This window comes from Colius striatus, chromosome 9, assembly GCF_028858725.1.
Source record: "Colius striatus isolate bColStr4 chromosome 9, bColStr4.1.hap1, whole genome shotgun sequence".
Taxonomy (NCBI): domain Eukaryota; kingdom Metazoa; phylum Chordata; class Aves; order Coliiformes; family Coliidae; genus Colius; species Colius striatus.
The window spans coordinates 6,106,497-6,365,605 of record NC_084767.1 but is presented as its reverse complement, the minus strand read 5'-3'; the positions used below and the strand labels follow the sequence as shown (position 1 = coordinate 6,365,605).

The 259,109-nt window shown below is 36.4% G+C and overlaps 2 protein-coding genes across 4 annotated transcripts; one reads left to right on the top strand and one right to left on the bottom strand.

Annotated features, from left to right (window-relative positions):
* Positions 1-33,281: 33,281 nt before the first annotated feature.
* GABRA6 (gamma-aminobutyric acid type A receptor subunit alpha6) lies at positions 33,282-56,360 on the bottom strand. Its single transcript, XM_062002288.1, has 11 exons — positions 56,323-56,360; positions 55,961-56,079; positions 55,549-55,616; positions 54,112-54,332; positions 53,930-54,012; positions 53,208-53,351; positions 52,612-52,764; positions 52,379-52,531; positions 47,883-48,142; positions 37,976-38,239; positions 33,282-33,332 (listed from the first exon to the last, which is right to left on the bottom strand). The coding sequence occupies exons 1-11, from the start codon at positions 56,358-56,360 to the stop codon at positions 33,282-33,284; spliced, it is 1,554 nt and encodes a 517-aa protein (XP_061858272.1).
* Positions 56,361-104,826: 48,466 nt separating this feature from the next.
* GABRB2 (gamma-aminobutyric acid type A receptor subunit beta2) lies at positions 104,827-246,594 on the top strand. 3 transcript variants are annotated; one of them, XM_062002346.1, is made up of 10 exons: positions 104,827-104,903; positions 105,033-105,124; positions 106,105-106,172; positions 153,288-153,508; positions 186,281-186,363; positions 227,170-227,307; positions 228,291-228,443; positions 229,662-229,906; positions 242,646-242,696; positions 246,247-246,594. In XM_062002346.1, the coding sequence occupies exons 1-10, from the start codon at positions 104,827-104,829 to the stop codon at positions 246,592-246,594; spliced, it is 1,476 nt and encodes a 491-aa protein (XP_061858330.1). The 3 variants fall into 3 exon arrangements, with proteins under 3 accessions (XP_061858330.1, XP_061858332.1, XP_061858331.1); XM_062002348.1 differs by lacking the exon at positions 242,646-242,696; XM_062002347.1 differs by lacking the exon at positions 242,646-242,696 and having other exon boundaries at positions 229,662-229,910; positions 246,245-246,594.
* Positions 246,595-259,109: the final 12,515 nt, after the last annotated feature.

Sequence of the window (259,109 nt, the reverse complement as noted above, 5' to 3'; positions counted from 1 at the left end):
CTTTTTTTAAAACTTATAATTGAATGTTCTTTTACATAAACTTTTCTTTATAGTGTAAGAGCATAACATTATTAAGTGGAAAAATATCCTCTAAAATAGTCAAACCCACACATTTGCTAATGTATTCACTTTGTAGGAAAGATTGATCAAGCTAGGGTTTGCTTTTGAGAGGTTTTAACAAAACTTGGCATTTAGTTTAAAATAATTCCCCATTATCTCTGAATTACCTTAATTAACCTTTTCTCAGAATTAGCAAAATGTCTTTAAATTATATGTTAACTACCCAACTCTTTATGTAATATTCCTCATGTTAAAAATTATGAGTGGGGATTCTGACATCAAAGTGATTTCTAGCTCTCTCTATCTCCTACAAGGACATGCAGGTTTCCTAGCAGGCCATTTACTCCAGGGATGGTGGCATAATAGGTAGAAATAAAGCACTTTAATAGTATGTTAATCATTATGAGGAACAGTCAAGGAAGAATTCTTTTCTCCCTGTGTTTTTATTTAATTTTCAGTACTGAAGAATATTCTGAAAATACATTAAAATGTGACTAGGTATTTTCAGAACAGATCTTTTCTGGAGACAGAATAATATTATCAAAATAAAAGAAACAATCTTGCAGATATTAGTGTCTAATCACATGAAGATTCTGAAATGCATATGTATTTTTCAGGATGAGATGCAAATCACATAATAAATAGATTGAAATTGGGCTGTCTATAATTAAAACAAAACAGAAGTCTTTAAGTGCTACCCAATTTTAGTCAATGGCCAGGTAGAAGTGTTCCATTTGGATATGAAATGCTTATTGCTTGATTCTGTGATTATAGAGTATGATAATTAAAGGCTGATGAATGATTTATTAGTTATCTTAAAATTTATACCACCACTTTCATTTTAGCTCCTACTCCTGTTTGCTTGCTGAGCTAACTATAGACCTGAAGATTTGGGGGCTTTGCCAGAGACTGTATTGCCTATATTTATAACACTTTAAAAAAGATATCAGTCAGTATTTTAAAAGGTAGTTTTCATTAAGCTTCTATTCTTTTCTCTGCTTGTCTCATTCCTATTCTGTGCTCAGCATAATCAAGTATAAGCACCTATGAGTAGTGAAGTAAGAGACACCTACAGTGACTCAGTCTCTTCCATTAGCTTCTTCTGTAACTCTGTCTGTGCTGGCTGGGACAGCTAAGCCTTGCTCTGCTCCTGAGTTTTTTGGTAGCTGTGTTGCAGATGTTTCTGTACAGTCAGCTTGCAGACATGCACTCTCTGGGGTTTGTGAAGCCCACTTACCCACCTCAAGAGCTGGGGCCAGAAGTTAGCATGAAACTGAAGCCTTTCCGAACCAATTATTGATACAGCCATATTCTTCTGTGGCTTTTGACCTGAAACATATAACTTATTTAAAGGATATGAATGTTACAGTGCACTCAGAAGAGCTGGTGCATAAGTATTTTACAAAGCATCCACCTGGGTATTCTCTTTGACTGTCTTCTGTTGTTTCTGTTTGTATAATAAATTTTATATACATTTTAATTGATTAGGTCCTCTGCAATGTGAAAGATAAATGGCGAATATAAAATTCATAGAAATTATGTAAAGGATTTTAACTATTTCAGACTGTAGTTAAGAGCTGACTGTATAATCCATACTGTATGACAAAGTGAGAAATGATCCCTTCTGCTGGGATGAGGTTTTAGTGGCTCAGATTCGGTTATGTCATTAAGTGAAATAATGGATTCTCTTATACCACTGTGTATAAAACAAATTACATTCAGAATAGTGCTGGTCAGTATCTCTTCTTTGAAGTAGATGTGGACTTGCAGGATCTGTGTACATGTGTATCTGTTTATATTTAGCAATACATATGCTTGTGTGTTGGTCTCATTTTATGTATCTTTGATCAATTAAAAAAGCCTTGATATGACTATCTGATCTATAACCATGAATACCAAATAGTAAAAATAATTATCATAAATTTATGTTATTTAATATTCATAGCTGCAGGTCAGAGCAGTTTATTTTTCTTTAACTGCAAGGGAAGCCTTGGCTGCAGCATCTGTGGGACTAACTGTAAAGAAAGTCTTGTCTCAGTGCAAGAAAGGGAACCACTATAATAATCTTTGATACATTAGTGAGGTGAGTTGTATTTTTGTACCTTTCCAGAAACTGTAGGGCACAGAGAAATCTGAAGGGGCTTGGCAAATTAATTTGGCAGCACTTTAAAATTGCTAATTTAGCAGGTAAAAACTAAACAGAGCCAGTAAGTTTCCTCCCACTGTTTCTTCCAAGTGAAATGCAAACATCCAACGGGAATGCTGAAACTTTATCCAATGTCATGTGCAAACATCAGATCACCAGTATCTCCTGTGCTAAATGTTGTTACAATGGCATGTATCTGCTTTCCAAGATTTACTTTTGCCTACACAATACGGAGTCCATTTGAAGTGGAGGGAGCTGGTTCTGCAGTAGTGTACTGCTGGTGCATCAGCAAAATGCAGACACAGGGCAGGCACCTGAGCCTGTAATAAGATCTTCCCTTCATAAAAAGATGGAGGGTCTGGATACAAACTCACAGGAGTTAATGGAGAAAGTCTAAAAATGTCCTGGCTCTGAGTACCTTCCACGGGGAAAGGAATAACAGGGAATCTATTTTGCTGAGAACTGCATTATTTTAAGCATATCTTAAGGAGAAGGCAAAGCCACTTTGCAGACAAACTTGCATGGAATGCCCTTGCTGGAAATGTTTATGCTTTTTCATAAAAGGATGCTGTGCATGCTAATATGCCAGTGCAGTGCTCAGCTGGTGGAGCTGGGTAAAGCGAAAGAGTAAAGACCTTGTAGGGAGGTTATCCTCCTTTGGGAACATCTCCTTTGAAAATACCTACCATTTTGGGCAGCCTGATATGTTCTGAAAGCAAAAGATTTTCTCTTCAAAAGTCTCTCTATAAGCCCTAGGGAAAAGTTATTTCTAGCAGGGATGATTAAGCAGTATCCAGAAAGGGGTGTACTCCATCAGAGACAGGGAAATCAATCCTGCCTTCAATTTGGTGGTGGTATTTTAACAAAGGGTTTGTAAGAGCCCCTGAGAGAGCCCTGTGGCACTGACAGTGTTCATGGGCAGTGACTGTAGGACCTGGGCTAGAGAGAGGATACTCATGTGGCTAAGCCTGCTCACACCAGTACAGGAAATTTCTGTTTCTCTCACTCTTAGAAAGGTATTTAAATTCACTTGGCAGTCTAAGCACATGAGTTCTTTTTGAAAGCGGTTTACTGCTGAAGGTTATGTTGTGCTTTTCATTGTCATCGAGTTTTAAGTGTTAAAGAATCCTCAATAGTAAAACTACAAGTAATTTCTAGTGACCATATTCCACTAGGCAACATAAATGAGATTCTACTTTTTAGATAGGGATAGTTCTTTTAATCTGTTCTGCAGGAGGGGAAAATACTGCAGGTCCTGTTTCCTTTAGTACTTATCAATTTTATCCTACCTTACCTTTTCTTTTCTAATATTATGTTATGATGGGAGTAAAACCTTTTATCTCCAATCTCACTTCTCAAATATTTCTGCTTGGAAAGAGAGAAAACAGAGAACAATCTGAATGGCATTATGGCAAATGTTTTGCTATGGATATTGTTTTAACGTGGAAGCCATTTTGACAAGCAAGAAGATACATTTGTACCGTGTTTAATGAATTTCACCTATTTCAGACCAATATTCATCCTGTACAGTAACAGCTTAATCTCCCTTGAAATATGTAAAATAAGGGAGACAACAAACAATCTCCACATTAACCTCTGGCAAGCAAGTGTTGATTATTAGAGTGCATTTGAGTTGTATTTGAGAGCTATGAATTTTTGGGAAGAGCGTTTCTGTTTGCTTTAAGAAGATGTTAGAGCAAGTAAGGAAGATGGGATCTTGAACTGGAAAATTAGTCACCTCTAAGAATAAAACTTCCTTTTGAAAATGAGAATGTTAATTATTAATCACCTCCAGACAGTGTCTCCTGGAGTTTCTATGAGTTTTTCTTTATTTGATTATCCACATTTTTTACTGATTAATCATTTTTTTTTATTCTTCTGAGTCACAAATAGAGACACCTGCTGATTAAAGTGGAATTTTTCAAGTGTAGGACAGCCTCTTTTGACCAAGCAGTTTAAAGAGCAGAGAAATGACAGAAATGGTTGCATTTAAAGATGTTGAAAACATAGTTGAGAGAATGTTTTTCCTCTGTACATGTTTTGCCTGTCATGTACATGTATACTCCAGACTGAAAATTTCCAGGCAATTACATTCTTTTTTTTGTTTTTTTTCCTGTTTTTATTTAAAGAAAATAAATAAAAGGAAGAACTTTTACACTCCATCCCAAGTTGTCTGAGGGTCTCTTAGCTTTTAGTTTGAATATTGTCCTTCCTAGCAAGCAATATTTCTCCTTCCAGCCAAAAATGATGGCACTGTGTTTTTCATAGCTACAATAGGCTGTGTGTGACCACACGAGATGTCTCCAGGTAACTAAAGCTGGTGCTGGAGGAATGCTGATGAAAATGGACTCACTCAGCTCCCACTTTCCTTTGTATTTAAAACTTCTGTGGTTTATGCTCTAAGTCTGACTGATGACTTACTCAGGAGGGGTGTCAAATACTGAAAATATCAAGGGTACTGATCTCTGGACTGGTGCCAGGAAACCAAATACAGCCCATATGGGAGGTCTTCTCATACAACAGCAATATGATTTAGTCCTGATATGAAAAGGAAGATTTATCATTCTATAATTCTGTGATTTCTTCAGGGCTGTTTCTAATACAGTTGCTAATGGCCACCAAGGAATTGTGCTTGTACAAAGGGAAAAGATATGAGACTTCTTTTGGAAGCAGTCCCCTTCCATTACCCTGTGCCTTGAGTTTGTGGAATTCTGCAGGAATGTTAGGGTTTTTGGTTTATTCTGTTATGATTTTCAGGGTTGTCTGGCTGACCTTGTCATTGCTAGGAAGGATCACTGAAGAGATTTGGTGAAATGCTTAGTTGCTACCCAGTTAATAACTATCAGGACGGTATCAGTTAGGGTTGCTTCGAATACATTGTGCAAAACAGAATAAGGTCTGACACTACACTATCCCAAACCTACCTTATGACTGAGGAAATCATAAGGAAAGAATTCTCAATAGAGACAGATTTCATAGAAAAAAATAACTTTTAACTGGGAAATACATTTACCTCCTTAACTAGACATAGGATTTTGGCTTTTATTTTGTGCTGAGGCTAAGGTCAGGTAAATTGATCTGACTTTTTGTACAAAACAGCTTGGTAAAGGGACATTGAACATACCACAACTCTCTCTGTTTAATAACAAGAAGTTAGCAGTCTCTACTAAACATACTAGAAAGATGAGTCCAGTTCAAATCAATCTTGCTATAATTCTGTTATACTGTCTGCTCTGTGTTTATTACAAGCAGTGGCACAGAGTGGCACAGCAAGAAGTTGTCTTTTTACTGCAGCAGACCTTCATTTGCTTTGAGTGTTAAATCATTTCAGAATAAACAGCAACTAAAATGACTGAAGTGAATGTAGCCTGCTAAAGAATTTTTGCACTAATGATTTCTACAAAGGCAATTCAGCCTTGTTAAGAAGTATGTAAACAGTAAGAAGCAATTCTAAAGCCCTCTGATGTCAGCTGAAGCCTTTCTATCTCAGAAACTCATATATGTTTGCTTTAGAAAAGCAGCTTCTCTACAGTGGAATGCTCACAGCAATTTCAAAAACACCAAAGCAATTAGTTTTCTTAGTCTGAGATTGCTGAATTTATGTGAAGAGAAAAAATACACGACCTACCTAAGCAATGGGTTGGGACAAGGACGGAAAGAGGGTTTTTCATAGCAAAAAATCAACGTTGGCTTTCAAATCTCTCATTCATAATAACCTACAGTCTAACAGCAAGGTCATAGAAAGAATACCCTATTTGCCATGTCATCACAATGATCTATATAGTCTTTTATCTAGCTCATCATAATAGTTCACTTTAATTGCTACAAGGAATGAAAAATTAATAAATATTTTTAAAATACATCCTATCATGCTAAACTTTTTATGTGATGACAGGGTTACCTTTCTCCATTCTTGCAAGGGGCCATCTTCTAACTTCACACATAGTTTTTTAGGATTTTCATGATTTTTGTATTGTGTTTCTAGGAATGATACTGAAGATAAAACTGGGTATCCATAGTGTACAATATGCAATATCAAAGACCTAAGGCCAGTACTTCAAATGTAATGGCCAAACTCATTCAATTTTTTCCAGCTTCCCTAGATGAACACAGTGTTGCTCAGGCAAGAAACAAGTCCTCTTCTGAAAGGAACAGGGAGCAATTTTTTTACTCTTCAATTAGGTAACACGATGTATTAACTCTTAAAGTGGAAGGGAACTATTTGGTTCTAGCACTTAGTACAGCAGGATATTACTCCCGTTCCTTTTTTGCTTAGTGGCCCATCTGATGGATCCATTAGTGAAAGGCTCTATTTGATGACTGACTCTGAAGCATGTCGCACCTAAAAGGCACAAAAGGGCTTCAGAGGATTCCTTCTTCCTGGGAGAAACAAATTATCAGAAAGATATTAATGACTAAATCTACAGTGGAAGAGACAATTCTTGAGTCAAAAGGAAACGCTCTGCACTGATAATAGGAGTAAGCAGAGGAAAGAATGAAAGAAGCCACCTGGTAATTCTCAGTGCTCAAATATAGTTATTAACATAGTAATTTTCAGTCTGTCTGATAAGGTCCTGTGCAGGCTGGGGTTTCAAATATGCCCAAGACTAAGGCTGCAGACTGGAAGGTTGGGATTTTTAACTCATCTAACTTCCTACCAATCAGCCTAAATCAGAGCTGGTTGGCTAAACTGCCGCTCAGACTCATTTTTAGGATGTGAATTTTGTCTGATGTTTCAGAAAACTGCCCCAGAGTGGGAGTAGCTGTACCTAGAACAAACCTGCTTGTGCCCAGTGTCTTTAAAAGGAGTCTGAACTCCCTGTTGAGATGGAGGTGCTTACAGCACATCTAATGGGAAATGAGATGGGCCTTGCACAAAAAGGCAGGTGTACCAAGTAAGCGTGTTCACCTCAAGTGTAGTGCTGGAGCTCTCCTGTCTTAAGAGCAAATGCTCTTGTGAATAAAGTCAGATGAAGATTTTTGTAATGCTCAGAGATGATGCAAATAGGAATAGAATGTCCTTTAAAAAAAAAAAAAAGTTGTTGCCCAAGGCAAGCTTTTATTAGCATTTTATCTCTTCTTGGTTCAGTTCAGTGAGTAAATTCGTTGCTAATGGTTCACAAAAAGTTACTGCAATGCATGTTACGCCCCCCTCAGCTCCCTGAGCTACTTATACAAAAGGCTTGAATGATGCTTGTTGTCATGTCTTTCAAAGTGCCCACCTTTCATAGCTGACACAGAAGAAGGTTAAGCTAATGCACAATACATTTGCTAAGCCATAGCAGCTTACAGTAGTTGAGGACAGGAGTATCTAAATTCTGAATTTTCCCATTGTATGGTACTTAACAAAGTGAAATCTAATTGTCTTCTTCACAACAACAAACATCTCTTTTTTTGCTGATACACTATTTATTAGCTGAAGACTCTAGAAGGTCCCAAATGTTCTGCTTTCCACTTCTTTAATGTATGATATTACATAATGTGTTTTCCTGTCATGCCCTTGGAAGAAGACTTCTTGTACATTGATTGTTTACACAAACAGAAATGCACAATTCTCTGACAACGAGAATCTGACTAATCAGTATAACATTTGCAAAAGTAATCACTGATTACAGAAGGGCATGTAGAGATTGAACTCAGACTCTGTGGTGGTTATACAATATCAAAACACCTAGAAGTCTAGAACTATAACTTATGGGGAAACTTTCCAAAGAGTCCAGCTTGTTTTCAGGTTTTTGAAAGTCTCTACAGACATGTGACTCTTCACCCCATAGTCAGCTGTCACAGAGTTAGCTTTTCCCCTAATGTTTCCTCACCTCAGTTTTTTTATGCATTCCTCTGGATGTGACTTGGACTTGCCATTGAGTCCAGCTGCAAGTTAAAGTTTTCTCCTAAGCTGATCTGTGCTGTAACAATAGGCAAAATATCACTTCAAACTTGCAGTTCTTACGTCTGCTCTTGTGTTGTACAAATTCAGGAGTTATCAATTGGTCACTGGTGATTATCCACCACCCCACCACCACCCTCCCAAATGTATATTAGGTAAAAGGATAAATTCACTTATGTCTGTCTTACAAACCTTCTCAGGGAACTGGAAGTTTGTCCTTTAATCATCCTTATCCAGGCTTAAGGGAGATTGTTCACATTTGTAGCTCTAGAAACATGCTTATTGGTGTGATGTGAAACTATAGTGGCCTATTTTCTCTCTCAAGACTGATTGGAAAAATCTCTCAATAGAGTAATTAATCTTTATGCACTTGCATTAACTTCATAGGATTTTTATAAGGGGAAAGAGAAGTGCTGCCTGAGTATTCCAGTATCTCAGACTTTCTGAGAAACTCAAACTCTGAAACCTTACTTAAACTAGACTGAAATATGATCAGAGTTCACCTGTATTTTATATCTGCTACTAAATGGCAGTGATAGCACTGGGCTAGTTCCCCAACTGCCACACTTGGCAGAGCAAGATGGGTTATATAAGATGCTTTTGCATAAATGCATAGTAGCAGATAATGGAAATTGAACACCTCCAAGAGGTGACCTGGGAAAGACGAGCAGTACAATGTTTTCCATTATTACAGATTTGCAGTGAGTTTTGGAAATTTGGGAGTTGTCATTTTTTTTTATTCCTAGTTCTACTGTGCAGTTCTAGCACAGTTGATTTAACCTAGACATGGTTTGATTCATCTGTCTGTATAATGAATGCAAAATTGACCCAGAGTTCACAAAGATATTGAGAGTTAATGCTACATGGGAGTTCTGCTTTTTCCCCATTTTTCTCTCAAGAGTCTGGCACTGCCACTAGACAGGAATAGTGTTTTTCCCTTTACAAAGGACTGAGCCCTCTGCAGTAATGAAAGAGTAGAGAAAAGAACAATTTCATCTCTGTTCAGTTGGTCTCTTGTGCAATACTGAGAATATTAGAAACTCTATTTTTCCAGTGTATTATTAAGAAAGTATTAAGATTTCACTGCTGAGGAGCACTAGGGAAGAGCAAACGAATCTGTTGATATAGCTATCAACTTTCAACACATTAAAAGGTTAAGAACTTGAGTTGTTTTACAGCAAAGATTTTTAAGAATCTGATATTCCAAATCTCTATCCAGCATCAATTGCAGCAGAAACTCTCTGAATAATTTGCATAGCAACTGTTGCTAAGAAAAAAACCTGCAGCCTAAACCAAAATTCTGATAAATTCAAATCCTATCAGCATTTCCAGCAGCTGGAGAAGACTAAATATACATAGTTCAAATGGCTGGCTTCCTCCAGCAATGGTATTTTTAGATATTTCAAAGAAAAATAATGATTCAGAATACACAAATATTCTTGCTATATATAAGCTTGGGGGGAAGGGGGAATGGCCATATTGAGGCAACAGGACATCTAGGTTTCAGATGAGTTATCTGAGCATGGACATAATTAGTGTCTGAAGTCAGATGCACCTGCTCAAGTAAAAGTGATGATCAGAGGAAGCTTCAGCCTCCCCTAGGCTTGAGCAGCCTTCAAAGTGGTAAAATGGGCCTTTTCACAAAGGCCTCCAAATTAAAACGTAGACTAGCCTAAACTTATGAGGCTTGCTTTGTTAAGCGATCCCAAGTCACAACAGAAGGCAGTGAAGAACCTTAGTTTGCTGCCCACGCACCACTCCTAGCTGAGTTTTGTTAACAAAGCCTTGAAGACGTGTATCTCACTAAAGATTTCCCCTGGTGGAATGTTTTTGGGGAAAGTGCACCTCCATAGCATCTGGAATAAAATGATGAAACGTTAAAGAGAAATTCAGGGACTGTTTCCTTTTGGAAAAGGGAAAAAATAATGAGCAAGGCATGCAATGCTTTGATGAAATCTCTTGTTGAGTCAAAGAAAAGGCTGGAGTGGTGTAATCTGACAACCACACACTGAGGAAGTCGAAACCTGAAATTATCATCTATTTCAGCAAAGACCCTCTTAAGTCTCTGTCTCTTTGGTGTGACAAACCTATCGTAGGCAAAGTCTAGGATTAGCCTGAAGGTTGAACTGAGTAAGTTGATGATGAGATTGTCCAGTAGAAAAAACAAAGTATCTATACAGTAAAAATAAGGATGGCCATATTTCACTCTCTTACACAACTCCTGTCAAGCAGACTCCTTAACCTGCTGCTAATGGAGACGCTTTCTTTTTGTCAATATCAGGCACAACTATGCTGTTTGCAGAAAGCAGGCAAAATAGAAAACAATGACTGATAGGTTGTTTTTCTAACAGAAAATAGTGATGTCTCCTAAATGGATGCAACAATATTTTTGCATAAAGCTAAATCTACATCTGTACATGTACGTGTGACTGAACTGCAGGTGCTTGGCCAGGACATAATAGACTCAACGTGGCTGAAAATTTTCAAATCAGTTTTGAAGCTCTTTGGAAGTTATGGTTTCAGTATTATATATTTTTAATTAAAAAAAAATAAATGATTTATAAAGTTCCTGGACTCTACATGGAGCATTACTAAAACAAGCATGCTAGCCATAGCTCCAAACACAGACTGCTCTGGAGCATATCTGCCCTTTTCGCTCATCTAGTTTGTCCCATTTTCATGTGAAGCAGGTGTAATGCTTTCAATATCACTGAAAGAAGCAGCAGGCATGACTCCATTTTCAGGTCACTGATAAAAGAGTATAATGTTGCACTCTGCTCAGGGTGTTTTTTCAAAATTGATTCAGTTAGAGTATATTTTTCTCTGAAAGTGTCTGGGTCAATAGTCTACATGACCTCAGAGGCCTTATGAAGTATCCAAATCTTGGAAATGTACTCAGTGTACTTTCTGTAGTTTATCTGCAAGTTTTTCTAGTTTCTCTTTAAATTGTCATTTGGCTAAATTTCTTTTAGTTGCTCCTTTTCAGATTGAACTGTCTTCTTCCATCAAAAATAACAAAAAAGGTCTCACTGACTATTAGCCTTCAGATGTTGCTGCAAATGTCATTGTGTTACTAGTCTGTTTTTCAGTACCATTTTAAATACTGAAGCAGCTGAATGACATCTGCTTGGATGAGTCAAAAGGACGACAGGACAGAATGCTACTACTTAGGTGGGCATGGGTGTCCTCAGATTATGGCAAAAATCAACATGCAAGTTCCTCCAGTGTGTTGTGCTGCAAGGAAGCAGGCCACACGAGAATGGAGACAAAGGCTGAAGTTCTCCTGAGATGATGGGGGAAGACCAGCACTTTTAGATATGCTGTGAATCACACCTCCTGTTCTGTTCAGATATAGCCAGGAGTCTCCAGCTTTTGCCTACTCCTGCTACACACCCTGCGGTCCTCAAAGGCAGTGTCTCTGTGCTGTGGTGTGTTTTGGATTTATCACACTTTTTACATACTCAGACCTGCTGGCACAAGCTGTCAGCCAGTATGGAAAACTTCTGCAAAAAATTCAGAACTCATCTCTGTGCCCATAAAGAATAGAAGCACTTATTTTTTCTCTTTTGAATGAAAGCTTAATGTCCTACATGTAACTCATCATTCTGTGGCATTGGCAATGTCTAATGAAAATGAAGTCACTTCAGAATATTCTTTTACCTTCTGCAGTAGATTAGAAGGTAATGGCCTCTCTAAGGTAAAGATGAGAGGAAATAGCCTAGGCTCTGTACGTACTCAGATAACAGTCATGGATCACAGTCAAGCAAACAGAGAGATTAGTGCATCTCTGCACTCCCCTGCAGGTCTATCACCTGCATATCTATGGACAGGATCTCCTTCCTGCCATCTCTTCATCAGACATGCACTGCTTTCTGAGAAGAGCTTCAGGTTTCTCCTCCAATTTCCATCCTCTGCTTTTCTGAATGAAGTGCCTATCCTCTTCCCTGAATATATTTAGTACCTGTTTTACAGATTACGTAATTTCATAGCCAGAGAATATCATGGGATATAAATCAGGTACATAACTCGGTTTGATGTCAGAGATTGTAGACTCCCTTAGTGTGTTGATTGTCTGAATGATGAATCCCACAGAAGTGGTAAGGGTTAAGCCTGCCCCTGGGACTGGGCTATGTGCACTTGGACTCTCAATTCCTCTCTAATTCAAAGGCTCTGAATGACCCAACTGATTTTTGTCTACGCTTGTCTGTGCTCTCACAGATATACTTCTGGGAATATTTGTATTGAGAGCAGCCTTGTAACTTATTGTTAGAGAACACAAGCAAAAAGAACGAGTAGAAAAATGAGAGCATTATGACCAGGTATTGGAAGATCCTGTATCTCCAATTTCTTGAAAAGATCAGGCTGTGATTTAGTAAGTACCATTTTCCAAGTTGCTCTTGGGTGCTTTTTGAAGGAAGAGAGAGGTCTGTATGAAAACAGGAGTCTTTAGCTGTGGATTGCTATTAGGTAATATTTCTCCCACCTCAACAATTTTTATGTCCCTTTTGCAGCAGACTTTGGAGTCCTTAACCTACGTGCAAAACTATAATTTTCTTCATTCACATCACGTGAATAAATGCTTTCCAGACAGCCAGTCTGAAGCTTCTCTTCAGAAACCTGCTGAAGCTTCTAAGCCAGACATTTAGGGAAAATGCGCTGCACCTTGAACCTCATGGTGAATTCTCAAATGCAGATACTAGCAGTTGCATATTTGTATGAAATGGCATGGTTTGTAGGGTTAAAGCATTTATGATACTTCCTCAAATTGTCTCTGGAGCTTAGTTTCCATTAGTGAAAAAAAATGTTGATGCATCAAAGTATCATTTACGCTAAACTGTAAATGTGAGTGTGCATCTACTTTGTTTGCTTTCCTGTTGGAGCAGCATCTTATGCAGGGTAGGGCATGTGCTGAAGTGATCCATGTGGGAACATTGTCAGCTGCTGCCTTTATTAGGAGCTGGGATCAGCTCAACCTTTCCTTGGCCACAAATTTCCCTTTCACTGCTCTTAACTGAAAACCTCTGGTCCTCATTGCCTTAAATCAGCAATGGGGAAGGAGAGTGCAGCATGGCTTCTGGTTCTGTCTCCTGCATGGTGAAGCAAGTAGTAACTAAGGGCTAGAGCTTTGCACTGAGTTTATTTTTCCCTTTTATTTGTGTTTGAGGGTAATAATCTATTAATGGTTACTTAAAGCTGTAAGTGCTGAAGATTTTGTGCTGTTGGATGAAAGGTGTATTGCTGCTGTATTTCATGGTATTGATTAATTAATGAATATATCAGAATTCATCTTTTTATAAAGCTGATATGGGTAATAATTTTATCCTGAACACTATAAATTCTCAGAGAAAATGGTAGCATGTATATTAGTCTAAAATGTAGTGCAATATTAACAGGGAAGACTTACAGTAGCTTACTGCTGTTCTCTTAATACCTGTTGACATTGTTCTCCTAGGTATTTATAGAGAAAAAACCAACCTTTTCTCCCATAATAATTTATTCTCTTTTATATTACACCCATCTGGAAAAAAAATGAGGAAGCTGTAATATAACTAATAACCTATTAAGATCTCAGCACTGCATTTCCTGGGTATTCAAAATGACAGTTTTCTAAAAGGAACATTTTAATATTCTGCAATGCAAACAAGGTCATAATGTCATGCAAATTAACTTCCAGATTGGAGAGGTCTCCCATTCACACATTTGTTATGCTCTATTTTCATGGATGCTGATGACATCAAAGCATTTAGTTAAACCCAGTGTTTTATTGCGCTAGCAATACAGTGAAATGATAGATGGGAAATATAGCCTCATAATCACATTGCTCACTAGCACATCAGCAAAGGATGTTTCTTAGTATGAATTTGACAGCTTGTGCTCGTTGAAATTAATGGTGAGACTTTTGTTGGCTTGGTAGTTTCAACAAAAAAGTTTTCAACAGATGTTGCGTTGAGGTGTCTTTCTGAAACTAAACAGTGCAGCATTGTTGTGACCTGATGTAGGTTGACCTGCTTCTGTAGGGGGTTTGGACTAGATAATCTATAGGTCCCTTCCAACCCTACCATTCTATGATTCTATGATTGTTGTAATATTGAGCAATAAAGCAGAAAGTGTCTTTAATAGTGAACTTTATTAGTTGAAGCTTCAGGGGAAAAAAATGAAGAGTAAATCATGAGTTTTGTTTGTTTGTTTTTCTCATGTTTTATATGACAGTGACTTTAGGAGAATAGTAGCTGTTGGTGAGGCTTCTTCAGAGGCGTTTGTGAAGAGTTTTGTGATTTCTCTGAATCACCTGTTTACCAGAAGTCACACGAATCACACTGCCACTGTGAAGAGTAAATTAAACTTCATAAATAGCCGAGGTACCAATGAGTTGTGTGAATCTGCGTAGGTCTCTTATAAATGAAGCAGATAATTGCTTACTGAACAAATACACAGTGATGATAATCCTGTGACAAAATTCTCTTTGGGAAGGTAATTTTAGGTTATTCTTCTCACTTGTTACCTGAGCCTTGTGGACTCACTGTGGAAGGAGGTACTTTAAAACATGAGTATGTTATTTGAACAGGTCTTGTAATTGTTTTTGCTTCTCTATTCCCTGATTTCTACCTTAGCTCTGTCTGCTTAAACACATTTGAATGCAGAAGAGGTACTGTTAATTGCTAAAAGAAATGTCATTAAAGCCCTTCTCAGTCAAAGAGCTTATGATAGGTTAGCACTGGTTGAAGTGTTTGAAGGATGCCTGCGAAAATGAACAAGTCTTACACTTTGGAATTATCCATCCAGAGTAATTATTTATGCTCTGTTTTCCCAAACAATGCAGTGACCATGTACATTTAAAGCAAACAAAGGAAGAATTGCCTTGGAAAATAATTGTTCTTGTGAGTAAACATCCCACAGTCTTCCAATACTGAGTGTAAAAAAAATTAAACCAGGCTTAGGTACTGCACAGGTATCGTGTAATTATTTCTTGAAATGATACTTCAAAATTAATCAAATGCTTTTAGTATCAGGATACAGTTCCTGAATCTGAGTGACCAAATGCAAATATTGAACAACTACATATGTATACGTTTCCTGCTCACTGTATTGAGTTTGAGAAATCAAATTCTTTTTACTTAGAGGTGTTGGCAGTGTTTGTATAGAACTGAGCATCGATTCTGCTAATTTCATTAGAGAAAGGATTTTTAAATGGTGGGTTTGTTCCTCTGTGTTCCAACTCTTAGCACTTGTTTTGAAATTCTGACTAGAACAATACCAGCTTTGGAGGGAGGGGAAAAAAAAGGCAATATGAAGTCCATACTGTACAGAACAGAATGATTGCCCAGTTTCACCATAAAGAACAAGAACTGTTGTTCCATGGAAAGAAATGAAACTTCTGAACAAATTGTCTGTTAGCTTCATCATATAGTATTATTAAGCTAACCCAATCAGTTTGTTTCTGATGGTATGTACAAATTCTCAGCTTTTCATTAACAAATAATCTTCACAGAAATTTTAATAGTCTAGTGTTAGACAAAAGCTTTATTCCTTGCTTACTAGATGCAGGATAGCAATAAAAGTTTGAAGTATAGTTAGACATTATAATGAATGTTTCTGACAGCAAAAAAAGGGGATCACTGATGACTCCACTTCTAACCTAGTGGCAGGATAAACATTTCTTTCAAGCTCCAATTATAAAGCCTTAAAAAATATGAAGGCTAGCAAAATGGCTTCCTACTTTGTGATAAAGTGAATCTATACTTTTAGTATGAAATTATGGTAAGATTTCTCTCTTTTTTCCCAATGTCTTTCCTTTGTTTTCTTGACACAGACTTTAAAAGGGATGGTTAGGACATAATACGTCCTTTCTGACTGAAACAAAAGCTGTGCTAGTTATGATAGTCTCACCTCTGGGTGGTTCAAAGCCTGGTGGAATAAAGCTTCTAAATTGTCTATTGATTAAGCTTTGGAGTAGATAAAGAAATGTTTTTGGATACAGATGAGACAGATTTGCAATATAGATGAAATAGTTTTGGTCATGGAAGAAACCATGGCTGTAGGTTCCTTCTGCTGGGAGTGGTGGAGTTGACGTGTGAGGCCCTGCCACACAGGGACAGCCATAGCCGATGGAAGGCACAGATCCTTACAGATGGCCTCAAGGGAGGGCAGCCTCCTTGGGTGAGCACCATTACACCTCTCTTGGCAACAGAGGGGCTGACTCCAAGGTAGCACTCTGAGAATGTCTTCAGTAGTGCCAAACTCTCACTTAATTTCCAGGAGAGTGGTCCAGCCCTTTACTTTACCTGGTCTGTGAATTCAATGCTTGATGCTACACTTTCAAGAGTACACCTGTTTGTTTTGGTAAACGAGATGAGAAGCTGCTGAGCAATGCATGCTCCACAGCTTCACTTCCAGCTTCAGCAGGTCACCAAAACTCCTACAGGTTTTTGCTAATTATTAGTTTCTAGATACTTGTCTCAAAAAGACTGAGTGATGGCTTAGGCTCCCCACAGCAGTCAGCCACAGACTCTGAGAGGAGAAGGTAAGTTTCTAAACCTTTTTTAGTGTGACAAATTGAGCATGTTGTACACTTTACAAGTATGAGGAGTCTTTGCCTCCCAGTTTCTCTACCAGCCTTAGTTTTAGCTTCTAAATCCTGTCTCCTTCTGATATCCTTGTTCCTTCCAAAACTTAATTCAGGATCTAAGCAAGGCAGGTGACTCATTTTATACTTACAAGGCAAGAAATTCTTGACATTGAACCTATAATGTGTGTGCTGTGAATAGATCCTCCCCATGTATGCAGTTGCATGGGAATTCTATTTAGTCAGCAGTCTTCAGGGAAGGTTTCTACAGTAGTGAGCACCAAGAAAACAATCAGCAGACCCCAAAACCTGCTGGCAGAGCATTATTTCAGAAAAGTAGAGCTGGGTGTGAGATAAGGTTAAAGGAAGGTGGAGAGATTGGGGGACTTGCACTGCAACCTGGTGCTGAGAGTGGAGTATTAACACGAGCCGGCATCGAAGGACACATTCAATGGAAAGTTCAGAGTATTCTGAATAATGTTTTGTCTTTGGGTCTTACTTTTAGTCCTTCTGGTTAATGCAACTCGTTTCCCCTTTCCTCAAGTCTCTTTCAGTTATCTGAATTGAATCCTAAGTGTTACATTCAGAGCCTCTTTGCCTTTACTTAGAATTCCTGAGAGGGAAGCATCTCTTGCCAAGCAATTTTCAACTCCTGCTAGAGTAGGCCGAGTTGTTTATCTGGTTTTTACTTTTCAAATGGTTAATGATAATGAACTGTAATTGAGAATTGCTTTGGGCTCATTAATATGCATGTTGTCATCTATTTATCTCCCTATTTCCTTTGAAATCACCTTCTCAAAGCTTTCGAATGATATTTGGTATTAATTTTTTTCTCCTTCCTGCCTTCCTGTTAATATTTGCAAGGTTTTTATTTTTGTCCTTATTTAGAAGTGTATTCTTCCCATGTTTTTCTGAGTAAGTTTCTGATTCTCTCAATTTTTTCCTGTTACTGTAGGTTTCTCAGTTTCTATTGACTCTATTCTAGCTTCTAAAATGGATTTCTAGTATATGAGTAAGATATTTTTTAAAAAGAGCTTTTTAACCTAAAACTTTTGATTGTACCTTGTTCAGGTTCTTGTTATCTATCCATCTACTCTTGCTGCCTTAAGACATTGCTGAAAGTAAATGTCTGACTTTTATCTTGACCAAAAACCTATTCTGGAATAATAAAGTATCTGCCTGATTGTTTTGGTTTTTGTTTTCCTTTTGAGCAAGAGCACTTTGTTGTTGCTGTGTACAAGTGAACTCCTGTAGACTTTCTGGGCCATTCATAGTATATCTCTGCTGCTCAGCCTCTTGAAAGTGTTGAGTTCACAGATAAATTAGATGAGCATGGACCTGTATTGCTCATCACCTCCCTGATTCTGGAAGTGCTATATTATCTTTGTAAAAATAATCAAGTACTGCAGGAATGTTGTTTGGTGCAGATAACACACTCCTTCCTCCACCATCCCACCCCTGGCTCCTTGTTTTACAAGGCAGCTGTGCATCCTGTGGATCATCCCTTGGACCTGCCTTGGGTTCATTTCTAAAGCTTCTTCCTCTTCTCTGCTTCCACGAATAGCAAATCTGCTTTCTGAAGCAATGCTCAAAGAAAGTGGGAAATGGGAGCTCAGCTCTGAAAGCCTCATTAGTGTGTTTCAATCTGAGTGATCCCACATGAAAGAGTAAGAGGACTGTATCATTAGTAAGAGAAACAGATTTTGTTCATGATCATTCACAGTTAAATGGAGAGCTGAAAATAATAACAGATGAAAACTAATATGAAATTGTGTTTATTCTAGTTCTATTCATTCTAATTTTAGTCAGCCTTGTGAGGACACTTTTCAAACATTGGTTTTGGAAGAGATATTCCCATCTTTAAGAAAGCCAACAAAATAAACATAAAGCAACAACCAAACAATCCTGAATATCTGTAACTATTTTTATATGTTACATTGCTTGTTGTTTCCTGAAAGAAAAGTTTAGTATTATGGTCCTAATGACAGCACTTCATTGTCAACTGTCCTCCAGCTCCAAACATCGACAGGGAGAGCCTGAAAATTCGGTTCCAAGAGTTTTTGACAAGCTCAGCTCCAAAGGCAGATTTGACTGTGGATACCCCCTGATTCAACATGTGTGTTTTCAGAAGTATTAAGTCCTTATTTAACAATTTCCACCTCACTTTATTTTTTTTAACATGCATCTTTCCACTTTTTGTACATATTCACATTGTTCAGGCTTCTGACCTACTGGCAGAAAGAGCTTTGTGCTTTCCTTTTGTATTTAATTTGCCCAAATTTCTGTCTCAAAGGTTTTGCTTTCCTTGAAAAGTATTACTTCGAACCATTTTTTAAAAATAATAATAGGATGTCATTTATTTAGGTAATTTATTACTATGTGACAGCTCATAATATAGCATTTTGTTTCAAATTAAGGCCTTTAGGAATGACCAACATTGAATTTTAGGATGCTAGTTAGACAGTGAGTCTGGATGCAGTATTACAATTGAGAAGGCTTGGTGAAGCTGCTCAGTCTTCGTTGTCACAGCTTTCCAATTTGTACTTCTTGTAGAGAAGTATTTCAAGGTCCAAAACTTCAATGAGGAGTTTGCAATGCCCTGTGTTTTGGTGGAGAATATCCATGCTGCAAGGACAAAAAGCAGCTGTTACATGTTCTACTTCAACTACCTGTTTGTGTACCTAGCCAGTTTCATTAGGCAGACATCAAGCTGTCAAGAGTTTAAAGGCAGAACTGTGCAGAGAACCTTATAACTTGTGTCCAGGTTTGTTTGTGGCCATTGAAGGCAGCAAACAGGAGTGTACATCCCAGGGCTACTCTGGCATAGCTCCAATAAATAAAGCTATCATTGGTTTATGAACTCTCTCTTATGTGAGGTGTCTCAAAGACAAATCATGTCAATTCTGGCTGCTGTGACTTGTAAAAGGAAAGATCTTTGTGTCATGGAATCTAACCTTTGGCTTTAAATATTTCCTCGTGTCATTTCTTCTCTGTTGTAGCACTAAGTTTCTTTGCATTGAATTACTAGACATCAGAACTCTTGTCATTGCAGCGAGTAGAGGTTGAGAATTGCTTTGACTATTGTTTCTGTTCTGCAATGCAGACCCCAGTCTGATCCATGTGTGCATTAGAGAAACAGAATTTCTAGTTGTGCCAATTTGCTCTGTTTTCCCAAATGGAAAATAGGCAGGAGAGTGCAATTGCATAATTAGAAAATACACATTTGTGTCTTCTCCTACTGCTCTGAAAGCAGCTTGCCACTGTGACTCTTGCAGGTGGAAGAACAGATGTTTAGCAGTTGACATCCATTCTGCCCCTTGGCCAGCTGGCAGGAGACTTCCATCGTTGCCTCCCACTCGAGTTCACAGATGTCCCTTCTGAGACATGTCTTTACACAGGGGGTGATCAAACCGTGCCAAACTTGGCACTGCCATTCAGTATAACGGGGAAGTTACAAGTTTGTGAGCTTGTGTTGATGTGTTGATAAAATATCAGGGGAGTAACATATAACGTGACAGACTCAAACAAGCAGTTATATGGATTGTGATTTATGGTGCAACTCCCATGGGGACTGTTTTTACTCACAAAACAGAGAACATAGTGCTTATGCCAACTCTCACATTGCTGCTGCTTAAGTGCTCCTCCTCAGTTTTAGCCTTGTGCAAAACAATATCCCATAGAGATCAGCTCCCCAGTGTTTAAACTGACTCAGTTTACATACCCTGTCCAGATTTGGAGGTGGAGAGGGAAGGAAGAGCAAAATGTCTATGAGAAATAAGACTTTGTAAATACTTCTGATTCAGGAAGGCTGAGGATCCTCCTCCATATATTTTTTATCAGAAAGAAACAATAGTCAAAAGTGGATCAGGTGGAAAATAGCTGTTCCGAGGCATTTATTGCATCATGCCACGTGAGCTGTAGATCAAGTGTTGCAAGCAATAATGGTTTCATTTTCCCAAGCATGAGCACTTGTAATGCTGCTTTTCCTAGATGCCCTGTATAATGCTCTGTTTTCTACAATTACCCAGTCTTCTGCTTTTACAGAAATTGCACTGAGTAGGGTTTGTAAACTGGTAATCAACATTCTGTGAAATACCTGTGAGCCAAGGAAATTTCCCGTGGAAAATATTCTATGTGCTTACCCTGTCTATGGGCATACAGGCTAGAAAATGCCAGGCAACATTTCTCTTCTGCAGTCCTTGCCTGCAAAGCAGTGTGAAATCAGGCTAATTTAATGAGAATTATCAAAAAATGTCATATCATTGATTGCAAAAAATCCTGGAAGTCTTTTAAGTATAGAACTTTGGAAGAAAAGAACTCCTTTTAGGAGTAGATGTTTTATGTACAATGTGGCATTATTCACTCCAGCTGAACAAGCAGACAGAGCAATTCAGGATAGATACTGCTCACCAAAGACACTCTCCTGACTGTAGCCTCTCTCTATCTGCCGGGAAAGCCTATACCCAGATTCCTTGGTCCTCGCTGTTCTGTCTCCCTTTTTCTTGTTGCACAGAGGCCACAATGGAGAAATCTTTCCTGTTTACAGCAAATATGTTGATTTCAAATAGTACAAAGGGATTAGTCTGAAACAACTGTGGGTCATTTTGAAAAACAGCTGGGGAAAATTTTGTTTTCTTTTAGTTACAGAAGAGAGAAGGATTCATGATAAAGCCAGCTATGTTCAATGTAGAAAAAGAAGTATTGCAGTGATCTCTTTCCTGTTTCTCTCTGTAAAAGGGGTTTTAGACAAGCAATTTTTTCAGTAGTTTCGGCAATATAATAGAGACATTCATTTTTGTGGTGTTAGGTTAATAGTCTGTTCCCTGTTGGCACTGAGACACTTCAGGGTGTGGTGTTAGTAAGCTGTTGATTGAGTTTTTTCAGGTTGCCCAAAGCATTGCAATTTTGGCCTCTTGTCTCCCACCTTAGGTGTGCTCCAATAGTGTACCACAGCAGTCAGCCACTTAAGGGCTGAAAGCAGGATGGCTTGTGTGACTTTGCTTGCTGGGACTTTAATCCTTCCCAGAGGGCTATTAAAGTAAACTAGCCACTAAATGTTTGGAGGAAATATGAGTCAAGCAAAGATTATACCATCTTATTAAGCAAATGAAGTGGTTCAATAATCACACTTTTCTCTTTGAGATGAAAGGAAATTTCTTCTACATTTTTTCTCTTCTTTTAATTTATGTATACTGAAGTAAAGTATCTGCCATCTGATAGAATAACAGTCAGGTGTCCAACTTAAAATCAGGCTCAGAGGAAGGCAGGCAGGCTTGGAAAGATTTATTCCAGTACAGAGGATAAAACAACACAGCCAGCAAATTATGTCACTTCTATGCAAATTCAAAGCCATAGCAGCCAGGTTATATACACAAAACTTTGGCTTTGATATTCCTATTTTCAACAGTATTGCTGTAAGGAGGTTCAGCTGTGATCAGTCGAGGCAGAAAGGTGCACAAGAGTGAGACTGAGCCTTTCCTTTGGCTGAGGAGCTGTTACATCTCCTGCAGCAGTAGCTAGTATTTCAGCATTTCAAGGTGGCAGTGTTCTGTAGTTTCTCATTCATCTTCTAAAATGTAATTTATGTTTATGTAGCTCAGAAAAGAAAGGATTCTAAAAGAAAAATATCACTTCAACAACCACTATTGGGTGGAGGAATCCCAAAGCAACTCATTCTCCTTTCTTTTATCCACTCCTGAGCTACGAAGTGCTGCAATGATATTTATCTAATAACTCCATTCTCCTTGAGGCATATTTTCTATTAATAGTAATTATCTATGACTTATAATTTGTCTTGAATTCTCCTTACTAGTGCAGCACTTGAACTGATTATGTACTCCCACCATTAGAATAAAAAATGATGTGACTGCATTCTTAATAACAGCTGCATATAAGTGTGTGCATAAAAATATCATATCTTCTGAAAGTGAGAGGTGCTTCTACCCACAGTGAGGTGGATGGATGTTCACCAATTGCAGAATAAGTGGGATGAAGAGGCTTCTGACATTCTCTTTAACAAGACAGAATGTCTCCTGACATTGACTTGCATGATTTGGAATACTCAAGTTATTCTTAGTTTATTTATATATTGTGGAAACTCCGAGAACAATGATGGTTTTGGTACTTAATTGGGGATTTTTGCTGTAGTAAGCATGTAACAAGGCAGACCCTGATTTGAAGAACTTACTATATATGTAGAAAAGCCAGAAATCATTATTATGTGGAGTCCTCAGATGTAAATTCCAGAGAGATCACAAATTACTCAAGGTCACATGTGAGACGTTTGACAGTGTTAGGAAACACATTTCAGTAGCTTAGTGCATATACTATAATGTCCTGTATCTTACTGGTTTCCCTTTGGTAATTGAAAATCTGGTCGATATTCTTATAACTGTACCTGGACTGTAGTTGAAAACTATACATTAACACTTCATTACTGGCAATGAGAAAATCCTCCTATTGAGTAAAGGAGTGCAATCATTTGCCTCTTTAAAATGGGAATTCAGATTTTGCTCAGTATGCATGTAGGTTGGAAAATTCCAGCTAAAAGAAGAGCAGGTGGACCTTATCCTTCTGCAAAAGGTATTATTTTGCAACTGTACAGCACTTAGAGTTCCTTGTATGGTTATTGATAGTCTATCACAGAGGGGGAAACTTAGGAATTCTCATTTTTGTTTTTTCTTGACTGATATGACCTTGGAAAGTTGCAGTGAGATCTCTAACAGCAGTCTGTAATTTTTAATGTCTTATGTCAGCTGAGGTTTACATACAACTTAAATGAAATTAATGACAGAATTTCCCAGTGCATCTGGTGCTGAATGTCATATTGAGCTGGTGATGCTGCCATCTTAGTTTTCTCCTCAGTTAAAATAAAACAAACCACCACCAAAGAAGACCCTACTGATCCTCACTCCCCCAACACATCTACATTCATCTCACAGGAATGATGCAAAATTAAGTAGTTTATCTTGAAAAGGTTTCTGAAAAATCTATTACTAAAGTTAATTATTTTTGTAAAAAAGGACAAACCAAAACAAAACAGAGTTTTAAAGTGATTGCTCGAATTTTAAGCATTTTTATGAGACACATATTTAGGCCTATTTTGTTTTATTTGTGGTATTTGGCTTTTTTTTTTTTTCCATTTTGTAAGTGTGGTGATGCCCATATCCTCACCCTATTCCACCTCCATCCCCATCCCCACCTCATAAGCCCATTATACTTAAGTAAGGCTTCAGGAATTAATGTGGAAAGAATTAGTTTTCTTCCAGTTTGTTAGTAGTGTGGAGACATTTTAGGTGTACCTAAACAGAAGCAGGAAAAATGTGTGTCAAATCAGTTCTGTAATTCAAAGGAATTGACTATAAATATGCTGATATTTAGAAAATATCCCATCACCACAAAGGCCATAGCAATTAAGCTTAGAAAGGAGAAGAAACATCTGATATTTCATTAAATCAGAAAGGTGTACTTGCTAGAACTAGTTTTGGTAGGTAATGAGCTGCAGGGTTAAGCTGTCACGGTACTAATAATGTAACTAGCATAGTAAGTTCAACCTGAAAAGTGCTGATAAACTGTAGATGCACTCTAGAATGACAATTACACCTAAAGCATCAAGCAGTTTGGTTAAGAAATGTGCAAAATGGATGCCGAGTAGATCAAAATAAGGTACGAAAGACACGTTTAAGGAAATGTTTCCTTGGACCTTCCTCAAAGTGACATTTGCAACCACTAAGTTACCCAAGGCTCTTTCTCAAATAAGCCACTTTGCTCTTAGCATTAGAAAATGACAATTCCATTTTGAAATTTCTCTAAATATTTCCAGAGAGAAAATAATGGGTCACAAAGAAACCAAGCAAAGTTAATGGCTGTTATTTAGACTCAATTTGTCTCGATCTAATTTGATGGCTGAGTAGGAGCACAACAAGACTGAAAATCAGAGGATATCTAGTGCTGAACTATTGACTGACTCGTCAATACCATATGATGCACTTCAAGACACTTTTATATCCTGTCTGATGTAACAGTCACAGTAGTAAAACTTGGCATATTTAAGATTTACAGATACATTTTTGACAATCTTGTAACTAATCTGGTTTTTTTTGGAGTCAAATATTATGCATTCAATTTTTTGCTCTTTGTTGATAAGTACCCTTTTTTTTTCTCTCTCAACTCTCTTCTCATCAACCTGTTTTCACTGTTTACTCCACACATTTTATATATACAATATTTAAATAAGAGTATTGGAGAGTTTAATTACAATTGTTGATCTAGCTGTAGCATGATGAGGCATTTTAGAGGCTTCTCAGCCTATTTGCCTGTGCAACTGTTCTAACTGGAAACATGTCCTTTAAATACTACATTTTCTACATAATTACTTTGGCATTAGGTTAATTAATCTGTGTATTTGTCTGGCCCATACAGTATGGAAAACAACTCTAGCATAATTTTATTACTTAAGTGCAGCAACTCTGTTATTGACCCGAAAGATTGTCTGGGTGCCAGCAAACAACTGGGATTGCAGTCAATATACCGTGCATTACGGTTGCTTAATTGTATACACTGAAACAACAGATAACACAAGTGAGTCTATAGGGTAAATAAAATTCTATAAATTGCAGGACCATCAAAAACATTTTAATCAAAACATTTAAAAATTAAAAATTAGAAATAAACTCTTGAAGAAACCTTTGTGGAAAAGCACCTTTGAGCCATTTGTGTTGTGTTGTAAGACAAAGTGACAATGTCCACTTGATCTGAAACACGTTCAAGGTTATGTCATAGTGAATTAAGATTGATTTACTATAAATGTCTCTATTTGGATCTGATCACTGACTTTCACAGACTTCTGTGGATAGATATGCATTGGATTGACATCTTTAGAAACTTGTGATTTATAAAAGGCCTCTTCCTATTTTATGAAAGCTTGAAATGTCTTCACCTGTTCTACTATTTAGAACTTCCTACTAGGTAGACTACAAGCAAGGACTAAAACAGTATGAAAACTGAGGTATGGTGCTAAAGGAGAAAAGTTCACTGTCAGTATTGCAGGTACCATGTGATATAGTTTCTAGTAGTGGATAATTCATGCTTTAACCGTTAAGGCAGTAATAGAGATTAAATAGGTTATTTTGTGCGAGTTGTTTTCCAAACTGTATGTGCCATAAAAAGTTAAGGATTCATTCTCCCCAAGGTAAATAGAATCATAGAATGGTAGGGGTTGGAAGGGGTCTTAAGAGATCATCCAGTCCAGCCCCCCTGCTAAAGCAGATTCCCCTTCCTCAGGTCACACAGGAACACATCCAGGCGGATTCTGAAAACGTCCTGAGAAGGAGCGTTCACACCCTCCCTGGGCAGCCTGTGCCAGGGCTCCATCACCATCACAGTCAAATATTTTTTTCTTTATGTTTAAATGGAACTTTTTGTGTTCCAGCTTCATCCCATTACCCCTTGTCCTGTCACTAGATAAAATAGAAAAAAGTGATGCTGTAAACTCCCTGACACCCACCATTTAGATATCTGTAAATATTAATGAGATCCCCCTGCATTCTCCTCTTATCTAAACAGCCCCAGTTCCCGCAGCCTTTCCTCACAAGGAAGATGTTCCAGTCCCCTGATCATCTTGGTGGCCCTGCGCTGGACTCTCTCCAGCAGTTCTCTGTCCCTCTTGAGCTGGGGAGCCCAGAATTGGACACAGGACTCCAGATGAGGCCTCACCAGGGCAGAGCAGAGGGAGAAAATAATGTAAAGCAGACTTGTGCTGACTTTAAGGCTGCCTGCTTACCAATTTTGTTGATGCTAACTTTCTTGTGACATTTTAGCAGCAAGGGTTCAGATTGCACTTAAGTCCAAATGTTATTATTTATCTTCTTCAAGGATGTGAAGGAACCAGAAGGCTCACTGTCTTTCAACATGATAAAAACCATGCTCTTTGGTCCATATTTTCCTCTGTAATCATGTCATCACCTTTACCATCTCTCCAGCCTTCATGTGGCCAATAAGGAATATGGCTCAGATGGTGAATGTGGGTCTTAATTTCTATGTTATTGTCACAGTGCTTCTTGGAGACAATTACAAATGACATTTATTTGAATAATCTTAATGGCCAAGCTGTCTCTTATAGAACTACGTAACAAACAAATCCAATTTTGCCTTTTCTTTTTACTATATAAATCAGAACAGTTTCCAATTACATTCTTTCAATTTTGTGTCTCCAGGAATCAGTTTTTTTCTTTGCAAGGTGTCATAGGAGATGTTTTGATACTTCTTTACCTTTAAACAGAACTTTATAGGGGAAAAAGTGGTCATTTGCACATCATTGACCTGAACTTTTTCCTGGTGATCTCAGAACACTCAGGAACTCACTTAAAAAAGTCTTGATCAGCTCCCATTGAAATGATACCTCGTGAGTGAATAAAATACTTGCCAATCTTAACACTAGGATGTTCAAGTCACGGGGATCTTAACTTCTAGTACAGCTGGAATGAGTTTTAGACTTCCTTAGCTTTGTTTGCTCCTTATTGGTCCTGAATGGACTGGGAGTCGATCTGCTGGAGAGCAGCTCTACAGAGAGAGACCTGGGAGTCCTGACTGATAATAAACTAACCATGAACCAGCAATGTGCCCTTGTGGCCAAGAAGGCCAATGGCATCCTGGGATGCATCAAGAAGAGTGTGGCCAGCAGGTCAAGGGAGGTTCTGCTCTCCCTCTGCTCTGCCCTGGTGAGGCCTCATCTGGAGTCCTGTGTCCAGTTCTGGGCTCCTCAGATCAAGAGTGACAGGGAAGTGCTGGAGAGAGTCCAGCACAGGGACACCAAGATGATCAGGGGAATGGAGCATCTTTCATATGAGGAAAGGCTGCGGGAACTGGGGCTGTTTAGTCTGGAGGAGACTGAGAGGACATCTTATTAACATTTATAAATATCTAAAGGGTGAGTGTCAGGAGGTTGGGACATCCCTTTTTTCTATAGTAGCTAGCAATAGGACAAGGGGTAATGGGATGAAGCTGGAACACAAAATGTTCCACTTAAATATAAGAAAAAACTATTTTACTGTGAGGTTGATGGAGCCCTGGCACAGGCTGCACACAGGGGTTTGTGTGGTTACTCAAAGTTGTAGACATTTCTCTTTAGCTGATCTTTTTAAAGCATCTCAATCTGTGGTACGTGGATTTATGTAATATTTTGTAATAGGTTGGTCTATATTAAATTTAAGTAATATAGAAGTTACAACTGAGCTATCACATAGACTGAAAACCTGGTATTAAAAACAACTTCTTATATATGGCATCAGTTAGTCTCAGTTATTTTCTGAAAAAAAAACCTTTAGTCACTATTAAAAGCATGAAGTCTGACTCTAGCTGATAGACACATATGTGACTTCTGTCAGCAAAGGCTCTGTTCACTTTATCAGAAAAGGACTTTTTTGAGAGGAGACAGATGTAGTACAATGTGTATACAGATGATACTGGAAGTATAAATGCCCAATGATTTGAAATCCAAGAGTAGATAGATGACAGGCTTGTTGTTTCTTAAATTGTGAATAATCTGAAAACAGGAATTCTATGCTTGCTGCACTCTGACTTGTTTTGAACTATTTTACAGAGATTTTACTTGCTGTTAAGGTGTTACTCTGAGCGATTCAGCAGTTTACTCCTTAAAGACAAACCTACTTGAATTGAATTGAAAGAAGGTTGAGAAAAATCCAAAGGTAACATGAAAGGTGCTGATTCTCCATGCTAGGTCTGCATTTTACAGATATGAAGATAAGGCCATTTTTTGCCCTCAGTCCATGTTTGCCATCAATGAGATCTCTTTCTTTCATGGAAGACATCATATGCCAATCAACATGCCACTCTGCTCACAAACTTTTGCTCACATTGAGAGATTTAATGTGATTTTGGGGTTTTTTTTGCTTTACTGTTATAATAATGTTTTCTTCTTCTCTGTTTTAAATTAAATTACTGAAAGAGGAATCCTGCTCTTGGCAGCATGTAGTACAAGAATCAATTCAATAGATCAGTAGGTAATTCAGAGGCTGCACTCCAGGTTTCCTGTGTGTTTATTCATAACACTGAAACTACTCTTCATTAATACTTATTAATATTTCTTCATCTATTCCTTCAGGGCTGTGGAACTGACTTGGTGTAACTCAGTAACACCTTGTAAACTTTAGTTATTCAGATAGTTGTTTAGTGTTGAGTTCCAGTCCAAGTAGATTCATTTAGTTCACAAAAAGTCTGTAGGGAAACAAGTGAGAAGGCTAAAGACTGTTCCAAAATGAAGTGTATTTTGGTAAAATTTTGAACTGATGAAGTTTAAAAAGAAAAGTTGGTTTTTACTTTTGAATAGATTTGAGTTGCAAGCAGACATCCTATATCAAGCAATTGATGTTGTTTTTTATGAGAAGACTAGATCAGAAAGGATAAAGAACTAGTCTATTTCTGATCATTTCTAGTCTGTCTCAACATCACAATCCAATCTTTCCCACACACTCATGTAGGGAATTAACAATTCTTTAATACAACTTCCTCATGAGATTGCAAATGCATTCACAAATAATAGTTGAGTCAAATCACTTGGCAGACATAAAGATGATGAAAGCAGACAATCAAGGGCATAATTTGAGCTTCAGTGTTTTCCTTCTACTATGATTTGTTTCACATGCAGATAGAACCTGTGATTTCTTTGCTAAGAACCCTCTTTTAGATCTCATAACTACTTCCCACATCTCTACTGGAAACACCGTGACTCCATCTAGTTCAAATCATCACACTGGCTTTACAGCCCTCAGAAAAGTCAGTTGGTATTTCCATTTTGGTTTTTTTAAACTCTCAAGATGTACAGAATTCTGTTTCCTACGTTGCACTTGTATGGATGCTTTTGGTTTCTTTGAACTCCTTTGTTTCTCTTCATCAAATCTTCTGTTTTAAGATTGTCTCTCAGAAAGCATAGCTAGGTCTCATTCATGCTTTGTCACTAACTTCTACTTCCAGTATAGTTTGCTGACGCTCTGTTGCTATCCCTTGCATCAAACTTCTCTCTGGAAATGAGCTGGATATCTTTATTCTTTGAATGCAAGCACCACTCTAGCTATGGCTGAGTGATGATTTTGTTGAAGTGGTGATGCAGAATAGAATAGTTTGCTCCCCACGTCTCTACTCATTCTTTCAGTGGATAAGCACTTCTTCCTTTATAGACTCTTTCATAAAGCCAGGTGATAGAGAGAGTTTATGTGGAGAGTTGAAAGTCTTTGATTGCTTACTGGTTAGAGGAAAATCCTGCAAGAATGACTTCTAGAAAAAAGGCAGATGAGGAATGCTCTTGTCATGAACTGGAAGAGAAACAAGAAGGTAATGAACTAAGCAATGACAAAGTCACCTCTGAATTTTATTTGCATATATATAAGAGAAAGGCCTTGAGCTAGAAACATGACAGGATGCATCAAAATATCAAAACACTTGACAGTATGCTATACCAAAAGTGTGAAGGATTTTCGTCACGTTTCCGGGGTTCATCCAATACTTGCTTTAGCTTCTGGCGAGGACTGTCCTTCGAATAAAGTAGTGAATGATCTCAGGCCTGACTTAGTATGCCATTACATACCTTCAATATCTTAAAACTGCTGGATTTTTATTTGCTTAGAAATTATGAAAAAATAAGGGGGACGATGGGCAGAGAGAAACCCCCAGATCAATAATGACACAGAGTAGTATGTAACTGAAGTTTCAACATCATGATGTAATTTCTTTGTGTTCTTTGTTGTTCGATTTATTGCAGTTCTGATCAAGAGGAACAAGCTAAAGATGATTACCAGCTACACTCTGTCCCTTTGAGGGGTTTGTGGGCTAAAAGTAGAGCATTCTTTCTACTGGGGATGCTAGAAAGTCAGGAGAGTGTTGAATAATGGACTACCCAAGTGCAACAGCTGAAGGTAACTGCCCTACACAGTCCTGATGTTTTGCACACACAAGTTCCCATCTTAAATCAACTTTAACTCCTGCTCTATTCGTATTGTAATACAGTCAAAAATATTGCAAGAAACTCTTATCCCCTAATTTCATTTAAATATGTATTAAATAGAGAAATAGATATTATTTATATTTTCTACAGAAATATGTATATATGCATACATAAATATGTACATGTATATAAAAAATTCCTCTTCTAGTTTTCTGCTCTCTTTACTACATTGCTTATTTGGTTAGTGTTTGACCATAACCAGGACTGTTAAGAACTGACATTAATAGTAAGGAGTTACATTTATTCTAAGATATAACTTGACATTATTAACATTATTATTTATTATACCTGTCTCTCTACAAAGCATCTAATATGAAAAATACATATTCCCTTTCTACCATTCAAAAACAATGTGGAGGACCAACTCTTCTCTATTTATTTCCACATGAAAAGCTCCCTTGATAAAAGATAAGCAGTCTTTGTGGTCACATTGAAATATGCTGTTGAATACCAAGAGGTGCCAGTACATTTTTAAGGTGCTGATATAACTTCCTAATCAGGAAGTTACCACTATTTTACACACTGAAATACTACACTCCAAGGAAATAGGGACTACTACTATTTAGTAACTCCCTGCATCTGCTTTAAAATTAATTTAGATTTCTTTTAAGCAAAGATTGGATTTAGCTTCTTTAGTGTCACTTTTTTGCCTGTAGCTTTTAAACATTTTCATTTCGTGCATAAACCAATTACAAAGTACTCTGAAAACTCTTTTAGATATGAATGTGCTCAAAATAGAAAATCAGTCAGTGAAGCACAGAGAAGTATAGTTATACTGAACGTTAACCTCTGGTTCCCTACATCACGATTTCCTTCTTGCAAAACAACAGGTATTTACAAATGATTAAATACTTGCCCAGGGCCCATATTTCAATTTTTTTAAAAAAAATAATCTATGAAGGCTGAAAATCGGAAAAAATGCCACAATTTTCGTTTGAAGACAAAATGAAGAAAGAATTCAGTGCACTTACAAATACATCCAAGTGTGCTAGCCTGCAGCAAGTCAGGAAAAGCAAGTTGCAGACATGGTATCTATGTGCAAACAATAGTTATTATTGACTTGAGTCTACTTAAATTTTCCCCATCTGAGCTCTTCAGAGTTGAAGAACAAGGGCTATAAAAAGTCATCTCACATGTTCAGCTACCACACTAGCAAAACTTATTTACTCCTCTTGAAATAGGAGGAAAACAGCTAGAACTAGGTCATCAGACAATTAAAATTGTCATGGTGCGGTTGACAACAAACTGGAGTCAATTAGTCAGCCCCTAAGTATTTTCTAACAGTGACTAAGGTGTTTGTTTAGACAAAGCAAAAGACCCTGAATTTCCTGAGTCAGTGCAGCATTTCAGGCTCCTTTTTAATGTACTAAAATTAATTTCAAGATAGGGGTCCTTAATTTTTATTTAGCTGCATGTTAAAATTGTTTAATGTGCTTTTGACTCCCACCAGTGTCCATTACACCAAACAACAAACTGTCCAACAAACTTGGCTTGGGTTTGATTAGGCATATCTTTCCTAATTATACTCTGAAGAAGGATTACGGAGATGAAGGGTGAATATACAATAAAATAACAGATGACTATGAAATACAGGAAAGAAATCCTGTGATTGTGTTGTGAGTGATAAATAAATTAAAATGTTATTACCTTTAAACCCTGAATACGCTGACAGTCCTTTGCCTCTGGAAAAAGAGTTCTAGGCAGTTCAGTAGAATCAGCGGACAAAGTGCAGCTTGTTCTCTAACTAGACTATCAGGACTTCCTTCCAGGAAGCTCCCTGGGGCTGAAGGCTTGCATTTAGCTTGATGAGTGGCTGCATCTTTCTCTCTATTCAGCTTTAGGCCCTGAAAACTCCCTGACACTGTAGATCCTGCTGAGAAATTGCTTTCAGCAATTGCTCTATTAGTCTGGTTCTGCTTCCATGGTCACTTTCCACAAAGAAAAGTTACATTATCATAACTTACCAGCTAAAGTACATAAACAACAGTTTCTACTTCTTTTTTTCCTTATATCTTGTTCTTTATAAATATTCTCAAATGAAAGGAGATGAAAATGACAATGAAAGGAATTCAGAGTTCATAATTCATTTTTTCTATTAAAAGGTTATGAAAACATGATGAGATTGCAGCTCCCTTTCATAGGAGTTCTTAATATTGTTTTGGGTCAATTTCAAGTGCTGCAAATCAATGCAGTTCCTAACTTTTCAGTGAAACCATGCCAAGTTATACCAGTTCAGAATCAGGCTTATTTTAGTAATCCTTATGGCATTTTAGAAAAATAAATCTGTTATTGATGTTTTATATCACTGTAAACATTCAACTTTTTAAAACAGAATTAGAACAAATGCACATTCATTTCTTCAGACAGTTGAACAAAGTAACTTAACAATAATTTTTATAGTAGAATCAACATAAGAAATCTTGAAGTATTGCTAGAACTCTGTGCAGTTTCTGTCTTTTTTGATTTATCCAGAGTTTGTTTTCAGGTGATGTCCAATATAAATATTCCCTGTTTGGAAATGGAGAGCACCTGTGGATAGACAAACCGTTTGATGTCCCTCCAACCCTACAGGACCTTCAGTGATTTCATTGAAACCTTGAGCTGTTCTTCAGTTGGACTGATGGTCATTGCGAAGATGCATTGCAGTAGGTTCAAAAAACTGCAAGAAAAGTTTAGAGAGAAATTTATGGGTTGTTAACAACTAAATTAACTAAAAGGCCACCTGATTTCTGTTTCAGCAGACTTAAAATACAACTGCATTACAAAGGAGAATCCTCTTAGAACTTGATGTTCATTACCTGGATCATCAAAGCTCAATTGTTAGTATGTATGGCAATGACTGTTTTTCCCTGAACTTTATTTTTCCTATGTTTAAACTGAAACATGATATAATAATACACACTGCAAACTTTATGAATATTAACATACTGAAGCTAAATACTTCTCCAGTTCTTGTTTCTTCCCTTGACATCATTAGCTTCTCATCTTCTCCTTCAACTTAAGTAACTTTTTCTGCCATCGTACTATGTTCTCTGCATCCAAATAATATCCAGGACAGCACATTTAGCATCTTCCCTGCTCCTAAACATAAAAGCTGCCCTCTTCTTGTTTTTCTTCAGTTTATCATCAAAATTTTAACATCGTACCCTTTTTTAGTTTGATTTACTCCATCATTCCGTGTTTCATTAAATTAAAAAGTGTAACATAATGTTACGCATAAAAATGAAGACAGGTTAGTTTAGAAAGATCTATGAGAAGATGCGAGAACAGCATATGCATTGTGAATGACATGGCAAAGGTAGACTAAGTACTTGTATTCTTCTCATTAAAAGAGAACTGTTTGCATTCTAAATCAGGAAAATGTGAAAATAAACTAAGCATACAATTCACCTACCAAGGTCAATGTCATAAATTAGCATTCAGCTCCAGGACTTAGCAAGATTTAAACCAAAAAACAAAGCCAAAAAATGCTGTATGACAAAATAAAAACCTGGAACAGCTTTTTCTCATTTGTCAGATAGGTTTGCTTTGCTTTTGAGAAATACTCTGTTTGTCTAATCTAGACAAACATTTATTGATTGATGCCGCATAGAGCTTTTTGTGGGTGGCAGGTATTACTGTAGTCTAGAGAACACACACCATAGAAACACGCTTGTTCTATTTTGCATGTATAAATCATGGGGATGTCACACTGTCAAACCTTCCATTGAAATTATTTGCCAACTGACCTTATGTAGTGAGGGAGTAAGTCCTCTTAATTTTAATGCTTTACTTTTTCAATATTATAAATGGCACGGTGATATTCCTACAGTTAAGCATCTCTCAGCATTACATAAAACCTTTTAAGAGAAAGGGGGGTTTATCATGCAAGTATCAGCATTTTCTCTGGTCTAAAAACTGGCATCTGTTATTTCAACAGGGGATTCTTTCATGTACATATTTTTGAGTACTTCCTTTTTTTTTTCTACTTTTGGCTACTTTTTTTCTACTACTGTCCTACGATACTATTGGTACAGTGCAAACTGGTTTACACTGAAATATGTATCTAGTTGTACAGTGGATGATTGCTACTGAACATGAATGTTTTCCCACTTGTTCCAATAGAGAATAGAGCCAGAGGATAACAATAACCCCATCCATGTATAAAGAGCATTCAGTTGAAGCACTTCATTTCAACTTGGAATGTTTGTTCACTTTTTTCATTCAGAAAATGCTGCTATGTTGTTTAATGATGTAGCAAAAGACTAATTTTGCAATGAAAGTTCACTACTAAACTTCCTTGCCTTGATGATTTGATTGAATACATATGGAAGTAGAAATAGAGTTCAGCCTAAGATACTCCTGCTATCTGCCCAATACTGTTTGCAGTAGAATAGAAAAGAATATTCAAAAGTTTAAAGGCACTTTCATTATACAAACTTCCAAATCCATACTCTTAGTTTACATGTGTAGTAAGAGAAAGGGTGAATAATCTGAAATCTTCCAAAAGGAAATTATTAAATGGACAAGGAAGAAAAAAGGTAGTCTGAGCATTTTGAAAAGTACTCAGGCCCCAAGATATTATTTGATACAATACACAAGAATGACCTCTTCATTTCTGTAACATATGGCCCATTACTTAAGCTATAAGAAAACTGCTTACTAGTGCACAGAAATACTACCAAACAGCTTAGGAGAGAGCTCCTCATTTCATGCAAGTCTGTGTTGTTGCATTAACAAAGCTGCTCGTTTTAGCTGATGCTCTGAATCCAGAACATGAAGTAAAAAACAATTCTTGCACTTCCTTCAAAGTCAAAGAAGGAGTCTGGCTAGAAAAATAATTATATGAATGAAAAATTACCTTTGATTCCAGTGCTAATAGCCTGCTTTTATAGATTCATGAAATGCATCTTGATTTCTTCTATATGCACTATCCAAAGACAGTAGGTAGCTGTTTGGTTTAGGAATCTCCACAATGACAGACTGTGGTGAATGATGTTCTGCACTCCAGTCTAAATTAAATCCTCGGAAAGCTGCACTACAAGAACTTGTGCACAGGAAATATGGTTACTTCAATGAACTCATTACACTATCTTCTTTTTTTAAAGAATAGCCAAATGAACTCAAAGAAGTAACTCAAAAAACCAAAAGCTAATATGCCTGAAATACTGCACAAAATGTACTTTCTAAATTAAATTGCATTTCTTACCAATAATACTGTGCTAATACTCAGTCTTCTGGGCTTGAGCTTTTGATTGAGTAGAATTTGCCTTGAAGCATGCCATGCTCTGCTAACCAAACTTTTTTATCTCCTGTGCTTGAATGAAAAGGCTTACCATGTTTTTAATAATATCTTTTAAGGGAAAGCCAATTGTGGTTTTCCTTGAAAGTAACAACTGGCAAAGTGATGCAATGCATTGAATTAGAAAGCTGGTAATGTATATCACAGTCATTATTAGTTACAACTGAGTGCACAAACAGGAAAATAAGATTTATGACGAAGGGCTTGATCAACATTCCTCACAATTCAAAACAACCCAGCTGTCAATACTGCTGTGTTTTTTTAATCTTGTTGCTAGATTTCTGTTATTTTGTAAGGCTAGTACAGAACATAATTTATGAGTTTGTGAGCTTGAGAAAGTGGCATTTAAACAATATTTATAGTCAGCACTACATCCTAGACTTCAGAAGTATTTCAAAAGCCCAGTTCTAATATAACTTCATATACAAGGTTCAGCCTAAGTATTTAATCACTACTAAGGGAAATGGCAACTATGTTCCAAGTATTTCTGGATCTAACATGTGAATTGTTGAATGAAATCACTGGAGTTACAGCAAGCTACATGAGCTGAGGAACTGACCTCTAAACAGAAGCTGTAATAATTATACATGAGCTTTTTTGATACTTCCCTTCTCTGATTGAGATAAGTAATTTGCACACATAGTCAATATTTTAATAGCAGGATCAGTAACTCTGGCACAAATGCTAAATTTAACGTTGGGCAGATTTTGAGTGGCCAGGAGTTAGCAGCTGTGACCTCTTGAGAGAGACATCTGCAGGAACATTTGTAAAAGATAGTGCCTCCTATCTTCCTGCCCTCCTGATTTCATGTAAGCTGCTTGGCAGCACACTCCATCTTTGAGAGACAGCATTTTTCGGATCATTCTAGTCACAGAAATCATCAAAATTAGAGGCTAGTAGCCTCTGCTTGAAGCTGAGGCAAGATGCCACGAATCAGTTGATCAGCACTATCTTCTTACTTTGAACTACAACATCTCTTGGCTGTCCATGAGATTTCCCTCAGCCTGCTTTACCTCTAATCTAGGAAATAAAGGTACAATCTGCTCATCACTCATACTAGATTGCAGCCTCTGTTTTTATTGATGTAGGACTTTGTGTATTCAGTACTATCTAAATACCATCATTATCTCTCTAGCTGTCCTAAATAAAGCTAAATGTACCAATCATATTGACTGCAATGTACACTGAGATTCAAACTCTATGGCAACGAGGCAAATGAATATATTTTTTACCAAGGAAATGGGACACCATTAGCTCTATTTAGGCAAAAGGGAAAAATTAGAGAATTAAAGCATTAAAGGCTTAAAGTTTAATGACTAATCACTGACTCATTATTCTAGACATGCTCAATTTGCAGGGCACACATCTCCTCTGGACCTCACGAATATCTGAAGACATGATTACTCTCTGTCCGATCCAAACAATCAAAGAATTTAGCAGCTTTATCTGCATAGAACAGTTCAGCTGTGTGAAGAAACAGAAAAAAAATAGCGTTCACATGTATGAAAACTGGGACTCTTGATTCACAAACCCTCTACTGCCTCTGTCAATTCCTCACACTGTGGATAAATATTTAGAAAGAATAACAAACTTTTTTTTGGTGGGTAGGGGGGAGACTGTCATCTTACTATCTTACTGAGCAAACCTTAGGAGATATCAAAGTTCTTATGTCCTTCACTCAATTGATTTAACAGATAATTCTACCATGCCTTACTGCAGATAGGAAGATTAAGCAATGGAAGATTTAAGATGAGTTTGCTTAGAATGTGTTCTGCTCAGTGCAATGTGGCATAGAGGTAAGTTTTTATGTTTCTCATCTTCAAATAGCCTTTCTGCATTGTACTCAGTACCACTATGACTGGAAGCCACAGATGGTTGTTTAGAGGAAACTATTATCAGTAACTTTCCTCAGAAAAGACCAACAAACTGGAATTACAAGAGTAAATGAACAATTAAAATACTATTGGTCACATAAGCATGTTACATATTATAAACGAAAACGGATAAATTCTACTACTCACTTCCATAGTGTCTTTTGAAAGATAAACAACCCAGTACACCAGGTTGAATCCTGCAAATGCCACTGGAAAGAGAATCCTAGAATACTGGTCTATTTTACTTGTGCCTCCAATAGGTGGTGGTGCTGGTGGTGGGCCTGGTGGAGGCACAGATACCGGATGACACTGGGATGCAGTATTTGATATTATACTGGGTTCAGGAGACTGATCCGCCTGAGATGCTAACGAATTTACTCGCTTCTTCAGGTTACAGTTGGAGTCAGAATGCTGTGGAGGAAAAAAGAAAAAGGATGGAAAAAATAAGGTGATTTTTGGGTACATAATCTTATGTTTTGTGATCATCAGACTTCTCTCCACCTTTTGACTCAATTTTCTGATTTTATTGCTGCTTCACTGCTATAGGGCAACCTAAGGAATAATCTAAATAATCAGAGATACGTTTGTAGCCTACAGCTTTGCTGTAAAAACACAAATAATTTGTGCTTTAGATATTTTTAACGTGGTAATAAATGCAAACTATAAGAGAGAAAGGAAAGTGAAAGAGCTAAGAGGAAAAGATAACTGTTTATCTAAATTGCAATATACTGCTATGACTGAAGTTGCTATAGATATGAATGAAGTTTAAACAAAGTAGCACATATGAGCACGTAGGGGCTCCAGGGCAGTCTTAATTGTGTTGAGCCCATTGGTGAGATTTGGTAAACTCTCACTGAATGGAGTCAAGCTATCACATTGTTATCAGTCCCCAAACTAGCTGCTGCTGAACTAGGAAACTACCGCACAAAATGAAATGGACTAACTTCACAGGTGCTGAAGACATAAACACTAAGTAGTCCTGTAGTTTTTTCTAGGAAGAAATTTCGTTTTCAGATATATCTCGTCATTCCCACAGCAGTTTCAGGCACACAACTGAAGACAAATACTCATCCTAACTGTAATGGGGCTATTGTTAATTTATGGTAAAACGTAACCAATAAGATGTCTTGTCTTTTTTCACTTTCACAAGAGTAGAAGTAATAGATTTGTTCCTTGCAGAAATGGCTTAAGAACGGGATTTACCACAGGCTTTAAGGCTGCTCTAATGGATAACAGTTACCTGCTTTCACAGTAATATCAAATGGGAGGAAATTTCCTAAAACCTTGCTTCTACTGCCACTACCCAGGACTGCCACTAGTAACGTGGATAGTGTCAAGTTGGGTTTCATTGTTTTGATATGAACTACTTAAGTCTTGTGTTATCAGGGAGCAATACAAATATCATAGATTCGGAAAACCAGTGCTAACACAACATTTTAATTAAGATGCCGACTAAAGCTTCATCAACAAAGGACTGCAAAACTTATTTCCAGTTTATTGATGCAAAATCTTGTGCACAAAATTGCACAACAAGCTGTTCTTAGGTTTGAATAAGTAGCATTTTTGGTTAACAGAACTAGTTGATGGAATGATTGAAGTTGATGAGGGAAGTCTTGGCCAACGTAAATAACTTACAATACAATAGCATACATATCTATTGTAAAATTGAATAATATCATCGGAATGAGTTTAAGATAGCAAAATTGTTAGACATGCAATTTCCAAAGTCATTCTTTGGAAGTGATTTAGTGACAGTCACTCACTTAAATGTAGTTCACTGTCAGCATTTGGGGCATTTATCTTGCAGGATTTCTATATATGGAAATAGATCAGATAAATGACTGGGTCGTTAAAAGGAAAAGAAGCATTTTCTGAAATACACTGCCTGTACTTGTACTTAGGCCACAATTTCTAGATAAAGGACTAGCCTAACACACCTAGTATCTCCTGTATGATTTAAAATAGTCATAACATCACAACAGGAATCGTCTTTTAACAGTCAGTGTTATTGCCAGAGCAACAGAACAAGTGACATTGCTACAATATGTCTAATTCTGCTCATGGAAGAATGGATTGGTATCTAACTGGAATTAGGAAGAAATGAATTCCTCACAGCTGATTCTAGTCTAAGTAAAAGGTGAAGAGAACAGTATCTCATCTACAAAAAGAAGTTTAAAAAAAGGAAGAAAAAACAAGTATTTTCTGTATATATCTCTCTACTTGTTGCCCTTTTTCTTCCCCCCTCAACTCATCAACACTTCCAACTTGCCACATCCCTCCTTCCACTTTGCCATCTACACATTAAATGATTGTATTATGTTTTGAATGGATATTAAATGGCATTCATATTCTGGGGCTGTGTCTATTTGCAACGCAGACGTTTGGGTTTATATTTTCCAGTAACACAGCAAGCAACAGACAGATTTAAATGGAGGATGATCTACAGATGTGTCACAGAAACAGAAAGAGGGTTATCCATGTCCACTTGCACTAATCACAATAATAATCCCACTCTATAAACAGACTGACGGATAGAGCCTGGGCTGCTGCTTTCATTCAAGTTGCTATTCCATTTTGGTTTTATGCCCTACTTTGAGCTGAATTGTAGAAGCCATAAGGTAGCTTGTTTTCCACTTTACTGCAAGATAGCTTGACCTTTTATGTCGAATGAGTGGTTCCTAAAAATATAAGTGCTAAAATGAACCTTAGCCTTTTTTTCTCTGCAACTTTCTAGTGTAAGGGGTGTCAAACTCTGCTCTGGACTATTCAAGCATGAACCAGGAGTTACTGTACGGAGCTGACAGAGTTAGTGATAGGCAGAACACATCTAGCATATGGGTCTGTGGATGATGTTCACTACTAAACATATTTAGAATGCAGCAATAGTAAAATCATTGGGATCATCCAAATAGACACTTAGAAAAGTGTAATCCTGGTCATTATTTTATTTATAATACTTGTTAAATCCCATAGAAGGAGGATTATCTCAATGTGATTTCTTCTAAAGTTGGAAACAGGAAGATCTGGAATCAGCGTGTACCCTCAGAACTTGAGCACATTAACTAGCTTGATTATGCTCCCACTCTGGGGCCAGTTTAGGTCCATTTCTACCCATAAAGTGATATTAGTAACTCCTCATTACCTAAAATAGACTATTCTAATACTCAGGAAGGATCAGTGCATTTTACTGTCTCGGTAAAGCCACAGGTTTTTGTCATACTCTTCACCTGCTGAGGATACAGTTAAGAGCTGGCACAAACCATTAGGAAAGGCCCTAAGTAGTTCTTTACACTGGCTTTAACAATCTCATGTACATCCTGCAAGTCAGGATCAAGAATAAGAATTTTCTTGAACAGTGCTACCCAGGATCTGGAATTCTAAGTCCAAAGTTATTGCAACTATACAATGAAGATGTTTCTCAGTGTGGTAGCTGACTGTAGATCAGACTTGCTGCCTCAAAACCACAACTCATCTTTTTCTTAGGAATTCACTGCTAAACCAAGAGGAGACAATGAGGGGAAACCATATAGCTTCTTATGACTCAGTACTTTGTCTACTATATTTAGATTTAACTTTTGCTTTTGACAAAAATTACCTACAATCACATCATGAGATTTTAGCAGAACATAGAGAGAAAACAGTAATGAAAACCTCATTTTGTATAGTTCTTCACATAGACAATTACTTAAATAGTAAGAACTGTTTTACAAGTAGCAAGAGCAAGAAGCCTGAAGCACACTGTGTCATAATGAAATAATGAATTTTGTTAAGTTACTGAATCCTGATTCAGAGAAGTACTCTTGCACTCATGTGGAATGTTAGCCTCATCAGGCAATTAAATTTGTCATTATGTATGACTACTCAGTGACACAGAACAGATTGCAAGATCACTTTTTAATGTGAGATACCATAAAACTGGACTAGATAAAGTCTGGTTTGTATACAGGCTAATAAGGTATAGTCTGTCTCCTATTAAGCCTTTGTAGCTGAGCTAGCTGATCCCCTAGAAAGCTCACAATGTAGTCTCATCTCATCTATAAAGGTGCTGCTCTCATAACTTACATAGATATCTTACTGAATATCTCAGGAGGCTCTCAGCAAATAGCTTGGCTTCCAGATTTAAGAAATAACAGCATACATAACCTTGGAGTAAACAGAATTTTTTGGCTGCTTTTTCTGATTTTTACATGGATTCTAACTGTGATTTAAGAATGTGCTTTGTTCTTTCCTTTCTTTTCCTCAAGAGATTTCTGTAATTCATGTGTAAAATTCTCTATTCTTCTCTGCACCTTTGTACTGCAAATACATTTTCTCAGTATCTGTTTAGTTTATGACCTAGCAGTAACATAAGTATCTTATGTGTGCACTGGCACACAGAAGATACTGGCTAACTTTTAACAAATTAACATCTGCATGCCCTTACTTATCTCTCTTGTCTCGCTTTCCAATGGCAGTACAGTAAAAAGAGGTTTGTGAGAATAAACACTAAAAGTTTAGGCAAAAAAACTTGTTTTTCTTCCTTTTCTTTATAATTTATTGGATTAAGGATATTTAACTTTGCTAGCATCATAAAACACACCCCTCTCAGAAACAAACATAAACTAGGACCAAAACTTAATGTCTATAAAAGGCAGAATGCTAAAATAAATATGAAACATTATTTTTCCCTGCCCATCTCATTACTAGATGTATTTAGAGTAACTTCAACCATTTATATTACACATATAAAATCCCATGCTAGTGACTTAGCTCCCAAAGAGGGAGTTAAGCACAGTTTAGCCTCTACATTCAACAATGTGAGCTGTAAAAACTGTTTAGCTACTAAACAATCCATATGCAGCATCTTGCAGCAGGAAAGTTCACCACATTATGTAAGATGTCCTTGTGGGTACTTTAGTCCTTACAGTCCTGTGCAGCTTAAGTATCCATCACATGCCACAGATTCATTATAATCTATAATTTAGAAATTTCTTTGTATATCTCATCTGTGGGATCTGATTCAAAATATGTGTATTGCAAACATCTGTAAACAGTGTTCTACATAATTAAAAGCTGAATATAGTTTAGAGTCATTAATAATGCTATCTTTAGGCATCTCTGTGGGAATTCTAAGTTTCCTTTCCTGCAGATTTTAAGGAGTAACATGCACATGCTTTCTTTGTGCTTTACTCTAGCAAAAGAGTTAAATCACTTTGGTTATATTATTGTTTTGGAGCATGGGAAAGCCGTGTTCAAATTCTTTCTTAACCTTCAGGGACTGAAATTCACCAATCTCAAAATACAGCCTAACCATCAGGAAAAGGTGACTAGGGAAAGAGGCTGTTATCTTATTCCTTCAAAGCTATCTCCCTTTGCCTAGAAAATCCAGAGAATCATTAGAGGCAGAAAGCATAACTTTGAAAAAGGTACCATGCCCATTGTATTAAAATTGCTGTCATGTAAAACAGGCAAGCACTAAGGAGAGCAGAGACTGGAACCCTAGTCATTCTCTTTTCAATGTCAATGTACTGTCATAGAGTCTCTTCCTGACATTTATATGTAGCATATCAGAAAAATCATATAATTAGCACAGAGCCTCTGAGTTTATATTAGGCAGATTTAAATGTTCAAAGTCACGTTCAGCTCTTAAACACATTGGTGTCAGTCCAGAACAATCCCTGTCTCTACATTTACTTTGCTGAATTTCTGCAGCACATAGAAGCTACTTACTTTGAGTGACTAAATGAGACAATTATGCAAACAGCACTAGAGAGGTCTGTTTGGGTTTATTTTCTATAATTGAACTTACTTAATTTTGTTCTCACTGCCCCCCTGCAAAAAAGGTACTGGGATTAGACTTCAATGTTGAATGAGAAAATGTCTTAATCCAATTTATCTTGACATTTTCTATTCTGGTGTATGATATCAGCTATTTCTAAACCTTCCTTACTGCTCTACATTGGCTTTGTTGATCAAATATTTAACTGAGGCAGAACCAAATAATCAGCATCTACTTTCTTTTTTGGGATTACAAACATTAATTTACTTGTAAATTGTTGGGGTTTTTTAATAGTCTATTTGATAATCTTCAGTTGTTGAGGAAGGAGGAGAAAAGTCTAGTTTGAGTCTAAGTGCTATGTTCTCAGTCCAGACTTTAATGCATCTAGCTGTTTCTAGGATGATCTCATAAAGGGTTGTTGATAATCCCCACAGAATTGCTCTCCTTTCAGTTCCACTAGGATACTCCTTAAACATACGCCATATATTCTGACGTAATTATAAAGAACTAAATCCTCTATAGCAGTGTGACATATGGCTGCTCTGCAGTTGGGCAGAGTTCTTAAAGAGAACAGGAATCCTTTTCTGCCTGAGCCATTCTGAAATAAAGGGACAAGGCTATTTGTAGGGAGAAGCAAGCTCTCTCAGCAGCATTTCATTGCTCTGTGCTGTTTTCTGTGAAAACAACGGGTCTTTTACAACATCCCTGTAATCAAGCTACCACCCTGTAACTATCTTTTGTCTTTTACATGTCATCTTTCTCATGGAAAGGATGTATTTTGATCTATGGTATGTCCTCCTTGACCATCTCACTGAATATCACTTCAAATGGTGCACTCCAGACAGTATCACCAATTCTCCTTCACCCTGCAACTTCCAGTATTGGGATATTCCTGGATAAAGGAAGCCATAATGATGAAACTATGATTGATATAGAAAATACACATTCAAAATGCATTAAAAAGCTAAATGCCATAATGTTTCCTATACATATGTATATATGTAACATTTGGTTTTGACATGCTAGAACAAGCCCGGTCACCATATGAACAAAACCAGGTTTCTATCAGGGTCCAGATGACTACTCAGCTTGTTGCCTTTGTATTTTGGAGTGGAACACCCATAGTTTTGTATTTCACACAGGGATTGCCTGCAGCTGACAGAGAGAGCAAGCCAAATTCTGCTCTCAGTTAACTGAGATAAATAGAGTGGCTCTCCTCAAACCAGAACAGGCATGCTGGGCTGTCATCAGTTAACTCAGCACACAGTCAGACCATTGTCTCTCTTACAGAAATGAGTGTAGCCCAGTGACTTGAGCAAAATTTCTCCCACTTTCAATAGAACAGAAGAGCAGAATTTGGTCTTCTGCCATCTTTTTCTTCCAAGTGTAGAGTTTTTGGCTACAATATAAAAACCTATGAGAAAAAAAAGTGTTGTTCATTTGATTTTAAATAAAATTAACTAGATTTAACTAGATTAAATAAAATTAATTAGATTTAAAATAAGATTAACTAGACTGAAGGGTCAAGGAGGCTTTTTGGTAGTATTTTGACGTATGGAGTAACAAAGGGGAAATCAGGATCTCAGAAACAGCTCCTAAATCTTAAGAAAGAAACTGAGTGTTATACTGTGTGCTTTATTTAAGCTTAACTACCCTAAGAACAGTAATGCAACTATAGAAGTACAAGCCTTGTAGAGGATGATAATTCTGAGGAAATGGTCATATTCTCAATCAATTAGCCTGTGCTAACTACACTGTTAGCATTCAAATTAGCAAGTTCAGAACTGTTTCAGCTGAAGTTAGATCACTGACTGCAGTACATCCATCTAAGTGACAACATACAAAAGTTCTTTCCCTCTTACCTTCACCACACAAGAAAAGGAAAAAAAACCCAAACAACAAACCAAACTTCCTAAAATCTGTTATGTCATAATTAGTCCTTTTACCCAGCATGTCTTTCTGGAATGGGATCTTTTAAGTCCAATAGTTAATTCTTCCAGAAGCCATTTTGACTACATCATCTTCCCTTCAGTTGTAAGTACCCTTCATTTTTATGATGTAATTGATTTTGCCTTTTCTATTACTGCAGAGGTGCATTTGCTCAGAGGACTGGTCCTGTGAGGAAAAAAAGTGGTGGACTTAACAGGGCCTGAAAATTACTGTCTTGGATAATAGAAGCTTTGAGCAAGATGGGGATTACAAAATTTTGTGGACACTGTGGGCTGTTTTAGAGACTGAGTTTACCTTGAAACCTTGATGCTACAAGGTTTACGACACTTCTAGATCTGTATGCTGTTAGCTAGTTGTAAATAATTGTCTTGAAATGGTTGCAGTGTTCTTCCCAGACATTTCTTTTATTTATTCCTGAATGCTTTTTTTTTCTTTTTTCCTTGTTTTTACTTGTAAAACAAGTAAATGTTTACAAAATGAGGAAAGTATGTCTTCAGTTTGGCTCTGCTTGTTTGTGGCTGAAGCCCTTGATAAGAAACATGGCCTTTTAATTTATTTTCCTTTCATTAATTTATTCAACAGCACTTTTGTTCTTTGGTCTGCAAAGATACAGAGACTCTGTAAATCTCATCCACAAGTACTGGAGGAGCCACAGTCAGCAGGAGTGTGTTCTAGTATATTTGGGCATATGCACAGGGTTATTTTTTGAAACAGTTGTCTTGTAGAGATTGAAGAGAGAGGTGGCAGTGGTTTTGTAGCATCTGCTCTGAATTCACCAGCAGTAGCCCATGCAGAGTAGGACAGAGTGTTTTCAAGTCCCACTCAGCAGAGACTTCAGTGAAAAAAACAAGTATTCTTTCTTTTTTCCCCCACAGTTAACACAAACTTGAATAAGGAAGTGTATGTAGGAAAGTTGAGAGCTTTTGTTCCTCTTATCTACCAGCTATCAATATTTTCCTCATACTACATAAGCCCAAGTGATCTCTAGCTTTTTTTTTTTTTTTGCAAACATTTGCTTCTGAGCTCCTTTTAAATATTTTGGACTTTCTTTTGTATTTTCTATAACCACGGTTTAAAAAGAAGCAGAAAAGCTGTGGCTCTGAGTTAAAATGGTAAAGATTTGTTTCTTTTTGCTACATATTAAGTGAAAATAAAATGCATTTCTTTATTTTGTCTTCATTTTTTTTAATATTAATAAAATTGTAGGCAAGATATAATGTGGCTTACAAGCACAATGCTTCCTAGTTAAGTGCAGGACATTTCTTTTTTAGCTCCAATGAGGACCAGTAACAAGATGCTGTGGAGATTTGTTTTTGCTATTATATGGAACTTATCAATTTTGAATTCAAGGGTTTGGTTGACCTGCTTCTGCAGAGGGATGGACTAGATGATCTCTAAAGTTCTCTTCCAACCCTACCATTCTGTGATTCTATGAGTGTACCTAAATATTCTAACTACTGTTTATAAGTAAATAGGGAAAAACTACTATATAGTGGGTAAGGTGTTGTGCAGAGCTGTTATGTTGCTACATTAGTCCTATAGCTATTATGTTGACTTCCTTATTCAACTACAGACTCAAAAGTTTTGAAGATGGTCATTCAAATTCTGCTGTTCCTCTCAAAATGGCAAATGTAGTGGTAGTAAAACTGATTCTGAAAACAGGAAGGCTACAGTGATAAATTTCTTAACATATGTTGTGAGATAGCATTCATTACTTAGCCTGAGATGTTAGGAATAATATTTACAAGCAACTCTGACATACTTTTTTTGGTACTGGAAAGCCTTCCTGTCTTTCACATGTTCTAAAATCTATCCTTAATCTTTACATTTATGGTTTTTTCCCCAAGCTTCCACCAACACAGATTTCTATGAAAGTAACAGATGCCAAGTTTATGTAAAAGCTAATTCCTCTTCTTCCAGATGACCCACTTATGGTATGCATTGGTGTACTACAGTGATCCCATAATTATCTGGCCAATGCACATGTTTACTCCATTATGCAGTGTCCTACAAATTCTGCAGACTTACTGAGGGATCCACAGCTGCCTGACCGCACTGCCTACAGCATTGCTCAAGAGAAGCATTATAAGTAACAGTCTGATGGATTTCCTTAAATATCTTACCAAATGAACATCTCTCTAGTAAATCGTATCTCAAATTTAAATAAACAGTATGAATATATGAAGACTTTTCATTTTCTGAAATAAGAACAGCGTCTTTGATAAATTGATATGATCTGGTTACATAATCTTTTTCAGGTTAAGATCATTTTAATATTGTTTTGTATTCATTACTTCAGCTGCCTCTTCCTATATGATGCTTATTATCAGAAAAGCAAGCAATTACCGAGACAATCTCGTCCTCTGCCGGTACAGTTGCTGCTGATAGTGCTGCTGCCAGTGCTGCTGCCCTGGCTGCCTTCCTCATTGCTCTCTGAGTCTGAAGATTGGTGAAGTAGTTGACAGCTGCAAACTCAATAAGTGCAGAGAAGACAAAGGCAAAGCACACAGCTATGAACCAATCCATGGCGGTAGCATAGGACACCTTGGGCAAAGAATGGCGTGCGCTGATGCTTAAAGTGGTCATTGTTAGAACTGTAGTGATTCCTTGAAAATAAGAGAAAGAAAATGGGGGCATTAGGATTTTGCTTAAACCATGCCACTCTTAAGTTCATATGTACTTAATAAAATCCAACAATTCCTTTTTGGTTTTAGCTGTCATCCTAGGTACCAGCTCACCAACAAGACTGCTAAGTAGTCTACACTCTTAAATAATGCAGGTATACTGGCTTCAGCACCTAAAAGGTCTGAAGAAACTTCCTTAATACATTGAGCAGACTGAAAGTTAAGATAGCTACATGGTGCAGCTTCTTAGTATTGTGATAAACATGAGTGTAACAAAATTCAGGCTCAAACTATGAAAGACACTTTACTTGAGTTGGCAAGTGGAATATTTGGCAGAAATCTACATTAACATACTGTCATTTCCCAACAGTGATTTTTTTTCTTTCTCCTCTTGTTGCACAAGACAGATCATGGCTTACAGAACCCTCACTGAATCAACTGAATTCTGCATTAAAATCAGGGTAGGCTATGATCAAAGTATTTAATCTAATAAGAGTTTGGTCCTCTGTGCTTTTGTCTCTAATCACTGGATACATTCAAGATCCACTAATAGGATCCTTATTTGCTTATCTATTTTCACACAATAAATCTGGTCACGTAGCTCACAGACCCCATAGTGTTCTTCACTTGAATCTATGAATATATTCTTTTTGTTTTGGACTGTACAGCATTAATAATGTAGGAAATATGTTTCCTTCCCACTGCTGCCTGATACAAGCAAAAAGTGCAAGAACAAATTCATTCATTAACATATGAGCCTCTGTAACTTGTGTTTACTTATGCTTGCTAAATGTGAAAACTGCAGGTATTTAAAGACAGAAAGGTGGAGAATACCCTCCTGTGCTCTTTTCCGCAGTTGGGAAAGGGTAGGTGGGAAAATAAAAGATGTTATAATGTCATGTTGTGATGGGGAATCAATATGCTCTGAATGATGCTCAGTGGAAAGGATGCAGTATCACTGCATACTGCAGCATCAAGACAGGGTGATTCGATTATTTTCAGAGGTTTTTTGCAACTCTTTCACATGATGCAGCTTGCCAGCTGTCTGAGGTTAACTCTGCCTCAATGTCATTACTTAACATTTTAATGAAATGCAAATAGGAGACTCATTTTATAATATGAATGCAAGTATGCTGAGATATGTTTCAATTTCAAAGGTCCAGAATGAACTTTTCAATATGTTGTGTGATTAGATTAGAATCTGTCCATGTGCTACTTAGTAATAAAAATGATATATTCTGTGTGTGACTAAAAACTTACTGCAGCAGGAATTTAAACTTAGGAATAGGACTCCTATTCTATTACAGATATAGATAAGGCTTCTCTCAATGTGGAGTGAATATTGATGAATGTTCTGCACTGTAGAAAACTATCAAACTGAATACCAAATTACAGTTGGTAAACTGTGAAACTGATGATTGTTTACCCTTGTCTTTCCACTTCTTGGTGAGTTTTGAATAATCTGTTACACAATACAAATACTGAAATATGTTATCTTTTTGTGTTAAAAATGAAACAACAAAAAACCCAAACACCTTTCCCTGAGATTTTATTATAAATAAAGCTTAATAACTAGATATTAATTTAAAATTCCCAGGCTGACCTGCTAGAAAGGGAGAAGCTGACTACTGTCTTTCAGCAAAGTAACAGATAAACTTTTTGACAGGGATAGAAAAAGATTAGATAAAGACATACATACATAAACATGTATATATACATAGCTCCACATAATGAATGAATCTGTCATTCCTTCCAATGACACAGCTTGAACAAACACAGGACTGCTTCTTCCAAGTAGTTCTGTCTCACATTTTTCACTTGCAGGTTTGTAAAGAGCTTATGATCATTAATTTATTTTTTTGCAAAATGTTGTTATTGTTAGATTACCAAAAGTTAACTGGCATCAATTTTGGACATAAATATTATTGCTAAATAGAATTTGTTCTGAGAAACTGCATTGGGCACATTGTTATTATTCTTCTACGATTAATTTCTCTCAAACTGAGTTTGGTAACTTAGAAAACTGAAAATTTCTAACCCAAGTATTTGCAATACGATACAGAAAAAAGACTTCTCCCTTTTAAACCTTCTTCACTTTTAATTTTTTCTTTCTAACTGAGGCCTGAATGTCTTTTTTTGTCACCAGGAAATTGCCTTCTTTTCCTAAGATAAAGGCATTCAGAATCCATGGGATTTTAAATTAGTAAGAACTATCAATTCAGACTGTGCCTGACAAAAATAAGAATGGAACAAGAATCAAAATATTATTTTAAAAGGTCAAGATGGCTAATTTTTCACAATACTGAGAAAAGTGTCTATTGAACTATTTTCATACAATATTTTCTGTTTCTAATTCTATATTTATTCAGTATTATATCAAAGTGTTGTTATTCCATGGTGTGGGGTCTCCATGTAATTATTATGGAATCAGTTAAAGACTTATTTCCAAATTACATGAAGCACATAGAACTGACTCTCATCATCCACTAGGTAGTAAATATATTTTACTCAGAATTTAGTGGAAGTAACTGTATAGTCCAGGGATGCAATATAAAACCACATTAGGTAGCATGACATTTGGTGTACAAAACTTCTATATGTATTTTTTGCTTCAACTGCAATAAACATCCTTGAAAATCTATTGCCTGATATTTTCATAGAATCGTAGAATCATAGAATGGTAGGGGTTCGAAGGGACCTTTAGAGATCATCTAGTCCAATCCACCTGCAGAAGCAGGGTCACCTAGACCAGGTAGCATAGGAACATGTCCAGGCCGGTCTTGAAGACCTCCAAGGAAGGAGACTCCACAGCCCCTCTGGGCAGCCTTTTTCACCCTCACGGTGAAAGAGCTTTTTCTTATGTTTAAGTGGAACGTTTTGTGTTCCAGCTTCATCCCATTACCCCTTGTCCTGTTACTATCTACTATAGAAAAAAGGGATGTCTCAACCTCCTGACACCCATCCTTTAGATATTTGTAAATGTTAATACGATCTCCCCTAAGCACTTAAATCCCCATTGATAGAAAATAATACTTGTAAATGCCTAATGATGCCAAATGGCACCTCAGCTCCCAGTGAAAATAGCACCTCAACGCCCAGCGAGGATTTCAAGAACAAAAGTGTTGATCTTCCTTGAGAGGCACCCTAAGAAGTTCTGTTCACTTAGGATTCTTAAAGGTTTGCCATGCAATTCCATACAAGTAGGAAATTCCAGTTGACTGAAATAAAATGATACAATTTCTGTAGCCCATTAACTACAATTATAGACTCGTTTTGAATTATGAAATTTGCATTATTCATTCTTAGGTAACATACAGCTGAGTTTTTGTAACTGAAAACAAGTCTCACAAAGGGAAGTTTTTATATAGAAATACGATGAGAAATAAAGAATACTAAGAGAAAATAAGGTTGCAAAATGCGTACATATGGGTAGTGCTTTCATCAAGTTTTTGCCAAGTTTTATTATTTTTGCTTAGTATATTTATGTTCATTTTTCTAGAAACAATAATTGGTGAAAGCTTACCCCTCAACAATGACTGCAGTTTCAGAACCCACCAGTATTGGAGGAGGGAGTGTCAAATTTAATAGCAGAGCACACACTAAAAATTAAGGAGACACAACTCACAGCGTTGGGAGCATTAATTCAAACCACTGCAAAGAAGAAAAGGCCTTGCTATGCAATATGGACACATCTTTAACATTACAGTTCCAACCTGTGCTAGGGAGAGAATCCATCTCACCTAACTTCATCCATCCAAAGTCCCTGCTAGTTGTTTAGATACCTTTTATAGACAGAGGACTTCAGAATGAGTGCTAAGCGAGGAACTTTATGTCAGATGAGAATACTTTCATCCCATGTGATTATTTTTTTAAGCTTTAACTCAAATTGGTTTCACAAGAGAATAAATCATTAGAAAAATTACTCTTTAAAAAGTGGAGAGGTTGACATTTACTCTGTATTTGTCCCTTCCTGCTTATGAAAAAACACTGAGGGGAAGAAAAACATCACAAACAAGTCCAGCTAAATAAACATTCTGAATAAAGAATTTTGACCCTTTTGGGCAAATTGAGTATTATTTGGTTGCATTTTAGTATTTACTTTAGTTGAGTTAAACCTACTAGATGTCTTCCAGTCCCCACTGGATTGCAGTAGCTGCTTGACACAATGGATTCAATACAATGAATGAAGTGAATGGTAAAAGAATAAAACATGAATACCAGCCACGGTTCTTGCTGGAACAGATTCTTTGTTGATCCAAAACACAACTTGAGACAGGACTACAGTCATGATGCATGGAATGTATGTCTGAATGAGATAGTAGCCTATTTTCCTTTGAAGATGGAAATAGAGCAGCTGAAGTGAATATTCGCCTAAAACAAACAAGCAATGAAAGCAATGAATGAATGGTACATGTGATGCTGAGCTGTTCAAAGACCTTAATGCGGCATACCAAAAACTGTTCTGGCTGGAACAGACTCCTTGTTAATCCAGAAAGACACCTGAGAAAGAATGACTGTCATAATGCAAGGAGTATATATCTGTATCATGAAGTAGCCCATCTTCCTTTGCAAGTGGAAGTACACTGTCATGATTACATATTCACCTGTTAAGAGACAAGTATGTCAGTATTATTTTGGCAACATACAAGTAAACGCTACTGGCTTAAACCCAACATACTGTCTTCTGAAGAAAGCATTTGCAGGCATAATAGTGCACAATAAAAATAAGCTGATTAAAAAAAAAAAAAGGTAAAGTGACCTTATGGAAACAGAGGAGAATAATGTTTATTTCATGTATTGTTTTCACTGGAGCAGGGAGACAGGGGGAATTCTTAAAAATGGCATGAAAAATTGTATGCTTAAAGGGACTGTACTGAAAAGGTATCTTTAAAGAGACAATGATTAGATTCTTTTAAAGAATGTTAGGTTTTAAAATAGCAAGAGATAATTAAAGGAATTCCATTCTAGGTGGAAAAAAAAACAACTTGTAATTTATTTTCAAGATGGTTTTTATAATGTCAGTAGTTCCCACGTGGCTACATCTTACCTGTGCTAGATTTAATTGTTTCACTAGATACAGTTTGTCCTATGAGGTCGTACTGGAGGAGACTGGAAGACTCCTGTGGTACTTCTACTGAATGCAAGGGTCCTTTCTTCCATGTATAAATGATTTCACTTTTTGGATAAGCATCTGAGTTACAAAGGGGAAAAATACTAATATTAATGATGTAATTTATAAGCAATTGGAAAAATAAGTAGCATTATCCCTTTTGTGGCTCAAATACCCATAGAAACATGCATTCTGCTCCAGCAAGCTCTTACTCTCATTAATGACAAAATACAAAAAAAAAATCAACAATAAGAGATTAGTTGAGGTGGGAGCTGACAGGCACTCGCTTTTGTTTCCTAATGTGCTATAAAGCACACACATCATTGATGACCACTGATCAACTAAATATTTGAAAACTAGAAGTAATACAGTAAATGTGTCACAGCTTTTATGACTTGTTGAAGGACCCACTTTGACTAATAGATGTGTATGAATAATGAACAATACAGTATGTTTTAACAGTCACTCTTCAGTGAATAAATCCATGTCCTTATGAACGGGCTCTCAGAGGAGAAAGTGAGATTCTCATATTAAAGATAGACTGAAAAATTTCAGCTATGTCATTAAATAGCATCCTAGGATCTCACTTCTTCTCACATACATGTAGACCTCACATACATGTATAACTATAAAAAATTGAAAGATACAGAAAAACTTACAGCTTCCAAACTTCAATGGACAAGCATGTCCATCCATAGGGAAGTTCACCAACCGCATAGGACAATCGGCATTAATGGTTAGTCTAGAATACATTATAGTAGATGACAATGAAAACGATGGTATGCAGGAACACTGCTGAAAGAATCAAACATCAACCAAAAGCAGAAGAACGGGCTCTCACCTCATTGTGTACAGAATAGTTCCATTCTGCATAATTCTGAAAAGTTTGTTAGGAGTTGTCATATTATGAGCAATTGATTTTTTTCCATTTCTAAAAAAAGTGTCTGGTGTCCAAATTTTACTGACCATTAAATTGTTCAATTTCAAAATTTCCGTTGGCCCACTAAACTTCAACCTCTCATCAGTCCATGTCTGTCGAAAGAAGACATCCATTGTGTATTCCTATAGAAAATAAGTAGGTGGTTTACTTATGTGTGAGGGCCAGCAGCCTCAAGTTGCTGTAGATACAGTAACTCCATGAAAGAACCTAACACCCGTGGCATTTAATTTACTGCTTAAATGCTTACTCCTATTACCATTAAGTAGTAACTAAAACAAAGCAGTCTATGAAAACATATCCTCTTTTCTTATTATTTAAAGAATAGTTACAAATTAATTAGTGAACAGATAATTTGATATGCATGAAGAAAAAAACCCCTCATTGTCCTCTAAAAGATAAAAACTGAATTCAAAGTCACTGAGGTCTAAGGAAATACAAATGTCTAATTTAGTATCCTTTCAATGTTTAACTGCCAGGAACAAAAAGATGTGCTCATTGCTTTTCCTGCAGCTTACTTTGGATATTCTAAATAATGGACTGATGCATCTCACATCACAGTAGAATTATGGTGTCAAGTTAATATTAACCTAAGCTATTTTTCGTAAGGTTTCTTAGTAATATTCTCACAAGCCTTCAGAAAGAAGTTCTCTACAGAAGTTACTTAGGAAATGGAGCTAAACCTTCACCAGAGACAAACTTTATAAGAAGGCAAGGTTATGCTTTCTCTTAGATTGACTGATGAAGATAGGGAAAAAATGTATGGTTGTAGTTTGGGGCCCACAGTTTCTTGCCTGCAAACTGGACTACAGTGTCAAGTGAGCAGGTACTGAAGAAAGTGCAAAAATAGAGATCAAAATCAATTTCCAGAATGAGAACAGCATTGCCATCCTCATTTTGGTAACTTAACATTTTTCAGGGGCTGCTTCTGTAATTGATGGAGTTCACCCAACTTCGCAGCTACCTGAATTTGGGGGCACCCAGCATGACAAGGGCCAGCTGTCTCAGAAATAACACCATTCTCCTGCAGCTGCTCAATAGGTTGTCTATCACCACGCAGTCCTCCTGCAAACGTGTGGGACAATGGATGCTTACAATCTTTGCAAGGAAGTTAAAGATGCCTCTGGAACCTGCCATCTCTGCACTGCCTCAGGCCTGGGCCACGGGCTGCCCTGGCTGACTCTGCTGGGGAAATAGCTATATGCAGCTCCAGCCAAACTGCTCTGCTGGGCCCTAGAGATTGTCAAGAAGATTAAGCCTCGTAATCTGCTTTAATGATGGTCAACTCAGATGCCACCGTAATGAATCCCGGAAAAAGGGAGCAGAGGCAGCGAGCCTTACCATCTCCACGTCGGACACCGGCCCAAAGCTGGTCACGTAGATGTCCGTTTTGACTTCTGTCACGGCGCCTGCGGGACACGGAGACGAGCCGGGAGCGGCAGGGGGTCGCGGCCGGGGCCGGCGGGGCGCGCTCCCCAGGGCACGGCCGCTCGGGACCAGCGCAGCTCCGGGGCCGCCCCGCCACAGCCAGCGGGCTGTGAGCTGGCGGGCCACGGGGAAACTTTTCTTCCTTTGCCGCCCGCCTTTTGGGTTTCACCGCCTCCCTCCCTCTTGCCGGCTCCGGGACAAGGACCCTCCTCCCCACGCCCCCTTGGGCGACTCCCTCCACCGGGTGCTGGAGAGCTCCTGCTGGCCCTCCCCCACCGAGCCGTGTGCTCTCCGGTTCCCCGAAGGGATGGGAGTTTTCTTTTACCTCCAAATCCTGGTCGGAGCCTGTTGTCGTAGCCGTCCAACAGCTTGTCGAGGATCCGAGTGATGTTTTCGGAGTAGAGGTCCGGCCCGTCCCCCTGGCCCCCCAGCGCCTCTTCCACGCTGCGAGGAGAGGCGAGCGCCGCCGTCAGCCCCGCGCCCCAGCCCCAGCGCCCGGCGCGTCCCCGTCCCCTCGCTCAGCACCTCAGCCCTCCGGCCAAAATCGCACCTGTGGAGGAGCCGGCTCCCGGGGGAGCACAGGGGAGGGAAGAGGGCCCGGGCCCCCCTGGCCTGCTCCACCGGGCTGCGGCGGGGGCTCCAGGGAGCCTTGGGGGGCTAGGGTCGGCGTAGTGGGAGCTCGCTCACCTCACAGCGATGCATAGCCAAGCGATGAGCAGAGCCATGCCTCAGGAATGTGCGAAGACGCTCCGGCGCCTTCAGACGCGTCAACTGGAGCAACCGTGGGTGCCCATCCTTCCTTTGCCTCTCGGCCAGGGGCTCCGCCGGGTGAGGATATGGGAGGGTCCAGCTGGCTCACCCCCTTCCAGTGGTCCTCAGCCGCCCTCTGCCCCAGGTGGGGAGGTGGAGGGTGTCTGTGGCCGTGCGTGTCCTTTGGACTCGCCACCGCCGTTCAGCCTCATCCGACTGTTCCAGTGGAGGAATTAGGGTTTGAAGGGACAGTGCGCGGTCGGAGAGCAGTGACAATAATCGAATAAGGCATTAGGGGAGATTAAAAGGAAGAAATCCACTGCTAGTTTTGGCATGGAATTAGCAGGGACCCGTTAGGAAATCTGGAAAAGCACTGGCATCTTGCTGATAGAGATTATGTTAGAAATGGCCTCAGCTTTTATTATGTTTATGGTTCACAGGGAGATTATTATGCAGCTTCTGCATCATTAGAACTTGGAAAAAAAATCCAAACAACAAAACCAACCCAGCCCCACACCCACAACCCCACAGTTTCAAATGTACTTTTTTCCCCCTTTTTTTCCCTTACATTTATCAGATTTCCTCATGGTCAGTCTTTGAGAACTGCACGGAGAGCTTGGATATCTAAACATATATGAATATTGAACAGTAAAACTTGGTTCTGGTTCAGTTTTTTGGATTTTTTTTTTAATACTAAGCTGTTTTGGAGGGTTACACATGGAGATTTCATTCAGACTTTAAATCCGGGCATTACTAGGACTTCTGTTAGAATTGGAGCTCCTTACTTCTAAACCATTAGGATTGTATATCATTACTAATTTTGTCCTGATAAGTACTAACTGGATCGTTACTGTTCCCTCCTGCAGTAAGCATGTTAATGTAGTCAGCCTTAAAGGAAAATAAGTTCAGGGTGCTCCATCTTTCTCTGTGACATTGTTACTTCTTATAAAGCCAATGAATGATGTAACACCTATGTCATTTAGCTACACTGTACACAGAGCAATTGGGTCATTTTTTTTTCCTCATGGTAACACAGAGTAACAGATAACTACACCAAAGCAAATTCATTGTTTTCATAAAATTTCATGTGCATAGAAACCCCATTTGCATTGTCAGCTTCTAAGCAAATATACTTAATTATCGAGCAATGAGAAGTAAGTATTTGCATGAAACTAGGAGAATTATGTATTTATTCAGCAGTAAGACCAGGTGAAGTCCACACTGGAATTCTGTGTTCAAGTTTTGTGTTTAAGAGAGACTGTGAAGCTACAAACCTGAGAGAATATAAGAATGCAATAAAAAATACAGGATATCCTCTGTCATAGAGTCCCTTTCCCTGTTGTCATCAGCAGTAGTGTCACCACATCATAATCCACATAGGATTATAATCATTGTTATAATTATTATAGTTATTAATATAAAGGTCCACACAGATGGGCTGGTTGCATACAGCCAGAGCACTGTCTCTGCCTTTGAACAGTCATGAACTAGTTCCTGAGAGGCTTTGGTACTCTGTGATATACCAAAGATGTGATCTCTCATGAGCTAGTATAGCTCAGTATTTTTGTTGATACTTAGAATTATTTGCATGAATTTATTCACAAACAATGGCACTGTCTATGAAAAATCAAATGCTTATATGAACTGCTAGGTAAAAAGGGGAAAAGTAGAAAGGGAGAATCAGCAAATCAGAACATTCTGGGGTTATATTCTGTGTGGTCCTCATTTTAAACCTAACAATTTGAAACTTTACCCCATTTTTCGAATATATTTGACCTTACTGACACATTTGAGGCTTTTGTGTGCATCACTCAGAACATTAAAACTGTTTTAGCATAAAAACACCACTAATACCATTTTTGCATAAATGCTTCCCTTAGTATTAAATATGCAAACACATTTTAAAGGGTTTTTTTTTGCTTTTTTTCTGGTTCTATTGACTCTCTTTATTCACTGCTAGGAGATCTATGTTCCATGGCTTACCTTATATATCTTCTTGGAGTAATGTCCTTTTCCTTTCTGAATGAAAGGAAAAAGAAGTCTTGACAAATATTAGCAAGGGTATTATAATTTAATTTAAAAAATTTGCAAAAAGGGTAAACTTTTTAAAACTGAGCACATGAATCATCCAATCAACATCCCCCAGCTTAATTGCACACATCCAATTTGTCTTCCTTGAAAAGGTTTATTTTGGCAGCTTATATACTACATTGGGCTACCAACCACTCCTTATTTCCTTTACTTTTCTCTGTTGTGATTTAGACAAAAACCACACTTTCTGTTAATCATGTAATTTATGACTGCCTTTTGTTCAATAGCACCCTGTTCCAAACAGACTCTTATTGTGTAAAAAGACAATCAGTCTGTCTCATTCACTAAGAGCAGACTAGGCCATGAGTCAGACAAATTGAATATTTGGGTTTTTTCCCCTGGTAACTGAGGGAGATTAATACATTTACCTTTTGGACCAGTTTGTACTTACAGAACAGCAACTGTTCTATTTAAGTGCAGGGTTTAAGAAACTGAGGCTTAGATACATGTCTATCCATGGAATCCTACTTCATAACTTATTTAGACTGAAAAACAGTTGTTTTATGGAGAAAACAAAGAAATTGAGATCTTCTAGGAGTCCACTGTGCGCTGATTATCCTTTTCATTTAAGGAACAGATAAACAAATCAGTATTTGCCTTAAAAATAAAAATATAAGTCATGATACTTGTCAAACAAGTCAGGTATTGAATCCCAGCCAACAGTTAGCGAGGTCTAGCAGCAGTATGCTTGATTATCCAAGCTTAGTATTGCTGCTGTAAAGAGTGTAGCACACACCTCGACTTGCCCTGATGAAAGGGGTAATCTATAGGAGTAACAAAGTAAATTAGCATGGGATTCTGTGCTACACAGCTATACCCTTTTTGGTCCCTGCACTAGCATTCATACTGCTACACAGCACTGGGCTTTTCTCTGCTTTTGTACTACTGTTGAAATTAATGAATGGAATCTGTAAATAAAAGAGTGCAAGTTGGAAGATGAATATGAGTCCAAGTGCAGTGAATCAATGAGAGTTTAGAGCAAATCCAGCTTAGTGTAATACGTGTATTGAAGCAACAAGAGGAAACTGTATATGTGCATCAGCTTGAATGCTCCCTGAACTCCTGTAGCTGTCTCTTATTATCTCATTTCTGAGTCTAGCCTAGAGTTCTTGCATGGCAGCATGAACCTCTGAAGGCAAGGCAGGTAACTTGGGCAAGTGGACTGCAGTCAGTGTTTGAATTAATCTAGGTGGTCCTGCTCTGGCAGGGGGGTTGGACTAGATGATCTCTCGAGGTCTCTTCCAACTCTTAAGATTCTGTGATTCTGTATAACTTCAGTCCAGGATTTTCCTGGAAGAAAATGACATTATAATATTCTTTGTAAGGAATTTGCAGAGAAAAGTCAGAGACAGGTAAAAAAACGTCTCAGAGCCATTGAGAATATTCCAGGCAAATATTCTAAAATACTGAAAGCAGCCTTTGCATAGTAAAGACAGTAGAAAACACTTTACTGTCTGTCCCATAGCCAGAAGCTCTTGGGAGCTGAAATAGGTTTTGAATAGATTTTTCAATCTAATTTATATTAAACTTTCAGTTATGGTTTTATTGTTGTGGATTTGGAATTTTTAAGAGTGAAACAGATATATTCCCTCTCAGCAGCCTGGAAATTCTTTGAACCAATAAGCTGTGTGCTCTTGTGTTTGTTTTCTAATTATCAAGAGAAACGCTCACACTATCAAACATACAAATTCCTTTATCAGAGAAGATCAAACTATCAGCAAATTTTAATGAAACTCTGGTTATCAGGCCAATATGAGAATAAATACAGCTAAGAAATGATTTGAAAATCTTAATTTTATAAGTGACCTGAGCAAGCTTTAAAAGGGAATAAAAGAAGTTTCTTGGGAGAGAGAGTTCTCATGAGGATAAAAAATACCTTATGAAAAATATCTTATAAAAGTCTTGTCAGCAACATATGTTTTGGGCATCTAAGCAAACAAACAATTTGGAAGTTTGTCAAGGAAGCGGGGTCAACCGGTCAACAGCTTGGAAGAAGTGAATGGCAAACTGAGAAGTGTGGTGTCGAGGTTACACTTTCCAGCTGCTAATTTTATCACCTTGTAGGATGTCATTAGCACTGTGATGAAAGATGATATTTCTGATTTGTTTGTGAATATTATTGCTGAAAATTAGATGAGTTTTGCAACCGCTGAAAACATCTTGAGAAATGTGTTTGTTTTCTTCTTGAAACTGAAGAATTTTGAAATTAAAATAGACATTCTGACTGAAGTTTCTGTGGCAACTAGCAAGTTAAAATATGGCAAATTTGGCACAAAGACTACAAGGCTGTAATTAAGTCTCTGGTATTTGCAGTTAATCAGATAAGTGCTAACTGTTCAGCTCCTGGCAGAGAGGTGTCCACACCATTTCTTTTTACTCAGCATCTACATCCTAGATAACAAGAAATAAGCTCTCATGACACGGATGTGATTACTAAATTAATTGAAAGTACTTTGGGAAACTCTCTTTTAAAAAGTGACCTTCCTTTATGAAACAAAAAAATGGATTTCAAGGTTTGGGGTTTTTTTGTTTGGTTTGTTTTTTTTTTTTTACTGTCTCTATTTCATAGTGAAGAAATTATTTTTGTAGATGACTTACATCAGAGATATAGGTAAAATAGTTTTATTCTTGTGTAATTCTATGTAAATGAGATGCATACCAAGTTGCTATTTCTCCATGGTCATCTTTCTGTCACTGGTCAGTGTTCAGTCTGTTTAGCCTTTCAGTGGAATTCCTTTGCCTTCAAAAATCTTCAGGGTGAATGCATTCACATTTTGCTTCCTATGCTGCTCACCTCACCCTGCCACTGACAATACCGAGTGTGGATGAGTCATCTGCTCACAGATTGCTTTATTAGTACCTTGCAAGGCGGGGAGCTGGCACAGAACAGCACAGCTCTCAGAACTGAGGGAGCACACTCTGGTAAAGGTGCCTTTGTCCCACTCATTCTTGCACTGTAGGAAGCTGGACCACAGTGAATTTTTTTTTTCTAATTGATTCATATGAATTTGACTTAATCATCTGCAAACACATAAGCAAACATACTAAATGCTTACATATTTGAGCCTGTACATATACATTGAACTTGAGTTTGCATTTCTGTCCAGGAAAATCAAACCTGCAGACAGAAAAAAAAAATGTAATGTTCCAAATCTCAGGTTGATTCTGACATTATTCAATGTGCAGTCTAATAGAAACTTTTCAGTAAGGGAAGGAAGCTTGCATTTTGGCAGAGCTACTGGGCAGCAAATTAAACAAACTCTTCTTTAAACGTTTTTGAAGGATGGAGGACAGACTGCTGTTCAGTTATTAGTACTTGTTCCACCTACTGTGCAGGTATATAAACGACACTTCAAGGTACAGATGGAACTGTCTGTGTAGTGTATAAATCAATACAACTATTATGTGGATTCTTGCTTTTCTTGGCAATTTCTATCGGCTGTAATAATGATTAAAGCCTTCTGGGAAATACGGAGCATCTGTGAATCATTCTATGGAAGCTCTCTCTAGATGCCTTGCACATGTGCCATCTACAAATAACCTAAACCAAACTGAAGCTCATAGGCTTCTCCCCTGCTATATAGAGGTGAAATACTGCAAAACAGACATCGTGGGAACCACACAGGAGTAAGCTGTGTAACTTTCCCTTGCCTCAGTGTTTGAAAGATTTTTTCTTTTGTTAGCATTTTTGCCATCTGCCATATCAGCTGCTTTTCAATATCGACTGACAAGAGGGCTCTTAGTTAACAGCAGCAACTGTTTCCTATTCTCAGTTGCAGAGGAAAAGGAATCAGGGAGTGATAGCAATACTGTTTAAGAGCCAGTGTCATCCTGTGCTTCTGTGTGTTTCAGTCACTTTTTTTTTTAAGTACCGTTGCCAACAATAGAGCTGATGGCTCAGTGATCTTTCTATAAGTGAATAAAGGATGGAGTGCTTTACTTTTTGAAACCTGATTCTCCAGATGCTCTCATTTATGTAGCCAGGTTCCCAGTCTATATTACTTCAATATTCAGTTTTTGAATGACAAACTAGTTTCAATAGAGGATGTTCTCTTGTAGCTCAGAGATAATACATGGACTTTGATTGACTAGGTTATGTTAACTGTACTTGGTGTTAATCATCCATTATTATTTCAATTTAGGTAAGGTTTACAGAGCCATTCACAACTAAAAAATGAAGCTTAGTCTTAAATTATCAGAATAACAGCATCCATTGTCTCAAGGATAGCACTCCAGAGGCAGGCTCTATGTATATTCTCTGCTTTTCTGAATTCTGCATAAAATTTGTCATCTTTGCATCAGCAAATGTCCCTATCCTAATCTAGAGGCAGCAAGCTCTCTGTGTGTGACTGTCAACCCATCACACATTGGCCCTATGATTGGGTACTTTTCCAGCCAGGTGTAAGGTGGAAGCTGCAAGTGAGAAGGACTTACTCCTTCTTTAGTAGCAGCACCTGGGAAAAGAGTCTCTGGAAATTGCAGGTTCTCTGCACCTGAATTGGTGTGAAGCTTACTGGATTCAACAATATTAGTTAATAGTAGTGCCTGTGATTATATAATAGTAATGATGGGAGTGATTCTTTCTTTACAGTGAACAGGACCCATTTGATAAGAGAGAGGTCAGTTCTAGTCTATTGTTCTTCACATATCAAGAATCGGTGAGCATGGGTTCTTAAGATTCAAGATTTTTGCTTTTTTAAGAGGTAAGTTCTGTTATATGTTGTTTAGAGCAAATATGAGGCCTAAATGCAGAGCAAAAAAAAAACCCCAGCAAATCTGTGCTGACCTGTTATTGGCTGTCTGCTAGTAGATAAATGGTTTTCTATTTAGTTGTGTAGATAGTAGACTATGAAGGATTTACAAACAGAACATACCCATATTCAATATCATTGTCTTAGATACAAAGGTAAAGCTGTCTGGATGGAAATATTCAAGACTACACAAGACACATGTTAGACAAGTGATTCAAGAGATTGTAATATGCTGCTTAATGCTTTGTCCTTGCACACATTTTCTTGGTAGTACATGTTTATAAATCAACCTGAAGGAACAAACCCACTATTCAGATGTGTATCTAATATAGTCTTTACCAACCACTGCCTAATGAAGTTCATTTTATTGTAGAGACTTGGGGTTTATTTTATTTCCACATGATTTTTGGATAAAGGTTACCTTCTTATTATCTTTCCTCTTGGACATGGATATTTCTATACTTGTTTTTTCTTCTAAGATGTCATTAAAACCTATCAACTCATTTTAAAACCAGAGGAAGGTGAAATATTGAATTTCTTATTGAATGTTCAGGGAGTTTTGTCTTTTACATAAGACTGAAACATAATAGAAGGAGGAGAGAGAGAGAGTGTGTGTGCTTGTTTGTCTGTTAGTCACTTAAACCACTGTGTTGCCTGGATGGCTTCTTATGTGTCTAGAGAATCTGTATTTTTCTCTGAGAAGCCAGTCACTGGTTTTTGGATTGCATGTTATCTAATAAACTAAGGTGGAAGTGTTAATTAATGCAATAGGTCTGAATAAGATGAATAAATGTTAGATCCATAATGTTTAAAATATATATTTTATTATACTACACATCAATATTTTCCTCTGTATAAATTGTGGAAAACTTTGATAATCAGTATTATTCCTTCTAGCTCCCACTTCTTGACTGTGATCAGAGATTGGATTTATGTCACTTCCAGGTAGAGAGTCACCTAACCACTTTAGTAAAATTAATTCATCTATATTTGTCTCTGATTTATATATTCTCTCAGAAACAATTATATAATTGAGATATAGACTTTAAATGCATGAGTTCCAAAGTCATACACTTTTATTTTTGTACGTTTAGGAATGCATTATTAGCTGCACAGTCCGTTAAACAGAGAGCAAGCACTTCGTGTAAGTTGTTTGGCAGCCACAAATTAAACCATCTTCTAAATATTGTATGCTGTACAGCACCATTTATGAGATGTGTGTTAAATAGATGAAGTTTTTAAATTGTCTCTTTTAATGTTACAAATATTTTTCACATAATTATAACTGTCAGTCTTCCCCCTCTTTCCCCATCCCCCCAGGGAAAAAAAAACCTGGGCCAGGGGGAAGAAGTAAAGCTTCTCAAGTTATTACGTGTGGACCGTGTGTTAATCCTTAAATACTTCTTCTTATTTTTCTTTGTTTCACAATACTGACATTTCTTTTACCTCCCATGCTGGAGATCATTTTGTATGCTTGTTTAAAACACCCCTTCTGACTTGTGACTCTTTCGCTCTTGTTGACTGCTTAATAGAGATAAGCTGGTTAAATATTCCTTAATTAGATTTGTTCTCTATGGTTGCTTGAAGTTAAGAAAGATTATATGGTTGCACTATAGGAATCAGGAAGAAATGTTTGATGCTCTGTATTAATAAAAAGAATATGAAAAATTTCTAATACCAAACTTTCCTGATGGATTAGGAAAAATAGAAATGACAGTTATCACAGATTTTGACCTGTGGAGCTGACAGCTTTTTCTCTCTTAACCTTTGTATTCATCTAACCTGTATGTTAATTGTAATGATATTGAAATGTGTTTGTTATTTTACATCAATCTTACACTGAAACATCATCAAAGTTACAGTGCTGTGAAAGATTAACCTTATGACTTGTAAAATATAGCTTGTGTTTTTACGACTCTCTCTGAGGTATTTTTATGCTGAAGTATTTCGCAAACATTTCAGACAAATGAATGTGGTAAATTATTAATTACTCATTCTGAAAAAAATCAATATACCTTTTGTGATGTTGCAGTTCAATAACTATATGTTCACATCCAAGGTGCTTCAGTCATTATTTTTTCTAACCAATGTTGTTAGGCCTCTTACAAAACATGCAACTTTTAGTTACTGTGCTGTACACTTCTGTAATGATTGTCCCTAAATGTATATACTGCTCTTTACTACTATTTTTACGGTGGATAAAATCACGTTTCTCAGATGAATATCTTGGAATCAGTAATGTGTCACTGGTTATAAAACATAGAAACATTAATTAGAATAAGTGCTATCTAGATATTTATAGCCTTTACTAGAAAGGGGATCTGGCAGGGGCTGAAATGGAAGACACAGAGAGGGAGAGAAAACAGAGACATTGATTACTTCAAATACTTGTCAGGTGTTCTTTGATGTGATATATGGTGAAAGAATGAAGTATAGTCTAGAATAATTTTATTATAATAGGTATAATACTCAGAAACTTTTCAAATCCCTAACACTTCTATGTTAATGAAAAATTGTTCCTTTCAGTCTTGAAATAGATACATAAATAAACACAGTGTCAAGAGCTGGATTGAAGTGGTTTTCCTTTTTTTTTGATAGCTCTTCATGTAGAGGTGATATTCCAGACAAATATTCCAGCCCTCTTCATATTACTTTGTGAACTCTCTCATCTTTGCTGGACAATGAAATGTTTTTCTGAGCACTGGTTCTTATGTATAGATGTACAAGGAAGTGATAGTTTTGATGAACAGCATGAAGAGATGGCAGGGAACTTTTCTATGTAGAAAAGCTCTAGATCTCACATAAAAAGTGACTGAGAGTTTAGTTGCTAGCTTGCTGTGAATCTCAAAGGAAGTCAGAGTTAGTAGTTGTATTAGTCACATACAGCAAGACATATGTAATGGGTATGTCTACTTACAATAACAGCAAAAAAGCCATGAACTTTTATCCACAGGATGCACAGCATTAAGTTCTATAAGAAGCAGTTGTTGCACGAGTATGGAGACTGTGTTTGTATTTTCCAACCAAGTAAGGCTGTAGCTTAGCAGATGTTTTTAGAATGTTTGCTATCAAACCTACAGTTCTGTGGCATGGTCCCTGTCTATTCCCAGTACATTCTGCTCATTCCACCTCAGTACTGATAACTTTATTTTCCATAGATTTGTTCAAACTTGATAATAGTGAAATAACCCATCAACACAAAATTAAATCTATCTGAAAGTGTATATTTGGTTCAAAAAGCTTCCATTTCCTTCCACTATTTTGGCAGCTTTGAGTTTCTTAGTTCTTGTATGTAGTAGGTAATAATATACATCCATATAAATTTATAATATTTATCAGCTCTGCCATGGTGTTATGTATATATATCTGTGGGACAAAAGTCGTTTAGGCAGTGGACAAAAAACATTGTTAAAGGACAACTGGAGGAAAAAAAATAACAGTTTAATGGTGGCTATTTTTATCCTCTTTATCCTATTTCCCAGTATAATTATTTCTGGATCAGTGTCCTCCTTTCTGCATGCAGGCTTCTCTGAATATTCTAATTATTTTTTCTTTTTGCTGTAAAGTATGCTTTTAATTTGTTTTTCCCAATTTTTATAGTTATCCTTTCTCTAATGGCTTTCAAAAAGGTTCATAGCATTTTTGAAAACCTTGCTTAATGCTGATATTATTTTGTAAGCTCATTGCTTCCATTTAGACTTGTCAGCTCTTTCTTTGACACTATGGGTATTTCTAATTGAATCTTAAACATTATTTCTTTATGTAAATGTTACAGTTGTAGATAATAAGATACAGATGCTGTTCCTCTCAGTTTAATCAGTGTGGCCTTAAGTTCCCAACATAAATTCAGCTTTCTAAATTCTGACTGCTTCAGTATATGGGAAAAAGCATACCTTGATATCAGTGAGGGAAACTGATGATCAGTGAACGAAAACTCTTGTGTACAATTTCAGAACTGAAACTACCATATTCTTTGCTCTATGGCATCCATAGGAGCAAGATGGGATAAAGAAGAGCTTTTGCCCAGTATATTTTCAACATCGAAAGCAATTCCAGTACCTATACAGTGTACTACTGTGCTTATTTTTTGCATAATTTTACCCAAAGTTTAGGTGAATAGAGTTAACTGCTGACAGACTTTATTTTTTTCCCCAGGTAGCCTTTACTCTCAAAAGTGTTTGAAAAATCCTACAGCAATAATTTCAGATTGCCTGACTGTTAAATGTGCCTGGTGAGTTCTGTCCACTTCTATATGCCAGCCAAATATAGTGTTTCTGCAGACTCACTTTGTGCCTTTGAAACCTCATCCACTTTTGGTTTAGCTTAGCTAAAATCTGGAATTATTAATAGTGTCCTTATGTGTGCTACTCTAATATTTGTGTGTGGGTGTGTGAACCTATAAGCACTTACGATTAAGCTCACATAGGTGCAAAGACACTGATACGTGAGAGAGAACTAGCTCCTATAAATCTTGCCTCATGAGAAAACTACAGCTGACAAGAAGATGGGATAGTCTCAGATCTTCAGCAGTTAAACTGTCTGCTAAATAAGGGAGCACAATATAAGCCTTTGGGCTTCTGTTCTTCCAGTAGCAGCTCCGGGGGAAGTGTCCACTTGCCATAGCTTATTATCTGGGTTCTCGTAATCCACAGGTCAGGAAAGACCTCTTGGAAGACTGCAGTAAAGTGGAAGCTTTGCAGAGAATGTCTGTGTTCTAGATTTTGTGGTCCATAAAATGAAATATCAAAATCTATTGGAAAAAAACCCTTTGCCTTGTCCTAGTCAAGGTTAATGATGATACTGCCTTCCTTGTCCTGCCTTACTGATTTAGATTATTTGGCTTGCAGAGGTATGTTGATAATCTTGGTTTCTACGGTGCCCAGTACAACTGGATATTGTGGGTCAACTCCTGTTATTGAAGGGGTAACATTTAACATGTTACTGAAGCTTTGAAAACTATTAATCACATACCTCATGGGAATCATCAGCTTACCTCAATAAACTATTTTCTTAAATCAATAGCAGGCTTAGCAGCTAATTCCAGTCAAAAATTCTTTTTCTGGGAGTATGTCAATTTCAGAAACTAAAGACTAACAAATAATTCTGGTTATCATTGTCTGACAAGTCATATTTTATCAAGAGACAAAAATATTAGTTTTTCTATCATTTCTTCCCAAGTAAAATGTCATCAGACCTTGACCTTCTTTGTTCTGAGTATTTCCTTTTATATCCTAAAAAATTCTAAAAATACAAAGTCCCTTTACTTTTTCCTTTTGCTAATATCATTAAATTGATACATTTCCTTATCTCAGATATACCAAAAGAAAAGGAGCAATAGAATTTCATAAAATGACAAAATAATTTAAAATGGAAGGGACCTCGGGAAGTCATCTTTTCTGGCCCTCTGTTCCAAGACTGGATCCAACACTAAAATTAAATCAATTTCCTTGCGGTCAGAACTACCTTAGATTTGAGTGTTTCCAAGCATGGGGTTTCACAGCCCTCCAGGATAGTCTGTACCACTGTTTGACCCATTTTGCTGTGAATCTTTATTACTATTTCTCTAACTGAAATTTCCATTCTTGTGGTTTGTATCTAATTTTTTTTCATGATTAACCTTAGTGCACTAATACTGTTTAGCTAGAACATAAGAGGTTCTAAAGAAACACAAGGAAAGTCTTCTTCACTGTGAGGATGAGGGAGCACTGGCAGGGGCTGCCCAGATGGGGTGTGGAGTCTCCTCTGCAGACATTCACAACCCACCTGGAGGAGTTCCTGTGTGACCTATTCTAGGTGGCCTTGCTCTGGCAGGGGGATTGGACTAGATGATCTTTTGAGGTCCCTTCCGATCCTTCTGTGATTCTGTGAATCTTGTCGATATATTACACGTAACCCATCCAGAAGTGGGAGGAAAGGTGTCCTACTGTCTTTGAAACTTAACCTTTCTCCCCAGCCCTCCCAATCTACCTCACCCATATTGCTGCTGATAGGCTGTGCAAGTTAGCTGAAAGGGCAGAATGAAATACAACCACATAATCAGCATGTGATTCTGAACAACAGGAAATAATAATGGTCTGTGTCACAGAATATGACAGAGAATGTAAATGGTAGATGAAAATGGATAAAAGAGAGCACTGGTCTAGCTGGCTTTTGCAATGGTTTTGACAAATGCAAATACTTAACAAAACAATGGTAGTTCAACAAAAGTTGAACAGAAGTTGACTGCTATACATCCGTTTCGTTTGTTTTCCTACCTCCATCTACTGGAGGGAGGCTACATTGCACAACTGCCTGCATTGACATGTGCTATTACCTACACTTCAGGGCTATTTTAGCGCTCAGGTATCTTTTCTATTATGCATGATTCTAAGTGACTACAATAACCAATTACAATAATATGCACGGCAATTGGATAGTTTTTCTGTAAAATATTGTTAGCAATCATGTCTTCAGCTTCCTCTGCCTTGTAGTTCATAGGTGCAAGGCTTTGGAGAGTAGCAATAGAAATGAAATATATTGATCGTGAATATTATGGCATCATTGATTTCTATTAATTTGGTTTTGGTTTGTGACACTAATTAGTTGTATTGGTAGTAATATGCACTTATTACATAATTTGAAGAAATACTTAACCTATTGCAATAGCTATTTGTGAAGTCCAGTTACGACTACAGTAGCCAATCTTGTGGAATTCCACTGATGAATACTCTAAAAGTAGAGGCATTATTGCTTTAAAATTGCTTTTATAAAATATGTATTTTCCATACCCTTATCAAAATTACTTTACCTTCTATGGCCATTATTTATTTCCATGGCTGTGGATATTTTCGTCATGCTCTCTTATTTCTTTATCTACAATGTGCTGAATTCCTTGTTTGGAAGTAAAGAAGAAAGTAGAGTTTGATGTGTTGACACTTCTATGACTATTCTGCATGAGGATTGCTAATCACATGTTCTAGAGGCAGTACAAATTTCTATCAAGGCAGCTACCAGTCTTGAAGTTTACTTTTTTGTGCTATACGACAAATGTGTAAGACAAGAGAACTGTTCAAGAAAGATATATCTTTATGCCCAGCCTTTACTCTGTGCCATATACTCCTACAATATTTTTCTGAGCAAAATCTATGTATACAGATGTTTGTTCAACAACATGTAAATTCAACCGGTTCAATTCTTCCTTGAATTTCCCAGCTTATTTTTACCTTTATCTGAACATGATCACTGAGTAACTTCTGTTCATTAGGAGGCCTGATCATGACTGAGTTTTCTTTTTTATGGGAAAAGCCTGACCATTTGACTACTTCTTTAAAGAAGATGATCAAGCTACTATTTATATGTTTTCTTCTATCTGAACTATGATCAAACTGAAGTGTTGATGCACGTTCATTTTGATACAAGGTCCATAACAATGATAAAATTGTTATGATATGAAGAAAATAACATTGGTCTCTAATTTTGTACTGCATTTTGCAGCTTATTTATATTCTGACAATCAAGTAAGATGGATGCTATACAGCCAACTGAAATGCAGATTGTCTTAATGTATATGTGTTTATTGGTGTACTTGGCAATAAAGCCGTGGTTTCAAGGCCAGAAAATTCTCTATGAATCAAAGTTGAGTTTAGAATTCTATTGTTTTTCAAGAACTTTTACCAAATACTACAACTTCCCTTATCTGGCCCTATGTATGGAAGTGCTGTGAAGTCTGTAGACTTTGCTCTCAAATACAGAGTATCTGTTCTTAAGGAAAGGATATTTATGCCTTTAAGTTTAAGGCAGGAGCCTTAAAAGAAGGCTTTCCTTTGGAAGGACAATGACTTAAGGTATGATGGATGATTTCTTTCTATATGGTGTTACATGTTCTCACTCATGCAAATACAGAAAACAATAAAAGATTAAAATGGCCATTTGGTATTGAAAAAAAACAATTACTCTTTGTATAATACAGAATAACTGGTACTCAACAGCTGAGAAATATGACAGCTTTTCTAGAACTGCTTTTTGTTCAGAAATTCATTATGGGGCAGTTCATACCTTCTCTAATGCAAAACATAAAATATGTTTTGAAGTACAGTTATTATCTCATATCACTTTATATGTTATTTACAAAATTTATGATACCCATCTTGAGATCTGACTCCTGTGCAAATCAGCAAGGTATTAAAAGTTAATGCCTGCATAGTACTCCTGTCCTCCAAGGAACTTCTTATAGATTGATTTCAATTTTTTTTCTTGGTTTTGCAGTGTAATTCATGCATGAAAGTCGTATTTGAAATTGTTGACAGCTTGAACTTTTGACTGGCTAGTCAACAGCAACATCTATGTACATAGCTAAGTTAGATACACTCAGGAAAGTAATTATATTTTTTTAGCGGAAACCTGTCTTTATGCAGAAGTCTCAAAACAGAATCCTAATAAAAATGTACATTCAGTGTGTACTACAGCTGTGAGCAATTTTCTTTCTTTCTGCAAAACTTGCCCCATCTAAGTCTGAAACTGTCTTTGCGTAATTCCTAGAATCCTGCAATGTCATTCAGCAAGCAGTATCTCAATTCTGTGATTACCTAGCTAGTAACATTTAAATAACCTAACAAAACCATATTTAGTAAGCATTTTTGGTCTTTCTCCTTCTACATCTTGTTGCCTTCTCTAATTTTCCTAGTGAGAAATGAGTGTCTCAAATTTTTCCAGGTTCATAGCACAAATAAATCATCCAATTTAATGAAACATTAAACATAGAGCTTAAATGTAGTTTGGTTAAAATCATTAGCAGATCTATGCTTGTGATATTATATGATATGGTAATGATTTAAAAGGACTCCACAGATTCCAAGTTTGGAATTACTTTGGTTTTTTTTCAGTACAGCTCTACCAAAAGATTTGGAGTGGGGAGCAGGAGGATTTGTCTTATCCTAATCTTCCCAGATACTCACATGATGATTAAGACATAAAATACCTACATTTCTTGGGTAATGACAGTGATGAGTAAGGAAGAAAAACAGATCTTTTGGAATAAATCTGATAGCACATAAAACTACAGTGCAGACTAAAAGAAGGTTGCAGACATACTAGAAGAAAAATGTATAACATTTTTGGTATATCTTTAATTAGTTTACACCTATGCAACATACATACTTCAACTCTCTATAAATATACTTATTTTTTTCACCACATGATATATTTATATTGAGTACAGGTGAACATACTTCAGGTATTCAAGTTAACTGTTTTGGGGTTTATCTTTTTTTTCAGCTTCAGTATCTCAAGCTTAGGTTCTTTTCTTTCTTTTTTCAAGTAATGAATTTGTCAGCTTTGTCAGAAAATATAGTTTAGATACAGGAATGTTATTCTTGAGGGGAAACTAGAAAGACTATAACTCTTAATACAGTGTTAATGGGGAAAAGGAGACTTGAAAAATGAGATTAACTTCTGTACTTAAAGAACATCTCTAATACCTGAGAATATCTAGAATTAAGGAGTCTTTGCAACATATGAAAAGCATCCAAAAAAATAATCTTTCTCATTTGTAAAATTGGACCAGTGTTACAAAAATTTCATAAGCTTTGAAATGTCCAAACTGAAAGCTAAAAGGCTCTAATTTTTTAGAGAATATCCCGTCACTTCCAGAAAAGTATTCTATCCTAACTCACTCTCAGTGATACTGGAAGATACTGGAACAAACTGCTTCAAGGGGATGACATACACAAGTACAGTACTACTGAATTTTTCTAACAATGAGTGAAAGGTAAATTTTTTGAGTCTGTTCACAGCTTTTCTGTGGTAATAAGCAAACTTATAAAGTATTATGAAATATTTATCAGGTGATACGACTTATTCAAGAGAAAGCAGAAAGGTAGGAAGAGGTTTTAAGAGAAGTTTTTCATGCTTTGGATTTTGTATTTTTAGAAAGGGTAATTGGCAAACCAAAATACAAATAAAAGACTATAATTCTGCTTAATAAATATGTAGGATTTGATATGTGATCTGATTCTCACTTTTTAGAGTTAATGCAGGAGGTGGTAAGGTAAATCCTTATTATTTACTGTTGCATGGGCAGTTTAGTCTGAAATTCTTTGAGGGAGGGGGGAAAAAAAGAGAGAGAGAGAGAAGAATAAATCCAGTTAGGTAGTGGAATATTTCCTTAAATTCTTTTAGAGGCCATCCATTTTCAGATTAACATTTTAGCCTCTAAGTTAGAGAAGTATTTTTGTAATGCATCGTAATGAAAGTAATTACTGGAAAAATATTAATTCTTTAGACTGACAGAAAAGTTCCTCCTTTTCTCAGTGTTCTAAATTCCTCAAGTGTAGTAGAGGAACTCCTTTGCAACTTCATTAGCGCACTGATATAAATAATTTTCCAGGAAATAGGTTTGTTAGAAAGTTCAATAGTTTATGGCCTGATTTGAAGCCTGCTGAAACGTTTCCCTTTTGAGAATGTGAATCAACCGTTTATATATTATATGGAAGTCCATTCCCAACATTTTTCTTCCCTTTTACTGCAAATAAGCTTAAAGGCTTCTGCTTTGTTCCCAGACAAAACAAAACAGCTTTGAGTTTAAGCTCATAAGTTAATGTATAATATTTACTTGAATTCCCACTTCACTAGACTGCAACTCATTTATTGCTGTGGTAAATATCCAGTTTTTGATAATTCACGGATATGCCCTCCCAATTGCATACATAATGCTACTTTCTAATGCTACTATGTTAAATGAACTAAAATTGATTAGAATAATTTAGATTTAAGATAAGCTGTCCTGAACACAGGAGTCTTTCACTCTCAAGTGGAGAACTCTGTTGTGTCTTCAGGTATCCTGAAGACTAATAGCAATATTCTGAATGCCTTCAGCTTTTAAAAAGAAACCAAACCCTTTAATATATGTTTCTAAATACTTGAGAGTATTTGGATGTGGAAAGTTTTTTTTACCCCAATTAAAATTGCTATGCATCTGTTAACACAGGATAAATTCCGTAAATCTTGACTCAAGGGAAAATTTCCCTTACGTTAATTGAATTGTAATTCTCGACTGTATCATCTTACAAAGGTTTTGTTCAAGATTTCACTTTGACTTTCCTGACCATTACAAAACCTCTAAATTTGTTGCTTAGAAAAATTGAGCTAATACCTCTCCTACTGGTCCATTTTCTTACTTAAGTAATCCAAAAAGCTAATCTACAGATGCTTTTGTGCAGTCATCCTGTCATTACATTTAGGATTTTGAATGCAAAAAAAAAAACCCAAACCCTGATATTGTAGCTTTCCAGAAATACAGAAATTCCAACTCTTGTATCAATCAACTGAATTGTTGATGCATTGTCATCCTTTCCTTCCCCAGTTTGTGATAACTTGAAAGTGTCCAGTTCCCAGTGTCACTCTTCTCTTTGGCACTAACAGAATAGAGCAAATGTGCAAGTTGCTAAATGCGACATGTTACTGACCAAGTGCATTAATGGGCTCAAGATGTGTATTATGCAGAGATCTACTAAATTATTGCTGCAATTATCTTCTCATAAGAGTGTTTGAGATAAATAAGACTATTTATCTACATCAGTAGAGTCATGGAATATGAATATGTAGAGACTTCTCCAGTACTCTGGTGCATAAAAGTTGGTTTAAGGTCCTTTATGTTAAACATTTTCATTACTCCCATTTTTACAGCAAACATATTTTTTTATGCTCATGGGAAGGTTTAACACCAGAGATTCACTTATGCCAGCAAAACTTAATCAGGTTTGGTTTTATAAGCTGTAATAAAATCACCACTTACTGACAGTATTTTTTTTGTTGGAATAACTTAATTTAGGCAGCACACAAAACCTGCAAACATTTACTTAGATCTATATAGTTGTCTCTTTATCAGATGATGACCAATAACTTATTTGGAAGCAGAAATTCTGTTTCTAACTGCCAGACATCTATGGTTGAGATGGATGAGTGGGAAAAGCTAGGCTTTTCAGATTAATGTGCAGGACTAAAACTAACTTGGAACAGTTAACATTTCAGAAGGTGATAGAAATTACTTCTTATCCTTTCTCTGAGTAAGAATAAGAAAAACTTTGGAAGAGAAAACCATTATGAGTAGAGTGATTGAAAGGTATGCATTTTAAAATCTACTTTTCTAGAACTATATCAACTTTTAAAAGATCTTTTTAGAAGTTATTAGAAAATCCATCTTCCTGAGCTCTGAACAGTTTTCTACTGCCTTTCACCATTACCAACTCCCTATAGCAAATTTGATTTCTTCTATCAAAACTTGATGGACAGGTGACTTTGAAAATTATTAAGCTTGTTAGACACTTAGGTGAAATTACCACAACTCATTGATATCTTGCAAGTAGTCCTTCTGGGTAATATATTTTATTATTTTTTTCCACCATTTCAGTATGAAGTGTGATCTCTGAGTGACCACATGGAGAGTGTTGCTTTTTAGCAGTATTTGTCCTAGCTTTAGATCTCAAGTTTCCAGTGGTTGGAGACAAAAGGTCCCCATGTAATTGGCCACAGCTGAGTCATGTAACACAAGGCAGAGGGTACTGTTAATGGAGGAAGGAAAGTTCCTTCTGTGGCATTAAATCTGACTAATGGGAGCACATGTCCTTACTTGTTTCCCATTTTGTAATATCATTTCCTGATCTGAAGGAAGCTTTGTGATGGGAATATATGAGTGATGGGTATGTAGCCCTTGCTGAGGGAGGGAGGAATTCAGAAGCCACTGCCCTTCCACATGTCCCATCAGCCAGTCAGAGCTCCCAGGGCAGAGTCTGAGAAAAAAAAAATGCCATAAATAGGTATTTTTCTCTCAAAAAACAAGTCCAATAATAACAAATAAGTTTCTCATTAGACTGTAAATAGAGTCTGAATTAGGAAATTCAGAAGTAAATTGCCCTCTCAGATATGTGTGTGTTAGGAAAGTTTCATCTCTTCCTCCACTCTTTTGCCCCTTATCCAACCCACTCTCTTGGACAACTTTTGGGACAACATGATTAGAAAGTGAAGAAATGAATGTAATTAAATAATGGTAAAAGATAGTTTGTTGTGAAAGCAGTGAAACTAAATGAAGGCTTTTTGTACAACGTAGGCTATGTATTTGAAATTCTGGGTTTGAATTTGAGAGACTTTCAGGTTCCAAGACACTCTGTACATTTTAGTTAGCTGAAATAAAGTTCTCAAATGACCCATTATTACTTAATATCTCAAGGCTGGTGTGATTGCTGACAAAAAGAGAAGATCTATAGCAACTATACATGTTGTCCAGCAATGCTGAAGACCGAAAGATGGGATTTCTAAGGGAAAGATCTATTTAGGTGCTTTGACGATAGTCAGATGTTTAACAGAATTATTTAAAGGCAATTTAGACAGCAGTATCTACTTCCCACTGAATTTCACTTAGTCACTTCTGTAAATCCCATATGTATCTTCTACATCTTTAGGCACTTTAAATATCTGGCCCAAAGACACTTAAATAGCTGAAATCTGTTCAAGCTATGGGTAGAATTCTGTTTTCCACCACTAGAAGAGGAATATATTTTTAAAGCTAGTCCTCAGCTTAATAAGAATTTCAATTTTGGACACTGTAGTTCAATGAGGTCCTTAAAATTGTTTGTGACATTTAGTATGACCTGATAAAAATATCTGTACACGCTAATTTCCACTAATGTAAGTAATTTTGTAAGAAATGTAACCTCAACTCCAGTACTTTCATCAGCTTTCCTTTCTCTCCTTTTTTTTTCTTCACAGAGTTTAAACTATTAAACACTTGTGGCTGAATAACAATTTTGATATTTTGTGAAATAAAATTGAGGATAGCTGTTTCCTTGTAGGAACAGAAGTTTGTTGATTTTCTAAGTAACAAACTGCTACATAATAGGAGGCATAAATTATAGTGCTTGGTGTTTCCTGTTTGTTTTGATTTTTAATTTCTTTTAAATACATATACAATACTAAGCTTAGGGATGAGCAAAACCTCCCCCGCCAACATTTCAATTCCAAAACAAGGATTCACATCCTTTACTGGGTTTATTTAACAGGTGACTCATATAAACAACACTATGGGAAACATATACAACTGACTGTTACGATGCCATGCCAGAACACAGAGGGAGCAAACGGACAGTGTTTTTTCTCTTCTCATATCAACTGATGCTACTTTTTGTTTTTCTTCATATTATTGGACTGAGTGCATGGAAGAGGGTTCCAAATCCACCCCATAGTATGTTAAATCTGTGCATTAATATGCATGGCTTTGAAATAAATATAAATCATCACTCTTAAAAAGGCAGGTGTGACTGCAGGATAAGATTAGTATGGTCTCAGGCCAATAGTATTGGTTCTTTTAAGCACCGAATCATAGAATGGTAGGGGTTGGAAGAGATCTTTAGAGATCATCTAGTCCAACCCCCCTGCTCAAGCAGGTTCACCTAGATCAGGTCGCATAGGAACATGTGCAGGCGGGTCTTGAAGACCTCCAAGGAAGGAGACTCCACAACCCCTATGGGCAGCCTGTGCCGGGGCTCCCTCACTGAAACAGGGAGATAGTTTTTTCCTTATATTTAAGTGGAACATTTTGTGTTCCAGCTTCATCCTGTTTCCCCTTGTCCTGTTGCTAGCTACTATAAAGAGGGATGTCCCAATCACCTGACACCCACCCTTCAGATATTTATAAATGTTAATAAGATCTCCCCTCAGTCTCCTCTTCTCCAGACTAAACAGCCCCAGTTCCTGCAGCCTTTCCTCATATGAAAGATGTTCCAGTCCCCTGATCATCTTGGTGGCCCTGTGCTGGACTCTCTCCAGAAGTTCTCTGTCCCTCCTGAGCTGAGGAGCCCAGAACTGGACACAGGACTCCAGATGAGGCCTCACCAGGGCAAAGTAGAGGGGGAGAAGAACCTCTCTTGACCTGCTGGCCACACTCTTCTTGATGCATTCCAGGATGCCATTGGCCTTCTTGGCCACAAGGGCACATTGCTGGCTCATATTTAGCTTATTATCAGTCAGGACTCCCATGTCTCTCTCTGCAGAGCTGCTCTTCAGCAGTTCGACCCCCAGCCTGTACTGGTGCAGGGGGTTGTTCCTTCCCAGATGCAGGACTCTGCACTTGTCCTTGTTGAACCTCATGAGGTTCCTTTCTGCCCAACTCTCAAGCCAGTTGAGATCCCACTGAATGGCAGCACAGCCTCTGGGGAATCAGCCAGTCCTCCCAGTTTGGTGTCATCAGCCAACTTGCTGAGGGTACACTGTCCCCTCATCCAGATCGTTGATGGATATGTTGAACAAGATTGGACCCAGAACCGATCCCTGTGGAATTCCACTGGCCACAGGCCTCCAATAATATAATGAAGCAAGTAATATAAAAACTAGAAGATTATAGCCTTCAAAAACACATTCTAATGTTGAGTATTCAGACTACGGAGGTATCTTTTATTATTAATCATTAAAAATGTCTGAGGATTTAATTTCATATGAAACAGAACATTGCTGCAACATTATTCATAGCTTGTTGGTACTTGCATTTTAGTTAAGAAATTGCTGTTTGCAAGGTAATTAATGAAATATAGCACATAAATTTGCAAGCAAGTACACCTGGTAAACACTTGTGTGCTTCCTAGTAGATTTTGGGATAATCTATTCAGGAAGTGAAAATATGGGGGAAAAAGTGATGTAGCTAAAGTGACTGAAAGATGGGAAGGTAGGACACAAAGCAACAGCACTTGGTGGTTCAAAAGTGAGACAGTAACAATTTATTTTGCATACAAATACATAAAACAATGTAAAGGTGGTTTAGTAGTTGTGACTTGCAGAAAGATTTTATTAGAAGAGAATAACAATATATTGTTCACTTGCACATATAATGGAAGTGGAATGTAGCAAGTCGCACCATCTTAGAGCAGATTGCAACACATTTCAAGTTTAATGACTTCATAGAATTAAATGTTTGGCTTCTTTGGTATGCAAGTGTTCCTTCTGATATGCAAGATGAAACAGAAGCACTGAAACAGTTTTCAGAGTGAAAGTCTTGTCCTATCCTTTGCAGTCTAAAACACAGCTGTCTGTTGTCTTAAATATACTGAGAATGATCTACTGTACTTTTATGCTCAGTGCTGATTTCACCAGACACAAGGAGCTCTGGACTGTTCTATCAGAGGACACTTTTGATAATATCAACTGTCTATCTACTAATCTTAATGATTAATCATTTGAGAGGACTGTTTGAAACTGGTTGGTTCATTTTGATAGTCTACCAGAAATGATAAATTTAACTCAGCGTTGAAAGAAACTGATTGCAGGAATAGTATTTCTAGGAAAGTTATATTCTGTGCTCAGAGTACAAAGCATGGTGTTTCTAATGTATTTATTTTACAAACCTGAAAAAGAATGACTTATCCTGCATCAGAATGCATATATAAGAGTTGACGTTTTCATAAGGCTGTTGCTGATTGCATGGAAGCAACACACTCCATTCTAGCTAATATAAGCTATTTTGGTAACAGACATTTGGGTCAATCTGTTCTCATACAAATTCTTAATAAACACATTCTTGCCCCCCCGCCCATGCAGCCTGAATAGATGGGGAAAAAATGTAAAGCAAATGGGCAAGCTAGAAGAATTGCATCTTTACATTTCCAACAAATGTTGTTATTGTTTACTACTACATAGTATGAGGGTTATGAAAATAATTCTTACTTTTTGTATTCTATGAAGTTTCAAGGTACAATTTCAAAAATGAATTTTGTGAGTCAAAGAAGAAAAGCTGATATTTCTGCAGACAGATGGTTAAGCATGTAGTTATCCTGTCTGCATATGCAAACAAAGGTTATTGCAGTCTCGGTGCCTGCACCTTGCCTTCCAAATTTGGCCTTCATTTTATTTACAAACTGTTTATTAAATAATGTAGGGCATTGATTCCGCTATGCCTCTTTTTCACAAGGGCTTAGAATATAAATTAATTAGGGTTATGTTCTGAAACCATTTTATCTTCCAGCAAGTTTTAATATGAAGTACATGCAATTAAAATTAGAATTTGATTGCCAACTTCTGATCTACTCTACTGCTTATGTATTTGGTTATCTCAGAGTCTGCTGGTGTCCAATTTTTCAATAATTGAAAAGAATTCTTGCATTTAAAAATATTTAGCAACTACTGCACAGTTGTTAAATTTAATTACCTTACCAGTTTGACTAAAATAATTAAAAATCACTTGAGTCTGTAATACATTTCAAGCCACTCAGACCAATCTGTAAGCTTGAAGAGTCAGTTTTACAAGCACCACCAAATGGCTTGTCACTCAGGACTTTATGAAATAAAAGATCATTTAATGCCTTCATAAAGGACTTGTCTTCATGAACAAGAAATGCTCTTTTCTAACCACCAGAGAATTGCCCTGTAAGGTATGATAATCAAAGGGCAGAGAGAAATAGACAACAGACTCCAGTCATTGGAACTGTGTTTGTGTGTGTGTTGGTTTGGGATTTTCTGGTTTCTTGGCAGTGTTGTTTCTTGTTTTGTGTGTGTGTGTGTCTCTTGGTAGAAGGCGGTCTTGTGGAAAAAAAAGCTTTTCCTCATGCAGAGAGCATTCTGCTTTTCTGGAGATCAAAGATTTGGTTTTTGATGAATTCACAAGAAAAACTAAGCCTTGGGATCATGTGAGATTCTGGGGAATGTGATTTGTATCCACTATGTGGCTTCATACTAGGAAATACAACTGACAATCTCTGATCAGAAAAACTGAGAAGTTAGAGAAACTGTGTCAACATGCTTCTCAGGAAAACCTTCCTGTCTCAGGGCCTATTATCAGATATAAGTGCTTTCTTCTTAAGAGTAAGCACTGAAGAAGATGCTAATATATATGTGTGTGATATTCGGTGCTATTGTCCTAGAATCTATGTATTGCTAAATCCCAATTTTAAGTCTTCAAGTGATAGAAGCTCAGTTTGGCTCTTGGAAATTCATTCTGTCAAAGTAACAATTCTGTGTGATATTTTAAATTTCAATTAAAGGAAACTAGGACCTGAAATTCTGATGTCAGCACAAAAGGAGAGAATAACAAACCAAACACAAGACCACAACACTTCTTCCCACTGCAAATTCTGCTTTGAATGACAGAAAGAGATGTGAAAGGAGAGGAGAGGGAGAGCATTTCTAATAAGTAATCTGATGACTCCTCCTTTACACTGAAGTACTATCGATCTTTTTTGTTTGGGAGTTGGTTTCTTTGTCTGACAAAGTTTCCACGTAAATCTATGTAAAAATCACTGTCTCTCTGTATCGTGACAAAGGCATGGATCACTGACAAATACCACTTTAATAAAGTATTTTCAGGGACAAAACAGAGATGTCCTGATTGTGATAACGAGCTGCCACTCACATTTTCCGTGGTTCACCAGTGAAGGCAGAGGTCCATACTATAGTGTACAAAAAGCAAAGCTTCAAGAAGGCTCTGTAGCCCTTTTGAGTCACTGAAGACAGAAGTGCTTCATCACTGTACCTTTTTTCTACTTCATGTTTTGCTACTGGTTTTGTCAATACTGATGTAGTTTTTGTAGCGTTTTGTAACACACAATCCAAAATATTGAAGAAAGTGGAAATGCAGCAATGGTTTCTGTGTGGTTTTTTTCCCCACTGCATGCAGTCCATGTCGGTATCTTTGTTGGTTACCTTGGAAACTATCATATGGTGAAATTTGATTGGCTGCATCCTCCAATTGATTATTAAAGGCGTGGGCATTTTCAAGTGGCACACATCTCATAGGTTGCACAAAGTACCACTAAATGATTCACAATTTAAGATACTGTTGTTTTGAGGTAAACCACATGAAGCAGTACATCTGGAATGCCCGGACAGTTTGATTGAAATGAGTAACAGGCTGAAAATTGAAGTTTTTTAAACTATAGTGGGGTTTAGGTTTTTCCTTTTTCCCTCCATAGACACTTTTAACTCTTCATGTCACATCTAGGCCTATTTCTTAATTTTATTTTTTCTTTTTCTGGTGATATCTACTATGGGACATGCTTCTGGCAAGAAGAGGGAGGAGTAAAAGCAAACCCAAAAAAATCTTAAGCAAAGCCCCTAAACCCTCTCCAAAGTCCATATTGAAAACTGGACAGATGTGTTTAAGAAAATTGTTTAGCGTTACAAAATTTAGTCTTGTCTATTTTATATTTTCAGAGGAAAAGGATCTGTTTACATTTTTTTAACTACTTACAATTCTGACAAATTCTTAAGACATAAAAAGGAAAGGCTGCAGGAACTGGGGTTGTTTAGTCTGGAGAAGAGGAGACTGAGGGGAGACCTTATTAACATTTATAAATGTCTGAAGGGTGGGTGTCTAAAGGGTGTATTTTTTCTATAGTAGCTAGTAACAGGACAAGGGATGAAGCTGGAACACAAAAAGTTCCACTGGAATATAAGAAAAAATTATTTCCCTGTTTCAGTGAGGGAGCCCTGGCACAGGCTGCCCAGAGGGGTTGTGGAGTCTCCTTCCTTGGAGGTCTTCAAGACCCGCCTGCACATGTTCCTATGCGACCTTATCTAGGTGAACCTACTTTTTCAGGGGGGTTGGACTAGATGATCTTTGAAAGTCCCTTCCGACCCCTACCATTCTATGATAAAAAAGAATATTTAATAGCCTGTCCTGCACATGTTTCTGACTTCATGAATACTGATAGGCTATGGAGTGAGGCTTTCAATATCCTTGATTGTGCTTTGCTTTTTTTTTTTTTTTAAACAGTATGGGAACACACTTTTTGTTTTCACTCTAGAAGTCACTGGTGACTAAGACCTTATGTCAAGTTGTCTTCATTTTGAATTGGCAAATTTTATGGCATAAAGCAAAAACATCATCTGTAGGAAGTCATGGACGATAATGCAGTTCCCCTATGCTTCAGTATTGTCTTCATTATCTATTGTTTACTTGACCATCATTGTCTGTCAAAAAAGTCAAATACCTGATCTTAGTGAGCTAATGTCTCAGATCACTCTAGGATCCTTATAAAAGTGTATTAATAAGAAAGATTGAGTGTAATGTGAAATTATCATAACATTTAAAGGTATATTTGTATATTTTTTTCAGCTGCTGTTTTTGTAGTAGTAGCATTTCGATTCTTACATGACTCTAGTACTTTCCTAATTGTATACAAGTGTTCAATTCAGAAAAAATATATAGTTAAAGTATATCTTCACCTCTATGCTCAACACTGATTGTAGTTTATAGCAATGGGTTAAGTTTTCAACCTGATTGGATAAAGCCCTAAGTGATTTTTTTTCTAACATCAGAGCTGACCCTGCTTTTAGAAGGAAATTGTAATTTCCTAAATGGTATCTTCCAGCCTAAGTTATCCTATGCTACAAACTATCTCCATGATAACTGTGTCTTATTCCCAGCTAGTGTTTATCTGACTGTAGCTTTTACCTATTGGTTTCCATTACCCCTTGTACTATAAAGAACTCTTTTGTACTTGGTGTCTCCCTCATTGCGAGTGAATATTTAAATATAACAAGCAAGTTACCTGTCAGTCTATTTCAAGACAAGCAATTAGACCGACAATTTGTCTATGCTCTAAGTAATTTGCTCCATTTCACCCTGGACAGAATAGGGCAAAAATATTTAAACTTCTTAATGTGATTTGTAATGCATATATTGAAGCTGGATGTAGAATTCAACTTCTGGAGTTTTCAGTGGTGCCTGTAGAAATCTCTTCTTCATTCCTGTCAAATTGTTAAATATTTTGAAAGCTCTGCATCAAAAACATACCAATCAAATAATTTTCTATGCAAATTCTTTTACTATTAATTTTGTGAGAAAGGGAACTGAAGCTTACTCTTGTCTTTCTCACAGGTTTGCTCACCATTTGGACAGTCACATGTTAAGCCAGACACAGGTATTTGCAGGCCTGCTCCAATCTCTCAGATCAGCTCTAGCTATATCATTCTTTCAAAGAAGGAAACCCAAGGAGTTGAAGGGCTGACCTTCTAGAGCAATCAACTACCTTATTTTCTGCATGGGTGAAGTACAATACTGAATTGTACTCATTTTTGATGCCCCACAAAAATTATTATATGTAGGAAATTACCCTCATAAAAAAAATTGTAGTCTTTCTTTTGAAAGAGTAAAATCAGGCTTTTTGTCCAGGCTAATTGTCTCTAGAATCATGTAGCTGGGAATTAAGTATCTTTCTATACTTTAATTTGTCAAACTGTTGCAGCAGCTTTCTGTTATTTTGCCAAGAACTGAAGCTGGGCATCTGGCCTGTGGTTACCTGATTCATCCCTCTTGGCATTTTTAGTATGGGCATGACATAGTCTCTCTTGAAATCTTCTGGAGTTTCTCCAGTTTTCCATGATTTATTAGAAGATTAACACTACCAGACAAGAGATTTCCTCTGCCTCCTCTCCTTTAGTAAACTTTGGGTTTTTTTGTTAGTGGTTTTTACTTTTTTCTTCTAGTTTTTCTGACTTTTACAATGTTTATCCTTGTTAAATTTTCTTTAGCACCCTTCTAACGATTCCTTGACAGCAAACTATTTTGTCATCTTCCTTTCTGACAACTTACCTTGGGTTTAGTGATGGATTTTTTACCATATAAAAACATTATAGTTTTTGCTTGAATTATATCTCTAATTATCATGATATGACTAGGTAATCTGTTGGTGTGTATGTACTACAACTATTTTTTCTCTTTTATATGGGGTTTCTACTTTTCAGAAATGGTACTAAATTATTTAGAACAGCATGCTTAGGCTGATTGTACCTAGGAGGAAAAAACTCTCTTCAAAAAGTTTTCCAAATTAAAAATGACAAAATTTCCTTAACCTGACCAGCCCAACCATCTGGGAGAGGATCCTAAATTCAAATGCAGACAGAATGGGTTGAAATGGCTGTAAGTCATATTGAAACGTGAAGAACAGACCTTATTAAAAGGTTTTGGTACTACTAATCCTAAAATCAAAGCTGAAAAATAAGAATATCCTTAATATCTTAGGATTTGTTGGGCTAAAGACACTACCTGTGCTTTATCTGATCAATTTCCCATGCTTCATAACTTTTAATTTATATTACTTTTTATATCCTTTTTTATTAATCCAATTTCTGCCTTCACTTGATCACTGAAATGAAGTTGTCTCTTTCTAGTACTATCATAAATTTGTAACTTTTAATATTCTCTTATTTAGAAACTTTTTTCATTCTTAGAAAAATGAGGTTTTTCTTGCAGACCAGTGGATTTCATATCATGAGATAAAGAGACCTTTCTTAAGCACTGAAGATGGTGTATGTTTGTATTGAAAGAAGTTGGTCAAGATGATTCATCTCAAAGTGACCACCAAAGTAAAAAAATAACATCAGCTGCAGTGTTTCCTGTGTTTTTCAAAACTGAATGACATTTTATTGCTCAGGCTGCATGAGATTGTTGGACAGTCTTTCATAATGAACTCCTAACATGCTGCTGAGCCTGTGTATTCCAGATGTGTCTTGAAGAAACGGTATTTCCTGTTCTGTATGCTGATTCAGGGATCAGCCTTCCTGGGCTTATTAGAGCACTGAATACACATTTGTAACTATGATTTTGAGGTTTTTGGATCTCTGAAGCAAGTGATTAATTTCCATCTGCTTCCTACTGTAAAGGGATTTCAATCCGTGGTTTCAACTCTGGTAATCACCAGCATCGATAAAATTAATTACAATAATTTCTTTCTCATCAGTGAGAATTTGCAATATATCTTTCATGTTACTCAGACTTTATCCTGGACATCTAAACAAATGAGACATTCTTTCTCTTGGTTTTTTTACATTATTTTTGATACCTTAGTATCAACTACTTTACTGATGACATTCTGGTCCTCTATTTGGAAAATTAGTCCTTCGCTCTATATACAAAGACTAAGTCTTTCTTTCATGTGTAAACTTTATTTGTGTGACATTGAATGATTAGTTTCACCATCCAACAAATGGTTCCCTTCAGTTGTGAGAGCTATGTAAAGATTACTTGCCCCAAGATCTGCCTGGAAATAGTACTCCTGTACATTAACAAACTGAAGAGATGCTTAATTTGATTTGCAGTATTACCTTTATACCCTTTGTTTTCTAAATTTATTACTTTATGAAGTCCTGATGCTTGTGGAGAATTCCCTAAGGGTATCTCAAAGACCTGGAATGTTGCTTAGTGCTTTTCATTTTGTTTCCTGTGCCCTGGACAGTCTCCAGATGTGCCTTCTCCACTGTTTCTTGCTCTTTCCTTCAGCTTTTCTCCATAAAATTCTATTCCCATTGTTCTCTGTTTCTAAGACTTTATGGTACCACTACATGTGCCTCTTGTAGATAGGACTGGGAATACTCCAGTTGAACTGCCTGGTCTATATTCTGTGGCAACTCATACACGGATAATTTGTACCAATGTTTAGGCTCTTAACTCATTTTGATATCAATGGAATTTGGACATCAGGAAACCATTGAAAAACAGTTATATGCCTAAGTATAGTCTAAACTACTACTTCTTTGTTTCAGTACCTTATTAGTACCTCAAAGATTTACTTATGAAGGTTAAGTGCTAGAGACTTGGAAGGCACAGAAACACATACCCCAGATAAAAGGTTGCAATGCCATGCAGCTCTCAAACAGCATCCTTGTTTACCAAATGACTCTGTAGAATGTTAGGTGCTACTCGTAGCAACAAGTCCCTGTGGCTATGTGTGAAGAAGTGAGGATACACCAATACTTAATAGATGGTGTTTTCAATATACCATTAGAGTGGGAAATTGTCTCCTGTAACATCTCATCAGTTTGCAAAAAATGAGCTGACTTAAGAATAGTGCTAACTGGCAAATTATGCTTGTTTTCAGTGCTCATCTCCCCATTAAGTCAGCTGTAAAATTCTAAGCCTGATCATACTTGCATCAGTTCATATTTGCATCCTAGGAAACATCACTGTGATGAACTGGTAGATACAGAGCAGCTGTAACAGCTGGTGGTGGTTACAAAAAACAAACCAAAAAAAGCACCCTCAAACTAATGAATGTCTGTCAGTGATTTGATTGTGTTTAGACTGCTTACAGGCCCCGTTCAATGAAACTAAATCTCTGCCTGACTGGATTTATGTAAGAAAGGCCAGGGTTGCTTTTTGTACTGAAAACTCAATGATAGGCATTGTTGGAATGCAAATATATGGTGACAACAATATTCTTTTTAAGAGGAACTAGGTGAATCTAATTGGAAATACTGCTCCTTGGCTATGGAGATTCTGAGAAGCACCATGGTTTTATCCCGTTCTTGCCCGAATTTAGGCAAATTCATTTATTGTGTCATACTAACTAAACTATATTTCAGATACAGAAATATTTCTGTAGCTGCTTACTACTCATTTCTTACCTTCCTGATAAGGAAGTAACTCTGAAGACTGTTTTCAGTTTATTGGATCCATGCTAAACATACTGTTCTGGACATTGTATATTTACAACATAAGAAAAATCCATCCCTCTAGGCTTTCTTTTTGCTTCTGTTTTGTCTGATTGCTATTATTCATGCTTCCAGCCAAGTAACATTGGTCAGGCTGTGCAGGGGTTTTATTTTTTTGTTGTTTTCAAGGAAAATAAAAATCCAGAAACATACATACACACTGGATCTTTAAATGAATGATCAGAAGAATATTTGGTTCAAACTGTGTAAATAATTCTTGACTGTATTATTAAAATCCATTAAAATAAAGGCAGAAATTTGCAAATAGCATGGATAAAGAAGAACTGCCTCCCCCTTGCTTTTCTTTCTGAAGTTAGACTAGTAATAATCTACGGTGGTGTAAAATGCAAGGAACTACTTGTACTTAAATGTCGTTAGAGATTTGAATTTGGAACCTTGCAGTGATGAGCAGCCATTCTTTTTTTTCTAGGAAGCTAGAAGTCCCCACGTTTCAGAATTCTCCAAGTTATTATGGGTGTTCTGACAAATTGATCTGATGCTAGGTGCTGAGGAGTGTTTTGAGGCTGCCTCTGCCTGACTTGAGCATTCCCAAGCAGTACACAGTGAAGGAACTCAAACTTCTTTCTGTCCATTGACACATATTTGTGGAGCTCACTGCAAGATCCCATCTGCAGATACCGTTGTACCTTGGTCTCTTCATGCACTTTTAAGAAGGAGGTGGTGCCAAAGTGAGGGGATCCAAGGATCATTTGTTTAGATTTTAATTCCTTGCCCCTTTTGGCAGGAATCATTAAATATTTAAAAGCTCTGTTTGCCTACCTACCAAGTCTTTCATCTGGTCTGGCTAATATAGGTTTTTCCAAAGCAAAAGGTAATTTGACCATCCAGATTTGACACCAACTTTTTGCTAGGTTCAACCTACAGACAAGAAATCCAGAACAAGTACTTCAGAATTTCATTAAGTTCATATTTTGAGGTATGCCTGTTGTTTTAATGTGAAAATGGCTGTAACTTTGCTCTTGTGTTGAAGAACAATTAATGTCTTTTTGAAATTGAATCCAATATTAACACTGTTTAGAATTTGAGATCATCACTGTTCTTGAATGTCTTCCTTCTTTTAAGCATTGGATATTCTTTGTCATAAAAAGCACTGAAGTGTAAAGTTCCAATGAAACCAATGGATTTCTTTACTTTTTCTATCTTGACCTTAATAGGAAACTGTTAACAGATTTAACCTTGGATGCTGCAGAATAAGCCTGGTGTGCTTTGTTGAATATTCACAAGTAATTGTCACATGCATTTTATTTGTGATAGGATCAAAGCCAAAAGTTAGATGTCTGAACTTGAGAGAGACTTTTAACATGGAATATTTATATTAGCAAGTACATTAACTGACATGTATGCATCTTTATTTACCTGAATTGTTGACATATCCTCAAAAAATTTGACACCTAAACCCCTAGTTTTAATCCAAAAGTGTCATTTAACATGACTACAGTGGTCACTCTATGATAGAGCATAGCACAAAGTTCCTAATGAGCAGATGAGCCACTACTTCTCTGGACTGGCTCACTCAGTAATCATTTTGGCTTCCCTCTTCACATTGCTTTTCCAATGCCTTAACAAAGCAGATTACCTAATGTTATAGTTCTACTTTAAGGGCAGGAGGAGAAACAGATATAAAAATAGATATGCAGATGGAAACCATTTCACTTTTCCATATGCTAATAGCAAGCTACTAGGCCTCTTAATCATCTCTCTCATTAGTGGCTGCATTTTCAAAATGGTCTCAAAAGGATCTTTAAGTGTGAATAGCCAGAATGGGATCTGCACTGATAAAATTGAGCAAAATTTTGAGGAGGGAAAAATTAGATGCAAAGTGTTAGAGTTGTCATGGAGTAAGTTGAACGCAATTTTGTGTGCAAATAACTCCATACAACAGTTTTTGAAGTGCAAAAAAAAAAAAAAAAAGCTTTAAATGCTTTCCCATTATTGTCTATTGTTAAAGGTTAAAATGTTTGATTGAGAATTTTTATTACTTAGTAAATTTCGAGTATTGAAGAAGAGACTAGTTAAGCCTAGGGACTCGCTGATGACAAAGGTAGTAAGTTAAAACACAAGGTTCATAACATACAAATGGAGTCTCAGGACATCAATGAATATGTGGCAAAGATACCACGTGGTGCATCTTCAGACCCTGAGTGTAGGCAGAGACTTAATGAAGGGAGTGTAATATTCAGCAGATTTATCTGCATACGTACAATATAAGGCTCAGATTCAAATGTCCAATTGCATATTTTTCTGAAGAATGAAAAGCTACTCCTCAAAGTTGGAAAAGAAAAATAACTCGTGGCAACACACTGTATTTGTGATGTTATCAGTGATCACTGCATATTTTGTTGTTATATGGTTTTTTAGCACAACCAAAGCCTTATTTGCTTAGAATTTAAGTCACGATAATGTGTTGTCTAGTATGTGAGGCGTTATGAATATACAATAAGACAGCTCCTTTTATCTGTGACTTATAACATGGTTGACTTTTTTAAAATGGACATGATGAATTCCTAAACGTTACAATGTTATGGAAGGCATCACTGTCAAGTCTGAGCTGAAATTTTCCTTGGAGTCCCTTTACCATAATGTGCAATGTCCTAGCTTTTGATTTACTTTGCAAAAAGATTTATACTGAGCCTTCTAAACACTAAAATCTTCTTAACATAGATCCCATCTTTTCTACATTGTATGTGATGGATTTTGATGTATTCTGTTGAGCACAGTGAAAAGAAATTGTATCTGCTCAGTGAATATTCACTAGTTCCCTGATTTATCTGTCTTATTTGCAGATGGACTTTTCTGCTTGTATTTCAAAACAGTCATTTGTAATAAGGTTCAGTGTTAAAAATGAATTGTTTCATACTGTAAAAAATATTTATTGTATTGCATAATAGCCAGTCATATGAGCTTGTCTATTTCAAAGTCTTGAACAATACAGAACAGATATACTGACACTTCTGTTTTCTTTTTTACTTGATTGTTTCTGCCCATTGGATTCAATGAAACTTGCCAATTCATAGAACTAGTTTTAAGAGCTCTTTTCAGGAAAGTTAGTAATTAGTATATCACTGGCTGCAAAAGTTCAGATAAACCAGAACAAAGCATTCTGGGATTCGTGGCTAGGCAAATCAATATGAAGCACTATAACATTTCATTTTCCCCAAATCCAAGCAGTTCTTAGGAGATCTGTGGGTTACATAGTTAAAAATTCCCATTGCCTGAGTTGTTGGGAAAAGCCTCCCTTATTATTTTAAGGTTAGAAAGCAAATAGACAACACACAAACTGAAGTTTGTGTTTCTAAAGCTCACAGTAAAGATATGCAGAACTTGCAGATGTGTATATATTTTAAATAATTTTAAGAAACCTGTTCTAAGTGCTCAAACCAATCACTGGATTCCAGTCAACTGATACCTCTTCAGTTATCAGAGTTGCTAATAGTAATTGCTAATGTTTCAACTTTTGGTTTTCTAATTTAAGTTATCACCTGTAGATGCTAATTTCTTGCTACTTTTACTTTTATCCAACTTCACCTCAGTTCACTTTTATTCTTTTATTAAAACATGCATATCCCTTAAAATGTGTAACTATACTTGGAGTTTTACATACATACTTATTTCTGCCCCTATCCTCTACCTTGCCATCTCCTCTTAATTAATAGTTCCTTATTCTGCACTAAAGATTTACACTGTAAATGGCAATTTTAGTATATTTAAGATCCTTGACTTACCAGCAGCTTATTAATTATGTGAACACTTTAGGCTTCCTCCTGCTTTCTAGAAAACAAAACAAAAAAAAGGGACAATCTATTACAATTTTCTTAAAAACTCCTTAAATTCTTTTATCCTCATTCCGGTTAAAGTTGGAGCAGTTTATGGCTTCCTTGAATCTGTGTTATGCTCTCTTTAAATTCATAATAACTCTTGTATATAGTACCTCATGCAAAAATATAATACTAATATGCTTCATGTGTGATGGATTATCTTTTGAGGTTTTTAAGCTTTGCTTTTCAGAACTTTGTTGAGGCCACAGCTTGGAAAGGAATGGGACATCAGATGGAATTAGTCCAGAAAGTAAAGGTCAGAAGCACAATTTTGAAAGTATGTATCTGTGGCTAGGATTCACTAGTCACTTCTCTAAGGCTGTTTTTTCCTGTTTTGTTTTTTTTTCATTGATTTTGATTGTTTTGGGTTTTGTTTGGTGTTGTGGTTTTTTTAATAGACAAAGCTTATTCTTTAGGAATGACATGTTTTTAGTGCATCAGAATCAATTTGCCAAGGATCAGCAAGTTGTCTTGTAGTATAGTGACAAGAAGGAACATATTTAGAAGGCATATGGTAGAGAAAGCAGGGTGTGCTGCACCCTGGGAGATCTCTTCCTATTTTCCTGCAGTACTTCACTGACTAGAGCACATGCATATGGGGTTCTCTTGAATGTGTATTAATTGAATAAGAGACTATTTCCTAATGATGAATTCTATGCTCATTTAGTTTCTTTCTTGTTTACAAAAATAACACCCTTGAACACTCAATGTATAATAGCTGCTGGTCTTGTCTTAAAGACATAAATGACATGCCTTTGTTATTAATAATTCAGTTGTTTTGTGCATTATATGCAACTTCCAACTTAAGCAAAACAAAGAAAAAGCCAGTGCATATATGTTATACAGGTATATATTTTCTTCATATAAATATATAGAGAAGATATAATTAAGATACAACATAAAGTGGTATATGTCTTATTTTCATCCTCAACTGCCTGATGTCTTGTTTTCCAGCACATTGTCACCTGCAGTCAAGGGAAAAATTAATCTTTTTGCAGGGTCTCCTATATTACAGTTAGAACAAGACTAAGCTAACTTGTACGCTAGCATGTATTTCAAATACCAGCAGTAAGCTGCAGCATTTGCAGAGCTCAGCGTGGCCTGCAAGTGCCTTCTGAGAAGCCTGACTAATTAGTGCATGCTGAGCTTCATGCTGTTATAGCTGAGCTCCTGATACCTAGGCTAAATATAGTTCCACAGGAAGCCCCTCCAAAGATACAGTAGTGTAGATATGGTTTTTGAAAGGTAAAAATTGAAAGGCAGTGCACTACTTCAACCGTTCTTGAAGAATCCAAACATGGCTTCTATGGGATAGGTGTAATAGACTTTTTGTAACCCATTGTGTATGTTTCTGTTTCCCTAATATTCAATGCAAATCTATCCTGAATTATGCATCATGAGGAAGAGTAAGCCATGAAATGACTCTAGAGCTAGCAGAAACTAAAACTAACAAGAGCACTCTGGATACTGCATCTAGATATGAACAACCCAAACCAAGAATTTTATCATATATGTTCTATTACTAACTTTTAATAGTAATTTCTCTACTAGTCAACAACACAACTTGAAGATGTGAAACCACATGATGTAACTAATTTGAAAGTTTTATCCTATGACCGGGTGTCAATTGCAGTTCAAAATTCACAGCGAGAAAGAGGGCAATAAGTATTCTCCTTTCTACCTTTTGACCGGTTATTCATCCCTGAGAAAATCTCAGCCCTTCAAATGCTTCATTTGGCTGATAAGTGGAAATATATATTCTTTTTTTACTTTACTAATTTGGCATAAGATTTTACTATAATGTTAATATACCTATGAGTCTTCATATGAGACTACATATATCTCAGTACAGATTTATCCTGAAACAATGTTCTTACTCTTTGAGGAGTTTTACAGGTTTTACAATAGGACTCTACGAGTTTTACAATAAGACTCAAAGTTAAAGAAATACAGTTATTTCAAAACCTAATCTGATGTATACATGTCATGAAGACATTCTCTAAATTTCATTGATTTTCCTCATAGTGCTTGTTACTGCATTCATTGGGGCTTTGAAGCTCTTGGACCAAGTAATATAATTCCTATAAAAATTTCATTCCTGCTCGTATTTCATGAACTGCTCTTATACTTTTTGATACCTTTTTCTTTGGGGATACCTCAAAATGTGCTTTCTACTTCACATTTGTATATGGGTATCTTGTATTGCCTATGTCTAATGAACTAAGTAAGAAAGATTGTCTTGCTGCAAAATTTCTAGAGTACAGACATCTCAAGTGCATTCTAGCGAGTTTCCACAGTTTTTTTTTTACCCTATTTAGGTTCTTATTTTTGGCAATCATGCTGGAATTGTAATCTCCTAGCCAGCCATTGTTTTCAGTCTTTCTTGCTGACATAATTTGAGTTCTGTTCAGGCAAAGTGGCTTGGAGGCCCATAAACTTTTTTTCATCCACTTCAGTACCTGCCACTTAATTTTTGTTATTTTAGTATATAAGACTTTTCAGACCTCTCCCCGACTATCTAACAGGATGGTGTCCAGGCTGCTTCCTATGGATTTTAGTTTTGTATTCTTTTCTTACTTCATTTTCCTTCAAAATGCTGTAGCTTACTCATTTAAAAAGAATCTATCTCCTGAATTTTAATGTCACAAACTACCACTTAGTTTGATCTTGCAAAACATGTCAAATTTAATTATATTTTTTTCTTTAGCAGTTCAATCATACTTATTTACAGGATATTTTTCAGGGAGTTACTTAAGGCAAAGTCAAGAATAGCCTGTTCTCTTGTGTGCTTCAGAATGAGCTGTTCCAAGATGCAATTGTTTCTTACTTTCAAAATTGTCTTTCCAAGTTATGTTGTGATGTGACAGCCAGCTCGTTTGTATTTGATATGATAATTGTCTTAACAGACTTTGTAACAGATTGTCCTAACATCTCTGAAGATTAGGAAATACTCTCAGCTGTAAAAGTATTCTACAATCTGGATCATTCTGTAGTGTGGACTTATCTAGACTATGCCATATGACCCACATGTACAATATTGCTTAAAAATCTCTCTAAATTGACCCAAGAAAGCCCATCTTAGAATAAGTTATCTTTCAGGTGAGCAGAACCAGAAGTTCCTTGTACTGGTCCAATGCCCATCTAGTGCAGTAAAAGAAAAGGAAGGACAGACGTGACAACCTTCTTGTGTCATGTTGACACGGAATCCCATATTCAGTGCAGGGTGAAAAGACAATATAAACTGGTATGATGTTCAAGATGTTGTAGTGCTGGATTGAATTTATATAGTTATTAACAGAGTCATTGTCATCAGGGCAATGCAAAGACATGCAGGTAGAAACATTAAGAAACAACTTTTGACTTGTAGTTTGCATTTTCATGATACACCCTATGTACATGCCCAACTGTGTGTATGCAATGAAAACATTTTATAAAGACTCTGATTTCCTTCCTAGACATCTTTGTCTGTTTGTGGCTTTTGTTACTGGCTGTGAAAATATTTCTTGTCGTGATTCAGAAATGTAAACTTTCTCCCAAACCCTGTGAAGCTTATCTTGAATCTTCTCATGTTGGCAGATTTTGTTTCCTATTTATTGTCTAATTACTTTATTTCAAAAGGATTTATTACACCATTCACCTTTTTTTTTTCTTCCATTATAGGTTGTAGGAATGAGAATTTAAAAATCCTTTTCTTAAAAGAAAGGCAGGGCTATTGATGAGGATATTCAAAACAATGTCACTGGAGTGCTTGCATTCCTTGCAAGAGAGAAGTTTGTTGTAAATACATTTATTATTAAAACATTTAAAGATGATGAAATTAGAAGGAAATGGAAGGTGATAGTTTAATTTTTTTCCTCACAGCAAAGTTTTACTTGAAGGAATGGTGAAAGAATCACTTTAATTGCTGAGGCAGTATAAGTTATAATCATAATGAACTTTTGTTTTGTAATAACCGTAAAAAGAAAGAGGTCATTCATGCAGAATTATATGTGGCAGTAATGGACAAATGTCCTGTGCATATGGCATGTTCCCCTGTGGGGCTATGTACTCATACAGCATCATCAGAAAACTGATGGGTTCAGTAAAAAAACCCAAAGTGAGTGACAGCAATATATCCATCAGCTTTGACCTGAAAAGCCTCAACAGTAAGTTGTGGCAGTGTTAACTGTGTGTCTTTTACTCAGTGTAAAAGGTCATCATAGGGATGAATGCTGGCAAGAAGCTGGTCAAATTCAAACCAGAAAAAAATTCAATGGGACTTAAACTTCAAGAAACCAGAGAATTAACTCTTAATTTCTTGACATGTTCAAGTAACCCTTGATGCCTTATGGTGATACAAAGTATGTATGCTTATAGAGTGTAACTGTAGAAATCAGAAGACTTTGAAAGACCGGTCCAGCTCTCTTAAACTCTAAGGCATGATGGACATACAAGTTTTTCATGTATAGTTACGATTATTAAGCCTTGTGGAAGTCACATAAAGCATACTTAATTTTTCATGGTGAGCTAAATAGCTGGATGTAACCAAAATTAAGTTAAATATGTTAATAAAGATTCCTAATTACTTTACCCTTACAGAGAAGATCTTACTCTGCTTTGGGGTTTTTTGTAATGATAAAAAATTTTTGCAGTTATTCTTGACTTGCACTAGCAAGAGATGTTCTGAATTGCCATTTTAAGATATAAAATGCAGAGCAGTACTTTGAGTCTCCTGTGTAGCATCATCAAATATGGGTGTTAGCTGCTTTTTCCACCTGTGAGAATAAATTTACGAAGCTAATATCATAATTTGTATTACTACCCAGAGCTGTTCTTCTGTTTCCAGTGACAGACTCTTGGTCTGACTGGTTAATTCACAATTCTTCAAAGCAACTCAGAAGACACTTTTATTGCCCTGTTTAAGATTTCACTGAACTGCCCATGTCTCAAAGAGTGATTAATAACATTAGCTGTTAGAGAGACCTTATGTTGGCATATGGGGCATAGACACGATATGTCCCTAGACATTAGGAAGAAGGTCACACAAATCACATTCAGAATGATAATTTACCATTACTTCCAATCACTTACTCTGAGTAACCTCTTCCACTGCTTGAGGACTAAGCATAGCTGTACCAGACTTCAACCTCTGCTCAATAAAAGACATTTCTATTTTGGAAGCTCTAACATCAAAAAATATAAGAACCTGGGGACGTTTTTATTTTCATCTGGTACTTCATTAGATTAAGAAATTGCAAAGTATTTCTTTTTAACTTCCCTGGAAATGTGACACAGACAAAACTGATAAGAAGGTATTGGATAATCTTGACTCTTGGGCACTCTTACAGTTTTCTGCCATTTCATGCTTTGTCAGATGGGGCTCAATTTGATGTTTTTGAGCTGAATGTGGATTTTGCCATTAATTTCAGTAGGAATTGGCTTGGGTGCTTAGCTAGTGTGTGCTTCATCTACCTAATCTGTGAAATTGGCATAATAATATTGTAGAAACTTATCTATTTGCATGCATAAGATTTCTTCCAGATCATAGCTGATTGGAAATTACCAAGTATGAGCACAAAATGGGATGGGATGAGAGAATGAAAGAATTATCCACAAAATCATGGAGGTATTTTAGAGATATTCTTGGATGCAAAGGGATAAATGAGATTACCAAGTTTTGTTATATATATATATCGCTTCTTGAGGGAGATTATTCCACAGTTAGTTTTGTTGTTTGGGTTTTTTTTTTTATGCCCTGGCCTTCTGTTTTTTTTCCAGGATTATTATAATTTCCTCTAGGACTGATTTGCAACACCTGTGTACTCCTTACTAAGTTAATTTTATTTTCTGTTTTTGAATTCCACTTTTATGGTTCATTCAGTCATCTGGTCTTATCTATTTTGCACTGCTTTACATTTGCTTTGATGCAAACAAACCCATAAAGTATAAGTTGCTTCTTTAAGTGCTCTCTGTGATAAGGAAAAACAGGTTTTTTTTCATTTTCTGGACAAGTGCCTTCCCATCTTAATGGCCTTGAGTCCATATCTATGGTATATCACTTAAGTAATAATATCATAGAATATCCTTTCTGTGGAGGGTAAGGCAGCTCTACGAAGTTAGCAAAAACTATTCTATTCAGACTTAGTCATTGCTGCTGAACAGAAACATCAGCCTGTGAAATTTCTACCTTCTAGCATCTGTAAATAGAGTCTGCTCACAGGTAAAGCAAGTGTTGATTCCATGAAACATTTGACCTGCAAGCACAAAGTTAGAAAGTGTCATTCAGGGGCAAAATGTGTTACAAGACATGTATTTATGCTTACTGCAGAATTGTGGAACACATCCTCCTCATTAGGACTAGTTGAGATTTCAGGATAGCAAGGAAGAAAAGGAGTATTGACACAAGCACATTTGGGATGGGTATGCAAGAACCCGAAAGACAGAGGAGCACTGAATGTTCTCCCTTTGTTCTCCAAGAAGGCTTGAAGTAAGTGCTATATGTTTGTCTTCCTTTCTAGCACATTAATAATGGGGCAGCTGTAATCTGTTTCACAGTAAGATACAAACTTGCTTTCTTCTAATTCTTACTGCAAAGAAGTCTGCTTGAAGAGTGGTTTGAGTATTGCTTATATCCATTGGTAGCACTTCTCCTTGAACTCTTTCTATCACTAAGCTTTTAACCTGGATGCATGTTTACCAGAACATATAAGGAGCTTGTTTGAATTACAGTGAATTGGATAATACTGATATTTTATTCTTAGAATCCATTGATTGTGCTTTGGCTGTTGTATGCTGGTCCTTTGGGTTTTGTTTACTTCGATCAAGATATTTTTCACATGAAAATCTTTTTTACAACTACAAATGGCAAGTTAGATGGAAAATATTTACAGAAAAAATAAGTTTAAGCCTCAAAATATGTCACCTAGATCAAAACACGTTTGATAATTGGTATCACAAAGGTCAGGGATCTCAGTAATCACTTTTCAGTAATCTCACTTTTGTCTATGGAATAAAGAAGTGATGTAGGAACTGTTTTCTGGGAGGACTGTTTCACATTTTACATGTCAGATTAAATGGACAGAGATTTTAAGTCCCTCAGAAATGGTTTACATCTCTCCATATTTCATTATGCTATGGCATAACACTTGCTTCCACTATTCTTCCTTTTCTCTCCCTTTTGCTACTTGTTCATATGCCCTTTTAATTTACTTAATTTTCCTGTCTCTGTTCCTACATCTTTTTTTTTCTCCACTGCTGTACCCTCACCTGGTCAAGGTCATGGTAATAATGAGGAGGAGTTCTCTGAAGTAGTGAGGTCCTTCTAGCAAAGAATAATCTAGCTAAAACTATGTAGATCCCCATTTTAAAAAGTCTTAATACTGGCAGATAATTACATCAGACTTAAGACTGATGTTTGAAGCTAAATGGCTTCAAAAAGAAAACAATTTTCCTTTTTCATTGAAAGCTTCCAATCTAACAGTTTTACAACTCTCAGATAGTTTCTTTATAGCAATATTCTGGAATGTATTACCCAATATATATAAAAAAAACCAGGGAACCAACTCTGCCCAAGAGAGCTTAGAAAGGAAGACCAAATCCTGCAATCAATTGATGCAGACAAATGCCAATCCATTAATTTAATAACAGGTTTCTGCAATCTGCTTTCGGGGCTGGCTCTTACACAAACAGCACAGAGGAGATTTAGACAGAGTGACATAATCTTGGTATACATTTTCTGCTGTCTTAAGTATTTTACTACCCTTACCTGACACAAACACTCCTTGTGCCCTACCCTGTCTTCCTATCCAAAAGGTGTATGTACTGTAGATATTTCCTAGCTAAGTACTAATGTAGCTAAAATTGAGGAATTCAACAATTGCTGTCTATATAGCTGTTTAATTTATTCCACCACTTTGAAGGAAATAGTGCTTTTTGTGATGCTTTCATGATGTGATAAGAAGACTGGATTTCATTCCATCATAATCCTAGGTGCCAGACACTTTGTATTTCACCCCGGTCCCCATTGCATAGCTAACAATTGTCTCCAATCAAAGCACTTGTGAATGTCTCACAACCTTTTGCTTCCTTTTTTTAATCTGTAATTCAATTTCACATTAAAAGACTATACATCTAAGCATATACATCTAAGTTTTGTTGGTTCCAAGCTTCAAGATTTTTGTTAAAAGATATAATAGGTCTTTGACTCAAGGTACAGCCTAGATAGTGACCTGGGGAGGTTCTTATCTATAGTATTTGTAACCCTGTGGAGGTGCCATACATCTATATCACAGCATGAACAAATATGCTTTCCAGCAAATCAAGTCCTACATAAGAATGCAAGCCAATTAAAGACTACTACTTGCCCTTCCCATTTGTTCTTTTGCAATTAAGTGAAATCTATGCCATATCAAGTGATACTTGTTTCCCAAGCAACTTCTCCAACTCAGTTTCTGTACAATACTGATTGTTTCATATGTTTTAAGGGCCAAGAGCAGTATAATTGTCAGGTCATATACCACTGCTTTTGTTGATAGCTTTAACACCTTGGAATTTTTTAGATATGCAGTCATTGAAGCTAATAAGGACCTGTAAATCCCAGAAGATCATCACTATGCCCATGAAAAGCAGAATCAAGGTACACCATCATGAATATTTTTTTTCTGTTTATGTGATGTAACAGGGATCTTTATGCTGACAGTCTGCTAGTGGGATGGTCTGTGGTGCATGGACTGTGACACAGTAGATCTGAAGGCCTAACATGGCAGCTGAAACTGCAATACAGTATATTGAAACTTTGTTCAGGAAACTTCTAAACTGATTATGTTTTGGTTTATTTTCATTCATAGCTTTGCAGGAGTTGGAAATGGCAATCATGCCTCAAAATGAATTGTTACTAACAGACCTCTAAACTGGATAATAAAATCTTATCTGATACATGGCAACAGCTTTCATCTGAATGTTTCTGAAACAACAGCATCTTACCCAAATGCTCAAACACTCAGGAAACATCAATTTCATGGAAGTGCATAGAACCAGCCTCTTGAGGTACCTTGAAAAGATTTTTGTTGTAGTGAGGTTTTTCCCTTGTTACTCACATTACTTGTGATGAAGGTCTACTGTTCTTGGACTATCATAAATCAGCATCTCTTATGACTCTATTGACTTGAGTGGCTGGATCACTTGAGAACCTATCTTGAAAATCTTACTCCACCTGAAAGTTTATTTTACATAATCTATAGGCAAAAAGCAAACCATTTGAAAACCACTTTAGAGCAGCTCTTGGTATGTGGCCTGAGACATTGCTTGTGGTGAAAAGAATATACTGCTATAGTCAAGGGTTGACAAGACAGGCAAGTATGATGTTGCTTATAGCCCACTTCTTGCATAGTGTCACATACTGCTCAGCAAGGATTTTTGGCCATTATTTAAATGTTGTGGGATATTCTTTTGCACTCCTCAACTTGAAGGTTGAGAATCAAAATAATCTTCAATTGGGATTTAAAATATGATTATCTTTGCTGGCTTCTCTGCAAGATTACAGTACTTGTAATCTAATTGAGATATTTTTAGAGCTATAAGTATCACATCCCCAGCTGGAAACCAGGTTGTTTTCCCATTGTAAGACACAATATCTTAGCAATTCTTAAACATGTTACAAGAACAGTTCTGCATCTTGCTTATGCTGTTGTTAACACCAGTTATTTCGCTCGCCTTTTCAATCAAACATACAGACACAAGTGAGAAAGAGGAGAACAATTTCTTTGACAAGTTTCTTAAAATAAATGGGACATTTTGAAGGTGCTGAGAAATTTTGAATGCCAGAGATAGACCAGAACCCTGTGGTCAGAGAAAGTGGTACTGGTGCATAGCAAAACATCAAATTGTTTGCAAAAAACCCCAAAATATTGTATGACTTTATACTGTGTCAATCTATAATGAAGCTACCCCTAAGACATAGACTTGTTGGGGCACACAGAGCCTGGCATGGTAGTAGGCAAGTGTTACTGGTCTATACCAGTAACAACTTTAGATACCCACTACTTCTCTACCCATTTAGACAGTGGTGCATTTACAGCTTGCAGAAATGATGAGTTATGTACATCATCCCAAGTACTGCTTAACAGAGCCATTACAATTCTAAAACCCAAGGACATACGTTAAATTACCTGGCATGACACACTATGATAGCATATGTATTGAATATGTTTTAGGTAGGTTCCATTCCTTTTTGCTGGAACAGCCAGACTAAGCACAGGCTTCACAACACCTGGCCCAGAGGCACTCTGGTACCCAGTGGGCCTAGGATGAGTGTTCCTTGATTATTAGTGCATGTACCAGATCAGAGAATAAATGCTAGATATATTGAATTCTTGAATTCTTTAGGTACAATCCTCATGGAAATACAGGACTTTTTGCCTCTGATCTTACATTGCTATGTAAATAAAAAATTCTTGTCTGTCCAGCACTAAATGCTACCAGACTTCAGATTCTTATTGATACCTGATTCACAGCCAGGCACAGTAAATCAAACATTTGTTTGGTGTGATGGTAATGAATAGCAGAGACTCAGAAATACTTTTAAATTAGGTGTGTCAAGTGTAGTTCTGAATTAGGACTTGTAGGTGAGTTTCACAGCGCAGGATTAAAGTGTTTTTACCTCGAGATCTCATATTCTTATAGAAAGAAAAAACAAGTGTCATACATCTAAAGTATAAAGAATTCACTACACTGAGTATCCACCATCTTCCTTTCAGGGCTATATTTCAAGAGGTTTGGCAATGAAGCAGACTAGCTGTGTGAGAACAGAAACCTCCGCTGGTGAACAGCAAGAGTGACTCTGTAACACCAGCCGTGGCACAGAAAGCTGAAAAATGGGTGGAGAGTGCTGGTAATTTTAACAGATGCTTAAACGTTCTTTAACCCAGTTGATTTGGCTCGGGTTCTTTTTTCCTTTTGAATACACAAGTGAGACATTTTATATTTATCGCAAACAAAATCTTGTCTGTGTTCCCCTAGAAAAGTGCATTTTCTTCCTCTGTGTAATTCCAGTTGTTACAAATCGGAGAAGGTTTTGAAAATATGTCTTGGAAGGGATTAGCAACCCCCATCCCTCTAAAACGATCTGTTTTGTCTTCCTGGAAGCAAAAAACCCAGGAAGCTAGTCACTTGATCTCAAAGGCATAATGTGATGTTGTAAGGCTTTGACAGTACGGGGGAGGAGGTGGGTACGCGGTGTTCGCCCCCGAGCAGTGGGCTCCGTGCGGTCCGTGGGGCAGGCTGGAGGCGGCGGCGCGGGCGTTGCTGGACGGGGGCGGGGGGCGCTGGCCCCGCTTCAGCGGCAGGTGGATGCGGGGGTTCCCCGCTCTCCAGCGCTCTGGCTAAGGTCCGTATTAAATGGCTGCCTGCTTGTCGGGGCTGCCGGCTGTTTCACGGTTTTGCTGTTTATCATTTTAGTAGCCCTGCCATCTCTCGGGGGCATCGGCACCCCGCTTCCAACCCGCCGCTCCCCCAGGTGAAGCCTCATCCCACCGCCTCCCTGTCCACCCGCACCGCGGCCCTTCCGGGGGAGCTGCCTCTGCCTCTCCGGGCAGCTGCCCTCTGGCCCCGCACCCCTCCAGCTCCTTCTCCCAGGCCAGGGTGCCGCCTGTACGCGGGCTCGGGGCCGTGCACACCCGGAGCCCCCCCGGCAGTGAGAGGCGGCTGCCTCCGCTTTCCGCAAAGTGCAGGCGGCAGCGAGCCGGGCCGGGGGCGGCGGGGCAGGGCTGGGAGCTCCGGAGCGCCTCAGCCTCCTGCGTGCGGGACCGAGCTTTGACGGGGAGCGAACGAGCTTTCCCCCCGCCTCGCTCTCTGTGCAACACCCTCACCCATGTCCCTCCCTCCCACCACACGGGTTTAGGATTTTTTTTTTTCTTCTTCTTCTTATTCTCCTCCACCCTCCCTCAGCGAGTTAAATCTTTCTTTTGTTAATTGACGCCCCAAGTGTTCCCAATCCCTTTTCCCCGCGCATCCCGGGCCGGCCGAGGACGTGTGCACGCCCAGATCCGCTCGGTGAAGCAGCACAGATCCGCGAGGCCGAGTGGGTATGTGCGTGAGGAGGAGGTGGTGTAAAAGAAGCTACGACCACAAAGCAGATTTGCGAGGAATAATTTAACTCCGGTGTTTGTTGTTTTTCGAGATTTTGGGGTTTTCTCTCTTTTTTTTTTTCTTTTTTTTTTCTTTTTCTTTTTTTTTCTCCTGCTCAGGATTTAAATGTCACTCAAAGCATCCCCACATCAGCTTTCCGCTCGTCTCTGGTTTCTTCGGGAGCATTAATTGGATCACACGCTACATGTGAAGAGCCTAGGGTGTTCTGCCCACGAAGGTAAGTGGGCTTACGGACCTGCACCGAGTCTGGACGGTCCCTTTCGACTGCCTTTCAAGAGGGTGTTTTTCTTCCCCTTCCTCCCGTTCCCTGTGGTGAGGCTTAGCTCTACCTGAGGAACTTGCATCCCTGGTCGATATACGGGAAAAGCGCTGGGGGGGGGGGGGTTGGAAGCGGCGCCGCGGGGGCTTCACATTCGCCTCTCAACACCAGCAAGTGACCCGTGGTGGGGGCCGGCGGCGGCAACCCCCTTAGTCCCCAGTGAATCTGCCCCTGGAACAGCTCCCGGCAGCACAGTAAGGAAGAAACCAGCCTAATCCTCTTTCAAGAAAGTGTTCGTCATCATATTTTTTCTTTTTCTTTTTTTTTCTCCTCCGTGAGAAATACTGGAGGCGCCGATCTCTTCTCCTCCCCCACCGTCCGCCCCCGTGGCAAGCGCTGGTTCCTTTGCCCGCACCTCGCCTCCCTTCAGGCGCTTCTTTCCAGGGACCAAAAAGTTAAGCTGCCCCCTTCCCCCCGCACCTGCCTCTGGCACCGCACGTACGTTGTCCATTCCCCTTTTTAACCTATTCTCCCTCTGTCTAATCCGAGTCCGTCCTGCCTCCGCCCCCCCCCTCCCCCCTTTTAACTGGGTTGCTAAGCCGCTGTACCCTGCAACTCCTAAAACTTCTCTCCTTACTGGGATTTATATTCTATCCTAACAAATAGGACAACAAAAATATATTCGATCCTCCTGTGGATGACTCTCTTTAAAAAAAAAAAAAGAATAAAAAAACCATAATGCATTTCCTTCTTCCCCTTTAATTCCTTTTTTTTTTTTTTGACAAGGAAATTTGCTCCATCTCCAGCAGCAACCACTGCTCCTTTTGATGTTGTGGTACGCCGTGCGCATGCGCTTCACATTAGAATTACTGCACTGGCCAGAATAAGTTGGATCTCCTCTTCACTGAAACCTTAAATCATATCAAAAGCTAAAGGGATGCTGAGAGTCCGGAAAAAGGGTTACTTGGGGATTTGGTCATTCCCTTTAATAATAGCCGTGGTGTGTGCACAGAGGTAAGTGAGGAAGGTATCTCTTTTGCTTTACTTTGGATTGCACTGCATGCTGCTGCTGAGAGGAATGTACAGCTTGGGTCTGAGATATGAAGAATAATATAGTGTCATTCTTTTTTTCTCTTTCCTCAGTGTCAATGACCCTAGTAATATGTCCCTGGTAAAAGAGACGGTGGATAGACTGCTGAAGGGCTATGACATTCGCTTGAGGCCAGATTTTGGAGGTAATTTGACTGCTTTTGAATCGGAGAGGTTACATATCCAGGCTGTGTCCCTTTCGTGTGTGTGGTTTTTAAACGTGTTGTGGGTGCTGTTGCTTTGCGGGGGGGTGGGAGGGGGGGCGGTAGGTATTGCCATTTTCTCATGCTGATCGAAAGTTAAGCCCATTGTTGCTCATTTTTCTTAGCAGTGGATTCTCTTAATGCCATGCTTATATCTCTTACATATTTGTAATCGGTCGCTCATTTTGTGTGTGCGCTGGTACTTTATTAACCTGTAATTAAGCCCTCGTTTAGCCGTTGTTATCGAGATGCAAATCTCTTCAAGTTTACCCAACGTTTGTTCCTCTCAGCCTAATGTGCCTGTGATCACAGTTACTATTTTTGAGTACAAGATGTGCTGTTAACTGGTACAAAAATGTCATTTAACCCCCTGCGTGCTCCTACTTCGAGCAAGTTTGTTTATATCGGACGTGTTCGCTGTGGGTGTCCCGTTGCCCGCCCCCCCTCCCGTGGGCCCCCTGGCCGTCGTCTCCTGGGCTGCCCCTTTCGCCAAGGCTCCGGGCTGAGGGTGGCGAGGAGGGTCGTGGGCGCGGAGGGGCCTGGGTGGCGGGGGAGCCCCCCGCACCCCCTACCCCCCTGAATCTGGTGCCTGCCCTGGTGCCCTCTGCTCCGCGGCGAGGCGCGGAGCCCCGCGCTTAGCACGTGTGTGTGCGTCGGTTACATAAAGCCCCGCTACAGCTGGCGGGGGGCGCACGGGGGGAGCCCGGCGGAAGACTCGTTCCCCGGGGGGCGGTGGGAGCCCGCTCGGGATTGCTTTGGCCGGCCGGGGGAGGGACGGGGCCGGGAACGCTTTATGCTTTCTCCTCCAGACTTCGTGGTTTTGTTTAAACGTCGTTCTGTGCCTCTGCTTAGTGCTGCTAACTCTGTTAAGAACGAGTTAAGTTCTCGGAGATCACATTGCGGACCATCTTGTTGGTTTGCAGGTCCCCCAGTGGCTGTTGGCATGAACATAGACATTGCCAGTATAGATATGGTCTCAGAAGTCAATATGGTGAGTATTTCGGGTTTGGGGATGGTTGGTATCTGAAAGGGTGGCCGTCGCTTCCCCCGCCCCTGCCAAGGCGGAGCGGTGCCCGCGGGCGTGCGGGGACCCGGCGCGGCCTTCTGCTCCCGAGCGCCCGCCGGAGCGGAGCACGCCGCCTCCCCGAGGGTCGGCTTGGGAAGGGGGGGCGGAGGGTCGTGTTTCACCCCCGCGCTCCAGACGATGAAGCCGGGGTAGGCGGGAGCCTCGGGGCGAGCGGGCTGTGGCTCCTGCGGCAGCGCTCCCGAGGCGCTGCCCGCCCGCGTGGCCTTGCCGCGAGCAACGGCGCCCCCTGCCGGCCGCGCGCCCGCACCGCACCCCGCCGCCAGCTGGCCGCGCTGCCGCTCCGCGGGGCGCCCCGCGCACCGGCCGCCCCTGCACCGCGCGCCCTCCGCCTTCAGGTCGGGCCGAAACGGAGGTGAGAGGTTCGGACGGCCAGCCGGAGTTCGTGCTTTTATTGGTTTAATTTTTGCGGTGATGTTGAAGTAATTTGCCGGTTTGTCTCAGCTCTGCACTTTCTGTTAGGAAGAAGAAAAAGCGGTTTTTACTGCTGTGTGCCGAAGCTGAGTCTTTTTTTTTTTGTAGCCTGACTCTATTTTGAACATGATGGAGTTGATGATTTTGCAATTTTAGTTTTTTCAAGATGTCTGTGTCACTTCTCTAAATGGCTTGAACTGAGTGTGCTCAGATGCTGAACTTGTTCATGGCATAATATTTCAAAACTTTCTATATTTTACTTTTATTATCTGGGAGACTAATGAAGTGTGGAGAAAATTGGAGAAGTCTCAGATTATACCCTGGAAAATGCTGGTTTTGGTTTAGACTAAACTTTTCTAACGTTTACTTTTTCTTATTTGGAAATATTTGGAGTTGAGTTTTAAAGTTTTTAGCTCACATCTTACTTGGTTAAGGACACAGATTGTGGCCTAATACTCCTAGGACTTTATACAAGAAGGATAAAAAAAGGCACTGAAGCAACTGATACAAAATAAATGTGTGTCTGTGAAATATTTGTTACTAATGATAGAAGTTTATTGTTTGAAACAAACTTTCTGTTCTTGAAGAAGTTATAAGGAAATATCTTTCTAAATACAAATGTGGTTTTATGGATATTACTGTAATGATAACTTTCAAAATATTCAAATGCATCAGTTGAGTTAGCATCATTCTACTAGGAAAATATTGTTTAATGCCTCAGTGGAATGTTGAGGTTCTCAGAGGATACGCTGAATAAATTGGCAAGCATTTGTTTTCAAACTGGATGCATTGCTTGATGTACAGGAGGTCTTTTTAATGTAATTTGGCCTAATTTGAGGATGACGTTACTTGTGGTTGTACTGTGAGACTGGGAGGGCTTGGTGACAACAAGCTTGATGCTACTCTCTTCCAAGATACCAGGAAAATGGAACAATTTCTCCTTGAGCAATGTTATTTGTGACATAATTTTAAGTGGCTGAAATGGGCTTTCAAATTTTGTTTTGCTAAATTTGTAACTTAGTGTTTTACCTTCAGGAGCTTTAAATGCAAGGAAAGAAAATTGCATTGTATTTTAAACCACTTGCTTTTCATGAAAAAACATATGGATAGGAAAGATATGGACATTCAGAGTTAGTTCTTAGATAGTCATGAGCAGTGTGGGAAGGATGGGGGTTTACTCGATGGAACTGCAACCTACTAGGTCACTGTAATATCCTTGCATCTCTTCAAAACTGGAAGGTAGTGCTAAATATTTTTGGCTTCTTTTTTTTTCTCCTGTGAAAAGGAAAGATTGATCCCTGTGAAGCTTCTTTTCTTTGTTTCTTTCAATGATTTCTAGAAATCTAGTCTCCAGTTAAAGATGATTGCCTATCTGTGAAGTGACACAAACCAAGATTATTTCCTTAATCTGCTTAATTGCAAAATCTAATGTTACAGTTCACTTTACAATGATCTGTATAGCATAACAAGTACTAATGTACCCTGATAGGCCTGAAATAAATGAGAGGACATGCAAGCAGACAACAAAATACTGAATATACAATGCCTTGGCTTTCTTCTTGTAAAGTCCTCAGAAACTGAGGTATAAACCAGGAGGAATACCATTGAATGCTAGCTGATGAAAATCCCTCTGAGTTAGTGAGAAACACAGGAAGAAGATTTTGGGTTTATGAACCTATTTTTTTGAGCCATGGGCTTGTTGTTGCTTTGCCTGTAGTCATGGCAAACACCACTGACAAGATAAAGGCTAATCATTGCCTGGGGTCATGTATTAACATTAATGGAATCAAACTTTTGCCTTGGGAGGAAGGATAAATAATCGTAGTAATTTAGCTTGACTATTTCTGTTAATTCCAATGTTGACTTGAAAATTATCGTCCTTATATTTCTCCTCCAGTCTTGGTGCATTCCATCCACCATGTGCATTTATACTGTTCTACAGACAAAAGGCTTGTCTGCAGTGTCATACAGGACATGATAAGGTTCTTATTTTGAACAGAATTTCGAGTTGCTGTGTACAAAGTAAATGGGTGGTTAAGATGTTCACAAATATTATTATTAACTTCAAAGTCTCATGGAAAGATGATAAATACTTCACATCATAACAAACTCATAATGTAGCAAGTTTTACACCTGCCTTCCAAATATTTATTGTATGCAAGGTAATTGAGCCTGGAAGCTCTTTAACCTTTTGTAGTCAGAGACTTGAGTGGCATATATCTTAGTTTTCAAGAAAGCTTTCTAAGTTCTGGTGCTTGTGAATAGAATTCAGTCCAGCTCTGGGGAATGCACTGAATGCACACAAGAAGTGAGAGCTTCAGGCATATGTGGTTGTTGACAAGTGTTATGATTATTTAGAATCTTTTTTTTAAATTTTGTAGAGAAAAAAAAAGTATATCAGGTAATGATTTTATGCAGTACAGTAATGACTCTGGCTAATTCCACTCACCTTTGTGGACCAGGCACTGCAGTATTGTTGAGTGTATGCTTTATGCTAGTTACACTGTAGATTTTCTTCAAGTTTGTCTTATGGTTTCTCAATGGAAAACAAACATGGAGATATGTGAAAGCTATTAAAATGATTTTCTTGGACTAATTAATTTGATCTTATGTAAGATTAGCTGTATTGCAGTGAGTCTAATGCAATGTTTCCAGGTGTTTCTTACTGTAGTTGAATTTTCTTCTTAGCATCCCTCTTCTTAACCACTCATTTAAAAAATGTTTCCAGAGAGCCTAGCAGTCTTTTTTTAAAATTACCACTGCCAGCTGCAGTGTCACGTTTCCACAATTTGATCTTAGTTAATTATTGGAATAGACCCCTTGACAACACAGCAACTGAGACTGTTCTCTGTTCTTATTTTCTCTCTTTTCCTCCCAACAGTTCCCTCATAAACTGTTTTAAAAAGTTAGCACAGGTTCATTAAGTACATAAGTACATTTCCTTCCCTAGATACCACTGAAGGTTCTACCTGTGCTGTGCATTTGATCTATCTAAATAAGACATGAGGATTTCTATAGATAATGCTCATCACGTGGTGGTTTTCAATGTCTTAGCTTATTCCCTATTAAATAGGTCAACATTTTCTTTCATTCTCTTTCCTTGGCCTATGGCTAATCTGTGATTCTACTACAGGATGTCTTGAAAAGAGAGAGAAATATTTTATGTGTTTTGATTTTATTTTACCCTCAAAATAAACACTTTTTTGAGGTAATGGTTGTATATTAACTATAATTATTCATGCAGTAGGCCATTGGATATCTGCAAAGAAGAATCTGAACAGTTTATTTGAAGTGTTTGCTTGCTTATCATTGTGAAGATTTTTGGCATGTGAACTCAGCCTATGTCCATGGAGTTAAATAGACAGAATAGATTGGTTTGTCTTAGTGGAAGCCATTAGGATTGATTAAGTGCATAATCCTTCAATCAAGTGGGAGTTGGAGAAACAAGGGAGCTGTTATCTACCAAGGAAAGGTTTACTTATTCATATATTCAGAGTTTTACACAACAGGACCTAATAATTTCTAAGCTCTAAAAATAAAAAGGAGCTTTAAAAAATATTATGGTTTACTTCTCTATTCAGGGTATACTGGAGTTGTATGAAATACTAAGTATAATACTTTAGATCAGAATATTTTCAGTTCTAAAATAGTACAGGCACAGCTGTAATTTGCTGATAGGCCACTGGCTTTCAGTTGCAATTGATAAGAGACCCACTACTGGTTTCCTTCAAATCTCTCATGTTTCCTTGAGGTATTTTCAGTAGGGGACATTAACAAAGCTCAAGAGACACAGGTTTAGATTATGAGAACAACAGGAGTTGTGTGGCTACCTCTCAAGCAGTACCAATTATCTTTATGTGTGAGAAGTGAAGAGATGGCTTGTGATAAAAAGAAATGGGTATTAAATGGTAAGGAAATAGGTGGGCGTGTTCCAAATCGGGAAAACTCAGGAGAAAAGTCCTGGTAAGGAAGAACTGAAAGAGAAAATCATGAACCAGGAAGAAGTATTCTGTATACACTGATACAGGAGAGGTAAGGAAAATTATTCCTGTCAGCAATATCTTCTTTCAGTGATCCATTCTATCTGTACATGTTGCTGCACATGAATGATAGAGAGAATGAGACAGGACTACAAGTTCATTGAAAACAAAATATTAGAAATATTGGGAAGGTGTTGCTTCCCTAATCCTAAATATTTCCTGCTGCTAGAGTCCATTGGTTTTATTATTTCCCCTGTGTTATGGATAGACACGCTTCTTCACACAAAATTACATTTCTTAGTGGACAGTTTGAATTGGGCTCTCCCCAGTTATTGTACTTGTTTGCTGTTGACTCATAATGAAGTGTCCACAGAGACTCCTGTGAATGCAGAGCGGGTGTCCACAGAGACTCCTGTGAATGGAGAGCAGGTGGTGTATATTTTAGAAGAGAGAACTTTCTTTTCCTGAAAGCCCTGTTTCATCTCTTCCTTCAATTATTGCCTGGGATAACACCCAGAAGACCTTTCTGTTAGAACTGGAGTATGTTACATTAGCGGGGCTTTCCCTTTTTCGTCACTTCATGTCTGTAATTCAGGCATTTTCCTTTCTTAGCTTTAAGGTATGTGAAAACAAATAAGAGCTTCCATGTTCAAGCAAAATGTTTACCCTTGGGGATCAAAGTGAGTATTCCTACTGGTATACCACATAGGGATTTAAGGTTTTATGTTGATTTTGCTAGAGTAGATGTGGCCACAGTATGAAGTGATTTCTCTAGAGCATTTATGCAGGAATATAGTGAGTATCTACTTTTATAAGCCAGTTTAGAAGCAATAATATAGTACTTATATTTATGATGTGTATCTACATTCCATTTATCTAGAAGCATGATAGAATTCTTTTTGTTATTTTTTTAAGGTCAATATAAATGATTTGTTAATTGAATTGCACTTTTGGGAGGGCTACAGTGTTGCAAAACTTTAATCAGTAGAGATTTTGGTTTCATTGTTTGGTGGTGATTTTTCAAAGTGATTGCTTGCTTGGGCAGACCAGGGGATGGTTGTCAGTAATTTAAAGGGTGGTTTGTATAACTGAATTAATAATTATTGCTTTTTTTGTTTCTAGAAAGCCTTAACCTATAAATATTTAAGTAATTTGGATCCTGACATAGAAGAAAAGATAAATATATTTTCAATATGTTTTATGGACAGTGTCTTGGTGCTAAAGTGTGGGAATGAACACAAAGTGTACTTTGTTAGCTTCTGCTACAGGCTGCTTTATTTCATAACTTCTCTATTGAAAATCACATAAAATCTTTATAGATGAGCCATGTAGTAGAATGAAAGATTTTTATGTTGTGCTCTACAAACTTGTTACAAGTTTAAGCTGTTCCAATGGTCCTATTTGTGCTTCTTAGTGACTCTGAAATCTGTCAGTTCACCATGACTAAATCCTTATTATTCCTCCCTCCCTTTTTTATCTTCATCCTCTGTGTAGTCCTCTTGCAAGGTTTACAATAGAGCCTTTAGTATTCAACCATGTTGAAGTACAATCTTGTATGGTAAAAATTCTTTTATTTCTCTTGAAGAATTCTAGATTCTTTGTAGGCTTTTAGTGGTGAATGCAATATGTTTCTGCTAGTATTGGGATGAATTGGGTAAACAAGTTTTAGTCCTTTCATTTCAAAGGAGTATGTTCATCCATGAGGTAGTTCTTCAAATGCCTCTTCAAGTAATGGAAGATAGCATCCCATTTGTCTTTGGAGTTAAGAACTTCAGAAATAGTTGAGTGTCTTGAGTGACTAATACTGAAAAATTTGGTACTATAGGTATTACAAAAACAAATGAATGTGCATAATCACATTAAAACTGCGGGCATATTGTGGGTTGACAAAAAGATTGAAGACAGAAGCAACCTTTGTGCGATATTGTACTTACTCTTAGAATGCTTCAACAGGGATTCTTGTCCTTTTTCTTGACAACAGCACTATGTATGATAGACATATAATGGCTAATATAACATAAGCCTTCTAGGACTAGTGATAGAGTGGGCATATTTACAGTTATAGTCTTATCTCTGAGAAGGCCAGATGGTGAAGTAGCAGTGCTCTTGCTTTATAGGTTTTGCCTATGAAGATCTTTACATGCAAATTGTCTGGCTAAGTATTTTAGCTAATCAGTGCAAAGATTCTCCCAGAGTTGGGATCACATCAACTGCATATGTCCTTTTTATATGAGTTTTGCAAATAAGTATGTATTTACTTGCCAATCAAAACTAACATTTCTGTTTTAAATACAAAAAGACAGTTAACATTCAGGATGCAACTGAATGTAGAATTTGTAGATCATATTTAATGTAAGTTACCACTGGCTAGATAAAGCATTTAGAACATGAGGTCTTCCCATGTCTCCAGATTTCAAGAACAAGGGGATTGTGCTATTTTTGTCTATCTTGAGCTGCTTTTTGCATGTCTCTGTCAAGGTTAAATGCTATCAATTTTTATTCCTTAAATACTGACAGTGGGATTCCTTTGTTAGCTTCCAAGTGATAAAAATTTAACTACGTGGGACAAAAGGCAACCCTTTCTGAGAGATGCATTTTGCATTTCAAATATGTTCTGTTGTAGATATGGCAGTTCAGAGTAATTCCACTGATTTTACATACAGACAGGCCCCTGATTCATTGTGATTGTGCTGAAAGACAAAATCATCTCTCTACATTTTGAATAAGTAGAAGAAAAAGTTACAGGAAATTTGGCCTTGGGCAGGGGTACTATATTCAGTTACACTAATGAATTCACATGAAAAAAATCCAGCTGCTTGAAGTAGAAAGCCCTTGTTTCAGTGCCTGCTGTCTGGACTGTTTCTTCTTTAATGAATAGGTGTTTCCACTAACTAAACAACTGAAAATGCATTTAAACCCTGAGTTCTTCCTCTCAGTTGAGTGTCCTGATATTTGCTTGAATGTCTTCCTGTGGATGTGAGTTTTGAATTCTTTGCCTTGTAGTAACTCAGGTGCAGTGGGCCTCTATTCTAGATGGTTTATTAGCCTATGGGGATTGTGAGTGGAAGCATCAGACTGCAGAGGACCAGGAATAGTAGTCTTTCTTGAATTAACCTACAAAAGGCTGCCAACCTTCTCTACTGTTGCTGGAAATTTTTTTGAATTGCAGTAGGCATGACTTAAGCATGCCAGCTTTTTCTACCTTTTCATGAGAATTCAATATTGTAGACTTGTCTGAATGGGCTGAAGTAGGAAAAACAAGCCTGCTCATCTAGAAAGTCCATCTTGAACAGAAGTACAATGCAGGTATTTGGGAATTGGGAAGTTAAGTAGTCAAAATGGTAGTAACCATGTAAATGTAACATTTTCTAGTGGTAAGCCATTACAGAGAGTTTTCTTGACAAGTTCTTTTGGACTGACATAGGGGAAAGGGCTCTAATGTCCAAAATAATCTAAACGTTTCTTTTAACTGTGACCCTTGGGGAAAAGTCAGCAGAAAGTGTAGTTAAGTAAAGGTCATGCTAAAACCCATTTGGGATGAGAAGGTCTTCTAGAAAAGTTTGTGGGCTTTTATGTATGTTTCACATCTCTCATACAGAATGTTGATATATTTCGTGTATGTGAGAACCATGACTCTTATGATTTAGATTTTTTTGAACTCTTTTGACTATCTAGTCCTAATTTCTACTCTAGATTGACTTTTCCTTTATAAATGGAAGTAAGATAAAAAAAAAAAAGGTATATAAAAAGCCCCTCCACACTTCATTGCATCCTTTTTAGTAGAAGTAGTGAAATACTGTTAATGCCTGAGGATGTGTAAGGGTAAATATTTGTTATCATTTGTATAACAGTAGTCTGCAAGTTGTTGAGGTCCATTGTGTAATCCATATGTGTTTCTTTTGTAAAGTGTGGTTTTGAGTGAATAGGCCCTGCACTTCCAAAGGAGCTGTAGACCATAGTCAACAATTGTTTTTTTCTCTTTCAAGGACTACTGACCCAATAGGCTCTGTTGGCTCCCTCAAGGGTGTCAGAGTAACAATATTAATCCATATTTGACAAGATGTGCAGTGTAGGAGTCATAAAATTTAAGTAAAAAATAAAATTGGTTAAATAATTTAGCACTGTAACTCTTCTATTATTCCTTGTTACAAAGTGATGTGTGGCACATACAGGGAAGAGGAAAATGGGATTAAGAAAATACACACAACTTATTTACAAATTAAAAACCATAATTTTGCAACTAATTGCATCACACTCACTAATCATTTAAGTCCATAAATGACCAAAGAAGCCTTTTAATTAGTCTGAAATCTTCTTAAAATTTATATGAAAATGCAGCTCTGTTACTCTCTTTCGCTGATGTTTTGTAATGCAAGATGCTTTTAGAAGTTCCATCCCTAATAGTATTAGAGATGGAATGTTCATATCTTGTAGCATGTGCCACTTTATATTGCTCAGGATAAAATGCTTAACAACCTAAGTGGATAGGAAAATTACTTCTGAAATGAATTTCTTTTTCCAATGTTGAAAGGAGCTTTTTCAAAGGTATAGGAAAGTTTACAGAGTTAAGTGTAACCGAGACCTTTCCAAACAAGTTTCAGTCAAAAATATATTACTATAGCAGATCTATAAGTCCCTCAAATAGATTTGTAATGGAAATGCTACGAGAGCCTTAACTATAATCATTCTTGTTAGTGTAAATGCCTAGAAATGAATACAGTTTTCATTGATTTGCTATAATGTGACACAAGTGACCACTTAGCTAGAGTTATTATGGATTTCTCTGTAACTGACTGCATTAAAAGATGCAGTTAGAAACCCCACCTCCATGCATAGGCTCTGCAGAATGATTTTTTGAGCTCAAATCCCATGTGAGACTTGTTTTGAAGTCTTAAAGTGCGTAAAACTGATGCTGATTTTTCCACTGAGGCTATTTCTGCTCTCTTTTTACAGAAGTTTTGTGAGTACTTAAATGACTTGAAATGCAATGCAAGATGACTCCTATAAGATCTCAAACACAAAGTGTCAATGGGGACAGGGTGGTAGTCTTCAAAATTGTTGTGCAATAGGTGCTCTTTTGAAGTGAATGCATGTACTTGGCAGTTTTTAATGTCTGGAAAGTCATAAGACCTTGTGGGCAGCTTTGATTTAAGGATGTTGAAAAGCTTGATGAATTCAATCATAGGGAAGGCTGTACCTTTTTTACTTTGAATCTTGAGTCTGTACCATAACCAAAGGCACTGGTGAGGCAGCATTAGGAGGCTCACATGGTTCCTACCAGGGCCAAACTTTGTGCTTTCATAAATGGAAGACATCAGTTTACATCAGTATCTTTCTGGTATTTTTTTACTTTGAGTTAAATGAATAAAAATGGGCTTTTTTTGTTCTGACTTATGAAATGATCTTGGGTAAGGTGGATGGTAACACAAAGCCTGAAGTGTAGAATTAAATTTTTATTAACTTTTTAATTGAATTGTCTTTTTGAGAGCACAATGATGTATGAACTTTTGATGTGGTGCTTGACATTTTAGAGATAAACTTATGTGCTCCAATAACATGCTGACTGGATAAGTTTTGTTAAAGCATGAAGGGAGCAATTATTTAGTAAAGATTTGTAATCAGAGATTCCAATCAAAATTGCTGCACTTGTATGCAAAAGATTTTGGTTTAATCAGTTTTATGGGGAAACAATTGTTTTTCTAAGGCAGTGTTTCATGTTGTATGTAACTTAAATTGTCTCTTGAGATAAAGTTTTTGAAAGCAAAGAATGTGTGTATGAATTTTCTCATTAATTCATACCAAAGAACATTTTCCAATGGAGCATGTAGCACTGGTGACAGGTGAAGTTATTCTTTTTTTCTCCTCTATTTTTAAATAGTTTGTGTTTATTCCTTTCAGTATCTATTAGCATATATATTGGAAAAAACACATATAATTTTTTAAGACTGGGTATCTTATTTTTATGGTTAAATAATATATTGACTGCAGTGTACACAACCTCTTTATCTTTTTACATTTTAGGAACTAAAATATTATTTAGCTAGGAAGATTAATATTTCCACTTTTCTCAGTTTCTGTCTAATAAGATACCACAGCTTATTGGGGTTTAGTATGAGGTTTGTGGTTTTGTTTACTCTTCTCTGTCCGTAACCTGCTGTGCCTTTTTTGATGAATGACAGACGTAATTTTACAAGTGAATCCATGTAAGCTTCTGGCTGCTTCTCAGGAGTAAAATTGTTATATATCTTCTGAAAATTGTTCCTCAGAGCTCAGTGCTTTAGGAGCATTTTCTGTCAAAAGAAACATCACTGTCGTTTGGCTGGCATGGAGCCTGTTTCTACCTCCACCACTCCGAAGTTTATTATTTGGAACTGCAGGATGTAATATGAGAAGTGATGTGTTGTACCACAGCATGAAGATTCAGGTCAGATTAGTCAAAACTTTAAGTAGTATGAAGTAGTAGTAGTATGTAGCTGAATTTGTAGCATGAAGCTGAAATTGATCATTTGATCAATTGATCAAAATGACTGGCTAGATGAGGGAAGAACAGCAGATGTCATCTACCTTGACTTCAGCAAGGCTTTTGACATTTTCTCCCATAACATCCTCATCAGGAAGCTCAGGCAATGTGGCTTGGATGAGTGGACAGTGAGGTAGATCGAGAGCTGGCTGAATGACAGAGCCCAGAGGGTGCTGATCAATGGCACAGAATCGAGTTGGAGGCCTGTGGCCAGTGGAGTTCCACAGGGGTCGTTTCTGGGGCCAGTCTTGTTCAACATCTTCATCAATGACCTGGATGAGGGGACAGAGTGTACCCTCAACAAGTTCCCTGATGACACCAAACTGGGAGGACTGGCTGATTCCCCAGAGGCTGTGCTGCCGTTCAGCAGGATCTCGACTGGCTGGAGAGTTGGGCAGAGGAGCAACTCTCTGAGAGTTGGGTTCAACAAGGACAAGTGCAGAGTCCTGTGTCTGGGGAGGAACAACCCCCTGCACCAGTACAGGCTGGGGATTGACCTGCTGGAGAGCAGCTCTGCAGAGAGAGACCTGGGAGTCCTGACTGATAATAAGCTAAATATGAGCCAGCAATGTGCCCTCGTGGCCAAGAAGGCCAAAGGCATCTTGGGATGCATCAAGAAAAGTGTGGCCAGCAGGTCAAGGGAGGTTCTTCTCCCCCTCTGCTCTACGCTGATGAGGCCTTATCTGGAGTCCTGTGTCCAGTTCTGGGCTCCTCAGCTCAAGAGGGACAGGGAAGTGCTGGAGAGAGTCCAGCACAGGGCCATCAAGATGATCAGGGGACTGGAGCATCTTTCATATTGAGGAAAGGCTGCAGGAACTGGGGCTGTTCAGTCTGGAGAAGAGAAGACTGAGAGAGGATCTCATTAATAATTATAACTATATAAATGCTGGATGTCAGGAGGCTGGGACATCCCTTTTTTCTATAGTAGCTAGCAACAGGACAAGGGGTAATAGGATGCAGATGGAACATAAAGTTCCATTTAAACTTAAGAAAAATTATTTCACTGTTCAGATGAGGGAGCCCTGGCACAGACTGTCCAGGGAGAGTGTGGAATCTCCTTCCTTGGAGGTCTTCAAAACCCACCTGGATGAGTTCTTTTGTGACCTGATATAGTTGGACCTCCTTCTGTGGGTGAGTTGGACTAGATGATCTCTAAAGGTCCCTTCCAGCCTCTACCGTTCTATGATTCTGTGATTTGTATTACTCTTAAAGAACCACTGTGGTTTCATTGGAAGGGTTATAGGTTTAGTGGATCCTACCTTGGGAGAAAAGGAAGGAGTTAGGAATGTACACCAAGAGTTCTACAGTATAAATACATGACTTCATTATAGTTAGAATTCTAAATTTTGTTTGTTTTGAATGATATTTTGAATGGAAAGGAATTCTGTTTGGGTAGCCTTAATTTTGAAATAAAGGGGTGAGCCAGTTTTTGCATTTCATTAGTTAATGGGGAACTGAATATTAAATAGATTTTTATAGATTAATACTATTTATGCATTGTTAATACATAAATTAATGCTGTTTCATAGCTCAGATGATAAATGAGAGACTGCTTACTCAAGCTTGAAATCATACTGTTTTCCACAAATTGAAAAAATCATTCTGTATATCTGGGCAAAGCAGGAAAATAGTGTTTCAACCTATGCAACAGAATAGCCAGATTGAATTACTTGTGTATGACTCAGATTTTTTTTTTTTACCTCAGTCTTCTAACCTCAAAAATATATCCCTTAACCTTTCCTTACCTTTTTAAATTACACTAAAGATGAGGAAAATACAGTGGAAATTAAGTGATGATAGCTATTAAAGAAAAAACCCAAACCACAAACCCATATTCTTCTCTTAAAATAATGTATAACAAGATCACATTTCTTTAATAGCTGGTTTTTATTCCCTTAGGTCCAGTTGGAAAGCAGGTGACGAAGAGAAATACACAGTTCCATTTTAACTATACCATTTATTAGTCACAACTTTCATCTTATGTTAAAGCACCCTTAACAGAATCATCAGTCTGCTCCTGAATTGTCAGTAATATCACACATGGTTTTGAATTGGAAAAATTCATTTGCTTTGTAATGCTTGCTGTATAACAGAAGATTTATTTTAATTTGGCTTAAAAAGATCCATCTGAGATTTTACTTTAATGGACATATACTACTCTTCCAATCTGCTACTGGTTTGCATGAAGTGATGTGACATTTGCTTGAGAATTTTGGCCTTAATTTTTTTTTTTTCCCCTGTACAATAGCCCAGTTGTGAGCTTTTCTTCCTTGACAGGTTTCAGATGCTATTGTATCCGTTTATTGTAAGATGGTAAACCATAACATAATTGGTTCTTGCTCCTCTCTCCAGTCTGTATTTTTAGGTTGGGTTCACATTATTGCAGGCAGCGTGTTTGGGAGCTGATTCTGCACTTTAAAAAAAAGCCCTTCTTCTTCTTGATTAGAGAAGTAATCTAGGGAGAGGTAATCTCTTGAGATGATAAAGTCGACCCTTGTGACTTTTTTGCCCTTCATGAATTTTGCTCTCATTATTTTTAACTTGCAGTTTGAGTACAATAATGTTGGATATTACAGGCACACAAATAATGCGTACGTGAAAGCTGAAATGCACTCGTGGACTTCTTTGTATCGAACATCAGCTGAAGTGCAAACCTCTCCTCATTATAGCTGATCTATTTCTCCACTATTTTGTCCTGTTTTTGCTGTTTGTTCATTGATTTTTGTCACTTTGGCCTGACTGTATTGCTTATTTCTTTCTCTTCTCCTTGTATGTGCATGTAATAGTTCCCTGGCTCTGTTTTACTTGTTCTGGCTGATAACAGTAAAATGGTTGAACGTTGATGGTCTGGCAAGTGTAAGCATGTTTAAAAAAAACCAAAAACATGTAAAGTTGAATTTGTGGTATGTAAATGTCTGCCCATTGGCCTTAATCTAGGTGGCACTGCTGTTAAATCATGACACTGACTGCAGCAATAATGGCAACCTGAGTGTTTACCAAGATAGAAAAAGAAGTTTTGCATGTTCTGTCCTCACATCTTGATTTGCTGAGGACACACATCCTTTAAGACATCAGCATGTGTTAGAAGTTAAGCTTGTAAGTGTTTTGCTGAGCAGTATCTTTTTGATCATCTTGGCTTCACTCTGCAAAATGGAATACAGCTTGGAAGTGGGGGAGCTTATCATTATAACTAATGGTAATGTCATAAACAGGATTATGTCTTGAGTTGTAAGTGGCAGATAAGGCAACCATTGAAAGAGAAAATCTGTTTTCCAGCAAATATTCTCAGTGATAACCTTAGGAAAGAGAAAATGTAATAGACAGAATTGTTTTTACGCAGAATATTTTTTCCAAGTTTCCCTTGAGGCGTCAGCTGTTCTGTGAACATCCAAGAAGTTCGTTGTGCTTCTGATCAGCTTCCCACACATTCACACCCACACCGCTTTGCTGTGTCATCTTAATGTCATTTTTAAACACTGACAAAAGAAGCACTTTGTTTATTACACATAAATAAAAATCTTGAGAGGGGTAAGAATGTCTGTTGTATGTTATTTTAGCAGATGAAAGCTGACTCATGAGTAGCAAATATGAAATAAAGTAATTAATGTATTAAAAATTTGCGGTTCCTGAGTTAAGGATTTGCTTAAGAGGTACTTTGATTATAGTCATCAGATTTAATAGACTTTTCTCATATATGATTATATTATTTTTAGAAATTTGCCTTGCTGCAAAGTATTATATTTAGAATAGGTAACAGTATAGAATTTTTTTCAACTAGATGTAACTGGTGCTTTAAATAACTGCGTGTGCTAAATTGAACAGCGGTGATGTATACTGGAGGCCGAGTGAGAAGATGGAAAAGCAACTTTTCTTTGTCTAAAAAACAAAGCTATGATATAATATCCTTAGCACGGGAAGTTTTAGTCAACTTTTGGCACTTACTGCCTTTGTGATGGCCTGATACAGAGAGTTCCTAGAAAAAAACAGAACTGTGTTACTGTTACCATTGCAGGCAAGCAGTTATCATTTGCACCAAAACTTTGCACCACATAGTCTCCTGGAACTGCAACGTGAGAAAAATTACTTGAGAGGTGAGTGTAGCTTGAATGAGTGTCTCCCAAGATAAATGGAGAAAGGTGTTAATCTTGGGGTGAGAGCTTCATCTTGGTGACACAAGTCTTAAAGAAAAGGAAAAAAAATATACTAGTTGTATATGGAAATCGCTGTCTGTATATAAATAGCAATGGGAGAGAAAGTATTTGTGTTAACTGTATCCCACATTATCAGTAGAATAAGTTCTTTATCACATCTCTTGTACCTTTTTAGACAAAAATCAGCTTAGTTTTAAATTTACTATTTGTTATTATTGTGGACAAACCAAATAGTTTATCTCAACTTTCTTTTACTATTGGGAAACCTGATGGGGATTGTAATTGAACTTGGGTGGTCTGGAGAGATCCTCCATGATTAGCTAGACAAAAAGAATCCTTAAATTTTTATTGCTATTTAATTCACCTTATGCAGAAGTTAACTTCAGATTTAAATTTTTGCTTGATAGCATTACGAGTTTCTTCACGTGGCATAGTAAGAGCTTCCAAGTTTTGGGGAAGGTAGTGGTACAACTGCTGTTTATTTTTGCAGTAGCAGCTACCAGCCCTTGAACTGACACTGTTGTAGTACGTAATTTTGTGCTTGAAGGAGATGAACTGTGTTTTACTCCCCTGCTGTCTAAAAGACTTCCCAAAATATTAACTTTAAAATTTCTATGAAAGCTTCTACAAAAAGCAAGAGAAACATTATGACTGTCACTAAATGCAACATTTCACGAGAAACTTCACTTCTGAAGCTCACTGGTGAGGAAAGGATTTCCCAAACTAGTAGTAGTATAGTGCAAACATGTAAACTATCCATTGTAGAGAGAACATATTATCTACCACTAGAGGGGTCAAGTTTTATCCTACTTGTATTGTGTTTCTGGATTTAATGCAAACAAAACTAACAAGTCCAGAAAAAGACCCTTTACTTTTCATTAACCTTACAATGCTGGTTCATGAATGACTGGCAGCAGTAAAAGGGATGGAGTTGCTAAATTTTATGGGCATTTTTATTGGGGTGTGTTAGAGGTGTTTTTGTGTTGTTTTTGTTTTTCTTTCTCTCAGCTTGTGCATTTATACTCCGGTGTTAAGGGAACTCGGGACTTAAGTGAACTGGTGTAAAAAGCAATGGTATGTTGGAGACTAAGGTTTTGGTTAATTCCTTCTATCTGAAGACCTCATAGGTTATTATTTGTTAACTTGAGTGTGCTGTTAAACCTTGGAACTCTCTTGAGTCAGTTTGGTGTTACAGTGATTTGTTGTTTCCCAGATTCAAACATATGCATTTCAAATCTGGCACACTGTATACAGATCGACCTTCTACAGCTGGCTAAGGTGGGAGAGGGCAGTGGCTTTTTTCCTTTCATTTTATCCTACATTATATATTTTACATCTACTTAAAATGAAGAATTGGAGAGAAAACTAAGTAATTGCTTTAATGGGCATTAACTGTAATGTCTGTTGCCTTGTTTTTTAATAGGATGTCCTTTGTTGCTCATCATCTAAAATGTGATGAAAGCTTGAAAAATATTTGAAAGACGTGGGTTCCAAGAAGGCCTCTCAATCCTACCAACCTGTTACCAATCCTATTTGATGGAAGTCTGAATTATGTTCTTTTTATAGCCTTTTAGCAACGTGACAATGTTACTCATCTGGTTCTCTGGTGGTGGAACTCCACTATCCATTGTGCCTGTGTTCCCAAAATGCTACTTATACATCTTTTAAGTGATGTGGAACAATGGTGGTATTCATTCTACCACCTCTGTACACCTCTAACAGCATTTTACACAAGTGGCTACATTCCAAATGAGTAACCAACTTTGTGATTGCATACTGTTATTACTGACTAGAAAATTTTCCCTTCCTTCAGCACTTAAGTTACAAGAATTAACAATAACAAATATTTTTCTTTTAAAAATATTGATTGCTAATTCACAGCTGGAATTTCCATAGATTTTTTTTTACCTGAAGGTAAGTGCCCTGTTACTTCTGTCTCAAGCGACATCTTCACCAGCAGAAAAGAATTGGTATGTTGAGCTGTTTTATCTCATGTTTTCTAAATATAATCCAACAGCAGTCTGGTTCCTGAAGCCATCTGCATTAATACATGTAGAGAAAATAAAATGGCATATTAGTCATTTCTTTTATAAGTGAACACAACCTGGCAAAAATGAAAATGCGTCTTCATAAGGAAATACCCTTTTAAGCAAAGACAGAGCTCTTAATGCGCTACAGCATAGAGGTTTTATGAGACTAGTGATTGTGCTTGTCTCCTGTTTATAGACACCCAACTGTGGAGGCGCTTTCAAAGTGGGTTTTTTTTAAGACCTAGTTTTGAGAGAGTAATAATAATTCCTCTTCCTCTGTTTTCATACTAAAGCATTGTCTAAAGGGAAGAGGGTAAGGATTTCTCTAAAGATGTACCAGAGTAGCAGAAGGGAAGGAGTTTTAAAGTGACCAGGTGGAACTCGGGTAAGCCAATTGTTCCAATGTATCAGCTGTATCAGTTTTCTGTAATTATTGTCTTTATGAAAATAGTCTTTTAAAGTGACACAGGCAAAGTTACCTGGCATTTCATCTTCTCTAATATTGTTAATGCTTCTCATTATACTTACAATTTTTTCTGTCTTTTCTTTGATTTGTTGCCTTCATGTGTTTGCTGGTAGTGGTAAATTGTAATCAATCCTTTCTCATAATTCAAACCTGCAAAAATATTCACAGAAGAGCAGGCATTTAAAAGTGACATTCCTTGAGTTACCATCACTAGGATTTTATAGGTACACTATTTAGTATTCCTCTCTTCTACTAGAAAAGGTAATGCTGTCATTACATTGCAAACCAAAACTGTGGGCTGCAGTTCTTCCAGGAATCCATCTATCTGACAGTAACACACTAAATCCTCAGCATGATTTTTTTGCCCAGTCCTCCGTGCATTGCTGTTGTTATAACACAAATATGAAGGAATGCAGAGTGTTTTTTCTATTTGATTTTTATATCCCTCTTACCTATGCTCTATTTTCCAAATTCAGGTGTGGCAATAGCAGCAGGTGACTTCACATGGGTTATGATTAAGCATTGGGAGGAAACTATGTTGTTTTTACTTTTGTTGTTTTCTTCTTTGTTTTTTTAATTTGTTTTGTGCTTGTTTTGGGTTTTTTTAAACCCAAGCATTTTTCTAGAGATAATTGTAATGATGGGTAGTATTTTGTTATGAACTGGTATGTTTACAGTAACTAATGTTCTACAGTAAAGGTGGTTTGACTTATAAAAGTTGTGTTAAATATTTGAATGGTTCCTGTTTAGGCATCTATTGGCATTTAGCAGCTTTCTCTGGAGGCTGCACAGTCTGACTGCATATGCCCCTTTTTTTTATTAAAATGTCAGATTTTCATTCAGATGTCAAACTCACTGCTGCAACAGTCTTCAAACAGTATACAAGACCTTTAGCTCTATGTGTTTTTATCTATAAACTTTGATTTGTTGATTATTTTAAAAGGTTTGAACTCCTGCAGTGATTGCCTTTAAGAAGTCATTACATACTAGTGACATCCATACAGTGGGAATTGAGCTACTATATATTTGGAAGTAACCATTCTTTAATTACCAACTCCAGGCAAATGCTGCCTTTTTATGACACTTCTAATGTACGTGTTTTTATCTGAGCTATGTAGAGTTTAATAGCCTATTTATCAAATACACGTTGTTTCTGCTATCAGTTTTCCTCTTGTATCATTATTAACTCTCATTTAGAAGAATGTCAATGTGTGGTCTAGAGAAGAAGGAAATGTGGCTTAGAATAGAGTGTGTGCAACCCCCTGGGCTGACAAAATAATCTGAGAAGGGTGGTTTCAGTGCGTTATGTTTTGTAGCATCTCAGCACTGCTGCGGAGCTCCTCTCATCTCTTTGAGAGCCGTATTCCTGCTCTCAATCCTATGTAGCTTGAACGGCAAATTGAGTGGTTATGGTTAACTGTAGATGTGTAACAATTAAGGAATCTTTAGCATAGAGGGAATCAGTAACATAATACTTGTTTTGTCAACTAAATGTAGTCACAGTGGCACTTAGGTTAGAGACTACTGTAAGTGTTCTTCAGTAACCATTCACAGAAGAAGGGGAGATGTACCAAGTACTATCAATACTTAATTATTTATTATGGTTTCTCCTGGTATTGTTAACTCATTTTTCTTAAGAGCTTGTTTTAATTTTTTTCCTTAACACTTCCCAAACTTGTATTACTGAACAAAACCAGTGAAATGAAAATATAGAATTAGAGCGTAAAAAAAGTACATGAAAAACATTTTTGTGTTACTATGACTATCCGGTTTTTTGAGAATCTTAATGGAGTACCCATTCATACTTCTTAAAGCAAATCCAGCAGCAAAGACTGAGAACATCTGGAGTGGAAGCCAAATATCTAGGTCAACAAATGACAGTTATTGCTTAGAAATAGTACAAGTTACAGATAGTGGCTGAGCCTTACTTCTGGAGGATTATCTTGAGGTCGTGCTTTTTTGTTGTTATTCAGTCATTTAATTTATCTTTAAAGTTTCTGGGAGAACATAATTTTCAACTTTGACAGCTTCCCATATGCCATTATTCTATGGTTCAGGTAGTTTTATTGATCTTGTTATTAATGTGGATCAGAAAGTATGATCACAACAAACTTTGTTACATGGGAGCAACATATCTGGAGTGATAGTTGCAGTGAAAGATAATGTGCCTTTGATGTCCAAATGCTATTTTGCCAGAGAAAAGAGTTTTTAAGTTTTCATAAAGCTCTGAATACAAGGTCTTTAAATTCTCTATACCTGTAACTTATAGACCTTCTTCAGTACAGTCTGGGATTATTCTCCAGCTAGTACAGGGCAAGTCAGAGTGGTCTAGAAGACATATGTGTCTTTAGAATCATAGAATCATTTCAGCTGGAAGAGACCTTTAAGATCATCTGGTCTAGCCTTTGTCCTAGGTGCATTAAGTTGCATGAGAAGAGAAATGGTGAAATGAACATGGGAATTCAGTTGAGTAATAATGGACATGTAAAAGTAATTTGACAAACATAGCAGTCTTTAGACATCAATATTCTCCAGTTGTACAGTTTAGGCAAATGCCAAGCTACTTTTAGGAGACTGTCTAAGAGTTCATGTACATTTAAAAATTGAAGTGAATATGGGTAAAATGAATGTAGTTGCCTGCAGTAGAATCTTACTTGCTTCTCTATAAGTACATGGAAAAGTGCATTGCTATTTTATTAGTCTTATTCCCCAAATAGAAAATATAGCTATGCTTTTAAAGTAATTCTAGTTTGGGTTTTAGGGCACTGTAATTATATATACACACTGTAAGTAGGCCTTTAGAGTCATTACATTCAGATGGGGAAAGAATATGTGCAAGAACACAGATAAGAAAAGCAGAACTAGAACTGCAGTTTAACTGTCCTCATGTAGAGAAGTACCCTACTTTATATAAAATCCTGTTTGTATGAGTAGGCTTTTTTCAGAAGTAAATTATATGAATTTCTACTTTCAACATATACCGTGTCTGCCCTCTTCCTGCCTTGCACACTTATAAACCAGAGCATCTTTACCGAGCAAAGGAATGCGTTTCTTTGAATATTTTTCTAGACAACTGGTTATCTTCATTAATTGGGATGTAAAAAAAAATTGCATAACTGTGTATGCTCATATGAACATGGATTTTAATCTGAAGAAAGCAATGCAGGAAATAAGTCAGCAGTCGAGCTGTACTTCACCTTACGAAAATGAAAATCATAGCTCATTCTTTTTAGTATTCATGAGTTGTTAGAAGGAAGCCTCTTGAAAGACTTTTAATTGTTTTTTGTAACAGTAATAATAATAATAAAAACCAGACCTAAAGTAATGGAAGAAGCTAAAATTAGAAACCAACTAATGGCATGGTCATTGTTCAGGGCAATGTGCAGCTGACAAGTGATGTCATGATGGACAGCAGACAATTCCCATTAGTAGTCCACATAAAATGTAAACCTCAGTGTAACATGTAAAACGATCTCCAGAGAAGTTCTTGCACTCCAAACATCTTTTAACTCTTTGGAATTGTTAGATAATTCCCAATTGGTACTCTTGATGACATAGGCATTCCTGCTGGGAACTGACGTTTTTTTGTCAGTGTCTGCTTAAGTCCCGTGTTTTTTCAGGGACCGAGAGCTGTGTGGCATCCTTCCATATGCTGGAAATTATGAGAATTGGACTTACCAGGAGTTACTTCTCACCTCTCTGGACTGAACTGCAGGTTGAGAGTTAAGAGGAAAGACAGAATCATGTAGTTAGATAAAATGATTCACTCGAAGAGCTCAGTTTTTGGACATACAGTTCAAAGTAGCGTTTACAATACAACTAAAAATCACCATCATGTAAAAGGACCTTAAATATATGAAAAAGGGAGGTTCAAAAAAACTTCAGTATCTCAATAATTGCCTTTCGCATTTAAGGCTTTATTTTAAAATCTGTATAATTGAAGTACCTCATCTAAGAGCAACAGAATCTTAGTAGTGGACAGTTCCTCTAGACCACAGGTGAATGCTATAAGCCACTTCTCAGCATCAGTGTTAACTAGTTCTGTTTTATAAATAGTCTGCAGGGTAGCAAATGTTGTCTTTATTTCCATATTTCATTTTCATAATATCTGAATAGAAATAGTTTCCAAGAAATAAGTCTTAAAACATTTTATTTTTTGATGCATAGAAATATTTTTTGATTATTTTTTGCCTAGCCCAAAGCTGAGTTATTTGGCAGTGTTAGCTCTGATCTTTCCAGATTTGCTGAGAAAGGAATGCATTTTAGTGCAACTATTTGCCTTCTTCCCAGTGTAATATTCTTTCTTCTCTCGCATCAAATCTTCAGGCAGAATAAGTTACTTGTTGTCTGGAGGAATATTTAGGTTGCAAATTTTAGAGGAATCAATATGCTGCTTCTATGCTTTTAGAGGTATTAAGACGAATTGAATAGCAGTAGTTACAAATCCAAAGCCTCAGATAAGTGTAAACCAATTTTTCACCTCAGTAGCAATAAAGATGATTTTTCTTTTTTTGCATCCGTCCTTTCTGCATTTCTCCCTTCCTCACACAAACAACGGGCTGAGAAACTTGTAATCATTTTGACCTGCATCCTCAAGAAGGCTCTATGGTAGAAAGAGTTATACTTGGGAGAATGTCTTTTAATATCTTCAGTTTATTTGTTTGTTTTAAAGCAGAATAGTTAATGCAATAAAAGCAATGAGATGGGTTATGGGACATCTTGTTTACAGGAGGACAAATGTCCTTTTAAGCATCACCCATTACCACACATGAATGGTTGAGATAAAGAAGTTTGGACCTCAAGAACTACTCAGAAGCTCCATTTTGAAAGGGAAAGGGATTTGGTTTTTTATTTGCTTGGGTTTTGAATTAGTCATTTGCTGGGCATTTAGACTCATTTCAGAAAGCACATTTGCATTTGTGTTAACTAGGGTCAAAATTAAATGATTGATGAGTCCTTTAGCTTCAAGGCAATATCTGTGTTAGCATCTGGTTTTAGAAAGAACAAAAGCATATAGTTGAGAGTTATGCATCTTCCTGCAAGGCTTCTGTAAAAAATACACATTTACTCAAAGATTACTACTTTAATGGGCAAAAGAATTTTTAACCAGTGTTGTTCTGTAAATGCTTGGTGAGTACACTTGTCTCAAGATTTCGGTTGTTTGTGCATTGCTCTAGAGAGAAGTGATTTCTGAAGATAGCTTTTAAGGATTTTGCAACATCAGTTCTCTCACCTTTTGTTTTAATTACTGGTGACACGAGAGCATATTTCTATTGCCCTGCTTAGCTTCCCAGTGGCCAAATTATCATGTATATACTATACACTAATTTCACACCTAATCTGAAGCAGGAAGAATCCGAACAGTCTTATGTACTCTGAAAGAACACATCTGTATAGGAATCTGTGGGAATGATCAGAAAAGATCAGAACAAAAGAGGAAATACTTGTGCTTTCAAAGTGGTTTAGCAGAGGGAAGACATTTGAATTTGTGGTACTGCAAGTTCTGTGTTAAAGGTCTATTCTGGTTCATTATCATGCTCTATTTTACCCTTTTAAGTTCATTGGTATCAAGTTTAAGATTAAATGAGCCCACTTATGGCTACATGAATATGGTCACTAATTTAATTTTAAGTATCCTTCTCTTATTTTTTTCTTTGGTATATGGCAATAAACAAGTTTATGCATTTGGAGTTTATGATTGTACTTTTTTAATGTGGAACACAATGTTTTAAACACTCAACCTTCCGTCTGCTCCATTCTTGAATGTTACATACTCTTAATATTCTGGGATTTCTTTCTATAATGTACTAGTATATTACCAATATATCTGAGACATTTCTACAATAATAACAGGTTTGTAAATTGTACTTATCATAAGTGCTTTAGACTTTTAAAAATCTATGAGACAAAAAAAATGGGAAAAGGTACTGCATTCCACTTTTGGAAAAATGAGCAAGTTCTGCTCTCATCAGTGTTCTCTTCTCATCAGAAGAAACACATGTAAGAAAATATTTATGGTAAGTTTTGCCTTGTTTGCAATTGTGCAATTAGTAACATTATTGTAGGTCTGACCAAAAGAATTTTCCTCTCTCAGTAGTGTTCATGTATTTAATATCAGCAAAGGTTTCTTTTCATGCTCTAGGCATAATTAAATTTTTAGAGAAGACAGACCTGCAAGGAAAGTGCACTTTATACATAGGTTATGATTTGAACCATCTGAAATGGTTCTCTATGAACCATAGGAGGATTCTTTGTTCTATAACAACTTTATTAATTGGTGGTAACCAATTGGGATGACCTGACAGTGAGAAGAAAAAAAAAATAGAAAGCAGTGGAATTATCAAGGCAAAAGGGTATAAGGAAAAATGCCTCTTTCTCCCTGCTTCTTCCCCTGTTCTTATAGAGATTTTTCTTGAATTGTAATACATCTGTTCAGTTTGTTTCATTTCTTCTGATTTACTACATTAATATCCAAATGTTAAAAATATTTATGTCACAAAATCTATCAGGGTAGCAGACAAGTTGAAAAATCCCAAACCATTACATGTGGGCCATGGATGACCCTGTACTCTACCGAATATGCTTTTGGTTTACAGAAGCATCATGATACTCCTACCTAAAGGAAACTATTATTATCTTGCTTAAAGGAACATACATTTTTAAGCAGCAAATCAAATGATGATAAAATGTTGTCCACACTTAAAAAAAAAATCTATAGTTCTTTTAGTTGTGAAAAGCAGAGTGATGTGTTGGGTTTATTGCTGCTGCACATCTTGTAATGTGAAATAGAAAAAGATCTGTATTTTTCAGTTTTCATTGTACCAAGTATGTCAGAAGTTATCAAATCAAGTATTTGAATAATGGCTGTGGCTTAAGATAAAAGTTTTGCTCATGATTATGTAGAACATAGTGTGACTTGGCTAAATACTAGGAAGTAAAAAGAGTAGATAGCCTTAAAATGTAATTTTAAAAAATTAGTTGTCTTACCCTGTGATGATGGTCAACAGTACATCTAAACTGCGATCAGATGTGTTTCTTAGGAGTGCCATTTTTCTTGCAGCTTTCTAAGGTTTTATTGTGTACAAAAAATGTGGATTGATCACATATATATGGAGTTTTGTAAATGTGATGTCTGCAGAAAATATTTTCATTTATTGCAAGACTTATCCACCTTTGTGTGTGGGGAGGATTGTTGTGGTTGTTTTGAGATTTTTCTGTTTTTCTTGGAACAGAATCTGAAGCTTCTGACCCAGGATGTTGGAGCTGTCTAGGATAGCCCTAATCCATTATGAATAAATATTACAAATTATTTATGAACATGTTCATAAAATTGCTCTCTTGCAACAAGTACAAAATTTAGTGCAGACTCAGAAATTGTTATTTTGTTTGTACAAACATGTAGATTTCACAAAACTGAAAAGAGAATTTTGCACTTCCTCAGCAACTATTAAGCTCTGACATTAGTAACGCAGCATTTATCTGAAGATAATCGGGTCAGCTTTTTATGAGGCAGGCAACAATTACCAAAAAAAAATGCACATAGCATTCTGGAAGCAAAGAGGTAGATAGACAATGGTTTTGCAATTAAAAAAAGATGTTACCAGCTGTTTTATAGATAGGCCACTGGGGCTCTAATGTGGGATAATTAACTCTGCCTTACATAAGGTAAATTATGCTTTCCCTCTTTGCGTCCTACTAATGAAAGGCCCTTTAGGAAAATGTAGGATGACTTCTAGGATCAATTTTTTAGTCTGGTGCTGTTTACTTTAGCTGCCACGTTACTGTATACCACAGGGAGTATAAGGAAGCAAATAACAATCCTTTACTCGGACATACATAAACAAAACTTGCAGCATATGCAATTTGAGTCTACCTCCAGAGCATTAATGGTTTCTTAGTGTCTGCTGAAATAAGTTTAAGAATCTCTAGATTTCTGGTCAAATTGAAGTAAATTTTGGCATGTTAAGGTCTCCTAATAATATACTTAGAAACTTCCTGCAATGAGAAAATATAGTTTAATTTACAGAATATCTTAAGTGGTTTGTTCCCAATTACAAAAGAAGTTTGTGGGAGGCAGAGCAACTTCACTGTGGTTTAGTGCCCAAATCGCTGGACGATCACTGGACCATCTGTCACAATCTAACTCCAGCCAACATCTAAACATCACATAGTCACTCACTTATTCCTCCCCCTTCCTAGTAGGATGAGGAGGAGAATTGGAAAAAAAAGGCAAAACTCATGGTGAAAACTAAAAGAAAATTAAATATAACAACACTAAAACCAATATTAATTGTAATGAAAAAGGAATATACCAGCGAGAAACAAAACCTGAAAAATGGCAAGTGATACACAATGCAGTTTGACAGATGACCAGACTATCACCAAGCAGTTAACTCCCCACTTTTTATGTACTGAGCATAACATTCTATGGTATGGAATATCCCTTTGGCTAGTTCAAGTCAGCTCTCCTTGCCATTCTCCCTCCCAGCTCTTGTGCACCTGCTCACTGTGAGAGCATGGGAAACTGAGAAGTCCTTCACTTAAGGTAAGTGCTACTTAGCAACAACTAAAACATCAGTGTGATATCAACATTGTTTTCACACTAAATCCAAACCATAGCACTGTACCAGCTACCAGGGAGAAAATTAATATTCACCCAGTCAAAACCAGGACACCATCAAACAAGGAATGCACAGAAAGAGAGGAGGGTAAAAATGCCCTGGGCTTAGCCTGTCCTCCCAGATGAAAAATGAAAGAAAAATAAAAAAGATCAAAGCTGGATGGTTTGGGGTTCCTTGAGAGAATCATTTTAAACTTTTCTGTCTCTATGACTTTTCACACTTACCTTTTTCCTGGTCTGAATTGGATGGGTGCCGATGACACCAAGTACCTCTAAATTACCCATTTATATGGATAGTTTTACTTGTGACAGATCCAGTGTTTTTACTAATTGTGAAAATTCCCTGAAAATTTACTCATAGTTCATATACAAACTGATTAAAAAAATAATGTTATAGAATTCTGAGAGATATAACACAGCCTGAAGTTTCTAAAAGAAACCATATAAGCTATATAGTAAAATTTAGTTTTGCTTGAAGTCCTTGAAAGATAATTAGAGATAGCTGCATGACAATTACACCAAGCACAATATACTGGAAGCAAGCTTACAACAATCAACACTTTTGTGAAGTTTTTACTGTAGAGATCTTTTATTATTTTCTGAAACAAACATGATTATTATTAGAACAATCTTATTTTTCCTTCCAGTGATTGTCTGTATGTGTGTTTTGTTTTGGGTGTGCATGTGTTTCAAGCTCTCAAATTTCAAGATCTTTTTAGTAGTTACAGTGTGAAGTGGCTCTTTTGTTATCCCTTTGTTCTCAAGTATCTGCTGTCTGTGTTATAGGCAAATTAAAACTTTTTACTATATTCAATTCATCACAGGGGAATCTTTGCTTTAATTAGTAAATTGCTTTTCAGTTATGTTATTCCATAAACTAATGGTGGTTAAGTTTGCACTGTGGTCCACTCTGTCAAGGAAGGAGCTGTTAGGAAACCAACTCACCAGCTGTGAAGGAAGGAACTCAGTTAATGTGTAGTAGTTTCTTAAATCTGGAGATGCTTATTCAGCACTAAAATACCAGGCTGTGAATTGATGCACAGGAGAAGTTTCAGATTCTTCAGCTTGCATCTGTTGATAGTGGAAGCTCTGAAAAGCTTCTTGGCCACAGCTGCATCACCTGAGTGCACCTTTGGTTGTCTCAGGAGAGATGCTGTTGCCTCTTCACTTCTGTGCCATGAACCTGTCAATACTACTGACAAGCACCAAGGCATTCACCAATAAACCTTGCCATCAGAGTTCTCTTTTACACTAGATAATCCATCCCAAAATTTCCGTCCACTTAAAGAAAACAGAAAATGTGTCTGGAGATGAAACTAGTCCATGGATGTAGGAAACTTTGCTCAAATCATCTGCCTTTTTCTCAGGTGATGATGGATTTTGGGGCCTTTTCAGGGAGTTGCTTGTTCATCTCGGTGCAGAAATTCAGAAAACAAACGTTGTTAAAATAGTGATTGAGTCATACTTGTGAGGCTTCGAATGAATCTCAGTGTTATTACTGCTTTGAGTCCCCTACTGTGCAGAAGTGATGCATGAACAATGACTCAAAGGAAAAAGATAGTCTACTTTCTTCAGATATCTACAGTCTTTGAAATATGATGCATATCTGTCCTCCATGCCCTTTATCTTGGCGTATAGCATACCTCATTCTGAAGGCTGAAAGGACACCAACTCTTCATACTGCTGGCATAAAATACATCCAGGTTTTTTACGTGCCGGTGAATGATTGCAAACCCAATTCTGAAAACATACCTCTCCTTGAAGATACATATTTCTCCATTTCTGCTTCTAGTTATTCTACTAAACTGTACTGTAAGGTGAGGCAAGTTGTAGTCTTTCTGTCTACACAGTGGCCATTAAAATAGATATCTAATATTGTTTGAGACCTGGCTAGGGTTTGTGTGCTTGGATTAAAGGTTGCAAATGCTGCAGTGTTCTGTAGGGTGTCAGTTCAAATGCTACAAGTTAAGAGTAGCACGCTTGAGGAACTGTTGCTCTGTCGCAATAGCAGGTACCAGGTCAAATGACTGAATCAACGTATCCTATTCAGTGTAATAGAAACGTCATTTGGAGAGGATTAATGCCCCTTGCTTTGCAAATAAATGGCTTAGCTGTGGTTTGGCATTTAATAGCAGCAGGAGACCATTATCCTCTAACAATTTCATTGACATTATCTCTTAAGTAATACAGTATTAAAGAAAGAAATTGTCTAGAGTTGTTTCCTTCTCCATAGAAAACAAAACATAAAAGGTTTGTTAGTTCATGTGGCTAATTTTTGTTGATCAGATGCATCTTCCCTTCATTGAGAGAATTTGGAATAGATGATCTCTAAAGGTCCCTTCCAACCCCTACCATTCTGTGAGCAGGAAGAGTTCTGGATGTTTTATTGATAGGGAAGTATTTCAGATTTTTTTTTTTATGGTTTGAACAAAATGAATATTCTTTGATTACGCTTTTGGGAGAGGGGCAGGGAAACCACACAAGCTAACCTACTTTTTTAGAGACAGATCATGATACATGGATGCCTGGTTTTGTTGGCCTTGTAGATGGTGGGGGGTTTTGTGTTTTGGGGTTTTTTTTTTGACCTCAATCTGGTTACAGACAGGGTTTTGGCAGAGATGATGTTCTTCACTACACAAGGTTCTGGATTCTGTCATGTTTATGTATGTGTGCCATTTTCTGTGTTACTTTTCTTGCTGAGAGATTTTCCCAGAAGTTAGAACTTTCTGTTTTCATGAGATGATTGTATGCAACATAGAGGCAGAGTAGAATACTGGGAAAATTTTGAAGCAGCTGACAGATGAACCTAAGTGCTGCGATTGTCATATTGGACTAAGTATGCAGTAACATGGGCAAGGCTGGAATCTAAGCTTCTTTTCTCAGATAGAGAAAAACCTGTTTGGCTCTACACAACATTGCAAGCTTCTTTTTTTGGTTTACACGTTTCTGTATAAGAGCTTAAAATATCTGTGGTAAAACTAGCAATATTGACTCTCTGATGACCATATTGACAGCTGAACAGATGGACACTTTGTAAAGACTTAAGAATAATCATATAGTCTATAACCCTGTCCGTAAGACAGATAAATTAATTGGAGAAATCCATGGGAATCAAAATCCACATAATTTTTTCCTTAATATGTTTATTAACAACATTAAGGATGAGCTGTTCCATCATTTTTCCAGGGATGGAGGTGAGGCTGTCTGTCTTGTAGTTTCGCAGGTCATTCTTCTTACCCTTTTTGAAGACTGGAGTGACGTTGGCCTTTCTCCAGTCCTCAGGCACCTTGCCTGTCCTCCATTGTTGTTCAAAAATGATGGAGAGCAACCACATTAACCAGCTCTCTCAGCACTTTGAACGCATCCTATCAGGTCCTATCCATTGACTTAGGAGAGTTAACCTTGCCCAACAAGTCTTTAAACTCTTCCTCATCCACCCAGAGCAAGTCCTCTGCTGTCCCGGCCATCCTACTATCCTTACTGGACTGGGCTTCCTGGGCACTGGCCTTGGCTGTAAAGATCAAAGCAAAGAAGATAGTCATTCTCTGCATCTTCTTGTCACTAGGGCACCCTCTGTGTTCAGCAGCGGGCCCATGTTTTCATTAATCTTACTTTTGCTGCTGATGTATCTGAAAAATTCCTTATTTTCTTTTACTTTCTTGGCCAGGTTTAATTCTAAAAAGGCTTCAGCCTTCCTGGTTGCACCCTCTGGCAATGTTCCTATACTCTTCCCAAGAAGCAAAGCCCTTTTTCTACCTCTCATAGATGGCTGCTTATGCATCAGTGAATGCCAGTAATGAAGAATTTAAGTAGGTATATTTTTCTATAGTTAACACTAGTATAAAAGGATGGAAAAAATTGTTAGTCTTTGAAGAAGCAAGAGAATTGCCTTCTCTTAACATTTCTGAATGTGTATTTTTGAATATCATCTACCACAGTTCTACATCGTGGTAGGACAAAGAGGTACTGAAGTCCAGTCCTTAGGATAAACTGTCTCATCTAACTGTGTGTTCTGATGGAAAAGAAATAATATTCTTAAGGTAGTTTATTTCCTTCAATTTGAGAATAAAATGAGAAAGTTCTTTGAGTGAAATAAGACCACTGCTATCACTTTTCAGATTAATATAGCTTTGTGTCACGGCATGAAATTTCAATAATAAAAATGAGAGAAATACTAACTCACTTAAAAATGCACCCCCAATTAAAAATTATTCTTGGATTATTCCCTTCTAGTTTTTACCCCAAAGTACAACTTCAGTGCTTGGTTATTTTGAAGCAAAGCAGTGTCAGACGTTATCACTTTGTCATTTATATTTTATCTCCAAACTACTGAAGAGCAAATTGATCTTATTATATTATCAATAATAAATTTAAATGGCCCATGTGGAAGGGGAATCCCAGTATGCAGATTGCCTTTATAGATCTTATTAAATACTTATTAACACTTAATAGAGGTTAGGGACTAATTTAGTCAAATTCTCATAACCCTTCTATGTGTGACATGATGATAATATTTAATGATAACATATGAATCTAAAAATGTGTCTGAGTGATTCAGAATATGAGCTAGAAGAGCATATGCTATGAAGAGACAGTAACACGTAGCTGTCTATTTTAAACCTAAAGTTTCATGGATAAATGAAGATGTGCTTTACTGCATTATTAGCTGCAGGTATACTTTGAATTCTGCCTCCATGTTACTGTAGTGTATACATGTGCATTTGCATGCACACAACTCTAGTACAGGTTACCTTACACTGAAGTTGCCTGCGATGTCAGAAGATATGAATTAAAGAGTGAATATTGTTGACACTAGATTGGAAAGACATCTATGATTGACTGCTGGCAGACTACAAAAAATGCTTAAGTCTTGCTCTGCACTATTCTCTCCTGCTACAGCAAGGCTGTTCTGCACTGCATGGAAATAATGTCTGTTAATTACAGAATCCTAAGGGTTGAAAGGGACACCGAAAGACCTAGTCCAACCTCCCTGCCAGAGCAGGACCACCTAGAGTTGATCACATAGGAACTCATCCAGGTGGGTTTTGACTGTCTTCAGAGAAGGAGACTCTGCAACCCATCTGGGCAGCCCCTTCCAGTGCTCCTTCACCCTCACAGTGAAAAGGTTTTTCCTTAAAGAGAAGCCTTGGGTGCATAATGAAAGTGCTGGCCTATTCACTATGACTAAAAAAACATTGAAGGGTCATCTGATACTGATGTCTAACTGTATATTAAAAAGCTCAGTATATTTCAGGTCACGTATGACAATGTGTGTGGACAAGATTATTGGCTTTCATTTCATTATTTCTCTAGAAGAGACTTAGAAAAAGCCTTTTCTCAGCATTGTGCACAGCAAAGTGAGGTAATTTCAACAATCTCATGCACTTACATCCCACTTATCCTTTCCCACATTCTGTTGAGCTGACTTTAGGAGATACATTACCATTTTGTGACAGTGTAAAGTACCCTTAGAACTACAAATCAATTAGATTATTGTAATCTATGACACTTTGAATTCTCGAGGTAGAAAGCTAAGATGCAAGTCACTGAAGTTCAGGAGAAGTTGCCCTTTTTCATCTTTCTTAGTTTATTTCCTTTTCTCTTTTTGATTAGGGGACTAGATTCAGATAATTCTCTGCTGGTTCTTTGATAGCACATTGTCCTAAGAAGAACATTTTTCCATAAACATTCGTTCCACAAGTAATTTTAACTAATGTCAAATACTTATGAATCATCCTCTTATCACTTACAAAAAAGAACTTTTAGTCTTCCATCTGCTTCTCCTTAATTTTCAGCTTTATTACACATGCAATTACAATTTTCCTCTTCTAAATAATTCACTGCACAGTTCATTTCACACAGAAGGTAAATGAATAAGAATTTGTTTCCTTTAGCATTAGCCTGTCTGTTTTCCATGCATGACTGGCAGCCAGGAATATTGGATTTTAACATCCAATTTTTAAAAGTGTGAGTTTTAGTGTTAATAATAGATAATATGGATGTGTATTGTGTAAACTGTCCAATGGTTGGGATCTTGAACGGTCTTGTACTTGATTTTACACCTTCATTTCATTATTTGTTCTGTTCCAAGGCTAATTATGTTGAACATAAAAAGTTGCAGTGTTCTACAATACAGTGTGAACTAATGAATACACTGAGATTTCCTGATCAGTTAGAAAGTTCCTGTGAGATTGCAGTGGTCTTGAATGCAGGAGTTAAAAGATAAATACCATCTTCTCCCCCACTCCACAAAAACAATTGGACACTGATGACAGTGGAAAAAAGTTTTCTTGCAAAATCCAGCCTGTGGCACCTGAAAGGAGTTAAGAAGGTATTGAGAAGTTAGCAGCAGTTACTTAAGCACTGTTACTTAACAGTGCTTGATTTAAGGTTCCTTTGCTTTGTTTGAAATATCTGCTGTGGAAAGCAGCAGGTAGAATAGGAGAGAGGAAGAACTTTTTTGATTGTCTAGTTACTCAGTTTGTTATTATCCTGCAGAGGGATAGTTTCTGAGTGATAAGGGAGGAGTCATGTCCTGATTTTGAAATCACAATTGATGGATATTCTACCAGAATATATAGAGCATCCTCTTAGACTGCATAACGGATTAAAAATGTGTTTGAAATAACAGATTAGATCAAACTCATTGAGTTGGCAGTTGATGTATCGTTGTGTTTGAAAGCAATAAAAATCCATATATTGTAGTGCTAAAGTGTCATGATGTCCTTAAAAAATGTGCTTCAAAATGGAATATTTCTGTGTGTTTTGTCCTAACTTCATTGAAGTAGAAGAGGAGAATAAAACTGAGGAACTGAGATTTTTAATATGGAGTTGTATGCTTTTTATTAAGTTATCCAAATAATTACTTACAATTACACATCTTGATATAGCAGAATGCAGAGATCTTTTTTTTTTGTTCAGAATAGAACAAAATTGAGATGTTTAGAGTAGCATTACTTTTTTTTTTCTTTTTAACATCTTTGTGTTCCTTTGACTCATTAAATGAATCACAGTCATGTAAAGATTTGGGATAAACTCATGCTAGGGAATAAAAGTGATGTATTCTTTTTATTTCACTGTTTAACATGGGATGGTTGTTATTTTTACACAGTATCACAGCAATGTAAATAAATGCATGTGAAATTAAATTATTAGAAATGGAATATGGTACGTGGAGACTTTCCTTGCATCAAGATCTAGAGAACTAAGGATCTAAATAGAATCTCAGAATCAAATAGAATCTTAAGAAGAATCCATTTACAGATGGTTCACATGTATCACAAGTTCAGGGAAGCTCAGAATTGCAACTGTCCATATTAACAGGCCACAGAATTCATTTTTTTTTCAAAGCCCTATACTGAAATTTGGCCATGATTTCACTGGGTGCTGGATTAGCAGACCTATTTGAAGTTTTGTGCCAAAAATCTCTGTGCCTTAACAAAAAGGCAAGAATAGACTATTTATTTCTGTGAATTTACCTTGTTTGTTGTTGGATGTTTGAGATTCAAGACCTTTGTCAGTACTGATTTGGTAAAGCGCTCAAAGCATCTTTGGAAAGCATTGAAGGATATGCTTAGTTTTAAGCACTAACACTTCTGGAGAGGTGTATTGGGTATGTATCTGCCTTCCATTTGTGCAAACTTTCATATCATTAGTTTTGTGGTTTTTTCCAGTTTAATCTAAACCCTTTAATTCTCATAGCTTCTGAGAGCATCTTCAGTTTTTCTTGACCTAATAGCTCAAACAAGCAGATACTAAGATTCATGTTTCAGTGAGTTCCAAAATAAGTGTTTGTGAGCGCATGCACCGTTAACTATAATTTGTTAATTATGAACTGCTATAGATAATCATGTTATGCCTTAGGCCAGTTGAGGTCCAGCTTGACTTTTGAAAACTGCAGAGATGAAGAGATAATTTAAGGGGAGTACTTAATTGTAATATTTTGTGACATTAATAACAACTTGTCCAATACAAGAAATTAAGCAATTAATTTAGGGTGTTCTTGGCTCAAAATGTTCATAAAACAGCCTGGGTTGAAAGGCACCTTGAAAGATCAAACATTCTTGCCTCCATTCACTGTTCTTCTCCCTCTTACCCTAGTTTAAAAAAAGAAGTCAAAATTTTACAGCGGTTTTGTAGATATGACCATGGGTTAGGATATGAGCCTTGTGCCTGGGCTTTCAGGCATAGTGTTTTCATTAGAGATATCAGTGCAATTACAATATACTCCAGACATCTATAATATACCGTAGTAAAGAGGAACAGAGCTTTTGTACAGGTAGTAAAGAAATATTATATCAACTAACAAAGCAAAAAGCAAACAAGAAAGAATTGGTGTTAGAATTGTAAATTTCAAACCAATTTGTATGCAAATGATAGTAACAATAAATAAAGCACTTTAAGTAAAACTAAGAAAGACATTTCCAGGAAGAGCATGTGAGGGATGATTCTGAAATGCTGTTTGAAACTAGTAGTTTTTGGTTGGTTAGTTGGTTGGAATACTGTAACATATTAGAATCCACTTAGGTACTGAGGTAGTAATGCCATGAGGCAACATAAACGTCTATTTATAATAACAAGATCTCTTAAATGGGATTTTCCAAATCCTCCCCATGTTTATGATTCTGAATTGGTGTTGGAAAACATTATGTAATCTTATATTTTAGATTTTAAGTCAAAACAAAAAAAAATAGTTAATGCTAATGATTTTTAGTCATTGTGCTGATGTGGAACACATCTTTCTTTTTTTCCTATCCTCTGCCCTTTAATTGATTTTTAGACATTTAGAGAGAAAGAATATTAGTCTGAATAGGTAACACCAATACTTTTCACTAGTATAATGCCTTTAAGATCTACAACCTTTAACTAATATACTCTAGATGTTACTTAGTGATTCTCCCAAGAAATCACAGCAACAAGAGAGAGAACTGTGGGTAGAATGTCCATGTAGAGGTCTCATTTCCCAGTACAACTTTTAGCTAACCTGATACCTCAAATTTAAATAACTGAAGGTGTGGCTTTTTTGTTGCAAAATAATTGTATTGCTAATACATCACCTCAATAATAGGGTAGTACATGTGATGACTCATGACTACTTTTTTTTCTTCTTGGTTTTAAATCCTTTAACAATTACTTTCATAGCAAAGTATCAAGAGTCTTAGATTGGTTTTAATATATCTGTTACTATTATTGTTAGTCTGTAATGGAAGGCAGTACTGGTAGGAAATGTGCTGGTTCTGTTGTTTTTCCTTAAAAAACTTCCATCTGAGTCCTCTCTTATTTTCACTAACTCCTTCTGGAAAACATGATGATCATAATTCAAGAATAGAGCATCATTAAGCAAAGGCATATATGAAGAAATTTGCAAGATGTAAGTAATAATGAGGGTTTTGTGCTTCCTTTCGTGTTTCCTTAATAGGAAAGAGAAAAATGAGGAAGAGAAAGATCACTGACACTTTGGTAAAATGTTCTCTTTAGTTGAGTGTGTTACTTAAGGTTTCACTTTTTCAGATTACACAAGATTATTCTTAAACAGAAAATTTTAGAAAGCTTCTCTATCATTTGGACATGGGAGAGAGAACACATCTCAAAGTTTATTTTTTTAAAAATCCTACATTTTAACTAGTGTAGCAATATAGGAATGTGTTGTAAAGCATTTTGCAACTCTCAAAGGAGAAACAATGTTGTTATTTTAAAAGAATGGATGTGTCATAAATCAAGCCAGTGAACTTATGTATAAATGCATTTCATGCATGGATTAACCAGCTACTAACTAGTAGACTTCAAATCGATGTGTTCTGCTTGCTGAGTAATATGAGGGGTGTTCAGACAGGAATACTGTATAAGCACATGAGGTCCTGGCTAGAAATGTGAGCTACCTGAGATTTTGCTTGTCTGATACCTGCAAAAGCCACACACTTATTTCAATGACTCAAAGTCTAATAATTTGAAAGAAAAATCAAAACACTTCAGCTATTTTTTTTTTAACCTGTTAAGACTGAAGTATTAAACAAAGTCTTTACAGTGAAGTTACAAAACGAAATCAGAAATGCAGCATTACAAATTGATCAAGACTGGACAAGCTGCCAGGAGATGGGTTGTCATTTTCAAGACAATCTCAATGGAATCCTCACAGAGCTTTTGACGTGTGTGCTTGAATTCTTCAAAATAAGCATTCTTACTGATATGTATGCATTCAAATGTATGTATACACAGAGTATGTATTGTGGAACTGTGTAGCTGTATGGATACAGTATAATTGTAAAGAATTTAATAGATATTATAGAACTGTGATTTTGTTCAGTGCAATGGCATACAAAATTTAGCGGTTGAGAGCCCATTATGGGATTGCTTATCTGGTTATACAAGTTTGAAAATAGACAGGCAGACACAAACACAAGTTAGAGGAAGTTGGTTTTATTATGGAAATACAAACATTTTGCTGAAAAAAATCCACTTTTTTTCTCATTTGGTACATTTAGAGGGAAATACCTCTTGTCTTGATGACAGTATTCAGTGTGTTTTTAATTGCAAAGCATAGGGAGTTTCTCTTTGAATGCAGGTATCTATTTCACTGGTATTAAAATGTTCTATTCAATATGGAAAGGAAATAAAATCTCATTTTTTTCAAGGACTTCAGGAGCAGGTTGGATAAAGCCTTTAACAACTTGGTCTGATCTCGCAGTTGATACTGCTTTGAGTAAGGTCTTGGACTAGAGACCTCCTGAAGTCTCTCCTGAGATTTCCTATGATCCTTTGAAAATACTAATACAGCATTGTCCCAACAAATCTTCCTGATATTAATCTCCTGTTGATTTCTTGTAGACAAAATATGCAGATCAATGTGTTGAAAACTGGAGGCATTTTGTTGTGGACACTGCAGCTCTTCTTTGCCATAAAGGTTTCACTATTTGTCAAGGAAAATACACCTTTGTAATAGAGGTGCTCAGAATGGAAATTCTTCCCTGTAAGGTCTTGCAATAGGTTTTGACTTTGCTGAAGCATGGACAATTCAAAGTGTAATTAATGCAAAAGCAATGACTATTAAAGATGCAATATCTTTTTCTTCTGATTTTGTTTTTTTTCAGATTTTTCTCTCTAGAACGTAATATTCATTTCTTTTTCATCTGAACACAATACTTATTCTCTTAGAAGTGTCTACTAAATGTGTTCTCTGCTGAAGTGCTGGGCAGGCATGCAAATTTGACTTTCTGTCAGTTTCCACAGACTTGTCATGACTATGAAAGAAATGATATGTACTTATTTTAAATCGTACTTTTACTCCAGCACTGGTAGTCCTCTGCAGTGTCTGACATTGAGAGAAGAAACCTGTCAAATCTTGGGTTACAGGGAGGAAAGCATTTAAAATACAGGGAAAGGCCTATGTGACTTGATGCTATTTCTCTTTTTTTTCCTGTCCTCACACTCTTTACTGTTTGAACCCCATGAAATCTATACATAAGGTTGCAGGATTCAAGAGATTATTGGCCGAGGAAAGCAGCTAAATCAAACTCTTTCGTCTATTCCCTCAAGATTTATATGTAAACAGGGAAGAAACCCATTAGTCTGGATTGTGTAGCCTCTGGTGTATTAGACCATGATATATAAATGCTTATAGGGATGTATCTGTGGGAGATTTGTACTCTCTAGAGTACATTGCTTCTTTCAAGACATTAGTTTGTCACTAACAGATTAATGAACCGTTTTAGAGAACTTCTTGGAATCAGCAGGCCAGAGAGACAAAGTGTTGCAGGATTTGTAGTGATAGTGTTTAAAAGAGGGGAGCTGCTGCTGGTGCTTCATATGAGAGTGGGGAATTGCATTAAAAATAACTGGTGGATTGTAGTTGCCTGGAACTATTGCTGTTTGTGTTTGTAAAGTGAGTGTATTTCATAAAAGCAAGTGAGGTATTTGGGCGTTCCAACTAACCTTAATTTCTTCTTCTATTTAGAAGGAAAACTCCACAAAAAGACCAAGAAAAAAACCATAGAAATCTAGCATGATTAGTAGTAGTGTGTAAGAAAATACACACTTAGAGACAGAGGGAAGGACTCTGAGTTATTGTATAGGAAAGACAGAGCAAAAATAAAATCAATGTATATCATGCACATACCTGACTGGTTTTCTCAAAGCATTGGCAGCTCTTGGAGACCATAATAAGTTAGTGAAATTAACTAGGCTAACTTTATTTCTATTATGTAGTACATTATTAAAGGAAATATTATTTTATATATATAATATATATCTATTTTAATATATATATAATATTATAATTATGAGCTGACCTCTAAATGTTGGAGGAAATGCTTTGGCTTTTTAATAAAATATTTCCTCAAACTCAGTTTCTTGCTCTTTTTCTCTCTCTTAGATCAATATTCTCTGTGAGATTATTGTTTGAGTATAAACATTGCTTTGTGAGCTGGTCTTAAAGTCTGCTATCAAATTTCAATTTGTTATTAAATATATCCTTGACTATTTAGTTTTAGAAGTGTTACAAATATAAGGTAGTCGTAACTGCCTTGACAATCTGTATAATAACTGAGTCTGTATCCTGCTAAAGGATATTTCAAATCAGAACAGAAAATGTGACAGTATTAAACGTCAAGAAGCACTGAAGAAAGGAATTAGTTTATGAATTATTGATGTATCTGTATTGTAATATCAGACCCTTGATTTAGGGCAACATATAGGAGAACATTCTGATTTAGTCTGCTTTTCTGATGTGAATATAACACGGTTTTCTTGACTGTTGACTATCTGTAATGCAAGTTAAAGTTTGAAAAAATTATGGAATTGCCCAGATTGATTAGTAATTTCATCATGATACCACCTAAAATTTATAATTGAATTGTTTAGCCTGGGCTTTTCAGCTCTCTATTTTTTGTTTTTAAAATAGAGGTTCTTTTTAGTAATTGGATAATGCCAAGGCTTCTGAAAATACTGCCTTAGTATTCATTATTATTCATACTTCATCTTTTTTTTTTTTTATAAAGAACTATTATACTCACACTAAAGCTATCTGAAATGTTATCTTTGGTCCTTTCAAGCAAAAAGGCATTTTCACATTATTTATCTCCATCTCACAGGTATTACATCAGAACCAAGAAAAAATTAATAGTGTTCTCTCCTTTGATAGGATACACAGGAGAAAAATTTGGAAGATCAAAAAAACTATCCGAAAGCCACCTAGTGTGTTTTAGTATTCTGTGATCCAGAGAAAATGTGATGTAGATTTGACAAAGAAAAGGTAGCAGTACTACCCTAACAGAACAATAAAATAGAAAAGTGACTCTATCATATTTAGGAAAATGAGGAATATATATCTATATGCTTTCTTCAGTATGTCTGTTGTGGAAGTTCTCTCTTGGAAACTTCTCAATTGCTACCTGAGAAAGACAGCTTGCTTGTGATCTACAAGGAAGTACTGGCAAAACAATCTTCTTTGCTATATTTAGTTTGTATTACTGAGTAAATTCCTTCACTTCTAAAAATGACGCAGTAAAATATTCATATAATGTTATTCTTTGTCAAGAAGTGCATCCTCAGGCAGTCCAATTAAATGGGATCACAGAAGGGATATTTTTGTCAGTAACCTGCATTTATCAACAGCACAAGGCATTCTAATTCTGCCTGAAGTTTTGATAATCAAATTTTGGTCAGGTATTTCTCTTAACCTTTTTTATATTTTAATGAAATAATTTTTTGGCTTGTACTAGTATTCCTTAAAGGAGGATTGTGTCATCACTGATAACGTTGCGATGGGAATGTTACTATAGCTGCTTTCAATAGTTTTGAAAGCATTGAAATGAGTAACACACAAAGGTTTCTGGAAGCTGTTTCTCAGGGTTTTTTTTGCTTTTGAGCCTCTTCAGCAAAACAAAAGCTTAGACCACCATCCGCTCTCGTCAGACTTTCCAGTTGAATCTCTGATTCTGCTTAATCACCAGTTTATTTCCACTCTATTTAAGAAGTTAGGATTTTTTTTGTTTTTATTATTTAGGATTTTTAATAATAGTTATCACATTTTCAATACTGTTAATAATAGACTACAATAAGGGAGCCTTAGTAATAAAAGCTCCATAAATATGATTTTTGTTGTAGGTATTTATCTTTCTGAAGATCTGTAGGACTGTAAAATTCCTGAGGAAATATGTGAACTCAGAATTATTCTCCCCTCTTTGAGAAATGATTTGTGATACATGAGTAAAGAAAAAATTGAAATCCAAGCATAAAGAAAACTCTATTATTTCTTGAAGCTTAAATTTTTTAATTCTACTATAGAGACATGACTAAATAAAAATAATAGCTCATCATTTTGCCTTATAATTTTTTTGCAGAAAAGTATTGTTTCCATAACTTTCCTTTAAAGTGAATACAGTTTGTATTTATTCATCTCACTTTGCATTTGCCTTGTTCATCTGGGAATCCTGCATTTCTGTGTAAAGAGGCTAGATCCTTTCAGAAGAGAAAAATCTGAAGATATTAAGATACATGACTCTCTTAGACATGTAGCAGTTGGATTACAGTTTTCAATCCAAATTCTCTTGAATCAATCTTCTTCTTAATATCAAGAGACAGCCAACCAGAGAGAGCTAACTTTTAGCATCCAGCAGATGCTTTTTGATGGGAGTGATGTACAGATTTCTGGCTCGATAAAAGTGCAGTATCATGGTTCAGTCTGGGTGACTTGTCAGTAACTTAAGTGTCACAACGTCTTGTTAAAGTAATTGACATTACAGGAAACATATCAACCGTAACGGCTTTATTTTGTTTCAGTGCATGAAATATAATGACACTGCATCACAGTGCAATATATAAATCACTTTGTAGAAACAATATAAACATTGGCTACTGTCAGGAGTGCTAAGGAGACACAAATTCATGGTCGTCTTGTGCAAATTGTAAGCAATCCTGTACTACAGATTTCATATAATCAGTAGTAAGAAGTTATATATGTAGGAGTCAAGCTCTGCTGACAGTCATTTGGCTTTTACACACAAGTATTTTGCTTGATTCAATAATCCTGTGTTTTTCTGAGAACCGTTGTGGGAGATAAGTGGCCCATCTTTGCTTATTTGTTCAGATGAAAAATGAGAACTGATGATGGATAATTTGGGGGTAGCTGCTGCAGGATTAATCGTAAGCTTACTTGCCAGGCTCTTTTCCTTTTTTGAAAGATCATAGACTTTAGATCACATAATTTCCATCAAGAAAAACTGCCTGCTAAGTTTTAGAAGATAAAACTAGCTAGATGTATTTTGTGGATTTGAAGCCAACCTGGAAAGTAGAACTCTACAGATTGAGAGGGTTGAACGTCAACTCTCAGCTTGAAGATTCTCAGTGTCATTGTCAATTTTTTTGAAGTAAAAATTTACAGAATGTGAAAAATACTTTTTGAAGGGGCATGTGAGAGAACTTTGACACTTCTGTGATACCACTCATCCTTTCAACAACTGGTTCAACTTTTCTGTAAGTCATTTCATGGTGTCTACAGTAGTAACTTTTTAGTGTTAATTTTCCCGATATGAGTATGAGATCAGTTAATATGAATCGAACATGTCGTAGTGGTTGGTTTTAAGTGAAATGAGGATTGAAAAGGTGGTCAATCAGTACTTGAGGAAAGATGTTGCACTTGAAATAAGTCCACTGAAACTCCTTTAGCTTGATATGCTCTATTTTGGATTGTTTCATTCACTCTTTGAGTAGTGAAACATGTTGTGTACTTTCTACTATAGAAACTGCACACCTCTGTGATAACTTGAGTCTGAGGAGGGAGTAGCATTAACATTTCTTCCTTTCTTCTTAAGCATATAATAGGTTTTTTATATACTACAAAACATATTTCAGTGTAGATATATACTTTCAATAATTTATTTAATGGCACTTTTAAATATGTCATCAGACATTTTTAAACAGATTTTTAAATGTATGTACTAAAGAACTGTAGCAATCAGGTAAAATTAACTTGAAATATTTTCAGAAGGAAACTATTTAGCTTTAAAAATGCCTTACTGGGAAATGTAGTGAAGTATTTTTAAAGTTAGGAATAACCATGAAAGTGGTAAGTGCACTTAAACCAAACCACAAATGACTTCTCCATTCATTTCTGATGGGTAGAGATGAATAGCTGCTTTGACTCCGTGATGCTGTATGTTGTGTTTATAATATACAGAATGTTCCCTTTATTTACCTTTTCTCTTTCAACACTTCCTGATTATAGTACTTCCAAAATACTTCAATAGCCATGTTATATCCCTGTTAATACAGGTATATGGTTTAAAAATTGTACTGTGAATCATTCCTGTTTTGTGTTATGTAGACAAGAGCTACATTTTAAATGTTGTTTTTTTCTCATCTTAGACCTTATCCTCATGCTCTGAAAAAAGTTATATTTGGTGTAATCTTTTGACTCCCATTGTCATTGTGAATGTTTATGAAGTTTGTTTCCTTTTTTGCCTTGATCCTTTTTCCAATATAAAAAGAGAATCAGTAATGTACATTTCACAGCTATTGATCCATGGGAGGGTTTAGACTTGTGTTCTAATCTTTTTAAGCTAATGATAGGCCCCAACTGGCATGCCTTTTTTAGCTTAATGAAACTTTGGTTTGAGAGTATTAATGAAATGAGAGAACGTGAGAATGCTGGGTTTCAGATTTGATGCTTTTCTCTGCAGTATCTTCACTTAGATCTTTGAAGCTGATAGTTGTTAACTGATAACTCGGGTGTCTGTAGCAGTCCTATTTATCTAAATTTAAGATTAAATCTGCCACCATATATACATCTCCAGTGACTAGTAATGTTGGGAGACAATCACTGCACAAAGAAAACTTTCAGGATGAAAATTACTCACAAATATGCTAATAATAGTGTTACTTTTTTATTCATAGGAGAAATTTAGCATTAAGATTAACTTTATATTTGCTCCTCTTCTTTATGTCAATGAACAAGAAGAAAACTGGGAAGGTAAACCTTAGCTGGTGAGGAAAAGAGGAGAGATCTTTACTTGGATCAGAATGGAATGGGAGTAACCATCCATTTTCTTTTTCCTAAATTTCTGTGTCTGGATAAAATGAAGTTTATTAAATTGAAGTCTATATGAACAATGGGATAATAATGAAAGTTATACAAATGAAAATATATTCATAATTGTGTATTTACAGAAAATACAATGTCTATTTATATTCTAGGTTCTGCTTGCAAGGTGCAAGCAAGGTCTGTGTACACAGTCATCATGAGGATTGGTTTCATATTTCTTTCAACTTGTAATTACTACCTTGTATTAGGCTTTTAATATTAATTGGATTCTGTTTCGTCTTCATGCTTACAGTAGAAACTTCTAGCAATTCCTTCCTGTGAATTTAATAGGATGCTAAGGCCTTTTAACAAATTAAAATTATCCTTTGCTAGCCACTTGTATTCCTTTACTTATTTGTGTGTCTGTCTTCCTCAAGAGACAAGATATTTCCATGTTTGCTTGGATGTTTATTCTTAGAATTGTGGAGAATTCCCATATTTAATGTGGATTTAACAGAGTTTGTCTTTGTAGTATTTCTACTAGATGAGCATATTCTTAATCTCAAAGTGTAAAATGTCTTGGCGTACTTAAACAACATTCTGTACCCAAACACTCTCTTTTTGAATTGCTGTTTCTCCTTTCTAAGGAAGGAATTGCAGCTTATGTGACATTTTTTCCCTTTTTTTCTGAACAGTAACTTATTCCTTAAAAGTATGTAGCTTAGCATACATTTATTTTCAAGAATGCTATTTTTAAACCCCCCCAAAATTCTTAAGGTTATGAGGGTTTTAGAAAGCATTATTTCAGGTGTCCTATTTTGACTGTCAGAAACACCAGTCACATATGATAACGAGGGCCAACAGATGACAAATAATTTTTAGTTGGAACACCAGCTCTGTTTCTGGAACATAGTGTGTTTAATTCTGAACTCCAGCCTGGTGATTTGGCTTTTCTTTCAGCTATACCACTGCTCTAAATTTACAGTTTTATGTAATTCATTTTTATGCACTGAACCATGCATGTTTACTTTCCTTCCTCCTTCTCTTTTCCTCTTCCACTGAGGTGTAAAGAGGGAAATGTTATATATATATATATATATATGCTACATATTAATACATATAGAGTATTCCTTGGAATAGGGATAAAATGCAACATTCCAAGGATAGAAGAGGAGCAATTGCTACAGCTCATTTATTTTATGTTTTGATGTATTAGTACAAAGAAGATTTAAAACATTTTTCTTACTGGCAATACATTACTGAGCATTTTATCATATCTGGTTATGAATCAAATACTGCAGAACAGTCATGAAGCACAGCAGTCATATTCTTCAGATGTAGGTGGAACATTTTTGAAAGCAGACTCTCATCCTGATCCTGGGGATGTAGGGAGGGGAAGAGATTTCAGATCATTTAAACTGGTCAGATTGGAATAGATACCAGGTAGATATTTGGTAGTAAAATAGTTGGAAAACCTTATTTGCTGTTTATCTACTTGTTACTGTGTAATTTTGTTAACGTGACGCTGTCAAAGCTGAAGAGTTTTCTATATACAGGCTGGATGTACATGCTTCCATTAGTAATGGCAGCATAGAGCTAAAAGCATAGCAAGTGAAGGTTATTAACCTTTAACCATTGCAAACAGGTAGAAGACTGAAGGGACAGCATTGCCATTGTGGTTTTGTGTCCACAAGGAGGAAATATCTTCACTATTCTTAACAGAAATGGGTTTTTTTTCTCCTCACTTCAATGAAAACTAAAGAGATATTTTGAATCTCACATATGTGGGCTCTTTTGGGGAAAGTGTTTCCATGATGGAAATACATGTCTTTGAAAAAAACAGTTTCTACTGATTCATCTGAGCACATGCCATTCTTCAGAAGAGACAGGGTCCATTGATTTCTAGATGCTGTGTCATTGTTTAGAGAACTCTACTGGAATAGCTATAGCTGTCACAGGCCCTCCCGAGTGTGTGTTTTTAAGGGTGGATTTCATGTGTGTGTTTTAAAGTGGATAATCACATCAACCTAATTTATGCATGGAAAGCTTCATTAAGAAACAAAAGAAAGATATTTTTCCGGTTATCCAGACTGGAAATAAAACTTCTATCTGAATTAGGTTTTCTTTCCAATTTACCATTGACACTGGCTCGAATTCACTTCACTTAAGTGGAGATGCCTTGCCAATATGCAGAGGTTAGGACTGATCACCTTAGATACTCTAAAATTAACAGAGAGAGATATGTTTCCACAGCTTAATGTAGGATGAATCCCACCTCTCTGCAGTGTATCTGTTTTCCCATTCACTGAGAAGGGTAACTTCCATGTACCTTTTGAGAGATTTGCTGTTTGAGTCCTTGGCTCTATTGGCAAGGTAAAACTTACCTTTTAAGAAAATTTTACTTTTGTATTGTGTGAGAAATTCTATGACAGTGTTCATGTGTCATACTTTTAAAATTAAAATGCTTGGAAAATGCAGTTGTGGAAAGTGCTTTTAAGTATTTCATCAGGAACATTGTTTCTGGTCCAACTGTAATAAAAACATAGTTTCAATAACTATCTCTCTTTCAAAATGTAACATGGTCAATGAAAACTCCTATTGCAATTTGTACAATAAAATATTAATATCTTGAACACTACAAACTAGTTTGTGAGATGCAATCACCGTAGTTAATTTGTTCTGTTAGGTGGGATCTCTTGTTTTTAAGTGGCTAATACTGGTGCTCAGATACAAGTTTTCATCCTCTGCCCTCAATGAATCCTGGAGTTACTGATAATCACAACAGCTTTTGTTGACTTTCTATTGAAAGCAGTCTTTTATAAGCTAACAGTTTTGACTTTTCAAAGAAGTCCATGTTAAATATGAATTTTAAATCAAATAGTCTGATGCTTGATTGTGACTTCTGTAGAATGAGCAAAACAGAATATTTGGTTTAGTATATTTCTCCTTTTGATATTCCTTCAGTATTGTTTTACAGCCCTTCACCAAGTATCCATGATCAGATATACATGTCCTCTGTGTATTATTTATGGATTTTTTTAGTATAGGCTAATATATAATTCATATTCAGTGTCAGTATAACATATCTTATAAAAATACTTTTTTGTAATTATTTTGTTCTCTAGAAACCAAAAGGTCAAAACAAGTCCAAAGTACTATACATTAGTGGCCTGCCTCAAGACAAAGCAAGTCTCATAATACTGTAGACTTTTACCCAGATGCTTAATTGTACTCTTAGAATCTTTTCGTTGAAGTAACCAGAGTTACTTCATCTGTAAAATGAAGCAGAAGGCTAAGACTCTGTATCATAGAAACCTTAGAGACTTCCCATTGATTTCAGTGCCCAGGGGAAAGTTAACAGACTTTGAAGAGATATTAATTTAGAGAAGTCTTTGGGTGGTAACTGCAGTTTGAGAGATAAATTGTCTGATCCAGAACTCTGTTGAATAAATTGGAGAACATGTGATGCAATTCAGATCTGTGAATATTTCTGTATCCTAGAACTTTCAGGCTTGTGAAGTGCTACAAAAAACTTGCAAAATGTTACGCATCTACTTTTTTTCCCCCTATTTTATTTTTAAATATTTAAATGAGACTCCTAATTCATTCATAAAATGCAAATACCCCATCTTTTCTGTGTTCTCTTTTTGGTTATTAAGTATACACAAGATGTTCAGTAATAAATCTACTTACAGAAGTTCTGAACCAAAATGTTTGCCTTTCAGAACAGTTTCAATGAATAAATGTGTATTTGCATTCTTATTTTTGGCATATGTATGCTGTCTGTTTCAGTGCAAACTTTTTTTGTTTTGTTTTTATAATCACAGGACTATACCTTGACAATGTACTTTCAGCAAGCGTGGAGGGATAAGAGGCTCTCGTATAATGTAATACCTCTAAACCTTACTCTGGACAACAGAGTAGCTGACCAGCTGTGGGTTCCTGATACCTATTTTCTGAATGACAAGAAGTCATTTGTACATGGTGTCACTGTGAAGAACAGAATGATACGTTTGCATCCAGATGGGACAGTCCTTTATGGACTCAGGTCAGTACAAACCATTTCTAATTCTTCTCTGTTTCATTTTCAGTCTCTCAATCACGGCTTCAAATTAAAATCCATTATTTGCCTTTTTCATGCTGTTCTTTTTTTTGACATATTCTGTATAACTGATGATATTCTAGAAACAATTTTAACTTAAGTGTTCTAAGAATGGACCAAGATTTAAAGAAATATATATAAATTTGGGATATAAACTTCTATTTTTAGTACAGTTCAGACACTTCTGAAGACAATAAGAGAAAAGACAGAGAAGACTAAATATTATTCTCAATACTCATTCTGGATTAAAAGACATTTTTAGAACTGCTTCCTCAAAGAAATTCAAATATGAAATGTAAAACAAGGATTAGAGGAAAAAAGGGGAAAATATTTATGACAGAGTAACTGATAGTTTAACCAAGTGATATTATCTATAAATAATTTTAATTGTTTATTAGGTTGGTTTGTATGCTATCCAGATGAATCCATTTTCTGATTTTCACTAAGATGAGGTATGACTTGAATTGTTTTTCAGCCTGATATTTTTACTGTGTATGACTCTTTGGAGAGTGGTGACTGGAGAAATCAACATAAGAACTCCACTCTTGAAAAGTTCTGAAAACTGGTCGAAAAGATGTATGTTTAGCAGTATTTATAGAAAAAAAGTAATTACCAAGAAAGTGATTTAAATGTATTTCTACAAAAGATGACTGCTTAATATGGTGTGAGTAGGTAACAAAATAGAAAGAAAGTATCAACTGGGTTAAAAAAAATGCTGCAGAACTTAAATCTAGAATATCTCATTTTCATACACAGTAATAATTTGGGGAAATCTAATTATTAAAACTTGTATTAGTGTATTTCATTTTTAGTGAGATCTTTCTATTGTCTACCTATAATTATCCTTTCAAGAAGCACACACTTTTAACGTGGTTATTTTCTACCCAGCTATAAAGGAAAGCAGCACACTCCTATATATTTATTTCTTTCACTTGAACAAGGAAGTTTATATCTCGTCAAGATCATCTATTACAAGTCACTGACCTTTATGTTTTGCACTTAAACATGGAAGTATTTCTGAAAAATGTTAGCAGGAACTACATTAATGAGACAATTAATGAGACAACAGAGCAAAAATAACTGATCTTGATATGTATTAAAATGTTTATCTTTAGAGGCTTTTGTTTAGACCTTGACTACCTAAATTAGAACTCAAACAACTAAAATTCAGTCTTAAGCAATCCTAGGACTTCAGGATTAACACTTTTGGCATTTAACTTCAGTTTTCACACACAAACACAAAAATGTTCAGGTTGATAAAGTTTAGCCAGTCATTTATTCCAGAAAGTGCCTTTCTCAAGACAGGCAGCCTCTAGCTCCGAGGTAGAAACCACTCTTCTTGAGACTGAAAGAAACTACAACAGTGCTCTCACCACTATTCTGGAGTCTGGCTTCAAATGCTGTCTGTCTGAAGGATCCCTGGACTCTTGCAGTTTGTGCCACATGGTGATTCACATCTGGAAAAGCAGGGTGAAAAGTGTGAAAATATTTGCTTAGCAGGTACTTCATGGTTTTGATGCACTCTCTTAATGTGCAATACACTGATTTCATCATTATAGAACCTAGAACATCTTCCAATTGGTTTAAAAGATCCTGCCTCTTCCTGGCTCCATAGATTCCTCTACATTTAAGGAATAGTACTGCCTCTTATGGCTGACACATTGTTTTTCTACTTAAAGGAAGAAAAATAAAGGGCTGTGATAGCTACATTTTGCGCTCAGCAAAAGAATGCCTTCTTGAAGTATTGACACAGTAGGAAAGTGTATTTAAGAGCAACAAAATGGTAATTTTTTATGAAACATGAGACCAAGTAGAGAATTTTGTTGAAATCTACCAAGGAAATATTTTGCTATATGTAACTAAATTAAATTAATTTTGATTTACAGATTCTGCTCTTTTGTGCTGGTTGTTATGTTTAGCAATTTGTATTCTGTCCACTTGCATTTTCTGTGTGAGAGCAGCTCAGGCTTTGGCACTATGACTGGGAGCAAGTCTGGAGTTTTTGTTATTGTTCAAGGAAACAACAAATACTTGGTTCCTTAAAATGCTGAAACTTTTTATTTGCAGTGAAGTGAAATATAAAGTCTTTTATGATATTATAAAGTGAAATCTTGCCTTTCTTGTTTTTAAAAATGTTGAATGTAATTAGATGAAATATTATTGCTTTGGTCATTTATTTCCCACTTGGTTTCTTTTTAATACTTGCAATCACAACATGGTGTCCAAAATGGTTTTAGAGTAATTCTCTATGCTGTTTCCATGGTAGGACTTATGCACAGAACAAAGTAAAGGTGTTCAGAATAGGTTTTTTTCTGGGTCAAAAAAATGTAGATCGGGAAATAACTTTGTAATATTGCAGTACACCAAGCAGTCTCATACTCATGATTAGCAATTCTTACATTCCTTTTAAGATTCTGCTTTGCGTGTTTCAAGTGCTCTCTTTGCCTTGTGCTTCTGTACAAGACGAATGATGGGTGTGAATTCTGCCTTCATTCCTTTGTTTTGTTGATATGAATTGTATGCTAAGGACAGCATCAAGATGACTGTTACCCTATACTCTCCCTACCCATCACAAAAGGTTAGGGACTGCAGATGGTATGGATACTACTGCAACCATGTACTTAACAGTAAAGAGGGGAAACGACATCTCTTGTTTCTTGGAGAGGCAGTGTATTCTGATACAGAGTCTGTGTAACATGAACAAAAACCTAATAGATGAGGACATGGCAAGAAAATGTCCAGCTTTTGATCACAGTGTTCATAAAGTCCATTTTGTTTTCTAGTGTAAAAGTGACTAAATAGCCTCTAGTCCTGGGAGGACTGTAGGTTAAAGTTATCAACTATTATTAGAAATAAAACAATTATTATTCTTACTTATGTAAGGGGACCTAGTAATGCCAATTTGTCAAAAAAAGAGATTTTTCTTATTGTTGTGCCTTATGCTACTCTAAAGCCTGTGGGGGTATGATCCTTGAGGTTCTTTGCTGTGTTTAGAAAAATGCACTTTGGAGTCGATACAGTAGATAGGTCACTATATAGCTCTCCCCCTCTTATATAAATTCACATACATTCTTGTCCTGAATTTTGGAGGAAATATAACCCTATTTGTCCTTCAAGAGAAAAGGAAGTTATTATTAAGGGTTTTTCTCTAGCTTTTGTGATATATTTCAGTTAAACAGAAAACACACTTAAGGTCACAACAGGTAATGGATTTGGATGAAGAGTTTTTCTTTGATGTCACTTGGATAAGTAAACTTGTTTTAGAGAAGTCTGGATGGCATTTGTGTGAATGTATGATTGTAAAATATGTCTTTATGTCAAAATGTTACACTGTTTGAGTAAGAACATGTTGCAAAAGCCTTATTATTATGATCTTAATAAGTTCGTCTATTTCTAGGTTTATCTTTTCCAGTTTGTGTTGTATCTACCTGTCCTTCCCAGGATTTAGTTTGTTTCCAAGGAGGACGGACTGCAGAGGGGATTGCAAAGGGCAAGAGACAAAACTGACTATCAATATAACTCTATCATAGTTGACTAATTAACACTCAAAAACCACTTTTTAAAATGGTTTATTAATGATACATGGACACGTTTTTGTGTTGAACTTTAGAAGATCCTTCCTCCTTCTCAATCTTAGCTCAATAAGTCTCAAAAATATCTTTGAAACAGTGGGGTGGATGGGGCAAATACATATGCTGGTAACACAACAGAATTCTGTGATTGGCCATCTGATGCTTTTGCCTTCTGGGCAGCCTCTGGCAATCAATGTTATGATTCTAATTCTCAGTTTTCAGTTCTATCTTTAAATGGCTTTGTCTACTTCATCAAAAATAAATCCAAAGTCAATGTGATTTAAGAGTCCACAATAGTGATATATCTAAATATGCCTGCTTAATAGTAATTTCCACACATCTTAAATATGCTGCTTAATATTTATTTCCACATATCATTTAAAAATATAAAAACCTGTACACTATAACTTTTCTGGAAATCACCACTATTATTGCTGTATTAGTTTACTAATTCTTGTCAAAGACACATTCTTACTTTGAGATGCATTCTACTAATTTGAGATTCCTTCAAATTTGGGACTGATGTTTCTACTTTTGCCTCCCCATATATAGATATATAAGAAGGTGTATACACACACAAACACGTGCTTCTGTGAATTCACTCACCTTGATTACTGTAACCAAATTCATTGCACTACAACTGAACTTTTTACCAAAATAATAGTGTGCAATTGTAACCATCCCATTCTTTTATTACCTTATAGTTTAAATTCTATTTTGAATACAGCAAGTGGTGATCCTTTAACACTATTTTTCTTTTACCTAGCAGAATGCAGTGCCTTCACGTGTGTCAGGTCTGAACATTGTGAAGATAAATTTCAGGAAGGACTAGGAAGCAGTTCTGTAAGCACCTGGCTTATGCTGTCATTGGAAGCAGGGAGAGAGAGAAAAATGACTAATGATGGAGGTAGACATATATATAGTAGTACAATGTCCTCATATCCTGCCCTGTTCACTGCTACAGGGCAATAGTTAAGGGCATAACTGAGATGTGTCGTAATTTTTGCAGAAAACAGGACATACTGGTTACTTTTAGATTTAGAAGGCTTTTTATTTTTGAGGGAAAGATGCTAGCAATTTGTTTTGAAAAGTGCATTTTTTTGCACTCCAGTTGCAGTATGATATTTACAAATATGATTGCACTTTCTTTTATATGCTTTTTGTTTTTAAGCTTAATTTCATGTTATTTTCTTATTTCATCTGGCAAGAAAATTCTTCTTTATTGCCAAGACCAGGACGTTTAGTAGATGATATACTTAAATCACTAAAATGATAGCAAATTGCCAGATGTAGTCTTAAATGAAGAGTCTTTAGAGTGAAAAGTACTGTCTGTTGGTAGTGAAGACGACTTGCAATAGGATATTAGTGATTTGACAGTGTATGTAGAAAAGTAAATTTAGAGGATGAAGAGTAAAATCTGGGATAACAGTCAGTTTACAGTAGGTTGAGCAAAGCTTGAATAAGATGCAGCCAGAGATCAGGAAAAGATATGGCTGTAACTGAATTTCTGTATGTTAAAATACCTGATTTATATAACACATACAGCAGAAATAGTTGCTACTGTAGGTAAGATTTGTTGTTTCAATTTTTTTCTATATAAATATATAAATATTTATTTTTAAAATCCCCTGACTTTTGACATCAAATCTGTTCTAAAATGCAGACAGAAAATTCAACCATCTTCTGATTTAATCTGTGTAATTCTGGAGAGGAATCACTCCTCTGATTTTTGCACTGGAAATGTTCTGAGGTTTTTTTCCAGGGCTAGAAGACAACTTGGGGTGTCTTTCTGGAACTTGCCTCTTTGCTGGAAAAAGAGCATTTGGGTGTTGTGTGTCAGAATAAGGAGGAAATGAAGTTTAAAATACTAGGTTTAAATATAGTTGAAGAAGTTATTGAAGACTTGTTTTGTGTGACTTATGCACTATTAAAAGGCTGTTTTTAGAGATGTTTACTTGAATGTACACTGCTCCTAACAGACCTTCACAAGTAAACTCTGTGACAGTGAGTTAAGTCACTGAGAACTGATAATTACATGATAAAGAGCATTGTATACTCTTCAATCTTTTCAGTAGACTGGTTTGATGCTTTTTGTAACTGAAACCTGTGGCTGGTTTTCACTGAAAAATGGAATATACACTCAACAACAAATATGGGTAGGCAATGGCATTTTCATCCTTTTAAGTCCATATAAAACCAAAATGAAGTAGAATTGAGTAGTTTTGCCAGAAATTAAAGATTTTTACTATTTGAAACCTCAACAATTTTACTTGCCAAATCTTATTTAATGTAGAGTCCAACCCAACTAGCAATAATTCCTAACTGGTTGACTGGTATACCTCGTAATCTGGAAATGGAAGGATTATGTATAATATTGCCTCGTCCTCTCTCTGTTTCTTGCTACCATCATTGAGTCACATGAATTTGAAATAGTCCTGGATGCTTTCATTTTGTGTTCTCAGATGTGCCTTCTGCTGTCTGCTCACTCAGTTTTAGCTGTTTAGAAATGCTCACTGCTACAAGTATAATAGATTCTCCCACACTACACTTTATTAAGGTAGCCTTGGGCATTTTTGTTGTATTAATAGACTTGTTCATCAATTTAACTTCTCATATACAGCTTATCTACAAAATGTGATGGACAGTTTAAAAAGCAATTGTCTTTCTTAAATGCCTTTAGTTCTCACAACACACTGTTTGAGAGGTAACTTGTTCAAACCAGATATCCTTCAGTAAATCATCACATCTTTATTTTGCTATTTTTGCTTTTTTTTTCTTTTAATTAGGTTTTTTTTTCTTCTTGATAAGGCTTTTTATTATTTTTTGTAAAAATCATAAGCAGAATTTAGAGGTAAACTTGCATTTCATTTTTTCAGTTTCAAGACCATAAAACGACTTGTGCTCTTGCAATCCAAATGACATCCTTGGACTGCACGTAAGATTTCAAATATGCTTGTAATTTTCAATCTGTCTTTGCGAGAGAGAGAGAGAGAGATCTACCCTTTTTATACCAAATTGCATTTCCAGGTGGTAGACAGATATTGTTTTAGTGCCTTTTCATGCTAGGCAAAAAAAATCCCCAAATTTAAAGTATTTTTATCTTTCTCTATTTTGGAATTTTGGAAAGGATAAAAAGAACTCGGGCTTCTTTTTAGGAGGGGAAGATATCATGATGGATGCTCTGTTCCTGATCATGATAACTGTCCAGGTGGCAGGTGTTTCTGGTTCCATTACATGGATGCCTCTCTGTTCAGCTCTCCACTGCAAATGGAGTCTTGTCTAGCCTCAGGATAGAAAAGGAAATGCATAAGCTCTACATTTAGATGCCCTTCCATCACTCCAGTGTATCAGCTTGAATACCAGCTTCTTCTTTCAATAACATGTCATAGTAGTGTTTCATTTATGAATAAAAAAAAATTATAAACACTGTGTCTATCTTCATGAAGGTGTTGAAAGTGTCATGCCAGGAACGTCAAATCGCCAGTAAAAGTGTAATGTGAGCTTGAAGGATGAAATTTTACATGTTAAATGCCACTTGGAAAAAAACCTGTTACCCATCTTAGACTCTTTCACTGTCTCTGTCCTAGTGATTTTGGTTCAGTGAAAAGACAACGTTCACAGAGCTTCAAATTGGAAATGTTTTCTTGAATGTGAAGTTTCAGACGTTTGTCTTAAAATAAGCAACTAAATGGCATGACAGCTTTATGTTTTTCAAGTTAATTTTGTTAATCATTTGTCATTCTTTTTATCCCATATAAACACTTAACACTAAATTTCTTGATACCATAATAAGAGTCTATACAAGTAAATGAAAAAGGATTTCTTTTACTGAGACTTCGGTGAACGTGAGTATCTCAGTAGTGTGAACAAGTGTTTCCATTATGTTAACTGGGTAATTTTTTTAGCCAGTGCTCATACTCACAGATGTGATTACTAGAATTTCAGTTGCCAGCACCTACTGAAGTAAATTTACAATCTGACAGGCAGTTGTTTAGGTTTGCACAAGAAATGAGGCATATTGGATTTATGTGTCCAAATTGTCAAGGCTGTCGGAGTATTACATACACATTCATAAGAACCCTTACATCTTGCTGCGGGTGTTCAAAGCAGGAGCTTTTTGCAAACAGGCAGAAATAAATGCAAATACAGTAGAACATTGTCTCAAATTGAAGTCATGGAGCTGTTGTGAAGACCTGAGAAACTTTGAATTGCCTATGAAAAACGCTGCTCAATTATGTAGAACTCTACAGTACAGAGCATCATTTGCATTAACAAGGAAATAGTACCACCCCCATCTAATTATTTTGAAATCCTAGGGCAGGACAAGTCAGATACCATTTCTTGTCTTATATAGTGAATCTGAATCAAGCATAAGGAAAGGAATTTGAATCCCAGAATGCTACTTAAGTGAATTATTTTTTGTTTTAATCACCAAGATATCAGCTCTGGCCCAAAGTGTGGGTCAGATTCTGTTTTCCTTACTCGTACAAATAGTTCCACTGAAGATCCCAAAGAATTAGATACATAAATACTACTACTGTTATTTCTAACAGTAAATAAATAAATAAATTGGAGACCTGTATTCTTTGTGACATGAAACAAATCATACACCTCCTCTGCCTCAGTTATTCCACTTATTAAATTGGAATATTAAAACTTACCTTCTCACAAGGGTGTTATGAAGATTAATTAATTAGTTTGTGAAGTGCTTTGATCCCATAAAACACTACATAAATGCCAAGCATTGTTATGAAGAATTATAAAATGCCAGCCTTCATATGCACCTTGGGATACCTGTTTTATAGTTACAAATCTGTTCCATTCTTCTTAGAATCAAGTTTTTCCACTTTTCTTACAGAGCAGCCCATTCACAAAATGAGCCAACTTTAGAAAAGATGCAATTTTTGGAATAAAGGTGAGATCACTGACTGTCATAAATATCTTTTTCAATTAAGGACTCATAAATTAAAGATGTATTTTTCTGTAGGATTTGGAATAGTATCATTTCAGATTACCTCCACCTGCAGCAGGAGGGAGTGTAGTTGGATTTTAAATACCTCCTCTATCTGAAAGAAAAAAAAAATATATCTTTCTATTTCAGTTCCTTTATTAGATCTTAAATACAGGATAAGTATTCAAGAGGATCTTTTGCTTTTATTTTACATGAATCATTAGTATATGACTAATTAATTCAATTAAACTTAATAAGGAAAGAGCTTTAAGTCAGAGGAATCTTTTCCATTAAAAGCCCTATTATCCAAGATTATTACTTTGCAATGAAGTGAAAAAAAATCTGAGTTTTATTGCCTAGCAGACAGACTATGGCATTTACTCTGCATTACCAAGAAAAACTCCCATCAGCTATAGAACCATGTAATAGTTTAAGTTGCTTCAAGGGTATTGCAGATTCCAGAAACAAGTAGAGGTCATCAAACATTTAATCTTGAATTGAAATTTAAGCAGTATAGAATTACAGCAATCTATCTTATTTCCCTTCTCTAATGTCTTTTATCATATATTTTAGCTGGTAGTTGGTGATCCTGACAGTGGAAGATTTCTTATAGGAAGGGAATACATAAAAGCTCAAAATGCTATGATGAAGTCTCATCTAATGAGGTAGATATTAAATGTGTGTATACATAAATATGCTTAAAAATGAGATGTATATATTTGATATACAAGTACAGTGCAAGGATAGATATATTAATATATCTAATTATACTAATATATTAATATATTAGACATATATTATTCTACTTGTACCTATTTTTTGTCTAGAATTAGTAAAATCTGAACTGGATGTCATAAGTTGGAGCAGGGTTAAAAAAGCTGTGTGAGTCAAATGTTAGGCCTTGCATATGTGAGAGAAATAAATATTATGAGAAAAAAGATGTAATGTGTTTAGAACGAGTGATACGTCTGTTCTTTGCCTTGTTCCTGTGGGTCACAAACAGTCAGTAGTAGTTCTTGTGATTGTGCTAGTGAAGTTTTTCCTTTACACTTTTATGAACATTTAAGTCACTCTTTAACACAGTTTCTTAAACTAAAGGAGTAGTTTTTAATATATTTTTACATTTTCCTAACAAGTACTGAAGATGTAAGTATTTGGGCTTATTTGTAATTCCAGTTAAATATCTAGTTTAAGTGGTTTTACTTTTCAGAAAGGTTTCCTTCATTTTTGAATGCACTCTCTGTGAAGAGAATAGCTGATTTGATTACCCACTGTTTTATCATACTTTGTTATTGAGCTTTAGAAAATGGCAAAATGGTTTTGAGAAATAGGAATTATCTGAACTCCTAAAATCTATGTATTTTTAAAAGTACTTTTTCTGTATCTCCTGGGTCTATTTTTGATTTCTTTATTCCCGTGAGAGCTTAAATTTCGTATGACTCTTCTTGTGCAAAGCAGATAAGGAGGCCTTTCCTTGGAACAATATTCAGTCCTGATTAGAAGGAGAGAAACTAGGATGGTTTACAGGATCTGGAAGCTGTTGTGACTCCAGATAAGTTTACTATGGGGATGTATGTAAGCATCTGTAGAAAATCACTTTTAAGTCATACATATCACTGGTCTTTAGGTTATAATGCAGACATTATAATGCAAGCTGTAATGCAGACATTAACCTTTTAGTTAACAGGGCTTTTTTTTTCCCTCCTTTAAATCACTAGTGTAAAAAAGCATTGCTTTCTTCTTTCTTTTTGTGATGCTTTTTTTCTTTCTGAATAGGCATCCCTAGAACTCTGCCTTCTTCCACTAGTCTAGAACCATGCAATTTGAGGAGAAAGAGAATGGGACAAGTTTGGAAAATGATTCTTTTAAATTGACTTGAATATGCCATCTGTATGAGCAGATGAGAAAAATGTCTCAGAGCCAGAATGAGACTGAGAGATCAGATCACAAGGAAAGAATTACATGCAGATACATTTCTAGTGTCAGAACAAAAAGGATCTTAGCAGTTATCTCAGTGGTATGACCTAGAGACTAATCTGTCAGAAACAGCTGTCTCCATTGCAGAAGATGTTTCAAAGGTGTGTAATCAGTACCACAGAGATCCCCATGGCACGTGCTCTGTGAATACTCATTTCTGGGCAACTGCCAATAAAAAACAAATGTTCAGATCCCTAAATTATTCTCACATGTGAACTGTAAAACCATATTCAGCATTTGATGGGGAGGATTTCCCAGAGTACGTTATCGTCTTCAGCTTCTGAATTAAGAAACCATTGTGTTTTCTCCATGTTCATATGGTACAATATGCCATTCCTGAGAACGTACTTTTTTAACGAAAACAGAAGCAATAAATGCAGACTAGTTTCTGTTGTATGATGGCGTTTGATGACTCTGTCAATTCTCAAATCCTGTGAAACTCAGAGAATTATTTCATTTGGAAGAGACCTTTAAGATCGAGTCCAACCACTAACATAGCACTGCCAAGCCCATCACTAAACCATGTACCTCAGTACCTCATCTAAATACCTGCAGGGGTGGGAACTCAACCACTTACCTGGGCAGCCTGGGACAGCTTTATAACCCTTTCAGTGGTGAATTATTTCCTAATCTCCAATCTAAACCTCTCCTGTTGCAACAAGGCCATTTTGTCTTGATCTCTTGTTTGTTAGCTGGCAGAAGAGACTGACACTTTTCCTCATCCATTGCCACTGTGATTCTTCATACAGGGAACAAAGGCTAATTCTCTTTCACCTTTCTTTTGCTGCTAATGGATTTCTAGAAACATTTTTTGTGTGTTTTAGAGCAGAGTGAGCTGGAGCTCTAGTTGGACTTTGGCTTTTCTTATTTTCTCCCTGTATAACCTCATGGCATCTTTGTAGTTCTCCTGAGTGGCTGCTACTTCTAAATGTCATAAACTCTCCTTTTTTTTTCCCTGAGTTCCAGCCAAAGCTTTCTGTTCAGTCAGGTCAATCTTCTTCCCTGCTGGCTTGTCTTTTGGCACATGGGGATGCCTGCTTCTGTGTCTTGAAGATTTCCTTCTTGAAGAAAGTCCAGGCTTCCTGGGCTCCTTTGCCCTTCAGGATTGCTTCCCAAGGGACGCTGTCAACCAGGCAGAAGTCTGCCCTCCAGAAGTCAAAGGTTATGTTATGTTATGTTGACCCCACTCCTTAGTTTTCCAAGAGTGAAGTCTCTATAATTTTGAGATCATTATGCTCAAGACAGCCTACTATGTACATCATCCACAACTCCTCTGTGTCCAAACAGGTCCATTAGGACCTTCCCTAGTTGACTCCCTCATCAATTGTATCAGGAAGTTTTCTTCTACAAGCTCTAGGAACCTCCTAGACTATTTCCTCTCTGCTTTGCTTTATTTCTAGAAGACATCTGGTTAGTTGAAGTTCCCTGTGAGAACAAGGGCTAGTTGTGAGACTTTCTTCAGCTGCTTATAGAGTATTTTGCCTTTTCATCCTGGTTGGGTGATTTGTAACAGACTCTCACCATGATACCTGTCTTGTTGGCCTTTCCTCTGACTTGTATCCATAAACACTCAAAGTTTGTGAGGTTTGTAACTCAAGATTATCTTCACCATGATCAAGCAATAGACAGTCCAAACACTCCCTAATATATAGGGCTACCCCATTGCCTCTCCTTCCTTATCTGTGGCTCTGAAGAGTTTACAGCCATCCATTGCAGCACTCTAGTCATGTGAGTCATCTCACCATGTTTCCACCATGATTACTGTATCATAGTTTTGCTGCTTCATAATGGCTTCCAGCTTCTCCTGTTTGTGGCCAAATAGTTGCAGCTTGTAAGTATGTTATTATTTATTAACCAGGGTCTTTCTTTTGGGACTATATTTTAAAACTCTGACATTTAAAATATTTGCTCTAATAATTTCTCTTGAGAAGTGAAAGGCATATAAAAGCATACAAACTTTTTAAGCAAAAAAAAAAATCTCATATTTTTCCCAAAGCCCTGTGCAGGATTGTAAAGCTACTGGGGATTGTAAAGCTGTTGTTTGTTTCCACTTGGAAAATGCAGAGATAGACCTTAACAACCCCTGTGAGACTAAGTTAATTTTACTGTAGAAGGTGTTGCATACCAGTGCTTTGCCTGTTTAAAGTTATTGTGCAAAATTAATTCAGTGTATACTGGAAAATGTCATGGCTCATTCTCTTCAGTGTCAGAATGGAAAGAAATGAAGGATGAGTAGCTGTTGGGGAAACACTTGGAGATCTCTGTTCCATCTGCATTAACTGAAAGTGGTGCAGCGTAGTTAGGAACAAGCAAGCATTTATTTTTGCAGGCTACACTTTCATGGACCATAACTTTTCTAACCTGCTTCACTGTGTTATTCCTGAACCTATCCCAATTTGGAGATGTCTGGATAAACAACAGAAATGTTGGAGCTAAAAGGATAAAGCATTTTATTAAAATACTTACCAAAATTAATTCCACTTTTTTGTTGTTCCCTATTTGAATTTCTTTATCATACCAATTTTTGTGGCACTTGTTAGTAGGGGAAATGAGAGCAAAACTTTACACAAAGATCAATTATTGTTGAGCTGGGGCTTTATTTGGTTGATTGGGAGTTTTTTTGATCTAAAAACAAGGTATGTGTTTAGGAATAATAGCAATGTACCTTAACAAGACAAGGTAGATTAATCTTCACAAGAAGAAACACTCCAACAAAATTCTGAATGCATCTACTTTTTTGGGAGAGCAACAAACATTAATTTACCATGATCGTAAGTGTTCTCACTGTCTACTTTGTAGATAATTTTTACCAAAATATTACAAATTCCAGGCAACAAAAACTAGTTGGAAAGGGTTTAGATATCTCTTGAACTCAGATGACTTCACAATGTTTTTATGTGGTCAACTGAGGAGGTAAATTATTTTTAGACCTTGCTGATAAGCTCTATCCTTTCAGAGAGATATCATCGTCTGTGTTTTCATCTTATCATTCTCTCTCTAGAAGATGGCTTGTATCTGCTCCATTTGGTTCTGTATGTAAAAAGCTGGGATAACAATCAGTGCACAAGATGGGAAAGAAGACAAAGGCAAGGAGGTGCATACTAAATATTTATCCCTCTCTCCTTTTATTTTTAACTATACACATTAGAAACTCGTTTTATAATTACATCCCAGACTACATTTTATTCTTGGCTAACAACTGAGAATAAAGCACTGTGATTCTTTAAACATCAGTCTATGGGCTGCTTGTACGAGAGGGTCTCCAAGGCACATACAATTCTGATATACAAATACTACATCATGTTTATCCTGAAATGCCTTTGAATATTGTTTTGTAGAGATAACATTGCTGGAGAAATGATATGTGTGAGAGAGAGGAGACAGCTTTGGTTGCTGTTGAGATTTTTGAAGAGGTAATAGACTAGAAAGCTATGTCATTAATAATTTCCAAATAACTTCTGGTATGCTTTCAAGAAAATACATCCAAGGGTTGAAATATTTATCTGAAAAACAATGGTGGAAGAGCATTGTTGTGTGTTAAATAACAACCCTTCCCCTCTGCAGCCAAACTGAGTATTTCCTTCTTAGGGAAAAGATACTGAACATATAATCAAAATTAATTACTCGTCCATAACCTTCAGTGTTCAGCTTCTGATGCAAGATGTTTTATGTCACAGAGAAAGCACAATATAATTTCAGGGAAATTATTGGCACATCATTAAGTTGCAAGGATATTAATAAAATATTGGATACTGATGTTCAGGAAAGTGATCTTAGTTTGCAGTTATATATGTCTTTAATTCATATATGTCAAACTGAACCAAATTCTGAAGGGTCCTGAAGTCTTTTCTGATTACCTTTTCTACCTGCAGAATTATGATGTTTTAAAAATAGTTAGCTAGAAAAAAAAAACCTAAAAACCTGAAAAATCTGAGCAGACACAAGTTACAGTTCTGGAAGAGATAAAAATCTCATTGTTCGATAGTGTAAAAGTCTTTGTACACAGAGATTAGGAAGAAACCTTTCCCCTGCACAGGTGGTTCTGTGGGTACCCATTGATGGTGCATATGGGGACACACATAAATCAACAGTAACTGCAGTTTGCCATTTAAGTCAGACTTACTGTCATCATCTCTTTTCTGCTTCTCTTTTGATGTAACTGTACAGGCCTAAAACATGTAATGTAATTATTTGTCTTGACACTCTTGCTATATTGAGTGCTTGATGCTAATTATTTCCAAAACTATCTTAAAACAATAGAAAGACTCCCATTCCAACTGCTTTATTTATTTACATCCTGTGTGCTTAACCTCATTTAATTTTCTTTAAGCTTCATATTCTTACTTTGTTTCAATACAACTTCAATTTCAGTAACTTATACCTTTGATCTACAGGATTTTGTCCTGTTCATAGAAATAATGGTAAAACTGAGTAAGAGCACTGAGATTGTTAATAGTGGGAATACTACCTCACGGAATCAAACACAAGAAAAAGGGCTTGGAGAGTAGTATTTGTGGAATGTCAAGAATGAATGTAAATGTTGTTTCTTCTGCTATTTGTTTATTGCTTTTACAGAGTCTTATTAATAATTTGTTCAGGTGAAGGTATAGATATTAGATCAAAGTAAAGCAATTAAGAAACACATGTCTAAGATATAATATCTGAACTACATAGCTTTAAGGAAAAAAAGGATAATTAGGACAATCTTATGGGGAAAAAAAGCATTGATAAAACTGCTTTGCTCACTTAAGTTTCTTTTTTTTTATTAGGTTGCATTTGTTAGTGCATTCAATAGAACAATTCCTTTTAGTTTTCCCTAGTTAAGTAATGAATCTATGCATTTGTATTTTGTCTTTGCTGTACATATTACCGGTGATCAAGCTGGCTGGGCCTGAGCAAGTCTCTCAGAGTATCACTACTATGTTCTTGAATTTCCAGCTCTGCAAAATGGGAATGTGGTAAACTCAGAAGTATTACTAGAAGTAGGATATCCTCATACTTTCAGACGTTTTGTGTTCATTCTGTTTCAGTTGAGAGAAATGAGTAGAAAATGAGGGTTAATTTATGTTCATTAGTTTTGACAGAAGTGAGCAAGTGAAAATTTTTATTCCTTGCAGTTAGTTGTGGTTCAGCAGTCCTTACCAGCTCTGGAAAATAGCATATTTAAAGTGCTTGTTAAAAAACATTGGTAGTTCAGGCCTAGCGTGACAAATACTCCTTTGTCCTCCATCCTGAAAGTGTGATATCAATTGAGAGCACTGTCAGCTGTACATCAGGCAATTTCTCTACTAAAAGAGTTTTAGTGAAGCCATTTTATAGCCAGGAACATGGGAGAGTTTCCATTTAGATAAATAGTTTTGGTAAAAAGAGTCAATAGTAGCAAAAACATTCCCCTTATTTCATCATGACTTTCGTATTATTTTCAATATTGAGCAGTAATTAAAATGAACTACATAGATAAGTTGCTATCTGTGACTGACAGTGAGAGAGGTGTCTCTCTCTCCCCACCCCCCGAGTTTGTGGCTGATCAAATATATTCTTAGCACTGACAGAGATCCTTGTGTTTGCCTTGAAAACGCATTATCTTCTCCACTTCTGACTTTTGATTAACTCTACTATTCTACCTCATCACAGTGTGCTCATCCAGGCTTTTTTTTTTGAGCAATTTCCTAATGTAAAGTCTGTAGAATCTCTAAATCTTTTGGAAAGCCAGTCGTGTTTTTGTGGTCAGGTTTTCATTCAATTACAGACCTTGTTTATCCCATGAGTCATCATTTTCATCTTAAATTTGTGATGTGCTCTATTTTATTTTTCACCATATTGTAAAAATTGCTTGAATTAGGGGGGAGAGAGGAGGGTTGCTTTAGATTAATAACATTAGATTGTTAGTTTATCTTGGTGTCCTGCTTCTGCTTATGAACTACTCCTTCAAAATGCATCATTTTCATCCAACTCCAGTGGGACCATTTTTAGAGTATTGTTTTGGAGCCACTGTGACAGCTTCAGTAAATGGTGAGTTTCAATTCGTTTGTCTGATGAAGATTAGGATCTTGGCTAATGACTACATAGTCATAAGTGATGATGCTTTTTCCTCCTACGCTCTTGTTGCTTAGAACATATATTAATTGTGCAGATGGTAGTGGCTTAGCTATGTGATAGTTCGCTTTCCATCTCCTCCTCTCATGACATTTACACCATGCAAAGAGGGTGTATTGCCATCTCCTTATTTATGAAGATTTGTGATTCATCAGAAAATTAAATCAAATACTAAGTTTATATCTTGTTGCTAAGAGGCAGAATGTGGATGTGTGCTTTCTTCTTTTAAGCACACCTGTGCCAAGCTTTGCCTGAAACCTTCAAGCAAATCACAGCCAGAAGCACTGAATTTTCTTCTTCATTCCTGCTGACAAAATGTGAAACTTGCAGAGCCTGTTTTATGTGGGTAACTAAAAGTCATTCCTTATGCACTGAAATGATTCACAGACTTTTCAGTTGGTAACCTAGCTAAAACTGAAAAAGATTTACAGGTATTTAAGTTTCATTGTAAACATATTTTTGAATTACTAGAGTTCAGGTGTGATTTGTATGTGACAGGTGGAAAGTAAATACTTTTACTGCTTTATTATTGTTTTACTTTTTCTCAGTCATGCATTTATTCATTCTTATGGATTACAAGAAACAGCATGAAAAATAATAATTTAGGCAGAAATAGTAAAGACAATTCCTTAACATTTTATTTCTTCCTTGATATTATCCGTCTATTGTGGCTATTCTACTCACCAGAATGCTTAGCGTTGCTGCTTTCTCAGAGGACTATTGCTGTTTCTGTGTTCAAACATTTTTTGGGTTTTTTCTTGACAAGAGTCATTGATTTGATATTTTTTCCTCATAATTGAAAGGCTTATTTACTTTTATGTGTCACTCCTGGATTCATGATCATTAATTGTAAATACTAGGGCAGCTGAGTTTGGTCTTCATGCTTTATTTTGTCCTTCATTTGTTTAGGAAAGATCCTGTGTTGCAGGTACAATTAATGGAAGTTCAATATTACTCTTTAGAAGTTATTTTTCCAACTTGTGAGAAGAGCTATTTTAATATCAATAGAAATTCTAACTCTGCTGTCTCCATATCAAGTATATCTATCCCCTATGGCAATACATAGAGTAATACCTCTGTACTTGAAGCTGCTTGCAAAGTGAGAGGGTGAGGGTGAGGGAGTCATGAGTGTTTGGGTCACAGAGGAGAGGTGCAGAGAGAGAGAGGGAGGCTTTGAGGGCTATGTCAAGGTTCTTGAGATGTAGACACTCAGAAATGTCAATGGACAACTGACCTAGAAAGGAGTAGAAAGAACCTGAAAGGAATTTGATTTTCCTACATACAGAGTTGTAGGCTTTCACTTAGCTCATGGTTTCTGATACCTAAGACAGAAGATGAAAAGGTTTTACATAATCTGTAGCTGGACCTCTGATCTAGATGATGATATTTTGAATTCAGGATTAGAATATAAGCAGACTCCATCTAACTTCTCAAGGCCTGCTTTCTTAATGCAGTGCTGATGTTTGTATGATTACTCTTCTCATTTGTCAGCTTGGAGGAGTATCAGGGGATAACCCTTTAACTTAATGAGAAAGTTATTAAATTGCTGACATTTGCTAAATTTCTAGTCTAGGGTTAGAAATGCCTGTAAGGGAGATTTTATAGGGTCACTATTTGTAGCTTTAGGTTAAGTGAACATAGTGATGAATTCTGGTCAGTGCTTGAAATACTTAAAAGTAAGTTTGTATGTGAAATACTGAAATGCTGAGACAATTAAAAAAAGAAAAACAAAACCCCAATAACAAACCAAACAAAACCCAAACAGATGGGTATTTCCCCTTGTGCAGCATTTAACTACATACTTGGGAATATGTATTTTGAAACAAGAATAATACTGGGACTAGCATCCATGGCTTACTCTTTCAACACATGGCAGAGATCATTTTCATATATCTTTCCATATTTCATACCCAAGAAACCTTCTTGCCCATAAAAGTGTGGCTGTTTCATTATGCAATATTCTCTTTTACAGTTCCCCATATTGCTGTCAGTGCTGACTTGAAGTCCACATCCCTGCTAAGAATTTTCTGTTGAGTTGTTATTCAAAAAGACATTGAAACATCTTTCCCTTAAATGTTTAAGTTTCATGGAGGGAATGGTGACAACTGTTATCATCCTTATACTATTATCATTCTTGAACCTCAGTGCTCTTCGCTGAAGATTCCTCTGGTAAACACCAGATTTGACCTGGGGGAACCAGCTCACACTCTCGATTTTTTTAAGTTTCTGTCCTATAAATGTAATCCTTTGTTTTACTGATGGAAATCCCCTCCTCTAAAGCTTGTAAAAAGGCTGATTTTGTGAGCAGTTGTCCATATTTTGCTGAAAAGCTGTGGCTGGATGGCCACTGCCTCTGTGCCTGGGCTCAGGAGTGAGTGAGAATGTATAAGAGGACACAGCAGCTATTAAACTTGCTATGCTTCTGGGATGGCTTGGTGCTGAACCTGCTATACATGTGATGCTTTCACCTTGTGGGTTTCTGGCAGTGTTTTTTTAGTTACCTCAAAGTACCTGTGCATTTAATCAAGTAAATGTCTTCCTGATGTTCTGAATTGAATTTACTGAGTTTCAGCATGTGTTGTCCTATTGTTGATGTATAAAAGACTTTTTGGTACAGAACAGGAGTTATTTTAGTGATTGTTTAAAGAAAGGGGGGAAAAAAGGAATAAAGATGCACTTTCTACTCCAAATGATCACTTTAAAAAACTCATTGCATATGGGGATAGGCTCTAGGACAGAGCTGACATATCTGATAATTATTTTTGTTTCCTCGTCAAATATGTAGTTGCTGTGTTCAGAGCAGGACTGATACTTTTCATCCACCTCAAATGTGGACTAGTTTTAACTTGTTTCTTGGAGAAACGGTCTCATGTTAAGCCAAGGTAATATGAAAAGCAATGGCAGATGAGTTTTCTAAATTAAGTCATAAAAGTACAAAACCCAAAGCAATCTTTCATATATAGCCTATGTATCAAGTGTTAAAAATCTTGAAAGTGATGCCCTCGGTCTGCATAAGCATATGGAAAGCAGAGACCTGAGTAAACTTATGCTTCTAATTCTCTTTGATACTGAGGTCATACGTTATCTGATCACAGCATTGTGTACAGAATCATTTCAGGATGCTCAGCAGGTCAGAGTCAAGTATCTTCCAAATCTAACACCTTTATTGATCATAAATGCAAATAACTTTGACTATAGAAATCGATGGATCTTACTAGCATTAAAATGGAAAAGGGACCTTAATAAATTACTGAAGCTTGACTTAATTGAATACATATTCTGCATCAAAATATGATAATTAGAAGGAAAGTTCCTTCTTTTTTTTTACAGTGAATGGATTACTGTTCTAACCCCTGAGGTCTAGTTACTGGAGTTTGGAAGGTTTGAGTTTAGAAACAGAAAAGGACCAGCTGAAAATCAAAAAGCAATTGTCTATGTAGCCTTTCTATTTAGATTTCCAATGTTCCATGTTTTATCAGACTTTCAGTTTGTTGTGTCAGTATGGTGCAGCTAGTATGTCAGAAGGTTTTAGGGTATTTTTCCTGTTTTTGTTTGGAATAAAGTTATGAATATTCTGAAATGAAAATGAGGAAAGGAAAGGTCATAATTGAACATTGGCCCTTAGGAAATAGTTATTTCAACAGGATAGATGGAGTTAACCATTAATTGTAGTCATTAGGTTTGACTCGTTAAAGAAAAGAACCCTAAGTCTGTATACTTCTCTCATGCATCCGATAAATTCTTAACTGAAGTTGGTCTGAAATGTCGATAATAATTTGGAAACGTTCAAGGAGAACTTAGCTTCCCATTTTCAAAGTAATATTGCTCCTACTTTAATACCATATTAAAGTTATACTTGTATTTGGCGTCTAAAATGGACCGGGTACGATGGGTATAAACTTAAAACAATAGGTGAGAAGAGCAACAAGGCGAGGCATGACATCTGGAATGTGATAGTGGTGCTTTAAAGAAATTCCTTTTCTATTGCCAAAGGAAAAAAAAAAGAACTTTACTATCTTAGGTATTATGTCCATTATATCAGGAGTCCAGTTCCATATTAGGAGTCCAGTTCTGGGCTCCCCAGCTCAAGAGGGACAGGGAACTGCTGGAGAAAGTCCAGTGCAGGGCCACCAAGATGATCAAGGGTATAGAACATCTTTCATATGAGGAAAGGCTGCGGGAACTGGGGCTGTTTAGTCTGGAGAAGAGGAGACTGAGGGGAGATCTTATTAACATTTATAAATGTCTAAAGGGTGAGTGTCAGGAGGTTGGGACATCCCTTTTTTCTATAGTAGCTAGCAACAGGACAAGGGGTAATGGGATGAAGCTGGAACACAAAAAGTTCCACTTAAACATAAGAAAAAACTATGTCACTGTTTCAGTGAGGGAGCCCTGGCACAGGCTGCCCAGAGGGGTTGTGGAGGCTCCTTCCTTGGAGGTTTTCAAGACCTGCCTGGACATGTTCCTATGTGACCTGATCTAGGTGACCCTGCTTCTGCAGGGGGGTTGGACTAGATGATCTCTAAAGGTCCCTTCCAACCCCTAACATTTTATGATTCTATGTTAGTAGATCTAATTACCAGGGGACATAAAAGAGGGTGTATGATCAGAAATATCTCCAAAATAGGCTTTCTCTACAGATATCTGCTTGTGGATTATCCTGACTAGGGAAAATTTCAATGTTTGAGAGTAACATATGCAGATTAGAGTGCTCATATTGTGTCCAAGTCAGACCTATCTTAAATCAGATAAGAAGAAGGATCCTCTTCCTTTGCCACCTCCCCATTGACATCAATTGACTTGGAATATGTCATTTGAAACTTGTATGCTATGAATCAGGCCTAAAAATATCTGTTAAATCTTTATTCATTGTCTTCAGTTGAATACTATTCACATGGGAATAGTAGTTCAGATGGGATATGTAGCTACAATGCTAACAGATAATCTATTAAAGACAGCTTAAGGAGCCTGAAATCCAGCTTTTTGAGATGGAGAAGTTTCACTGGCACTCTTGACATACAGGACTCGGGTGAACCACTTTATGCTACTATGGTAACACATTAACGCTACCACTGGCTAGATAAGCACATTGACATCAATGTATCTTTTCACTTCTAATGTTACTGAATGAGCATTATTTGTAGTTAGTAGATGGCAATGCTTCACTCCCTGTGACAATGAGAGGCAAGAGTGTAGCTTTATATTCCTAGGAGTTAGCTTTAGTGAGCTTGTATAGGATGCTTTACATAATTTGTGTCTGTTTTGTCTATACCTTATAGACAGTACTTTAATACAAATCACAATTAGCAAAAACTGGGATAAATTAAAGATGATTATAAGAATTCTGGTAGCCATTTCCAGTGAGAAATTTCTGTCTGTATTTTTATTATCCATCTTTGTCTGATTTAATGTCTTATTTACTCAGTACAGGATCTGATGTCCTGTTTGGCATGCGTGCACATCTGCTTAGGAAGAGTAAATATAAGCACTAAGACCTTAGGTAACAAATAATACCTATTTTTAAAAATATTAAATAAAAGTCTGTTGTACAGAATAAATGATGTCCTATGATGAATACAAATAAAACAAATCTTCTGGAAATAAAACATAACTGAAACAAAACCAGGCAATTCAAGACCAATCAGCAGCATAGTTGCTTGTCCTTTGATGATGGTGCCTCCCACCCACTTACCAGTGCAGTGTGAGTCGCTTGCTGTAGATCATGGCAAGCAGCATGAGGAGGAATGGTTCCTATGAAACGTTAAAAGCAAGAGAAGTACTTGTAAGGAGTCTATGATAAGCCACATTGGACTAAAGAATTTGACTGTTAAATCCTAATTCAGATTGTTCTACTGAAATAATTAGATCTGCCTTAAAAATGTCTTTTGCCTATTGCTTGGCAGTTTTGTGAGGTTTTGATAACTGATGCCTGCAATGCACTTAAAGATAAGTGTACCTACAGGTCTTGCAGATCTGTACTTGTACAAGCACACTAGTGTGAACTACTTGTTATATGGTGCACAATTAACATGAGTATCAAAACTACATTTTGTTATAGGTATATTGTTTAGGTTTTCCCTCCTTTTCTTCTTGTTGTTACCTAATTTCTTAGAGTGTTTTAAACCCCTTAAATTCCTCCCTGTTCTAGGGAAAAACCTTCTAACTCATGAATGATAAATTTGATACTGTTCAGTAATAGCTAGTCTACAGATATGACAATTGTTGCAGAAAGAACCATTAAATCCTTCCCCCAAGGACTTATCTGTAATTTCACAGTGTCCCTTTTAATTCTACAAGACGTTCCAGGTCATTATGTATTATGTCAGTTTTACCATTCTAATATCTTGAAATAGGCCCTTGGAAGTGCTGTGCTTACACTCTAAACTGTGTTAACATGCTTTTGAAAGCTGGCCATGAAAACTGGGCAGCAATATGTTTGTATGCACTGTGGGTTTTGTGCTGACATCAGAGCTGTCAAAAAGAAAAAGAAATTTAGTATATTTTTTTCCAGTTATATATTGGTAACTTTTTACTATAAAAAGTAAGACTTTTAAAAAAAATTGAGGTAAAATGATATGTTTATTGTTACCAGATCAGTTACAGGAATCAGTAGATCAAACAAGGTAAAGAAATTAGGTAAAAATCATGGTAAAAAACAAGATTCTTAGGAATGAAACTGTACAGATCTGTGCCAGGTATTAAGTGGAGCGTCATGGTATTAATATTTTGGTTAATTTTTGTCTTCTGTGTTTAATCTGTAAATTGACTCAGATGATGCAGCAGTGAAGTACAGATCATGAATTATTCATGATAAAGATTTATGTAAAATCAAGGATAACAAACTAGATGATACGTAACATTTCTCAATCACTAAAGCCCAATTCTTGTTAGTCTGTTTGGAAGGGATCGAGATTAGTGTTTGATTGCAAAAAGAAAGGAAAATACAACTACAGGTAGAAGCCCTACAAATCAGAAACAGGATCCATGAACAAAGGACAACTAAGGAACATAAACTATCTATGTTCTGTATATGTGTGTATGTGAATGTATTCATTCATGACTCATGTAAACACAAAATGAAGTCAGTAGTGTTTTTCAGTGTATCTGCTCAGTTGTGAACTTGATTGAATTGCTTTAGATGTTTCAAAAGTGCTTTTATTTTCTCCTTTTTAAATCATGATCTCATATACTTTGAGACCCACTGTATACAACAAGACTTTCGAGTACTTCCAAGGAATACTTATAAACAGGATTCCCATTTTCCGTTGTCTTTGTGTTGGATTTGAGTCCTGAAAGATGTGGTTTTGAAAATACCAAATCATGGAGGAATCAAATGCAGGGTGCAGGAGAGAGGGGGGAAACAGAATTCCCCTTGCAAGTGTATTTTGTTTATTTTTGAAACCCTTTACACAGTGTCTGGAAATGCTGATCAGGTGAGGATACTGAAATATGCTTGCAATCTGAATTGCATGCACTGGCATTGCAGATAAATGATTAATGGCAACACAAACAATCTCAGCTTCACTGAAATATAATATGCCTTTACTTTTTGTTTTACCAGCAGCAGTGACTGATGCATTTTTGAGCCCTAACACACACACACACACACAGAGCCCCCTTCACACACTCCTGCCCCTCATTGCCACAGGGGGTGAAGCATTATCACCTACTGACTACAAATAATGGTCATTCAGTAACATGAGAAGTGAAATGATACATTGATGTCAATGTGCTTATCTAGCCAATGGTAGCATTAATGTGTTACCATAGTAGCATGAAGTCTGAGGGCAGTATTTCAGAAGCTTTGGAGCATTTAAGATCATATGTCTTAGTTATATTCTCTCACTATTGACAGTTGTTGACATAATAGTTATATTTTAAAGGATGTCAGTAGGGCGGAATTACGGATTTGGATGTCTCCTACAGTTCCCTGAATACCAGGGCAAAGATGAAATGTTTATTTGCAATGCAAAAGTTATTGATCATATGACAATAGTCAATTACAAGGATATTTGTTTTATTGTACTGAATAGAAGCAATAGTTTCACTTTGCTTTAATTGTACTAGATAGAAAAGACAGGTTTAATTTGCTTAGCCAATAGCAGTACAAAAAGGGGAGGTTTCTCAGTTTTGCTTGTTGCATCGTGTTGAGCTCAGAGAAAGCTCGAGGGGAGAGGGAAGGTGGAGACAGCAGACGTTTCAGCGGCAGGAACATTGTCTTTCTGACGTGCTTAGCTACTGCCTGTGCTTTCAGCTGTCATCAGAAATGTTTAAAAAACTAGTTTTAGCGATCTGTGTCTCTTACTTTGGAGGATTGCTCAGTGTACTCTGTTTTCTGAATCAGAATATCTGATGAATAGCAGTTTGTTTTTTGAGATCTCTTCAGGGAGAAAGGAATAGGAGAACATATTCTGTCATCAGTAAAAGCACAACAGAAAAAAGAACTGTTTAAAGCTTGGTCATAGATAGAGGTGGCTTAGAGTTGTGCTATCTGGAAAGTTTACATAAATAGGGCACTAGAAATATCTCAGGCAACTGTCCAACCTCCTCAAAGACGCCAATGTTCACACACACCTCTGGTTGAGAATCTGTTCAGAGGAGGATTGTTTTTTCTCTTAGTCATTTTCTTTCTTGGTGAACAGAACACCCATAGTTTTTTGTACCAATCACTTTGACATGCTACTGCAAAAGTTTCTGATGCGTGTTGAGGAATGTCGGGTTGCCTATGACACAAAGTAGAAGAAGAAATGAAGAGGTTGTTAAATATGTTCCTAGTAGCAGTGAAATTCTGTTAGAGGAGAGTGAAGAGGAAAGAAATTATATAAATTTGGCAGCTTTTTTCCCCTCAAATTAGAAAGGTATATAGTAGATTGTTAAATGGGGGGGAAAGTAAATGATCTCATTGAAACCCTACAGTCACATAGGCCATGCAACTATCCTTTCATTCAAATCTGTGTGGATGAAAATTTCTAGTCATAATTGAATTACATGATAACCTGTATCTATTATTCTGCTATGCTTTACATAATTTGCCTTCATTCTGTTAACTGTCTTCCTGTTTGATCGATTTTAAAGTGTGACTTTATGACAAGGACAGTTCATTTTACTTTGGTCTTAGAATTTTCAGAGGTTTAGAATTTTATAGGTTACTGCTGTGTTGTAAAGGTTCTTGAAATAAACTTATTAACTTCAAGTTTGCCCTAGAAGGCTTTACTGTCTTTTTTCTTTTCCCCTCTCACATTTGTGGATCTGAGAATAATTCTGCTTATGAAGAATCCACTTAAATTTATTATTTCTATTGATATTTCCCTGTGGAAAATGAGCCTTCTTATTCTGTCTCGCAGAAGTCAGAGGAATAGGAGCTTCAGGCCTTTATATTACTTTTTTCTGTAAGAATTACTAAATAAGCTTCGATCATCAAACTGAATATGCCTTTTCTACTGAAGATTGTTTTGACTTTCACATTAATTTTTAACTTGACTAGAATTTCCTTTCTCCAGAATGGAGAAAATACCTTCCAATCAGATGTCTCTCTGCTTGGCCAAGTAAATGATAAAATTCTTACTGGTATTTTGTGAGGAGAAAGGATTCTACAGGATTGTCACTGTCACAGAAAGTATAGATTAACAGAGCAAATAAGTGAATGCAGTTTCTGCTTGAGCTTACCATGCAGAATATATGTTCTTCACTAACAGAGGAAAGTGTAGGAACTGCAGGTGCCACTGACATCTGTCTTGAAGACAGTTACCACAGGAGCTGTGTCCAAAAGTCGCTGGAGATTGACTAATGCAGACATTTTAAGGTTGGGAGGAGAGGATTATACATTGTTTTCCAAGACCCATGTGACATGCAGTTTTCACAGAATAGAAAAGTATTTTGCAAAATATTTGAAAGGAAAACTTCCAGTTTTCTGGTGATGATAATGAAGTGGAAGGACTATGAACTCTGTATACGTTGAGAATGTACTAGGGTTTTATTGCAACGTTGTTTCTTATATACTGTCACTTGGCCATCGTGCTCATAGTGTTTCGTTGTTCTGTAAATCCTCTAGTGTTTTAGCATTCTCCCTTTTATTTGTTTTCAGAAGTGAATGTTGAAAGACAAGGATATGTTTCCCAGTGATAAAATATTAAAATTATCAAGTTCTCCTCTGAGCTCTTCTGCTGTAGCTGATGCATTTTGTTATCTGGGTGTTATCTACTAGAGGAGTACATACTAATACAGAGAAAGGCTTGGATAATTCTATTCTAAAGCTAAGGTTTTGGTACCAGCAGATTTTACTGCAGAGTGACGTGTGCTTTTTACAGGGATTTAAATTATGAACATCATGTCATGGCTGAGTTGTGGACTCAATGACAGGATAGTAGGCAATGCTATCTAATTTAAAGCACAATTCAGAGAGCTACATGCAGGAAGATATAATAGGAAAGTGCATCATTGCATGGAAATCTGCAGTAGAATTCTGATTCTTCTGAGTCAGAATTCCTTTGCCATGAAATAACATTTAAATTATGCCATCTTCTATGACTCTTCGCAGCCAGCATGCAAAATGGCACAACAGGCTATCCTTCAGCACAGAAATGCAGAACTTGTCTCCAAGAAAGACCAGAGGCCTATGTACTTCTGTTTCCTCTTAAAAATCTTGGATATTTCTTTTACCAGCAATATAAACAACAAAACTTAATCAGATAGAAGTTTCTGTATGTATTCTGTCTTCCTACATTTTATCAGCTACAAAAGTTTTTCCCTGTCATATTGCATTTAGAAAATCCTTTCATGTCATTTTCTTCTTATCCTTAACTTGTTTTATGGTTTTGGCTTCTAGCTTTAACAAACACATTTAGTGCTTTCAGAGAATATTTAACGATTCGAGGATTGAATATCACATATCAGAAACCATGGGTAAAATATCGACCTGTCATTAAAAAGTCCCAAATGGAATAAGAAAACTGCACAAAATTGGAACTTTGATTGGAATACTTCATGAAATGCTGAGAAGTGATATTAGAAGGGCACATACATTCTGGATAGCCTGAGCGTATAATTTCATCTCAAACTGAGACATCAACATCAGTAAAACAATTGCTGTTTTTTTCCTGTTAAACTAAGGTGATAAATTCCATATGCAGTTTACAGTGGAGAGATTATAGCAATCAGTGACTGCATGCTCAAATTTAATGACAGCCTTGTAGAAACGTCAATGTTTATCCTTTGCTAAAGCCAACTCTTAACCTATGATCATACAAGGGAAGCTTATCTTTTCTGTGAAAAAGCAGAAGGAAGAATTCTGTTAACTCTATAATTAGCAATAACTTGTTTTTAATTTAAAAGTAGGTCTGTCAGTATATCTAACAACCTTGACACATACGTCTAAATCCAATATTATTGTTCAAGAGAGCGAGTTATCATGTTACAGGTTTTTTTTACCAGGTTTCCACATATTTAAACTTGGTTCTGCTGTCTGGTGCTGCCGTCGACGTTTCCAACTGTCACACAACAGGACTATTTCCAGTAGTGAACAGTGTGGTTTAGCTGCAGCACAGTGAAGCAATAGTGAACAGTTGATTTAGCTGCAGTACATGGGTTCAGTAACTAGTTCAGAGAGTTTGTGACTCCCAGTCATGTGCAGAGCATTCTTATGAAGTTCATGATCGACAGATGCAGTCTGATACAGAGCGTGGTATCCTTGCAAGCACTTTGCATTGCTCCTGATACTGTTACTGGGGAGTCATACTCTGCCTTCAGATATGCAAATCTGAAGCAGAACCTCACACTGTTTTTGACAGGATGTATGGGCATGCATTTAAAGAAAGAATTAGCCTTTATATTTTTCTAGGCTTCAGCTCTGTCTTTGGCTCAATAGGATCACAATCTGTAGATGCTAGAGTTAAGAGAGTGTTATATAACTCTCATGCTACCACTCTACTCAGAGGAACTATCTGAAATTGTCACCTTCTTGCTCATCAGTTCTGTTGTGTCTGTAATCATGTAATTACAGGTCAGGACTGCTTCCTCCCAGGGCAAAGTTAGGTTTCCCTGTAGCTTTGCAGAGCCACTGCAGCTCCAAGAGGGAATTGGATTCTGTCCATCTCCACATATCATTAGCATGATTCTCTTGTCTTTTAGAGTTTTTTTTCTCTCACTGCTGATGTCAAAACTATTTAAGTTGCTATTTTGAATTTCAAATCTGACTTGAACTTGTCAGAAGAGCAAAATCTGTGAGATGTTTAAAAACTGTCCCCTACATAGCACTGAAAAATCGGAACTATTAGTACGACTGGGATAGTATTTGTTATGGGTATTATTTTCTGCATCACTTCAAATTTGGAATTGTTATAAAGAAGTTCTTCATAGCTCTCAACTTTGGCCTTTGAAAGGACCAGTGCCAACTTCCAGCTCTTGTTTGAATCAAAACATCCCTAAAGGTTTGGAGCCAAAGGCAGATTTCCATTTTTCTCAGAAAATATTTGAATTATTTTGAATTACTGACAGCAAACTTCTGTGCTAGTTGGTTCTGGTGCAGGTTTCTTTGCACTGTAGCTATGCTTGTTTTGACATGTGAAGTTTTCTTTAGGTCTGCTTCTTAATACTTGGTTTAGTCAGTGCTTCAGGTTTGCTTTCTTCTTTTCTTTTTATTTATTCTTTTTGTGCTCCATTATCAGTCTACGTTCAAAATATAATTGTAGAAGAGGAATCCAAAGACTGTTTTGAACTATTAGGAATCATAAGATATCACAAGGTTTTTCTTTCTTTAACAGCAGATGCAAAGATTAATGTGTGAGACAGTTCTGTAATATGTTTCTTTTCGTACAGTGTTTCTCTGAGAGCACTGTTATTCTATTATCATCCCTAATGACTGTAACGCATTGACTCATAGTGTTGTTTTTTAAAAGCTTTCACTTTTTCATTGTTTGTTCTCAAGGTTACATTATGCAAAATACAATGTTGTTTCATGCACTAGTCCAGGCTGTATAAAAGTATTTTAAATCCTTTCTATGAAAATTGAAATAACTCTTGCTCTGGGGAGGAGACTTCATGCCTGTTTCAAGTATTCCTGACTGCTACAGTGCTGTTTCTTCCTCTGTATGAAAAGGTATAGGTCATGTGTCTTGACTTCAAAAGTATTCTAAGGTTGTAATTCTTCAATTTATCTATTCATTATGAATTGCAAACCTCTAAGAATTATCAAAAAGTACTGTCATTGTTTAAATATTTTTGAAGGTGAAAGAGAACTTCTTTACTATAAATGTGAGAAAAGTCAGTGAGGGAGCTATGAAGGCAGGAAAGGACAGATTTCTTGTTCCAATGGATTTGCATTATGGATAAGAATGTTCAAACTAGTTGAATTAAATACATTATTCAAAACTACAGTTTTGACTTGATTAAAACACTGCTCTTTTGGTTTTGCTTTTCATTTTTCATTATTGTGTCACTTTTTTCTTTACTTTCTGATGAGGTAAAGTGCTGTATCTTTAATGATTTGATAATGTCCCCTAAAGAGCTTTTATCCCAGCCAGCTGCAGTCTTTGGCTTCTTATGTGATTTTTGTTGCACCCAAATATCTTACCAAAGGTATGTCAGAGTGATGAATGCTCAGCTGTGTACATCAGTACGTACAGTCACTTTGCTGAAGATAGCACAGGTGTGGTTTTATCTCTATGTTGAAACCTCTAATCTGGTGGACTCTAGTTTAGTGCAGAGAAAGGTGTTAGAAAACTTAGTAGTTCAGCAGGTTAGTGTTTACCATGATTCTTTTGTGCCCCTAACCTTATCTGTAAGTCTGTGCTCCTGCCTTTTCCCCTGTGAGCTACTGAAATTTTTGTAAAGCTCGTGACTGTAATATAAACATAGATCTTGAAATACAGAGGCTATTTAAGCAAAACAACAAACCTTCCCACCAAAAACCACAACCAAACAAAAAAACACGAGCTGTATTTTTTTTTTCTAGTCTCACTCCATCTTTCCTGAAGTTTTCCTCTAAATACTCAATCTTATATTGATATTGGAACAAGGTAATTAACTTTCTTCCAAATGTTAAAATGAGGAACTGCCAAGAGACTTTTAAATAATATGTGCTTCTACTTGCTCCATTCACCTTTACAGTCAACAAAAATGTGTTACTCATCAGTCTGGTTTTGTCAAAAGATGAAAGACTTCCACTGAAGGGAGCCAGAGGATTCTTTTCCCCTGTTTGTCCACTCCAGGACGCTTTCTCTTCAAGCATCTGTGATGACCCACACTGAAAACAATATATTTTCAGAAGCAGTTCTCTGAGTACCCATGTATTGATTGAAGAAAGAACTTAGTGCCGAACTGTGTTCCTGTTCTCTGAGTCCAATACATATGAACAGATAAAATGTAAAATTAGAGGATCTTGTCTAGATTGACAAGAAAGAGATAGGGCTTACTGTCTGTAAAGGAATAATGCTCCTACTTTTGTTCTCTTTTAAGAAATTTACAGTATTTTGGTTCTTTTTTTTTCTGGAAATGACAGTAAGACATTGTTCAGTGGGACAGTGGGGAAGCTAATGAAAAGATTGCATAGCTTCATCATTTCTTAAGTGCCTTGTGGAAGGGATTACTGGAGTCAATTTTGAGCCTCTATCAGACAATTGCTGTTTTCTGCTACTAGCAGATTAAAAGGTATTGAAGGTATTTAATTATTAGGTATTTAAGGAGAAAGACTGAGGTCTGTCAAATGAAAGGGTTCTCTGTCTTGTTTTCAGACTGAAGAATGTAAAAACAATTCTTAACAGCCTAAATATCTACTATGAAAGGCCAGTAACCCTCATATGGGGGACAAGATTTTGAGGAGAAAAAAGCTATTGGTCACCTCATCTCTTGTGAATACCCTGGAAAGATGGAGCTACTGATCCTGTTAGAGTTCTTGTGGTGTCTTGTGTGTGCTTTGGACACACCATCTATCCACTCGGGTCCGTTTTGGCACACTCACATCATCTTCAATTTTATGATTTGAGCTAAATCCTTTGGTCAACCTTCATCTCCAAGAAAGCTTTTACAGTTGGTTGCTGTGCAATGCTCTGATTTTCCTACTGGTGTGGAAGCAGATTCCCCAGATGCAGTTGGCCAGTCAGCTATACTTCAATACTCAGGAGAAAATCCTTGTTTCTGTGAGGAGTCCATATATATCACCAGGCTCTAGCAGCTGTAGGAGAAGGACTTTTATCAGGTACAGCGGAATTAAAACTAGAAACCTCTCAGCATGTGTCCTGAATCCACAGCTGGCCCTATATGGAGTAAGTGCAGGACATACTATTTTGATTGTTGGGAGATTCCAAACTGTATATTTTTTTAAACTGCTACAGAGTTACATTAGCATGCTCCTGGAGAAGGTGGAGGGAAGGAGGGGAAGAAATTAAGAATTGCTTTTTACGTACACATTAAGAAGACTTGATGGAAACACAGTTAATAAAAGTGACAATTGTGCCTTGGTTCACATTCAGCTCATGGGCATACTCCTTCAGGAGTTTTATCAGCAAAAGATTTGTTGGCACTACAGGTGTTTCAACATCTAAAAGACACGACACACGCTGATGTTGGTATGTTTGGTGAGAACCAGAAGGCACAAATATGATCTAAATGTTTTGTGAAAATGGTCTTGACAATGTTTACTTTCTAATGTGAAGATAAAATAACTCATTTATAAAATACTTTTGAACAGAAGAAAGAAGAATTAAGTTCCACAAAGGGATTAGGTTATTTACCCAGAATATGAAGTATGTGTCTTTCTCCATTCCTCTTTAGATTTCCTCTGATGCCTTTCTTTGAGCAATTCCCTTTTGGCTTGAAGTCCTTCAATATAAAATGAAATAAATACTGCTATTTTGAGACTTCATTTTGTCAAGATGAATTGATTGATGATTATTAAAGCTTACATTACTGTGATAATGGTGTGTGAAGGGGAAGCTGTCTGCTCACCCACCAGACTGGCATAACCTTCTCAGAACAACATTAGTTACAAGTAAGCAGGAGACACTGTATTTCAGAGAAAATAGGCAAAAGCATCAGTTATGTAGGAAAATATTTTCTTCTTCCAACTATGTGCATTCAAGGAAAGATTGGAACAAGTCACATTAACGAGCTCTTCTGTTTCCTTCCTAGAATTACAACAACAGCTGCTTGTATGATGGACCTACGGAGATATCCGCTGGATGAGCAGAACTGCACACTGGAGATTGAGAGCTGTAAGTAGGATTTGCAGAAGTACTTATGCTGCAGTCAACTGCTTCAGAGTTTTTATTTCTGTCCTTTTTTTCCCTCTTCCTTTTTTAACATGCTACTAACCTACTTGTGTTTCTGTCTGATGACATTTAGATCCTTGTAAATACAAGCAAAAAAAATAGCTTTCCAGATGGATTAGTAATTTGTGGCACAAGGATTAGCAAAAGTTATTCTGTGTTTTGATGGACAATTTACAGCTTTAAAAGTCTCATTCAAATTCCTTGTTGGAGTTCATGTGAGGAGCATGAGGATTATTATCTGTTCTTTATCCTCCTTTACTGCTGAACTGTGTGGCCGCTTGTTTCCATTTATAAATGGTGGTAAGAAGTTAGAATTGTCCTTGAAATAGATGTTTTGTGGTTTTCTTTCTAACCTCTGTGCTGTAGCTAAACTTTCAATGCACACAAGGCAGTCTATATGGATTTAGTAGCTACTTTCTATGTAGATAAATCTTGTGTTGTGAGATAGAATTTCTAACCTCGTTTCCACAAAAAATCTTTAGGGAATCTATGTACTTCAAGGGAAAAAAACATTTCATGGTCACTTTTATAAAGATAATATTGTAAGCATGTATTATTTGGCAATCTAATTAAGATCATATCAGTGCTTTCAAGATGCTTTCCTCTTTCAGAAGAACCATAGGTAATTCAGCTGGGTTATATTATTAAGCAGAATGTGTCAAGGAAAATGGAAATGAATGACATGATTGACAATACAGTTTACTAATGTATGTGTATTTTTAAAGCCATTTACGTATTATAAAAGATTATGTGGAATTTCTGTGTGCACTGAAGTACAAAAAGAAAATAGCTTGCAGTACAGTCTGGTAAGAACTTGGTACAGTTGATCTTCTTTCTCTTATTCTTGAAAACATGTAAGAATTTGCTTTAAATTTGTGATGAGGTTTCATTCATTTTAGCATAATTTAAAGATTTGCCAATATTCTTTCCTGAATTAAACTTGTGACCTTGTCATCTGAAACAATCCACATGCATAAAATAGGCAAAGTGAGTCTTTATCATTTAAAATTTACCTGTCCTGTAGGCTGAAAAACACGAGCAGCAAGTGTAATGATGGACTTCACTTTTTTGAGAATGGATAAAATCTTGGTTGTGTTTTTTGGTTTTTATTTTCAGTTCATTATATAATTTCTGTTAATAGCATTTGATGTAAAATTTGGTAACAGCAGCCTTTACCAGTATAGTATATGATTTTAATGTGTTAGAAAAGTACTGTTGTAACTGTGTTCAGGTTTACAGATATTTTTACTGAGAATGTGTCTTGCTACTCTGGTGTCTTTCAATTGTTATTGTAGCAAGGACATGGAATTTTTCTTTTTTTTTTCTAATTGTGTGTATAATGTGGAAAGCTGGAGAGTCAGAGGACATCTCTATTTACAGTCTTGTTTAAACAATCAGGAAAGTGTTGACATCATTTGGCATTGATGAGATGCTTGAATCTTCTTGAGATTCACAAACTAGATATCCTCTGCCTGCCATGCTAGTAGGACCTACTCTGGGAAAGTTTCACAGGAAATACCTCCCAGGTCAGTCCTTCTGCAAAACTGAAAATTACATCCCTGCTTTTCAATGTGAGCACTTGTTCTCATTCACACTTAGAAAGTGGGACCTCTAGGTTGAAACTTCCCTTTCATCTGATCTGGAGTAGAAGTTTGTAGCCAGATCAGTTTTCTTTCAAGAAATAAAATATCCTCTCAAAAATATTGTTCTGCTTGGTATGAAGAGCACATTGCTCACTGTATCTTAGAAGAGGCGGGCATTTAATTTATATAGTGGTAAAGTTAACCAAGTTAGGATGCTTGTAGGAGAGCTCCTTTGAAGATCTGTTAAGTCTAATGCAGCATCACAAAAGTAAAATGGTTTTAAAGCAGGATACTGTATGTATCTAGTGTGTCTCTCATTGCAGTAACAAAGGCCATTAAAGAATGTGGATAGAAGTAATACTTGAACTACTTTGAAATGCTTTCATGCTTCTGTAGAAAATTATTACTCTTTATATATGTCATCTGTTCAGGTAAAAACCTGAGTCGATCTAATCTTCATGAATTGCTTGAGACAAAACTACTGGTAGGTAGACAGGTAGAGTGAATAAGATTGAAAGTAACCAAGTAGTTCAATGCAGATATTCAAGTCATAATCACTTTTTTAAACTGGTGAAGCTGCATGCTAAAAGTAGCTCGATTTCCTGCCCTGCTGATTCTGTCAGAAGTCTGTTTCAGTGCTGCTCTCTCACACTGGCTAGAAATTCTTTAAATTATATCCCCAGTGTTTTCATAGTTGTAAAGCCATGGAATTAGACCCACTGTGTCAACATTTTTTTCTTAGTTCTATGTCTTCCCCAGCCCTGCCCAGACCTTCATAATACATTTAAAGAAAGTGGCCATAGTTTCTCCTAGGCTTCATTTAATGAAATGTTAGCTTTTTCATACAAGGGTACTTTAAGAGAAATGCAGAACTAGTAAATGTTAGTTCTTCATTAGAAATAACTGGTAGTATAAACTGCATCCCAGATGAAATTTCTGTTGCACTATGGCATTAATCCTGCCTGTTTTCAAGAGCCACCTTTGCCTTTCTTCAGAACTGCATAACTTTCACAGATGTCTTTCCTGTAACAGTTCAGTAAGGTCTTCCCCGTCCTCACTTATTTTCCAGCAGTGGGTTCTAGCTTATGACAGAAATTTTTTTTGCATAGTACTAAGAAGACATGACTTGGCATTTCATAACACTGTTCACCTAAATCATTGTTCTTAATATTGCTACAGATCTCAAGGCTCTCCAGTCCTTGCGATATTTGTTCTGATCAACGTTTCTCTTAACAGTGCACGAGGATTTTGTTTCATTGAAATTTTCATTAACACACAAACACTAAGGGATATTAATGCCAAGAAGGAAAAGCTTTGCTTATAATCATTCTGTGTACCGTGCATGATTTATACTTTTGGTGCAGTGCAATTTCCTACACATCTTTTGTATGTCTCCACTAATTATCTATTCATAGATAGTCTTCTATAAAATGTTTTAATCATGTCCAGGTTAGATATACTTTGTTTTTAAAAAAAGGAGTTATTGTCTAGCCAGATCATTTGAGTTAAGTCATGGTAGATTTCTATTCCATTTGCATTCATGTTAGTGTCTCTAATGTCCTTTCATTCTTTCTTTGCTTCCTCTTTCCTTTCCTTCATCATACTGTTATTGATACCAGAGTTATTTGGTTTTTTAACTCCCTGTTACATTTTTTTTTCCATGTGTCACTGTGTTTATTGATAGTTGAGGCCAATGTCAAGTTTTTATTAACCTAGATTTGTATAAAAAGATTGTATGCAAAATAGAAAAAGATAAATTGGGGAAGAGATAGCATTTTGCCTATTTTAGTTTAAGGAACCGTTTGTGAGATAGATGCTGAAAGTGTAAAATAGGACTATTCCCCTTAGTTCAAAGAGTATCAGTTTTGAGAACTGAATTCCTGTTTTCACATGTATAGTTAATTGCACAATTTATTGTTTTGCTCATTCTTAAAAGTCAGAAACATGCTGAATGTTTGCTTTTGCTATGATGCTTCTAAACCTGTGGGCCATCTTTTCCAAGGAGGTCTAACCTGAGCTATTGTACTTCTCACTTTCTTTTCTTATTTCCTAACACATTGAATAGCAGGATTACAATACCAGAGGGAAATCAGTTTTCCTGTGTATTCATTTCATATTTTCCCAACTTGTAGGCAATAGAAAGCTTTTTCCTTTTTAGTTGACTATTGTCTTGACTCAGTAAAATACCTCTCCTGTCTGCTCCCTACCTCTGCCACTGCAGTATGCATTGCTGAGTTTCTGATGATGCTCTGGAATAATTTTGTTTCCAGCCTCTCTGGAGTTGTAACTGTTGAAAAGAATGTCTTAGCTAATCAACCATAAGCCTAGTGGGAGCTCAAAAGCAAAAAGAAGTACAAGGGAGTTTGAAGAGTACTTCATATTCATATAAACAAATAAGCCTATTGCACAACTTCTAGTATAATGAAGAGAAATAATTTTGATTCTTTTGAGTATTTTTAAATGTAAACATTATTCATCTGGTACATTTGGACCTGTGTCCATTTCGTTTACATGGTGCCACATAAAGATGAAAATTTACTTCAGTTCCTTCTTATCTCACTTCATAAAGTGTGTGGCATATCTATATTTATGTTGTGCTGAGGTATAATTCAGAAGCTCCCTGCCTTGCTACATTGACTTTTTTAATTATTATTTTTTCTTATTTCTTTGTTGCTGTGGAACGAACAAGAATGCACCGAGTGTCTCCTTACAAGTATATTCCCAGGAACATTTTCCATAGTGTATTAAAGATGTGGCATTAAAAAAAAAGTGTATTAAAGCCCTGCTGTCTGAAGCCTTAACAGACAGGGAGCTTGCCACTCAGATGTGCTGACCAGGGAAAAAAGGATGGAGTCAGAATAGTGTGCACAGACAGGGAGGAAGGAGTGCTTTGCTGATGAATGAGAAATAATTGTTTTCAGGACATTTCATTTATATAACAGCCTGGAGTGTTTGGATCAGAAATCATTAGAACATTTTTTTTTTTCAGTTTCATGACAAAGAGGCCACAGAAGCACATTAAGATAAGTTAAAACTTCCATTTGGTAACAGAATCTAGAAAAAGACACTAAAAACAGAGTCTAAGGAATATCCAACCTCCCAGTTGCCCTGCAACCCAGTATCAAACACTTTCTAATCAGATCATCTGAAAGCTCATCAACAAGAGAAACAGAAGTCATCTTTGTGTGCTCAAGGTGACTTTACAAGTACATCTAAGGCCCTGAAAAGAAATCAAAGATGCCTTTTGCTGAAGCCTTTGCAGATGGCTGCTCTGGCCATTGGTCAAAGCTGTAATCAGGTCACACGGGACAAATGGTAGAGCTCCAGGAGTCAACCAAGCCAGACTTTTCTGGGTTAGATGCAAATGTGCTTGATGCCAGGCGAGAGACTGCTGATCCCCAGGAAGCACGTTGTTCAGGAAAGGAGGATACAATTGGAACATGTCACTTCCAACAGTTACACAGAGTGGCAAGCTAAATACATGGCTTTCACATCACTGGAAGTTAGAATCTTAATAACAGTTCTGATTTTTATTCTTTCTTTCTTTCTATTTATCAAGTTTAGCATGTATCCTGTATTTATTCCTTCAGCTGTCTGTTTTGCATAGTAGCCCTTGTACAGGGAGGATATTCATCCATCCATCAGTAGAAGCTGACCTTATCAAAGTGTCTCTTTTTCCTTCTTGTTCATTTATATATTTGAATGTCTTAGTTTGGGGTCTATGACAGTTCAAGCTGTACAGCACTTTGTGGAGGGACTGGACATAGACTGTTTAGCAATCAGAGGTAAATTTGACCTCTGGGCAATATCCATTACAGCAACGTCAGCTTATGGTGTGACTTTACTGGGCCCAGGTACTTTGTTCTTTATTTGTCCTTAGTAATTTTGTCTCAAGTATGTCAAGAAGAGGTGATTTTTAGTGCCATAATGCACACACAATGAACAGGAAATCCGTGACTCCTCTTCAGTGTGTAGATAGGATGATTCAGTAAGAGCTAAAAAAAACCCTAACAGTAGATGATTCTTCAAATTAGGCTGAAGAGAGGAAGGAAATTTTGACTAACCATCAGGGCCTGTGATCAAGATGGGTTGTGTACAAGTGGATTGATGTTTATAAGGTTTTGATAACATCCCCCACCCCCAGATCTGGGGACACTGGTCAGGCTTTCAGACTGCAATTGAGGTAAAATCCAAGATATGTTACTTTATGAGTAGGCAAGAAGGAAGTATATTTCTTATTTTCTTTATATCTTAGTGTATCTTTGCAGCAGTCTACATCTTGGAAGCTCTCATAACACAAGCAAGATGATGTACTGTTTGCAAACTAGCAATGAATTATACAGAAGCTCTACATAAGCTTCTTAATGCTTGGAAGCAACCTGGTGTTAAGTTTAAAAGAGAACCCAAGATATTAATACCTAATCTCTACTTATCAGCACTGGACAACATAGGCAATGTAGATTTCCACAGAGAAATTAATAGATTGAAGTTCATTTTTTTATCACTTTACAGCTGATTATGGAGAATAGATAGAATCATAAAGTAGAAAAAAAATGCAAGTTTTAATACTTCTAAAGCATTTTGCCTTTTATATCCACTCTGAGCTAGAGTACACTTGTCCTTGTTGCACATAACCCTGCCTTTTATCAAGGGGTTACTGGAAATAAATATGACCTAGTTCAAAGAATCCATGTTCAGAAAGCACCAGATGAATTTGTTAAAGGTTTTGGGAAAAAAACTAAATGTCTGTAAAGACATTTCTGATGCTGCGGAAAGATGTCCTCCAAAAGAAAAGAATGTTTCTAACAATGCTTCTGATAATCTTACATGCAATGAATTATGTGGAAGTATGAAAGGTTATGAGTTGACACTTTGCAGTCTTGTTTCTAGAAGGTATGAATTTTACAACATAACCATTCCCCTCCCTGCTCCTTTTATTTACTTATTTATTTTACTAAACTAAGTAGTAGGGTCTCATACTTTTTGCAAATGTTTTTGTGCAGGTCTAATATTGTTTTTAAACACCTTGTAACGAGAGATTTCTTCAAAACAGACATTTGTAAGTGTTACTGGAAAGGACATCTGGGATACTGTTAAATATATGAGGTCTATGTAGTGTGTTATCCGAGATTGTTATTTTCCTGGAGTACATATATTTTATTAGACATTTCCTGTACTTATAATAATTTAAAGCCTTGATTCAGTCAGTAGGCAACTGAGGCAGAATCTTTGGTGTATGTTGAGTCTATCAATGATATTCATTGTTCTGCCGAGTTCTCCTATTTTTGTTTAGGCAGGAAAGCAATTGCTTTGAGCTGTAACTTGCTCACCTGTGATTTTTCACTTGCTGTCTGGTGTTTCTAAGTGTTTGACTTGATCTTTACTAGCTGTCTAATCACAGTTGAAACTATACAGATCTCCCAAAGGGGCAGGAAAAATATGCTCAGTGCTGGCATGTATTGTCTTCCTGCCAACAAGAGGTCGCATTACATCAGAGGTTGTTCCTCATAATAAGTAGCTATTGTTTAGAAGTGTCAATACCAGCAATTTTCTGATCACTGGGTTTAGGAGGCAATACTTCTTGAATTTGGCCTAATAACACCCTAATTTATCATACTTTTTTTCTATCATTGAGACAAATCTAGGTTGTTACAGATTTTATGGACTCACATGAGGTTTATTTCTACTGGATTCATAACAGTCTACATACCTAAAGTAGCAGTTGGATGTGAGGATAATTCTTTCCATCCCCTTTCTCTCAGTTTCATTAGGTTTTGTGTTTTTCTTTTCAACCAACAAAACTACTATTGACAGTGGCTTATTTTCCTGTCATATGTGGTTTACTTCGATCACAAAGTTTAATGCTAAAGGAAGTTTTGTTTGGGACTTGGTCAAATTACCCAAATAACAAAGTGAACAAAGTGCTATGTGTAAGTAAAATACTCTAAACTCTGTCAAAAAATCTTGTATCTGACAATTGTGTCTCACAGATAGAAATGGAAATATGTAAATACTACTTTTTTCGGGGGAGGGGAAGAGAGAAATGTTTCAGCATTCATATGTAGTGGTAAGTTCACTTCCAGTTTTCAAGCTTTCTTTTCTCTGGATACGTCCAATTCATTATGAACTAAGAGTATTCATCAGGGTTCCTGTGAGGAGCAAACTGAAAATACATTTTAATCTATGTGGTTTTTTTAAAGAAACAGGCAGTCTACACTTTTTGACAAGAGTTTTGTTAAACAAAATCCATCTCTCATTACAAAACCAAAACACTTTGTGGCAAGTTCAGCATTACTATCCTATCATAGAATCATTTCAGTTGAAAAAAATCTTTAAGATGATTAAGTCAAACTATTAACCTCATACTGCCAAACTCACCACTAAACCATGTCCCTCAGTACCTCATCTATGTGTGTTTTGAATATGTCCAGGGATGGGGACTCCATCACCACCTTGGGCAGCCTGTGCCAGTGTCTAACCCCCTTGGGGAAAAAGTTCTTCCTACTCTCCAATCTAAACCTCCCCTGGAGCAACTTCAGGCCATTTCCTCTTGTTCCATCACTTGTAACTTGGGAGAAGAGACCAATCCCTACCTTACTACAGCCTCCTTTCTTGTAGAGAGTGATCATGTCCCACACAGCCTCCTCCAGACTAAATCCCAGTTCCCTTAGCCACTCCTCGTCAGACTTTTTCTCCAGACCCTTCACCAGCATTGTTGCCCATCTCAGGACATGCTACAGAACCTCTGTGTCTGTCTTGTAGTGAGTAGCCCAAAACTGAACACAGTATTCAAGATGAGACCTCACCAGCACTGAGTACAGGGAGACAATCACTTCCCTGCTCATGCTAGCCACACTGTTTCTGATTCGAGCCAGGATGCTCTTGGTATTCTCAGCCACCTGGGCACACTGCTGGCTGTTGACCAATTCCTACTCTGCTTCATGCTATCTGTGAGCTTACTGAGGATGCATTTGATCCAGATGCACCCTCATCCACCTCTGACGCATCCAGATCACTAGCAAAGATATTAAACAGAACTGTCCAAAGAATGGAGCCCTGGGGAACACTGCTGGTGACAACTGGATTTAACTCCATTCATTTATCTGAGTTCCTATTCCTAAGTTTCTGTTCATATCAAGAGACTTTCAATATGGAAAGTTTTAAATATATAAATAGATATTATTGAATTCTTTCTTCATTCCCATGAAAGCTGTCATTTTACTTAATTCATAGATCTAGAGAAATGTATCTTCAATTTCACTATGCAATTCCTGTGCAGTATAGTTTTCAGAGGAGAAAAAGTTAAAGATGTTTTTCCTTTGAGAAGACCATCTTTTCTTTTCTCAAGGAAAACAGAATTACTGAGTGAAATTACTGTGCTCTCATGATAGGTCTCAAGTTGTCTTTTGAAGGTATGTCAAAATGAGAGGAGGGATTTAAAACAAACAAAAAAGTTCTAAAGATTGGGTTTTTCTTGTAAAAATAAATAGATCATTGTAAGTGATTAAGTGTCACTGAAACCTAATAATGGCTTATCCTCCAGAGTATCATTTTACTGAATTTGTCAATTATTTTTCAAAATGAAATATTTTATTCCACATGGTACAGCTTTTGTGAAATAGTAATATTTATCAGCTGCTGGAATCACTTGAGCTCAGGTCTTATGCTTTAGAAGGCAACAGCAACTGTGATTATCTCACCGTGATCTCATACCTGTGAAAAGAATTGAAATACATTTCTACCCTCATTTTATTTTCTAGGATTTTATGGCATCTCTTTCAATGTTTTACAGGAAACAAGTATCAAATCTTTTTCATTGTGAGAAATCAAAAGGTATTCCATTGATTCACTTTTTACCTATTGATCAAACTGTATTCAATTGTCAATACCTTTTGTGGACAAAGAAGCAGTCAGTTGAGAGACTCATGATGATTCAGCTAATGACTTAAGCCAATGGTCAAAAGAACTGTATATTGTGTATGAATCATAGAATAGTAGGGTTGGAAGGGACCTTTAGAGATCATCTAGTCCAATCCATTTGAACTCAGATAAACTTTCTTATGATGCACATTTGTTCTGAGTCAAAATTAAACAAAAATAATACTGTTATTATTCTAAGTATTCTCAAAAAATATTTTATGAAAGAACATTTATGAAGGAGCAATAAATAATTGAAAGAAATCATAAAGCTCATAGTCTCAGTCATTTCTATTGTATTTATAAAAGAGTGGAGCTTTTTGTTTTTCCTGCTTATATAATATTTTAGACAGAGGGATTTCATTGTTACTTATGTGGGGAAAGTGAAGTCACTAAGATTACTAGTATGTACTTGTATTTCAAGGCATAATTCAGGATAGAAGGGACCTCAGGAGGTCTCTTGCTTAAAATATTATCAACTCTGGGGTCAGACCAAGCTGCTCAGGGTAAAGAAATTTCATTGCAGTTGTGAAAGGCTACATTGTGTTTCTAGTTAATCCTTTCCAGACATGATGCATTTGCCTCAAAAATAATTTACTGTTAATAATCTGAAATGGAATGTGCTATATACAGTGCACAATATAAGTGCACAATACAGTGCCCTGTGTTGTAAAAAAGTTATGTCATATAACTGAATGACAGTATCATCAGAATGCTCTGAACAAATTAATATACTGTACAAGTAGCCCTTTACTTTGACAAAGGCATATTTGAGTTAATGGGTAAAACCGTATAGATTCTTTTCTATTTATGATCTTCTGGTGTGGTGAGATCTTGATGCATATCTCTTGATTTACTTACACAGATACCATTCCCTCCATATAAATTGAAGGGTCTCTGTATACCTTGTCATTCTCAATCTCTTGGTAAGATTTCAAAGCTCTTAAGATAAGGATTCTTTCCCTCCGGATAATGATCTAAGAATTTTCATTATGACGTCTCAGTAACATGGGGGTTTTTTTATGTACAACTAAAAGACAATTCTTTGTATTCTGTAACTGCACAGTGTGTAAGTTATTGTGTATGGAACACATACAGATAGTTAGCTTTACAGGAATATACTGGAAATGCATTTGTTGAAGTTAGAGCTTTGGAGCTTGTGATATGTGGTATTTCTACTCTTCAGCTACAAAGCAATCCACTTTTTACATTTGTTATCATGCAAACTTGTCTCATCTTTTGACTGATGTGTTACTGTATCCAGGATTTGAGACGCTACCTCAACCCAGGCAATAACCTCGCGTAACATGAGGGGTAACATGACAGAAAAAACCCCGAGGAATTGATGGAAATCAGTATTCAGCACCTCTCCACTTTGACATTATATGTACAGGTACCATGCTCTAGAGAAGACTATGTAATATTGGAAATAACTTGTAACAGTAGACATCTACAATTATCATGAATGGAGTCAAGTGTACTGAATCCAGAGACTTTACTGATGTGTGAAAGATGATTAAATGTTTGATTTTTGCAACTCCACCACAATTTCCTGGTAAAATCACTACTTTTATCGCGTTTTCTGAAAAACTTAATTGACAATCGACTTACATTAGAATTGAGTATGTGTTCAGTAGCAGATGCAGCTTCATTCAAGGTAAAAGACCTGTTGTGGGCTGCTGTGACAATTAGTTTCATAAAGCAGAGCAGACATCTGCATTTTCTGGGAGCTCCTCTGTGCATATTAGGAGCCCTTCAAGAAAACTGAGTTCCTTTCTCCCGGGCCACAGCCTGGAACAGTCATGACTCTTCAACAGCTTAATTCTGGAAGACTGATCTGTACCAAAACATTACAGACAACCTGAGTGCTACTGAAATGCTGGTAAGTTAAGTTTTTGCTCATAAATTTTACTTTTATTCCTTTGTTATTTTGTGTCTGGACCTTTGTAATCTGTTACCTGACGTGTCTTTTATCACTCTTTTGGGGAAATTCTGGAAAGGGGCAAAGGACACGGCAGTAGATTCTTTTTCCTTTTACTTATAATCTCTCTATCTGCTTTTATATTGTTTATATTAAACAATAACATTGGTGACTTCTGTCAGAATTATTGTCCTAGGGATGGTATCCATGCCAAGGAGCTTCTCATTCTTCACGTATTGCTAACATGAATGCCGAGGGGAGCAGATGAGCATCGAAGCAGTGCAAGTGTGATGCCCTTATACTGTAAGTTGCTTATGTTGCTGCAGTGTGCTTGATGGTGCTGTGTGCTTGTACTAACTAGAGTATTGTTTTCCTTTCAGATTTCAAGAACAACTTTTTGGAAGTCCAGAAAAGTCTACAGTCTTATTAGGTAAATGCATGATACTTTTCTCCTGCAGAACTTACCTAAGTTCCTATCTAAGTTTGTTCTCTTGCTGACCAAGAAGAACTAACTTTTGCTTCTCTCTCTCTTTTTTTTTTTTTTTGGTTTATGGGAAGATGTGATTAAAGAAGTGAGCTCACATTTTGCTAAGAGAGTAGAATAACTCACATTTTGCTGTGTCCAAACTTTGCATTTTACCCTGCAATGTGTTATGTACAGCACAGCTTTTTATTTTACAATGACTCTTTGTGTACTATTGATAAGACTGTGGAATTGATTGTATGGGTGTGGGAAACCTCCTTTCATTATAAAATTTACAAGATCTTTGCTAAAAATGTTAATTTTCTTAAAGAAATAAAATTCTTTTTAACTGTTGTATCTGTGTGTTTCATTATGAGTATAAAAAATGTGAACACAGTAAAACAGGGGAGACTTTTAGAGTCTAGTTCTAGTTTCAGTACCTTACACATGACAATCCTGTCTCTGTAAAGGAAAGTGCCTGCAGTTTAGCTTTCTGTGCTGTTAGTGGTCAGGTATAATCAATCATAGTATTACTTTTGCTCCTTCTTCACTGCATAAGCTCATCAGTTTACAGACAGAATGAGTATGAGGATGATGCTGAAAAAGTAGGCAATTAGATACAGTAGAAACTTAGCTAATTAAAAAATAAAAGATGAGAGATAGAGAGATACTATCCCATTAAACAATGCTACGTTTGAAGCCATTTTTCTGTCTCTGTCTTATAAAAAATATTGCCCTTTTTTTTTTCTGGGTATGAAGTCTACTGTTGGAAGGACTTTTTTGAAAGGGCTGATGCACTTTACCTTCCTACTTGAGCATAAGCCAGCACCTCCCACTGAGCCAAGCCCCAGTGATCACTTCACTAAGTTTGTTTCTTCTTGTAAGAGAAGTATTATACTGTGCTATTAACATGTTTGCTCTAGAGATGAGAAGGATCTCAGGTTATATAGAACAAAATGTAATTTTGTGATATAACTTACTTTTGCTGGGAAAATAACACAGTTTTGAAAGCAGCGTGTTTTACTCAGTGATTTAGGCAACCTAGAGCAGTTGATTGTTTTGTATGTTTTTGGTTTTGAGGGTTGATTTTTTTAAACCTTTTTTTTTCCTTCAGGGATTTGGATGATTGTGGAAAATATTTTAGCTAGAAGGTAAAACAAAGCTCACCAAGGGAGACTCCAGCTGGGACTGGAAATACAGCATTGTTGGTTCCACATGCTCATGAGTTAACACATGAGGCCACTCGACCAGCCAAAAATGAGTTTAGTGTGTGAAAAAGGAGATAATTCCTTGGTTTAAGTGCTATTATTAAGAGCCTATCATTCTCTTATGACAAATATATCTCCAAAAGTTCTAATTTGTTTATGAATATTGACTATTCTGTGAATGTCTGACCTTCGAAGAAGTATGCTCAACTACATCAACTCAAGCACTACCATCCCTGGTGAATTATTCAGAACAGATTACAAACTGCTTCCAAAGGAAGGATAAATGTATGCCTTAAATAATTATGAGAATGATGAGTAAGCAAGCCTTTTAGTTAGATCTTTCCTTATCTAAATTGTTTTTCCAATCATGATAAAAATATCAAAGTATGCAGTAAAAATATCTGAGCAAAATATCAGAATCAGTTGCACAGAGGAAGATAATTAGCAGATAGCATGCATCTGTTCTTACAGAATCAAAGAAGGGCAGATGAGCTGATGTGGAGCTCTATGTGCTTTAACCTGGACTATTTTCAGCCCCTTGGTTGTCTTAGTATCTGCCCACTGCATTGCAGCTGTCTGCAAAAGGAGGGAGTATCTAACAGTGATTTGATGTTATTTTGTAGAGTGTATCCTACAATGTGTGTAGAGCTTTAAACTGAGAATTGGAAAATGTCATCAGTGTACTAAGTTTTGCCCACAGAAGCATTCCCTTGTCATTGGTATAGCAGCTGAAAGATGTTTAGATTTTTGCTGTTCAGAGAGGTACTTGTACAGTCTCTTCTTGATGACTAATGTTAGATGTCAAAGTTGTGAGGTTAGTCTGCTCTGAATTCCGACCTGGACAAGAGAGGTTTTGGTGCTTTGTATTGTTTTTAAGGGGCACTTGTCTCCTGTGACTGAGTAGTCTCCTAACTTTGGCATCAGTGCTTCAATGTGCACAGCACGACTAAAATTTCTCAATTGATTAACGTAGGCACATTTGATGATACAGCATTACAATTAAAGGAAGAAATGCAAATATAAATATTAATTTGTAAAACTCTTTTGTCTGTTTTTCAGAAGAAGTGTAACAATTTAGTTGAACATATAAATAGAAGTTCTCTTTATTTGTAACTTTGTTTTTGATGATGAAATTACTGGGTGTTATTTACTAGGTATCTGCAGCTCAGTTACATATCATGGTGTTTTAAGTTGTTCATGCAAGTGCAAAAAGACCTTGGGATGTGTATGATCAGAGAGATATCTCAGAAAATTCTGTTTTGAAAGGATAGATAAGCTGGCTTATGAAAGCATGGTTGTGCTTCCATAAATCTTGCTAATGGTTGAATATTTCATCTGTAGGACAGGGTTATTGTTCATTCCTCATCCATTTTTACCTATCTATATGCTCTGTATGACTTCTCTGAAAACTGATGATAGTAAACAATGGAAAAAAAATGTTCTCTAACTTTGAAGGTATGTTAAGATAGAAAAGGAAACCTGTTGGAATTGATGCCTTACACAGTATTCCCTTTTATGAACATGAAAAGAATCTAGCATGTTCCTACCAGTTCAAATGTTATGTACGCTTGATGTTGATGTGAATTTGCATATTGTTAGAATCAAATGTAAGATGGTAATTTATATACCATTATTAAAAAAATCCCTTCACAAAGCAGTTTCCTCTTTGGAATATTTGTGGAAGGGTCATGAGGCAGACTGTGTGAACAAGAGAAGAGCCCTGTGTCAGCAGTGCTATGGCATAACTGGTTCATAACATGGAGAAATTTCCCTCCATCACTTTTTGTCATATACTTAAAGCTTCATTGCTGTGGTCTTTACACACAGAAGATGCTTTTTAGGATCTTAGCGCATATTACAGAGTTTCCCCGCCTTACTGCCCTATATAAGTTTCCTCTCCACTGTAGCTGTTGTTTCTTTCCCCTGGTCCCAAGTTTACTTTTTAAATATAGTTTAATTCTCATTCTTTTGAGATACATGATCAGTCTGAATTCTTAAAGTATTGTTAAAGTATTTCAAAAATACTGGAAACAATTTTCTGTTAAATTGTCTCAAAATACCAGTACTTAGAACCTCAGATTTTTTGAGTATCCATTCTTGCTTATTAATGTTTAATCTATAAATGAGGGGCAGCAGCTGACTTGATCACTGGGGGAGTTTTTCTTATATAAAATGTGTAGGGGGTATCACAGGCCTCTTGAATAATAAAAAAAGCCTGGTATGTATCTGTATAATTCCACTCATTCTTAAAGTATCTGTTTTTTTTCAAAGCTCCACAAAGTCTACATTCTTCTGAGCTCACAGCCTAACAATTTGGTAATAGACTCCACAGTGTCAGGATGGTAGCCTAGCACCAGCTTAGCAGTTGTTATCCATCTACAGTAAACTAAATTGACTACTCACATGTTCCCATGTTATTTCTTGACATACTGATTACTCACATCCCTTGTGATGTGTCTCAACTCCAGACATGTTAAATATCCTGCAAAGTGTGTCCATGCATTTGACAAAACGTCAAACTTTTTTTGGTTGTTTTCATAAAAGTATGTCTCCCTTTAGAAAATTGGCAATTTGCCTTTTTTGGGGGGTCATAAAAGCAGCTCTAGGCTGTTTTGATTCTTTTATTGTCCTTGTCTTTTGCTATTTTGTTTTCTGTCACTATTTTCCTTTGTAGGAATAAATGCATGCCTTTGCTTCCCTCTATGCACATGTTAAATGGATTAGTAACACCTCCCTTAGAAAAGGTATTTCTATGGTTTTGCCTATTGCCTTTAATGGTGCATCCTGTTCAATGGTAGTGGTACAAATGTTAAAAGTTAATGCAGTCTGTGTGTCTACCCTGCCTCATCATGGGCAGTGTAATCTATCTTGCTACTGACAATATCATGCTGAACCTATGATCATTTGTTTTTTGAGTTCCTGTCTTGGAATTGTCAACAACAGATTGCTGTCCTTATTCCACACCTTCTTTAATAAAAAATACACCAAAGTATTTGCAAAACTGGCAGCACAGTCAGACCTTGCACCCTCTGCTGCCAATTGAGGAGCCCTCAAGGCTGCTGCCAGCACAATGGCACAGTCTCAAGAGAAAAATCACCTCTAGGCAGTCACAGTAAGAGTTGCAAATATTAATGATTTTAAATGAGCAGCAGAATTATTTGGCTAATTATTAGTTTAAAAACTCTAGTCTATAAAGTTTATCAGCTGTATGTATTTTCCCCTCATTCCCCAACTCCCCTGTGCAAATATTTTCTATTTGCGTGACTGTCTTTTCATTTTGAACCTAACACTCTGTTTCATGAGTGGATCCCATGTGGTGATGCCTGGACCATTTCTGAAAAGCAAACTAGTTTGCTGGAGGCACTACATGTCCTATATTTTGACAGTAATATAGTTCCTGATGTTGTCTTGAATGACATTCTTATAAACAAGGTGGGGAAACAGAGAAAACCACATTTGAAAAGTAACATAAAGAACATGATTATTAGGTTTACTGGAAAGAAACCATTTTTAATCAAGCCCATCAGTGTTTTCATTTAGTGACCTGAAAATTACGAATCTCGCTCAGTAGTTACATTAGTGGGTTTTGAGCAATTTCTATTTGTCAGTGTTCCTGGTTTTCGGGTGTTCATGAAATTGAGAACGTTCTGAGTTGCTGTTTAGGAACTAATACATTTCTGTTAACTTTGTTTTGCTTCCAATGTTTTGCTCTGCAAACTAATTTTTTCTTTCTATGTTCTTTTCATTTCTTCTGGCATTACTGCTTGATAGGCATCATTCTTTTCACAATAGCTGATCCTAATATCCCAAAGGATATCAGTGTGAAGAAGAAATGGTGATGTTCTGGTTCCACTTCACAGAACAGACTCAACATGGGAGGGAATGTGATGATGTATTGTTTTAAAGATGCCATGTGTTACATCAAGTGTTTTCAGGATTTTTCAAATGAACATGTAGGACTGAAACAAAAATCTGATTTTGTATTCTTCATGTCATGTGGTTTCTCATTATCCATCATTTCAAAACTTGGAGTGATATTTCTTAACCTAAGATTTTTCAAAAAGAAAAGTTAACCTTCAACAAGAAGGCAGAAATAATGCAATTTCTTCAAACATGGATATGCCAGGGATCCCCCCTGCCAGTGCATTTTTGTAGTGTGTGATCCATGGTCTATGACCAGAAAGTGGAAAGAGGCTGTCCATTTTCTCTCTTCAGATTTCATCCTTTTATTCCTCTCTGCTATCTGTTGTACTCTGTCCTGCTCCTTACTTATAAGAAATTCTCTTTCCTATGATTAAACTTAGCATTTTTCCGTTACGATAGGGAAAGATAGCGATGGCATATTTAAAGAGTCAATGACTTTCATACTGTTAGCATATTCTAGCTAAATACATTTTGTTAAAAGTAAGAAAAGTCACATGTGTATAAAACAAAGTATTATTCACCGTAATACTTCTCAAACAATATGCAGTGTCAGTGAAAAATATTTTTCTTGTTAAAAGACATGAACTAAAGAGCAACATTTACTGTTTGGTAACATATGCTCATGCTTGGCAAAAGTAGTTGCAGAAAGCATGTCAAACGATGGTGCTTAGAGTATTAAAGTTTTAACAAAATGTCAGAGAAAACTAGAAACTGGTTAATCCACAGAAATCTGTCATAAAGATTGCATTGAAGGTGGTTTCAGCATGAATTCTAGTGACATATGGGAGCTTAAAATATAATCTAATGATATATCTCTATCGGTGAGATGTTTATGTAACATGATTGCAACAAAGAGGTCTTTTCTTGTTAATTTATTAGGATAATGGAAGTGGCAGTCTTTTAGAACAATGCAAAACTCCAAACCAATCTTAATGTTGGAATAAAATCTTTTTCTTCTGTATAACCTACAAAAAGAGAAATGGTGCATCTAGTTTGGAGTATGCTGAAGACAGGCAGCCTACTATATGGAAATCTGTGCTGCTACTTTCTTCTGCAGTCACGAGTTGCTGCTCTGGGTATTAGTGTGTGTAGCCCAGAAGACAGACATGATAGAAATACAATATAAACCATGGAATTGACTTGCTGAAGTGGAAGACAAAACTTCGTTCACAGGAAGCTCTGAGGGAAGGAATTTTATATGCAAGTAATCAAGTGAAAGTCTTTTCCAGTACAACCAAAGTTTTAAAAGCTCTGTCTATAACATGGAAGCAAAATCCTAAATCATTTCAATGTGTTGCAATTTATAAACTCGGGCTTTGATTATTGTGCTATGCTTCGCTCTACAGAAATGCCATTATATGGTAAAAATGTTTGTCACAGAGAATTTCTAGCATTCTTATTGGTCCTAAGTGTAATTAATTTTCTATGTTATGGAAGGATTTTTAAATGCAGCTATTTTTTTGATGAATGTGATTTGTAATGAGACAAGCTGTAATGTATCACTAATACCCTGTGAAATTGCATCTGATTTTGTTGAAATTCCTCACATGATGCAGGTGAAATACTTCAAAATTAATCAAACACTGGAACAAGAAAGAAGAAATATCTTTACTGGATTTTTTTTCTCCAGAGAGAAATGTATGGTGAAAATTGTGATAGAGGACCTTTGCTGCCATTGCTGCCACAGCAAGGCAGTGCTTGCACTGGATGATGAGGAGGCATTTCTCAGCAGGTCTTGACCAGATGTAAAGCACGGCAGAGAGTTGGCATATCCCACCTATTTGCATGCTCTCTGAGGAGGCAGGACAGGCGTTACACTGTGTGCTCTCCAGAACCTGGGAAAGTGTAAGAGCTCCGGAGGGAAAGCTGTCATCGATCTGATGCTCTTAGGGTGAAGAGTTGGAAGGACTTGTCTCTTCACAAACGATCAGGCACTTTTGATTCAAGCCATTCTTACATCTATCCAAAAGGACATATTCCAGCCTCTTTTTACAAGTTAGATTTCTCATGTCACCATTATTTTAAATACCTTACAGGAGGTCAAAGCTATAGAATAATCATTCTTTTAAATAAGGATGAAAGTTATTACAACATATATGTATTCAGATCATGTTTTGTTCTAAGTCATTTTCTAGATACTCTAGAAGATATACCCACCTGAATACATATTCTTTTATGTATTCTTATTTTCCTTGTCTTTTTTTTTTGGTCACATTAACAATAGTGGGAGAGAAATCAACGCCCAGTTTTGTAGATAGTATAATATGAAAGGACAAGGTTGCAACAGAAGATATCCAGGTACATCATTTGAGTTGTTGAAATATTTTCTGTGTCTGAGCAAATGATGTTTTAAATTGCTGTTGGCTTGCTTTGTGTGGTAGGGAGGGTTGTGTGGGGAAAAATAGTATGTGATTGCCCTACTATGTTATAATGCAACATAATACAATATATCAAATTAAGGTAATGAAATTCAATTAGAGGGATTTACTGTTGGATTTAGGATCCTCCATGTTATATTCTTCATAGACTTTGGAGAAGAGAGATGCTTGAGGATATTAGTCATTTTAATGTTGCTGAGGTACATGTCAACAGTATATGCCATATAGCTGTTATAATGGCTGCATAATATTTCTTGACATTTTTTTTCCTATTATATGAGGCCAATATTAAAACCAACTAGATTCTTCCCTTCAGGAGAGTGTAATTTTGCTTTGGGATTCTGCAGAACTCTTTTAGATGTAGAGATAGATAATAGAACAGCCTCAGAGAGGCATTTGTCTGATGACTTAGGGTTTAGCTCACCTAAGTAAAATGATCTAAATGTCAGGTATCTAGCTAAATAAACTATTGAGTCTCCATGTGTTGCCAAGGGAAAGTTCTATATACCCCAGAAATCAGGTCATCAGACCTGTCTTAATAGGAGATGAATACTTTTCTGGAGGTAGTTCATTCTTGCCAGTTTCTGCAGATGGAGTTTAGTTGTCCAGTCTGAGTCCCAAGATGAGGAATCTGAAGTTAGAGATGTTAAATCTCTCTCTAGCCCAAATTGCACTGATGATATCCCCAGAATTTTCAGTATGTTAATTTTGTCCTTTTTCAGTAGCATAATTTAAGGTATGTTCTGTCCTGTCTCTTCTGCTGGTGAAACTGGAAATTTCCTCAAATCCTCATTTTGTATGTCTAATGAATGTATGTTTCATATCCAACAGCAAGTCTAGAATCTGGACAATTCGCCAGAGGTCTTATGTTTGCCCGTGAGTATATTTGAATCCTAAGAGGCTTTAATCATGGTAGTTTATTCAAAACATGAGTGATTTTGGTTTAGGTATACTCATGATTTGGAGGACTTGTGTATCTTCAGTCATCTTTGTGTATTGCAAGAAAAAAGCCATTCATATTTTACAAGTATTTATGTCTCTAGATTCTGTCAGAGAAAATGTCTTAATTCCAGAGTTACCTTTAGAATGATGTTATGATGTTATGTGATATTTTCAAGTTATCTATACACAGCCCACCATTTCTTAAGTGTTGAGCAGAGCCTTTGCAGCTCCCTCTTGTGTGGTTCATGGATACAAATCCAACTTGGTGAAGTCACAACATACTGTGTTAGTGGTATTTTCTTGGCTAAATTAATATCTTACAGACAAAATTGGTGACTAAATGTGAATTGCCATGTGACTACAATTGTTACAAGGAAAAGGATCAGAAAGTGTCAAATCTTTCTGGTATGTAACCCACTTTGAAGTGCTGACACCAGCCTCTGGAGGTACTAATGAGTGCTGCTGTAAGGTGTAAAAGAAGATGCATTTCTTTTCATGTATCAGGTCACTAGGTTTTTTTACTAGGTTGACAAAATCTTGTACCTCTCAAAGAAAACTCATTTATGAAAGTTGTGCTTCAGTAAGGGTGAGCATCTGGTGTGGGATAGCACCAGACTGGGAAACAGATTTTTGATTCTACATTTACTGCTAATTTGGTCACTTCTGTTGACCTGTGGTGACATCTATCTGTGCTATAGTTTCTTTTTCTACAATATTAATGTTTCTCTGACTAACAAACCTACTGTAAGAGTTGAAGCTTTTGTAATCTAGAATGATTTGGCTGTTAGTAGGATAGAATGTAAGGAAGAAGCTGCTTATAGTAAGAGAAGTGTAAGTGAAATATAATGTGGCTTCTAACAGAGAATGGTGCTGCTGTGAAGTAACTGCTGAAGTCCTTTGTATTTTCAGATTACCAGCAATAATTGCTATCAGTGGTATGCCCTTTACGTCTAATTGCTTCTTCATATAAAGCTGTTTTAGTAAAGCTTTCTCTCTTCCACACAACGTTTTATGATTCAAGGATCTAATGACTCCCCAAGAGAAAGCACAGCTTATACAGATTGGCCCCATTAGTGCAAACCACCTAATAAGATATCACTATAGGCTGTTACACATTAATTTTAGAGTGATTGTTTCTTGCCTTTCTCACAAATTCCAAGCAGATATTGATTTCATTAGGCAGTATATAAGAGTACACTAATCTGATTTGTCTCTCCCTGAAGATTCCTAGCTGTATACCATCTATCCTGCTTGAACACAATTAACATATTGTATTTTCTTATACATTGACTTAAAAATATTTTGTACCTTATGAGTGTTCACTTATAACATTAAAAAAGAGGAATTAATTTTTATTTACCTATGTGCTTTCAAGGGAAGTAAATAAATTCAGGTAATAAAGAAATGTACAATATTAACAGGATTTCTAAAGGTCCCTTCCAACTCCTACCATTCTATGATTCCATGATTTGAAAAATACAGCAGGTATTGTGAAATCCAGGGGATAAAATACACTTCAACTGATTCCATTTCTATAAAATATGCATGAATTCCTGATTTCATCCACTTTCTCTAATTCTTTGACTGTATACATTTTTTTCTCTTACAAAACACAAAAGTACTTTGATTTTAGCTAGTTAAGAGAGTGTCATTTCAGAAACACCCAAGCCAGCCTCCTTCTATCTGAAATGGTTCAATTGGTGCATTTTATTTTTTACTGTAAAGAAAGCTGACATTGACTAAAACGAAACATTTTGAATATTTGAGGACATTTGCACATAAGAATGTGAGTACAGTGGGGAGGAAAAAAATGTTGCTTTTGTGTCACAGCCAATCTTCAACAAGGACATAGAATTTTGACTTTAAAAAATATGAGAATGTTTGTCACAGGAAACAGATGATCTTTGCAGAACTAACAAAACCAAGAACAAATCCCCAAACCAGAGACCAGAATAAAACCTGCTGCCCATGTTCTTAAAAGCAGCAGAGCTCAAGGAGACATGAGGATGTGGAATATTTCAGTGAGGAACCTTGAGGTCAGACTTTGTGGTGAAACCTGAACAACAAGGTAGTGCTGGTTTGGATGCTACAATTATTTATCATCTTTGCAACTAGACAGCACTTTCATCTGGTTTGTAAGATAGGTTTGAGAGCTGTTTGTTGAGGCTTTGTTTGGTGTTTTCATTTCTTTGTTTGTTTTTATCTCATTCTATACCATAAACCTTGACAGCAAAGTTGAGAGGTCAAAATAAGTCAGGACTAAGGGTATGGAGGAGATAAGATACTGTGTGAGATTTTTTGTTCAATACTGGGTTACAAATTTAAATGATGAGATGATGCTGTTACCTACTTTTTTTGCTGAGTAAAATGTAATATATATGTGGAATGTGCAAAGTGCATTTACTTGAGATCACTGATACTTAAATATGAGTTCAGAGAGAGACTAAATTCAATATAACTGGTTTCTTCATTGTATGAAAGCTACAAATATAGAGTCATGAGAGTAAAGCCAAATAGATTACTGGTTAGCACAGTTGCATCATGAATCAGTTAATTCTTTTACTGCTTAAATCTCTGTAAGTATGTGATGAATAAAGCCAAAGAAATGTGTGCAAGCATATTCCTTGCACATTTTTCAGTTTTCTTACAGCTGCTTTGCTCCATTTTAGTTATAAACATTTTCTTTCTAAGGGAATTTGTTATTAGGAGGCAGAAGGACAATATTATGTCAAAAAATAACTTACTAAAGTGACTTCTTAGCATTGCATACTGATCAAAGCTGTCTAAATAAATGCCAATGAGGTGGTGCTTCACCAATCTTAAGTAACAGCTGATCCAGCTTAGTGGTGATTATTCTTAGAAAAGAAACAGCTGGAAATAGTACTCTTCTGTTAACTGAGCTTGTGACAAAGCTACACTCCTTTTTCCTTCATTGGTTGTATATTTTAGATGGAAGATATGCTCTAACTGTGACTCTTGGAAAGTGCAAAGATTTCAAAATGGGAGCATTAGTCCTAAGGACTATGTTTCAGATTATACCCTGCAGAGTTTTTGAGATGCTATCTCAGATAACTCCTGTTTTTCATGAGTTCCTTAGCTTTTAGAACTGAAACTTGCTTCAAGATATCTTAAGTAATATTTTAGCCTCTTAAAAATGTTGCTTCTTATGTGTTGCAGAGATTTAAAAGAAGTGCTGTTGTGGGAAGAATTAAAATACCTATTTTTTAGATGCAGATTATAATTGATGCTAGGGGCACACAGAGGAATTGAGTCATTTCTTTAATCAACAGCTCACAGACATTTTACAGTGGATAATTAATATCACTTGCTGACTGAGAGTTGAACTAGGATAACCAAATGCTCTAGGTGAGAAGTGGGTTGGGAAGAAAATCCACAGTACACAAACAAGTAACACTCACACAGCACACCTTATGCAGTGGAGACATTCTTGACAGTTTAAAAGCAACTTTAGAAAAGTAAATTTGTTTACAAAATAAATATGGTTTGTTAAATCTCTAGATATTTAATAAAGCCTGTATTGAAAATATAGTTATTTCTACATTCTTGTTTTGACTCAAGATAAACTATATAAGTGATCACTTTTATTCCAGCCAAACTAGATATGTTATTCTAAACATTTTTCTCTATTATTGCCTTGTTGCTCAAGTTCTTTCTCCCATCTGCAAGAACTTATTACTTTGTTTCTCCCTGTTTATGTCACCAGAAAAAGTGGTTAAGGAAATCATTATTAGTATTATCTTATAGACAGTAAGGCAAAGATTTACCATAGACTGGCTTGTCTGTACTCCACTTTGATGCTGTATTCACCTTTTCTCTAACCCTAATGCATTTTGCATAAATTCATATAGGGCAAAATCAAATAGCTTGACATCCTCGGTATTATTTTACTAGAATAAAAAGCACCTCGAGATTTCTCAGTGCACTGAATAATTATGAAACTTTTTTCTACAGATGTTCAATGAGTTTTCACTAACATGAATACCATGTGGGACTTCAGATGTTTCAGCTGAAGGACTAACTACTACTAGCTTCCTCAACGATACACAATATATTTATCCCCTTCTATTTCAATAGCATTGTTCTGTGCAGTTAAGAACATTCCAGTTAAATCAACAACTTACCTAGTACCACATATTTCTTCCTTTCCACTTTTCCAAGAAAAAGAGACCTTAATAATCTGGCAATACCATATTCAACCATATACAGCTGAACTGGTCACATAATTTCACAATTCCTCTTTTACCATCTTTTAATAAATATATTTTTATATTAAAGCCTCAATTTGTGGCAGTTGATTTGGGGAATTGCTGATATATAGACTTAATTCTTAATTTCCTAAATCATAAGATTTAATTTTATGACAAAAAGATAGATTTTCAATATTGAAATAAAAATAGCAAATGTGAATTAAAGTAATGGTGCTCTATATTTCTGTTGTTCAAAGGACAGCCTCGAGGCAAAGATGAACATTTTTGACACACTTTTTGCATTTCCCCTTAGAAAGATATTGCCAGAATTCCTAAGTGAGGGTTTCGAAATTATTTTCCCTCTCATTATTTATGTAATTATCAAAGCTCAAAGCTTTAATCTTCATGCTTTATTTGTCCTGCTCTGCAGCTACATGAGAATTTACTAACAGTAGAGTTCATTAATGCTGGGTTTCTGATATGTATTGCTTTCCTTTCATCATTAATAGGGATAGGATTTTGACTCATAAGTATAATGCTGATGGGTATAGTAAATGGCTTAATCAGTGACCTCATGTTTTCAATGAGGTAGCCCAATGTCTTGCTGTTAATGCTAATGAAGTTGCCAATGGATTTAGGGGGGGAAAATAACATTGACTGCAATTACTTGAGACAGTAGAATTGAATTTGGATTTTTATTCACAATGATAACTGAAACAATTTACCCAATGTAGAAAATGGTCTTACTAGACTTTGCAAGAGAATCATGAAGGGAGAGTATGTTTCCATGGATGTCTTACACACATATCAAAGCAAATACTATCTCCTAAGCAAGTAAAAAATACCAAAAGAATATAACAGAAAATGGTGATGATTCAGTTTGTGACTTTTTAAAAATTCATCGTTATGATTTCTTTTGTGGGCAACACTTAAGAAATTAGTGATGTGTATTTCAGTTGTTTTAGTACTTTTAAGTAAATAAATATTGCTACTTTGGGTATGCAAAAGATAAATAGTTGGATTTAAGAAAATCTCAGATCAAATCAGCTTGAAAAATATGATGTAACTGAGCCTTCTTGGTTCTGCATATGTTGCTGAAAAGATGCTCTTAACTCTCCTCTCAGATGGGGCATTCCAGGTGTATCCCAATGACAAAGAGACTTTCACTCACTGGACATCTTCCCCTCCCTGCTTAACCTTGTTTTCTACCAAAGGGAACAAGACTTTAAGATGGTCCACAACACCTCCTTTTCCACTACTCAAGTGATGTAGGCACAGTCATTGTATCCCTGTGTCCACTCACAACAACTTATAGGAAGCATTACAGCTATTCACAGAGTAGGTAAAAGATGCTAATAAGTGGGATTTAAACTGTGTGCAAAAACATGAAAATAAGCAGTACTCCAACAGTATTGCTTGTATTAAGATTTCAGAATGAGTCAGAGGCTTTTGTAAGCAACACTAGTGTCTGAAAAAGCAGCTCTTCTCTCAGTGTAAAGGAAATATGGATCTAAATGTGGCTGGAGGAGCTGTCTAGCAAATGTAACAAAAATTATGACCCAAATGTTTGTTACTAGGTATTCCTTGTCACTTTATGCTTCAGAACAGGTGTTAGCCACAGTCTCCTGGCAAAATTGTATCTTTGCTAATTAAATTCTGCCCTGCTAAATTCCCTCTAAAATTTTAATTGAGTTTTGTGTTCCTCACTGTATGCCATCAATTGTTCTGTAAAGCTGCTTTGTGCTACTAAATGGCTGCATTTAATTGGTAGATGACATACTCCTTATCCACTAATACAGTGTCTTATCATTTATGAAGTAATTTAAAATTTATTAATGCTACTAGCTACAGTCCATGAAATCTTCATCAGCCAAAATTCATTCTTGGTTTCCCTCACTCTTCTCAAGGGATTTTCATAGAATCATAGAATGATAGGGGTTGGAAGGGACCTTTAGAGATCATCTAGTCCAACCCCCCTGCTCAAGCAGGTCAACCTAGATGTTGTCACACAGAAACATGTCCAGGCAGGTCTTGAAGACCTCCAAGGAAGGAGACTCCACAAGCCCTCTGGGCAGCCTGTGCCAGGGCTCCCTCACCTGAACAGTAAAATAGTTTTTCCTTATGTTTAAGTGGAACTTTTTGTGTTCCCGTTACCCCTTGTCCTGTTGCTAGCTACGATAGAAAAAAAGGATGTCCCAACCTTCTGATACCCACTATTTAGATATTTGTAAACGTTAATAAGATCACCCCTCAATCTCCTCTTCTCCAGACTAAACAGCCCCAGTTCCTGCAGCCTTTCCTCTTATGAAAGATGTTCCATTCCCCTGATCATCTTGGTGGCCCTGCACTGGACTCTCTCCAGCAGTTCCCTGTCCCTCTTGAGCTGAGGAGCCCAGAACTGGACACAGGACTCCAGATGAGGTCTCACCAGGGCAGAGTAGAGTGGGACAAGAACCTCTCTTGACCTGCTGGCTACACGCTTCTTGATTTCCCTTGGTTAAAAACTTTGTTAGAGAATTGTCTCTATTTAACAGGTAGAACTGTGAAGTTTTTCCTTGTTCAAAAAAGAACACCCCAACTTCATCCATGCTGATAATTGTTTTTAAAAGAGAGTATATTATAAAGGCAGACTGTAAAATTAAATAGGCTAAAACATTATTCTCACGATGCAGACATATTTTGAAAGTATGCTACCAAAAACTGTTTTCCTCTATGCTTTAAACCATTCACAAATTAGAACTTTAGAACACAATATGGATTAATTTACACGTACTTTAAATATATACTTGAACTGAATTTCAGTAATAATAGTCATTTACAACTTCATAGTCTGCCAGAATTGAAGTTAAAGCAGACAGCTTGAAAGTAAGACTTTCCCTTGTGTTTTTCTTAATGTGCTTTTAGTTAACGTTCCTTTTGAAGCAGGGCCTTTTTTTTCTTTTTCAAATTTGATCTGATTTTTACCTTCCTGTATTTTAATTGCCAAAAAACTTCTAATTTTTCCAAACTGGAATTAATTTTCCCTTGATAATATCTTTTTCATACAATTTCTAATGCTATCTAGTGTTTCCATAATGTTAAAAGCAACTGAAACTACTGGTAGCCTGAGTTGCTTTCTGATCACCTTTCTTGGCTGAAAAACATCTATTGTCAGATCTTCAACAGGTCCCAACCCTCAGGACTCTATTGACAATCAACACCATCTCAGCATCTGTCATTGTATCACTGTCTTTTCTCTGAAGAAAAATTTGTATTGCAGTTTCTGAGTAACCAATGAGTCTGAAGTATTGACATATGGTAACTCTGCAGAACACAGATGATGTAAGAGCAACTTCTGGTATGTCTACTCATGGTAAAACAGCACACACTTAAAAGAGTATTCTCAAGAAAGTCAGTGAAAATTGTTTTCCAAAGAAGGTATATTTCCTAAATATACAGTACAATATAAGTCTTTGGGAATGTTGCTATTATCATGTACAACAAATGTGTTTTGGTGATTTTCTTTTCTTTCCCCAATGTTAGTTGTTACATATATGTGAAGTTTCCTGATATACTTGAGAGTCAAGTTATGTAGAGAATGTCAATAGCTAGGTGCAGGTTCATATGCATAATTTTGTGCATCAGACCATGTATTCATACTCTGCTATTCAGAATGACTAAACATTTCAAAATCTGTATATTTTATGTGTGTACTTAGGGAAAAAAAAATCCATTTATTTTTTTTCCTGTGCTCTGGTTTTAATGGATTGCTTGCTAGTTTGCCAGTAGGCTCTCTAAATGATGGTATTATGTTAATTCCATATCTTCAACTACCAACCTTATTCCAAGTGTGCTGATGATCCTACAGACAGTGTTAACAATATGATACTATTTTCCTTATTTAATGATGTGTCAAATGCTTATAATAAACAGAGTCATGAGTATGTTTGGGTTAGTGAAGAAGACAACAGTTTAATCAGTACACCATAGATTTTTATTGTATTTATTCTAATTAAGCTGGCAGCCTGTCTCCCATGTTTCATCCAAAACCAAACCTGACAAACAACCTTGGAAGAGAAGTTATGGTTTAATTACTGTCCACCTAGTTTTTATTATTATATCCTTTTCATCATTTTGTTCTAGTGCTCTACAGATATTGACTGATTTTATCATTGTTGTTCTGAAATTGGAAGGTTTTTTTGTCTGTGATCTCCAGCTACATGTACAGGGAGAATTTGGGATGTGCCCAAGGAGATGCAGAGGTTGAGCATATAGTTCAAAGCTTGGTGGTTCATCCTCTCAGAGCTACTCCTTGCCATCCTGCTCCCAGGCTTCTGATATTTGATATGCTTGTGACCACAAGAGTTATTTTCTAGAGTTGGGGATGGCTCACTCCTTTATTTTCACATGTATTTACATTGATGGTACTTATTAATATAGCATTTCCTGTTTTTAATGGCCAGACAGTTCCATCAAAATGAAGCGTCTACCCTGAGTGATCCTCCAGTAAGGGCTGTTTCATTTCTGCTCTTTTGGCTTTGTTTTTGTACATATCTTTATGGTCAGTTTTTAAATAGTGCTGCATTGTTAATTTTGCACACCAGAGGTTTTTTTTGTTTTCCTTGAAGAAAAAGTGTCCTATTTCTTCCCCTTTGACTCTGCAACATTTTTTGTTTCAACAACTTTACAATGCAAGAATCGTACTCAGTCTGTGTTTCTATGTAAGTGCTTGGTACAGGGAAGGAAATCAAGTATTTTTTCACCACTGCACATACAAGTTGGATATAATCACAGACCTTTTGCCCAGGAAAACATTGGATTTGTGGCCTTTCCACTCATCTAATGGCTACACAAGATGCTCCTAGGCAAAGTGGTTATTAAAAGCCACTTAGGACAGCTCAGTGCTCAGCTCTTCAGTGTTTCTACTTCTAATTTGTGGTAAAAAGACATGATAGAATGCTAATGAGAGTGGTCAGTGTCTTCAACTCAGTACCTTCCAAAATACATGTTGAATATTCCCATTTATTCTTTGCCACATAATAGGCTTTGGACAAATAATCACTTTCTACAGCAGTAGTAATTAAATATTTCCTAATAAATGCTACAACATATATGTACTTGTAACAGAGTGCAGCAATAAGTTAAATATGATGCCAAGTTGGGAGCATCACAGATAGGACAATGGCTTAATAAGCATATTTATGATGTGGCTGATAGATATCTGCAACACTGATATGCTCCTGAATTGTGGCAGCCTCCTGGAGATTAACGATGCTGCAGAGCAGGGGAGGAATCCAATTTTCATATTTACAGTAACAGAGCTCACTGTACTTTCAGCTTCTTGCATCTCTACAGAAGCAATGTGTTGTCTGCAAGTAATAACTTTCTGATTCACGAAGCACAAACATTTTTAGTTTGAAACAGAATTTGTGTTTTAATTCCTTCAAGAATGAAGCTGTGCAGTCATGTCAGAAAAATACAGTGATTGTGAAGTACTAATAATAACATTTTCCATTGCTGCATTGTGTATTATACATTATTTTATTATTCATATGTTTTTCTCTTAGTTTTTTTGAAGAAGGATATTTACTTCAAAGGCACGAGAGAGGTGCAGTCCATGTGGGACTCTCAGCATAAAGATGTAGTGCTTTAACTTTTTGTATTTGAGGCTGATTCTCTTTTATGTATGTTAAAATATTGTGCTGGATTCCTTTTAATGAGCATTTACATGCAGATATCCTGCTCATGCAGCCCAAGAGACAACCTTATGTAATGCATATTTGCATGTTGACACAGTTAAGATACTAGAGCTAGAGGAAAACAGAATAAAACTCAACAGAGTGTGTTAAAATCTAGTTGCAGGGAAAAGTTCCTTAAAGAGTTGGCATTATCTTGTCTCAGTCCCATCTCCTTCAAGAAATCACATAGCCCTGAGGAATGCCTGGAATTGCTACTTGGAAGAAAAGCAACTGTTGGAACACTTGTAGATGATTTCATTAACCCAAAAAAGTCTGAAATAAGAAATGCGATGGTGAGGTCTTCTTGGTATGGTACTTGGGAATGTGAGTGCAAACCAGAGGGGAGTACAGGCTACTAAGTAAAAGAGGATATTACCTGTAGAGCAGGACTGAACATGGGTTTTGTTACATAAAAGCCAAAGCTTCAAATTGGACTAAAGTAAGTGAACACTTTTAGCATGGAAAAATGTGCAAGGAGGTTGCTTCTGCCATGGATTTCATAGAAAGTAGCTGCTTAATGATGTGTTTGGGGCTCTTCAGGGTTACAGTCTTCTGTACCAATTAAATGCTGAGAGCTGAAGTAGATTTCTTTCTCTTTCTTTGTCCCATTTCCTCTTAAAACACTTCTACTTTCTGCTACCTTGTGCATACCTATCCACAACAATTAGCATCTTGTTAACCGCCAAATAACTTTTCTTTGTGTACTGTTTCTACAACCTGGAGGGCTGGATGTCAAAATAATTTATTCTTACCTCTTTCAGCATCCTAGGGAAGTAGCTGGGATATTGCCAACAAACCTGTGCTGTCTTTTCTGATATAGGTGTCACAGCAGAGCTTCCTCCAGAAAAGTCCTCTGAGCCTTCAGGCACACAGCTCCCACTGAAATATTTTGAGAAGCCAGAAATGTAGTTTCTGATACCAACTGTCTGGGTGAAGGACATCTGGGAATGTTACAGGTCTCTTGCAATGCTTAGGAAATATTGACTTAGTTCTTACAATATCAGGAGCTATAATTAATATTCCTATAAACTTCATTTTCATAGTACTGTGGAAATAGTTCTCTACAGCACAGGTACATGTAATTATCCCTGGAAAAGCTTTTAGAAGACAGAGGACTTATCTAGATAGGAAATTATATTAAGAAAAAGTTCACAAATCATCCTAAATTTGTCCATATACATAGAGGATTCATTTAAAGTTATTACTAAAGGAAAGTAAGTTTTTGCAAGCTTGGTTAAGTGTCTAAAACCAACCTTAATTTTACATGTGTGAAAAGAAGTTTGTGGTTTTTTAATGTTCTAATGATGTCTAGCTCTTATCAGTAATGGGGTTTGACACATTGTTGATGGACAGTAAATGAGAGCAATGTTCCTATTCTTTCATAACTAGATCTTTATTTAGAAGAAGAACTGTTTTAGACACTATACCATCCTGAATACTGCAGGTAAAGACAGAATAATGTTCCAGAAGTTGCCCTACACTGTTGCAAACTAACATATCTTAATGAATAAATATTTTTCTAAATAGAACAAATGGCACAGGCACCAGACAGCAGGGCTTTCTTCTACAAATTACATTTATCTCCTTGTGGCCTTGGATTTTTAATACAGCAACATAATGGTTAAGCAGAGTGGAGCATTAAAGCAGTTTTATAAGTAACGTTAAGGTTGCCAGCTGTTGTTTGTTTTTCCTCTCTTTTTTTAAATGTACATCAAAATTTAAAATGTAGTCCAACATATATAGTCTTTCAATTAAGTCTTAAGAAAATTGGGAGATGAATTTACCTCCCAGAAAGCCATACTCAGTGTCTGAGCCCCTTCATCATTTCCAGAACATACATAATTGTTTTGGTCATCAATTTTCCTCTGCATAAATTTCAAGTTAATGTAGCCAAATGAGATGAAATTGTAGGGATCAGCTCAAAACATAATGATGAGTACAGGTTGCGGTGATGAAATTGGTGGTATTTGTTTTCCCCACACGATCCTTGTCCTTAAAGGGTGTGAGGAGAAAATAATTTGTCATTTACACCCACTCAGTGTGGATGTGATTTACTGTAAAAGCTCTGTCCTGGAAACATCACCTATTCAAGAGTAGAAGACAGTTGCTAATAACTGTTTTCAAACACCAGAAAGAGTATCCAGTTTTATGGAAGAAGTCAGGATTTGAGGCATTTCCATCAATCTTCAAAACTATCTTTTTTGAATGTGAGTGAGAAATTCAGGATATGTTTACATCAAAGTACAAAAAATGTTCCCTCTGCACCCAAGTTGTGTCTTCAATACTGTTCAAAAAGATAATAATACTTTCAAATGGAATCATTGTTTATGCACATACCTCATTTAAAAATACAGAAGATATTTCATTCTTGATTCATCAGTTGTTGATACTACCCATGCAAGATCCAGTCCATTTTTAGCTATTTTGCAAGCAAGTCCTTATTAATACAGGTATTTCCTCAAATCTGTAAGTCAAATACCACCAAAATAACTTCCTTGGATACAAAAAAATATGGGACAAGAAACTTGCTGAGTGAAGACTAAGCAGAGGATGAAACAAGCTGATTAGATTTAAGATACTGTCAGGTCTCTGATTGAGGAAATTGTTGTCAACAGAAGGTTAGGATCATAGTTTAGGACCAGGATGATGGTATTTATTGCCTCTGTGGCTTCCTTGCACTCATTCAAAACAGCTCTGTGTTTTCATAGTTGCTGTTGTTCTCAGTATACTCAGTCAGATTATGCAGTTGTCATGGGCTGCTTAGGGAAAGAGTGTATTGTAGCTCTTTTTATAGATCTATAGAGTTGATTTTTTTATTAATACTATATGTTTGTTTAATTATTCAGCTATCAGAAAACTGCACAAATGCACTGTAAGTCAAACAGAGTTCTTGTCCATCTGTTTATTTGTGGATTTTTATATACTAATTATTAATTATAGCAACTAATATTTTGAGAAATGCACAGTTCACTGAATTTTTTTCAGGTGAACATTTTTAGTCCTGGATATTTTTTAGCAAGTGCACTTATCCTTTTTACACTGGAAGTTTCTGATTATGGTAGATTTAAGTAAGTCTTGAGTACTCTCTTGGAATTCTGAGTTAGGTTTCAACATTTATGCTACAGTTCAGCTTCCTGCAAGGTGTGCTTAGTTTCTTTTTGAAGTTATATCTCTTGAGCTGGGTGAAACAAATATATTTTTCTGTAAACAATTTTCAATGCCAAAGTGTGATATTGAAGATATTTATTCTTTTTATTAACTTTGACTTCATTTCATTGACTTATACATGGGAAGAAAACAGTTATGAACAATACAGTAACATTTCCCTAAGTCTTCAAACGTATTTTCACTTTGTAGATTACTCTGAAAGAAGCCCATTGCCTGCTTATACCTGATTGCACTTTTCAAAATGGTTATTTTCACTTGAATTCTGTTCATTTTGTGATTTAGTGGCATTGAAATAGATCACTTAACAATAGATGTATTCATTTTTTCATATTTACATCAGCTGCAGTTCACATTTAAATAGCAGTGTGTTATTTCTGCCTAAATGTTGTTTTCCTCTCCAATGATTGGTATCATCCTCATGATTATATATTCCAATTTCTTACTGTGTCTTTTAAGATCTACTCTTATGAGGAGTGAAAGTAAATTTCTTGGTTCTTCAGGAGAGCTGATAATCAAATTGAGCTTCAAGAAAGTACACCATTATCCTGGGCTTCTTAATATTCATCTTCCTTCTATTCTACTGTAGTCTACTTTTAATTACAAATTAAATGGGATGGGATGTTTCTAGATACTGATAAAATGCACATGGCTATCTAACATTATTTGTTTGCCTACAGAAATCACACATGTAATTTCAATAGTGATGAAAATCCCTGAACTTTAGATATTTAAATAAAACTGGACCAGATATATTATACTTCATTCTGTTTGGAGAGATGTTTAATACATAGTACTTGTTCTGCAAGAGACGTGATGGAGATCAGAAGAAAAACATGAAGTGCCTTCTTGAGTGTGATTTGTGAATTCCCACAGAGCTGGGAAAGACCTATACTCCAAGCTACACAGAAAGGGCCAGTGTAGAGCACTACAGACTAGCACTGGATGATGTGGTGCCTGATTGTTGCTGAAGTTTCAGGAAGATTACAGCTGGGATGACATGGCATCCATTTTGGGTTAATTAGGCATCGTTAGCTTCATATTACTAGGCACCATGGTGCTGCATATACTCATCTCTCCTACATGAGGAACAATAATACTTACATGATCTCCACAGTGTTAAATGCAATAACTTCTTACATCGTTCATACTGGTGGGAGTAACTGAAGTTATGGAAGCAGAGATTGCAAGAAATTGCCGAATTCTAGAAGACAGAAGGTTAGAAGGTGAATATTACTGCGCCGATACAGACCTCCCTGTCTTTCTCTGATCTATCTTTTCCTAGAAGTATTGTAACAGTGGAAATTTACTTCTGAAAGTATTTTGAAATAAGTGTCCTAAAGTGAAAATTATTTTCATTTAAATTGTTAGGAAAAAACCCCAGCAATCATATTTAATGGGTTGTGGCAAGATGCCTATTCTATCAGTTACCAGGCTGACCATAAGAAACAATCAGCCTGAAGCATCTGCATGAAAATCAAATTTGGTTCTGCTAATGCCATGAGAAGTCTACTCAACCCTAGAATCAATTTTGTAATTTCAGTTGTCCATCAAAACACCTTTTCCTTTATACTATCCTACCATAATTTTGAGGTTACATTTCCTTCTTCCCTTCCTTCTTCTCCCCACCCTGTTCTGTCTAGTAAGGAAACATGTACAACTTTTGAAGGTGATTGTTTTTTGAGAATGTTACCAATTTAATCTAAAATTCAACTGGTTTTCACTGTAGGCAAGAAATTGTACATCCTCTTTTATATCCAAATCTCAGGTCCTTCGGGGAAAAAGTCTTTGAAGAGGAGAGAGAAACAAGTACAATGTACTTTTTCCAGTTTCAGTGATGCCAAATGTGTTCAGCAGTACACAAGCTCTGGCTCTCTTTCCCCTTTTGTGTCACCCCATTGATTTCAGTATATGGTATAGTGTATTCTTCTCAGCTTTGAAGATCTCTGCAAAATTCTTTCCATTTTTCTGAATGAATAAGTGGATGGTGAAGAATGAAGTGATGCAGTGAACCAAATGTGAATGTTCTGAAGGGTTTTAGAAATTCAGAATGTGTTTTGCACGTTACTCATGATTTTATAAGTAATTTTGCTGTTTGCTCTGTGCAAATGCAAAACTGCTGAGGAAATTCTTGAAAAGGGAGAAAGGAGGGGTTCTGTGTTTTAACAAAGAAATGCATAGATGTTGCTACTAAAGGTGTTCTATGATGTGTTACATAAACAGTATTAACCATTTATTTACTATTTCTTTGTAGCATTCATCTCATGGTACAGGACCTGTACTGGGTGTTGAGTTTCTCAATCTGGTAGTCTATGGCCTCCATTTAAATAAATTAATATTTCTTGAGGCTGTCAGCTAAGAATATTTAGTATATTCTTAATGAAAACATTCAGTCTGATATATCTTCCATCAGTTTTTTTTCCAGTTTATTTTAGAAGCCACTGTTTTGCGGGTGGTTAGGCAAAGCAAATCAAATTGATTGAATCAGAAATGACAGATTAAGTAACTTGATACTCATCCCCTATCTGTGGGTCCATACATTTTTGGTATGCTATAAAGTATTTTTGTGTTTTGGTTTTTTTGTTTCCCAAAAATGCCTAGTACATAATGCAACTATGTGATTCTCCACAATATATTATACTATTCTTCTTGTAAATGGTATTTAATTCCAGAGCCTGCTGTGTTCTCATGTGTTTTGTGTTGGTGTGCTGAAGACAAATAGTTCAGGTAATCAGAAAGATTGTATAATACCAGCTCTCACAGAGCCTCCAGACCTGCTGAGCAAAATGTTGTTGAAGTGGCTAGATTGAGCTGCTTCGTACTTCCATGCTGACAACATCCAAAATAGCTGATAGAAGATGTAACTTGAGGGATGTTTTTTTTGGATAAGCTTGATCAGACACGTTTAGGATTAAGACAGTTCCCAATAGGATCCTTTTATCTCATTGTTAATGCTGAAGTAGTTCTCCTTAGCTCAGATGTGATGCAAAATGTATGCATATGTTGCCGAATGCTGTTCTAGGCATACTCAGACAATTTGCTGTTGATGCATAACCTCAGAATCCTCTCTGTTTTAGCCACGTTTTCACTGTTTAGCACATTTATGTCTTTTTTTCCTCTCCCATAAATCAACAAATGTCTTATCTTGAGTATCCAGGTGCTACCTTAGTACTGGTACTATGGAGCACTTGAGTTCCTACAGTGTTCACACTCTAGATGTCTATGTGCATCTATATATCAGTCTAAAGTATAGCCCAACTGTTGTGTACAAACAAAAGCATTGTGAGGCAGTCAATCCTACTGATAAACCCTGAGTTTTTTTAGAAAAGTTGGCTTCTTTTTTGGTATTGTGTGATGTTCCTGATAACTGTCTTGTGTCTAAGTACACTTATGCTCAGCCAGCAATGCTACAGCTTTTGTTTGTGGTTGTTTGTATTTAAAGAATTTCTGAATTTTGACTTCTCTTAAATAGACTGGGAAAACAAAACCAGTGGTTTTGTAGTTCCTGTATGAAGAAGCTTTTATTTTATGTCCTACTAGTAGTTTGCTTTTCATCTGCAGTGCTTCATTATCTGTCATTCCTTGAAGAACAGGCAGAGATAAACTCCCTGTTCATATTAATGGGAGTTGGGAATGCTTTGCTTCTCTCAGAATTGGTGCCATATTACCAGGACTATGTATTGATTTGGTTGACTGCTGATGTGTGATGCATGACAGAAATAAGAAATTGAACTTTCTCAATGTGAAGTAAATCGTGCTGCTGCTGATACATAAATGATTTAGGAAAAAAACAATCAATCAGATTCTCTGTGCTGGTAGCAGTGCTACATACAATTTAATACATAGTAAAACAATAGTTCTTTTATAATCTAAATCAAATAGTGTTTTGTGCTAAACTCAGGTTCTTGCAAAAAGTGACTTGCAGCATTTTTGATTTTAGTGTATTTTACTTTCTATGTTACTGATGTGTGATCTGATAACTTAGAAATCTTGATCAGATTTTCACCAGTTCTGTCTTTTTCAAGAGCCACAGATTATTCTTTCTATAATACTGCTTATTGCTAAGTATTATAAGATTGCTTATTACTATTTTAGATTGATTGGTCTTTAAACAATTTTAACTTGTAAGCAGAGTTGTTTTGAATCCCAAATACCTGTAGATGGAGTTTATTATAGCCACAGGTAATTGGACTTTCATATCTGTAAAGCACTCACTAGATATATGAATAGAGCCATTCACTTTTCTGGCAGATGTTAAACTTATATCCAATTGTCTTTGGTTACTTTAGCAGTACGCAAAAGCAATTATGTGCAGGTCACTATAATATTCTTTCTTTCTTTATGAAATAAAGGGATAATTTATCCTTTTTGGAAAGAGAAAGAAGTATTTTAATAAAATCTTGAAGAGACTTCCTTAGATTCTTCTTACCAATGCTTACTGATAAGTCTTGTTCTTTAGTGTCAAAGTCTCAGCCTAACCTTTCCCCAGTGTAAATACCTTAAGCAACAAGGAGTTCTGCACAGTCTCTGCAAAGCAGCCCAGAGCTGAGTGTTTTGGCATCTTTGATTTGAAATTTTGGGTCAGATTTTCAAAGGAGCTCACCTCTCCTCAAAAAGTTATTGTTGATTATTTGCTTAGTATTAAGGCTGTAAGAATACAGGAAGAAGTTTGACCGTACCTTCCTGGTAGAGAGGTTATGCTGGAGCATTTGACAGTCTGGTGGAACACAAATCCTGGAGTTCTCCTGTGAACCCTGGTATGATTAGACTGTTCAAGACCAAATTACTTATAAGGAATTTGGCCAAAAATTATACTAATAGATGTTCTAAAAAGTTAAATAAAATAAAGAGGCATTTGGGCTCTTCATAAACATATTATCTCTTACTTTAAAAGTGGGGATTTTTTTCTTGTTGCAACTTAGAGAGTAGAAACATGTCAAGAGCCAGTGCCTCGATGCTAACAGTAATTTCCTTTCCTCTCAAACAAGTGTTTCTCCACTGGGAGAAGACACGCTAGTAGATGTAATGGTCTTCTGTATGTCACAGAAAGGTCTGAAAGCCTTCTTTCTGTGAAGTATTGCCAGTTTTTGTTATTAGGAGATTCAGGTGGTAAGGAACAATTTGCAAAACTAAAGTCTGTTTACTAGAACAGAGCTTTTGCAGGTATCCACTGGAAAACTGGAGAATGGTGTCTGGAGGGATGAAACATTCACAACCAAAGAAGAGAGCAGTTATCAAGGTGTTACATTAGCTGTCAGAGACAGAACTTGGTGTAATCTTTTACTACAGGAAGTAATGAATGTAAAAAAGCTAAATTAAAGATTACAATGTATTGTCAAGGGTTTTCAAGTCACGTTTCACAGCTCAAGTTAGTTCAGGAACTATCATAATCTCAATTACATGGCTAAGTACAAGTACTCTTGATTTCTTAGAATCTTTCAATACTTAGAAGTGCCTCAGTATTTCAGGTCATTTTGATAGGAAAAGAAACTTTTAAAATATTGTGCTTTTTATCATATACCTTATGCTGTCACTATACCATGGAGGAAATAGAACAAGCTTAACTGAAGAAATGAGAAATAGGGAAGGAAGCCCACCCATGATTAGTCAGTCTCAGAAAATCATAATTAAGAAGCAAAATACATTATTTCCTCATGAGAACAAAACAATTGCAATCTCCTGGGCAAGTCTATAATTTCAGTCTTTTGAGATAATTTAACCAATAATATAGACCAATTCAAAATCTGTTCTAGCAACAGTTTTGGCTGAACTAAGGATGTCTTGCTTAGCTACTGGAAATCATTGTGCTGAAGCTATTCTTATCCTTAAATACACCATCTCTTGGTCAATATAGAACAGTTTTGTGCTGTAAATTTCATCTGAGAGATTTCTTTGTGGGGTACTAAACGTTTTTCTGTTCAAGGATGCAATAGGCGAAGTTCACTCATATTGATCTTCATCAGAAAACATCAAAACTGATGAGTTTTGATGACTAAAAATGTACATTTGAACAGACTTTATATCACAAAATACTTTAAAACTTGCTGTATATTGTATACATATCTACATTTGTTTCCATGTTTTTACAGATTACTGGGTTCACACCTTTAAACTTGCTTGCCTTCTGCTGCACCACCTGGGTTATACTTGGATTATCAAAAATTAGTGTGTGGAAAGAATTGTATAGTTTTTAGGTTTTCACAAAATATGTCCTCTGCGTTATTCTTTTCAGTGCTATGTGAGAACTCCAAATGTGTTTAGTATATAATTTTGATTTCTGTTTGTGGATGAGAAAATCATTTTATAATGTTATTTTCTCCAAAGGATCATAGTCATTATTCATCTCTGAGTTGTCTTTATTTACAACTTTCAACAATGAAAACCTTTAAAGGCTACAAACCTTTATGAATATCTTATTTGCTGATTTTGTCATAGATTTATTGCTGATATCTGCTGATCCTCTCTGTATACCAGTTCTGGAATATGCAAGCTAGCTCAGCTGCCATTTGGCAAACCCAGATTCATCTTTCATGCATATGGTTTATGACTGTGTGACTGTGTTGCCTTCTGGGTTGTTTTTTGGCTTTTTTTTTTTATGAGTAGTGGGATTTTTTTTGTTTGGTTGGGTTTTTGTGGGTTTTTTTTTTGCCATCCAGAGTGATGGTGGTTGCATCTGCTATGGCTGCTTCTTACAAGGGCCTCACTGAATTTAAGTGTCTTTTGTTGTGTACAAGTCATTTTCAGACAAAAAGAATTGTGTTTTTAAAAGTAAGCTAGAGTTTGTCCTTTTCATCTGTGGTCAGATTATAAACTACATAGCATACAGAGAAAATAGGATCAGATAACTGCACACTGAACTTCTGTCCTACCTGTATTGCTCTCACTATTCTCTTTCCTATACTGATTATGTCACACAAGATAGAAAAGCATCTCTTTTGGGCATCTCTTGGTGACCTGAACTTGTTACCAATGCTGATGGTTTAGCCCAGGAACTGAAATTACAGCAAACCTACATTGTTTTATCCAGCCTGAGAATAAGAAGTTACCTTATACTGGATGTACAGTTATGGTCTAAATATAAGATGTGTGTAGGCTTTATTTTTTAAAGTTTATGAATATGTTGATATAATATATCTTTAAAAACAAGGATTAAAATACACTTCCAATTTCCATTAAAAATTAGAATTACCTGTGTCAGTCTGTATGTTTATTATGTTGTTAACAGTTTGATTTCAGAAATATATTGGAAGTTGTTTTCTGAGTTAACTTTCTGGACCATTCTCCATGAATGTGTACCTTAACTGTTTACTCCTGTTTTTATAGATGGCTATACGACAGATGACATTGAATTTTACTGGCGTGGGGGTGATAATGCAGTCACAGGAGTGACAAAGATCGAACTGCCACAGTTCTCCATTGTAGACTACAAGCTTATCACCAAGAATGTTGTTTTCTCTACAGGTTTGTGGAGGGGAAACTAAAAGGGGAATTCACTGGGAGAACTTTTAGAAATGGGTTCCTTCTTAACATGCATTTCAGTATCTGAGCAAAAATTTTAAACATAGCCATAAGTTAGAGCAGCAAATGTGAATTATGAAGGGAACAGTTTTTATTACAGCTTTCCTAGCGTATAAGGCATCACTCATTGACATATGAAGAGGATACAGTAGCCTGTCGTGTCAAGGCTCAATCAAATAAACTGTATTTTCTGTTTTTCTATGAAACTGATTAAGCCATTTATACATCTTCGTGCCCTAAACCCTACAGAAAGTAACCCAGCCTGCAGGAAATGTAGGAACCATTTTCTCACTTTTTCTAGATGTTCCTTGTGCCAAACTGTGGATGTGTTAGACTTTATTATTTTGGTTTTGCTCTAAAACCTTTAAAATCCTTGTTCTTACAGGATTTGTAGTTTAGCCTATGCTAGCAAGCACATGATTTTCTGAAGGCTGAAAAGAAGTACTGTGAGGAGGATTAGAAAATAAGATTGGATTTCATAAAATAAAAACCAAAATAAACAACTAGAACGTTTCAATGATGTATTAAATCATACAAGAGAGATAAGGGTTGGGTCAGACTGTTACTATGTGATACTCTACCTCCTTGAGAAAGCTGCCAGGTGTGTTAACAAGAAAATCTTCAAAACCCACTTTGTATATAAGGGTAGAAATAGTCTTTGGAGGGAGTATATCAAGATTATGTATCCTAAATTTTTCAAAACCACGCAGAAATCAGACTTGAACAGTGATTTCTAGGCACCCATTTCAACAAGTGTTTCACACTTTAATCCCAATTCTTTTTAGAAATTCTGCAGCTGATTATCCTGGATCTTTCAGCTCTGTGTACACTCTGTATTGCATGAAACAATAAACCCAAAATGATGGAAAAATGTTTTCAGACTTTATACAAGTTAAATTATGGCCATATCAAATATTCTCTTTTAGGTGCCTACCCAAGGCTGTCTCTCAGCTTTAAACTTAAGAGAAACATTGGTTACTTCATTCTGCAGACCTACATGCCTTCTATTCTGATCACTATCCTGTCCTGGGTTTCCTTCTGGATTAATTATGATGCTTCAGCTGCAAGAGTTGCTTTAGGTAGGCATTTTTACACATCTTATGCAGTGTGCACTAGCTTTTTCTTGCTTCTGGCTTAGTGGATAGTGCATGATTTGGAAAATAAATCTGTTAGATCTTTTTATCTCTGGCTTGTTAAGCTTTGTATTATTTGAATCAGCATTTAAGTCACCACAATTTAAATAAAAATTAAAGTGATTTCATGTCTGAATCAGCTAACTGTATAATCATTATAACCAGAATTAGCCTAATTGTCTCCATGATTTCTGTTGTTTTGCTGCTTGCTTTTTCTCCAAAAAGAATGCATTTCGTTTGCTTTTTGCCTATGGCAGTCTAGAATACACATCCAACATTGTGTTATGGATTAAAAATTGCTTTTCTTTTCAGGTATGAATTAAATAAAGTTTTGCTACAGTTGTAAAGCTAACTTCTCCTTAAGTTGAGAGCTTTCTTTCCTTACTGTTACTGCACTGTTCTAAAAGTAAAATCATTTCCCTCACATCCAGAACAATCTTACATCTCATCACTAATCCCACATGTGTTTATTCTGTGCCTGTCATCAGAGGATCCAAGCATGTTACAAATATTGATATGAGTATCTGTTAGCATAGAATTATTACACTAGGAAAAGATCTTTAAGGTCATGGAGTCCAACCACTAACCTAACACTGCCAAGTCCATCACTAAACTAAATGATGTCTCTCAGTGTTGCCCAGTCTTGTACAAATTGGACCAATTCCTGCCTGTACAACTCTCACATAGACAAAATCAGTAAATCACCATAAAAGATTGAGATATTTGTCATTGAGATTGACCATTGGACATTTTAACTTTAGAGGAAGCTGTTTGAGTGTTACCTGGCCTTTTTGCGTAGCATTTTCCCATAAGAATTCAAGATTGCAGGCATTCTCCAAATGCTGGAAGAAAGCAAGATAACACTGACTAGGCTGGTAATACATAACTGAAACTCATTTCCAGTTTAATTGGTTAAAAGCATATGCATAGAATCCATCTACTGTTTATTTGATTGAATATAGTTTGTTAGAGGTGTAATTTTCTGTGCTGTACAAAAAATTAAAGGCAAATATGAAGAATATTGAGAGAGGTTGGGAATGGGTTTTGTTCCACCAGGAAGAAATATCTAGACATTTACAGCTCTAGCATTTGAATATTATGAGCTGTTATGCTAGAAAATTAATATTAATTCAATCAATAGATTTGTCAATTCTTTTTTTCCAGGAATCACAACTGTGCTCACAATGACAACAATTAACACCCATCTTCGAGAGACTCTTCCCAAAATTCCATATGTGAAAGCCATTGACATGTACCTTATGGGATGTTTTGTCTTCGTTTTCATGGCTCTGCTGGAGTATGCATTGGTCAACTACATCTTCTTTGGCAGGGGACCTCAGCGTCAAAAGAAAGCAGCAGAAAAAGCTGCCAGTGCAAACAATGAGAAGTTGCGAATGGATGTCAATAAGGTAAATTGAAACAAGGATGTATATTTAGCATTGCCCCAGGAAGCAGACTTTTGCTTTTGCCAGACAGAGCTTTAAAGTGTAATTTCTTGTAGAAAATGAGTGGAGTGGGATTATGATGATCTTGTTTTAGCCCCGCAGAACAGTGTACTTAGCTACCTCAACAGTGAATGCTGCCCTCTAGCCAGGGAAACTGAATGTCTTTTTTTCTGAAGCATGCACCTAGTTAAGATTTACTGTGAAATGTTTTCTCAGTCAGAATGTAGAGTTAAATATGCCTAATCTGTTTCCAAAGGGATAAATCCAAAATGATGGCTATAGCTGATATTCTAGTAAGAGCTGTATGAAACATTGGAAATACTGCCTAAATTTAACCTCCTTTCATAAATTTTTCAGATGACCTGGATAAGTAGTATTTGCTCCAGAAGCATTTAAAGCTTGAAAAGTTTGCATGTTTTCAACTTTTCATGGCCCAGGACACTGTTGACTAAATGAGAAACTGCTCAGAAATAAAACGTCAACTTGCTGTGCACTTAATTTTGAATCTCAGAATGGTCCCCCGGGGATGGATAATTGAGTCAGAAAATACATTTGCCAAGATACACACTTTTGGGAAAAGTATTCATTATACTTAATGAAAATGGAGCACTTACCATAAATTACTTGTCATTTTTCACTTTGTCCATTTTGGATGAGTTTCACACAGTGGCAAAGCTGGGCTGAATGCTAAAATGTACTCAATGTGAAATGCATAAACTTTCACACATATGCAGAACTGGAAAGTCAAATTAAGTTGAATTATCTTCTTTTTTTTAATAATTCAGCATGACATTCTAAAGGGAAAAAAATCAAAATTATAATTAAAAAAAAATCTAAATCATAGAAAACCCCAAGTGATTATTTGTGAAGCAGAAACATAAGTTTCATACAGCTCTAGTGGTGGAATTTCTCATGTCTGTTCAGAACTTTTGCACTTCCATAGTGTGCCTGCAGACAGAAAAACATTTTATTCCATTCTTACTGGAACAACAAAAATCCATCGTGTGTAGATACCATAAAACAGTTTCATAGGTTATAGTTTATAGTCTTCTAAGAGGGAAAATTATATTGTCATGGTTCAGATCTCACATATTCATTATTTTTAATTTGAGAGAAACATGTTTCAATGAATGAAGGAAAATGCATAATGATGAGATTAGTTTTGATTATATAGTACCATAGATCATTTTTTATCACTGTTCCTGAAGACAAGGTAAAATCTTTGTCTTTGTATTGGTGATTTTTCAGCAATGTGAAAAAAAAAACCTGCAAGCTTTTATTTAATATTTAAACTTTATTTTTTAAAAATCAATTTCAGTTTAAACAATCATAGCTATTAACTAAGAAACCCTGTAGGTAATTCTATGAGACTAGATCTCTGCTTACCTGAATTTTTTCGTCTCACATCATAGGAAATTTAAAGTGCATAGGTGTTAGTGTCACCACTAGCTGAGGTATCGTGTTTCACTTGTACTTATTCATACAATAGAGCTTTCAGCTATATAATGGAATAGCCAAAGTCCAGAGGCAAATTGCTTATCATGAGCAAGAATTTGAAAGGACTAACTAGTGTCCTGATCCAATCCAGTAAGCAGAGTAAATTTATTCCAATAACTGTTGCAGAAATTCCCCAGCCTACAGGATGAACACAAAGTATACTGGCAACAAATTTCATTTGTTTTTTTTGTTTGTTGTTTTTACTGAGCCTTTTGCTCAATATATCAGACAAGCACAGTTCATAGTCTGTGGGACTTCTGCTCTGGTATCCAGACTCACTCTTGTCAGATAATCAGGTTTGCAATCCCTTAAGCAATAGACAAGAGAATCAAATAGGAAAGGATCAGAAAGAGTAGTGATCAGAGAACCCTGTCCTACTGCATATAGACTGCTCTGGGGAGGAGGAAAGGAGCTGACGGCTGTTCATGCTGTTTGACCAGCAGTGAGAAAACAGATTCATATTTAATGGTCCTGAATATTTTATCTATGAAGGGGGGCCAAATATTGTATCATTATTTTCATGTACAAGAACCAGAAATTAGCCTGAAGTGCCAAGCTTGGTTCAGATGAAGATTTCCTTAAAACCCCAAGTATTTTAGAAGCAGGACCAAACACACACCTCAACTCTAATTAGGATCCAAAGTGAAGGACTAATTTTACAAAGTATGAGTGTTCTTTTGTGAAATCATTAGATTCCTCTTGTATCACTACACAGAATATTTATGAATTTTTCAGATTCAGTTACTATGTGAGAAAAGATTATTGCCATGAGTAATAAACCTTGAAATATGAGAGTGAATGCTTCTATACAGCTCTGTTACTGCATTCAGAATAGACATTGTAAAAAAGACATTAAAAAAAGTCATTGGAACTGCTGTTTGTTTATACATTATAGACTAGCAAATCTAAAATAGTTTTCTTCAGATTTCAGCATTGTTTTTTTTCAAACAGCCTCTTACAACTTTTTTTAATTGCAAAAGGTAGTGAGAGAAGTGCTGATTTGTCCTTCCATCCACAACAGCTTGCAAAATCAAAGTAGAACTTTGGTATGGAGTGATTCCAAGGTAGACACAGAGACTGGTAGTCTGTTTTTGCTCAGTGTCACTCAGAAGATACTAGAGAGCCTACAAAACAGTACAGAAGCACAACAGTTCTTCCATGACTGTGGTATAGGCTGAATCCATCATAGGCCCTTGGAGATTTGGTGATTCAGGAGGAGAACGACTGAAGAACATCCCCATGGCTATTCCAGATGAAAGTGTGACCAAATCTTTCTTTACTTTTCATGTTGTGTTCATGACAGTAGTGGGTCTGGGACGGTAGTGATTTTCCACAGCCTAACATGGTGATTTTGGTTTGTTTTTTTAGATTCAGAGTAGTTTGGGTTTGAAGGAACCTTTCAAGGTCATCTAGCTCCCTGTCCTGCCCCCTGCACCCAGTAAACAAGGACATCTTCACTAGGTCAGGTTTCTCTGAACCCTGCCCAACCTGACCTCGAATGTTTCCAGGGAGGGGATATCTATCACCTCTCTGGGCAACCTGTTCCAGTGTTTCACCACTCTCATCATTTCTTCCTTAGATTTTATCTGAATCATCACAGAAGAGCAGCTCCGTATACTCCCTCATTTTCAAGGATCGTTGGGCCTGTTAGAGTAAGGGAAAGGAATAGAAAGAATTGGGCCTATATCTTGATTCACTTCTAGAATTCTGAAACCTGAGTAATAAAGTCATGGAGAAATTGAAAGGTTGTAAAGCTCAAGGAAGATTCTGACACACTAACCAGCAGATATATTAGCACAGACTTATTAAATCATATTAGGCATGCTTAATTTTCTCTGCAGTGAGCTCAGGTTAAAATGGCATATCTGTGATCCTTCCATTCTTGAAGCTTCTCAAACTGTATTCAGCAGTTTGCTCTTTTAGTCTAACTCATCTTTTGCCTTTGTAAAGGCTAATTGTTTCCTCTGTAAACAGTCATATTGTTTTTTACAAGTAATCTCTTCTTACTCTACACAAACTTCACATATTGAAGATAACAATTTCATAATTTCCTGCCATTCTTTTAGGCCTATTGTCTTTTCTTACATTATTTCTTCAAAGGCCTTTATTATCTTTGCAGTCTTAAGTTTTTTATGTCTTCTGTTCTGAATAGCATATTACTGCAAGGGTATAGATAACATAGGTAAACTGGGAGTGTTGTATTTCTGCTTGAAGACCTAATATATGTCATAAAGTGTGGTACATATACTCTAACTCATTGTTATGCAATTTTGTTCTGTGGACTTTTCTATTTTAAATAGAAATGTTGATGGTCATCAGCATCCTTTTGATCCCTTGTAGGTATATTTCATGGTCTCTTCTTTACGCTCAGGGTGCCAATCTAAGACCATTGTCTGTGCTTTTTCCAGTTAATTAATAGAAACCTTAAAAAAACAGGACCAAATTCTAACCTCTGTCTTCACAACAATGTGCAGTTGTCTTCCTATGGGTAATTGTACATCTATCTGGAATATAACATTTCTTCAGTTGTAAAATAATGTGTAAAAGCTTCACTAAAACCTGTAACTTTCGTCTGTTAATTCTGTAGTAACATAAAAATGATCTAGAAAGATTTGGTCTAGAAGCAATGATCTGACGTAGCCAATGGTCTGATGTAGACCACCAGATATTTTAATATACTTAATTTCTGGCATTGCAGTTCAAATCATGAACTTCCTGGTGCTCTCTCAGTAGTGATTTCTTTCCCATAAGCTTCTTCCAGGATCCAATAGTCAAGGTATTTTTAGTAATTTTTGTTTTTTCTCTTAGATTGTTGGATCCAATAATTCTATCTTGAGTGTTTCCATCTTGAAACTATGGCCTTGATTGCCTTGTTCATGCTGATCGCTGTGCTGTGTCTGATACACCTTTTACTCTATGGTTCAAAATTTGCAGTCTGATCACCTCTCAAGATTTGTAATTTCAACATATTTTCCTGTGCTGCTAAATTCCCAGTCAACTTATTGCTTATGCTGTTGTTAAGTCTTTTGGATTCTATTGCTGTTTTTTCCACAGTTGCTCGTCTAACTCATTTGATCCAGACTACTATGTATGTTAATTGGCTTCTCTGGAGGTGTAAGTAAGGTGAAAATGCTTTTCAATATCAATGATATCTGTGTATTTTTTATTCTGGATAGATAAGAAAACGTCTGTTACAGCTATGTGGTAATATAATGAAAACCAGAACTGTCACTGTAAAGACCATGGTAAATGTACTGGGCTGAATGAAAGGCTGGTTCTTCTTCCTCTTTAAAGAAGTGCTTCTTGCATCTTGCCATCTGTACATTTGACAAGGGGTGATTAGCTGTATGCCATCCTCTTCCAAAGCAAGAGACTGGAGGTGTGTCAGGCAACAGAGATGATACTCGCTGTGAGTACTGATATCAGTTCCTACATCAAGGCTCTTATTAAAAGAAAGGCTACAAATCCATCTCTTGATGGAATACCTTGACAGTCTTTTCTTATATATCACTATGATTTCCTTATCAGGAATAAGAGCTAGAAACAGAATGTGATGCTTGCATTTTTTCCCAGGTATCAAACCCTATAAAGGCCTTAACTGATAATGATTTGGGGCATTTTGCCTTCCATTTCTAGTCATATTTTTCTAGTTCTTAAATGCATGTTATTCAGGGAGCGTTCAAATTCTTTTAATTTATTTCTTTATAGTTAGTTCATCTGGGTTCAGAACAGTCGATTATTGTCAATTAACATTTCTTGGATAAAATTTGATGGCTGTATACTTTTGAAGCAATTTGATTTGCCAATTCACAGAAGTGGCATTGCGTTTTACATAATGTAAATCCATCACTGAATGCAGTTTTAGAATATGTGCAGTTGCGGTAATAACTGAAGCCTGAATGTTTCTAGCCTGACTTGAAGCACTAAGATGCTGTAAGTGTACAGGCTACGTACCTGAAGTACATGGTAACACAAGTCACATAAACAAAACTACCTCAAATTTTGCAATCATACTGCTGTTACTGTGAGCATTAAGAAAGCCATTTCCCTCTGGAAAACAGGGGGGGAAATGTCAGCATATTATGCAACATTTCATAAGACTCTTTATACAGATTTATTCAGCCTTTTTCTTTTTTTAAGTAAATGTGACCTGTCATTGCTAAAACTCCATGTTTAGAAAAGAGGGGTTTTTTTCTGAAGGCAAAGACATTTTTTAAACATACCAAGTGTATTTTTAAAACAATGAGTAATTCTTTACTCAGTAGCCTTCCTATTACATAAGATATTCAGCCAGCCCTCCTGAAAGTTACAGTGCATTGCTGTTCCACTGTGCCAAGTCGCAAACAAGTGACATTGTCAGACTGATGACATTTTTGTATCAGAAATCTGAGTACCAAGTAAAGAACATGGAACTGTAATATGATAATGAGATTAAACAGCATATTAATAGATTTGATTCACAATAGAAATGTTCTCTTAGAGAATAAATGTAGGGCTTAGGAAGCTAAGAAGGTTTAAACAAATATCTTTGCAATTCATTGCCCTCCTGACCCACTGTTGTGATATCCAAATTAGCACACAGTTACTAAACGACATAAGATGGCAAGGAGAGAACAAATAGAAGCTTAGCCTGCCCTCAACTGTACTTAATATGGTAATTTTCTTCCCCTTCAAGTCGTCTCTGTTACTGAGTTTTCCCCTACAACTTTTTGACTGAGAAAAAGAGTGTGACCAAGTTTAACCAAAAAAGTTCACTACTTTTCCTTGGATCTTTCATTTTCAGACAACTTCACTGCATGTTCAGAGTTTTAAGAGAAACAAGACCTGTTATTGCACCTAATTATTTCACCTACACAGCTGGGCAGGCTGAGGGTGGACAGTTTCTGGCCATTTTATAGTCTAGCAAGGAAACAGGGTTCCTACAGCATCCTCCTTCTCCAGGTGCCCTTTTTCAGATTTACTGTCTCAAATGTTTGCTGTTTGAACATGAAGTCTGAGTACTTTCTGTTTCCTTCTGCCAACAATGCCGTTCGTTACAGTAGCACACCTTGAAAGAGGACACCTGTTGTGCTGAGGTTTTCTTTTGCTACCTGTGACAGCTTCCAAACTTTTCAGCACCTTGCTAGTGAATAAGTGGAAGTGCCTGTGAATTTTTTCACTATCCATGGATGTCTCATTTGAAAGAAAGGAGAGGAATTAGATGGAGGGTATGTTAAATTGAGCCAATGTGAAACTAGTGAGATATATATATATACACACACATAGAGGTGTGGCTGTTTGCATGCCAATTTGTGATAGTTTTCAGTGCGCTGCAAACAGACAAGATCACTCTCCTAAATTTTCAGATGAAGGCGTAAAGATGCAATAACAGGGCTGCAGATAATATAACCTGCTCCAAAGCAATGCTCATTAGCTTAGGCTTGGCTAATGCCTTTATTTCCCATCTGATTTACTTCTGGCTTGCCTGTGACATTTACAGATCACAGCAATATTTGTTCATTTCTGAAGGAACCATATCATACACCTGTAGTTAGGAGGAATTGTTGCAAAGGTGCCTAAAAACAGACAGTTTTGTAACATAGAACTGCACCTTATGCCTTATGTAGTAGAAGTACTTCTATTCTAAAACATGAGTAAGCATGTGTAGAATCACAGAATCATTTCAACTGGAAGAGACCTTTAAGATCATCGAGTCCAGCTTCTGTCCCAGCCTTATCAACCACTAGACCATTTCCCAAAGTGCAACATCCAACCATTTCTTAAACACCTCCGGGGACGGTGACTCCAACACCTCCCTGGGCAGCCCGGTCCAATGCCTGACAACCCTTTCAGTAAAGAAATTCCTCCTCATATCCAGTCTGAACCTCCCCTGGCATAACTTGAGGCCATTTCTTGTTGTTCTATTGCTTATTACTAGGGAAAACAGACTGACCCTGCCTCATTACATCTTCCTTCCAGGTATTTGTAGAGAGCAATGTCTCCCCTGAGCCTTCTTATCTCCAAGCTAAGCAGCCCCAGATCCCTCAGCAGTTCCTCAGGAAAATGTGACAGCTTTTGGAAAAAACAAGGAATTATTAAATGGTTATATGCACAGACTCAGTTAATAAACTGAACAGGATATTGAAACACCTGGGCAACATGAATCTCTTAAAATTTCAGTCTAAAAGCTCAAATGCTGCCACTGTCATCCTCTTCCTTTCCCCTCCAAGGCATGTTTTCATTTTGTTTACTGTACAGGTAAAACTTCACAACAACTGAGTGTGAACTCAGAATCAGAAGTTATTCCTTACACAGAAGTATATTGAAGGACATGTAACAAAAGCAGACATGGATTATGAAAACTCAGCCTTTATCCTAAATTTACATTGATGCATTATCAAGGAACAACTTGCTTATGAAAAATCAGCCACTTACAAAGTGCTCGGCCAACCTTTTTGTGTGTTGTTGAAACCAGAGGTTTGATAGGAGTGAAATTTGAGGAAGTTCAAGTTTTAGCCTGCAGCACTTTGTTGAAGTAGTCAGAAGGTGATTTATTTCCACAATCTGTAGTGCTATTCCACATGACATCTGAATAAAGGTCAAGTCAGCTGTGTGAGGTTTTCTTTCTGCAGCCACGCTCCTTTGAATGCCATGTTTAATAAATGTAAGACCAAAGCATGTGCACTCTATTTGTTTAAAGCATGTTATCCCTTTTGCTTTTGTAGTACATCTACAAATGTGCCATCCACCTGTGACTCTGAATTAAATGCACTTTTGGTAGCAAAAAAAATCCCATCCATTAATGCAGTTTATTGCATTATTTAAAAAGGTAGGGAACTGAGGCACAAAAAGAGGCAAATTAATTACAGTGAGGTAGAAGAAATATTTGAAGCTGCGGTCCAGAAGGCATGTCTGGCTAGTGAACTTGATGAATTGATTTCCCAAAGCAGATCAGCTCTAAAGAGTTTGCCAAGGTTTCATTGAATGGCCGTGACTCAGCCAATTTCTATCAAAAAATTAAGTTGTAACTCTAAATATTACATGCCAAGGGATGTAACCTAGTTGTGCTCATGAATCTCCAGATCACTGGATTCTGCACACCAGAGTGGCATTAAGTGGTAAAAATATTATTATAATGTAGAAGTTGGCTGTTTGTCAGCTTCTTTGCTTTCTTTCTAGCATTCAAAATTATCCTTTGGTTTATTTTTGTGAATGGTGATGTGTTCTTACATCTAGGGGGAAATTGATTTCAGGTGATCCAAAAGTCATAGCAGAAGTGTTTACATAATCAGAAATATAGTATCCCAAACTGGTAAGAAGGATGTGTATTTCAAATCCCTCTTATATTTTCTTGCCCATCTTTAGTCTAACAGTAACTATTAATTATGATGCTTTACCTTTGTTGTCATTTGCTCTTTAGGCTGTAGACTAAAGCAAGACCTAGACTAAAGCAAGTTAATACTTTCAATACTGTTGAAAACAACTGAAAGTGCTGTGTTAGAGCATTCTAAAGTCTTTTCCCCAATACTTCAAAAATAGTTTTTCCTCCAGTACAAGAGTTTGGGGGTTTTTTAACCCCCAACAGTGGTAACATTCTAATTCCCAGGAAAGATAGTGTGCAGTCACTCTGCAGCATGCCAGAGACTGTCTTGCATAAAGATAATGACAGACTAAAGTTCATAGCCCAAACAATGTAGGAATTACATAAAATAAGCCTCTATTTGGTCCCATTAACAGTTTTCTCTGTTGTGAGTAGATCACCCTTCCTGAAATGTATCTTATGAAACTTGTACAAAATTGAACACGATCATGATTTGCATAAATACCTACTATGTTTGCATCTTAGTATTTTTTCTCACTTCCATCAAATTATGTGTATCAAGAACAAACTACACACTATCACCAAAAAAAGACATCTTATTTCCTTAAATTTTAAATGTGTTCTGAATCCTCCTACTATCCATATATTTATATCTCATAGGTGTGTGTTTATTTATTGCTATAGAACTATAATATGTTTAACCAAACTCAAGTTTGGGTTAAATTTGCAGTCACAAAAGTCCACCAAAATGTCAGAAAGAAAACTCTAATCAAGTTTGTACTTTCTCTAAAATTATGGCATACACAAAAGCCAGTTCAAGTATAATACAAAGTTTGCAATGATACACTATATTGGCATATATTTTACATACACAGAAATTTACCGAAAACCAAATCTGAAATGGCTAACCATACCTTGGCAACAAAGTTCCTTCATTCTTTTCACTCATCTTTAAATTAGTGATAAAATGTTAGACCCTCACCGTAACAGCAGACTATCAGTGAACAAATAAATCGTTCAGGAATGTTCTAATTCAGTCAGGAAATTTATATTTCAAAAATTATTTTAAAAGTGGAAGGCTTTTCATTTTAATATTGTTAGAATTCATGTTAATATTGTTAGAACTAGTCATCTTAGCATTGCAGTATGTATAGCCATGGAACGGACAGTACTTCAGACTTCTAAATCAGCACAGAACATGATTGTAAGTAGTACATTTCTTGATCTTTTATGATTATAGTAATTCATAATAATGAAAATTCATCCTTGATTTTCAATAGAAAAATTTTCTCTTAATTTTCATATTGAATTAATAGCAGTTAATTCCCAGTGATTTATCTAGACTTTGTCACAGTTCCCAAAATTTTTCCTTTGACCTTGTGCTGCCTCTGGTGATTTTAATCTTTGGGCTCGGCTCAAGAATTATGCTGTTCATCTTCCTCAAAATCATAAGCCTAAATCTTTTGACACGTGAGTATATGGATGAAACACTGGTAGACTGCAATACCATCCACCTACTCTTGTAACAGGTATTTGCTGTATTGTTCTTTGCACACTGGTTTTCATAGAATCATAGAATGGTAGGGGTTGGAAGGGACCTTTAGAGATCATCTAGTCCAACCCCCCTGCAGAAGCAGGGTCACCTAGATCAGGTCACATAGGAACATGTCCAGGCGGGTCTTGAAGACCTCCAAGGAAGGAGACTCCACAGGTTTTTACTTCAAACAAGAAGAATATCATCTATGCATTTTACAGAAGTCTGTTCTAGAGGATCAACTTTATCAGCCTTATATTTTACTGTCTAATTCATATATCAAACTCATAATTATATCTATATCAGGCCTTAGAAATTTTGGCCAGTTGTGATGATAATCAAATGTTCCATGTATTTGTTATCTTTCATGAAGCTTATTTACATAATCAATTTTGCTATGTTTCTGCAGTAGATTTTGGTGTTACTTATACCTGTTAAAGCATATTTTGTAAGACAACAAAATAGGAGACTTAGCTTATGGACATAAAGGAAATTTGATGAAATTTTGGTCTTATTTATTGCACATGGAAGAGAACACCTTTCTAAGGTGTTGATTCTTGCTGATGTTACTCATTTGTATTACCTCAAAGAGAATTAAATGTGTACATGTAAATGGGATGATATTTTAACAAATAATAAATATTTTAACTAATAAATAACAAATATTTAATCAGAGCAATATTAGTAAGAATCTGGTCTGCCTAATGCCCTACTTCTCATCAAAATGGTGGTATTTAGAGCTGTTGTTGATTGGTGTCCCAAAGGACTTCTACTTTCAAAACAGCTGCCTTTGCTTCCTTCAAAATGTCTCAGTAGTTAAAAAATTGCTACTAAAAATTGTTACATGTAAAGTGTACTTTGTACATTCAGCTAATCTTGCCAGAGCTACTATAACTAGTCAGGACTGGGTTGATACTGGTTTTCCAAGAAAAGCTCAGCTGCTAAGAAGTGGGCAACTACACTACAGATAGTACTATATTCTTTATCTCTGACAAATGAAAGCCTAGGCTTGTCATGTTGGTCTTCATTGCAAATGGGATCTTTATTTCTATCTTTGGTTCTTAAGAGTTTCAGGACCTATAAGTGCTGAGACCTCATCTTTAGTGTTAACCTTTGTTATAGACTGGGTGCTTCTGTTTTTCCTTCAAGGTTTAGCTTATCATATATTGCTTTTGGCTAATGGCAGCCCTACATAACAGAAAGATATTTCTTTTAAATTTTCAACTGTTTTATTTCACAAGATTTCTTTTCCAACAGAAATTCCAGCCCTACTGTTTGTTTTATCCATGGCTTCTGGGCCATTCTCCTTAAAATAAGCCATCTGTACGGGCCTGTAATTGAAGTTTATAGGTGAGGATGAAAACTATATGAGGAAGGAAAGGTGTGAATATTATATCTTCTAAATTTCATATAAATTTTCCTCGCAGTGTAAAGGTACCTTTATCACAACAGTAGAGCTTAATCACCAAGGTGCTAGTTTACTCACTGTTAGTATCAGAGATCTGGTTCTGTGCTTCCTAATGTACATATATGTGTATGTGTGGGAGTTGTAATTTACTTGTATTTTACAGTTGTTAATGTATTAGTATAAGATTAATTCTTTGGGAAAGCCATCATTTTGGAGTTTATAGGTAGCAAAATATAGGTATAATGGTAACATTTCTACACTTCCCTCTGTATTCCCTTTGAGGCCATCAAAATGGTCATGGTCTCTTCAAGGCTCCAGAGTCATCTTTTCTTCCAGTTGACCTGGACCTATAAGTGAATATCATTTGCATCATATATTTTGTCATTCACCTTTAAGATTTATTTATGAAAACCCCATCCTCTTGCATGGTTGTAAAGCTCTTGTCATTTCTCCTCCACTTCTGCTTTCACTTTTTATTTCCATGGCACTTGCTGCTGCTTTTTCTTCACCTTCATCCTCCCTTCCTTTCTTGTCCCTGGGAATTTCTCCATTAAGTTTGAGCTCTCCTGTTCACCATAAAGAGTCTGGTTCTATGGTTGAACAATCCTTCAGCACCAAGAGATCTTTTTAACCTTCTTCCACCTCCTTTTGAAACCGCTTTTACACTTACTTTTCCCCCAGAATAATTTTAACGGTTGTTTTCACATCATCATATCTTCCTTGGTCAAATGACCAGTTGGAAAAAATACATTTACATCACAACGTTATGTTACCTTGAGGAGCAGAGCAAGGCAGTAATAGCACCTCTGAAGCCAGAATATACTTATGCTAATTATTGGCTTAGAGGTTCCTATATCTTTTAATTAGTTGTCCTATTATTACCTTAGAGTGCTTTAATTTTTAAATGAAAGATAATAGCTGCCTTATCTCTAAGGAAACTGGTCTTGATTTTATTAACTTACAGGACAGAAGAATAATTGGCACATATCATTGTCCAGAAATGTATTCAACAAAGGTATCTTTCATTGTTTTCTAATGTTTTTATCCTCAGAGACGTAAAATTCAGGTCCTGAATACTTATAGTCATTAAAGATCCCATGGCACTTTTTTATAGCGTGGTCATCCTTAAGCATCTGGCCAAATACCAATTTGTGTAACTGTTCTGTTTACCTAACATTTCCCACCACCACCCACCCACCCCATAGTTTCAATTGGCTACAGCATTCTCCATTTCCTCAACTAAAATATATAGTGTATTGTTCTGCACTGTCAGTCACCACATTTCACTTCAGAGGTGATTGCGCTTCTCTAGGAAGTGAAGTGGTTCTTCTTTCCGATGCTTGTAAAGCGCTTTGGGATCCTTTTGAATGGGCAGTGCTGTGTACAGTAAATGCAACTCATTATCATTCAATTTCAGGCTTCCCTTAGTTACAAAAGCATGTTTTACTTAAAGTTGGGCGAACCTACTTGCTGGTAATAACACTCCCAGCTCTCTCAAATCTGGTGCAGAGGCTTTTGTCAAAGTTGGAAAAGTTAGGTTAATTTCTCTCTGTTTTTTGTTGCTGCTGTTTGTTTCTTTTATTTTCACTTTCGTTTATACTTCTGGATTGGAACTTTGAGAGTTCTTCAGATTGGGAGTTCAAAATGCCATGAAAAGTATAGTTCTTGTTATGATTAATGCACCATAGGAGAGTCATATTATTGCTGAAGAAACACCTGAACTTTGTGGTGCTTACCTGGCTATTCAAACACTTGAAGGTTCGCCCATCGCTAATTTTTATGTATCTTGCATTATTTCTTCTGAAAAATTCTTGGAATATTGAAAACCCTGTGCTCCAACTCTGATATCAGTGTGGTATGTACAGAAGACAATGCTTTGCCCTAGGAAATGGTTTAGAATATTGCTAAATGGTTTTTTTTGCTGCCTAGCATCACTAACCTTGCTAACTACTGCCAAAATTACCAGATAGCAGAAGCATTTTGCAGTGGTAAGGCATTTATGGAAACAGGAAGAGAAGTAACAAAAGAATCAAACCAGAAAGTTAAATGGAGTGATGTCATGTTACTAAAACATGTCTGTATCCATTTCTAGTAGATAAAAGTAACTATTCTTGCATTTGTGTTGCAAAGAAAATATAAGAGTGTGAAAACAGCACTCAAATTTCTAATATCATTGCAGATTAAAAGGATAAAATACTTAAAATAGATCCATCCTAAGATTTAAGAAGTCAACAAATTTGTTGGCACTAAAATCTTTCCAAATATAGTATCTTAGAATGCACAACCTTGAGTTGAAAATAACCCAGGCTCTGGACTAAGGGGTAAAATCATTGCATTAGTGGATATTACATCAAACTTCCCCTGATGTCATTGGAACTGAGATTTCTATTCTTTCTTAAGACTATGTGAAACTGGGGAAAACGTGGTTTTCAAGTGGCTTTGCACCCCTCTTGTGAGATACTGTCCCTATTGTTTGTAGACATTCTTGAGATCAATGAATGTCAAGCACCTATAATTGCTTTTATTTTCAGGTTACTGAAAGTTTTATTACTTGTCTGAGATCTTATAACAAAATTGACAGACAGTTTCACCTTCCTCCAAAAATCACATACGAATTTTCGAACTAACTGAAGAAAATGTTTGAAATCTCTCTTGGGCAGTTTCATAGACCTATTCAAAAGCTTTTGCATAAGTTTTTTTTTTTCTTTGTATTGCAATAGCAGAATACTGGTTTTGTCTTAGAACTGATTTGAAGCCTTCCTGGCTAGAGCACAGTGTTTCCTCACCATGTTCAATGTCATACTGCAGAGCTATTAATGGAATTTTTCTAGAGTTCCAACTCAACTTTCCCATTATCAAGTGCTTTTCAAAAAAGATTGATTTCTTTATGCCCTAGAAAATTCAAAGATTTCATATGGCTTTGATAGAAAGCAAGCAAAAATGGATGACTTTGGCTGCTTCACTCTGAGTCATTACATTTAAGATAAAATCAGAATATAATGCAACGAAGGGGTGCAAACTCACATAGATTGGGGGAGAAAAAAAGAAAAGAAAGAGAAATCTGGCATTTCAGCAATGCCAGTTTTTGTGCATCACTTGAACAGATGTAATCACTCAAATGGCAGTGTTTCAGTAGTTCCAAAGTACTTTTTTTAGTATCTGACTTCCCAGTTCATAATACTGTGCAGTGGATGCTACTAAAAAGCAACTCTCTTCAACCCAGTTCTCACTCTACGCTGTGTAAAATACTGTGTAGGGATTTTTTTAATAATAGCAAATTCAGTGCTAATTTGGGTAGTGCAGCAAGGAACCTGCTGCTGACTGCTGGCTTCTAAATATTACAGAATCTACTAATGCCATATTATTGTTTAGAAATCCCCAAAAGTCACAATTTGTGCACTTTCAGTACTACTCATGTATTTTATGTACATGATAAAGCAATAATGTGACTGAGTTATTCTTAAAGGAGCTCTGAGACAATTTTATCACTTATTTGACCTGGAGCATATCTGCACTACCATCAGTAAGTCAGTGTACTTAATTAGCTTTTCATTAGCTATTATTGCTCTTAAAGTATTTGTATTGAATTATACTCTTTAATCATACAATTTAAAATATATACTTCGATGGAAGACTGAGGAGAATTAGAACTTCCTAAATAATGTTATGGTTTTTCTCTATAAATGGACTATTTTGAAGTTGTCCTACAGTACTTCAGATCTACTCCAGATTGCCTAAGAGTAGAATTTAGTTCCTCATCTTGGAAATCCTCTTGATTGCCTGAAAGATTTCTTTACAATATTGCATTAATTATCTTTTTCACTGAACTGCCTATGAAAAATATAGAGTAGCTGAAGCTAAAACAACTGTTCAATGTGCATTTGATGTGATTACACTCTGTGTATGTCTCCCCTTGCTTGAAATTGCAGATCTCTGCTATTCCAGCATATTCAAGTCTCCATAGCATGCACTGTATGAGACTCATTAGCTCTGGGGATTGGAGTTTCCACATAGATATAGTTAGACTGTGTCAGTGCTTTTCTCCAGGTAACCTATTTGGAATATAGGGACTCAAAACTTGCATTTCCTTGTCCAGTGCTCTGGGCCTCATTTTGTAGAGGCAGAGAGACCTTACGAATACCTGAAGTTTTTGTCAGAGCAGAAGTTTTTATTTGAAAGATGAAAAAAACAGAACAAATACTTTTCTCCATTTCCCTCCAAAACACTCCAAAAGTTCAATACTTGCCCCAGACATCCTACCCAGTGACAGAATCCCAATTTCAGGAGCTGAGCATGTATTCCATTTCCAGGTATTGCTTCTGCTCACTGAACCTGGGGTCTAATGAAATAACATTTATTCCATGAAACTATATTGGCCTTTTTCCTCCTTGAATTGACAAATAAAAGGCAAGAAATATAGTCATGGCTATGCTTGCAATCTCTTGGACAGTCTGACGTTCAATGAATCAGTAATGTTAGAACTAGCCCTTGTCAGCATGGCTTCAGTTTGTAACTGATTTGTCTTCCTTTGTCTCCCATTAAATCTGCTCTCTTATTTTTTACAGATGGATCCACATGAAAATATTTTGTTGAGCACACTTGAAATTAAAAATGAGATGGCTGCCTCTGAGGCTGTGATGGGGCTTGGGGACCCTAGAAGCACAATGCTGGCGTATGACACTTCAAGCATCCAGTACCGGAAAGCTGGCTTACCCAGACACAGCTTTGGTCGCAATGCCCTGGAGCGACATGTGGCACAGAAGAAAAGTAGGCTACGGAGACGTGCATCTCAACTGAAAATTACCATCCCTGACTTGACTGATGTAAATGCCATAGATCGATGGTCACGCATATTCTTCCCTGTTGTTTTTTCCTTCTTCAATATTGTCTATTGGCTTTACTATGTGAACTAAGAAACAAAGCCACACAGGAAGAAAGAACTGGATTTCTCTTCAAATCGGTTGTACAGCCAAAAGTGGGACTTAGAAAAATTCTATTCAGGACAAAAAGTTATTTTAAAACACCTTAGTTGCTGGCCCACTCTATGGTCTGGTTTTATAATGTGTTGGTTGTATCTACTAAATCATAGATATGTTAAGTTGCAGTATGGATATATCCCCTTATCAAAATACAAATGCATTTTGAGTGTGAAGGCAAATTGGATTTCGATAATCACTTCTGTCTCATTGTCCCTAACTTTCTTTTTGGTTTTTTATGTCTATTTGAGTTTAGTGATATAAATTATAGAATGGCATTTGGGAAACAAGTTCCAGTTTCAGCAGGAGAATATGCCATTCCCAGGGGAACTGCATATCTGGGACGTGCATCCACACTTAAGAGCGTGTACTGAGTTGTCATCATGCTTATGAAACTTTACCTTTTAAATGTGTAAACTTGAAAACAAGTAGTGCCTATCATCTTTCCAAGATGATGATGGTCAGAGGTTTCCCAACCATATTCAGGTATTTCCTGTTATTTATTGAAAGAACTGAACCTTTGACTGATAATATTATGGTTGGGTGTTTGCACAGAAGCTGAAGCAAAAAGCACTAGTGTTGTTTGGATTTTAAAGAGAGAACATATGCTCACGGTCACAGTGACTGTGGTTGTGATCAACAGAGGAATGTAGCAATAGTGTAAAAATGCATGAAGTCTGAGTGGGTAGATATACTGCTGGTTTGTGCTGGGGGAAAGGAAATCATCTGTCCAAAGTGCCAAAACCGGTTGGCCAAAGAGTAATTCTCTAAGTGGCTGAAGGAAACCCATGGTGTCCTGCCTTTCTAGGGTAGGGAGAGCTAGAGAGCAGTTATACAATACAGGGCCAAGGAGAGGGAAGGCTACATACATGTAAAAGTGTGTGTGTGTGTGTGTGTGTGTGTGTGTATACACACATAAATATATATATACTGTGCAAATGAATGTTGTCAGTTACAGTACATACCTTAGTCTGAAATACTCATGTGGAGTTGTGTGATTTCTTCCAAGTTTGCAATCCTTCCACTCTTATACTTGCTACTGTTACACTTGCCACCTTACTTCCAGTTTGACAGGTATCACACCTCTTTCAACAGTAAGGATCTGAGCATAAGTATTTTGTCACAAAAACCAGTGACAGGGTATTTTCTCAGTCTGGATTAGGCAATATCATCCCACTTTTTAATTTGATTTTCTCAATGCACCGTTTTAGGGGAAAATTTGGTAGTCATCACTTTTAAGAGTTTATTTCCACTCTCAAATGTTTCCAGCTTTAGGGTGATTTCCATTGAAAAGTAGTGAATTTCAGTTTTGCTTTAGGAAACTTTTTGAAGTATAATTTGTGGGGTTTTTTTTCATTGCATTGAACTCATATAGACAAAACAGAATAGACAAAAAAGTAGAATTTTATAGAGAGTTTTGCCATTTATTCCGTCATGGAACTTTTTTCTGTACAAAAAAGATAATGATTCACAAGAACTGTATGAAAAGTATAAATTGTTGATGGCATTTCCTAAATCACATCACCAATATTGTTTGACACAAAAATATTTCATGAAGCAAAAGCCACATGTGTTGTACCTATGCTACCTCTCATCTGTGTACAAATTTCTGAAAGAAACTAGAATTCAAATATGTTTCAAATAATGAAGAAGTTCTTTTCAGGCAGACACTTTCCTTGTTTAAGTGTTTCTTTGCCAATACTTTAAGGTAGTTATTAGGAATATTTTTCATAAAGTATTATCTTAGAGTTCTTGCTCTAAAAAAATATTTTCCTTACAAGTTTTTGTGCTTTTTTCCCCATTTGACAATGAATGACGGTGATAGGAGGAAAATCGTTCTGGGAGCTAATAGGTCAATTTTCTGACTTTGTTTTGAGCATATAATTATGCTTATTTTCTGCTTCAAATAGGAAAGAATGGTTTTGAGCCTGCAATGAGATTTGCCAGGCCTACACACACCACTTGTTTTCAGGGGAGTTACCGATTGTCTCCAGGTTCAGACTCTGCAAGATGAGACAGGCTTGCAGCATGCGACTAACTTCCCAAGTCTAAATGTTGCTTTTTGTTCACCTACTTAATTTCTGATGGCATTTCATGCATAACACAATAAGCAAAATGAAAATATTGCATTTGCAATTTCAACTAATGGGTATGAATCGTGTTGGAATTTTTTCCCAAGTCTAAGAAAAGAAGCAACATCAAAATTCGACATTTCTCTTCACAGTCTGTTCTTTTGAAAAATGATATTAATTATCATAAATAAAAGCAGTCTTATAGTATTCTTCTGTACAAGCTTTTCTTTCATTTCACAAATTGCTACCAACTCTTTTTTTTTTAGTCATAGAAGCATAGAGTGAATGCAGGGAGCTCACAGCCCGTTTGTGGTTGATACACATCAAATACAAAATCTTACAGAGAATATGTTTGTTGACTCTCCACATTGGTTTAGTGCATCAGCTATTATAAAAACCACAGAAGCTGAGTCCTAAAACTGCACATTAATTTATTTGAAGTTACAGTACAAGCCATAATACTCTCTGATGCTGCTATTCAGAGAGTGAAAGAAAATGTCTGGTTTCTGCTCAGGTGTCACTAAGAAAGATATATTATCTGGGGGAAAGAAGCACTTTCGCTTTTACTATGTCCTTCTAGCTATTAATTAGATGTATAGAATTAGTGAAAGAAATGGATTCTATCATTTTGTACTAAGGCTTAACACTGTGATATAAAAAGATGGGAGTGAGAAAGACTGGTGAGGCACTGTCAAGGGAAAAGTATGACTCGAGCCCAAGGTGAGCACTTCCTCCTCTTTTGAAAGTAAGAAATGATGCCAACGTACGTGAGATACAGGGTTTGCTATGTGTGCTACCCTTCAGGTCAACTCGAATAAATTTGCTTTTACTTTAGAATTGACCAAAATGAATATATTCTGGATCTTTTTAATTATGTTGTTAATTTCAATAAGCAAAATATCAAAGTTAATAATTTAGATAAACCTTGTAATATAATGATAGTTGCAGATTTTCTTGTTCTACTGGACGTAATAGCCAGCAATTAAGGTGTTTTTCATCTTTGTGAAATCCATGGGCAAATTATGACTATAACATGGCACAGTTTTAATGAAATCTTTGAGATCAATCTGTAAATATATATTGTACATGACTGCTAGTAAGTATAATACACGTTTTCAAAACTGAAAATCCATGCAACATATTTCTGTGTTTGCATAAGGAATGTTATGTTTCTATCCTATCGCAGTTTAATGACTGGGAAGAGAGACTCAAGCAATGACATTGTGACCATTTTTTTTTCTCATTCCCAGGGGAGGAAAACAGGGTTTTAGATAACAGCTTGTCACAGAGTTCTTTAGAGAGTTTTTTTGCATTCTAATAAAAAGGACATAAAATCTGTAAGGTACAAAAGCACAATGCCAAGAGAAAATGAGGGATAGTCTTACACCTGGGGAACGAATCCTCTTTGTTTCAGACAAATATGCATTAAAATTAGAGCTCAATTAATTTTCACTATAATTCTGTGCTCCAATTCTATACTTTAACACAGTAATAAACATAAGTGAAAGGATGTTAAACATTAATCAACTATATGTGCATATGGACATATACTTAAATGTCTATATGGACATATGTGTGTGTATATATTCATGTACCATGTATATATATGCACACACATTCATATGTTGGTGTGTTAAAGGAATAAGCTAATAATAGTTTTGTTTCTACCATCAACCAGTGTATGAATATATTTTTGAGAAAAGAAAAATAAATGTATTTAAAAAAAACCAACTTACTATACAGGGTAACTGGGCATTTCTATATCAGCAGATCAATGCTTATAATTCATATGGAGCATTGCACCGTTTGACAGTACTGTACCTCCTAGCATCTGAAATTAGACTAGTCCTCACATTGCTTGCCTATTTCTTCTCTCTCTTTTTATAACAGCATTGTCCACTAGTAAGTTTTCAAAACCAACAAATTCCTTAGGGATCCAAGAAAAAATTAAAAGGTAAAACCATTAATTGTTTCTAGAAAATAATCTAGGGTGAGATGGCCAGGGTACAATACTATATCAGTAGTGATCATAACATTTTGCTATGTGTACATAGAACATACAATGTGAGTAACCATACCTTAAGCTGAACATGTGTAAATATTATCAGATTTCTTAAACATTTTTAACTTCTAATTTGTACTTTATGGTAAGGCAAAAAGCTAATTCTACTTATGGTTTAGGTTGATGTGTCCTAAAATTATGTAAATAATTAAATAAGCTGTAAATCAGCAGTCGATAGATACAGTAATTGTTTAGTGACTTTTTTTTACTCAGTCTGATAATTGCAGTGCTCTAGCAGAGTAATTTAAACACCCTTTTGCATAAACAGATTTGGATTCCAGATATAAAAAAGTACAGAAAGTACTGCAGTGTAAAATAGCCATCATGGCAATGTTACTGCTAGCACAATCGATTCTTTTGTATGACTAAATTGTTCAGGAAGCAGAAGATAGTAGCCTGGCACTCAGTACTCAGATGGCATAAACAAATAGGGCCCAGTTTTCACTTACAGTAAGGCACCTTTATGTTGCTCCAGTGAGTGGAGAGGTGAAGGAATCCAGGCTAAGTGAGGATTCAGCTGTAGTGATTTCATTACACAGAAAGTCTGCATATTGCTTCTGTCTGTTTCTGAAATCTGTATCTCTTATGGTATCTAATAGTAGACTTATATTTTTCTTTGTCGTTAGATAGTATAGTCCCCAAGCCAAAGAATCTTCACTCCAGAAATTGTTTAAAAGGGAAATCTAATAAGTCACTGCTTAACACCAAAGGAAAGCTTAATAAAATGCACTAGGAACTTTGTCAAAATTTTTAAGAAGCAAATGGAATGTTGATCAAAAATACTGCCCTATTCTACTTTGTAAAAATAGTAATAATTTCAATATCCATTAATAAGAAATTGAAATAGATCATCTCTGCAAGAATATGCAACACTAACATTTCATAGGTATATTCTTTGTTATTTTCAAGTTATTTTCTTTGTAAGTGCTTTGACAAAAAACTTAAATGATGAAAAATCTCACCTCTACTTTCATACTAAGGGTTGTATTTTTTTCATGTTTTTCAGACATGAGGTCATCTATTCCAATTTGATAACATTTTGTATGTTTTCACTGTTACTGCCATTTGACAGATACTCACCAGGCTGTATTGTTCATGGTCTGTCCTGTTACTTTCTGTTAAAGATAAAACAAACATTTGATACATGATTAATTCTAACAAGCTGACCTTGATTTGACTTCGATCACGTTTTTCTTTGCATGGGTGTTTAAATGGTTCTGTTAGTACTGTCTGTGCACAGTTCTGATTTATCTTTTTCTTTTCTTTTTTTTACTTAATACTCTTTATTTCATGATGTAGTAATCATCAGCCTTACTAATGACCTTGTAGCCTTTCTTATATGCACATAATGCACATTTTCCAATGGCTAGAAAATGCAAAATACTAGTGGATATCATTGCATCAGATCTTCATGTTTTCTCAAAAGGACTGCTAACCTCTGGGATATATGAGGTAGTAAAATGATGATTGTAAATGAGTAGCACATAAGAGATATTTTCTTGAATTTAAAATTATTGCAGCCAGTTTCAGCATGTAAATATATAATAATGTTGGCTAGTGTGTAATTCTTGAACTAAAAAAATATAAATAAAGAAAACTTCAAAGATGTATATGTAGTTGTGTTATGTTGGGCAGGTTCTTTTCTCAAAGCTACAGAAGATTACAGTTCTCTGAAGTGACTATCTAGGAATGTGAGTCAGACGGCGACACCAGCAAGTTGGATATTGGAGCATCTAAGCACAGGCTTAAAGTGCAAAGAGGTAGCCATAATGTATTAATTTGCCTATGCAGCAGTCAGGGGGAGATGAGTGTCTGGGGAATGTAAGCAATGTGCTGTGAGATGCATAGTGCTAGCCAGTAAGAAAATACTGAGAGGAGGGGAACAGCTGAAAATCTCAGTTCAGTAACTGCTTCTCAGAGTCAACTCTTGTGAATCTGTTACTGATGGTAAGTTGCTGGTGTCCTCCTTACAGAAATAGGGTAGCAGCTGTTTGCAGTTACAGAAAAAGGTCTAAAGAGGTCTGTCTACATGGATTTAAGATATGGAAGACCCCAAGCTCAGCTCCTTCCTCTTCCTACTTAACGTCTGACAGGAATGATTCTAGAAAAGCAAATGACTGACCCTTTCAGGATGATGAGTTTAGCAGATTTTCCTTAGCAGTTCTGTTGCATAAAAACAATTCAAGATTAACAGTTGAGGAGAAGAGTGCAGTCAAGCATGATCATGAGGCACCTGTATTGCTGTGTTCCATCTGCTGACTGTTTTGTACAAAACTTTGTCAGCAGTTGCAGGGACCAGAAGCTGAGTCTCTTCTTATGCTCCCAAAATGTAAAATATCTGCAAATACAGTTCCTTTCTTTCTGCTTCTTTCTGTCCTAATAGATCTTCAGCATTAAATAGACTTGAGAACTAGATTTATTTGTTTGCTCTGCTGAGGGAACAGTTCATGTCTATTGGTTTTTCTTGTTCTGTGCCAGCCAGTTCTAATAAAAGGGAATTCATAGTTGTGTTTATAAACCACAAGTATCACTACGTGGGGAAAATGGTAGGGTATTTATTGGTAGCCTTAGCTATATGTACCTGCAGTTTGTGCCACAACTTGATTCTTTGGTTGATTCAACTAGGGGAAGCAGATGGAGCACGAGAAAAGAGAACAAATGCCTGTCAGGTGAAAGGCTGCCAAAGCCTACAACTGCCAAGCCCTCATTTTTGTCTGGAAATGCAGACAGCAGTTGGTAATTCCTTTTGAAGTTATCCACCTGGCTACTCTCTGTTCCCAGCTCCACAACAGCACCGCTTTAATGACTGATCTGTTCCGTCTCACTTTTCTGTGGATAAAGAGCACCAGTTCTTCAGAGGAAGTGCAGAGATTGAAGACGGAAAAAAACATGAGTCTTACTGCTGGTACTGAGGTGAGGAGCTGCTGGTTGTAGAATGTTGTCTCTGTATCAGGAGACATAGAACACGGGAAGTAAAATATTCTGGACTGTTAAGGAAAACTCTACTATTATTTCAATCCTTGAGTCTTTAAGATATGCCACATCTTTTTCTAAAGCTTCTGAGTGTTAGATCCAAGCACTGAAAAAAAGACAAAAATGTCAGCACAGTTGCTTTGTTACAAGTACGTGATGTACTTTTGGCCCTTAGTTTGAGAGACTATTACAAGAAAAAAAAAGCAAAGTATTTAAACTTTAAGACTGGTTCATGATTTTACCATCTAAAAATGTTTATCCTTACTGGGAGTATCATTTCCAAATCAAAATAGAGCAAATTACCTATCTACCTTTTCAAATGTCTGTATCTATAAACATGTTTAGTGTTATCACATCCTAATATTTGTTATATCAAATCCTTTGGCACAAAAATAAGACCAATGCAGCACAGTATTTAAATAATTTATTCCCTTTATTCTATTCTGAGCTTTAACACTTACTTCATGACTTGTGTAATGTGGCCTCTCCTTCATTAAGTTTGCTTGACTGCAAATTAAAAACGTTGTTATCGTCTCCTTATTGGTAAACTATACTGTTGAATACATCTCGATAATCTAAAATATAACAAAATGTGTCAAAAATTATCTAACATCACAATTCTCAACTTATAAAAAGAAAACCGATATTTTAAAGAATGAAATTGTGCATCTGTCAAATACTGAACATCTGTGAAAGAATCAATGGGAACTGGCTTCTAACACATTGTATCTGTTGCATATTAAACAAATGTAATATTAAGAACCACATAGCAAGTATGTTCGCTAATGGAAATTCTTTGGTTATCGAAATTAATGGCCAGCATGACATTATTAATTTGTTATGCTTGTTATTCTTGAAGGATATTTGGAGCCACTGATTTATTATGATGTTCTTATGAGTCTAGGCAAGCAATAAATTTTTTTAAATGATGATTATGTACAGAAATGAATGTTGGGTACTTAAGTGATGTAAATTGCTTATGTAAATAGAGGTATGCTTGCCTTGACTGAGACTCTGGCCCAGGCATGGTTTTGTATGTGTGTTTTGGGGGGGATTTTATTTTAATCCCAGGGAAAAACTTTTGAATACATCTTATTCTTGGAACTAAAGTATTTTTTCCCTCTTTCTGATGGATTGTCAGAGCTGACATACTGCATTCATTTTGGCACTCTAATGGCTAAGGGCATGCTTCCAGCTGAGACCACTTTTTAAAAACTTTTTTCTTTTTTAGAAAGAATAGAGCCAAGGAAACCATATCTTCTTGAAATTCTCTGTGTAGGATCAGCTTTCTTAGATTCCCTTACAAATGCTTTAAAAACTAAGTAATGTGAAGTGTGCACATTTTCAGTTTTAGTGCAGTTTATTTTTCACGTGTCACTTGAGTAGGCATGTGTATCTATGGATATGTATAGTCACACATACATTTCTAAGCTCAGTTGATATACCTAAAGGCAGATCGTTTCTAAGCCCACATGAAACTGGTGTGTGGCCTTTCAGGTCTCTTTGTTAAATGTCTATGTCAGGATTGACCATGTCAGTCTTTACTCTTCAACTTTTTGTTGGAGTTTTACAGTGTCGATGTTTATGAAGGTAGTGCAAAGAGAGATCACAGGCAGGCACCGGAGTACAATGTCATGTAGGTTACAGGGAATGAAGTCCTGTCATATGTTCTTTGACAGCAGCAGCAAAGGGCAAGGTGTCCAGTGATAAATCCACAATGCAAAAGCTAATTTGGTCATGGAAGGATCAGTGCAGGAAGGATGATATTTCCCCTTCCATGTCATGCAAAGAAATTGTTCCTTCAGGTGAGAAGACATTGACAAGAGAAGAAATGAGGATAATAAACAGACTAAAGCCTACATGTCAGGACAGCAAGATTTATCTCCAAGATTTGCAGACAAATTGGATTATTTTTGCTGTTCTTCTATATTACATGTTACAAAAGACTGAGGCTTTTTTATTGTTGTTGTTGTTGTTACATACCATTCAAAAAATATCTGAAAAATAAATACGTGCCAAACAAGATCACTGGAAAAAAAAAGAACTCTAACATGGGGAAATCCAACTGATACCCTCCCAACCTCTCAAGTAACAACCAAATGCAATCCGAATTGCCTAATTTATTTATTTTTCTTTTTTTTCTCACTCATACTTTAAAATTAGAAGGGTTCAAGACTGTAGCAAGGAGAAATTTCTTCCTTTCCCCCCCTTAATTTTAATATCTTTTTTTCTTTCACAAGTTTGGAAAACAGCATTAAGACCTTGGCTAGTTCCAGTGAATCATATAAACCTTAATTGGTTTTGGAAGGGTCTCTAAATCTCTCTAAGAAAGGTTAAACATTATTTATTTTCTTTCATTACTACCCAAAGCGATGCAATTACTGAACAGGTTTGACATTCAAACTAATTAAGGATGAGAGAAAGAGGGGGGAAAAAACCTTTTTATATGAGATCCAAACAAAAATTTACAAAGGGAAGCAACAAAAAAATTGAAAGGACAAGCAGATGAAAAGCAGAGGATGTTTTCTCACTCATCCTTTAGGATTCTAGTGTAAATACAAGCTGCTTTTCTGGCATATCATGTTTCTCTGTCTATTATCTGCAGCCTAGCTATCCATCACCTGGTTTCCTATTTCAGATTGCTTACAGGAAAGCCATATGAGGCAATAACTCCTGGTGTTGCTAAAAGGAAAGGACATCCAGCATAAGTCTATACTTCTAGCATAGGTGTGTATTTTACATCTGAAAATGCTTGAAAATAAATGCCAAATCCTTCTCCCTTTAGTCTGGTGAGCAGGCTCGGGCCCTGGATTTCACAAGGTGTTAAGCACCTTGTTGAAAAATGAGCATTTCCATTTACTCTGCACACCATAAAAGTGTTGGAGTGGTTAAAACAATGGAGGAGAGGAGGGAAGATCTTGCTCCTATAATAACTGAGATAGCAAGACAAATCTTTTGGGTTGTAATTGCAAACCTTTTGCTTAGATTTTGCAAGCACTCATGTATCCTGAAGAACTGGAAACTACACTGTATGAAAAATCTGTACAGTACTGAGAACAGACATGGCTTTGCTCATTTGTGCCAGAATTAACATGAATCATTTCATTCTAACGAAATAGAGTGATATTGTCATTGGAAAATAATAAAAGTCGTATTGTAATGCCCCTGAACTACTCTTCTTTAACAGAAAAGCAGAATGCCTCTTGCTATTTTCTATGTTTGAAATCCTTCTCTGAAAGACTTTGGGAATTGTGTGCCACTACTTTTCTAGTTTAAAAGCACATGGTAAACGTGTCTTTGTCAGGAATTCATGAATAGATGAGTTTTTTATTCTGTTTCATTGATAAAAATGTCTAAATTTGACCTTCCAGAGACTTCTTTTCACTTTGAAACCACTAAATTATATTCTCTTATGTACTTTTATTCCAGTAGATGGTTGGACTGCTCAATAGTGACTGAATCAACAAAACCCAATGTTACTTTTACTATTAGATTTTGTTCCAACAAAAATATATATGGGGGAAAAAAGGAATGCTTTGTGATATTTCTTCATAAAAACATGGTATTTGTTTTATGTCAGTATCTCATAGTATTGTAAAACCTTGCAATATATTTGGATTTAAATTTGTATAAAACATGCAAAAGGAATGTTATCTTAGTATTTTATTTAACACTTTCTCTTTTTTTATGCTATTTTGATATCCTAATGGAAATGTTTTTCTTTTCTGGAAGATCTCATTCTTCCCTTTAACTAAGCAAGAGTTTTTCATTTTTCAGTTTTCTTGTCAAATGTTGTGGGTTGAGTTAAAAATTTGTTTCATTTTCTTTTCAAGATGTGTGGAAAAAATAAAATCTCAACACATCAACTCAACAGTCATCTTGATCCAAAAAATACTTAGATCTGGTATGATGAAGAATCGGGATAGCAGGAAGGGACAGGAAAAACTAATGATTTGATGTCTTTTTACACTTTCAAACTTTACAAGCTTTGATCACACTCAAAGTTCCCGAGTCATTATATACGATTTTTAATTGATTTAGCTGATATTTCGCTTAAGAGCTTAAAATTAGTGTGAGATACATTGAAGGAACAGACTTGATGAAGTGTGAGAACTAGATTCGTGCACGGTGATGTCTCTGCAGACTTGACCTCCTCAACCCTGCCTGCTACTAGAGGTAGGACCCATGAATATGCATGTCTGTGGAACAATTAATTGCTTTGCACTATGGTTCTTGGATTCAGGTCACTTTGCTTTGAGGAATTAAATTAAGATTACCATAGCTTTTGCATATTGTGAATTTTGAAGGATTTTGAAGTTTTGTCAGATATTGGTCAGATAGGTGATAAGATAAATGTAAGATACGAATTTATCTCAGATTTGCATCCCATGTGATATCTCCTTTCTTCTGTCCTTGGAGAAAAGAGCCCATCTGCTGTCCCAAAATGGGTGGGCGTTATGTGGCAGAGTGAAGGCAGCAAACTCCCTGTAGTCACACATGGAGGACATGGCACTGCCTCAGTCACTGATACCTGGTAACATTTTGCAACAGAATGATCATAAAAGATTTTCTGTGGTCTTTTACCTCTCAGCTGTTGTTAAATTAGACGTTGAGTATCACATTGATAATATTGTGATCTCTGTGCCTTAATGATATCATTCATGGATATCTGAAAAACATGGTGTAACTGGAGCCCTTTTTTGCTGTTTTTTCAAAGGAACGAGTGACAGAATAGGGGAATGTTAAATGAAACTTTCTCTTGAGATCCAAACCAATAACGTCTTGTGTAGTGTCTGAAGTCATCAAAGGCCTATAAGAAGTCATCATCTAGAAATGCAGCTTCTGAATGAGTTAACTTGATTTTTTTCATTAATTGTAAAGCATAGAGAACCCTGCAGTGAGCGAACATGCTTAATACAGATGCATTTTGGAAATCAGTACCTTTATTCTGATTATCATTTGTCATATTTATGTGAATGTTGTTAGATATCAGTCCGCAGTAGCTATGAACAGAGCAAACACACACCCACAGTCTACCTGCAAGGACTGTGTGAAATAATGAAGTAACAGATATGTCAAAAGCAAAGACTGCATTTTTAGGCAGCTGGTACCTAATTAATTTGCAGCAAAGCTGAGGAAGGCAGTGCCTATGGCCCCTCAGGTATTGCTGGATTTAGTTACTGCACCAATTACGATAAAGCATTGCCAGCACGAAAACCAGTAAGGCATTTGCTGTGCACTTAAGAGGAAAGGGTTGCTAGTTATTAGTCAACTGAAGAAGTGTACTGTAATCCTTTGTATTTTTTTTTTTCTTTTAATTCTTACTTTGAAAGACAAAGGAGAGT

Excerpts from the sequence above, each read along its gene's own strand:
- GABRA6 (XM_062002288.1), bottom strand. The coding sequence starts at position 56,360 with ATGGCTCTGCTCATCGCTTGGCTATGCATCGCTGTGAG. Across the intron at positions 52,765-53,207 it reads AACAATTAAATCTAGCACAG|GTGAATATGTAATCATGACA; the intron begins GTAAGATGTAGC and ends GTCTCTTAACAG. Across the intron at positions 38,240-47,882 it reads CAGAGGACGAGATTGTCTCG|CATTCTGACTCCAACTGTAA; the intron begins GTAATTGCTTGC and ends TTTCCTCCACAG.
- GABRB2 (XM_062002346.1), top strand. The coding sequence starts at position 104,827 with ATGCTGAGAGTCCGGAAAAAGGGTTACTTGGGGATTTGGTCATTCCCT. Across the intron at positions 229,907-242,645 it reads TGCGAATGGATGTCAATAAG|GACAGAAGAATAATTGGCAC; the intron begins GTAAATTGAAAC and ends ATTAACTTACAG. Across the intron at positions 242,697-246,246 it reads CAGAAATGTATTCAACAAAG|ATGGATCCACATGAAAATAT; the intron begins GTATCTTTCATT and ends TATTTTTTACAG.